General features: G+C 34.6%; 6 protein-coding genes and 3 long non-coding RNA genes across 14 annotated transcripts; 4 read left to right on the top strand and 5 right to left on the bottom strand.

Annotated features, from left to right (window-relative positions):
* Positions 1-14,633: 14,633 nt before the first annotated feature.
* LOC126920503 (uncharacterized) lies at positions 14,634-189,140 on the bottom strand. Of its 3 annotated transcripts, XM_050730975.1 has the most exons (38): positions 181,392-181,581; positions 181,005-181,077; positions 180,467-180,849; positions 180,260-180,385; positions 180,070-180,185; positions 118,894-119,036; positions 114,904-115,223; positions 89,886-90,020; positions 87,292-87,450; positions 85,258-85,431; positions 83,650-83,869; positions 82,670-82,971; positions 80,914-81,138; positions 80,255-80,428; positions 78,656-78,817; positions 78,320-78,562; positions 77,089-77,319; positions 58,253-58,358; positions 55,523-57,284; positions 43,270-44,407; positions 40,281-40,385; positions 38,754-38,879; positions 28,541-28,678; positions 25,278-25,375; positions 24,019-24,220; positions 23,847-23,937; positions 23,445-23,641; positions 22,486-22,580; positions 22,041-22,107; positions 21,521-21,571; positions 21,337-21,438; positions 21,090-21,161; positions 20,534-20,654; positions 20,309-20,463; positions 19,888-20,043; positions 19,615-19,749; positions 18,964-19,137; positions 14,634-18,586 (listed from the first exon to the last, which is right to left on the bottom strand). In XM_050730975.1, the coding sequence occupies exons 2-37, from the start codon at positions 181,018-181,020 to the stop codon at positions 18,967-18,969; spliced, it is 8,217 nt and encodes a 2,738-aa protein (XP_050586932.1). In that variant the 5' UTR covers positions 181,021-181,077; positions 181,392-181,581; the 3' UTR covers positions 14,634-18,586; positions 18,964-18,966. The 3 variants fall into 3 exon arrangements, with proteins under 3 accessions (XP_050586932.1, XP_050586931.1, XP_050586930.1); XM_050730974.1 differs by lacking the exons at positions 14,634-18,586; positions 18,964-19,137; positions 19,615-19,749; ... (3 more) ...; positions 21,090-21,161; positions 181,392-181,581 and adding exons at positions 185,361-185,540; positions 189,007-189,140 and having other exon boundaries at positions 21,356-21,571; XM_050730973.1 differs by lacking the exons at positions 14,634-18,586; positions 18,964-19,137; positions 19,615-19,749; ... (3 more) ...; positions 21,090-21,161; positions 181,392-181,581 and adding an exon at positions 181,192-181,335 and having other exon boundaries at positions 21,356-21,571.
* On the bottom strand, positions 161,253-178,573 carry LOC126920531 (uncharacterized). The gene is made up of 2 exons (XR_007711986.1): positions 175,429-178,573; positions 161,253-163,192 (listed from the first exon to the last, which is right to left on the bottom strand). It is a non-coding gene; the product is annotated as an uncharacterized LOC126920531 (long non-coding RNA).
* On the top strand, positions 182,564-198,236 carry LOC126920507 (uncharacterized). Of its 4 annotated transcripts, none has more exons than XM_050731020.1 (19): positions 182,564-183,300; positions 185,765-185,886; positions 186,472-186,557; positions 187,127-187,388; positions 187,712-187,841; positions 187,931-188,082; positions 188,291-188,566; positions 189,028-189,327; positions 189,695-189,790; positions 189,984-190,839; positions 191,459-192,027; positions 192,614-192,792; positions 193,148-193,296; positions 193,753-193,899; positions 193,974-194,063; positions 195,068-195,437; positions 195,985-196,154; positions 196,240-196,383; positions 197,006-198,236. In XM_050731020.1, the coding sequence occupies exons 2-19, from the start codon at positions 185,814-185,816 to the stop codon at positions 197,208-197,210; spliced, it is 4,254 nt and encodes a 1,417-aa protein (XP_050586977.1). In that variant the 5' UTR covers positions 182,564-183,300; positions 185,765-185,813; the 3' UTR covers positions 197,211-198,236. The 4 variants fall into 4 exon arrangements, with proteins under 4 accessions (XP_050586977.1, XP_050586976.1, XP_050586975.1 ...); XM_050731019.1 differs by having other exon boundaries at positions 189,016-189,327; positions 193,148-193,287; XM_050731018.1 differs by having other exon boundaries at positions 189,016-189,327.
* On the bottom strand, positions 191,728-194,662 carry LOC126920533 (uncharacterized). The gene is made up of 4 exons (XR_007711988.1): positions 194,029-194,662; positions 193,231-193,923; positions 192,694-192,836; positions 191,728-191,875 (listed from the first exon to the last, which is right to left on the bottom strand). It is a non-coding gene; the product is annotated as an uncharacterized LOC126920533 (long non-coding RNA).
* On the bottom strand, positions 198,152-200,326 carry LOC126920522 (uncharacterized). Its single transcript, XM_050731061.1, has 4 exons — positions 200,157-200,326; positions 199,631-200,018; positions 199,109-199,335; positions 198,152-198,759 (listed from the first exon to the last, which is right to left on the bottom strand). Exons 2-4 carry the CDS (start codon positions 199,897-199,899, stop codon positions 198,359-198,361), a joined length of 897 nt encoding a protein of 298 aa, XP_050587018.1. The 5' UTR covers positions 199,900-200,018; positions 200,157-200,326; the 3' UTR covers positions 198,152-198,358.
* A 53-nt stretch (positions 200,327-200,379) lies between these two features.
* LOC126920524 (TM2 domain-containing protein CG10795) lies at positions 200,380-201,753 on the top strand. The gene is made up of 3 exons (XM_050731064.1): positions 200,380-200,713; positions 200,941-201,022; positions 201,205-201,753. The coding sequence occupies exons 1-3, from the start codon at positions 200,512-200,514 to the stop codon at positions 201,479-201,481; spliced, it is 561 nt and encodes a 186-aa protein (XP_050587021.1). The 5' UTR covers positions 200,380-200,511; the 3' UTR covers positions 201,482-201,753.
* A 148-nt stretch (positions 201,754-201,901) lies between these two features.
* Positions 201,902-209,135, top strand: LOC126920094 (titin homolog). Its single transcript, XM_050730021.1, has 3 exons — positions 201,902-202,225; positions 202,658-208,376; positions 208,443-209,135. Exons 1-3 carry the CDS (start codon positions 202,148-202,150, stop codon positions 208,862-208,864), a joined length of 6,219 nt encoding a protein of 2,072 aa, XP_050585978.1. The 5' UTR covers positions 201,902-202,147; the 3' UTR covers positions 208,865-209,135.
* Positions 208,998-212,223, bottom strand: LOC126920513 (mitochondrial potassium channel ATP-binding subunit). Its single transcript, XM_050731035.1, has 10 exons — positions 211,898-212,223; positions 211,482-211,806; positions 211,232-211,399; positions 210,725-211,138; positions 210,351-210,662; positions 210,049-210,272; positions 209,778-209,952; positions 209,527-209,705; positions 209,299-209,446; positions 208,998-209,222 (listed from the first exon to the last, which is right to left on the bottom strand). The coding sequence occupies exons 1-10, from the start codon at positions 211,951-211,953 to the stop codon at positions 209,142-209,144; spliced, it is 2,082 nt and encodes a 693-aa protein (XP_050586992.1). The 5' UTR covers positions 211,954-212,223; the 3' UTR covers positions 208,998-209,141.
* Positions 212,224-214,333: 2,110 nt separating this feature from the next.
* Positions 214,334-221,336, top strand: LOC126919987 (uncharacterized). Its single transcript, XR_007711857.1, has 2 exons — positions 214,334-217,813; positions 220,889-221,336. It is a non-coding gene; the product is annotated as an uncharacterized LOC126919987 (long non-coding RNA).
* The last annotated feature ends 18,450 nt before the right edge of the window (positions 221,337-239,786 follow it).

The following is a 239,786-nucleotide window of genomic DNA, read 5'->3' as shown; positions in this document are numbered from 1 at the left end:
GTGGCATCGGCGTGACGAGGGTCAGGTACGCTTCTTGCGTCGATAAGACGCCACTGAGGGCTTCCGTTCTTGTGCAGTGGCCTGTCAGCGGTTGTCTGTTGAGGCATACATTGCTGACGTGCTTATCATTATGGCGATGGACTCACAATTTTTTTTCATTCTTCTCTTTTTTTACCCCACTAAGTCCTCGGACAAACACTCAGCGATAAAGATCATACTCGTACATTATGAAATTCCTATTTCTTTAAACGTTCTTTTCTCGGTACAGCATGTGATCCAGCGGCTGAAATATTGTCAAATTCTCACAGCCATGTACAAACAATAACGTATGCTACTTGCACGTGTAAATTGTTTAAATCTCTTAAGGAATTAATAAAAAAAAAATTCCTTTTGTCGGTAAAGGATGATTAGAATTATCTAACATCGAATATACAAGGCGAGCATCAGGTGATTCCTTATGAAAAATAGGAACAAGATATGGAATAAAATTTGTTTATTTAAGGCTTAGTTTATGAGAAAATCGAGTTTGAAAATTTAAAGTATGAAGTGTACTTGAACATGGCTAATTGCGGATTAGACAGCATTAAATAATCGACTGGGCTTCGTATTATTCACAAAAATATAATTTATGCAAATAATACCCGATATAATATAATATGAATATAATGCATTTTCACGTATACGTCGTAGCGGAGAAAGATTACTATCTTTATATTTCTTGGATTCGAATTATTACTACCTTAGAGTTACATTTTAATTTCACTTAAATTATTGTTAATAAAATTCCACGTTTAATTTCATCCGAGATTCCATATAATAATACATTACGGTCGAAATAGAATAATTCGCATAATTTTAAAGTTGAAATAGGTTTTACTGACAAAGAAAGTTACCTCAGCTCTTGGCGTTAAATAACGTCTCATGCGTTGTCATGAGCTTTCTATGCCAAAGTGTACAATCACGTATCAGAGACGTCCCCCGACACCCAAGGGTGAAGGTGGTGATCTTGTTCTATCACTTTCCTCTCTGTATTGAATTTTGCCACCCTCGAGATAAGACTATGGTTGTAACACATATATACGTAGTTCCACTCTTTGTTTACTTTGTTACATATTTCAATATTTTCACGATGTCAAACCAGTGCCTTATTTCGTCAAAATACATTTCGTCTCTTGTGTATTTCATATAATAGAAAAGTAGTTGTTAGACGATTAGGTTTATTCTAAATATTATTATATATTTCTTACTCTGTTTACTATAAATAATTTACTGTTAATAATCGTGTTTTTACACCACTTTCTATTGTAATATATCTCTTGAATTATCATTTTGTGAAAGTTAAGAGAAAAAAATATCAGCCTTGGATTTCCTACAAATTCATCATTTTTAGTCAATTACTCAGTTAATTGCCTCTTTTGAATCCTATAAACATTAAACATTCTCATTCAATTAATCGTAAATGTTGAATTCTGTAGCAAATAGCGAATTGATCGTCAACGTTGAAATCTATAAAAATTAATCATTTCTTCATACGAATTGATCTCAAATTATCCTAACACTGACACGAAGCTTCTTACTTTATTCAGCAGTTCTACATGGCTTGGCAACTAAGTGATTGCGGATCTTGTCATTAGGTGGTAATGACAAAATCCGCAATCACTTAGTTGCCAACTGAATAGTTGACCGAATATCCGGATGCTTCGTAACGTTAAATAATGAAGCTCGAACAAAGGAGGGATTAATTATTACGAAACGCCCTTAATCCAGTCTCTAATTATAATTACATACACGCAATAATAACGATGATAGTAACTTACCCCACACATTCTCTATACTTTTTCATTTTGTGCATATCCTTTACGTTGCTGCGCATTTCAATTTTTCATAAATTTGTGATAATCATTCGCAGTCTAGTAATTATTAGTAACAGTGTAATTAAGTTATAATACTCAACCGATTCATATTTATTCGTTTTCTACCTCACTTCTACCATTACATATTCATTAATTTCTACAATTAAAGGAACTGCGCATAAAATTGTATGGTACTTCGTTTCGCGAGAATTAAAAGTGACCGACCGCGGCTAAAACGCGTTTCTTAATTCATCTCGTTCGTTTCTAATTCCACGTGCGGAGAAATTACAAACGAACGTTGTACAATGCTCCCGGTTGAAACTACTCAAAGCGACGAAATTTTAAATATATCCGCGTTAACTAATTTTTCATTCCGCGACAAAAGAAGTTTCTCGTTAAAAGACGACCCAGTTAACAAGTTAACGTTGCCATAAAAAGACGCGCGGTAAAAATTCCCGACCTAATGAATTAAATGCATCATTTAAATCACCTTGCATTCTTTAATTGATACACACCCATGGAAAATAATTCTTCGCTGGCATTTCTTGTTCCCAGCGACGTGTTCCGTTCGACAGTCACGAAAGAAACGAATTTCCGATCGAACTGGTTCGCGTTTTTGCCATCTTTCGATCGCAACCTCTCTTCCTGTTTTACTGGATGCCGGGAGGCAGCAAACGGGCTGACATAATTAGCAGTTGGACAGGAAAGAGCGGTCGACTATTACGGCTCCTATTACGAAAATACCATCGTGCATTCAGTCTGACCATGCGTAACGGTTATGAATGATCACGGAGGAAATTAATAAATGGAAATTAACTTTAGTTGGATTAGTTAGTAGATAAGTATGATGTAATCTTTTTTCAATAATTTTGTTAGAAACTGAAGAAAGCATTAATCTTTCGAATCTGTTGGATTGAATACTTTGGACACGAACGTAGGGAATCTGTTTTAATTAAGCGCTCTTTGAAGTGTTTGCAACGTGAATACGATACGATTTTTCTATATTATTTCTTTAGGTCTGCAATTGGAAATTTACGTTCTTAAAATGGAATAGTTCGAGCATGGGCATTGTCAATGTGGTTGAATTAAATTGCTTGTAATCTCTGCAAATGTGAATATAGCGAATGATACGTTTAGTCCTGAAAGCTGTGAATTCATTGTAGTTAAGTTGTTTTCGATCACGTACGATATTTTATATGAAACGATAACGAACGATCACTGACGATATTGGCAAATGCAAATTGTTTTCGATCTTCCTCAAAGATAATTTAATCTTTTTTACAATCTTCGAATGAAAGCTTAACGAAGACAAGTTAATTTCTTAGAAAGGTAAACGTAGTCTAATTTTCTTTATGGGAGAAAAAGCCTCATTGTTAGAGTGCTGTCTTTGATATTTGTACGTGAATTACCGGTGATCTACGTTAGATAAAAAGCAACCAAAGTGTTAAACAAAAATTACTTAATTAATTTGCCAGCAATGGACTCTTCGAGTACACATAATTAACGTAATTTTTCTCTCTGGCGTATCTCTCCCATGTTCCCTTTTTTTTGTCTCTTCTTTTCCTTCGTTGCTCAATCCGCCTTTTTGCGCACGGATAACAATCGACCTACTTATTAAAAAGAGTCATTAAGGAACTTTATACGTTTTAATTATAGCTTTTTAATTATACCTTGATTATCCGCATTGTCCGATTCACGCGGCACCGATAATTCTGTTATAGATCTGTTATAGATTGATACGATTGATATCGATGTATGCAGATAAGGATGAAATTTTCTTCGTTAGGAAAATCTATTATTCCGGAGTTAATTACGATGAAATTGTTGTGGCCAACGATGTACTCGTTCGGTGGAAAAACGAAAGTTGCACGCTGGATAAACATGTGATACGGTGACGTGGTAATCATGTAGCTTCGCCTCTGAAATATCTTTTTGTTGGAGTATGAAGGTCGGAATTCTAACTTCTCATAAATAAATCTGCTGGCGTTTCACGTTATATGCTGGAATACGTCGTATAATATAGCGAACAGAGGAAATGTTAAGAACAATAATTAGACATTCTTTGAAATATTTTTTGTATTAAAGCTTCGTAGAGAAATAATTAAAAATAATATAGTAGGTTGTCCGTAAAGTTTCTTTCGTTCCATAAGGCGATAATAGATGAACAGCAATTTCTGCTTTGTATTGTTTTATTGAATTAGGTGTGATCCATTTCGTTCTATTTCTATTACTATGTTCGTGCATAATTCAATAAAGTGATATAAAATAAAAAACATTATGCGTGTATTATTTCCTTATAAAACGAAAAAAACTTTTCGGACAACCTAATATATACGATAAAACATTTGATTAAATTATTACGCAATTTGCGAGAGTAGTACAGATTTCGTCTGATTATAGTATCTCAACTTGTCACAATATTAGAATAACCTTCAATTCGTGCTACGAGAGTTCAGGTTAACTTATGTAAGTTATCAGACGTTAGGTTAAGTTACCTAATTTAGTAGGTAACCTACAAGAGTTGAATTAAATTAGCTAATTTAGTAAGTGGTCCGCAAGAGTTCAATTTCACCTTCCTCATTTTGAAGTACTTCATTTTCATTTGTACGCTTAATAGCAATATGTTAATCGCAATGTGAATAAATTTGGAATAAAAATTTGTAAACGTCAGTAACTACGTAAAAAAAAATGACGCAAAAGAAAAGCACGGTACATGTACTTTTTACACATAAAACATGCGATATATTATTTCATCCATGCAATGGACAAAAATGTACAACAGAACAAATTTTTATTAAGCTTCTCTTCGATGTTAGCAGAAACTTGTTTACGTATTTTAAAAATTATCTGTAAAATATTTCATTTCTGCTATAAGCTCGATAAGATATTCAATTGGAACAAAAGCTAATCGTATTCGGCTGTCCAAGTTAGGCGTTCGATATCCACGTCGAAATTAAATCTGTGCCAAGTATACTTTCCATCTGGAGGAGTAAAACTTAGCACACATAATCGCCGAATACTTTCTTGATCGAGCATTGTATGCGTCAATAAAAATCGTCCCACATACTTGCATTCAGTGAGATTCACTATCCGTTGCACGCTATTCCATTTCGTTCGGTGATATTCTGCGTGCTACCTCGAATATCAAACGATTCGATGAAAATTAATTATGCGCGTTCTAGATATTTAACCGTCTGCTTCGATAATTCGTAGAAAATCTGCTTTGATATTTGGCATTTTTAGTGTCTAATGGAATCAAATTTCACCCGCTTATGCAATTCGATTTATTCGGAAAGAAAAAGTATGTGTATGATAAAACGTACAGATTATACGTATATCACTGATCTTCTGTGAATAATTGAAAATTAGAGTGTTTTAAATTATTTCCATACAAAATAAACCAGAAAAGAGATATAGTTTCTTCTTTTAGATTATTTGGGAAAAAATTAGGAAAGGTATATGAGGATTTGTTTGTTGAAAGTAGAAAATAAAAATGTATTCTGTTAGTTACAATTTCATTGATTGGTCAGTTTGTTAAACCTGCTACAAAATATACGACACTTAGGAAACATATCGTGTGATGAATCGTGTTAATAACAAGTCAATAACAATTTTTTGAAACATTCTTTCTATCGATACACTTTAAAGATCCCAATTGTCTTATATTTTCTCTTAAATCCAGTTTCTGTAACACCCGGTAGGTAGAAACAGTTATTCAATGAATCAGAGCACCGCGTTACGGATTTTCTTCTCAATTGACTACACAGATTGAGTAAAAAGTTGTTTGTCCCTATTTGCTTACCGATTACTTGTTCTTAAAAATTAAGTGAAAGCCGCTCTATTTTTCTAAAAAAGAAAATTATATTTCACTAAAAATATAGTTCATCTAAAGAATTTTCCAACAAACAGAAGTTTCTCGAAGGAATATTGAAAATAGTGAAAAGTTCAACGATCTGCAATTCGTAAGCGAACAACGAACAGTTCAGTTCGCGTCACAGTCCACGAGCGAATTTTGCCAGTGCATCGCGTTAGTAGACAATAAATAAATAACTTACTTCGTTGCAAGAACATCTATTTTCCGCTCGCCTAATATTTTTACAAAGTCCTACTAAATTTTATACGTTTGAAGCCGTCAAGTATTGCGAGCAATTTTTATCACACAGTCGCTCGCCCGATTTTTTTCAAACTTTCCACTCAGACTCATCTTAAACGACAATAATTTGTCGTTTGTGCGTGTACGCGTCTGCGTAATCATTTTCAAGGTAGTGACAAGGTGACGTATTAGGTCGTCCGAAAAGTTTCTTTCGTTATATAAGAAAATAGTGGATGCACAATATTTTCTGTTTTATATTATTTTATCGAATTACGTACGATCCATTTTGTTCTATCAAGATAGAAGATCACAACGTTCGACAGATTACGTTCCATGTTTGTATAAAGATGCGTTGTTGTAAAAGAAAAACACTTTTCCGACAACCTAATACCTTGCTCTATCAAATTTCACATTTTATCTTAAAAAACTAACATTTTCATAGTACAAATGCGATATTAAATTCCGTAGAACATCAGAAACTTATTAAAATAGCAAAGCGACGATCAAAGAGCATCGCGTATCAGATAAGACCGAGACCAATTGATAAAATACAGAAGAAGCAAAGATTATTTCCAAATTTTCAATGCGTTCACGTATAAAACCTTGCTTAAAATTTGTTTAAATTTGAACATCTATTTTTCTACTTTCTAGTAAATTTTCGAATAAAACAATCTCTGCTTGTCGTACCTGTGACTCTTGCGAGGCGTGGCTTTCCTCAATAAAACCGACAGCGCGCTATTGTTAAAATCACATCGATCGACAAATCCAAGTTGATCGTCTTCTTTCCATCGCTTCGTGTCTATTCTACTAACCCGTTCCCTCATTTACACGCAGAATTCAGCTCGTTGCAACTTGCAATCCAAGACACCGTCAATAGACAGCGACTACCTAAAATCTACAAGGTGTACACCGTAAACTATACAGGTTGGAGCATGTTCTGAACGTTACGTATAAACGATAGAACGCTTCTATACACGGTGAACACGATCAACTTAGAAACGTCGATTGACAATAGATAGAATGCCAGCGATCTTATTCAGGCGAGTCACACACAACACTCGCACGTGACAAGCAGAGATTATTTTCAACGTTTTAACGTATTTATTGGTAAAAAGCTCACTCTTAAATTCCTCGTGTTTATACTTTTATTTCAACTGTATGAATTACATGGAAATTTGGCCGATTGGATTAAGCCAGACTTTCAAAAAACACCCGGTATACGGTGACAGCCAGAGCACAGAGTATACCGCGAATTGGTTTCGTGAATCGATCGTGTGCATCGAGGACTGTGGCCGCGAACTTACAAGATTCGTGGTAAGTTTTGCTGCGTGTAGAGCGAGAAGGACGAACGCAACGCTGAAGAAAGAGGAAGTGGAGGATGTCGTAGACGTGCGGCATATGGGAGATGGGAAAAAGGGGGGCACGAGTTATGACATAATTGCTTAAGAAAGTTTGGAATGCGAATGTACGGCCGCGTAGCGAAGAAGTAGTTCACCACGCGTTTCGCTAAAGTCGTCCACGCTTCTAAACAGTTGAATGACTACTCCGTTTATATGCTGCTGATGAATATCTCGTTTATTCTATCCCACACCTTGTTCTTCTGTCTATCGTTCTTTTCTTATTTTAAGAAACGAGACTGGCTTATAATCGAGCAGTTGTAACGGCCAACGATGTACTTTAAATGTCGGAAGTGAAGATTTCTAATAGAAACAAAAAACGCATTTCTGCTCGTTTTGACACTTTCATCATTTATCACTCGAACATGCACTTTCGACGTTTAACGCTTTTAGAGATTCGAAGCGAGAGCAGGTGTTTGATATCGTATGCGACTTCTTGGTTATTTGTATACTATATTTGAATCTCTTTTAACAGCAACTTAATTGCTACTTAGGCACAGGTTTTCCAAATTTTCTTGTTGAAAGGAATGGAAATGATAGTCGCGTACATTGTGTCGCGAGATCGTTCGCATTCCTGACAGAGGTAAGAGGAAAGTGGTAAAAATGATATACAGGGCACACGCATATTACTCTTTTTATATTTGTTAATACTTATATTTATAATTTGTTACATTTATGTTTGTCATTTCTTACAACAAATGTTTATGCAGAATTAGATCGTCGTCTTTGATAGTGAAAATATGTTGGAAATTGTATCCATTGGGAAGAAAAAATAGAACATGATCGATGGTATACTACTTGCTGTTAGTTCGATGAACTATTGTCGTAGTCTGTATAAAAACCAAAGGCCACGGCCTTATTTACATTGGGATATAATAAAAATTAGTTATTGTTCTCATAAATAATTAAGTTTGAAAATAGATTTGAGGAATGTACCGTAACTATCAGGAGTTCCCGGTTACGGTATAAAAATTCTATGTTGTTGATATAACAGGTTTTTGAAAGTAAATATCTATTATATAAGTATATTGGTAAAATTTTTGCGAAAATTAATTAGCGTATAATTTAAATTAAACTGGAATTTCAACTGTGGCCGGAAGCTTTCGCTGGCAATTGCAAACGACTGACTATCAGATGTTTTATAATTTTAATGGTTTTCTGATGCAAGAATATTATACAGGAGGAAACGCATTATCTATATTGTACAATATATTCTGTTTAGTTTCAGAGTATCACTGTTAGTTTCAGGTTAGAGACAAGAACAAGCCTTTGAGTTGAACTTTACATCGTGTTTCACTTCCTCGAGTGCAAAACGTTTCTCTTTATTTACAACAAACACATTCTACTACCATTATTACTATCGTCGAGTATTTGACGAAATACCATTGCCGATAAACTATAGATGTAAAATAGGATAATTTCTTTAACGAGGTAATTTTCGTAAAATTTCTCGAGTTTGAAGTTCGAGTAATAAATTACATACAACGTGTTTTTACACTCAACTTGGCAAAAATATTTGATAAAATCGTGATACTATCTTGAACAAGCTATCTTAAAGAAAATAAGCTATAGAGAAAAGTAGACTAACTTATTAGTCACATAATTTATCGTTATCATACGCTCGACTGAAATTTCCGTAAGGAATGCAACGTTTATTAAATGCAAAATTCAACTGGTCTAACCTGCGTATTGCAATACAAATATTTGACTGGACCCTGAAGTTTCGCCAAGAGTCCTTCAACCCTTAATTAGAATTCAGACTTTCTGCAGCCTGAAAGCAACCGGGTTGAAAAATATTCTACTAACGAAACAAAAAATATTTGCTCGGGGAATATGACAAAGACACGAAGAATTTTTGGAATCTCCGAAAGTTAGCTACGAACAACAAATCCTTTCCAGTTTAAAAGTTTTCGCATGGAAGCTTAATCAACTTGTAGGTGCAACGGATGAATTTCAAAATTTGTATCGTCGAGAACTAAGTTCGTTGCAAGAACCTTTCTACCTAATTCATCTTTGCATACGAAATTAGTTTCTTGATCATGTACGTCACACAGGGCAATTTATATGTGCATGTAAAGTATTCTTTAAGTTTGCAATTCTTTGAAAAATCTTGTACAAACTGTATATCGTTTATCATGATTGTTTATAATACCCTGTTTGCTCTGGAGCTTTGAGATCGTCCGCAAAACACCTCAAAGATTGTTCGTCGATCGATAATTGACTTCGTTGAATTGGGTTGGCAATTAAGTGATTGCGGATTTTGTCAATATCTCCTAATGACAAAATCATGGACACAATAATATGGACACCTCTTTATCTCGAATTTTTTTCACTAAATTCTATTCTTTTCGCAACAGCGGTCTCCAGGTCACAGATATACAAAAGAAAAAGGTGTACAGTTTTTCTTGAAGTATTGGGTTGGCAACTAAGTGATTGCGGATTTTGTCATTAGGCGGTATTGACAAAATCTGCAATCACTTAGTTGCCAACCTAATAATTACTTCAACAAGGTCAATTCAATAAAAGAAAAAGGTGTGGAGTTTTTCTTGAAGTATTGGGTTGGCAACTAAGTGTCAACTATTTTGTCATTAGGCGGTATTAACAAAATCCGCAATCACTTGGTTGCCAATCCAATACTTCAAGAAAAACTGTATACCTTTTTCTTTTGTATATCTGTGACCTGGAGACCACTGTTACGAATATAAATTTTGTTTTGAATTACAAGGTCTAGAAACAAAAGAGCTATAAGTAGATTTTTATTGCTGTTTCTTGTAGTCTTCAACTAGAGCTACCCACCAAGATTAACTTTTTGGTAATGTTCTTTGCCATAAATATATGAACTGATATAAATATATGATTCCTATTGTATTGTAACACTGTAAAAATGAGGATCTGGATCAGCATACACTATACCTGTACTTATATTTATACTTATTTCAATATATTTTTCTATTACAAATTCATTCACTCGTTCCTCTATCAGTCAACCTCAACAGACTTCGTTGCCAGAATCATCGGGTTCGTGATTGATTTACTGCGAGAAAAAACTATATTAATAAATATTATTCGTCAGAGAAATCATGGAGACACTGCTTGTGAAGGATGAAGGATGGCTTCAAGATTCTTTTTGTTCATATAATTTTTGACAAAGTTTCAGTAACTTTCTGAAAAGCTGTGTGTACACCCAAGGAACATGTAAATTTTATTAATAGATGGCGAATGTTTATTACGCAGGTTCATATTTGTATATAAACAAATAAAGGAATAGAACCAAAGCAGAAATTTCTCTTAACCTACTAAATATTATAATAACTAAGCTTCGCATATTTTATATACTTTTGCGTATTACGTGTCATTATACGGTTTTAAAATACTCATTAATGGTTAAAAAACCGCAGTATATTTATTAAAAAATGTTGGGTAGTAATATCCGGACGGTCATTTTCGCGTAATAAATTATACTGTCAGAGATATAGCTCCGTAATATTAGGTATAAAGAGGTATTGTTTGCATCCACGTAGCATCTCATTTTTTAAATTATGATTAACACGTCTGACTGGTTAATTGCTACGCAGGCCATCGGTGACCGAATTTTACTAAAAAAGAATCTTGAACAAAATGCTTCATAAATGAAATAAAATCTAAAACACAGTTGTTTTAAGGAGAGGTTCTCGTGTAACAATAACTATAAAAGCAAGTGATTTTTATGAATTTTTTAAAACTATCTGTTAATTATACAAGACTGGACCCTTTTAAGATGTAAATATAATCTTGAAGTACAAATGCAATTTTTTAATCTTCTCCTTCTTGCTGTTTATTAAATTTTTAAACTGTCACGTTTAACAACGTTTCAAACTGGCATGCACGATACTGAAAAACTTAATTTTCGACAAGGCTCATTTACTTTGTTACAAATTTCTGCAGGGATTGAACCTCAAGTTCTCATTTAATCATGTATTTATAACATTTTTCTAAAACAACGTACATTCAACTTATCTCTCGAAAGAAGTAAATTTCTAAACTATGCAATTTTGAGAAAATTTCTTTACTTTTGCATACTGATGACTGATGACAGATGCTGCGCGCCAACGATGGTTGCATTATCAAAGATAATCAGAAAGTTCGCATAATATATAATAGACGACAGGATGAACCGAAATAAAATAATTTGTACTTCAAGACTAATTTATCCAAATTCCAAAAAGCTCTTAGTCTCGTATAACCAATGATTAGGCTAAAAAGAATTCACGAAAACTACTTGCTGTTATCGTTGACACACGAGACTTCCCTCCTCAAGTATAAAATACAATGCATTTAAAGAAAACATTAAAACTTCTCAAGCCTATAGACCGATCTTTGAATCAATCTGTACACTTGTCGATCGTAACATCCAACAAGAAGTTTGCAACTCATAAGAAAGCAACTCATTCAAAGAATTATAATGCAACACACTTTAAAGCCAGTTAATTGAGGTCGAAGTCCAAAGGATTCGCTGCTCGTTTCTCCTGCGGATAATCGGTTTATCTAGTCGCACTTAATCTTTCCGCTCTTCAAGAGAATAATCCGAAAGAAACGTAGCTTTCACGTCGATCTCGCGTCGAACATCGCCGAATTTACGCGCCTATCGCACGAACATGTTTCTTCAACGATCGAGTCGTCGATTATTCCCTGCCATAATCACCTGGCGAGCCAGTGCAAAACGTCGGTTGCGTGATTCTGATCGATTGTCCCAATTTTCGCAACAAATCCCCTTTCTTCCGCGTGAGAAGTCGAAGGAAGAGGGAAACCGTTCGATCGATCATTTCTAAGGAAACACGAGATGATGATTTTGCAAAAACCGAAACTACGATCCATCAGATTTCGTTCTTTGCAACGTTCGGTGATTTCCAGGCTCAACAAGAATTTTGAACCGACCCTTTGGTTACTTTGTCCTCGAAGATTCTTCTTCCGTTTCAGGAATAGAGACGATAATAGAATAATACTAATTATATTACGTCACATATATCAATACTTACGTTTAATAAAATAAAGTTTGAGGAAATATAGTTTAACCCGTTGGCTTTGGAAATTTTATACGTCTTTCCTTGGGTGCAACAATACATGGAAATATGTTACTATAACATTTAACTTTTACAAAATACTACGCTACATCCGCGCACTTTATTTAACAACGTTACCCAAGCCGTTCACGCTGCTGGGAATCTTTTGGTCCAGGAAATTTTTATCTCGTTTTAATCAATTAAGAACATGCGATAAAAATGGTTAAGGCGACTAACGACCAACGTGCCATTCAACGCGTTAATAGGTTGAATTTCCTACGTAAATGGAACATATGTAAAACACGCGAATAATGTAAATACGTGAACATCCGCAGCCAGTTCGCAACACTTTCGAATCTCGACCGTCAATCGTGAATCAGCCTGTCATCGATCTTTCCAAACGAAACCTCTCGCCAGTGATACGTGCCACTGAGACTGAAAAAATGTCTTGATTTAGTGAAATCGACGTTCGTACACGCACGTAGACGGATCTGACATTTTTTACGGCGCGATAATCGTCGATCACCGGCCACGAATTAGCTCCTCGGCTTTCCTCCTTTCCCTGTTCCCAGTTGTCAGTCGCTTCGAGTCAAGTTCAACCTCGCGAGGATTCGACGTCGCGAAAAATGCCGCGTGAAACGGCCAACCGATCCGTGTCGTACCGTTTCGACACGGAAACGCGCACTTTCGACATCTCGAACCGATGTCTCGTTGGAATCGCGATCGCGTTGCCTGCGCACGGAAACGAAACGGCAGAGATGAAGAGGAGCGATCGCGGATTGGCGGAAGGGGAAATGGAGTTTCGTAAAGGTGGCTCAGTTTTAAAATAGAGGAAACGCGTGTTGCGATAGATGTTATCGCGTAGTTGAGATTATGCCAAGGGGAAGTGCGTATTTTCGTGATTATGCGAGTTTTTATTGTGAGATTCCGTGGACGTTGTGTAATGTTTGTCGATGAATATTCCTTTTTCTTTCCACGCAGGACATTGCGTTGGAGCGATGCAAAGATATTGGCAACTTTTAAATCGTTTATTCGATCGATGGCTTTGCAATCATCTTATGGATTCGTTAAGAATTATCTCTGCCATGTTCGTCGCGCACAAACTTGGAAATCGAAAAAAGCATCGAGATTGTGTAGACGTCTGTATAATGAGATCGAAAGTAAAATTATTTTATAATCGAAACAGTACGGATTGTATAAAATTCAAAAAAGCATTATAAATTTCCTATTCCATGGTCGGGAGATAAGAAAATAATTATATCGTTTCATTGTCGCAAAGGGAAAATAGAACATTTTACAATTACAGGATAAAAATGCAATTATGTAACGTTGTAATAAACGAAATATTTTGTTTTTATCTATTTTTTTTTTTTTTTTTTTTTTTTTTTTTTAGATAAGATATCTTCAAAATTAAAAGGACGTAATGGAAAGTATATAAAAGAAAGTGCTCGTTATACTTCGTACTGAAACTTCTAGATACCTGTAGTATACATCTCGATAATTCGATGTTTAATCAACGAATAGCTTGATATTTGTGAAGCTTGTCAGTGAGTACAAGATGCTTAGTAAGCATGGAAATCGTAATGCGTTTGTTTTTTTATGGTTAATTAATCGTGCACTTTGCGAAGCCCCGTGCCGGTAACCCACTTTTGAGGCCAATAAACGATTTCTTTGGTCCACTTAGAAAGCAAGCGCGCGCACTTGTGAAAGAAGAGCACCGATGAAATGGGCCTCCGATAGTAAAACGGACAGTGACGTTCGTACGAGTCCGGATTTAGTTTGACGCGATTTAATTAGGTTAAGTATAGCTACAGCTACTACAGTTACTAATTCGTAATTTTTCATAGAAATTTTGTAGATTTACAACGATGCATTTACTTTTGTCAAATATGTAAATAAACGCTCGTCCATTTTTTACATTTTATTCTTCTTCTTTTTTTTATTCTGGTTTCTTCGATTTTGCTACAACTTTTATCCACTTTATATCTAATTTAGTCATCGCTAGATTTAGTGTTAAAACGGTGTGATTTTACATGCAATCGGATTAAAATTTTAATTATTGCAATTCCGACGAATTACAAAAATAAAGATTGGGATATTTAGTTGAAAATAAGAAATTTAAACGATTTCTTTGGTAAATCTTTTTACACAGTATGTCGTATCATTGTCCGTTTACTTACCTTGTTCCGGTGTATCTGCGGAGATTAAGGAGATTTGAACGCGCGCACAAGCGCGACATCAACGAACAACGTTTATACTGCAACTTTTGCAATCAATGCATTTTAATAGATCTCGATCTGTTTGTTCGCGTTCTATAATAATCGGATTTCTTACGTCCTTTCTTTTTTTTTGTTTTATTTTTGTTTGTTTTGTTATGTTTCCTCCTCGTGACCATCGATAAGAGTGCCGCGCTACAATGATCGGTGTATGCGATAACAGGAATTAGAATAATCTCGTCGTAATAATATTAGTAATCATAATAACCGCGACAATAATTCATAATGACGGTAATAATGGCGAGAATAATCATAATAATTAATAATTCGAGTCGTTGACTGTAAAAGTGGCTCGATTGTATTGCTCCCCGAATTTCGAAGGCGTTTCAGGATACTAATTGGTATCCCGAATCTATTTAATCTGCAAATATATTATAATTAGCATTAAGCTTCTCTAATCTCTCTCATTCTCGTGCTCTTTTACTTTCTTCCTTTCTTTCTCTCACACACACTCTCTTTTTCTCTTTCGTTCGATCGTCGACAACAGATACGTTCACGCTTTTTTCATAACGGTTACGCCATCTCTTTTTGTTCTTGTCTTCTGTTATTCTTCTTTTCTTTTTTCTTTTTTTTTTTTTTTACAATCGATGCCTCGCCATCGTGGCATGACGTCGTTTTGCAACGTGCAAACAGAACGAACGATCACGAATGCTTGGTGCAACGGTTATCCTTGCGAATTACCTTTGATTTCGATCCGTGTCGATAAGAAAAGCGATTGCGATTATGAGCCTAGGCGCGTATACCGACACTGGTTGGTCAGAAGTTTAGAATCGTCGATTGTTACACGAAATTCGAGAGTCTTCGATTAAATCGCGAACTACGAATTGACAGAAACTCGATAGAAATGTAGAGTAGCTGATATCTTCTATCTCGTCAATTAAAAAATTTCCGACTTGAAATTCTTAGAATGTCAGACTTTAGAATCTTAGAACGTTGGGACCTTGTTATTTTTCAAATCTCACAAATTTTGTAATCTTCGCTCCTCTTTTAAACTTTCGAGTCGTGGAATTCTGAAACGAAATTTTCAATCTTCTCGACTTGTAGATTCGGAAGTTCTCAAATTTCAATATCTTCAAGCTTCGAGGATCTCGATTTTAACGCATATAATATCGCTTTTGGTAACTCTACAATATGCAGATTATTATGAGAATGTATCAGTCACGAAGAACGATTACCATAACATCGCCAAACAAAGCGAAGAAAATAATCTTGGGAAACCGGATGCGATGTTCAATAAATTACAATCCATTTACGTGAAACTTCTTAACCGACAGTGTCGGAATATACGCATTCACGTACATATGTATGCATATATAAATAGGTATTCGTCATTTACGAGCAACAATTCGCGCAGCGTACGATCCAACGTTCCCACGAGTTTTTACTATTTCATTGACTACCTTACTAGAACGTGGCCTCGATATCTCAATTCGATGTAGTGTATCGAAATCAAAAGCAACGAACGCAGCTAGCTTTTACAGTGCATACGCTGACAGTTATATATCTACAGGGTGGTCCGTTTCAAATGGATTCCGCGCACCTCACAAGATAAAGTACAGTACAATTGAACATCGAGATAATTTATTAAACTATTGGAAGAAAATTTGGACGAGTATTTAATTGCGCTTTTATTAGAAATCATAGTGAAGTTTTTAAAAGTTTCAGAATCTTAGAATAGTAAGAAAAACGTAGTATGTAAAAGATCTGAAATTTAAATAGGAGAACTGGACTGAATATTTACTTTCTTAGGTATTTTCGTACTTCGTTAAATTAAATCTCGTCGAATTTATCTTCATTATCGATCGAACTTATTAAAAATCTATTAAATTAAAGATCTAGTTTCTCTATTTTGCTGAATATTCCATCACTTGGACCCTCTTGCGCAACAATTTAACGATAGATCGCTTGCTATAGATCATACTCTACCCCTCTACAGTTTCATAATTTGACGTCATTTAGGATAATCAAATAATTTGTAATTTACAAAATTTCGCTAACAATGCTAATCCAATTGCCTAAGAGCATGTCCAATTATGTTCAATTACTCTTCTCGTTCGTTCATCGTTCAAAAACGAATCACCCTATCGATACATACACTTTGGCGCAACTAACACTAAAAGTTCGCGTGCTGTACGAGGCAAGTAAAATTCTACGCCACCCGAATCAAACCAGAAGCTGAAATATCGAATTCGATACGAAATCGAATCGTGTCAAGTTCGATATTCGAGGCCTGAAATGAAATTCGAGCGAAACCAGCAATCGCGAGCAAATGTCTCGTCATACTTCTTCCTGAACCATCTTTCTCCGTACTCCGACGCAATACTTCGCTGAAATTTTCCAGCTTTCCTTTGCTTGCGCCTTCGAAGATCTACGCTAACGACTAGGATAATAGGATAAATTGAACTATACGCGATCAACAAGCCAGTTTAGCTTCTCAACAAGTCCATCGTCGTCTCTTTTAAATTCCTTCGCCTTTTTCTTGGAAAAAATTGCCACATCGTAAAAATGCAACGAAGCTCGATCGCGTTCGTTTCATCGAACCTATCAATTTCTCTTTCTCTTTATCGAGAGTTAAATTAAGGTTCTTTGTTATACCGAACGGCGATCACTCGATGGGAGTTGGAACTTGTTTTTCTCTTTTATTCTATATTTTTTGATGAATTTTTAGATGTTACTTTTTCGCGTTTTTCTTTTCTTTTACGAGCCCCGAAAGTGTTCGAAACTCGCGTGGTTTTCAGACAGTCTGTGGTGCGCGATCGTGCGCTACCCTAAGTCTCTAAGTCGTCTAACTTAAACGTAAGTGATACGAAACGTACAAGCGAGATATCTCTGTTCGTATGAAGACACGGTTGAAATTGCTTGGGAAGAGGAAGAAACTTCCTGAAAACAAATCGATCGATTTTTCTCAGTTTTCGCTTTCTCCAATATAATATTCCTCCGTTTCTCTCCGGACCTTCTATCTGTTTCCAAAAGACAAATTCTTGCAGTATTGCTATAAATTCGAATAATATCGATAAAGGACCTTGAAGAAGAATATTCCTTCCATCTACAAAACTTTCGTTCAGTTCTATCAACTTACTTCATACAGCTTCGTTTACATTCGTCTTAATTTATATATTATATATTATTCTATTCTCTTCTTCTCGAATTTTCATCTCCATCGAGAATACGATCTTCCTCCTGGAACCCTCGTCTACGAGGCTGTACGATTATGTCGATTATATCGATCGAAATGAATTCTCCATAAATTATCTCCGTATTCTACCTCACCGGTAATAAAATCGATAAAAAGTAGAGCGTCCAGAGAAAGGAATCTTATGGAATTATCTTACCTTATTTTGGAAAATCGATCAAATTATTTCGAATATTATATATTTCTCGCGAGTTTCCACCCCTCTTGCCAAACGTTTCACCGTGATATACGTCCACGTGGCTATTACAATATATAGTATCGCTCTAACTGCATAAATACTCTTCTGTGTCGTTAATTCTAATAAGTGTATATAACGGGTGTCGCGAGATATTCGTGTTAACTACTCGCCGGATGTTCAGCCGTGGCAGACGGAATTCTTTTTCGAATCGTCGATAATAATCGCGCAAACGCATCGATATTTAGTAATCGAGACAGAGCGTGTTCTATAAAATCGCGTGTGAGACGCTCGAAGCGTCCGGGCCTGGATTATCATTTAACTAGACAAGATCCGAAATATTCGAATCGTGTACACAGTTACAACGTACATACGTAACTGCATTTATAGATCGCGTTTCCTTTGGTTTCACTTGTTCTTCTAGAATTAGCGTTACTTATACGGTAAACGGTATTTATAGTTACTTTGGTATAGTCAGTTATATCACACTAGAATCCATGGTGTCTGGTGGGGGGGATTGCCGCCCGAATTCTTGCTTTCTGAGTTCCGCCTGCAGAACCCTGGACACATTGTTAAATCATTTCTTTGGTTAACATTTTAAGGGTAGTTTTGTTACGTGATACGAATTTTTGCTTGTAAAATAGATAAAATTGGTAATACTGAGTGACCGATTTTAACGTATAAATGTGAATTACTGGTAAGCCACTTGCTGTACAAAAAAAAAAAAGAAATGTTCAGATGTAATGTTCGTGTAATTTGATGCAAATTATTTACTTTTCCCGTAAATAGACGCATAGAGATGATACGAAAGTGGCATGTGGTTTTCTTAAATGGAATTTAATATAATTTTAATGTACTAATTTTGACATTCTGTATAAACAGTTATTAATTCGTTCATATCGAAAAATCGTTAATTAGCAATTTATGAAAAATTTACCTGTCATTGCTTAGCGGATTTGAACCTAGCCAGTTTCAATTGCACCGGGTTGGAAACTTTCACGTGAACCGCGATGTCCTCTACTGGAGCTTCGCGGACGTCTTGGCCACCGACTGCCACCACTCGATCGCCTTTGCAAATCTTCCCGCTTTCCAAAGCGCTACCACCGGGTAACTAAGCGAACAATACAATCGCTTGAATTATAATTTTCAACTATAATTTTCCAAAAATAACTGTAGTAATTAAAAAGCAAAATGGGACATGTAATATTATATATATATATATATATATATATATCTTTTTTCACCGACTATAAATAGATAGTACAGCTTCATCAAGGAAAAACAAAGCTTCCATCGAACATGTTTAAATAAATAACAAGAGAAAAAGGTGGATGATCCACAGCATTCTACGATAAATTGGATTAGGATAATCGCGTTATTTTTATTTCTCTCGTTGAATTAATTGTGTACTATCGTGAAAGTAAAATTACAGCTGACCGACAAATTGTTAATTCCGAAGACGCATAAATGTAGCTTATAAGTTGCTCTATTTTTAATTTCCCTTTGTTAACTTCTCTCAGAAACTTCACTTTCAAACAGTGGATCTATAGTTCGCGATTGTGTAATGATTTCGTATAAGGAAGCATACCAAGTCTGATACATATGCTCCTTTTCCACTCTTGTATCCTGTCAAACAGAGACCAGCTCCTTTGCCCGACTTCTTCTGCAATTCAACGTCGATTTCCTCTTCACCTTTCTCGTGTCGATGCACCACCATTATGATCTACGTTCAAAAACGTATAAATATTTTATATTATTAGACACTTTAAAAATTAAACAAGATTAAGGTGAGAAGAAGTCAATGGAAATTCTCAAGTTTATAAGGACGTGTTCTGTACAATGGAAAAAGAAGAAGACGTACAGTTCCCGAAGCTTTTAATACGGCAGCATGAGCGTTATCATGTTCCATCTCCTTGAAACTTTGACTACACATTTCGAGTATCTGGTCTCCAGCCTGCAGCCGTCCATCCTTGTGGGCTGCTCCGTCTGGAAATACTTCGACGATGAACACTCCTTTCTGAAATAAAATCGAAGAAATAATATTCCGCACGGAACTCTGAACCTCTTTTCGTTCGTAAGTTCAAATAAATTGTTTGAGAATTAAATGCTTCCAAATGATTAAAAGATTAAAATTAGGATAAAGTAGGTTAATGCAAGTCTAATTTAAACTATAGCGGTTGGTAGTGGCTACGTATGATTCAATGGTACCAATTGAGAATCAAGATATTTGTTGAAATGTCAGAATTTTTATTTGAAAAAAGAAGAAAGAAAATGAAGTTTACCAATGGCGTGTCGGAACCACCAGCTATAATAAAGCCAATGCCTTTGTCCTTGTCTTTCTGGAATTCTATCGTCGTATCTCTGCCAGCCACAATCTTGCAATCTTTTGGATCTTGCGGTGCTTCTGGTTCTGGTGGTTTCTCCGGCTCCTTTGGCGCTATAAACATGATCTTCAATTAGCCTTGTATTAAATTTATATTAAACCGGTATTTCACACAAATAATTACGTTCAGGTTCAGGAATAATGCCCTTCGCCTTATCTTCTTCTTCTTTCGCGACTTTGCTTTGATTAGGATTGCATACTGTAAGCGTTACAACGCCCTCTGCTTTCTTTAAAAGACTCGTGGCCTGTGAAAAGTGCAAGAAGTGTAATTTGAATGTGAATTGCATTTTTATTCGACGATTTCAATCCAAGATTGTTTAATTAACATTCGTTCTTAAATTATCGAAGTATATTACAGAGTTCCTTCAAATTTTTGAATTTACCATTAACAAACTCGCGTTTATTATTTGCTATAGAATTCTTGAAAATTTAACAGTGACGAAATCGTAATTATTCGATTGAACGCGATCAACAACCGCGAGATAAACAAAATGATAAACTCTATGACAAACACTTAAGCGATTTTAAGCTCTAGCAAACATTGTACGATACTTTTAACTGCATCTTTCTCTAAACACGTCTGTATATATGTCGCAAGTGAAGAACACTCGTAATACAAAACGAATAATACAAAACGTGTTAATACATCTCCATTCGACGATGCATTAAATAATAATTACCTCGTCGTAAGTAGAGCCCAGCAAACAGTCCATGTTGACAGCGAGGATCATGTCACCCACTTGCAAACCAGCCTGCAACACGCGAAATGTATCACATGAGAATGACACGTGCGAACTCGACAAGTTGTATTCGCATACTAATATTTTCAATTGTAATTACAATAGCGAATATACAATTATTATTCATTCAGTATATGATACAATGCATGAAACGATCGTTTGAAAATTAACAAAGCAATGCAATTACCTGCTCTGCTGCACTGCCTTCTTGAATGTCTGAGATGAATATACCTTGTCCAACTTCCGCGTGTTTTCCCTCGATGATCATTATACCTAATCCGTACTGGCCCTAGATATGAGAAAATTTCAATGTATTGGTGAAAATGTTATCTTTGGTGCGGTGGTAATTTTTGAAATTTGATTGAACTTGCCTTCTTCACTGGTATGTTACGAACTCCTTTGTATTGGCTGAACATGTCGGACTGCAAGAGGAAAATAATACATCTATCGTTTGGATGGAACAATTTTTGTTAAATAAAACTGTGATTAACAAATTCTAACGGACAACACATATTCTTTTTAGCTTCTTAACGTAAATTTTCTGAGTTTGACTAAATAGACTCGAAACATTTATTATGTAGATAATAATCGAGTGAATTTCTTGAAAAATGTTGGAATCTAACATTCCTATTAGTTTGAGGAAAAGTTTTGTAATTTGATGTTCTTTAAATTTCCTGAGAAATTTTGTAATTTAATATTTCTACAATAATGTTTCTTCTTAAGGAAATTCCTGTAGTCTATATCTAATTCTGCAATATTTAAATAAATTCATGCGTGAATTTAAAATGAAATTTAAATTAAAAACACAAGACAACGAGGAAAATATTGTAAAAATACAAATTAAAATTTTCGTGAACGCGTTTAAAGCTAAATTTGTCAAATCGAACTTACATCTTCCAATGTTGGAGGGAATTGAACAATCGGTTTAACGGCGAGATCATCAAGCGAGTTGCTCCTCCTATGCATCAAATTACTCGGTTAATTTTGTTAGAACCGAATCATACTCCGAAAATAATAAATTCATTGACTCATGTATCGATTTATAAATTTATAATTTTTGGCTCACATCGTCTTTGCTATAGACAAACCTGTTTTTGCTTGAAAAAAAAAAGAGAAGAATATATATCGTTGCAAAGAATTAATATTGCAATTTCAATGGCAATTTACATTCTTCTTTCACACTACAAATTTTTCTGAATAATTTTCCTGATTAATCTCAACGGAAAATTTTCAAGTTTTTCCTTATACATAGAGCCAATAAAATGTTTTATTTACGAAATGACTGAAATCACACGTATGACAAAAACACGCAAATACGAAGAAAATCTGTATGTACCTGAAAATGACGATTTTGAAATACGTGCCAGCCATTCCTTTAATCATGGCAGACGCATTCAAGTGACATCGTCCTTGCAGAACTCGGCCATTTACCTACGTAGAAACATGATTTAAGAGTAACAAAATGGAAAATATTATTAAAAATGTTTATTCCATCAAATAAGAATAACCAGGTGGCATGAATCATAATGGAATTCGCGATATGATCCCGAGTAAGGTGATTCACCCGGAAAATGTAGGTTTGGAGGCTTCGTCTCTGAGATAATCGAGTTTGAACGTTTGCCAAGTACACATACGTTCGACTAAAAATTCATCAACTTGTCTTGCTGCGATTTATCACTGCCCAGCGCGATTCCGTTTGTATACGTTGACGATGACGGCCGAAAATTTCTCAAAGCAACACTTGTTGAACCATTAACAGCTGATGCCAGCTGATCTCGACCCAATTGCCAAATTTCATTCATAGCTTACTGGTGATGTATTTTTTCTTTCGGAAAATTTGCAAAATGTTTTTTTCGAATGATCGATATTTAGCTGTTGAAAAATTGCAAGCGGTATCATACGATAAAATTGATAGTATTTTCGTTCATGAATTAAACCACTTGTTAAGCTTCTAGGAGATTAGAAATGTATTACAAACGTTGACTATAATTGTATTGTTTTAATTTTGTTAGAATATTCTTTTGTACAATTATGAGCATATTTTATAATTAAGCTTCAACTTTTAAAAAGTTTTACTTTATAAATTGAAATAGTTCTTAAATTTTTAGAAAATTTGAAAAAATATTCGACAGATTAGAATTTTATTATTCTAATTTTACTAGAATATCTTCTATATAATCATGGAAATATTTTATTAATTTATTAATAAATCCTTCATGAATCTTAGTATTAAATATGTACTGGTAAGAATTTTATGACAGAGGATACGATGAAGAAAGAAGCAAAGCAACGTACCTCGAGTATTTCGTCGCCAACCAAAATCTCTCCAGTCTTGTGAGCTGCTCCCTTTGGATTAAGGCCACAAACGAACACTGCCATCCGATTTCGATCTCTGTGTCCCGCCAAGGAGATACCCAAGCCACGTCTGTCTTTCTCTATCTTTACTAGCATCACCTTGTGCCCCAGTGAATGATATTTTTTCTGAACTTTCACTGTAACGCAAATAATGATATTGCTGATTCCTGTGATACTGGCAAAGGGAAATGGAACGAAAAATAGAGAAAACGAGAAAGAAGATAAGGGAGACGAAAGCGGAGAAGAAAGAAAAGTTTAAGAAGAGGCAGATAGAAAATAAAGAAGAAAGAAACATCTGCTGCATAAATTAAAAAAAAAAGTTAATTTACATAAATTACGCACTATTCGTGTAACCGAACTCATCTTCAGTCTCTGGATCCGCTTCGATTTCTGCTTTGGTACGTTTTACGTTTCCGGCACTTTTTCTCGAAATCTACGGCAATTATTTAAATATTTGAATCTCCGAAGCTTTTTAAATATCTGGAAATTCACGAGATACTTGAAGTTCACCGACCTCCATGCCACCTTTCGTGTAAACGTTACCCTCCAGCTCACGTATGTCCTCTTCAGAGCTCTCGTCGGACGAATACTTCCGTTTCGGAGGCTCTTCCGGTTTCGATGCATTATCCTCTTTCTCTTCGCTCACCTCTCGCAATATTCCTGGATTGGAAGGCGGTGATGGCGCCTTCTTGCGAATGGATTTTTTCATGGAGGATCTGAAAGTTTAATTAAACAACTGTTTTGTTTAGTTTTTAATTGTTCCTGGCATTTTCGCAGGAAGAAGAACATTTTTAATCAGCACAAGTCTTACTATAGTTCTTTATACACATTTTACGTTAAAATGAGATCCTTAAACAATTTATTGGAAATTTTAGTTCAAAAGAATTACTTGCATAATTGGACGAGAGTATTGTCACGCCCCGCGAAAGTAAAATTGATAATTTCTTTGAAATCAAGGTAATTTAAAACGTTTATTTGAAACCGTGTTTATAGTATTTGAAGTGAAAGCCAGTTAAAGCCGCTAAAGGCTATATCTTGCGAAAATTTATCTAACTATATCTTTATATCTACCTAATTATGTTTTTATAACGATATTAAGACAATTTAAATTATAAACAAAGTCGCCAGTTGAACAAACGTTGGGGATCTTCCCAAACATTTTTAAAAGAAAGGTCCCGACGTTTTTTCATCTTCGACAGATACAAATAAGTGTAGCGACTCAGAGAAGTAAGTAAGAATAATAATTACCGTTCGTCTATCGAGTAATAATAATTATTATCGTTCGTCTATCGAATAATACTAATTAATTACCATTCGCCAACTGAATAATTACCATTCGAAGAGTTAGTTATCATTTTGTCTATCGAAGAATCCTCATTTTGTCAACCGAAAAATTACCATTTTGTCAACCGAAAAATTTTATATCCGTCAATCTGTCAAGTTAATTGTCAATATCGAAATCGAGTACATTACATATTGTTCATTTACTTTCGAACGACTTTAATCCTCTCCCGTGTCAGTATTCCCGCACGTAGCAGGTTAGCCGAAAGTGAAGCTTATTGTCAGTTGCATTAAACGTCAGTTAACGCTACCTTCTCATCGGCAACTAAATAGAACGTAACAGTATTTTACTGAAATAATACGTATGTGGTATATCGAATAAATGATTGAAATTTTCAAAGAATCTATCAGAAATTTTTAGTGAAATCTCCGGCTTCAAATTGTAAGAAATGGCTACGTTAGAAAGAAGTTTGTAAAAGACTCTTAAATTACCTTCGCGAGCTGGATCCCGCGCCATCTGAAACTCTTGTACTTTGTCGCCTAAAATCTGATCTTGAGCTACTTTGCTTCTCTCCGTCTTCGAATCCTGCCTGTAAAACGAAGAAGAAAGAAAGATGCAAAGAGACGCACAAAAATATTCCTTCTTCTCGCATCTCCTTCCACTATCATCAGAAATAGAACGAAAATGAAATTACAATTTTAAACAGCGTGTACAATGTCTTCATCTACGAAACGGAAGAGTAGACGATATTTCCTTCCATAGATCCAACGAAACTGAAATCGTGAAATTTTAGAAAAATGACAAAGCGTTAGAGGAAATGGCGAAACGGTAATTCATTTCAGACAACAGAGCAACTCTGCGAAATAAAGAGCAATTTGCACCAAAATAACTTCCGATCGCGCGTGCCTAAAACCGCGGAAAAACTTCGAAAACTATAATCGCCGGCAGGGCGGAGCTTTCGAATATTCACGAACAATTTTCAGGGTCTCGATCAACGTTCTTCAAACAAACCACAATGCACGCTTAATAAACCTCGGAGAAAACGCGTCTGCCGATCGTTTGGAACTCACCACGCTGCAAACAACCCGTGTACCAGGAACTATTATAGAACAAGCTTTGAATTCACTATCAATTACAGTTCGGTCAATTACAAACACCGATCAATCGAATCACGAACGAGAATACGTAACGGGCGGTTATATTAATTCCAAGAAACGATCAAACAACGTGCGAGAACGATGGAGAGAGAGAGATTGTCTAAAATTGGTAGCTCGGGTAGGCGCGCGCGCGCGCGCTCTCTATCGTAACATTTCGAACGGGACGCATCGCGAAATAGACTGACGACGGGATCCTCCCGTTTTCACGCGCTCCCTCGTCGCCCCAAGTTATAACACAATCGATTCCGTTGACCGAATTAATTTACATCGGACAGGATCGAACGTGGCCCCTTGTACCCGCGCTTTTTTATTCCCTGTGTCTTGATCACAATCAACCAGCCTTTTTCTCCGTGTTTTCATTAACCATTTCGCTTTTGATGGAAACTGCAATCTATAGTCGCAAACATGTTTCCATGTAAAATGGCACTACGATGTGTGTGTGTGTTTTTTTTTTAGAAATTTGTTTCTATTTAGGTACAGCGAGTCGGAGATGTATTCGAGTAGTTTTCATAATAAACTTTTTGACGAACTTCATTTGGTAGCTACAAGCAGCTCACAATCGCAAACATTGTATAGCTAAAAGTGTTTTGCATATGCGAAAGGTTACTATAGCGTTTTCTTGGTGAATTTGCTTCTACGCAGTGAGAGAAGTATTCGAATAGTTATTACAGTAAACCACAGTCTGTAGTATACTTAATTTGCAGTTACGTTATTTGCAATTTGGCGTTACAAAAGATTGATAAGATGAAAGGTACTTTTGGTTTTATTGGAATGCTTTTTATGCGATTGAAAATAATTAATTCTGAGTTGAAATACAACTTTGAATTACTGTAAGTCTCAATTTAAGATTTACAATCTTAGAATTATCGATTTTCATAAATCGACCACCTAACCGCTGTGGTGGCGTTCTGTTTACGAACGACTGCTACGCTGATGTTGTGCAGATTTACTTCTGCGTTGAAAGAACCATTGTAGTGATATTGTACAGACTCGTTTCTGTGTATAAATAGTCGGCTTCCAATAAACTATTTACAATAAATTTGTTCATACAAATAGCCATTATGCTAACTTTCTGTATGTGATCTTCAGTAGAGATACTGAAACTTGGCTTCTTCTACAAACCTCATTTACATCTAGAAACAAGCTTTCACAAGTTTAGGATACCTCGCTGTGTACAACTTTCCTCACCCTGCTATCATATACAAACTATTTTTATATTTGAAAATTTATGTAAATTTCTTCTAATTGTATAATTTCACAGTCGATATATGAGATTCTTGGAGAACAAACTGAACAACGTCGCTGTTCATAGATTTCTCAATTTCTTTGCCTCGCTACTTAATTATCCAATATTAAAAAAAAAAAAAAAAAATCGATTTATTTCCACAAAATTTATTCGCCGCAAGAAAATAGCATAAACGGTCGCAAATTGCGAGATAAATTTTGAAAAATGATATTTCTAGTCGGCATTGCTCTTTGCATTTTAATTTACAAGGCAGTAGGTTCATTTACAAATCATTTGCTACAGATGTGTAACAACGATGTTCCCTTGTCTGTCAAACTTTGGTTAAACTCAATGGTTTAAAGTAATTCGAATAAGAAACGAATAAGTTGCACAATACTATAAGGTAAATACCTTATGCAAGTAGGAATTTAAATTCTAAGCAGACACAATTGTACACTTGCAACGTGCTTTCCACTGAAATGGCAATATAGCGGTGGTTAGCTATGCGGTCGTGGAAGGGTTAATACGTGACGATTGTCACGATCGGAAGATCCATTAGCTAATTATTAGGGTCGATCTAATTAGATCGAATTGGTTTGAGAATGGGTCTCTTTGGTTGAATATCCTCTCGAATAGATTAATTGCCTACCCAACAACAAAGGACACTTGAAAATTCCAAACAGTTTCAGATATTGGATTCAACTGAATGAGCGGAATTACTACAAATCTCTTTCATTGCCTCGCTGATATTCTAAGGGGATCAATTTTCCTTCGAAAGCTAAATAATATCGGAGAATGCTAAATCATCTCAGCTACTAGAAATAAAAAAATTAAAACGATGTACGAGGACGAAATATATTAAACGTAAGGAAATATTTTTCAGTATAAAATTCCTACTGACTTGAAACGAACTCTTGAAACATTCTCTTCAACAACCACTGACGTTGCTATATAAACAGCAACTGAGTGCACTGCTGCAAATTTTCGTATAATTTATTTTTTTTAATTTTCTAGAAGACGAGCAATTTAAATTTATTTGCTTCTTAACAATAAACCTACGAAATATTACTTCTTTGTTTATAATTTCATTCAAGGCCAAAAAATACTAATCTTTCGATTGTTCGATGCTGGAAACATGGCCGCTTCGTATTTTCCTCTCGCTTCTTTCCGTTACTGTATATTCTATCTTGTTGCGTGACTGATTCCATTTGACGACAGAGAAAGCCGAATTTCTCGATCGAACAAACAACTTGAAACAAGCACAGTGAAACATCGAATCTAGTTCAGGTTGCGAGACGTCAGAAATAGTAAAGCGTGTGACCGTGTCAATTGGCGCGCGTGCACAAAACGAGACTGAATGAAAACGACCCACCTGTGTCACTTCCGGCGTGCTGGACCTGACTGGCGAGACTGGCGAAGCCTTTTGACGAAAGGATGCCGTAGGTGTTCCGGGCAATCGACTCCTCGTGTTCTGCTTCCTTTCCTCCGCTTCTTCGTCGTGCTCGTTGTTCTACAAATTTCACAGAAGAGAAAAACCAAAGCATGAAATATCAGGAAGAAGTAGCTAAAGAAACGTTATTTGTAACAGTGTAACGACGTTCAGACGTGGCAGGACTCGCTGATACGCGATGGCACGGATTGATAGTACAAATTGAAGAGGAAGGGAAAAAAGAGGCGGAGTTGCGAGAAGAGGAAGAGGAAGAAGAAAATCGAGGCTTTTGATTCATGGTTCTGTTAATTCGCCATTATTCATACACATTGTCTCAGTGTGTCTCGATAAGACCGATTCTTCCAAAGAAACCGCGATGGAACTCCATTTATCGAAAAGAATTTCTCTTCTTCTGAAGAAATAGAGAAGAAATAGATTCGATTGGTATCTGATTGAATGAGATTCTGCTGGTTATTACAATGCTGTGAGAGGCAAATGTGTTCGAACACTTGGCAAATTTTTATCGGCTTGTTACATCGGTTATGCTAGTGGCGGGAATTAACAGAGTTCTATCGCATGTATCGTTTGTTCCCAGTGGAGTCGGATACATAGGATTCCACTGTAGTCGCAAGGCTAAAGGCGGAAAGGAATGCATACCAAAAGGATGCGGTTTACGTCTGAAAGCCTCGATTTGAATAATCCTGTGACACCAAGCCGTATAAAAGCCTGAGATCTTTGAAGAGAAAGGACAACAATAGGATGAGGAAGAAAGGGACGAGTAGAGACAGAAGAAAAGGGGGCGGAATAAACGGAAGAAGAGAAATAAAGGGAAGGGAAGCGGAGCAATTGAAACAGAAAAGGGGGAGAGAAAAGAATAGCAGCAGCGGAAAAAGAAGGGAAGAAAAATAAAACAATATAAAGAACAAAAAGAAATAGGAATAGAGAAAGAATAATTGATATAAGAAGAAGAAACAAGGAAAGAAGGATAAGAAATGGAATGAAATGAAATGGAAGAGGAAAATAAAGAGATGAAAGAAAACAGAGCGGTGGAAACAGAAGAGAAACGAGTGAAGGGGGAACAGAAATGATGAAAGAAGAGAAATAAACAAAAGAATAATAAAATAGTAAAAGATACAAAGAAATAAGGAACGAGAAAATGTGAAAGAATAAATAACGTAAGAAATAAAAATAAAAATAAAAAAGAGGAACAGGAAGTGTAGAAGAAGAAAAAGAAGAAGAACAAGAAGCAGTAAAAGAGAGGAAGGATGGAAGTTGCCAGGTGCTATTTCGGTTGGCGCAGTACGATGCTTCCGGACTGAATTACTCGTGGCAACCGGTGAAATATTCGGCGTGACGGTTTCTTGAATTGTTGCCAGAGGAGAAACGCAGTGATTTAAAGATGTACAAGCGTGTTCAATCGCGATCATCGATAACAGCGAGCCCCATACGTTACACCGCTACCTCGGAATGTGATTAATGCGTGTTATTAGATTTTGGCCTCGCACGAGACTTGCAGCACATTCCACTGACTGGGCTCAAGGATCCGCGAAATAACAATTAACCGACTGATCTACATATGGGTTTGTGAGTTCGTTTGTTTCGTTGTAAATCAATACGGATATCACACTGTCGTTACGTTAACAATTCAATGGAAACATCGAGTAAGTGTCCGCAGCACATTTTCGTCAAAGTTGATTTAACAATGTGTAAGATCAATGCTTCTACAGTCGATAGTTGACGCGCAGGTTGCAGGTAGTTCGTTAGAAGGCGACGTAATGTCGCCTAATAAGTGTTCTACATTTATGGAACAGTGAAATTTCAAAATCGATTGTTTCCAAAATGTGCCAAATGTATTATAAATGTTCGAGGTTTCCATTCGCTTATGGATTTTAGTGTGTGTTACGTTCTTTGTTACGTTGAGTGGATTCAACCGTTTATACAATATGCAATACGCCTTGGATGATCTACTTATGCGAATAGAAACGTAAGTAATAGACTTTAATCCTTAATTGATATCATCGAACCGTAGATGATCACAGTAGTTTCAATTAGAGTTGCAGTCAAATATTATTCAATTTTTATTGTAACAAAAATACTGTTATAATGATATTCGTAAAAACCAGGGATAGAAATTAAGATAAAAATTGTTGCAACATTATATGTAAAATTTAATTCAAAGTCTTGTGTGCCACCCTATAATTCAATGATACCAATGGAGGTTTCATCTACGGTTAATCGTGGATTTTAGTGTGTTACGTTTAGTGTTGCATTGAAAGAGGTTCGATGATTTACAAAGCAATATTTTGTGGATAGTTCACCTATGGGTTTGTGGGAATTATTTAAAATTGTTTACCCCAAGTTAATTATTTTCAACAATTTTTTAATCTTTTCGTCTTCCTGTCTGAAACCGGAGAAATAACTGCATGCAAAAAAAAAAGTATATATTTTTTTCACTTCAGAGAAATATTATAATTGAATCGATTACGTTGCATTATTATCATGATAATATTATATAAAATTAATAATGTATTCTTTCGTTCGTTATTGACGGTAATATGGGTGGTTTGACGAATTAAGATCGTTATTGGACGCACTTTTACCGTGATTGGGAAATATGTTTGGTGATCATGTTCTATTTTTAAAGGAACTGATCGATAGCATTTACATTTCGAAGCTCTTGTTTGATGGGACAACCTGAGTTTACGAACGATCAGGTAGATAAAACAATCGACTTTCACCTACGCTAGATTTAAAGCAAATGTATCCTGAAAAAAATATCAGAATTAAATTTGTCATTGTTGAATAAAAAAAAATAAATGTAACAAGTAAAAAAGAAACATAAAATCTATGGAAGAAAATAATTTTTCCATATGTGTCTTGACTTTGAAGTCTCAAATGATTTTTGAGAAAATACTGCATTTTTAAAGAACAATAATTATCCAAAATTTAAATTAATCATCAAAAACCAACAATGAAACTGGAATTTAATTTTTATCGGAAATAACAAGTACTGTTAAACCGACTTAGAATACACCGAATGAAGCCAACACATTTATATTTATTGCAACGACTGCATCAATATTTCTAATAATTACAGTGCATGTTCTTCTAAACTGTTCTCACTCGAAATTACAAGTTTAAGTAACTTTAGCAACTCCACACTTTTACCAAATGAAATAATAATTTTTAAAGACTCTTATAATTCCCCCAAAATATCCAAATACTCGTAAACACACGATATGTATTTATATACAACTATGCAATAGGAAATGAATACTCACACAGACGCAGAAATTTCCAAAGGAAGAGAAAAAGAGAAAAGAAACGAAAGGAAGAAGCATATTATCAATCTTAAACGAACGAAGAAGGAATCAAAATATCAAAACTCACAGATTACAAATTCCAAGCTGGAAAACATACATACAAAAAAAAAAGAAAAAGAATCAAAACCAGGAAACGTGTCACCGATACCAAAAGTCACAAAAATATAAAGCAATCTCAAACGAGAAAAGAAGAAGTAGAAAAGCAGCAAAATCCGCGGATTACACCATCGAACCAAAAAATCACAAACATAGAAAAATCTCGAACGAAGAAAGAAAAGGATGAAAGAACAAGATCCAAGGATTATGTCACCGACCTCAAGCGTCGTAAATATAAAAATATTCAAAGGAAAGTGAACAAAAAAGAAGCCAAGACCGAAGACCGTATCACCAACCGTATCCCAACAGTCACAAATACAAGAAATCCCAAACGAAACAGGTACGACGGGCAAAAAGAAGGAAAACCAGGAACCATATCACCGTTGCCAAATTACGTTCGACGCGGTCCAACTCTGATCCGTGAAATCTATCCTCAAAGGGACTACTATTCCTCAACAACGAATAGCAGGCGTCACATGTGCGTGTATTCGTTGGAACGTACACCGAACGAGACGCGTTTGCGTCCGAAGAGGCGGTGCATCGCGACGCTGTTCCGTCGGAGGCAACGTCTACCAGCCGGTTTCGTGCATGAAACTGCCGGGTCGTCGATATATCGCTACCGAGAGAGAGATGGTTCGACGTGATCAGAGGGGGGTTACTGCCGCAGCTGGAAGGGGTGCCAATGGTCCATGGTGTGCCGATGATGGACGGTTCGTTGCAACCACGTAATCCACACTTTCTCACACGGATCGTCCCTGACTCATTGCCAATCACCCCTCCCACCGTGTACACTATCTGCCTTCTCTTTCTAACCTTTGTTTCGCGTGTTCCCCCTCTTTATTAGTCCCTGGGGTTGTTTCGCGTTAGTTTTGCCCTTCCTGAATTGTTTTATGCCGTGTCAGAATTCATGTTTTTTAAAGGATCCGCTTGGAATGCGAAATGCTCCGACGGGATCCACGCTTTCTGCCATTCGTTCTGTTTTTCTTTCCTTTTATTTTGTTGTTTCTGTTGTTTGTAGAGCATCGGCGAACTTTTTCAAGTTGAACGTTGGAATTACAGAAACGTCGGCTGAGTTTCTCGAGAGAGGGCTTCCGGATTTTTTTCTTTTCGAGGTGGAAACTTTGTTTCCTTTGGAGTTTTCGTGGCCCGGAAATGCGTGTGGCAAGGTGTTTCGAATTTCCAGGAGAAGTGTTAAGTACCGTTGCTGACGTTGTTAACAATATTCGATAATAAAATCGCAGATTTTGAAAGGAGAGAAATTCTCGTTATAAAGATGCTAAAGTAAAAAAAATCTTCGAATGTTCGATTCTCATTTTGAACCAGATTTTCCGCTGGTTTCCTCACAAAGGAAGATAAAACAACAGAGCTGCATGCACGAGTTCCCCGCATCTCTGTCAATTCGCACAAACAAAATTTCGAATAGAATTAATCAAAAGCAAATCTTTCAAACTTCAAATGCCCTAATCAAAGAAATGTAAACTAAAAATTGCTCGAACGTTCGATCGTTATCTCTAACCAGATTTTCTGCTCATTACCTCACACAGGGAAATAGAAGAACAGACAGATTCATGCAATTTGCACGCAATCTTTCGAGCGAGAACATTCTCCGTGCAAACTTGTCAAAACAAAAGCGTTTCCTTCGATCCCCTGTTCCTGGTACCAGCCTATCTTCGACACCGTTCGCTCTGATTTGCATGATTCTCGTTCTGTTCCCGCCTTTCGCACCATTTCACCCCCCTGTCACCCCCTCGTCAGATGGTTTATTGGAAAGTTCGACCTCGATGCACCGTACATCTACAAGGGATTCTCTATAATGGCTCTGCCTACACTACTCTATTCCTCTTTCGATTTTTTTTTCTTTTATCTCCGATGAACCCTCTATCCATCTCGTTCTTTCGCCGTATCTGGCTGTTCCGTGTTTCTCTATCTCTAGCCTGATCGGTTCAATGTCGTTTAGTCGCTTTAATTTCATACAAGCTCGAAGTGAATTTCTGTGAACCAAGTGGATCGAAGTTGAAACATATGACGACGATGTGTGTAGGTATGCAGATGTGGGGAATGTTCTTTGGAAGAGTGAAATGGAAAATTGTTTGCGAAGTATGGGAATTTGGGTTTGCGAGTTTTATTGTTTCGCCAGTTGCATTTCGTTGGGGATTTGATCGTTTGATTCATCGAAGTATTTTAGAACGTTCGCAATTTTGTAATTTAACATTCTGGGGCAATCTGTGATATTTTTCTAAATAAGCTATGAAATAAATTTTTTCAGATTTCCGAGTCTATTGTTTCGCCAGTTGCATTTCGTTGGGGATTTGATCGTTTGATTTATCGTAGTATTTTAGAACATTCGCAATTTTGTAATTTAACATTCTGGGGCAATCTGTGATATTTTTCTAAATAAGCTATGAAATAAATTTTTTCAGATTTCCGAGTCTATTGTTTCGCCAGTTGCATTTCGTTGGGGATTTGATCGTTTGATTTATCGAAGTATTTTAGAACGTTCGCAATTTTGTAATTTAACATTCTGGGGCAATCTGTGATTTTTTCTAAATAAACTATGAAATAAAAAAATGTTTCAAATATATTTTATTCCAAGTTGGATAGTGGAAATATGTAGCATTATTGAAATATATTTTATAGTATAGTATATATTATTGAAATATAATATATATATTTTTTATTGTAAGTTGGATAGTGGAAACATGTGACATTACTGAAATATATTTTATAGTTCGAGTGTTCTGTGAGAGAGCTTAGACTAGTTTGTAATTAAAATAATCTATGACTCGAGTATCCTGTAATTATAGTACTTCATCACTCAAATATTCAATGATATCAAAGTTACGCATTTAGATTACGCATTTAGATTATTCTGTATTTTTGTACAATTTAGATATTTTGTAATTTAGATACTGCACAGTTTAAACTTTCAATCGTTTAAATATTTTATATCTGGAATATTCTATAGTTTTGTAATTTAAATATTCTCTAATTTAAATACTGCTCAATTTAAATGTCCCATAATTTCAATATTTTATACCTCGAATACTCGATTAATTTTGTGATTTAAATATCCTGCGGTTTCAACATTCTGTAAACAATTTCAATCTTTAGAAATAAATTTCAAATAATTTAAAATATTTGGAAATAAATATTTCAGTAATTAAATAATTGCATATAGATATTTTAATAAGTAATTTTAGTTTAATCAAAAGATCTCGCGGCTTATATAATTCGTAATTCAAATATTCTACACTTTTAATGTTTCACGATTTTTCATATTTTTTTTTCATTATTTTGTATTTCGTACCTTCGTAATTCATCAAAATTGTTAATTACATCCACAAAGAAGGCTATAATCAAATTTGATTTTATTTCCAGCGAAATTTATTTTCCAAATAATATTTAGTTGTTAGACAATCCTATATAGCGATCGTTGGATCGATTTGAATTAGGCTTCCAAGGTTTCAAGGTTGCCAGAGGATAATAGATTACTGCAGAAGGTATGAAGGGACAAGAGACAGAGATTCAAGGACGATATGTTCTAGTTTATCTGACATTTCGAAATGTCTGCTTTCTGGAGTTGCCATTCGATGGAAATATCACTATCGAGGTTTACTATTTAGCATGATTCCAAAGTGACAGGGCGAGATAATAATTGAGTAAATGAAATATTTATTTCCGATAATTATTATAATTTTAACTCTTATCTCTCCAATATCGTAACAGAAAGTATTTCTTTTTTTCTCGTCTAACTATTTTAATCGACTTCGATTATTTAGGTATTAGTATTTGCTATGATTACATAGATTAGATTATTATACCTCTGTTATTCTATCGACATAGTATATATTTTTTATTTTTAACTTATTTCGATTGCTTCGATGTATAGTATTAACAAAATCTAAAGAAATTTTCGAAAAATTTTATTTCTAAAATATAAAAATTTTTCAATCTTTGTAATGTTCCCGGTTTCTTCAATTTAGCTATAACAAAAGAGTGGACAATGCGAATACTTCAGAGAGAAAAGAAACGTATAAACAAACAATCAAACGATCGGAGTTAATTGAGTTGTTTGAAGGATTGGTGATTTCTTTTTCTCTTTTGTATGTCATTTACAGTTTGATTAGCTCGATGAAAAATTCTATGGTGCCTGTGATCGCCCATCAAACCCGCAGGTCGAAATAAATCGCGTAGATGAAATGTCAGAGACAACAGCGATCTCATTTTCATAAGTCACAGAGTTTGAAAATATTCATTTGATCGCTGTGTTTTATTCTTTAATTATCCAAGTCATTGACGAATTATTTTTCTCTTTTTTTCTAATATATTCCAAGATTTTCTAAAAATATATTTGTCGTTAAAAATATCCCGAAATATGTGCTAGCTGTTTTAAATTTATATTTATAAAAACAATTTTTAAAATGTTATAAATTACCTTAATGATGTATTGCTATTAAAGAAGAGCATATAAAAAAAATCTAATTCTTTTTTTAATTTAACTTCTTTTTCCATTCGTTGATAATTGTCTGTTTGAAGTTTAATTTCGGCTGAAATTTATTTTATGTGCAATCAATACATGCAATTTGCAACGTGCAATCTGTAAATTGCCATTAGTCCGTTTTGTGGGAACTACAACAATTTTCATTTAATAACTTTGTATTGTCGCTACACTTTGTGTCGTTATATTTCTCATCATAAACCAAACGTGACAGTTTAAAAAACAATTTTTCCCATGTTCAAATAATAATATTTCAAATAAAAATATATTGCCATTTAAGAAATCATCGGGGAAAGATTATGGAAAATTGTCATCATACATATTTTTCCTACATATCGTACGATGTTTGTTCCAACTGTTTTCCTCTCTTTTCGAAACAACAGGAATTAACAGCGAATTGTTCATTTCACATACATACATATTTCGACCTGTGTGTCGAAGCAATCCGGCAGATTACAAGCGAAAACATGGCGCAAAATTGATTTCAAGCTACAATTTTGTTTGAAATATTGTTAAAACAAATTTCGCAATTTCATCGCGTGAAAAATTTTGAATTTCTAACTAGCATCGAGAGAGCGAGCGGAAATTTTATGAACAATCTGATTTCAAACACGAAATTTCATTGCAAATACGTATAGGTTTCTAGTATGCGTGTTTCAGAAATGTTGCTTCATCAGACTTCTGTCTACGATATCGACACATCGAACACACTGCAGATTTTATTTCTCGTATTCAAGTATTTAAATTCAATTCGAAATATTGAAATTCAAATATTGGAATCAACAATTTCAAATCTAAATATTTAAATCTGTATGTCTGAACGTGAAGCTTTGGACGCAAAAGCTTTAATATTAATAAATTCAGAGATGCGAATTCAAATACTCAAAGTCGACATTCAAATTGCCAACTATTCGAGTTGGAAATTAAATAATTAAAGTTATTCGTACCCGATGTTCAAACCTAAAAATACTCAAATTCGAAGATTCGTACTTAAATAGTCGAGATTCGAATACGCGAAAATTTATGCGTGACGAGGAATTATTGAAAAAATCTAATTTCGCGTATTTTCTCGCTGCAAGCGACATTCAATTCTGTCTGCGTCTGATACGTTTCTGCAAATGAGAAACGGAGAAAGTCATTAAGCGCGAAGAACAAAGTTCCGTTTTAAATCGAGTACGCGGCCACAATTCCTACATTTGCATACACGTGTCGGCTACCTGGAGGCGTTGACCAAATTTACAACGAGCGTGCAATAACATCGTGGATGCAATTTATTCTTCTACGAGTTTTCTCGCTCGCAAGCGCCATCGAACTTCAATGGCACTCGGAACGTGACAAGCAAACGAGCTACTTTCGCGTTTAAAACGCGTAACAAGCGTGCTATGGTGAAAACAATGAAATAAAAGATGCGTTAAAAAGCAGCGGTGCACAGAAAATCTGTCGATAAACGAGGCGATAACGAATAAAATGTTAGAATCGAAGGGTTGGTCGAATGCTAGAAAAATTCATCGACAATTACGGGTTCTGTCTGTTTTTGAAAAATCGGCTCATATAAAATGAAGAACATTCTTTTTGAATATAATCTAAAATATATTATAAAATATAATAGGCACTTCAAAGGTGATTTTATCGGTAAAACCTGTAAAAATAACGAGTAACAAGCAAGTAGAGAATATTAAAAAAATTTACAAAAATGAAGTGTACGTATCGATATTCCACGTGTACTGTATCGAGCATCGATTAATTCGTAATAAAAGAGAAAATAAAATATTGTTAGTGTGTGGTTATCTCTGCAATTTTTCAATTCTGAAGACTATGAAAAAGAAAGAAATAAAGAATTAATTTACATCGTTTGTTTATGCATATCAAGCGTAATTACAAAATACATCGTACAAGGTATTCCGCTTAAGTTTTTCAGTTGAAATATTTCTGTCGTATTTTTCATATTTCATGAAGAAACTCTACGAAAGAAGACAATTTCTCGATATACTATATCTACGACTACTACAGCCGAGACAGAACTGCCATAGCGATAAAGAATAATATAACCACATTAAAAAATTAAATTAAAAAGTTCAAATTGCCAATTATACAGGCCAAGATCGTCTACAATTCTATAGGAAAATCAAATTGTTAAATAATCAACGATAATGGATATGTAATGTGAGAAAATGCGGAGCAAATGAGGGTGGAAAGGAAAGGGTGTACATCGATATTCCTGGTCGTGGCGAGGTCTCACCAGGTGCACCAGAGACTGGACAAGAAGGCAGACAGGATTTCCGGCGGCTTGGATGACCTCCACCGCTCGTTCATGAGTGCTATGTCGTAGGTCCACGCCATCGACCTCGATTATTCGATCTCCGATCTGAAAATAAACGAGAAAAAGAAGAAGCGCGTATTAAATCCCTTTTTTTATGTCTATCTTCTGCAATTTTTCATATTTCGATCGATCAACAGTCATAATCTATACGTAACTGAATCTTTTTTTGCCAATAACAAAATTATTTATTACAAATGAATTGTTCGGTAATGAGTCAATGTAGACATCGATGAAACAATGAAAAGTAATATTTTAAGAATATAGACGAAGTATACGGAACATACAGGCTGTTATAACAATATTTAAAGATAATTTAGTTTGTTTGAAGAGGTTTAATTTATAAGCCGCGAGAGGAAGCTTCTTTTTTCTAAGGAATAATTCAGTGGAAAGTGCTTGCGAGAGAAAGCTCGAGCGAAACAAAGTAGTAAGATAAAGAACCAGACCTTTTGAATTTTAAATTGTTATTATTATCACTGTTTGTTTAATTTATGAGAAGTTACATTTACGAAGAGAGGAAGGAAACCTGTATGAGAAAGAATTTAACAGAAGTTCTTTTGATAAAGAAAACTCGAGAAAAAGAAAATGGTATAATAATAAAAAGAAAAGATAGATTTTTAATTGCAAATTTTTCTTAATATTTTTTTCCTGTTGTATTTTATCTAGAAATATATTTCCTGTAAAATGTTGTATATACGAAAAAGGTGTGTTGAATATTAAAATAGAGATAACTGGAGCGTGATATTAAGTTCCATATAAGATAACAAAGAATGAAGGTTTATGGTTCAACCAGTTTCGCGGCTCCATTATTGGGTTACCAGAGAAAGTTTTCTTCGTTCGTGACGCGAATTAGAAGAAACTTCATTCAATGTTTTCGATCTTAGTCTTGAACGAAGCTTTGTTTTTTCAGCCTCTACTCACATATTGTTTCCTAAAGTCACATAAATTTGTTTTTTAATAGCCATTCATCTGTATATTCTCAAAACAAATAATGAACGAATTCAATGTCAATGATTCTGAAGTCGCATAAACTGATTTTTAAATAGCGTCTCATTTGTATGTTCTTCGATTAAATGAAAGACCCATTATCAGAGATTCTGGATCTCGCGTATTTAAACAAAAGTTTCCACTATTTTTACTCAAATTAGAATTAATTTGCCACAGTAGAACGACTTGAATTATTATATTTTGGAAATGAATGCATGAATTTATTATTAGAATATTAAAAATTAAAGAATTTTTTCAAATCGAAATTTCTTAAGGATATAATTAAACAAAAAATGAATAATTATGCAGCATAAAAGTTGAAACAGATTCACGGTCAAGTCCATTGAATCTTCGAGTTTGTATTCTCGTGACCTGAACAGAATACCAAATTATTTCCTCCTTTCTTCTCTCATCGAACGTAAAACACACGCGTACAAATAGAATTCATGTCGCATACGTTACCTTCAACTCGCCGGTTCTTCCGGCCGGACTGTTCGGCAAGACATTCTTTATGAATATCCCGGATATGTTCTGTGACTTACTAGAGCTGCCATTGTGCAGATCAATCTGTAAGGGAAGTTATTTTAAAATTGGAAAAATTGGCTTGCTGATAGAAATTAATGTAACAACAGTTTTAAAGAACGATTGATTGATAACAGTAAATAAATAAATGAGTAAAAGAGTAATAGCAAATGTGATACAAAATCAGACAATAGTTAGTAGGATTATCTTGCAGGAAAATTGTTGTTCTTCTGGGAATAATTAGCGAAAAATGTAGTCGACTTTGTTATATTTTCTAATTCTCTTACTTCTTTCTCTGATCTCGCAAACGGAGAAGCAGAGCAATCTTGTGATTTTATTAGTGTCATTTCAGATTTTACTTTCCTAGAAGCTTTTATTGCGTAGTTCATAAAATTTCATAGTCTTTGTAAAATTTGATAGAAATTTTGCAAAACTGCAGATAAAATTTCTAGTAGTAAGAAATAAATTAATAAATATAATTGAATTTCTCAATGCGACGTGGCCCATCTGAATGAATAAGAAATCAAATAATTAATGAGATACAAATATTTAATCGATGTTTAAATTAAAAATTAAATTAAATTTTAAAAAAACGAAATCATTAGATTAAACGCAGTTTGAACCACACGTTTATTTAAAAAAAGAGAAATAATAAAACATAGAAAGTTAAAGATGATATTAGAACAAGAGTAGTATGTAATGCGAACGAAAGGTTACATTTGATGCAGTATCCGTTGAAGAAATTGTCTTGAACAGCTGGCCTTTGGCCTTTGGCCATGGTACAAGAAGTCTGTGCTTTGTCATATGCACATGGGAGCAACTATCTGCCTGAAATCGAGTTCTCTGACGTCCTAGCGCGAGGGAAAACAAATTCTCCAGGCCAACAGCCCACAGAATTCGTTCTGTAAAATTCTCTAGAAATTTGCCATCGTATGATATACATACGTTTCGTAGAATAAAATATTCTCCTCAAGATTAATACAATATAAACTTGGCAAAACATAAGCTCGCTTTTAAGCGAATCGAACGTTTCTTTAAACATTAACTTACCCGCAATTCTAAGTAAATAGATCTTTTCAAATGAAATTCATTCGTTTGAAATCCATTTGAAAGTAAATTATCTTTTATCGGATCACAACGTATGCACCTTAAAATTCACTCTTGGAAAGTGACGCTTAGAATAAATTGAAAGCAGCTATTCGATTACGTTGCCCAGACACGGCTTGATATCTCGAAGCCATACGGTACACTAATGGACGTACAGTAGTACGACTATACGCATAGTATAGAGCTTATGGCACTCGATTGAAATTATCAAGCAATGCCGCCGACATGGTACCATTAATTCGATCCACGACATCGTTAACTGAGCAATTAATACAGGCGGAAGAATTACGTTCATAATGGGCAAAGGTTCTATGTCAAGTAATATCGTAAGACAGAAATAATAGAATATGGAACGAAGATTGGAAAAAAGCTGCGTTCAATACGATGGAAACTAAGAAATCATTTTTCAATAAATTTTCCGTCGAATAGAAATAGAGAAAGAAGGCTGCGTTTAATATACACAATTACAAGGAAGAAGAGAATCAATTTTTAAGCAAAGTTACAGTTGATTTTTATAGTTTTTTTTTTTTTATAGATTATACAAATGATTTGTTAATTTTTTCGAATTAAGGAATTATCGAAGGATTATATTTATACGTAATACGAACGAAGAAATAAATTTTTAAATAAAGCTACAATAGTTTTTTCTATTTATATAAGTGTTAAATAGTAAAGATAGTGTGTGTAAGTAATTAAGGATGTCGAATATGAAGATAATAAGAAAACTATAAAACCTAAGTTAAAAATAAAATTTAAGTGGGGAATAAAAGTTCTGTCGTGAACTTGACAGCTCGGTTTATTTTAAAGTTACTTTGCAATCAAAGACGAAGATGTAAATGAGCTGTTAAAAGCTGGTCTAAACGTACTTTTATTCGTTATAAAACAAGTAATAAAAATAAGTACGAGAGAGGATTCTTCATTTCAGCAAAACAGTTCATGAAATTTCATACTTTAAAGGGAAGACATACTCCGATATTCTTGATTTATCGCGGGCTTAAGTGTCTTCAACTCGATATGGTTAAAATAAACACGCGAAATCTTTACTTAACACTTTCAGTTGAGTATTTGTAAACAAGACTAGCTGAGCCTTTTATCTACAAAACCTGCGAAATTATTACTGCGCGTTACTAAAATGCAGTTACCACATATATATCATATTCTAAAAACTCGCACTTTAAGTTGTTCTAAAAGAAAAATAAATTAAAAGGAACACCGTGCAGCAGAAACTACAAACGGCATCAAGGCCATGGAAAAATCATCTGTTACGACATAGAAACACGATCAACACTTTCATTTTACACTAAAATGATTCACACTAAGCTATTTTTAAATCGATTAAGAGAACAAAGGAAAAAGGAAACTCGTACATTAACCATCGAAAAATAATAAAACGATCTATTACTTGCACGATTAACACATTAATTACACCTTTAAAAATCCAAACTCTAAGCTAACCTAATTAGAGAACAGGTAAACGCACACATTAGATATAGTGAAATAGTAAGGAAGATTATCCACTGATTTCAACTGTAGAAGTTTAATCTTAGTTCAAAAATCAGCTTCTAAAAACTTTTCGAAACTCCTCCGCATTAACCCACTTACTTTTAAACTATCCAGCAACAAAACCAAAAAGAGGGAATCCACATATAAACCATCTTCCAGAGCCTCACAAAAACCATTCACCCAAGCCTACACACACATAACCACATTTCCAATTGCACAAGCTGCTCCCCGTCCCAGTCACTGACAACAAACACACACGAGCAAACCCTCTACTAAGAACTTTTATTTTTAACCAGCGGAACGTGTCCGCGTTACGCACCTTTCCTCCAACGATGCTCAATCCCAGACTAGTTTTTGGCTCCCTGTAGATCTCCACGAGCCTCTCGGGTCCCCAATGCTTCGACCAGCTCACATTCCCCTCGTGATCTCGATGCGTGACCGTCATATCCACTCGTTCCTCAACGAACACCAGAGTAGGAATCCGAAGTTTGCAGGGCGAGCCGCAACTGGATGATCCAGAACTCTCTGTCTTCTTCACGCCTTCCTTATTATCTGGCGATTCACTGACCACCTCTAGAATTTCGTCATCGCTACACTGGATCGCCTTCGATTCCTGATAGGTCTGAACCTCGACTTCCTTTCGTGGACTCCTCAGAGATTTGCCCTGGTCGTACAGCAGAGATAGGCTCTCTGTTGACTTATCAAGACTCGATGGAATGTCCTCAGGAATACACTGAATACTCTTAGACTCTTTTACGTAGCTCTTCTCGGATCTAGAGGGACTATCGAAGGAGTCTAATACTCTGTACAGGCTGCCTAATTCGTCCAAACAACACTGAACACTTTTGCTCTCCCCTTGGGTCTGGGTCTGAACTTCCCTTCTAGGACTCTGATAGTATTTTCTAGTCAAATGGAAAGGAATCTCCTTGGACACTTCCGAAGGACTGACGATACTCTGTTCCGGACTGCACTGGGTGCTCTTTGTCTCCTGTTCTGTCTGAGTCTCGGCGTCGCGTTTCTCTTTGAGCGAGTACTGGGTCTCCTTGAAGTTACGCTCCGATTCCTCGACGCTTCTGTCGAACTGCTGACTTGGCCAACTGTCTGGCGCTGATCTCAGAAGGCTCTCCAAAGACGCAGAGAGTAATAGATGCTCGGACTGGCTTTCCAGAGTTTGACTCTGGTATTCCAGGGAATGTTCCTTGCTGATTAGGCTGCTGTCGTCTTCCGGCCTGAAGGAGACCGTTTCCTCCAGCAGCGGACGTCTCTGCTGCCAGAGTGTTCTGTCATAATCTCTGGTTTCTGGTCTCCAGTCGAATTCTCGTCGGTCTGCTTGGTCCTCGTGCTGGAGATTCGCGAGGTCCTCCTGATTCTCACCTTCGAGAAGCTTTGTTGGAGGAAGCTCGACTTCCTGGTCCGCTGTTAGCCTCGAATCGTCCTCGGATTCTGACTCTACCGACCTTAACAGAGGAAATGTGAGTGAGAAAAAGAGGCGGCGTAACGAGGGAAAAGAGTGAAATGGTGGGGAGGACTAATGAAGCGGATGGTTTTAGCCGCTTAATGAGCGATCGGCTTCTTCTTGCCAGACGGGTGAAGAAACTGGAGGAATTTGCTGCAAACGATGAATGTGAAGATCTTCCGCGGTGACCCATTAATTATGGAGATGGTGCGATTGTTTGCATAAATTAATTGATCTAAAGTGTGTAAGTGAATGAGTTTGGGTGGTGGGTGGAATAATTAGACGGTGTTTATGCATTTATTATGCGAATAATCATGTTTACGTTCTTTCAGTCATTTTTGATCTAATCAGTAGATTGAAACCAAAAAAAAAAGAATTATATTCATTAACATCTTAATTAAACTATTCGTACTGTTACTTAAGAATAAAATAAACAAATGTAAAGTTTTCTTATTATTTAATGAAATTATTCAATTATTCATTCGTATAAGTTTTTAGATTAAATACATACAAAGCAAAGATCTAGCAATTTATTATACTTTGTTACCATTCCGCGCTGAAACAATGAAACAATGCGAGCTGTTCCTCGATATTGGTTATAAAACTGTATCACTCCCAAATGTTATAAAGCTTATATGCAAATGGGCGATAAAGCTCTCTAAAGAGAAATCCCATATAACGAAATTTATGGATTAATAAAAAAAAAAGGCGCAGTTTTATATCTAGGGAATACGCTCGTTCCAGGTTAAATTAAAAAGTTTCGTTAGCTAGCCAATTCTCCTTCCCGTTATGCATATCTAAATCCACTATAACAGTTGCTTTCCAAAAGTTCTAAGATTTTTCTAACAATAATAAGTAATTATTACTATACACTTTTTTAATTAAACTAATCCTCAACAAGTCTTCGCGCGAAATGTCTTTGCTCGAAGAGAAAAGTTGGAAATGTAATAACAAAAATACCCAAGAGCAAAGCATAAATCTTGAGAAGTTTCAATCCTCCACATTTTTCAAGTTAATCGCGACCTGTCTAGAAATATCTTTTATTCTTCTTGTTTTGTTAAATTGATCAAAATATGAAAACCAATGAAATATAAAATCCTATGTATTGTAGTTTTCGTTGAAAGTTACGAGTACGTACATTAAATTTCAAATGCTTGTTTTCTCTTCGAATCGAAATTCAGTATTATGGAAAAAATTTCAAAAGTGGCTTATTCAATTTTTCCTAACGTGTTTTATGATAACAATTTTCTGTATCAATTTCTCTCGTATTAATTTTTAATCTGGATCTAAATCGTAATCAGAATTTATAGAATGTCATTTGTTTATAGACACAGAGACACGTGTCTGTTCTTACAGCTGAAAATATCCCTTGTATTTGGTACTATTTTGTATATTTTTGCAGCGTGTTTTGATACTGACATGAAAAATAACTTTACGTAATACTTCGACATAAATTTTATTTTTAGAACAGAGACTCCAATATTAAATACGTGCTTTGTCAGTTGTCATTCATTCTGATAATTATAAAACACACATAAATGACATGATATTTTAAAAAATAAACATCCATGTTCCGAACATGTTATAAAATGCTACAACGTTCAACCTCAAAGATCCTGCTGCGAAATTATAAATCCTGGAGCGTGTAAAATCTCCATTCTATCATCCGTCACAAATGTCCAAATATTTATTACAAATATTCATTATTAAATATTTATTACATCGCACGTAAAATTTATTATCTATGTAACAGTGATCAGAAACCCAAAGACCTGTTACAAAAATTACATATCGATGTCATAAACTCGTTTCGAAAAGTTCGAAACATCTAAATCTTACATACTGTGAGAATGTGCAATGCACGAAACTAAAAACACAGGTTTCTTCTCTACACCTGATATTCAAAACTAAAACCATATTATATTTTACTTTACTATACTCTATACAAAGGGTTGTTCCAAAAATTACACACATCCACATCATAAACTCGTTAAAAAACTGTAAAAAAAGGAGCATCTCAATGTTGCGTGCTATCATAAAACGCATAAAACTGAAGTTGAACAAGCAGATTTTTTCATCGCGTGGAATATCGAGAATCGAAGGGGCTGAACGTTGAAATCTATAAAATATTTCAACCAGTCGCCTCATTAAATATATCGGGACATTGTAGCCTTTGGCGTGTCGTAAATTTACAACAAAAGAACCCGTGACCGGTCGTATAATTCCTCGTTACGACGTCTTCCTACGACTTCGAACAGCCGATTCACACGAATAAGACCGCTTAACATGGTCGCGGATGTGTATCGGTCACGTTTGCACCGCATATAATTCTTATATAATGGCGTCTGAATGCGGTGGACATGGTCTAACAATAACATTAGGCCGTCGTATGAGTTCTTTATCAGGTCGATTTCATCGATATATTGCCAGAAATCTTGCAACTTCCGGAAGAAGAAGCTCCTTTCTTGGTATAATCGATGATGAATGAGGCGAGGAAGAGAAAAGGCGATGGCGTTTCGTCTATATTGACTTGATAGTTTGCATGAAAAATGAACGCTGTTTAGGTCACGTCACTATTATCGCGCGTAACTTGCATATATTATGATTACATTGCGGACTTTTATGCATTTATGGAAAACTTGGAGATGCAAGAATGCAATGTACATAATACGCAAAAATACAACGTACGTAACGTGCAAAATTGCAGTGTACATAATATGCAGAAATGCAATGTATGCAACAACATTGTAAGAATACAATGCGCATAATACGCAAAAGTACAATGTACACGACATGTAAAAATGTAGTGTACATAATATGAGAAAATACGTGGAATATTTAAAATATAGTAGCCTTTCTAATATTTATCATATTGTAGTGTATAAAACAATTGTGTAATATTTAGTAGATAAAATAATATCCTTTTATCCAAGTTACATTATATTCTTTAATTATGTTTAATTACAGTTTCCCGAACAAACGTATTATTAATAAATTATATATCTGAATTATTAAGAAATTGCATAATTGGATGAATTATATTTGCTTGCTATTGCACACATGCTTCAGAAAATCATCTTACGTTTGAATGTATGAAGTTAGCTTGTTTAGGTCCTGAACATATCATATTTTACGCTTGAAGTTTATACCTAGTACAAGTACTTTATTTATAGCGAAGGGTCGTAAAGTTTACGTTGGATAAATTTTAGACGTAATAAAGCATTCTTTCATTCCGACTAACTACTAGTTATTAGTTTTTTAATGATTATTATTTACTGCAGAACTATTGTTTTACTGTAAGAATCATTGTAAGAATTCATAAGCAAATTTAGAAACACATTTCGTTTTGATAAATTATTTAATAAACTACTAAGTAAACTATTTAATATAAATTATTTAATAAACTATTTAATTACGGATTTTGTAAATAATCATGACGACTATTGTGCATTAACTTGAGTGGCAGACGAACGATTCATTTTCGAAGGAATTAAAAGCATCTTCGAAGTCCGAATCTCACAATGATCGATTTATCGATGATGCTTAGTCAGGGTAAGAAAAATATCATGATCAATTTTTCATACCGGGGAAAATTACATCACCCACGAGGTGTGATTATTTTTATATCGTTGAATGTGTTTTCTCGCATTTCGTTGCTATTGCGAAGATAAAAATACAAAGGGAAAAAACTACGTACGAACTATTGGAAGCATAAGATTGAATAATTCATACAAATAGGAGATAATCAAATTTGTATGTAGGAAACGTGAACAATAGCACAACGATAAATCGAATTATATTGAAATTTGCAAATACAAATAAACAGAATTTTTAAATAACATAATCGATATAGTTGGTCATAAATTATTATACGAATTATAAATGTTAAAAATTCCAAACATAAATATTATAATTATTACCTTAAATGATCTCTTTTACAAAATTAAGAGAATTGTTATAAAAAAAGGAACAAGATAAATTTTATGGGCATCGTATAATAAAAGATTTCTAGAAAAATTACCATTTTTATAATACTTGTATAAGTAAAAAACTAATTAATTTATTAAATTAATTTACTAATATCTTTTCTCAAAATAATATTAATGAATTTCTGAATGTTTCGTCAAATAAACTCTAATATTGACTCGTCAACTCTTCCAAGAAAATACGTTAAATAACAACCTTCGATCGTTCTTTCCTTTAGTCAAGTCACGTGCCTTCCACCCTCACTAATCAGAGTACAAAAATCACTGCTTTTTTCTTTTGCAACCCCTTCCAAAACAACGTAAAACTGTGCAAACATGATTTGAATATCGAACCGAAGCTTGTCAGGCGGAACGCGGAAGAGGCAACGCACAAGAGGAACTCTTACAAAAGTATTCTCGTGGCTTTCCTCTTATCCAATCATTATTCCAGCTAATAACGGAACCTCGATACATTCTCCTATAAATTCTATTGAAAGCATCGAGGTTCTAGGAACTTGGAATAATTCCAAATTCAATTGCGTCGAATGATTGGAAAAATACAAATGAAAATATTAAAACTCGTGCAAATGTTACGATATTTGGGACATTTTAGAAACTTTTGAAAGTTAATAGCGTTTTTGATTTTAAAAAGCTATCCAGAAGTATAGAAATTTTTATAAATGTTGTCGAAGATTTTGCGAACATTGTTGAAGTGTCTTTAATGATTTGACAATATATTGGGCTGTAGCAATTTTTTGCAACAGGAAATTTTCGATTTTTAATAAATCGTATTTCATTGTATCCTGAAGAAATACGTAAAAGCGAAGAAATTAAAATAACATATTGCAAAGAGAAGTTAATAAATTTAGAAATAAATAAAACGATTAAAATATTATATATATAAATAACAAATCGTTTGAATTTCACACGGTAAAATTTACTGAAAGAAATTTTCATGAAAAATTCTTGAATATTTATAATTTAGAAACCTTCACACTTTTTAAATACCATAAATTTTTTTCGAGTTCCCAGAAAATATTCAAGTCTTCGTGTTTCAAATGTTTTAGAAATCTTGGAAATATTTGGACTTAAATAATTTAGAATTGTAGTAAACGGAAGAAAAATTCTATATCCACGTACGCAATAAATCTGGTATTTTTCTTCATTTTTAAACGAAAAGATTTCCTAAATGGAAAGAAAATATTCCATTCGTAAACATTCACAGTCTCAAGATATTTGAATCTTTTGAAAACTTCCAAGTTGCTAATTTGAAGCCACCACCTTGCGAGTTTGCAAACATTTTCTCCACTAAACAATTCTAAGAATCAATTCCACTCTCACCAACCCCCTGCCACGCTCACAATCTCAATTTGTCACGTATCTGAAAATTTCTCCGCCCATTTCTTCAGGATAAAACAATTGAAATAAAGTAAGAAACACAGAACCGTTTCAAACATATCGAAAACTTGAAACACTTATTCGTTTTATTCTTCGTTGTATTAAATTTCCTACTGATTGCACTTTCATCGATTACACTTTCATACTAATTCCACTTCTGTTCGTGAAACTTAATTCCAAGACTTCACTGTTTAATCGTAATTTATAAAATGTTTGGAATAGATTTCAACAGTAGGTTTGTTCGTTGTGATTATTATTCATTCATTCATCAATTAATCATTCCACTGTGACGATATGTTAATAACAAGTGAGTAAAAAAGGAAAGAAAAAAAAACATTCTACATAAAAATGTAAAAATAAATTAATATTAACAATGTTCCTGATAATATACGAGTAAAGAGTATGAATTTGTCAACACAGTAAAATCAATAAATCACATACTATCCTTGTAAGCTACTCTCCTGCAAAAAATATCTCTTCAATTCTAATCATATCAGGATACTATAAATATGTATTTTCTAAAATCTCATCAAAATCCATGAAAAAGTCCCAATATTAATTAAGATTTGCAATAAATTACATTTCTTGAACACTACTATTACAAACAACACCAATGTTCAATCTAATTATACGCTGGAGAACTAAATCGCAAATTAAAATTAAATGGCCCGAAATTTATAAAAAATTAGAAACTACCTTTTCAAAACTCTGTTCGATAAAACCCAGCCCGAATAAAACTCCAAATTAATCTTCTCGCTCCTAAACAACTCGATGCAGAAATAAAAAGTAAAACGGTAACGCTAATATCTCGCCAACTACTTTCTGTTAAACTTAATTAAAATTCTTAATTGCCGAAAAATTAAATTTGAAAAGGAAGCCATAATCAGCGAGCAAACTTTTCGAAACTCTGTTCAACAAAATCCAATACAAATGAAACACCAAATCAATCTTCTCTCTCCTAAACAACTCGGCATAAAAATAAAAAAAAAAAAAAAAAAAACAATATACCATTCAACTCGATCCTAAGTTAAAGCAAAACTTGTAAAATTTCCGAATGCCCAAAAATTCACAAGAGAAAAAGAACATCACGATCGACCGATCGAACTTCCCAAACATCGGCACAAGTCAAACTCCAAATTGACCTTCTCTCTCCTAAACCGCCCAATGCAAAAATAAAAAGATGAAGAAAATACGGGAAGAGGAAATCAATTATTTAAAAAAAGAGTGCGCGAAACGAAACAAAAAGAACGAGCTACCTCTCACGTTCGTCCGCGATGCCAAGGTGTTCACTGTCGCATCCCGCTGCGTCACTGCAAACTGGCTTACTCTGATCTAATAAACAACGCACTCCTCTCCGCGTGTACTACGCTCGAGAAACGTGGCGTTACACGCGCGCGTCTGACGCTCTCCAAACAACGTCACACACTCATCTCACATACATTTATACACACACACACACGCACACGCATACATACCTATTCACGTACATAAATCTAACACTTACACGAATTAAGTTCACGCGGACACGTACGTACGTAAGAATATTTAGTAGTTTCTTTTTTTCTGAAAACTATGCTTTTTTTGTTTCGTACAAGTCGAGAGGCTACACGAGACTGCGGAGAGCAGAGTCGAGGCGGTCAGAATCGCGACTAATCGCGAGCAACCACCTCCAGGAGCGTTCTCCTGCGAGTGCATGCACACGCAGACTCGTTACTGTTATATGTCTGCCTTGTGTATACATATAGGCGTGTCGGTGTATAAGTGCGGACGCGCGAGTCCACGCGAGTTCCGAAGGTTTTGCGATCGCGTGGGAGGAAGTAGCGACGAGCTTCGCTGCCGCAGAGTTTCCCGTCTCTGTTTCCTAGATTCTGCCTCTTCCGCGTCTCTCTTTAACGCGTAGTTGCGTCTACAGCCAATAGGGTGGATAGGAAGAAGCTTTTGGGGATGTTTTTCCTAAGGGACGTTAACTCTTTTACGCGCTATCTCGTGTCTATGTAGTATCCTCATGGAGTAATTAAATAATAGATAATACTGTTTGCAGAGTCGGTAAATAGTAGATTTCTTGGGTTTTGGTAAAGCTATTTTGGGGTTATTTTTAGCATATTATATACAGAATGGACTGGAAGAAGTTCTTGAGGATGTTTTTCTTGGGGGATATTAACCGTTTTATGTACAATCTTGCGTCTGAATAATTTCATAGTTTAATTGATTGTAAAGATATTAAGTACTAGATGCCTTTAATTTTGCTGAAATTATTTTGGCCTTAAGTTTTGGTATGTGGTGTGATTTTTTTTTTTTTAATATCAGAAGGATATGTGTCTTTGTTATTAAGAATTGTTACAAGTAGAATACTTCACTGTTGTTGAAGCAAGATTCGACTCTGCAGGGGTTGATCTTCATGCAAATTCGTACTTTTGTAAACCTAATTAAGGAAATAAAATCTCAGAAGAAATGTATTTCCTCTATCGAATATTATAACAAGTACTACACTCTGGGTATTTTGGTTATTTTTGCGTAATATGTGCAATTTATGGATTCTGGCGATTTTAAATTTCCTACGAATGCATAAAGGTCCGCAGTCTATTGATCAGCAGACCGCGGATTTTTATGCAATTTCAACGCGCGGTTTGAAGGATTTATTTTAGACATCGAGAACGCAGATACGAGCTTAATTTCGTCCCGTCCTTTTTTCTATGCAGTCTGTTAAGAGGGTGGGTTTCTTTTAATTCGCTTTAGTTTAATTACGAAGAGATGTCGGCTATAGATTAACGTAAGAAACAGACCCTCGCGATTCTATTTCTATTTTTCTATTTTTCAAAATGTTCAAATGTTGAGTATATCGTCATTTTTTCTACCACTGACAAATAAGTATTTCGTTATAAATTTCTGACTTACTTTCAAAGAAAGACACATTTTAAAGGAAACCAACCGTCTGTCGGTTTTCTGAATTTTCATGCGGCATGCAATATACTAAAAGCAAATGATAATACTAAGGATATGTAGGACTCGTATAACATTTATAATAGATAGAAGTCTTTTCGAGGGCAAATAGAATTCGTACAACATTCACAAGTTCCAAGTCACGTAAATCGTTAGTGACCTGCGACAGGAACCGAAAATAAAATTTTCACGAGACAGAGAAGCATACTTAGACTTAGTTTCTCGACAAAGCGCTTATAAGAGAATACTATAGTTTCAAGAACAGCTACTTATCCACGAGTAAGTATTTTACTATGCATTCCGAATTTTCTTTTCAAATTTTCGTGTCCGTCAATTTTGTCATAAATTTATTTACGGTAATAGGCGTATTAATTCGAAGATAATTTGGAATACCTACCGTGTAAACGGATATATGTTATGTTATTTAATCGCAATTTTTTCAAGCCTCTTTCGTAATATGCATAGACAAGATTGAAAAATCTGTTAATATATATCTCTTTTTGGCAACAAACAAAATTCGTAGGATAAGAATATTAACTGGGCTATCAGTGAACCATGGTAGGAACACAACATAAAATTTTCACATGGCAAAGGAAGATACTTATTGACGCATCTCCCTTAACAAAATATGTATGAAAGGGGCAAGGTAATATACCAAAAATTTATTTGCACTACAGTTTTTCTATAAATGACCTTTTACGAGACAATATTTTACGATATATGTTTCTAACTTTCCCTTGAAGTTATGTCAAGCCTTAAATATATTATCTACTTTGATATATGCAAATAAAAATATTAAAAGTGTATTTATAATACAAATATAGAATATAAAGGATGCATTGAGAAACATAGCATTCATTTTGGATCATACAGACCCAAGAACAGCGTAATCCATGTAAACGAACATCTTTCTATTTTTTTTTTTTTTTTTTTTTTTTTTTTTTTTTTTTTTTTTTTTAATTATTCAACCCTTCTTTCACGAATATCCCGTATAAAAATACTTCGACCGAGAATAGCTATACGGTAAAACAGAGAAAAAGTTTCATCACTCTGTTTCTTGTCTTTGTCTTCTCGTTTGATGACGTCGCCACGAGCGTCTTGCTTCTTCCTTTCGCGTTATTATTCCTATTCACTCGTTCTTATCTTTTATCGTCTGGTTTTGTGCCGTTCCGTTCCTCGCTACGATTTTCCCCCTCTTCAGCGCCATCTTTTCACATTTATATTTGCGTTCGGTTGCTGCAATCGACTCTGGTCTGCTCCTTTAACCCACTTTCCTGCCTTTTCTCGCTGCTTTTTCCGCTACCTGCTTTTGCCACTTCTTTCTGACGTTTCGTTTTTGGTTTGTTGAATCTTTCATATGGCAAAAGGGTGGAAAGAGGCGTGTCGCGATTAAATTGGAAATCGCTGGTTTGAAGTATTAATAGTCGCGAGGTAGCTTGGTTTGTTCGACGACGTTAATTGTTTCAAAGGTTTCTGTAATTAAATGTTATGTCTGCACGGATTTTGAAAAATTGTATTTCATCCGTCTCAGGATTTCTTAATTGGATTTTCTGTCTCAGAATTCATGGACTATATTTCGTCCGTTTTGCCATTCTCTTTGATCATATTTCGTTAACTGTCTTAAATTAAATTTTGTTAGTTGTATTTCAACTGTTCTGACGTTTTTCAGTCGCATATATGCATTTCGCTCGTTTCAGGATATTTTAAATTCCTCAATGAATTTGTATTTAATGGAATAAATTATAATCAAGAAATTACAAAATATCACAGAACAATTTGAAAAATAAAAGAGACGAAAGACAACGAGCTAGCTATCGTAAGAATACCGAGATATCGAACGTAGTTAACGAAAATAATTAATTCGCAGGCCTGTTTTAACCGCTCACGATCGATTAGCGAAGGAAAACAGGAACAAACGAAAAAAAAAAAAAGGTAAAACAGAGAAAGGGGTGGCGGCTATAGAATTTTCGGGTCGCGAAACACTGTGTGGTATTCTACACGACCTAGATTTTCAACCAATTGTGCGCATTTCGCGGGATTCCTACGGTCACTCGCGTAATCCATTCGACTGGCTGCACGGAAAATAACATTGTATACATTAATCGACGTTCGAAGCCTTTTTCAGGATGCCATGAATCGTGGAGAGAACTTTCGGTTGGCGAGATCACCGCCGATAATTAGCTTCGTCCAATTATTTATTATCTCTTTCCATCAGAAACGGATAGACGACTTGGAAAAATAAACTGAAAAGGTGTATTCCCAAAGGAGTAGATATTCGTCAATTTAGAAGTCAGTATATGAATAGAAATCAGTCGTATATTATGCAATTGATTATTTCCAGCACTAACCGGTTAATTCTATTAATGGAAAGCTTCTACGAAAGCTTTTAAGAATTTGATAAAAGTAGTTTGACGACTGTGATTATAACTAACTAGATCTGGTATTGATTTTTAAATTTCAGGATTTAAGCTCATAAAACGGCACGTAAAAGTATTTGCACATTTATAATAACAAATTTTTGCTGCGCGTGTTATATGATACGTTGAAATTTATATCGGCACATATGCGATGAGACTGATATATTAGTAAAATTTGACATCCATCCGGAGAAATATATTTATTGTAAACATTATGTTTAGTAGAAAATTAACATTAACACGAATAAGACAGCTTATGTCCCATAAATGCCCCAACTATTTCTCAGTCTTGCATTCTCGAACATTCGCTGCTTAAACAAACACGTTGAAATATAAAACATTTCTCCATAATTAAAAAAAAAAAAGGAAGAAACTCTCAATTTCTTGTTCACTTACCTCCTAATTATCTTCTCCACGCCAAAATCCACCAAACTATCTCGATCGTCGTCCACGTTCCTCCTCCTCTCGATAGCCGCATTTTCCAACAAAATCGTCAGTTCGGGTTGATCCGGTTGTGCCAATGTACCAATCATAAATCCATCACGTTCTTTCAATTTCGTCACTTTGAAACCCGGCCTTTTTGAACCTTCGCTCCTTGTCCTGTTCAATCTTCTGTCCTTGTCTCCATCCACCATTTCCTCTTCGTCCCCAACTTCAGACACTTTCGACAGGTCCAACAAAATTTCCGTTTTGATGTTTCTCTCAGAAATTTTATTCTCCTCGCTGCTCTCGGCCAAAGCGTTCTCAGACGTGGATTTGGCCAGACTGATCAGCTGTAGATGCGACGTGTTCACAGTTTCCGGCGATGGAACCCTTCCCGTCCTCACTCTCACCGAGTCAGAGACCACAGCCACTTCCGGCGGCGAATGTATTTCAATTTTCATCGCTTCGTCCACCCTGTTCGCGGCTGCTTCCTCAGCAGTGATTATTCTAGCCTTTACCAACTGAACCTCCGGAAGAATTCCATCTATCTGTTCACTGGTATCCTCGAAGAATATCTCTTCGACGTTTTCCTGTATCCTAACCTCTTTCTTCGTGTCGTCCAACAGAGATTCCCTGGAAGATTCTCTGGAAAACGCTCTGGGTTTCTTTCTCATTGAACTTCGACGTTTAGTGGCTGGTACCTCTGCCTCAGGACTCGTCACGGATGGTTTAATCTCTTTGACACCTGCTGCTGGTTTCTCAGGTGTCGCCACTGTCACTTTAATCGACGCGGAGATCTGTTTCTCCGACTCGATAGAGGATGGAGTCTTTACTTGCTCTTCAGGTCTTCTTATACTCTTCGTTCTTATTAATAGCTCGTCTTTCGAGGTTTCAGGTTGAACTTCCTGGGCCTCTATAATACTGGATGGACGCGTGATTCGTTGTTCTCTGTAATCACCAGGTGCCTGGACGTCAGTCTCAGGTTCACTGACCGGGATCACCTCCGAGTAAGTGAGCACACTGTGCTTCGTTAAAAATTCTGTCACTCGTTCTATACATTCTTGCTCTCTGAGACTTTTCCTTTCTTCTCTTGATCTGATCACCGCTCCCTCCATGTCTTTTCGCCTTCTGGGCTCGTCTACTTCGGTTCTAGAAACATCCGAAACAGGTTCCTCCACTTCGTCTATTTTTCTTCTGGAAGATCTTCGATCTTGTTCTTTCCTCTTGAAAACTTTCTTCTTCGCTCCTCTTTCACCTACGTCTGTTTTGCTTAACGTGTCTCTGGACGTGGACAGTCGTTCTTGCGAGTCCATTCGTCTCAAGGTCCTTCTTCTTTCAGCGTCTGCACGTCTTTCTGTGGCGGTCGATGGCTGAGCTGCGCTCTCAGGCACTTTTTGACACGGTTCTTCCTGTTCTATCACTGGCTCTCGTTTTAACTTCACTTTCGGTGTTGCCTTCTCCACGCCGGTCGTTATTTCCTGATTGTACTTTATGGCTAGCTTCTTGCTGAGTGGCGTGGCGCTGCTGTCAATGATGATCACGTCTTTTTCGTCTAACGGACTCGTTGGTTTGAAATCGTGGACGTCGACTTCGATGGTTTTTAGAGGTTTTTTTAGTTGGCCAGGTTTCGGAGGATGTTTTGTTGGACTGCAGGTAGGTGTGATGGGCGATGCATCCTTCCAGTGATCTTCTTCCTCTTCGGATTCCGGTTTGTCCATTGACAGTTCTGTTACTCCTGCAGGGTGAAAATAATAATGATTACAGTGGTTTCTTTTGCGACGAAACGGTGTTTGGGGATTTTTTGAAGACTCTTCGTTACGTTTAGTTCCTGAGAAAGAGTTAAGTTTTAAAAGCTCATTTGGATAAAATGAAAATCTTTTATTCTTCTCAGTAAAATTTTCAATGATCTTTCAGGCAAAATGTAAATGAGAATTTTGTAAAAATTCATTGCTGTTTATGCTCAATCTTCATAGGAGTTGAAGTTGCGAAAATTATTTCTATATGTAATAATTTGTTCTAGCAAATTAAAATGTGGAATATTCCGTTGCAAGCGAATGAGAATTTTTTTTGAAGAGGCTCCTTGGTAGTTGTGCTTTCAGTTTTATGACAATTTAGATAATATATTTTCCTTTCTTTAACAAATTGCGAAATTAACAGCAATAAAGTTGGACAGTTTGCATAGAAATGTTAGTTTCCTTTCTTTGTGAAATAAAAATATTTCGATATGAACAAGTTTCGAATAATTATTCTGCCATTGGTAATTGTTCATATTATCATGTACGAGTGTCAATGAGCACGATGATCTTTTTAATTATCTTATGAGCTGTACTCGTAACTTACTGTCGACTATTATCGCAAACGTATTCTTCGGATCATCCAACTTGTTTCTCGAAACTCAGTGAATCAAAACTGACTGATTTGAACTAGTACTGCGCAACTACTATCACAGATCTTTACCATTGACACGTATAATGCATCTAACCAAACAAAAATTAGATAAGATATTTACACTTGACTCGCTTTCACGCGCCAAGAGATTCTGTACACAATATTGACACACACACAGTGATCAATATAATGGAAACCTTAAGGAAACCTTCATCTAACGGTTGATCGTTCTTCGTCATCGCGTACTTCCAAAAATATGAAAAATTCCTCAGAAAAAAAGAAAAAAAGAAAAAAGTCGATCGACATGAAGAATACCTGATCTGGAGGAGAGGAAGTCCTCGAGCTCGGCTGCGTGATTTGTCGTTTCGCTTTCGTTGGGGAAGCTTTTGCTGCGTCTTACGGGGCAAATCGGTGGCACCCTCTGCCGTAGGATCGGCCATCGGGACATACAAAAGAACCGAGAAAATAATCAGACAATTAATGCCATCGTCAGTGTCTATCGACAAATGGTCCTCTATTGTCGCGGATATAAAACAGTGGAAGAAAACGCGCGGGAGATCAGAGAAGCGGTTCCAGACAAAATGCTACTTCGAGAATGGAATACAGATACAGTTTAGCTAGCTCGAAACACGTGGTCATTTTGTGGGTGAAACGAGAGAGAAGTTTGGAGTTAGAGCTGCTGCCAATGATTAATTTCAAAGTCGATTTGATTAAGTTTGGAGAGTTGGTTAAACCGATGACACGTAAAGAAAGTGGAAAGATCAAAGTGATGATAGCTCATTAAATGAGATTGATCTTTCTTTGGTATTTCCTTATTTTTTATATTTGATATTTTTCTGATTTATCAGATTATCGAGTCTTTATGGGAATAATTATTTTACTAACTTGTAATCAGTTAATTTATCGTATAGAAGGTAAAACTAACTCAATTATGTTCTAGTTTTTTTGAATGTTCTGATTTTCGTCTACAATTATACGTTTATATATATGTTTCAATTTCTTTTTTTATTTTGTTAAATAATTATCATGTATGTACGGTTCTCGACATTACAAAATACAAACAAAACGTGTCAACGTTCGTCGCAGAAACATTCGAAAGTACAGAAAATTCAGTGAATTAGAAAAGTGTACGGAGCATTCAGTAGAAGCGGACCGTCTCTGGTCAGACACAGCACGATAATAGCATCTCCATCAATTGATTGTTTAATTTATTATCTTACGATGATGTTGTACACTATAGGAAATTAATATACGATCATTGGCAGCATCCGAAGACGAAAGCAGAGAACACGAAGTCAGTGGAGCAGTAGATCTGGAAGTTATTATACAGACAGTCTTGGATATTTACGCAGTGTGAAGAGAGTCAGAACAAAGCGCAATTTGAAAACATTTATGGAAAAATTTCTAACTACTATTTACATCGCTATCTTCACTACGCTATTTTTTCAACCCTCCCCCACATTTTTTCAAAATTTAGATAAGCATTCAAAATGATTTATTATTTCTTACTTTTTTAATCAAACAATTTCTTTATGGTTTCGAGGAAGCAATGCTCACAAATAATATTCCGGAATTACACCAGAAATATCTTTCTCGAAATTTACAAGGCAATAAATAATCTCTTGATAATATCTCGTTGGGAAAAAAGGATATTTCAAATTTAATAAAATAAGCTCACTGTTCCAATAGTTTGTTAAAAATGCCTAACTATTCGACGTACCACGTCGTTCTGTTATCATTGCGTAGTTTCAGAAATATTTAAAATTCCTTAAAAAAATATGCAAAGTATTGAAAAGAAAAGAATTAATGGAAAATAATTTTTCCAAAGCTCGAATATACATTTCTGAAATTTCGATATTTCATATGAGAAAAAAAGGAAAGAATATTCTTCGATCACGCTATAGTACGTGATACATAGGCAACGCTACATTATCGGTGCTGGCGTTCACAATATATGCTGCAAATGTTATTATGTAGTACCCATTACTTGATAACTAGCGTATATACTGACAGCGTGCTGAAATTAACAAATATGGTACACGCTTCTATCAGTGCTTGTTCCTTCAACGATGGTCAATTAATACAACATCTCGATTATTCAAGCACTGATTAACAGAATATCCGATTACTCGATACGCTAAAATATAAGATAACCAAATACAAATTTACGTTTCCTGGGGAACTTTGAATAATTCGTTGCTCCTGTTTTTTATTCAACAGCTGCAGAATAATTAAGTGGGAAACGCCTAAATAATCGGGAAGTTGAAATAATAAACTTAATGTATAGTACAATAGCAAAGTTGAAATAGTAAATTGAAGTGCCGTAAGTGGATATATTCAATGGAAACGAAAAGCGCGTTTCCCAATTAATTTACTCATTTTGTTTTCCAATTCAGTTAATCATTAGTTCGAATAATCGAGTTTTCCACGACCACGGTTTTTTCTTTTTTCTTTTATCGTTTGGGAAAAAATGTTCAGTCGTCCGGCCAACGTTACAGCTGGCGTAAGGAAGATATTTAAAAGAAATATTATAAAATATATTAATGAAATAGAAGAAAAAGTCGTGTTTCCACGCGACTACTTCAAAGCCAACATTGGTGTAAAATAAATTTCTTGAATCTTCGTGAAAGTAGAGCTGCGACGCTGGCAAAACAAATGCTTTTTTCCCAAAGGATACCGGTTAATACTACCACTTTGAGATTGATCGAATCTTCGATCAATATTTGTCCACGTAAGAAGAAAATTCTCTCTCGATCAAGTACGACTGTTGATCAAACAGAACAAACACTTTGGGGCACGATTACTTAAGAAAGGAGATAGAAAATGTTGAAAGCAGCACGACATTTTATGTACAAACTGTACAATATACTTCGAGTCGAAGTACCCTTCGTTTTCAACCCTTTGCAAAATTGAATAATAAAAATATGACAAGTGAAAGCACATTGTCTTTTATCTGGTTTCGAGATCAAATACATATTTCTGCTAGCTTCAGGAGTGTTTCAGAAACGTTAACTGCCATAAGTAGATAGGAAATATTTATGCGAATTCATATTTTTACGAGTGGAATTGAAATAATTGAATGTAGATAGAAAATTGATGCACGAAACACAACGAATGCTATGTTTGGAAACTTTCTGTATCTTTTACATTCCATGTGAATTCTACGCATTTTTACATCTTCCAATTTCCTACAAATAGGCTTAAAAACCCCCGTAAGATCGATTATTAACTTTTTACAAAGCTTATCTACTAATTTCAATCGGTGAATGTTTCTTAAATCGAAACGTATCGAATTAGGAATAGAAATTAGCAGGTAGATTTCTTTATTCGCTTCAGAAGTTATAAGTGATATATTAAAATTCAATGTAACATTGATCAGAATGAAACAAAGGGTTGAAAAAACGATTGAAAAGGTTTTCAGTGAGAAGAGAGCAGGTTCAAAGGTGTGTTGCCTACTTAAATGACACTGTATCTCTCGATAACAATTTGTTCGTGGCGTTCTGTCTTCGTGGAAGTCGCCATTTCGTTAGGAAAGACAAAATAAAGTTTCTCTTTATTAATCCCTTGTCTTATAACTCGTTTAAATACGAAAATCGTTAAGATACTATAGGAATGTACGATCTAACGATTATTTCAATTTGTAAGTTACAGAGAAATTAGAAATTGAAACGAAAATTTATTTTCCGCTATACTGTATCGCGAACATAATACGAATATTTTAAGACAAAGGATTATACATGAACTGGTAACTCGTTCGATTATGTTCCTCACCTTTTTATTTGTGTGCTTCCTATATCAGTTAATTTATGAGATTCGACGAATTATTTTCTATAATTGTTTACATGATTTGTGCTATATATTGTAGTATAGTGTAGTATCGTGGACAGATTGCCTGGGAGATATCGGGTGTGTGTTGTCAGCGTTGTCAAGGAGTGTTGTCAGCGTTGTCAAGAAGTGTTGTCAGCGTATTTAAAAGAGAACCATTGTAACGAGAGTAATTAGTGAGGAGTAGTGACCGTGTAAACATAGATTGACGGAGTATCAAACCATATTGTAACAATCGTAACGTTATCAAACCTACTAGCGCTATACCATTTCCTACATATATTTTGTGTAATTGTAAATTATAAAATAAAGTTCACACCAACGCACGCGGACGATCTTATAAATTTTCACGGGGAAATCAAAGGCTGCACCTGGTTTGGAGCGCCATAAAAATGTAAAACGGGCTTAAAAATCTAAATCGAAGGTAGAATTGAAGGAATCGATAAAAGTACTTCGTTTGGTAATTTTGCTTTATTTTTTTATTGAAGTTTCTTCGTTTTCGTTTCGGTTAGAGCATAAAAAAACTTAGCTACGCTTAAAACATGGCCTTCGATGTGAAAAATATTATGATCAATTATTTCATGAAATAATTGAATTTTAAACGCGATATTGTATATAAAAATAAATAGATGATAAAAATTCATGCTCTTTTTCGAAACACGTCATTCGATGTTTCAAAATAAAAAAAAAGGAAATAAATAATTGACAGTAGCGTATAAAAAATTGCCTATTAGTATCTTGAACAAGAAACAAAAATAAGACACATACATGCACTTGCAATTCAAATGGTTTCCAGAATCGACCGAATACATAAATTAAAAAAATTGGACAGTTCCGAAGAAATGAATTGTACAAAATGTCAAAGTTCTATCGTTTCTCCGAATGTCGAAATGTCGTTTATATTTCGCCACGTTTTTACTAACAAAACATAATACTGCGGCGTTTCCCAGATAAACCGAAGCGCCAGGAAAATACCGATATATTTTAACAAATACAAAATTACGGAAAAGTCTGAACGCCTATCCTTAAAAAAAAAAAAAAAAAAAAAAAAAACACAGAAACAACATTCGCTACAAAATCCCGGGTATTTCGAATTTAAACTTGCAAACGCGTCAATCCACGAAGAATCAAACACGAGAGAATTTTAAATATCACCAAATTTCTGCTCACTGAAATGTCGACGAGAAACATTTTATTGAAAAACTCGAACGATTCGACACCGAACGCGTCTCAACAATAAAAAAAAAAAAAAGAAAAAAAGAAAGGAAGAACAGAACAAAAATTACGAACGTGACGAAGATATAACAAAGACCATCGATCGCGAAGGAGGAAGGAACTTGAAGGGTTTGCACGAAGAACAACGTAAAAGCAAAGGAAAAAAACAGCCATGTATAATGTTACATCGTGATTGGTCATTGCTCTCCGATATGAATATCATTGTTATTATTAAAACGATCATTAGACGAGCACATTGTATATATATATATATATATATATGTAATAATAATTAGATACTATATATAAATACTATATATAGTATGTCATTAATTAATCTTTTTTTCTGTCTTTCTTTTTCATTTCGTTTGTTCTTTAATTTCAGTTTCGTTCGTTCTTTGGTCAGGTTAACTTGCGGCAATTTGATCGAACTTCGCAACTTCCTAAACGGTTCCGGTCTGGACGTTTAAGCATTGTCCTGAAAATGAAAAATGAAATAGCCGAATTAGTAGCGGGAACGCGTGCCAGTTGCGCGCGAAAACAGTTATTCAAAATATGAGAGAGAAAGAAAAAAAGAAAGAGAAGGTAGTTAAAGGATATGATGGATCTAGCTGCGTCGCGGATCGATACTGTACGCCATTCCACGCGAGCATTCCTTTTAATTTCGAACACAGCAATAAGCGACTCGACGTATAGAAATATTACAGGGTGATTTATAGACGTACAACGATTCTTTTCTAGATGGATTCATGAAAGAATTGGTAGTTTCTGTTGCTTTCTTCTTTTTCATCAAAAATAGGAATAATTTTGCCAACGATAAACGTCAGTTTTTAGAAAGAAACAGACATGAATTGTAGATTTTAACGAGTACGTTTTTTAGATTCTATGTAGTGAGCCACGAAATGAGGATAAAGAACAACGTTAGAAGATTGGTGCTTATGTAACAGAAGGCGCATTTAATCTGATAGATATTAAATTAAATACGATTTAAATTTGATTTACATAATTCAATTTAAATTTAAATTCGGCTACTTTGATATAATTGGAATTTAAATTGAATACCACACGTAATGATGTGTTTTCGTTTAATCTTGTGAAAATGAAATCCGAAGATTCAGGATTTATCGCGAAATAACGATAACATAATATTATTTAGTTTGCATGCAAACTTTTACGTCATCGTGTGTATCCAGCGAAGAATATTTTTTGACCAATAAAATACAAAATTACGACTAATTATTCACCTGGGACGGTTTTAAAAATCACCCTGTATGAACATCTTTCGCGCAATTTAGGTAGCGGAAACGGCGAATAGATCTATTTAAACGGAAGAAGAATAGCATTTGATGCAAATTTTGACGAAATTCAACCCTGAACTGGAAACATCCGACGCAATTCTCTGATGATATTAACATACTAATAAAAAGAAGAATGTAACGCTTTGGTATATACAAACATAGAACAAAATATCTACATGTGCATCTGAAGGGAAAATTTATAAATGACAAGTATTTTAAACACACATTCGTATTGTTTCAGACAGAACGAATTATTTTACTATTCATTATTAATAGACATTCAAAACATTCTGTATCGATTATTCGTTATGTTATTAAATTACGAATAAATTAGAATTAAAAAGTCGTTAATAAGATAAATGAATGATATAACAATTACCTTCCGAGGTAAAGTAACAGAGACTGAACTCTTCGACAAAATCTACTTTAATATGCGATAAATATCATGACTATGAAGATCTAAAAATGTACACGGAAATTCGAAACATTTTAACGACTCCAATGAACAATTTCCAAGTCTAATTTAATCTTTGGAAAATATAAAATATCTGACGTCGCCCCATTTCTCCAGTTAAGGGTTGAAAATCGCCACAAAGTGAGAATTCGTCCGTCTATTTAAATTCTAACTTCTAATTCATCTAAAATAATTGAAGTAAAAAAAAAAAAAAAGAGAAAAGAAACTAAAAACGAAAAGAAAATTTCTAAACAGCTACAGTGTTATATTCTTCCTCTATAGTAAACGATTCATGCTTGTGTAAGTATAACAGATGCTGCAGCAAAGAGCACAGTGGATGTACGTATCTCGACAAGGCAAACCTTTCTCATTTATTTCTTTTAGTTTACCACCGTAAAATCGACCTTAACAACATAAAAAGTAAGCTCAAAGAATCGTGCAACTGCAATTCGGATCGATTTTCATGGAAATTTTGCCTTGTGTAAGATCGAGGATCGGACTGGCGAAGGGAAAGTTTCGAAAGTTTCTTAACAAGCATCGAATCGATTGTTGAAATGCACTTATGCCATTTAAACGTCGTATTCTAGGTACCTTCGGCGACGAAGAAACGACTCCTGATGAATTTAATTGATCTAAGGAAGTTTTAAATTTAAGAGAAGCAATTCGATGGTCACAAGCGAGAAAAATGAACGAATTTCTGGAGATTGCGAAACTTCGAAACTTCCTTCGTTCTGTCTATGCCACATTTAACTTGAATTTTTATGTTCTCCTTTTGTTCGTTCTCTTCTTCTTATCCTCCTATTCCGTTTCTATCTTTTCCTTTAAATATATCGTTGATCGTGTCGATGCAGGGATGCAAATGATAAAGCTGGATAATTTCTTGTTTTTAAATATGTACGAACAGAGAGAAGGATCATGTGCTCGTTGTAATAGCAACGATTACGATGATAATACTGGTCTAATATTTTAACGATTCGTTGAAATGCGTTCGAAAGTTGATATTAATATCATGAAATTATCTTGAGAAAATATATTATGAGATCGAATAGGGAAACGCATACTTCTTTGACAAAAGAAAACACGAGGAAACTTTTTACTGTTTTAGTCAGTTTGCGGTAAATAATATTTGAAATTCGAGAAAATCATAGATAAATATAAACGAGAAACATTGTGAGTACGCACAGACTTTTCAAGTACAACTAAAATAATTATTACGAGCTATTAATATATTTCTGATTTTTTTTTATTTTAAAGCAATTCTTATTTGATGTACGCAAATTAAATATATATCTTGAGGGAATTTTTATAAATTTCTTTATTTATTCTTCACGCGATGGTAAATTATTTTTCCACAAATCTCGCTAAATCTCTACCAACATCTGATCTCACATTTTCACCTGCAATATTACCACTTTTAATCAATCTAGCTCTACTACTCTCGTCCAAAAACAGGCCGCAAAGGGCTGAGTTCATCAAAGACCAGTAACCATCATGAAATGATCCCACGTTCCCTCGTTTTGCTGGATATTCCCAACGCGAGCCAATCGAAACTACCGCACTGACACGACCACGTGATAATGCGGCCTACACACACTGAAATATTTTATAATGCAAAAGCATCCTGACCTACATGATGCAGCTAACAATGTGTGCACTATATGCATAGCATATTATCCTGGGTAGATTGCAGATATTTATGGAAATACATGTTTTGGCAGACAGAACTAAAGAAATGGAAGCTAAGTAGAGATTTGCTTCATTTTCCAAATGTCACACTTCTTTAATTTATTCTTAATTAATTCCCTTTATAATTATACAGGGTGGTTGGTAATTGGTGGTACAAGCGGAAAGGGGGTGATTCTACGCTAAAAAAGAAGTTGAAAATATAGAATAAATATTTTTCGTTTGAGGCTTTGTTTTCGAGAAAATCGACTTTGTAGTATCGACAATGATCTACAGTGAAATCCGTTATAACGAGACGTGATAAAGTGCACGCGTACCGAGCGAAAATTCACAGTCGATTTTCTCGAAAACAAAGCCTCAAACGAAAAATTTTTACTCTATATTTTCGACCTCTTTTTTCGCGTAGAATCACCCCTTTTCCGCTTGTACCACCAGTTACCAACCACCCTGTATATTCTACTTCGGATAGTTTCTTTTTGTATACTGTATGTATTTTGCGCGTTTTGGCAATGAATTTATTAATTAATAAGATGTATTTATGAATGCATAAAAATACGCAGTTCAAACATTAGAATATCATTCTCGTTCATCGATCGTGGTGCACCTTTTAAGGAGATAATTTCTCTTTATTCTTCGTTTGAAAACTTCTACGCAAGATTATGAGGATAACTATGAAGATACGTGCATCGTTTCACTGTGTGTAGGCCTTGATTAACCCTGCTACATATTTGGAATTATTTAAAACTCAGTCGTGTCTTCTTATCGTTAAAAATTCTGTTATTAGCGTACACGATTTTTGCTAAGTTTACGCAGTCTCGATTTTGCTTAAAAACTTTGTTTAACCTCTTACCTTATAACATGTTCTATGATGATTTACTTTCAATATATCCTAATCAATAATCGATAGATACAAGGATCATCGAAGTGTCGTATCTGTACGATATCTTAACTCTAATGATTTTATAAATGTCATAAATTGAAATTACATTTAAGATAAAATTTAAGATAAAATAATCCTTGTTTCTGGTTATCTTCTTAAGTCCAATCGCGAGTGTAGCTCAATGTTATAAGGCAAAGGGGCTACAGCCATTTGTCTCGTTTTACTCAGAACGTTCGTTGCAACAAGAAAACAGTCGTGACATAAAAATCCAAAGACAGTAGCGGGGTTAATTGTCAAATGAAAATGATAATGACGATGGTAACACAGATGATTAAGTACCAACGAATGACTATCGCGTGCCTTCGAGACTCAATTCATTGTACGATGCCCGCGTGTACACACGTATATATCGTACGTACACGTGCATACTTCGAAGCGATCCAAGTAACAGGAAGAACAAAAAAAGAAAAATAAAGAGAGAAAAAGGAGAAAATAGTGGAAACTAGAAAAAGAAAAAAAAAACAAAGAATAAGGGCAAGTATAAGGGAGCCTGCGAGGAGTAACTCGATACAATCGTATACAGCGTATCACGTGAGATTTATGGACAGATATCCAACATCGAAGGAAAAAAAGGCTTAGTATGTCGCGTACTATGATTCAAATTTACTATATTTGGCTCGATATATTAGGTTAGTCGAGAAGAGTGTAATACGTCCAGGAGAACTGTATCCCCTGTGTCTAATGGTAACACGTGTCGATCCCCGGACAACGAGGACAGTCTGCTGATAATAGTGAAGAAAGGTGCCAGTGAGTAGTTAGACAGTAGTGGAATGCTCTAATAGATTTCTATGAAAAAAAAAGCGAGAATAGGTGAGAACAGAAATTGTTGCATACCAGCGATGATCGATCGTACGCTCGAGGATCGAACTGAGAAGGGGTGAAGGCGATTTTTCATGGGGAGAATTTATAGTGTTACCTTCATTCAGGGCTTTGTACGCTTTCTGAATTTCCGTGTAATTTTGTCTTTTTTTAAATTTTTGGCTTCCTTTCTTTGTTACGTGGTAACTTATGATTGGTATTATTATTTAAGTTATTATTTGTTGTTAGTATTTGTTGTTTATTTTGCTAGTAATGATTCGTTTTCTATGAATTTTGCGTGATTCTGATGAAGGACATTATAGTTATTATTAATGTTGCATGAATTAAATATAGCACTTGAAACAAAGTATTATGGTATATTATTAATACTTGTATTTTGTTAATTTTTACCTTAAAAAAGCGATGTTATTTATTAATATTTTTCACGAATTATGTATGTTTCACATATTCTATTACCAACATTTCGTATGAGTTTAATATTATTATTGTTACGACAGTAATTTCATTTACCTCCAAAAGGGAACACTGTCTGCCATTAATGTTTCTGCTTATTCCCAAAACGATACTTGCACTCGTCGTTAATATTTCACGAAATCTCTGTATGCCTTCCATAAAGGGATGCCATTAATTTTCATTTGATCATTAATTCTACCTACCCTTAACCGGAAATGCCATTTACTGTTAATACTCTACCATCTCTAGAAACCAACAGGGATTGCCTGAGAAGGGAGGGTAACACCATAAAAGCTCTGCTCGTACGTGTGTGGAAAGAAAGAGAAAAACAACCACGATACTACTTGTAATATTAGCAAATTAACAAGTTGCAAATTGTAGATTGTGCTAAACATCTTGTTTAATCATTATTCTACAAGAGAATTTATTAACATTAACATCTTGTAACTTGTGATTTGATGAATATCGCTAATAATAGCTATATATAATTAACTATACCTTTTATACGAATTTTCTAGATTTATAATTATATATTTTTAAGAATTTAAATAGTCTATTTTATATAAAAAATATATGGATAAAAGTTTGTTTTATGTATCTTTCATTTAATTTTTTTTTTTTTTTTTTTTTTTTTTTTTTTTTTTTTTTTTTTTTTTTTTTTGAATGCAAAGTTTAAACTTTAGTGGTCGATAATTTAAAAGTTAAGAGATTGGGCTAGGTGACAGGAGGGTTCTCTACTTTTCCACGGTGGTTGGTATTCTCGTCAGCTAATGCCTTTGCCTTTTTGCAGTTTAATTCCATTATAGTGTGGTCTTTCGCCCCTTTTTTTGTGTCGAGAAGCCTTCTGAAGGCCTCTCGATGAGCTCGCACGAGTTTCTCTCTTCCTCTTTCTCTGTTTCTCTCTGGTGCTTTGACTTTTCGTTACGACCGTCTCCCCTGATCTGGTTAACGCGTTAGCTTGGTGCAGAGATAATGGACTCTCGTTTATTCCTCGGCAAAGGGTGAATGAATCTTTGGACGAATGAAATTATTTTGAATAGATTATTTCACGGTTACGAGTTTAAACGAACTCTGTAACGAACTTTTAAGATGTTATTTGGAATTTAATATAAATTTCTGCGTGCAATTAATTTTAATACGTAACCTCTGTGTATTTATTTGAGAATTTTTAATCTGCTTTCCCGATGCTTCTTCTTAACTTTTAACGTAACGATATAACCATTATTTAACTAAAAATTATTATTATTCAATTTACAGGAACACATTTAGCAGGATAGAACCTTCAAATTTTGTTTCCTTGCATTATTACTTACGCAAATTCCGATATTAATTCATTTTTTAATATCACAGAAATATATTTAAAAAAGAGAATATTATGCTGCAATGACAGTTACTCGTTAAAATCATTCATTGACTTTTGACAACTGCTTTTTTGAAATAAGGCTTGATTACGAAGCTATTCATAAAGTTCTTCTAACAAAAGAGCTGGTTCTAATAATAAATAAATAAAATTGCTTAAGAACATTGAAATTTCGACAGCGTTTAAACGATCATTATCTCCGCACCTGAAAATTCCATTTTTCAGCCGTATACCCTGACGAACCACGTTCTAAAATCCTTTCAATTAATACAGAGATAATTAACTATCTCTTCCTGTTCCTCATCCACTGTTTCTGCCTCTTCCCTCTTCTATCCTACTTCGTCGAATTATACAAACAGACAAACGGCAAATGTAACGTAACTATAATAACGCGAAATAAAAATCTCCGAGAGAAGGTTTAAAGAAAAAAGTAGGAGGAAAAGAAAATTGTCAAGAGGAACGAAACAGTTCTCTAAGAGGAAAAATGAAAAACCAAAGATCGCTATTATAGTAAGGTCCTGTTCGTGTATACACGTGGGTGGTGTGAATGGCGTGTCTCGTGTGCACGTGTGTACCAGATGAGCGTGAGCTCGAAGGACAGTGAAAAGTCAGTCGAATGCAAAAGAAATGAACAAATTATTCGTTCGTTCTGTTCAGCTACTCTACCAGGCAACTTTCATTCACTATTACAATCGTTTTGTTCAGTACTTACTCAGCAGTTCTCGATGGTTGGTCATTCTATAAACCCATCCGCGGTAATTGCCACAACTATACTGAATAACAAACGTCGTTTCTCATTCGTTCTCGCCCTTTCTTTCTCGCGCGACCCCATTTCTCTTCACATACACGTGTTATTATCTGATTCTTTTCTTTTACTCCCTTTGATATTATTTTATTCGCATAGAGTTGTTCGTTTGACGACACTAAGCAATTTGCACACTCGTCGCGGCGACTTCTTCTAGCGGTCGTATTTTTCTTTCGTTTTATTTTTCTTTTTATCTTCTTGGCAACGATTTACTACGCCCCGATAACTTGGTTATCCGAGCTCAGCCGTAGACTAAGAGTCTTGGTTTGCGCGATCGATAGCTGGGACCACAATGGCCCAAGCAGCCGCGACACGAGCAACACGCTCCTTTCCTTCCACGAGTTCATCGTTTATTGCTCGTCGTTTCAGTGAAATTCGTTCTGATTCCGATACACGAACTGCCTCGTGTAAGCGATTTACTGGCAATTTCGATCCTGTTCTTTCTTTATGCTGACAGATATATTTCGTTGTAACGTAAGAATAGTCCTGTTTCTATTCATTAGCCATTTATTGCTATGTTTCTCTTCGAAATTGTTAACCCTGAACTTGTATCGATAAATAATTACAATAACATTTTGCTTCTATTTCGTGATAAATATCGTTACTAGCGTCGATGATGCTTTAAGTCTTGAATGATAGAAATGTTGCCAATTAGTATCTTACGTTAGAAATCAATTACGTTGCGATATGCGTATTGATGCAGTATGAACAATTCAAACGATATTGAATAATCTGAAACAAGTAATTCAGGAATTATAATGCAGTTTCTTTAGCATCTCAAAATTTGTATCTATAATACCAATAATTAATTTTAAGAATACAATTTATCGTTTCTTCTATTTTCTAATAATACCCTCGAGTAATAAATTTATTGTCCGTATTGAGAGTAAATTGCGGCAAAGTGTTGTGTTAATAAATCAATGAGAGACGTATCAATTCAGGTCATCGCCAAACAAGTTAACGTGACAATGTACATAATTGAAAATCGTGATAATTGAGAGATATTAAGAAACGACACGAGAGTCAAACGAAGCGACGTGCCGCAACACATTTTAATTCTAATTTTAATACCAGCGAAACAGAACGTTCTTCATTTGACAATATTCCTTTGACGATATCCCTCCTCTTCCATTTCTATTTTTCAAGGCGATAATTTTCAAAATTTGCATTTCAAGTTCAAGTTCGTTATTAATGATACTTCGTTACCTACGTTATGCTCCGGGCTAATAGATAATTTCCCTATGAAATTTATCGCCACATTATGCTTCTTAACATACTATTACGTGTTTTATTTGTGAATTATTCGTAGAACGCGTTCAGCTGCAATTTCATGAACTTTTAATACGTAGAGCGTTTCGCCTGAAATACAGCGTAGATAATAATCGTTCGAATTTTAAGAAGAAATGTTTTAGAACATTTTAACTTCAATATCCTTTTCAGACTTGATCGAAAATGCGAATGCAATTATTGCGAAATTATGCATCGCGTGTAATTGACTCTGTTCGAGTGAACTTCGAAATTGTTTAAAAAACAGGATCGAAATGCGGACGTATCGCTTCCACCAACTATTCCATCGTATTATCTATTTTCACATTTTTCGGTTCTCTACATTTTTAAGCAAAATATTACGCGAAAATGCGAGGTTGAATTTAAAAATATCTAAACGTGCCGGAATCAGTCACGTATAAAACGAGTGAATCCTACCATTTATCTCGCTGTAGCGAAGCGAAAATCTCCGGGGCGATTTCCAATTTCCGCGAAAATGAAACTAAAAAATTGTCTATTTTAAATAACACTGAAACAATAATAGTTAATCCTGTCACAATTATACAGCATTTATATCACTTTAATTTCTTTCTATTAACCAAATCTTTAGATTCGTAATTTTCACACTGTGATTTTTTATATTTCCGAACGTTACATTAGCGTTGGAAATTCTTCTCAGAATTCAGAGTGAAACAAAATATAGAAATTCGGATTTAAACCGCGTTAGAGATAAAAATCACAATGAAAAGCTGTTTCAACGATAAAAGGATAAATCTAAAGGAAATGTATTAATTTAAGAACACCGCAAGCAGATTACTGCTGAATTCCAAACTCACTTTAGATATTTCCTCTTTTCCAAAACGAAGTCTCTGAAGGCTACTATACTCGCTTTCTAAATTAAGAATTCGAAAGGAAATCCATTAGCGCAAACTGATTCCGGCTGAACATAAGGTACAGATGTTTCTTCGTTGAAAAAAAGAAAAAAAAATAGAACGACCTACAAAACTGAATCAAATTCACTGGAATTGTTTATCACGTTTAATTGAACAGATAATTTGAACAGTTCGTTAAAAGAATCTGAAGAATCCCTTTGCTTTCAAATTTGATGGCTTAATGTGTCAGATAGTTTCAAGAAGAATTATGAAAAATTAGAGAAATCACGGAGAAAGTGAGAAATTATTGTAAATACGAATCCTGTATTTATAACAATTTAGCTGTTATCGCAACAAATTTAAAATAAAATTCTATATTAAATTATTATTATTTCAAAATTTTATCTTCTTTACTAAACATGAGATATATTTTTCCTGGTACATTCTATATTTTAATTAAAAGAAAGTGTAATGAAACAAAAACGTTTTTAACATAACAAAATGTGGTCGAACATAATGGAAAACAATTAATGAAATAAAAGTGTGAGAAATAAATAAATATTTAATAACAACAACAAAAAATAAACAGGGATAGGAAAAGGTTCGGATGGACAATGTTAAACAAAAATAAAAACAACCTGTACGGCACCCTATTTATTATCTATAACTGATACACGTGCTGTAAAATCTTTATTCAAAAATTCAAAGGAATATTCTCCTCGTACCATTCATTTTTCCATGTTTTTCGTTCGACAAAATTAATGGTCATATTAACCTACTTCGCTAAAACATTATATTTGGAAAAATATACCTATCAAAGACGATTAAATCCACGTAATTACATTACTCTGGTCAATTAACAGTCTTATATACTTTTCTAAAACATAGAAGAAAAATGATTAATTCGTGCCGTAAATAGTAAATAAAATTTCATAACTACGTTAAAGTGAATCAAAAAGAAAAAAAAAAAAAAAAGAAAAGGAAAGAAATCGATAAAACCTGTCGAGATTATAGAAAAGAAGCTAACGAGAAAAGCTTCGTAAAAAATCTAATTTTATCGATAGTATTATAATCTTGGAATAATTTCATTGCATTGTGAACAAAAAATAGTCTCTAATTCCTCAATTCGTCTCTTACAATTAGTCAAAAATTCGTTTCGTCAAACCGAGTTAAACGGATTCGATTGTCTCAGCAAAACCACGAATACAACTATATAATAGTTACTAACAAGTCGAAAAATACTTGTGCGGGTAATAGTTAATCGACGCCTTGATAACGAGTTGAATTAAGTACTGTTTGAAACGTCAGACGGGTATCTGGCCACGTTGAACGCCGTGTGAAACTTTGTTAGAGGAATTTTGATTTCAGTAACGGATATGGTTTGCTTGAAGTCATTCGCTCAAGATGACTGTTAACAACACCAACACGTAAACTGTGGATCTGATTTACTATTCCTTTGGAATTTTAATTAAATAACGTTAATAAAAATCCTAGATCCACAGGACACATTCACAATTTTGCGAAATTATTAATGCAGAATGTGTAATAACAAAATCTTATATTTATTTGCTGTTCACTTATTGTTCGTTTACTATCAATTTCTGACAATGTACTGATAACTGAGAGATTCGTGGGAATAAAAATCATGTTAATTCATAGGTTCTATAACCTAATGCATAAATTTGTATAAAATCATTTTACAAAATTTCGAGCGAATTAGTTAAACATACAATTCATTTAACTAACTAGTATATTACTCAAATATACAATTCTAAACAAATTTGTAAAAATTAAATCATCTTCGTGTATTCTCCTTTGTCAATGTCAGGATTCAATAAAAATACTTGACAAGATCGCTCGGAAGATCATCCGATGCATCATTGGAAGTAAGGGAGTCGACCTTGAAGTATCAATTAATTTCAATCAGACTATAGCAGAGCTGCCTGTACTGAATTCAATTTCTTTATAAAATTCCATTTCTGTTCGATTTTTATATTTTGTTATTAAATATATGTAAATAGATTCAACTTTCTAGCTCTGTTTGTGATAAATACTGTATCACACGACGTAAAACGTATTCGAGATTGCCACTGGACGGATAACTCCGGAAAACACGCGGGAATCGCTTCAAAACCACGATCATCCTGTAGGAACGACCCTGGGGAAATACCTTCAAGCATCGTCACTGATTTATAAGTTCCAAGAGGCCAACAGTAAAACAATAAAAAAGATATCCAGGAAAAAACCGAAAATGCTTAATCGATGCGAATTTCGCTGGAAAAGTCGGTCGTCTCGAAGACACGCGAGTCACGAGGCGAATCCATTCGATAGACGTGGAAACAGAGGCTGAATACATGTCTTGAAAATATAATTTGAGCAAGCACAGACAGATTCTTTTAAGTTCGTCATATAACGTGTACAGTTTGACCAATATAATTTTGCCACTCATTTGCATGAGTCGATAAAGAGAAAATGATATTAAAATCAGATCAAAGATGATTTTTTTAATATTTAGGATAGCTTAGTACAGTATCTAATTTCAAAAGAGGATAGATGATTTAATGGTAGAAGACTCAAGTACTTTTCACTCCTACTCTTTTTTTATGTTTCCTGTTATTACTTCTTTTAAGCAATTTTTTATTTCATAAAATAATTACTAAAATGAATTTGTCGCTATTTTAGGTACACAAGGAGATTCTTCTTTTAAGATCAAACAATCGCTAATAATTATATTCATATTTGTGAAAATAATTTTCAATTTGTTAATGAATTAACTTGATTCAGTTGATCTTTCTAATGTTAAGATAGTAGTCATGTAAACTTAGGGTTTGTTCGCAGATTGTATTGATTCTAACTTCAGTGGATCTGTGTACAATTGTAGACTGTTCCACTATTGCAACTCGAATTCCTTTATATCCTTGTTGATGGTCTACTGCAGAAATGGTACGATCTAACTATCAAAGTTACATTGGTCAAACTATACACCTAAACCAACATTATTGAAACCAAATCTCGCTGAGCGTCTCGGATCTCTTCTACTCCTGTCTACAACATACAAGAAACTACTTGATATATATACAAACGTTCATGTCATGTACATAACATCTAATCTTCATAGACGTTGGATATTGGTTTATCATAGATATATCTTTAGAATATTGAGCGGTTACTCTAACAATAAACGTATACTGCAATTCAGAAAAACGGTTGGATGAATGGATTGAAGCATGAAAGACTTCATTATTGGACGATATTGATAAAAATTAGTGACGTCTATTGATAGAGCCTCTCATAAGATTTTCTACCTCTCGAATTGGAGGATTAAATTCTCAATAAGTTGATGGTCGAACGTAATTTCAAATCATATACATACAAACATTATGTATTCTTATAATGAATATGAATAATATATCGATATGCAGAACCACTGTGTGTATGCAACATAGATTTTATGAGTCAAAAGAGGAACAGTTGAAATTCTAATAATTAAATCCTATTAACAGAATTAACAAAAAGAAAGCGGAGGAAATGCTAGCGAATCTCTATTACAAGAACCAGTCGATTTTCTGGTCTGTTCGTAATTTGTCGAGGAATAAACAGTTTATATAATAGGTGCTCACTAATTTTCCCCGCTACTTATTATTTTCCGTTTACGTAATAGAAGCTCACATTCAGATAAGTGAAGCCAACCAGCAATAGTTTACTTAATCAGGCATTAATTAAAATTTCGTTCTAGTAAATGGAGTTCTATTGTAACAGAATTTAAACTTGTATTACTTTCTAACCATCAACCTAAGGAAAAAGAAGAATCCAAATTAAAACCAACCGATCTAACATAACTTCTTTTCTGTTTCCAGCATTATCTTAAAACAGTGCGCCATATCCAGGAGTAGAAGATCCCCATTTTACTCAAGAGTATCAATCTAAATTCATTCTAAATCCATTCTAAATCCATCGTTCTTAGAAACTCTCAGATTTAACAAGATTGTGCTGATGCTTCAAACCCTCGATCAAATCCATATGATGAGGCGGTTCGATCACGTTCACTTTACGTTCCCTGAAGTATTCTCGCCTCTGTTTGTGGCTATCCATGATCGAGCACGTGGCCGTCTCGCTATCCCTATCGACGGTCGGTTCGATCCGATCCTCCTGATCGCTCACCTGGACAATACTGTCTGGGATGGGCAATGGTTTCGCCACACCGATGCGCACGGTGCCCTTAGGGGCGCCTTTCAGCGCCTGCACCGCCTGGTCCAGCGTTGCATTCTCCAGGGCGATATCATTGACGAAAAGAAGACGATCGCCTGGTATTAACTGACCATCTACTTGAGCTACGCCACCGGGCACCAGTGATCTTATTACTATCACAGTCTCATTGGGGTTCATTGGATCCTAGAACAAACAGATGGAAGATTGTTAGTGTGCTGGTTTTAAAGTGTGTGCTGGTAAAGGTAAATTTAAAAGTGCTGCTGTGAGAGATACCGACTTCATAATAACTCATACAATAATAATATACTAATGATAGAGATAATATATTAAATTAAAGATTGTTATATTGTTATTATTTTGGAGGGGTTATTTTTTAGGGAAGGTTGAAAATTTGAAACTTTTAAATGAAAGAGAAGAAGGACTTGCAAAGAGGAGGAATGTAAGCAATTTTGAAGATGTTTCATTGTTATTATAAAAAGGAAGTTTTTGAAAGATGAATACATATTGATCGAAGAGTAATGGTGACTGTATGCGAAAAAAGATAATTTGGGGATATTTTATTTTTTCGGATATTTCTAGTTTCCAATCCAATCTCTAAAATCTCTTAATAAATCATGCGCATTCGAAAACTAATTGAACATGAATTCGATTGACTTGGGTCGATTTACTGGCTTCTTCCATTACGCAACACCCCAATTATGTAACACGTTAAGACCCTCGTAACCTAGCTACCAAATCTTACTAAACGCAATAATCCCGGAAATTCCTTTACTATACATCTATACCAATTAGTCCCAAACCGATAACGCTAAATCTACTTAATACTGAAACATCAATATCATTATAATTTAAAGTATCGGTAACAACACAATATACATACCACATAATGACGATTTCGTTATTCTTAATATAGAAATCATTATTTTATTACATGGTAATTATTAACTATATTAAGTAATAAGTAATTATTAATTATATCACTAATTCCAAACTAAGATAATTTGAATGTCTGGGATTAGGTTTGAATGTTTGGAAAGGGACTTCAACTAAATAAATTTGCATTGTACTAATTCGTAATATAACGCAATTTCACAAAACGTCTGCAATTAATCAATTACAAATAACATTGGTAAAACATAAACAATTAATAAAACATAGGTAAACCAACGAAACGTTTTCATACCTGATAATCCAAAATGGAGAACCCAAGGCCCCGTTCTCCCTTTACCAGTTCGATGATCTGCGGTTCGGAGCTCCACATCGCCAGACCAGTCAACGGTTCCAAAGATCGCGACTTCATTTTATTCAAGCTTGCGTCGGTCACCGTAGCCGTGGTCGTCGTCGACGCTAACGAGCCGTCAGACTTGGCCTTCACCAAACGGTCCATTGTTGGCAATAAATTCTGCAGAGATCCGCCAAGGATGCTCTATAAAACACGTTTCACCTGGTTACGCTCGAAATACCGATATTACGCACTCGAACTGCATTATTATTTATTAGAAAATGTTCAATTTCTTACTCTGGTTTGGAACGCAGCTTGATGTTGAGCAGTGTCGATAGGGCAAAGAGGATCCTGCGAAGCGATGTTTCTTCCACAGACCATGCGAACGTGTATGGGTAATTCTTTTAACACGCTAACTACTTCCATATGATTAATGCCGAGCAATCGATATCCGTTCACCTGTTGGCCGTAAAATCGTTGAATATTAATGGATCAGCTTTATTTATGAATTCGTTATTAATTGATTCAATGGGCAGATTGGGGAAGGATTGGTATGAAAGGTGATTCACACTGGGTGTTATAATTCGAGAAGCGTCTTTTAATTGAAATTATATGTGACAGCTACTTTGAAATTAATTAATGTTGTTTCTACAGATTAATGATTTTTTTACAATAATGCAATAATAATGTAAATAATGTTGTTTTCAGATTAATATACGCACATATTGAATTATTTTATATTATAAATATTTGACGACAGCTAATCTTCGAATATTTGATAACTTATTTATATGAATATTTAATGTATCTTTGTCATTTTTGGAATTTTAGAAATGCTGATGGTTAGATTAACGATTTTTATATATTTATGGAAAATATCAATGGCGTAAATATGTCTAGAATACACGTAGTATTTCAAATGTCCCTTTTCTGATTTCGAATGTTCCTATTCGCAAAGTTTCAATTAAATTTTAATGTATGTCACAATTTTACATGCAAATTTAATAGCGAATGCGCTGGCTATTCGGTTCACGGTTTTTTTTCCACAGAAAGCAATGATTCTCGCCTAATTGTCAAAGTTAAACAGCATTAGCCACGGTTAGCGCTTAGATGGCTGATTATCTAGGACGCTGTGTTGTGCCCATACCAAGCTTCTCAGCTTAGAAGGCTGTGTCCATTCTGTGTTTACTGGTGCATTTCTCGAGCATCAGCAAATATACTAAATTGATATTATACGTACAAAACGTAACTGAACATAACTAATGGCACAAAATGTAATATCTATCAAAAATTATTTATTTTCATACAAATTCTGCTGACTACTAATATCGAATGCAGGAATTTCATTTCACAATAAAATACTATTAAAACTTATTTACAGTTTCAGATTATTAATTGTTAAACTAACACAGTTGCAGAAAATAATCAACAATCAATGTTCTAGAAATTTGTAAGAAAATAAACATATTTGTTATCTATGCAAGAAACCAAGATAAAAGCGATAAACAATTTTACAAAGTTAAAAAGAGTATTATATTTCTGTATTGTCCCAAAACCAAATAAAAAAAGGAATTTGGGTATTACAGGATTACTCGACAGTATATTGAACTTAAAAATCACTCTTCTCTAAAAATAAAAGGAATCACAATTTTCTTTTATAATATTTAAACTTATTTCTTAATATATTTTGTCGAGATAATTGGTTCTAACTTGGTTAAAGGGTGTAATAAGAATAATGAAATTATATTCATTATTAATAAATTGATAAAGTAAACCGACGACAAACTACAAGTTGCTAAACCACACACATTTCGCCAGAGGTATTAATCCTTTATGGTAATTGGATTTAAGAGGGAGGAAAGCTTCTTGAACTCTGTAACCAAACTATTGCTTTACCTCCAGCAATTCATCCCCTGAACGCAGCGTTCCGTTTTGTCCTACGGGTCCTTCCGGGAGAATCGATCTTATGTAATGATGCGGTCTAACTTCCTGTCCATTCTCCACATCCACCGTTCCCTCCAAGCTTATACCAAGGCCACTACCTTCCGCAAATTTCTTCAATTGCGCTACCTATCGGTAACAGACAGGAAAATTTTCTTCTTTAATCTTTCGTTGATGAAAAATTTATATACACACTCGTATATAGGTATTATAAGAAATAAAGAAGATTTTTAAACATTAAACGCGAATAATTATGTTTGGAACATTTGTAGGTTTTTAAAAATAATTTCTAAATTTCCAATTACCCACGTTGCTTTCTAAATTGTTAGAGTCTTTAAAACGTAATTTCCAAGTCTTCGGTTAATTAAATTGCTTTCTCAATCTATCGAATCTTCCTTTAAAAATGAATCTCTAATTCACCACTTGGCAAAACCCTTTTAGAAATGTTCTACTGTACTTTCTTGCAAGCAATAGCATATACATATTGATAATCCAAAATTTTAAGTAACACCAAATGCAAGAATTCTGATAATTAAATTCTCAACAATCCTAAAACATGAAGGATATATTACATTATTCAGAGTAAGGAGGTATTAGCGTAGCAAGGTACACACCACAATTTCCGTGTCTGGGCCTACGATCTTCTGCCATTTCGCCTTAATGGCGGCTCGAATTTGAGGTGTAAGCTCGCTGGATGGGTCGCTCAACAGAGCTTCCACATTTGCCGCGTCATCTAATTCATCCGAGGATCTCTCGCGTTCACCCTCTTGTAGAATTGCGCTGTCAACAGTCGTGTGCGATTCTCCTTCCGGTTCTATCTCAGTGGTAGTTTCTCCATCCTGTAAACAGAATATGTTTCATATATTAACATACAATTTTGTAAAGTTAGTTTCTATGAAAGAAATAAGTTCTATCTTGTTAAAGTTATATAAATATTAAACATTAAAACTTTCTATATTTTTATAGTTTTATCCTCGCAAACGAGATTAAACAATTTTTTTCTTTCTTCCTATTAATATTGTTGAACTGTCTGTTCCTACTTCTTATTTTACTGTCGCTGCAATTACTAATAGATACCTTCTATTTCACTTAGGTTAATTAAATTAGAAATTAATTTCTAAATTCCATGTGATTTTTGAATATTTACATTAATTAATTTCCAACTTTTCGAAATATAGTCGTCGCTTGACATAAACACAGATTGTGTTATTTTATAATTCAAGATACTACGTTATATGAATAATAATCAGATTACACGTGAGTCCTGATTTTACATCGTATTATATCGATCATAAATAATTGTATGAATAATTGGTTCAATTTGTTTGAATCGAACAACACCTGTATAAAGATATATTTAACAGATTCCAGACCGATGGCACAGCGTACATGCTATGCAGCATTTTACAATAACCGACGACAATACACATGCCTCACACAATTAAACAAATAAATAACGCTTATATGTTATATAATTTTCCCATTCTTGAAATAAATATCATTACCTTTTGCGTGTTTATTTTTTTGAGATTTTAATTAAAACGCTATTTCACACAAATTGTATAAAACACCAAAATCATTACAGGTATCCGATGACATACCGTGTACAACATAACGCATTTTCAAATAAAAATTGCCTAAAACATATTCTCTTTTATTACTGCATTGATTAGTTTCACTTATATTTTTAGTACACATACGCAAAACAGTTTTCAAAAAATTCGGAAGAGTTTTGTTCCAAGTCACTGATCTCGAACGTGTTAATTTAAATAAAAGGTAGAAGATATCGTCCATGACTAATGATCGAAACACTAGAATAATATAATCGGAGCAATGATAATCCAATTATTTAGTGGTCGTATAGAGGACGATTGTACGATTGAACGTATTGGCGTTTATAGTGATGAGACGAGTAGATATTTCGTGTAGTCAAATGTATTTATAAATATATAATACAAAATAGAGAGTCAATCGTAGATCGCTCGATACTAACTGATGACTGATTTGCTAATGGATGCGTACTGATCGCTGATATAAGAATGCTTGAGACTGATTGCTACTGACTGTCTTAACGAACGTGTTCGGTTATTTATACTGGTCGGGAAAGCTTAAGTCGGAAAGTTTGAATTCAACTTTGATTGACGGATGCGTGTAGCGGCGACATCGTATTGCCCGGAGTTTGTTTGTCGATACGTTTGGTATGCCAAGACGGTGTCAATGTCCCAAGGAAAAACAACATGAATCGCTCTCGATTCGCATCGTTCTCTGACTCATGTGTCGCTAAAGTTGTAATGATAATATTCCATATTTTTCAGAAGCCCGTTTATCAGATATGAATTTGAATAAAACACTCGAAGGAAGAGAATTTACCGCGCTAATCGGGAAGCTTGGCAAACTGGTGATTGATGGAGAGCTCGGTTGAGGTAGTCTCAGTTCACTGGCCGCGATTGCTTGCTGAAGCTGGTCGTACTTTGGTCCACGTAGATATCTCTCCAGGCATAGAACTACCGTTTGTCCAGTGCGCCGTAGCACCTCGACGGCCTCATGATTTGAATAACCCTGTAAAGAATGGCCGTCCACCTCTACTATTCTATCGTTTATTTGGATCTTGTTGCTCAAGTCTGCGGCACTGCCCTCGCTGATGCTCTTCACGAAGATGCCAGACAGCTCCTCTGTAATCGGAACGAGGTAAAAGTGGTTACTACGTGGCAAAAGAAATATTATATTCTAACTTAGGTACCGAATACCGTATTTGGAATTTTTCTATATTTCCGCAGTTTCGAGATTCGCAAGCTTCGCAACTGCGAATTTATAAATTTTTAAATATACAAACGTCGAAACCTGCGAATGTTCGAAGCTTCTAAGACTTCAAATTCACGAATCTTCGTACTGCGAAACCTCAGCGTTCTCAACCTTTGACCGGATGCTTAAACCTCGAAATTCTCCAACTTCTAAACTTGGAATTTTCCAAATGTTCAAAGAGTTACGCGATTCTTCAATTTTCCCGAAATTCCCGAGTTTGTAAACCTCTTCAAATTTCTAAGCTTCGAGAGACCTTGCGATACCCCAAAATTTCGAAACTTTCAAACTCGTGAACCTCTAAAACTTTCGACCCTTTAAACTTCGAAACTCCCAAATTTCCAAGTTTTCCAGCTCTCGAACGTTTAAAATTCAAAGACACGAAATAATATACAAGTACGAGCTATAAACGTAACTTGACGCGAATTTTTCTAAAATTCCAAGGATCACCAAAGTACATTTCTTTGGAAGCTTCCAATTCTCCACGCGTTACAAATAATTCACACGAAACAACCAAAGGCCATAACTCTTTGTGGCGCGCGAGGGATTACCTTTCTCGCAAACGTATCCAGCGATGGTGATCCCGAGGCCGTAAATGTCCTTCTTAAGCTCGACGGTGAACCGTTCCATTTCTGGCAGTGAGTTAACATCGATGGTGTCCATGGTGAGGACCGGAAGTTCCGGGATCTGCACCGGAACCGGTGGTATCACTGGCATCGCTCCAATTGGCAATGGGTTGCGTACTACGTCCACGATGAGACCTGGTCTTGCCTATCGAACAATCGTCCTTTTCCAGATAATAGCACCGACACAATAACGTCGAATGATATGCAAATGTTGCGTATTCTTGGAAGATTCAGCGAATAAGAAGACGATTATAACGCACAGAATACAATGCCAAGGGATATACTTAGCGTTGCAGTGATTTAGACGAAGCAAGAAATTTTGTAAGATATTTCACATTTATGTATGAGTCTGTGAAGAGGCAAGTTGATTAATCCTATTTCATATTAATTTCCAAATTTTACTACGCAAGTTCTGTTTTGAAGAACTCTCCATTCATGCATGAGTCTCATAGAAGGCCAAAGTGATCAACTTCGCTTTGTATTCGTTTCTGTTGAAGTAATTACCTCAAGAAAAACTTTACAACTTTTCTTTTGTATAGTCGTGATCTGAGACCGTTGTTACGAAGAGAATAGAATTTAATGAACAAAATTCAAAATAAGGAGAGGTCCATATTATTGTGCCCTTGAATATAAATTTTGTTTTGGGTTACAAGGTCTAGAAACAAAAGAGGTATAAGCAGATTTCTATTGCTGTTTCTTGTAGCCTTCAGCTAGAGCTACACACCATGATTAACGTTTTGGTAATGTCCCTTGCTATCATTATATGAACGTGCTCCCTATCTTTCTTCCTATTGTATTGCAACACTAAAAGAGTGAGGATCTGAATCAGCATACACTATACCTGTACTTCTACCTATGCTTATTTCAATATATTTTCCTATTACAAATTTATCAGTCAACCTCAACAATTTCTGAATTTCACTATTACACGATTAATATTCAAGAAACGAGTCAGTAGGGTATATGCTTTGAAGAGACCGAATTAAATAGCCTACAATTCAGTCAATTTTGTTATTTTCAGTTTAAAAAAAAGTCGTGACTATTCTCGAAACGTGGATAAGGTAGATATTGAAAAATTATGTTTTAAAGAATATTATGTCTAACGATATAATAAACGAGAATTATTACAAATTTTCACGATGTTTCCACGAAACTTTCCCGTTATGGAACCTTCCACCTGCACGTACCAAACGGTAACAACACTGTATCATTCCTCATCTTTTGAAGAGATTATAGTGACATCTAATAAAGAAACTATAATTATAACGACGTCTGGCAAAAAGTTATAATTACAAATGTATTTTTACGGCATTTTTTAGATGCTCGTTTACATTTTAATTTTACTACAGAGAAACAAGAAGGATCATCCGCTCGTTTCGTCTAAATACTCTTCCCAGTACATTCAAAACGTTGATAATTCAAGATGAAAGTTTTCATGCAGAAAACGGTACAGTTGGCAGAAGGAACGTGTTGACGAAATGAAAGGATGAAAGGGTAAGAACGATGAAATGTCATAAGGTTTTGCCGACTCACATGCATCTCGACGTCGGATTCCTGAGAGAATATGTAGCCGTTGTCGTACGCGTTGTCGGGCTGCACGTGGCGTATGTTGTATGTCTCCGGCACGCTGTGCACCAGGTGGCGGTCCAACTCGTCCGGGTCACCCAGAATCTTCGTTGGTACGATCGGAGCGTGGCTGCCGAGTGCCTGAAACGTGCCGTTCCTTGGAATTTCTGGCTCGAATTTCGGACCAACGATGATATACAATTTCTTCATTTTATTTCAGGTTTGCTTTTGCTATATTGCACGTGACATGATATTTAGAAACTACAGGGGAAGCACACGATAGGTCACATTTTACATCTTTGCTTTTCTTTTCTTTTTCATCTTTGTACAAGTAAAACAATGCCCTTTACAGGTTTTAGGATTTTGTATATTGTATAGGTCAGCCTCGTATTAGTAAAATTGTCTTTGTATTTAATTTTGAAGTTGAACATATGTGTCTTCATACCCTTCTTAATTTTCAAAATATTTCTCGTTATAGCGTTGCTACGTTGAGAACATTAAAATATTGCTTGTCTTAATGATTATATGGCTTCAACTTTATTTATTTATTAAAATTTCAACTTTATTTATCAGATATTTGCTTCGGGTCTTCGGGTCGAAGTCGTGTTCTAGAGGAATTGTTCCCCGGCGTTTCGCCAGCATTGCAACCAGCTGCATCAAGGGTCTGAATACGCGCTGATACCCTGAGACTCTCAGAGACCATGCTGATTAACTCCATAAATTGGGTTGCATAGAAAAATGACAATTACTATTTTGTTAACAGTTACAAGTACTAATTTTTTTAATTTACTTCAGAATTTGCAATTATTCATGCTTCATGATAAGTAAATTTATAATTTCTTTTTTGAGTTCTTCAATTTCTTCAATATTAATTATGTCTGAATAATGTGATATTGATGATCGTATAAAAAAGTGGAATTAATCGGTTTAGCTTCTCAGAGTCCCGTAATAGAATATAAAAATTAAAAAAAGTACGAATTGGTTACAGTATAAATGTCTTATTTAAATTTCCAATATTTATAGAAAAGATTATTAAAAAAATGATATTATTTTTATAAATACGAACGTGTTTCCTTTATATTTATACATTACATCAATTTTCAATTAGATATTAAACTAAAGCCTGAATAATCGAATTTTTTTGTCGTGAAGTAAATTTATTTTAGTAATATCGTAAGTACGTTCTATTGTAAAAAGCAAATACGAGATGTAGCTGCTGCGAAAGCGAGAAAAGTCGAACGACTTAAGTGCTTTTTATTTAATAATTCCTTCCAGTACTACAAGACGATCAATTATGGCAGTATTTACTGTGCAAACAGTCCGATCAGATGATTTAATGAAAACGCCCTGCTGCCATTTAATTAAGGAAAATCTCAATCAAGCCATTTCATTAGACTTTCCAAGCTAATGCTATAAAATCCAAGGACTGAGTGAAGTAATAGGAAAAAGAAGTAGGAAATAATGTAAATATTTCCACTTGTAATAAAATAACGAAGAAAAATAGACGCGCTATTGATTTTAATCGGAAACTTTTAATTCTTATCAGATTTTTAAATCTTCAAACTTCAAAATTGATCATTTTTAACCCATCGAATCTTAAAGTTCCATAAGATTCTATAACTTCTACATTTTCATGTTTCGCGATATTCAAACTTTCCAGTCTCCAAGTCTTTAAAATTTTAAATCGTGCAATTTCCAAATGTCCAACTTTACAATTCCATATTTCGAATTCCCAAACCTTGAAAAATCCAAATTTTCAAAATACTTTTCTATTTTCTATTTTTCTAATTATCAAATATTCAAGACCATCGACTTCTCCAATTCTCAACTATTTAAATTTTCGAAGCTTCGAATCTACGAATTCTCAAACGTTCCAATCCTTCAACCTTCGAACGAGCAAAGTTTTAAACGTTCGAATTTTTAAACTTTCGGAATAGGCTCATCGAAAAAAAAAAAAGAGAAAAGGAAACAAACAAAAAATGGAAAATTTGGATACAATACCTGGTAATCCGGTGACGTTGGTTCGACAGGTCTCGCGACAACGAGGCGCACGTGTGTGCCGGATTGTCGCAGAACTGCCGCAACCTGTTCACTTCCCATTCCCCGCAGATTGACATCGCCGATTTGCAATATATGGTCCCCGCTCTGCAGCCGATTATCCTACAAATCGTACCGCGAACAGACCGTTTTTAATTCGGCAATCGATCATTGTTAAATGTTCTTGCCTCGTTTATTTTCTATTGTTTCCTCTCATTTTTCAGATTTTTGATCGGCTATCTTTATGTTGCAGGACTTCTGCTTTTCGCATAGAAGTTCTGATTACGGCTGTGATTACAGTGGATACGTCGTTGCTTGTCGCTGATAATGGCACGACTCAAAAAGCATGAATTTTAACATTTTGCGGACTGCGGGCGCGAATTCGCGTATTACATACTTCGTATCTTATAAAAAGTTTCTTATTGCTAATTAAAACAGTAAAAAAAGCAATGGATGCTATAAACTACATGTTATCAAAGTGTTCTTGCGTTACGTGCTTAAGTAATACGATATATTGGTATAATATTTATTGCTCGGAAAGTTGCGATTTTTAAGGAATTTGTTAACATAATAAATTTTGCTTAGTATCTCTCCATCGAGGAAATTGTTTTCAAGCATGCCACGCTAAAAAACATTGCTAGAGGTATTTGTAAATATGCTCGTTGTTTTTTAATAGAAAATTAAATAGAATTGCACTCGTTAAATGCTGCTCGGAAAGCTCGTTCCGATTTTTAAAGAATTTATTAGAATAATAAATTTTGTTTAGTACCTCTCCATTGGGGAAATTGTTTTCAAACATGTCACGCTTAAATACGTTGCTGGAGGTATCTGTAAATATGCTCGCTGTTTTTTAATAGAAAATTAAATAGAATTGCACTCGTTAAATGCTGCTCGGAAAGCTCGTTCCGATTTTTAAAGAATTTATTAGAATAATAAATTTTGTTTAGTACCTCTCCATTGGGGAAATTGTTTTCAAACATGTCACGCTAAAATACGTTGCTGGAGGTATCTGTAAATATGCTCGTTGATTTTCAATAGGATATTACACTTCTAAATGCTGCTCGGAAAGTTCGTTCCGATTTTTAACACTTTTGTCGACATAAAAAATCATATTGAAAAGTTTTCCGCTGGAAAACCTGAAAGCTTCTAGTACGATGGAATATTCAAGTTGCGTGAAAGATGGAGAAACGTTGTGGAACAAAATGGCACTTATAAAATTCAATAAATGTAAATCGGAACGAACATTTTTCCAGAGACCGTTTGAATCTTTTCAATCGCTCCAAAAAATACGCGCTATATTCAGGCTATATATGTTTGTCAGAGCACAAGCTCATCAAAGTGTTAAAGAGAAAAACGTTTTAAAATTGACAGAGAAACCTTGGCGAATTATTCCAACGCTATTTCTCATTTTGTGTTTATTAGCGACGACGAGTCTCTCCGTGAACAGACAGAGATTTACGAGCCAGATTTTGCTAAACAACGGCACATCTTTCAGAAAGAAGAAAACGCTGGAGACATGACTTTTATCAAACAAATTTTCACTCCTTTCGTTTGATTTGATATCGCGAAAGTGGTAAAACCCTTCGGTTACAGCGTGACAAAACAATTGAAGGTGAGCCGGTGTTGCTGTGGCAAAGTGTAATTTGACAGCGGCGGTAAGTCAAAATTTTGCCTTCTCACGCAAAACTGATGGAAATATAAATTTTCTTTTCATCTTTTTTACACGATATAAATAAAAACATAATATAAGCTTTCTATTCGATAAAATCAAATTTGGGATTCTTTCAGTTGTGCCGCTATCAATGCCAACCACCGAGGTATTTGGACGAACTGACGAATGAAACGCCTATAGATCGAAGTGCATAATAATCGAACTCATAATAAAAATCTATATACATATTTGATTACCTGGATGTATGAAGTTCATCAGAACGTCAATTCGTTCGAATACGCATCCACGGTAACCACAGCCTGATTCGATTTGCAATTTTATTGATGGTAAAATGTGGTTGAGGCTGCTAGAGCAAGAATATAGGGCAATCGAATGTTATGGATTCTGTGAATCGCTATTTATGGATGCACTGTCAAATGGAAAAACTTCAAATCATTTAACGAATGAAAAATTGTACATTCTTTTCACCCAACCTGAAGTTACATAAGGAAAGTTAAAAGAAAAATCTTTAAATATTGAAACTTAAATCTGTTCTAAGTTTATCTTTGAAACAAATGATTAATTAAAATCTATCTCCTGCACTGTTTTTCCTTCATTTTTATTCGTTAACTGTCCTGCTAAAATTACTTGCAAGTAAAGAAGTTTAAAAGACTTTAAAAATTTAGAATGTCTTAGTGTTTTCAACAGGATTTAATTATCACAAAAGGATTGTTATAGAAAATGAGATAAAATAAAATCATTGGTGAAAAGTATTTTATAAAATCTATGTACGTATACAATTCCAGAATATCCATTGAGATTTGGTGTATAAAACTGAACGATTTTGAAGGACTGTGAAATTTTTAATAATTGTTTGAATAAGAGAAAATGTTTGCAATAAACTTACCCGATCGGCGACACCTCCAGGAAGGATCGTTTTAACGACAACACCGGTGCTTCGTCCACCGACGATTCCGAATCCAAGACCGCTGCCATCATTGATCAGATTTATAACTTCAACTTGTGCCCATTCCGTGTTCAGCTACAACAGAACAAACACATAAATTTCATTTGACGTTCCTGTTCGATTCTGATCCGCCATACATCATAGGCTTATCTGATCCTGTATTAACGAGGATAAAGATGAAAACGATATATTTATGTAAAATATGGAAAGATAAAAGCACGGAAATTACGTATTTAGTTTGAAGATTGCAAGGTGGAACTGAGAATTTTGAGTTGAAAATTGAAATAGTAGAATTTATATTGCCATTTACAGTTCAGGAATTAACGACAGAAGGTGAGATCCTTGAAATTTGGAACATGGCACGTGGAATGGGATGTAGGAAGCTACATATCAGAGATTGGAAATTTGCAATTTAAAATTAAAGACTGGAAATTGGAAATTTGCAATTTGCACTTTGCAATTCAAGGTGTGAAATTTCTAATTTATTGTCTGTCCGACGAGTCGAGGCAATAAACGTAAACAAAACGTGATTACTGCGGCTGCAACTATTGACTGCCGACTAGCGACATTCTGTCATTCCGTGACAGCCTGTCGTAGCCAATAACCGCAGCTGCAGCAATCACGTTTTGTTTACGTTTACTGTCTCGATCCGCTGGGCACGATACAGGACTAAGAAAATAGAAAAGTCGAAATTTAGAATTTAGAATTCGCAAGTAGGTCAAAGAGTTCGACAATGGAAAATTCGAAATTTCTACAAAAATTTAGAGACCAGGATCTAAGAAGTTGAAACTTCAAATTAAAAAGTCTGCAATTTGCAATCTACAATTTAGCGAACGTGGAATTTAAAATTTAGAACTTGGCGTATCAAATTTAAACGGCAAACTAAGAAACTAGAAATTGAAAGGTCGCAATTAAAAACCGCAAAATGCCCAGCTTCCATCTTCTACTCTGAATTTTAATTTCGTTTAATCTCATCCCTCTTTCATTATATTTGAAATAACAACCAATGATATCAGTATTGCGATTGCAATGCTCGCGTTCCCTCCTTCTCCCCTGTCACTGCTATGGGATAAAATGCAATAATGCTCTTTCATAAACGAACATTTAATACGTTATCGTATTAAAATCATTTGCGTCGTTCTACCGACGATCTCATCACGTTTATTCGTGGTTTTGAAACGAACCGAGCTAAAGGCACCGTTTCTAAAGGCCGTATAATTTTACAAAGACCATGCCCTGATCTGGGCGTAGTTGTTCATTCCCAAAATAAGATAAAGACCAGCTCTTTGCACAGAACGTATCCTCCATCCAGATTTTCCATTGCGAAACCGATTTTGAAACGATCCCAGGCAACGCTCGATACGTTTGAGTCTTGTGACGATAAAGACAAATTTTAATATCAGACACGTTGTAAGAATTATCAAAATAATATTATTAAAATAGATTCAAAGAACATTCAGGGAACTCGATTGTATACTTCACGATGAATTAATATTATTTTATTTGAACTTGTATTTGAAATTGGAATTTTTAGTTGTACTCTGTATTTTTTTTATGGAAATTATATATGAAATTGTATGAAGTTGTTCTAAGGAGTAGAACAGTTAAAAAATAATATTAAGAAGAAAGCGGGAAGCTTTGTTATACGTATATTATTCGGCCCATTTACAAACAATTGCACTTTTAATAAAATTAAGATAAAAAAGTTTCATTGTATGGATATTAAAGAATGAATGAATTTCTTCATCCTCCAAAATCTTGCATTTTGAGTTTCAATTTACACTGAAAATTGTATTGGAGTTATCCTAAATTTTGTTACAAATATTACACTCAGAAGAGGATAAAACTCTAATTGTTTTGGTTAAAAAATACTGTTTCATTTAAGAAACTATTGTACTACAGATGTTACAAGAAGTAAAATTAAACTAGTGAGATTTTATAAAGGAATGCTGTTTTTCCTTTTCGCTCTTTCAATTTTACTGCCTGAGGTGTGTCTCTCTCGACAGATAACAAGATACGTTAAAGTTGCAAAGAAAAATGCAAAAAGAAAGTTGATGCAGTGCCGAGGAAATTCGTCGCTGCAGGCAATCCTGAAACCATTCATTGATCCACGACACCTACACTCATTTATTACACGTACACGAAATGCTTTAGCAAAAAGGAGAACAGTCCATTGTTGCAATATCGTAAAATGTTATCACGAATTCTTCGAGAAAGATAAAAATTTTAATTTCCGTATAAAAAGCTAATAAAAAGCGGATTCTTTATTATACGAAGTTTTCTTTTCTCGTTACATTCTAAATTTATAGATTTGTTTAATATCCTCTGGTTAATAAGTTCGACGCTTTAAGGACGAAGATAAGAAGAAGAGATAAATTTTCGAAATTGCGAAAAATGTTTCCAACAAACAAAACATTTCTATGCGGATAGATTCTGTGTTTTATCTCAGATTTTTCTTCCTTTGTTTCTATGTTTATTTATTTCTTCACTGTAAGCTCTGCTTAGCCTCCTTAGGGATGCTGACACATATCTGGATTCCGGCTACGGCTGAGTATCGAAGTGATGTGTAAGTCAGCCCATTGCTTACTTGTCGGAACTTCAATTTATCGAAATCTTAAAGTTGAAATTCGGGATTAAAAGTTCCGAAGTTCAAAGTTCCACGATATTTCAAACTTCGAATTTGGAATTTCAAGCCCACTTCAATAGAAATTTGCGATGCGAAAGTTCGAGGAGCCGAACGTTGAAAATTGAAAAGATATTTTAACTTTGATATTTCAGCTTGGTATCTTAGCTTCTAATCTACGAGATCCTCGACTTTTAAATTCCTCATTGTAAGTTTCGGAATTTTTTTATTATTAAGAAAAATAAACGTCATCCATGTTTATAAATTACGAAAACATTTCTAAGCGAGAAAAACATAACTTAAAGTTATAACTTATAATTATGTAACTATCGTATATTCTTCAAATTTTGCCTCCCAAAAAAATAAACAAATAATTGTTCTTTCCTATTGTCAATAAATTCATCTCAAAATCGTTGGTATTTCGTTTCACGCGTATTCCGTGATTCCTGTTTCAGACAAACAAAATTTTAATTTCTCTAAAGAAATTGTGTGAATATCACAATTAACGTGATGAAGTTTTCTAATTATCGCTCGAGCTAGCAACGAGGTAAGGAAGAAGAAGATCACAAGAACCTGAAATATGGGTCAATAGTTCTCGTTAGAACGAAAAAATATACGGAAAGGAAGTACAAGAGAATGGAAGAACGAAGTCTTTGAAAATTCGCATTGTTTCTTTCTTGTTGTTTCGTTTAGGTAAGAAAGTTGGTGTTTTTCAGTAAAATATCAAATGCCAAAGGAGAAATAAGTAAAAATAATTAAATTAGTCGATACAACATTTGCTAAAATATTTGACATTTATTGAAGCGGATGGCAAATTCTTACGCCGTGTGGTATAGATCGTTCACAATTTGATCACTGTGTACATCGTTAAAAAAAATGTTTAACTTTTAGAAAAATTTTAATAGATTCGTTTGATCGTGCATAATATTTCTCCGTTTGGCGTTTAAATAAAAACAAGTTTGAAAAAATATTAAATAATGAAACTTTCTCTTAGGTTATTTACAAAGATGAACTTAAGGAACGGTCTCAATTTTTCAACTAGTCCATTAACATAATAAATTGTTAGATTACAAGACATTTTTCCTCGTTCCTGTATTTTCATTAAGCAAGAAAACCTACGACGGAGATATTAGTGGAAGTACAAGCACCTTATTTTCGTTTAGCTTTCAGGAAAGTATGTAGCAACCTCTATTAATCAATTCAAAGAAGGCAGAGTTATTTTATCCTATTTTACTAGCCGTATTTTGCCGAGGCAAAGCAATTACGACGAATCTTATATTTCGTTATTTGCTTCTATTTTATTATCTTATTACTCTTGGTTCCCTTATTCTAATGAACAAATAACATTTCATCAATTTAGGACGATTTAAATGGCAAAAGTAGAGCTCTTGTTATTCTTCGTTCCCTCGTTCCAATGGACAAATTATATTTCACCAATTTAGGAAGATATAAGTAGCAAAAATAGACGTCTTGTTATTGGTTTCTTTATTCTACTGAAAAAAAATATCGTATATTTCACTATAATGTAGGATGATTTGATTAATAAATAAATTAAGTAGCATGGTAAAAAATAGGCCTTGTATTATTGTTATCCTAATAAACGAATGATCTTTCCTATACAAATGACGTAATATTTTAATGAAGAAATGATATTGGATAAGTTTCTTACTACATATATCCTAATGAATAAATCATTTCAACAATTTAGCGAGATTTAAATAGCAAAGGTAAAGTTTTCAATATTAGTTTTCTTATCACAATGAAGAAATTATATTTCAACATAATTTCGAATAATTTAAATAGTATATAAGTAAAAAATTAAACATTCTATTATTGTTGCTTCTTTTATTCCAATGAAGAAATAATATTTCACCAATTTGGGATAAATTAAATAGGAAAGGTATAAAGTCTGTTTAGTCAAATATTGGCAAATCGAAGATGTTATCAAGACAACAATTACAGCTTGAAATCTTGTTACGAGTACGCCCTTAAAGTTTCGATGGATTGCTTCCCCTCGAAGAAGCATCTTCCCTTTTCTTTTTTTCTTTATCTTCTTTTGCTTTATAGATGTATCCTCTGGCGATCGACTTTATCAAAGTGAGTTAAACACCAAGTAATATAGCTGCAGGCCAAGTAGCGAACTGTACTGATAATAAAATTCCTCTTGGAACGATGTATTTTTCTTTATCGCGAAACTTTCAAATGGAGAAATCAATAGCGAAGTATCGATAAAGATCATTGGAATTTATAGGGAGATATTTGAGATATTCGCGAGAGTGAAGATCTTGTGAAAAAATTTGATGTTTTGAAATTGCGATGATATCTTAAATTATCAGCTTTAGAATGCAATATATTTTATTCGAAATCTCAAGTTTGAAATTTGAGCGTGCAAACATCAACAACTTGCAGATTTTTAATTTACGGTCCCGGGAGTTTCAAATTTCAACCTTTTAACATTCACTTCTCAACTTCCAAAATTCACGTTGCAAGTTTCAAGTTGCAATGTGCTACTTTTAACTGTCGCGAGTATCAAATTTCAACCTTTTAACATACGTCTATCGACTTTCAAGCTTCACGTTTCAAGTTTCAAATTTCAACATGGAACCTGCAACTCTGAAAAGACTTTCAAATTTCCACTTATCATTTCCAATTCTCAGATTTGAAGTTTCTCATTTTGATTCTGGAAGCTGAAATTTTTATGCTTTCAAGTATTAGGATTTAAATCTCAAGTTGCACCTTTCAAACTTTAAATGTGAAGCCTCAACCTTCAACTTTCAGGATTTTAACGTTAATATTCCCGAATCTCAAATTTCAAGTCTTGGGCTTTCTACATATTCGACAACAAATTCTTTCAGTCTTAAAAATCAATAAAATGATTATTTTCGACATTCTCGTCAATACGATCATCTTCGTTGTTTCTTTTTCTTTTTGTAAGAATACCATACAAGAAATTATGTCAATATATGAAAAACCAATAACGAACGATTAATTCACGCCGAATTCAGGCGTTAATTACTTCTGACACCGATAACGAAGTTGTTCGAAAGAAACCAATAACTTGTGGCGAGTCAAGCGAGGTTCACTTTAAATCGATAATTTAATTAATTTCATAAAGTTGTCACGCTGTTAATCGCACACAACAAATATCTTTCTATATATTTACAATATTTGCTAAATAGATTGTGTTCGAAAATTGCTGAAAATTATATATAATCGTTGAATCGGTACAGTAATTACTTTGTTAAATTGATCAACAATAATTTTCCACATTATGGACAAAATGTATAAATGGAAAATGTTAAACGAATTTAATTACGAATATCATTAATTAGCTGTGTCAATCTAATTGTTAACGACCAAAACAATTGATAACGGGCAATATAACTATTGCATTGTAACGAGTGATTATTGATCATTCTAAATAAACAATATTCGTAAAGAACTGCAAAACTGATCATAACTATGATTGATCTATATAACTATAATATCTCTTGTAATCGTACAAAAATACTCGAATAGAATTCGTTGAAATGAATATTTCAACAAAATATTTGTCTTAATATGAAATTTAATAAATAAAAATTGTCCATTAAACTTGACGAAGAATACGATAGAAAAATAAAAGTAAATGATCTTTGTCTTATCTAAAGAACCAACTATTCTCACGATTTCGTTGTATAATCTTGCATTATATAAAAGAATAGGTAATTTTTTAATGGTATCCACTCTAGTTTTCAAATTAAATAAAATTATTCACAATTATTCTAACGATTTCGTTATACCACTCTACAGAGAACGAGGAAGCCAACAATTTCTATGTGATATCGTAGATAAGTAAGGAATCGGACGTTAATCTCCAAGGGATGTTTTCACCCTGAAAGACAAAAAAAAAAAAAAAAAAAAAATAGCAACAAGAAAGAAATCTTCCAATAACTCGATCGGAAGTTCCTCATAAATCTACGAAAGTTCAAACATATCGTAAATTTCCACGTCAATTAACCTATAAACTCCACCCTCGTAATTTATCAACTCCTTACCGCCACGCAGACGGTAAAATCTGTCGGCGTTTAGCCAAAAACCATTCTATCATTGAAACGATACAAGCCAGTTCCATTAACGATACGTATTCAGCTGGCGTAATAGAGCAACGCGTGACTCACGGCTCGAAAACTATAGGAGAAAATAGAAATACGCGATGGTACCCTGACCGACAAGCAAACGACGAAACGATTTTCAAACGCGCATACACACGATTGAACGCACATACGCGAAATTGGCAATGTTCGTCGGCGAGAGAACGTTGGTTACGTTAATATTCAAAACGTTGCGTCGTTCGAATCGTTGGTGAAATTATAATAGTCGTGATATTTCGTCGATCGAGAAAACTACTTCGAAACGAACACGAATCGTCCTTTCCCCGGGGGTGGAATTGCTCTTTCACATCGACGATTCCGTTTCCTATGCGGCTACCACCGACAGAGTGCCAGTTCTCATTATCGAGGGAAAAAAGACGTTCTACGAGTAACTGGCGAAGGGTGGGGAACAGCAAGAGGCGACACTTTGACAAAGGAACCACTTCTAGATGCAGGCGAAACGGTACAACCAATTTAGACCGGATATCCGAGTACTTGGGCCACCCATTATTACACGAATTCCGGTTCAAGAACCGGATACGAGCCTAAGTACCCGAGTATACGGATTTGAATCTCGGTACTCGACTATTCGCATTTGATTTTTCCCTTGCGGTTACTCAAACACGTACGAACATTACGTATGAAGCTTTCCTTATAAGTTGAATTTATTAATATAGCTGAAGCTTGTTAAGTGAATTCCTGGAAGAAAAATGTTTATCCGAACACTCGGATCTCAAATGAGTGAGCATCCGAGTACTGAAATTCGAGGACCCACAGATCCGAGCAATAGCGAGAGCTCTGTGTCCATACGGTATTTGTTATTTACTCGTTTTGGAATTTATTATCTTTTGAAATTATAGTAAAGCATATTATACTGAAAGAGATAGGAAACTCTGTATTACGATGAATTTTGTAATTGTACTACATTGATATTTGTAACATTTGCTGTGAATATTGGGTCGTCCGAAAAGTTTCTTTCGTTTTATAAGGAAATAACTCATGCACAATATTTTCCTTTTTATATTATTTTATCGAATTACGTATGATCCATTTTGTTCTATCAAATTAAAGATCACAACGTTCGACAGATTAGGTTTCATGTTTGTATATAGATGCGTTGTTGTAAAACACGTATCGGTAAAAGAAAGACACTTTCCGGACAACCTAATAGATTTATATTACGTATGTTTGTAAAACAGAATGTACGGATTTTCACTCGCGATAATTTGCTCGTAAATCTGGTAATCGGTAATGGCGAGCCAATAATTGTGAAATTGCTTACACAGACTTGACAATATTTACAGCAAATGTATCTATGTGTGTAATTTACTTACACTGTATTTGTTCGTAATAAATATTTCTGTATTTTATTTACAACTTATACTTTTGTAATGCATTTGCGATATATTGTTTGAAAAGCTATCGTTATATCATATTCCTTATTTCCTAACTATTTCATTTTATAAAGTTGATATAAATGCATATTCGAAAAAGCATTATCTCTAATACATAGACAGTGATAACACAGGTATATTGTTAATCGTTAGAGGTTAAGATAAAGTAAAGAGATGAGTTTAGTCATTTCAAATATCCGGCTTGTCTGTACAACCAATTTAAAGGAACAAGGCATCGAGTAACATCAAAGGTATCGCCCGGAGTGTCGCTTCTTGTTGTATATTCCTACTCTTTGCTACCGATGCTTATTGCTTGTCTGTGGTAAGATTAAAGAATTCAGACGGAAAAAAACAAGAAATTCAAAATAAGTAAATTAATAGAATTTGTAAGACCTTGGAAAGGCCTGATTGAATATCTATGCATCGATGCATAGAAATCGACTAATGCGGTGACTGGCCCAAGGGAAGCGTCACGCGATGAACGTGCCTCGTCTGTTTTGTCTGTGAACCGATTCGAGAGTAACAGTATGTATGTACTGAGAATGAGTTAAACCTTCATTTAACAATTTCATATTTAATACCATAAATCGTATTTCCATCACGAATGATGCAATTTAATATACTGTAGGGCTTCCGTTATCCGAATTAATAGGCAGGCCAAGCTGTTAATGGAGTTTTCAAGTACTGGAACAATTATTTCTCTGATATTAAATTTCATTTTTTCAAATACAAATTGAGATTAAAGATTTCTTTAAATATTTACGGATCTCGTAATCTCCTTTACTGTTAAGTCACTTAATTCTTCCAACCTAAGTAACTGCGTGGGTCACATCAGAATTTGATGTTTCCATTTGCGTAAATCCGACGCTATTATCGTCTTTATCGCAATGAAGCTGTTTCGTTACGTCAAGATAATGGAGCTTTTTACTGCTGTGGCCAGCATCACAGGAATCTACTTGCTTCGGATAATTTTTAATATTATTCTTTTTGTGTTTTCGTGTCTGTAATTCTGTCTTTTACGACGCTTGCACTTACACCGTTTTCGACTTTTTTAATTACATCGTGTTTTGTTCCCATAGTTATAGAATACCATATTATATTTTAATTATATTTCTTATAATATTACAATATCGAATATTATAATTTCGCTACTCGATCAAATCAAGGAAAGAATACATTGTATATGGAAAAGTCTTGGATGGAAAAAGGCATCCGTTACTGGGAAATACTATGTTCGGATAATAAAATTAGGGTATTCGAATAAGGGAAGCTTTACTGTACTGCGATATATTCTGTCAATAATATTTACCGAATTATTTAATACCCATCGAAGTAGATAGCACATACTAAAGTTATGGATCATTCTCAATTTGACTACTTGGAAATAAACACAAATCATCCCCTCAAGGCGGAGAAATTGCTATTTCATATCGACGATTCCGTTTCTTATACAGCTGCCACCACCAGTCCCAGTTCTCATTATCGACGGAAAAAACGTTTTACGAGCCACTGGCTTATTGCTTTTCCCTTTATACCATAGGTAAAACCAAGGAATTCACGGGAAATCGATTTTTTGTTGCCTCTCCCGAGGATTCCATCTTTACGAAGAAGTTCGAACAATTACAATTTCGATGGACAATTTGCCGTGTTCCTTATTGGAAAAATTCGATTTTTATACTTTCTTAACAAGATTGTTGCTTAATAAGATTGTTAATTACCGTCGTGTTTCAATGAAATCGAATAAATAAAAAGAAGCAAAAGTATCGTATGTCGGATTTGAACACTATTTAGGTAGAGTACACACATTTGATTCATAAAAGTCACTACCCTCAAAATTAATTAGGAAGTAAATCGTCAAATTTTTTATTTTTATGATTTCTTAACAAGATTGTTGCTTAACAAGATTGTTAATTACCGTCGCATTTCAATGAAATCGAACAGATAAAAAGAAACAAAAGTATCCTATGTCGGATTTGAATACTGTTTGGATAGAATATATGCGATTAATTCATAAAAATCACTATCTTCAAAATTGATAAGAAAGTAAATCGTCAAATGTTCGATTTTTATAGATCCGAAGCAATGTAGAGTAATTACAGAGTTACGTAATCGGAAGTTATTAGTTGCAAGAGTAAACGAGAGTTGAATTATACAAACGTCACAGGGAAACTACGTGTATTTAATATTTCATTTCAGAGGAAATATTTAATACGCGGTAACTTAATAGTTAATTCTGGCGGCGCGACGTTGGTCACCGGTGGCTTCTGCACTACCATCAGGTACTATTTCACCGTGGTTGCGGTAAACGTGTTAATGAATTAAGAAAGGTATCAAATTTACGAGAAATTAGGAAAACTTTATATCATAACGTTCTTCAGCTTGCGCGTTTTCTATTGTCCGGAAAGTGTCTTTCTTTTACAGACACGTCTTTTACAACGATGCATCTTTGTACAAACACGAAACCTAATCTATCAAACGTTGTGATTTTTATCTTGATAGAACAAAATTGATCATACGAAATTCGATAAAATAATATAAAACAGAAAATATTGCATTTTCTTATAAAACCAAAAAAACGTTTTTGGACGACCTAATACATTTTTTCGTAGCACGTATACTCCGTATATTGTTGCGTATTTAAATTATCCCTAAATACATAATCATCCGCCATCTAATTACGCATTATTATACAATTTTGAAATACGTGAACTTATACTTCTAACTTTTTCGTGTTATCGTGATTTACATTTTTTGATAAATAATTTCTTGCATAAAAAACAATGTACTTTAACTGCTACAGAACAAAGCAGTGGTATTACTATTTTCTGTATATGTCGACCTAGTTTTGGGGGGGGGGGGGTACGGGGGGGTAACAGTGCGCGAAGTCAGAATTTTCTTTCTTTCATGTTCCTATCTTTATTCAAAAAACAATCATAGAGCGTCCTACTTTCTGCAATCGTTCGATTTCCCTGCACTCGTTCTTTCACGACCTAAGATCACAAAAAAACACCGCTAACATTGTTTAATTATTCCTGACTGAAATTTCAGCGGTTCAGTTTAAAAAATTCAAACACCGAGTGATGAGTAAAAAATTCGAATATTAAATTATGAATACAAAGTGTACAGAAGCTGATGAATAATTTATATATACGCGACCTCGAAGGAGGGTTATTTCCTAAATTCCTTTGTTTAATATATTCATCAATTTCTGACGACAATCTATAAATAATTTGATTGAATTTATTTTTTTATATTACAAGAAAATTTCATATTCTGGGTTAAAGAATAGGACACGTTTAATAAAGAAATACGATGAAATACGATTGACGAGAAGTTTGACTTTGTAAGAGAGACATTTTCCAAGAAGAGGAAGCGCTTCATTTGTTAATTGATTTACTTTATTGAACTATCGAGGAAAAAATGTTTTCGCCCGGCTTCCGCAATCAGAATATTTACAAAATCAATATTCTTCCACGCAGGAGTTATATTGAAAATTTTTACATAAAAATACATCGAATCCAAACGAATTCCGAATAGTTTCAACAACTTAATTCCGTCGCATAGTTTGAAATAAACTTTTCTCGTCATTGCGCTGTTACTTCGCGATTGAAAATTTTCAAGGGACTTTAACGGATTAAGTGGAACGAGGAAAAGTTTACAAATGGATCGAGGGAAATGTTACATGGGTATAGCATAAAAACATTTTTAGCGCTGACAGGCTAACAAAATTATGATATCTATATCCAACTATTTACAAAAGTTTATATTTTTACAACGAATAAAAATAAAGTAATTGCATTTCATCTTCTGCTTATGAAATATGTAAAGATACTTAGAACAAGCAATCAAACAAAATTGTAGCAGATTGTTCAGCAAGATTTATACGTTTGAAATTGAATTGAATTGAAACCATCGAGACTAATAATTTTTAAATCTTTTTAATTAAAGATTCTTTTCGCGTGATTGTTAGAGAATCGAACAAATTATATCAACGACTCGTAAATATTAATTTTTCCATCATAAATTCCCTTCACCTGTGTGGAATATGAAATGATAGAAAATTATACCAAATGATGTAAAAAGGTTCTTCTAATTGACAAAACAGAAAAATGGCTTCTTCTTTTAACTTTCAACCTTTTTAACGCAATCAAATTCAAAATTACGAAATTATACCAAATGATACGAAAAGATTTGTATCTTTAGAATCGACAAGACAGAAAAGTCCCTTCTTTTCTTTAACCTCCAACGCGGAGTTTGCTAAAGTTATCGAATGAAAAAATACAAGAGCATCGGAAATATTTCAAACAGATTTTATACTCGCGATTCGCTACAGGATAAAAGTGAAATGCACCTTCCAACTTTTTTCAGATACAGATTCCTTTGAGGTAATCGGATTAGATGAATCATCCTGTACACTTTTCCAAACGTAAACGAAACCGTACGACCATGTTATCGACAAAACGAGCGCCAAGGATTAAAGCAAGTTCGATCGCGCTCGTTTTTTTTCAATTACGAATTGGCGACGGGTAAGCAGCTTGGAAATTCGTCGCGATTTTGCCTGGCAGGGGTAATTGAATCCGAAGCTATCGGTTGGAAAAGCAACTTTCCGTCGAGTTTGCTCGATTTTCTATCGCCTAAAGGTACCTTATCAACCAAAGTACGGAGCTCCGTTTCATTTCCATCTTTCTCTTTCCCTTTTCCCAAGCAAACTTCCATCGGTCGATTCTTCTTTTCTCGCTGTGTCCTTCGTGTATCACGAATCATAATTGAAGGTGATTCTGAAACGAGAATTGCTGATACGGCTTCAACGAAAGGAACTTTATACTCTTCTGTGTCGTAAGTTCTGCTCAAGACGACTTAGCACGAAAGAAAGAAGGGTTTCGTCTATAGGATTTCAAACAACTGAACCGTCGAAAATGCGATCGAAAGTGTAAAGTAGAACTGAAGCATCTTACAAAACGCTTCGACACCTTGTTCTGTCTTGATCGTTTTAATATTTGAGAAAATAAACGAGCTGGCTGAATACTTTTCTTCGTTCAATTTAGTCTTTAAATGCATAGAGTTGTCGTTTGGTAATACTCGTACACTAACATTGTCACTCAAAAACACAATACAATATAATATAAAATATTAAATACTTATTTGCTTCAGATAGGACGTAATTTAATAAAATTATGGATGAAAGCATCCGTGTCAGAATTTTAGTTCTTTGTGATTGACATATGCTTGATAAAACATTAGTTTGTATGGGAAAATTCATTTTTTAAAACACAGTATTGTGATTCATTTTTGAAAATTGACATTGGTAATTTTACGAGACTGTCTTGTGGCGTGGAGAACTTGAAAAATCTTCAGGTTGTGTGATTTTTGAAACATTGCAATTTGGACAAATCTGAACACTTCTTCTCAAAGAAAAATCTCTTTCCTATTTCTTTTTCTAATTACGTGTAAGAAAAAAGCTACAGAAAAGATGATGGGTTTTTTAAATTATTTTTCTACGGGTTCCACGGGTAGCATATAAATTGTAATTTATAAAATTGTAAAAATTATTTGTAACTTACTGTACAATACAACAATAAATACAACCAGATATCTCTACTTTTCCTTAATAAATACAAAAATACGCAAATATCTTTAAATGTGTTATTTCTAAGATTTGGAAGAATCAGATGCACAAAAGAAACAACTTGAAATTAAACTATACGCTTCTTTCGCTAATTGTTGCTTCAATTAATCGAACTATTCGGTTCGTTGAGAACGAATTCTTCGTCGTATTTAATATTTAAAATTCCAGTGGAGGGCCAATTACACTGCAAACAAAGCTACGACGTAATAAGACGTGTAATGAGACGATCTATCGTAATTAGTGACCATCTTCCTCGTGTTTGTAGAGCAAAAACGCGAGCCATGCGCGTTACCAGAGCAGAAAATCACGTGTTACCCCGACAGCCTCCCTATTTGCACTCTATTAAAACGAATTCTAGTTTTCGGTTTAATTTCATGAGAAAAACGAACCATAGCCAGCTGGAAGAATAGTCTAAAGAACTGGCTTTATTGATCCCCGACCAATTACTTCCGGTTTAAGCACCACTCACGTCTCCGGCAAATTACTCTTATCCCAGTTATCGGAGAATTTGTACAATTTTCTTTGACATACATTTCACGTTCGTCAAACAGTATTATAAAATAAAATACGACGGTCCTATTGTGTATAATTGGATTAACATTACCAATAGAACTAAAAAAAAATTTATTTGCGGATTATTATTTGTCAATGATCCTTCGCTGAAATAAAGTAGTACTATAAAATAAAATATCAAGATCCTCTCGTTTATGATTGGATTGATATCAGTAAAATTTATAAATTAAAAAATTACAGATTACTCCGTGTCAATGATCCTTCGTTTAAATAAATAAATAACACTAAACATTTTTGTAAAGCAAGCAAAACTAGCAACGTGAAATTGAATTACTAATAATTAAACAAGAGGAGTTGCACAAGTTGTTCACGAAGTCTAACAATCTTAGGAATTGTAAGCCTGGTGATTGTTTCATTCGATATGAAATTGTAGAATCGTAAAGATTGTTTGCACGATAATAATTTATAAGTTCGACTTATTAATAATCTGTCAATTCACCAAAAAAATTGGGAAAATAAATAGATCGAAGAAAAATAAAATGTATATATTGTGGAACAATTCTTTTTGCAATTTGACATCGATATTCGTTTAATATTTGTTGTTATTAAACAATTTCGTTATTAATTTGATGAAATTAAAGATAGAAATATTTAACGTGCTAAAGCAATCTCTTCCCCTAAATATACAAACTATTCATAGCCTTTACAAATAATTGAACTTTATTAAAAATATGATTAGCCACGGATATGCCATGGATATTTAAAAAAGGAATTGGAATGATTCTTCTATTGGTACAAAACAATTAATTCACTTAGCAGAGGAAACCAGTACGACATTGATAAATTGTCTCATAATATCTCTCATAGGATAACTCTTACATCTCTAAACTTACGAATTCGAAATCCCGAAACTTGTAAATTCCTAGATATGCGACTATAGTTCAATAGATATACCTTGATCCCATAAAGAAGACTAATTTCGAACAATAGATAAGAATCCTGAAGGAACCAGAGCCTGTAACAATCGAAAGCTCATAATCGAAGGATGTCTCCAGAAAATCCAGCCAGAACTTCCCCAGAAGCCCTTTCATCTCGCCAAGAAAAATCACGCGGTTCTTTAGAGTTCAGCTTCATCAAACTTCATCAATCAACGTGAATACCGAAGAAAGTTCGACGAATTCCCTGGAGGGCGGTCATCACGAGACCATTTCCATCGAAATGGCTGGAACACCTCGACGATAACTTCATTTCCATTCCAATCGTCTTATCGGTCTCACCGTGAAACGACTCGAGCGAGAAGAAACGAGCGGAGAAGAAAAAAAAAAAGGAAAAGAAAAGAGCTAACTTACGGAAGAAAATCAGAAGCGCGAAAGATATATCCAAACGGGGGCAATTACACGGCCGATCGATCGAAAGGGTTTTTATCGCGACGCGAGGCATCTTTCGCGTGGCCTTCATCGTTCGAGGGAGAGACACAAAGGAGCACAAGGAAGAAGACGCCGACCTTCTCGAAGTCGAGAGCTGAGCTTTCGACGACGAAACTCGAGCCAGACACGGGCATTACACGCAGCCGGTGTTTGCCAAACCGGTGTTCGCGTGGATGATACCATTGACGACGAGGATATCGTTAACCCCTGTGGGGTTGAAAATGGGCTGGAATCTTTTACGAGGACCTGCTGTCAGTAAGTACAGTGAGAAAGCTCGATAACACGATATCATATTTTTAATACTTATTATATGCTTCAGGTGGCTAATCATATGGTAGATACACTAATTTTTGACTAAACATATACTCGCAGTACACATCTTCTAACTTCTATATACGTACTCAGTTTGGTTTTTAATTTGATCAATATAATCATGACAGTCGTGTTTCGTTACAGTGCTCGTGAAATTTCAATATGTTTAAAAACACGCACGATATGGACGCCAAAGTTTTCTATGATAAGCGTTCAAATATTTTTGCCAGTCGATGTAGTACACATCGAAACGAGCAAAAAAGGTCTGAATAAAAATGGGTCCAAATATCATTAGTCTGGAAGTTATAAGAGTCTTCAAACATGACGAGTACTTTTTCGCTGATTTTCTCATTTGAATGGGCTGTTTTGTGAAATATTGCACGTTTGGATCTGGTGGTTTCACTTGGAAAATTTTTTTATTCCATTGGATTCAAGTTTTCTGGTTCGTGGATCGTTACTTTTGATTGCTATCATTGAGTATCTGCCAGTATTAGTGAATGGCAGGGAAACTGAAGTAGGAACTATGTTCTGTACGGGATAACTGTAATAGAGGAGACGTATTCTTTTGTATTTTCGAGGAAGTCGATGAAACCGGAGAAATACGTTTCGTGTGGAGAGATAATAAATAATAGCGTTAATATAGATGATTTTTGTATTTTCGAGAGTATGACGAGATTATGAGTGAAAATTAGATTGCACATAACGATTTAATGAATGATAATAAAATAATAGTAACGAAGAGACTGTTTTTCATGGAATAAGAAAGATAGGAATAAAAATAAGATACTGCTAATACTGTAAGAATATTGCGATGATAATAATAAACTTACCTGTATAGATTTTAACTTCAAGGTATGCTAAACATTATATAATAAACGAACACGAATAAAACATAAAAATAGATGCAGAGAAACACAAGGAGAGCAAGGGAAGCAGGGAAAAATTACAAGCAGTTTATATCTGCTGTTTACTTACGCAACAGCAAGAACTTTCGCTGTTTTATTAAACCGAGTACACTTACAACGACAAATTTCCCTCATTAGCAAGTATGAAACGGTAACAACCAGCCAGTGAATAAATAAAACTTCTTTCGCGAAAGAAATGACACCACTAATCAAGGAAATTGGAAGAAAAATACCTCGATTCTATTCAGCCTCTGTTACCTTATACTATCGATGATACATCGATATCGATACTTTCTCGTTACTTAAAATTATCTATCAATTTTCTCAATGTACAATGCAATCAATTCCATTAGAAATAAATTTCAGACATAAACTTGATGAAAAAGTTAATTAATCGTATACTGGATAAAATTTAACTGATTGCATAATGTGATTATATTTTTGTTAATTCTTCATCACTATCCTGTATACTGGATAAAATTTAACTGATTGCATAATGTGATTATATTTTTGTTAATTCTTCATCACTATCCATCTAATATTATTTCTAAAATGCTACAGATCACAAGTTATTATACAAGTCAATACGAATGGTAGTAATAAGAAACTCTTTTGTATAACAAAGACAAGTTGATAATAAAACAAATGAAATTTTACAAATTACACGCTATATCTGATTACCCAATTTCGTGAAAATTTATAAAATTGTAAAAAAGAAATCTATGTAATCTACAATTAGTATAACTTATCGATTTAAATATCTTATTACTGAGAAAACTACTATGCATGATAACAAACTAATAAATCCTACTGTCACAATTCAAAGAAGCCTTTAGTCATAGCCACGTAGCATTATCTTTGTCTATAAATTAAATGTCAAATTATTGAATATTCTATTTATCATGCTAAAGCGATTTTAATCGTTTAAATTGATTCACGCCATAACTGGTAGAAGGTCGGGATGTCGTTTGCGAGATAAAAAAAAAAAAACAGCGCTGGTAGAAAGAGGAGAAAATAGAAAGCTCTTGCGAAACTGACTCCCCAGGAAGATAGATCTGTTCGAGGGAGATACGAAGGTAAAAAGCGTAGCAAAATAACGTGCAGCCGCTCTGGACGAATGTCTTCCATCATTTCGGAATATACATTATCGTACTTCTCGCGTCTACTCGCAGTAGTATGTCTCGCTTTTTCCAAATTACAATGATCCCTTTATTTTCTTCTACCTACGTTTACATTCAATTTATCGTTATTAGGAGAAATATTCATAGTTTCGCATTATTAGCGAAATTTACTTTAACGACCGACATTGTTCTTCATGCTAATATGATTTATGGCATACTTTATGTTAAGCGTGATCATCCTTCTCAATTTGGTTTCTTTTAGAGGAGAAAGATCGCGGAAATTTATGGAGGTTCTAACACGATCAATGGACATAACGATCGTTTCAGATCCTTTTCACAATGGAATTCTAAACAATAGACAGATACAAAGGAATGTATATTATAATTATTGATCTCCTTAATTTCCTGAATCAAAATAAGAAGAAACCGGAAATCGATTACAGTTATGGTTCCTCATGAACAATCAAGGCTTTTATCCGTAGTGAGCTAAATCGTGCTTCATGGTAACGTTTGTCGTTCGGTTACCAGGTACGCGAGAACAACATGATTATATCGATACATGATAAACATACTCGAAAGCAGTTTAATCGTAATGCTATTAAGAGATTATCAGATATCTGCCAATGCTAATCAAAGCACGTCTGTTTCAGTCGCTATACAGCCCACTAGTGTCCTGAGAATACAAAGATATCATCACTGAAGATAACCTGTGTATACAAAATTCCCTTTATCCTTTATACATTTTCAAAATTAGCAAATTAGTGGGGTTTATACGTATATTATATTTAATGACACGAACGAATATTAAATTACCGAATGTTTGATGAAAATACTGGAAAATATTTCACGAACGACTCGAATGGTTTCCGAGTAAAAATATCGCAGAAGAAAAATATTTCCCCACAGTTTCTTCTCTCGAATTTCTTCGAAACGAATATCTTCTCGCAGAATGGCGTACATTATACTTTTTTGCTACACTTTTCAGCGATTGCAGCTGCATATTCAAAATCGTATATTTTATTACAGATTGTGCGGATCTAACTCTGTTTTATACGTGTGCGTGTGACTTACTCAAGAACCATATTAACGAACTCCATAAATTGAAATGTAAACAAGAAACGACACTTTCACGGATATTATTTTTTAAGAATCTCCTTGCAACGTACGATTATTTGTGTCATATTCTCGCGATAAATAAATTTATAGAAAACACGTATCTTTGCCGAGTTGGAAGAGGAGTTGGAAGAAATTTACAGAAACTTGCTGGAGTTTTTCATTTTCTTCTAAGAAGTTCACATTCGTAGTTATACATAGTCGTATTTCAATTTGAAATTAATATGCTTCCAAAAGATTTCTATCTTCTTAGTATATTTATTTTCGTGCATCTAAATCATAATTTCTCTGAGAAAACTTGTATCAATCGAAGTCTTAAACAATGCAAAATATATCTCAATTAAGAGATGCTACTATAATATATTTTTTCCGCAAACAAAAATATCGATCCCATAAAATTATCAACATAAGGGGAAGAAATAATTTTGCTTTTTTTTTCTAAAAACAACCCGAATGACGTAATTAACTGCAACACCCCACTTACGTGCACCGGTGTGCCGCTTCCGGTAAACGAGAATCGATGTAACGAGCCGCCCGCAATCTCGATGTAATTTACATTAATTCATCGATATCGTAACAAATGAATCCTGTCGCGCGTAGAAAGAAATATCGATCCATCGTAATTTGGTTGTAATAACGCTTGTTGCCGTCCATACGGCAGGGATTTCCACGTCATTAAGCCTTCGCGTCACTTTTCCAGCGTTAAAATTACTTATATTCTCAAGTCCTTTAAGAACTTTTGTTCATTCTCTCTTGGTATAGGGATGAAATAGACGATGGACGAATACGTAAAATAAATACTTAATTAGGAAGTACTCTTCTATGCTCTTAGCTACAAAGTTCTCCTAATTTGCTGCATAACGAGCCACCATGAGCTTTGATCACAGAATTTTAATAGTAAATGGTATTTTTTTTCAAAGGATATAAATCTTATGTAGAACACGATGATAAATCCTGTGCAATAGATTAAATATCCTATTTTTACTTTCATTGTTTTTTTAGTTAATTGTACAGTTTTTAAATCGTAAACAGCGTGAGTTGAAAAGTAAAATTATTTCACTTTCTGAAAGATGTAAATTTCATATTAAATATAGGCGATAAACTCCATAAACTAAAATGATTAACTGAAATTAGTTTTTATTTCATTTTGTTAATTCCGGAGATTAAATACTACACGATGCAGGAAGGGAAAAATTTATTTAGTTTTTTAAAACATGTAAATCCTAAAAACCAAGATCAATTTACAATTTTTATTTGAGTGGAAAATCCCTGTTTCTAACGCATGCATCGCATTTATTATTCCAACCCTTTAACTGCAACCAACTTTCTTTATCCCTCGTAATCTCGCTCGGGATAATTCGATTCGATCGCTAGCAATGACTATCTCTTCGATATTGGCCACTTACTCGATGTCAGCTTTTAAACGAGGGTGTTTCTATGCGAAACCACTAAATAGTCATATCAAAGGAAAAGGAAATTCTGAATACAAATTTACACCAGCTAACGCGAAAATTTTATGTAAGTATTTTAAGAAATATAAAAATTTTTCAGACTGTCTCATCTCCGTTTCACATTAACTACGAGATTTCATTTCTCAATTTTCGATTTTTTCCCGCTTCATAAAAGTCGCCTTTGAGCAGGACACTTTATATAGACTGTCGTTTTAGTACGATCAATGTACCATTATCCCTAACATCGAGATTCTTCTTTTTGAATGATCTTTTTTATTGACTACGCAACATTAGCCCCGTGATTAATCATCTTCGCGGTATCGGTTAATTCGATCAATATATAATATGCAATATATATAATGCACATAATACAGAAGAAATACAACATATCCAAAGTGGAGTGGTCGTTATAATTTCAAACATATAAAACAAGTCTCCATTCAAGTCTCTACTCATTAATTTCGTCCATAAAAATATCAATTTGCATAAAAATCTACGCTCTATTACGAAAAATCAATATCAATTTTACCAAAATATACGTTCTTAATCGTCCAAGAAAGAAGAACATTAAAACCTACAATTTCAAATTTGATAGTCTTCTAGTTTAAAATCCTGTCTTTCCATTATACCAGATACGTAACAGACATCCAATAAAATTTCCACGGTTGTCTATTAATGAAACAGTTATACGGAAGAAGAGTTTAAACAACGCAAAGCGCAAGTATTTAAAACGGACCACTTTAATAGCAGACAACCGGTTACCCTTAGCGTGAACGTGAATTCAAGAAATTTAGAAGCGTGCGCAAGGTATAATATTCATAATAAGACCTTCTATGTGCAAGGTCTATATGCAAGGTCTATATGCAAGGTCTATGTGGAAGATATGTCGTTTTCTCCATTACAGCTCGTTTCACCTAACCGGTTGTGAGTTACTCGTGAGCTTTAATGATCGACTAAATCTTCCGGCGTGATAGTGCGAGGATTAACTGATACCATGACCGCGATAAACCCTTTCGTTGATACACGATTGGGGTTAGAGTGATAGTAATAGCAGAGGGATTGAAGTAGAAGCAGGAAGAGCGATAGTAGTAGTGAGTACAACGGTACTGGAAATATCGATAACAGGAATATGGTGATAATAGCAGCAGAAACGAGGACCAAAGTGCAGATCAAACGTATTGGTCGGTCAAGGCCATTTCTCCTCCATTGCATTTCCAATCTCATGAATTCTATGTATATCTTGAAATCTGTGGTAACTTTGTATGCACAGGGTGATCCATTGTAATCTTTCGGTGGAATTACGTGTGAAAATATTTGTTGTTTGGAGGAAAGTTTCAAGCAAGATTTTATGGTGCACGCAAAATTATTTTTGGATCGTATCTTTAAGAGTAGAAGGGAACAGCTATTTATATTTGGATAAAGCGTGTACGCTATCATCTGGTATAATAACATACTTATTTCTTAATATGTTAAAACGATTATCTTAAAATGATAATAAGATAATTCTTAGCTGTCTTCATGTAGAATGTCAAACTTTCTAGTGAAATTTAATTTGGTAAAAATTGTCTTTTTGTAAAGTGCACGAAGACTCTCGCAGGTGACTAATTCCCATTATCAATCAGTCGTGATTAAAAGAAGGTTGATCTCAACGTTTGTGTTTATTTACGAAGAAGAACAGAGGGTTAAGAAAGAAGCAATTTTCGAGAATTCCTTATTTCAGGTTTGCCATAAATTATACTACTCTCTGTACATCATTTCTACCATAAATTTTAGCTTATTCGCATAACGTCTATGGTGAAATTACAAACAAAGTTAAACTCTGTATACCACGAATAGTTAGTTAAAACTACTAACGGTTTGCCAACATGAAAACAAACTAGCCAGCAACCTGATTGCTCACCATTTACCAATTTTCCTATAAAGCGATTATAGATATCTCGGTTATTGCGTTAAAAAGTTTCGTCCGTAATATGTATTCGGAGTTCGTTCATAAAACTTTCGCTTATAACAACTGTATTACACGCATTCTAATAAAACGTTTCCTCCCATAAAAATTTCCATGCATTAACTTTTGAACGTAGCTTGGCTGCTAGAAAAAAAAAGAAAAAAAGAAAAGAAAAATCCAACATCTTCAGTATAGTGCCAATGCCTACAATAACGTATGTACATTAATTCGTAAAACAAATATAGTCCATCAAAAACATAAAATAACAACATTTTCAAACATTTTATACACCGCTATGTCGTAAAATGATATTATCTATCTAGGAAAGTTAAATTCCATTTAAGAGATTCCTATCTACGTAACTACTAACTGGCTTTAAAAGTCCTAATTCTTTACGCTACTAAATATATATATATATCATATTTTTCTTCTCGCTATTTCACTCGTGAGAAGATTCTCAACCCAACGACGAATCGTGTAATAAACCCTAAATAATAAAATAATTAAAAAATAGGCGAATATGTTAGAAAGTAAAGCAAGCAAAAGTAAAGAAGTTGATATAATTGAAGTTGCGATGGAAAAAGGCTGATGGAAAGAGTTGCAAGGTGAAGCGCGACAAGATAAAATATGAAATGCCAAATACAATAGTAGAATATATAAATATAATAATAGTACAAATACATAAGAATAGCGGACAAAGCGGAATATCTAAAAAAGGAAGGAATAGCAGGCAATCAGAGGCTAATCGTAAGATGCGAAAGTGTAAAGAAGGGAAATCGTTGCTGGTTGGAAGAGGAAAAAAGAAAATGTATTTTATGTAGTTAAGAGGTAAGCATCTTAAAACATTCATTAAATGACTGTTACATTTTAAAAGAAAAAGATATGATAGAAGGTGGGATAAGTGAAGCGGCGGTAATCTGGTGAAGAGTTTCAGAGAAAAAAGCGTAAGGATATAGCTACCGAACTAATTGTAAGTCAAGGGTACTAGATATGTGATAGTATTACGTTAAGTATAGCGTAATAGGTATGCGAGATACTATCAAAAAGAAACTGAACTGATTTTATAAATATTTATTAATTTACTTATTGAGTATTTTATAAGTATCATTAATGGTCCAATCTAAATTTGACTTTCGTACCATTGGAAATCATTTTCCCAATCTGCGAAAAGCGTCCGTTCTTCGGAGAGGAGCGCTTGCGAGACAAATTAGAGCACAGAGTTTCAATTTCGTTCGTGGAAATGGAAAGAACTCGTAGGGGGTGAAATCTAGTGTGTACGAGTAACTAGTTTTTAGATTTAACCCTTTGTGACTTCTATCTATTTCCAAAAACGAAATTGAAACTCAAGGGACGGCGTCTCGACAGTGTGAAAAAGATACAAGTTGAATCGCAACAGGCGTTTAATGCGGTTGAGGGAAGTGATTTTTCATGATCATTTGGAGCATGACACAGTCGATCCGATCAGCCATATCGATACAGCAAAAGATTATTTTGAGGAGTACGGAAGTAAAATTTAAAGTGATTTCTTAATAAAATTTTTATAAATTCAGTCCAATTTCCATTTGATTGCACCTATAACCTATTATAATTAACATTACGTAAATATATGTTTAATTTTTACCATTAAATATAAGAGAAAATATACGTGTTATGCTCTAAGAGCCGTACGGCAAACAACGAGAAATATATCAGCCCAGTCTTCTTCCAAGCTGTGAAGTTGAAAAATACGTAAACATATACACAGTGTTTCATAACATGCGGGGTCCACTTTTAAGGTTATGGTCACTTTCGTATTTTAATAATCCACACCTGTCTACCTTCACAGAGGCTACCCATCGGTCTTTATTACTCGATGTGCACCTGGAATTTTTGAAAGATTGCGAAATTCTCTGACGTGACGACTGCAAGCTTGCATATATATAGGAATGGAATATAACCACGGTAAAGGTGTAAAGCATTTTTCAGATGCCGATGCCGCGATGCGAATGAAAAAAGAAAAATGGAGAACAGTTTCTGATATACGTGTAAGAAGAACAGACTTGTGTTCAAATGTTCGTTTTTGTTATTATATTATTTCGAAATGTTCTCTGCTCGTTTCTTTCTCACAAAACCTGTCTCATTCCTACGTGCAATCCGAGGGTATCATTTCGACCACCTTCTATGAAGCTCAGCCATCGCGGATTATTGCAACACAAAAATGGCTATAATTTTGAACTACAACGTCAAATGGAACGTATGTTCATACGAATTTTTCTCATTGCTTTTGTGTTCTATGTCTACTCCTGAAATAGGTTTCACAAGTTATGAAACACCCTGTATATACTATAGGCTGCTATAAAGTGTAAACGAGACAAATGAATGTAAAATGAGAAAAGAACGAAAGGAAGAGACTTACCACCATGTCAGAGCCACTCTTGGAGGCGTCGCTGACGGCGGAGGGGCTCCTTTCGACAACGAGGCCTCCAGGTACCGGGGTTGAGGTCGGCGGTGTCGATGTCGGCGTTGCCGCCGAGGCGGTGCTCGCCGGCTGGCTGGACTTGGGGGTCGGCGCTGGTGTAACGACGGACGACGTGGACACCGATTGATCCTTGTCAGAGCTGACCTGGTTCGTTGTCCCGCTGACAACGCCGCCGATGATGGACACACCTGCTCCCGCGGCCGCTGTCGAACTCGAGGCTCCGGACAACTCATCCGTCGGCAAAGAGCTCCCAACGTCTTTTCATACAACCAACAGAGACGATTCATTGAAATCTGTTTTTCGGAAGCAGATTTAATTTTAAGAATTTCTTTTTTTTTTTTAATACAATAGAAAAATCAAATTTTGGAAGGTTTCGCAGTTGAGAAACGAGGCAAACGAGCGGCGATGGTGTAGGTAATTTTTGAAGAATAATTATTGTTATGGAATATCAGATATTATTTGTCTTTCACTTTTTCTTTTTTATTTTCGTTCATAGCATAAGTAAGTAGTATTGGTTTAATTTGGGACAAATAAAATAGTCTTGGATATAATCTACTGTCTGTTTTATATTTCTGTAGAGTAATTAAAATAGTTGTTAAAAGTAGCAGTATAAATCTTGGGAAATGAAGAATAGAATGTACGAAAGAAATTATTGTGTGTAGTGAAAATGCGATGCAATGCAATTTGAAAGAAATTGCTGAATTTAATTTTCTTTTTTTGTTAAGGTAAGATATTTCGTAGCAAAAAAATGTGGAGTTTCTGTCGACAAGACGATAAGAAGATGTATTCGTAGCATAAGACTTTGTAATATAAAGGTTGGGAGAATCCTTAGGCAACAGGTAATAGGTGTTACGTAGGATGATGTGAGAAAAAGTGAGAAAGTTTGAAGAGTTTTGTAATTTTTTCCCGCAAGCTAACTTTCCCAGCGAAAAATTACCCGAGAGATTGTTATAAGTGATAAGAAAAGAGATATAGCTTCGATCTGAAGCTTTTCCACGAAGAAAAGAGAATAAACGAACTAGGAAATTTTCTTTGCAACGATTTCACAACTTATCAACTTGAAAACTTTAAATAACTAATTAAGAGAAAAATCTTAACGTACGTCAAAAGAATAACAGAAATTGAAATTAGAATCACCATCGAAACTATCTCTTGCACAGTACAAATATTCGAAGAAACTTCTTCAATTTCTACTAGAAAATTAAATTTTTATTCGTTTTTTTTTTTTGGTTCCTAAATTAATCTATCTATATGCAAAGGGAACTTTAATTATCAATTTCATTGTGGAATATTTAATTAAAAAATAAATTAGAGGCAGAGAATACCAAAAAAGAATTTATTTTAATCTATTAGCCGGGAAACAAGAGTTAACTTATAAATTCTAATTCTAAGATTCTGATTATAAGAAACGTCCCACCTCTTTACGTGTCGTTTCAATTTTATTTATACAAATAAATTGTACCATACCTTTATCAAAGCTTATTAAATCTTTCATGGTAACTTAAAAAAGAATTCTACGATTCTAGAAATGTGTTGACAGATTAAAGGTAACATTTTTTTTTTAATAAAAAATATAATACAGATTAATTATATCTTAATATTAATAAATTATACTAAAACTGGGAAAGATGTTGATTTAGAGTTTCTATTAAAATAAGCAAAATACAGGGTGCTTGAACAAAAGAAGATCAGAAGAAAGATATCCAAAGAAATAAGATTAAAGAATCTTAGCCAGAAACGAGTTGGGCCAAATCGAAGCACGATCAGGAAACAAACGAACGTTCGTTTCTTCCTGATACTCCTTTTAAACTTCGGTTCAGCCTTTATTTTTATCGAGAATCAGTTAACAATAACGGGAATTGGCTTTTTCTCCAACTTTCATTTATTCCCCTAGTCTGATTGTAAGACGCGAAACTAGAATGCTGCAAGAAGTTTTAAAAGCTACAAGAACAAAGGACAAAGTTGTCGGGAAGTTGGCCATGTTTCTTCGTAAAATTCTGTATGCTCGAACGAATGAACATTTCAAGCAGCGCCGGATAAACTAAAATTGGAAAGCAAGGCAAACAAATGGCATAAAACAGCCTAATTAATTAAACGCACACTGACAACCTGCGCAACTAGAAATTACGAGATTCTCTTTGCTTTCAGACATTCTACGAAATTAATCGATCAGTTTCGTCGGTTTATTTCTCCTTTGACTTTGTGTATCTCTGCAGCAATTTATTCGATTACCACTAAATACATGTGCAAAATTTATTGACATTAATTTTCAATTCCGTTTTATGTCTTTCTTTGGTTATTTAAAATATTCATAATTAATACCTCTATGAAGATTATAAATAAATATTCTGCCACTTGGAAAACATAGCTTGGGTAGATGGAAAAAATAACTCGGTAGAAAGAAAAATACAAAAATATATAAAATTACCGATACTCCATTCCGGATATTTTATACGTCTTTGTATACTACATTCTCTTCTATAGAGCATATCGATATTCCATTTTAGATATTTTATACATTTTTATATACTATATACGTTTTGTGCATTTTTATCTTCAAATTTATCCTACATGCATAAAAATTCACGGTTTAGTGATCACTATTGATAAACCTTTGGTTTAGCTCAGATATACAAAATTTCGGACGATGGGATTTTTAACCTTGCTGTATTTTTTGTGTCACTTTCAACTCCCTCGTGTTTCACTGTTATCAGCAATTTTTTATGTTCGAAGAAAATAGGAGAGAATCGTTGCCAACAAATTTAATTTTTCACATAATTCACGTTCATGCTAAAGTTCTTCTTAAAACAGTGAAAATTCTTCTTCCTGCCAAAAGTGAAATTTCACGGTAAAATCGTTAGAAGAGAGTAAAACTGTTCAAAAGATAGAATACATTTAATTGTATCAAAAATGGAAACTTTAATTGCAAATCCTCTGATGGAATTTGGCCCACTTTTTGTTCTGTTCCATTTTGTTGTTTACCCGAATTTTGCAATCTGGCTGCCTGCGCATCACAGTTAATCTAGTTTAGTGCCTGGTGCATATGACATTTCTGCATCACGGAGTTATTCGAAACTTCTACAAACTCCGTAGTTCATACTGGTAGTTGATACTTTGGTCACCGAGTATCATATTCGAAATTAAGCGGCTAATTCAATTACCAGGCCGTTATTTGCGTCATTTTCCCAACAATTTTACAGTCAGTCAATAAAACAACGAAGCGAACAACAGATGCTTCCCAGTTCCACACCACGAAACATTTCTAACGATTGTTGTATGAATGTTTTCAGATGTGCGTATAATTGGTGGGTGAAATCTCTTAATTAGCAGGAAATTAATATTTGAGATAAGAGACGGTAGATGTTAAAACGCATTACCGTGAATATTTTCTTTAACGTTTAATTCGAAGCTTCTATGTAAATTCAAATTGTCTGATTTCCTGAAAAATTAAAATACGCACGACGTAAATATTGTTTTTCAACGTATTTACAATTCCAGATAGAAAATTATGATCTTCTACTTGGAAGAAAAAAAAAAAAGAAATTTGCATGACAACATTTTATTTCTGGATTTCAATGTTTACCGATGGTGGAAAAATTATTTGTCTGTGAAAATTACAAAATCATACGATCAAATTTTACGTAGGTTTAATCGCAATGCTTCGTACAAAAACTTTTTATGAAAATTATAAATCTACATGATAAAACCTTATTATATACCCCCCCCCCTCCAAAAAAAAACTTAAAAATTCTTTCTTTCAAGAATGGAAATTGGTTGGTAAAACTCGATAGCAATTTTTCCTCAGATGAAACTTGCACTGTTCCGGAGAAAAATGGGCCAGATATTCCGTAGATTTAACGATGAAAAAATTGGATTGAGGGATGAGACTGACGCACCGTACGGAATAAAAAATCGAACTCAAATTACCTTGGGTGCTTCTTGCTACGACCAACTCAACCAGACCACGTGCCTTCTGAAGAATCGAGATTGCCTGTTCATGAGAGATGTTCGAGTCTAGTGGTTGTCCATCTATCGCCAATATCTGATCTCCCTCTACCAATCGGCCATCACTGGAACAGAGCAGTTCAAGGTTTAATGAGAGAAATCGTCTGAATTGCTCGATCAATTTCAAGTTGTCATAAAAATGCTCCCATATTATACTTTTATATTAAAAGCACAAGCTTTGCCATTTCTTTTTAATTCTTTTAAGGTTTACCTTGTATCTTTCAAACATTTCTTGGTCAACTATCAAATCATTCTTAATAGAAATGAAAGAGTATGTACAAAAATAAGGGATTTTTTAAGGAAAGAGAGAAATTGCTATGTCTCGAAGAGTTCGAGCGTCAAAGTGACGAGAATTAACTGGCCTTCTTCAGCTGAAAAGTTTATGTCGTTATCTGAAGAAAATCAGATGTTATTACTGTTCGATGCTCGTAATTACTATGATTGTCTTAATACGTGGAAATAAATAAAACAAGTTACGTTAAACGATATGAAAAATATAATAGGAAGAATAATAATCTTTCTGTTTAAACGTAAACCTTTATAATTTTGTGACTTGGTAACTCATAATGTTATTAACTTTAAAAAGTAATATTATAAAAGACATATACAATTTATAATAACTTAATTATAAAATAATATATTTGTACGATTCGTACACGTTACAACCTTACTGTAATTTGATAAATAATAATGAAGGAAATAAATTCCACAGGACGATAAGGTAAAATCCAATAAAACGCATAATGGTTTATCGGAATATCGAAGATTTTATCAAACGAAGTTATTGCGATGCTTTCGAGGAATGCAAAGGAACCATATGTCGCATCAGAAGCGCTTAATATTACGCTCAGCGTCCGGTTTTCTACTAAACGGAATTTCATCGAACCGATTCGCTAATACATTCCCAGAGCCATTAGATTCTATTAACCGGACTAATTGAGATGGTCACGGTTAAACCTGCCGCATTTACATACCATTTCTCTGCAGCTGCGACGCAAATTGATTGTGATCATCGTTCGTTAAAACGCGTTCCGATTAAAAGCCAATTAGAACGTGAAGAATTGTACACTTTACGAGGAAATATTATTCAAAGCACGCAGAAACCTCATTAATAACATTATAACAGATAAAAAGTGAGAATTTATTATTATATTTCACAAGTGTAATTAAAATCACCTAATTTCGACATAATTCCACAAAATTCGATGCAATTACAATCTTATATGAAATTTAACGTAAACTACAATTTTCTACATTACATATATCATGTTCTAAGGGATAGAAATCTTAATACAATAGGACTAAATATTAACTACATATTTTATAAAATACGTACAAGCGTTTACACGTTCGATTTTTCAAATCGAAATGATAATTCTAAACTACGAAGAATAAATCAAATCTCCCATTCAATTCAAGTCGAACTTCGATCGAATAACTTCGTTATTCCGTTTCATTCTGCACAATGTTACCTCTGCATTCGTTCCTATTCTTTCTAGGTCTAAAATTAATTAGTGTTACAAAACGAAAGATAGCATCATTCCTGCGTATATCACCTCACGTTTTCCGCTTCAAACAGATGGATAAAACGAAGGACGACGTTGTAAAGAAAAGGAAAGGGGGAAAAACGTTTAGATAACAGAATGTTTGAACAGTGAAGGATTCCGATAACAGTGATTCCACTGTGCCTCGTCTGTCACACGGTCGGTCGCAATCTGTCACGAAATCTGAAGTTCAAAAGCGAAAATCAACGTGACAAGACAGACCGTCAGGTGATCCCCGACAGTATACGAGCCGTAAGTTTTTTGGAACCTGTCCAGCTAGTATGGTGCCCTGTTCACGCAGGTGTGCCTCCGTTAACGATTTTCTCTACTTCGGAAATATTTTCAACGGATTCTCGTTACAACTAATTCCCCGCTCCGATTGCCACGATTTTATCCTTTTTTTTTTTGCGATGGATAAATAACGATAGACGCTTAACTTTCTTATTAAATAATAGCAAATAGAACGCTGAAACAATATCAAGAAATTAAACATGATGGACATAAACAAAAGTATACAAATATTTAATCTTATCGCGTACGATTAATGAGACTTTTATTATAATATTCAATATACGAATCTTGTATTATCTATGGTTCCGAACGAACTAGATGGCGAGTCTTAAATCTTGTAATAAACTCGTAATGAATTTTTTAACCTACATTTTGGAACACCATTATAGTTACACAAATAGTAAGATGATAGACGTTGATCGACGTTTCATGTTTTCAGATGCTCATCGATACTATTTACTCTACGATACACGAAAGCTCACAATCGTCGTAACGATGGTTTGACGTGTAACGAATTTATAAAAATTGCACACGCCTCAACAGTCGAAAAAAAGTTACGAAAAAAAATAAATAAATAAAAATTCAAAGATATATATATATTCACGTTCAAGAACGATACGTTACGAAGCTTCTCCAGATTTTCCTATTCTTTGAATCCTTTTTTCCAATCCAGGTTTCTTCTGAACGTACTGTTCGTTCTCATAAGCTCACGTTGATACCGTAGGATGGAAACGAGCTCATTAAACAAGAATAATGATCCCATTTCAGGAAAATCCAACGAAACGTCATTATCCGCGTTCATCGATCCATCGATAAACGGGTCGAGAGTATTCTCTCGCAAGGGGTAGAAGCTTCGCCCTGGTAAAGGGTATTTAGTAGGCCGGATAGCGGTTGCGTTACCTAATTTCCGGCAAAGCGAATTTCACTGGCTCTGCTAACGACACGGTGTGTCACGATCACGCTAACCCATGGCCTGAATTTTCATGGATCAAAGGAGCGCCGATCCGTGACACGATTCGCGCTGTGTTTCGGATTTCATGCCTGCCACACTCGCTTTGGGATGTTTCCCGTGTACACCTGTTATATCGTTGAATCTCTCTTGTCAATTTCAGATTGCCAAGGAAAATTATGTTTAACCTTGCCATTGTGTTCTCCAGCCGTACCCTGTTGCTTTAACAAAGTGCCTGTTCCTGAAGGTTTGTTTCACCCAAGGGAACCTCTTTTGCCTTTGATAAAAATTGTCAAAGAATTTATCTTGATATCGCGAGTCTACTGAAAATGAAATAAATCCGGTTTGGAAAATATTAAAGGGGAATCTGTGTTTCAATATTGTGTAAATTCTTGATAAAATTTCTATAGGATTTGTAAGATATTATTGAGAAAATTCTTGTAGCTTTGAGAAGCATTGTTGGAGGCATCTTTCTGAATTTTAAAATAAGCACGTTCTACAATATTATGTCAAATAGTCCTCAAACATCTTGTCTTTAAAATCTCTTCTAAAATCGAGTCGCGTGTAAAATACGCTAGAAAATATTTCCAAATATCAAAATTATCGTACAACAGTAATTAAACACTCTTGTCTAATCAATATTTCCCCATTACTAGATAAGTGAGTTTACTGAATAGATACAGCCGAAAAAATATGTATCCTTTATTTTTATTTCTTAGCAAATATTATTTTCGTCCCAAGAATCTCCTCTAAAATCGAATCAAACCACAAAATATCTCACCAGAGACCCAACTCTCAGTAGCATTTCCAACTACTAAGATTATCACATCGTAGTAATCAGTGTCGACGAAAATAAAAAAGATCGGTACCATGATATTTCAATTTCGTATCGCAAGTGCCGAGAGAGGCCTGACATTTGTTACTGTAAGAACCTTTCCTGTGACCTAAGAATAGTGCTCGCAATGCGGCGTATAGGAAGGAGAAGAGGAAAAAGTGATACGCTACCCTAAGCTTCTTCGGCCGCGACTCGTAAATTATAAATGGCAAGAATATTGCGAGGCAGGTTTCCTCGGCCACGGAGGGTGCTTTCAACAGTGTAGCATACAGAAACGACGAGTGAGCCCGCTGACAGAACACAACGTGGTTCCACCGATGGTAGCAGAAGGATCACGTTAGAATTTTAAGATCGCCGCCAAACATAACCTGTCAGGACTACAACATGTGTCAGCAAGTTTACGAAACGACCGAAACATCTGTTATATCTGAATATTTTCGACATGCATGTTGATTCTTGCTGTGTTGCACGGTGCAGGAATCGAAAATGTTGAACAGCGTTGGTATACTGCAAGCAAATGTTCATCCTCAATTTCTTTTTTTTTTTTTTTAGATATATACAAAGAATTCGTATTTTTATTGAGACAAACGCTCAAACGTTTGAATAATGCAAAGGAATAAAAACGTTAAAAATAAATAAAGAAATAACGAAAGGAATATACCAGAATTTTTTCGAACTTTCTGAAGAACTCTCGAAACTTTTAAATTATTTCTTAGAATTCTGTTAGATTTATAAATTTTCTCAGCGATGCTTGAAATATAAAAAATTCCGAGAAATAAACACTAAATTTCTCCAATGAATAAATTAACTATTTAGATCGGCTGAAAATTACAATAAATCAAACAGGATTATACCATATACCAATGTTCGATATGCCGATTTCGTTTTCTCTGTTAGCAATTTCCATAATTGCAATTGCACGTGAATTTTATGACAGCGTAAATATAACTCGTGCAAGTTTCAAAGAATAAATCAATAATTGTACATTTTGCTGTGGAATATCACTGTGGAAACCCAATTACGTTACACTGACATCGATGAGAATTCAACGAGCTCCAACGACGTGATTGATTTAAACCAATCCCAATGTTTTTCGAGAGGTAACAATGCGTTCGATGATTAAACCTCGCCTTTCTTGTGCTCCAGCAAAATTGATGATCAAGACGGAAGCCATCCCTGGCGAACAGTTTAAACGAAAGTTTCATCGACTTTTTCTATCGATCTCGTTATCTAAATCGATACAATGGGGTTCATGTTCTTATCAATATTTTTGTCTAATTATTAATATAAAAAGTTAGATATTCTTCGTATAAAAAATGTGGGAGAAGATAAAGAATACTATAACTAAATAAATATTCCGTAATTCCTATAAAATATTAATTAAAATAAAATAACTATATATTCTACGTGTGAAATAAATATAGAACAACTGTACAGAAAAATTGTTTTACTTATTAAGTATTATACAAAATATTATACTTTAAGTATTTTATATACTTTGCCATATGCGTTCTGTGTATTCTTGCAGCTTCAAATCTGCAGTAATAATATGACTTTCGTTTAAAAAACAAGGAATTCTGCCTGAAAAGAAGCCGAATAGCCTTGAAATCAACAATACTACTACCAGCAAGTAAAAATTTCACCGATCACGAGACCGTTTACCTTGAAACAGTTGCCCGCTGAGAAATTTCGTCCCGTCACGAACGACAATGGAAACATTTGGAATGGTCAAGTTAAATGGGCCACCCTATATAACCAGAACTTGTACCCCAAACTAGCCAACACTTCTATGGCAATTCAATTATGCATTCGTCGTGCTTCAAGCGAGATATCATCGCGAACAGACGGCACGAGACATGTGTAATCATTCATACGTTAACTAGTCAACGCTCTGACCTAATCCAAATATAACCATTAATTATTGACTATGAATTTGACACGCTGATACGTTACGCGTTTTGATTATGCTTATCGTAAAAAATCCTGAGAATTGTACTAAGCAATCTATGACCAAATGTTCCAGAGAAAGAATAAAAGGTACCAGCTATGTAAATATGAAACCGGAATTTTTGTATAGAAAATACACGTTTATTGTATGAAAATGATTAAAAATATTTATCAGCTAGGGCCATCCTAGGGCAAATTCCGGTTTCATTACAGACCAGACACACCACAACTACTCCACAACTCCGGTACAACTCCGGTACAGCTCCGGCACAACTCCGGCACAACTCCGGCACAACTCCGACACAACTCCGGCACAATTCCGGCACAACTCCGACACAACTCCGGTACAATTATGATATAAGTAACGAAATTTCGAAGTTGAAAACATAATTCTACGACACTTATGTATGCAGTTAATAAATAATATTTAATAAAATACTGTTATATAATGCTGTTGTGAATTCCCACGTAGCTTAGAATTCCTCTTCAGGAACAACTCATTTTTTTTTTTCTAGAATTCTTCTCTTCATACCACTACAATGCTTTTTTCTTCTCTTTCTATTCTCTCGTACTTTTTCTTTTTATTCTAATGGTATAGCATTCTTATGGTATCTACTGTTTGGTATTCTATCGATACTGCAAGTTGACTTTTTCATTTCTTTGTTACTTTTTTTGCTGCTAGAATTCCCCCCTTCCTAATCCATTACACATTTTTCTATCGCCCCTTTTGTTTTCCCTTTTTATTTTTCTCGTCATTCTCTCTATTGACAGAATTCCTTGTACAGTGCCATTTCGCTGCTGTTTTTCATTACTAGAATTCCTTGTACAGTGCCATTCTGCTGCTTTTTTCATTATTAGAATTCCTTCTTTAGTACCCAAATATCGTTGCTTTTTATTACTCTAACTTCTTGTTCCTTAGAAGACCTTAGGTTTCTCTCGATGCTAGAATTCCCTCTGGAATCTGCTCTCAAGATAGAAATACTTCCCGAATGTACACATTTTTCTACGTCTCAATTCTATCACGGGAAAACGCTGGAGGCTACTCAAGTGATAAATTATTTCCTCCACTGATTCATGATGGACAATGTCAACGCTGCTTATATCAACCTTGAACTTACAAAAATGTCTCAGGTTATCGTCAAGGATAATTTTGAAGAAACTGAATATTTTAATAACTGTGGTCGCAAAGGATAAAAGTCATTGACGAGTAAAAGATAGGGTAGTATGGAAGAGCAACATTTTATGTTTATTGGAAATTTCTCTTTTTCAATGCAGAATCCTTTATTTTTACCCTTTTAAATCTTTTAATAACCGTTCAATAATTAATAATAATTTCGATACATAATTTTTGCAAAAAGATATTAAGGTGTCTTAAAGTTATTAAAATGAATTAATATAGTTTAAAAATTACTATATTGAGATTAATCATTGTACAGTAATATATCTTTTTGTATTAGGTTGTCAGAAAAGTTTCTTTCGTTTCATAAGGTGATAATAGATGAACAACAATTTCTGTTTTATATTATTTTATTGAATTAGGTGTGATCCATTTCGTTCTATTTCTATTATTATGTTCGTAAATAATTCAATGTAAAACGAAAAACATTGTGCGTCTATTATTTCCTAATAAAACGAAAGAAACATTTCGGACAACCTAATATCATTAATGTAATAAGACGTAGAAAAATTAGGGGAAGAATGTCTACAAATCTCTATAATATCTAATCACGTATGCGAATTTTGATTTCCATTCCAAATCTTCCTTCATTAATGTAATCCATTTTAATTGAAAATTCCTTCAAATGAAACCCGACGTAAAAGGTTTGTGCAAACGTTTGCGATATCGATTTGCCAGAGCACACCTGATATTACAGAACTTTTCCAATTTAAAGCGTTTCCGTTCAAAAATTATCTGAAAACCTACTCAGTCTACAATAAAAAAAAAAAAAGAAAAAAAAACAGAAAATTACGTACTCCAGCAAAATTATGTACTGCGTCGTCAGAAAGAAAATAACATTGTCACGAGAAAATGGCATAAAAACAAAACAAATTATTCCACAGAAATTCCAGGATGTATTCACGACGCTCGTAATAAATCAAACTATGCAAACTCCATAAATTTTCTTGACAACAATATTTTTCGAATCGTAAAGTTCCATTCTTAATACCTTGAGTTTCGAGAGAATGAAATGCCATTTCTCTTAGCAGTATAAGTAGCAAAACACGAATTATACTTTCCAGAGACAACGTGGCTCAATACTCTGACAGGATGATCCATCAACGTCCATAATTCAATATGGCAACATAATGTGCCGCTTATAGTGATATCAAACCATGAATCGTCTGCCCTTAATCCTTCCAGAAGCGACACTGTTCCTTCGACGAATATCGTTTTTCCGATAAATCACCCTCGTGAACCTTGTTTCACATCCGGCCACCCTTTCTGATCCAAGTCTCTGAACAAGTTTGCAGAATAATATAATACGTACATAATACGCACATAAATACGTATTTTGCTGTTGATGAAATATAGAATATTAAAAACCTTTGTCTTCCAATGAAGCGTTTATCTTAATAAACATTTTCATTTCTACGGCATAAAATTTTTCTTATCGCATAAAAGTATCAATAAATGATACGAAATGCGGTATAACTGCTTGAATCTAATTAATCGATGTAGAAATGTTACAATAAATACAATAATGTGAAATATCTTTTGTAGCTACGATAGCCTTAACAATTCCAGAGCTACGAAACTTTAAATTATAGAATTCGAGAACTTCAAAATTCCAAATCTTAGATTTTAAAGGCATCGAATCTCGGATTTAAGAATCTCAAGATTTCGAAATATGACGCTTCAACATTCGAGAGATTTGGAATTTTTAATCTTACAACCAGGGAGCTCTGAAATCCTTTACCTTAAAGTTCAAGTCCTTTGAACACCCGAATCTCGAATAAAATGTACAACATTCACTGCCATATTATCAAATTTCTGTAATCGTAAGAAGGTGCTATTAGATGATATAAAATTTAATATACTCTGATATGTTATTCATCGTTGAACAAAGAACACTTGGAAGGAATTCCGATGCGATTGATTATTTCTAATAGATCAACTACAATCGTTCATCGAACCATCTGTAAATAAAATCACATAGCCTGAGTGTGGCGTTTCAAATATTCCGAACGATGAACAATACTCGCGCACATCTTCAAATAGATACCTGTGCGCAAAAATCTATTGCGTCTAATATACAATCGCATCTTAACAATAAACCTTTATAAGCTATTTTCTGTGCATGACAAACTGAACTTGCAGACTGCTTCTTTTAAAACAAAGCGTCAGAAGAGAGGAAATCGTCGATAGAAGTCGTGTGTACAATTCAGCCAAACATAAACACTTCACTGGCATGGATGCACGAGCGAGGATTGGCTATACATAGGTGAAAATTCGTTGATGCCAGTTCTCGTTTCTTGTCCCACGACTACAGATTAGAGTGTCTAAGTTGCTAAGCTCTACCACCGTGCTACACCGATTAAGGATCAACCACCTCTGTGAAATCTGTGAAGTAGTAGTGAAATCTGGTAATTGGCATCCAGTTTTCCATAGATTGATCTTTACGTCGTTTAACATTTACGCTATTTCGACATTATCTAATTAATCTGAGAAACGATGCCGAGCTGAGAACTACTCTAACAGAGTCTGAATCTACACTCCAAAATTGCAAAATTCTTTTAGGAGTCTTTTGTTGATCTAAATTGGACTGGAAACTCGTGGAGGAACGACATAGGCTGTCGCAATAACGTCGTAAGATGCGTGCATCTTAGTTTTAATTAATTATAAAATAGATAAATACACTTACTTTTAATTTTGTAAAGTTCTATATAGTCGTTCTATGGGACGGGGGATGGATGTTGCATAGTATTTTTCTTTTAAATTTCTGATGATCCATTTAACCATTGTACGAGTGATAAATGGTGATATATGTTGCGCGGTGTACACTTGCTTTTAATTTTGTAAAGATCCATGTAACCGTTCTGGGAGATTGATGGCGCGTGGTGTATGCTCACTTTCAAGTTTTAGATTTAAGTATTAGTTTTAACCCTCAGTTTAGACAGCCAACATCGCGTGTATCTTATCTTTAATTATCTTAATAAATTGTTACTATTATTACAATATACTTAGTAAATTGTCAGTAACGTGCTGGGTGCCGAGAGATAACGAACGTCGTGGGATGCGTGTGTTTAGTTTTAATTAATCTTCAGATAAATACAGCGACATCCAAAATTGTTGCAACACCCTTTGAAACCGAATAACTTTCCTAAAATTAGGTCAAATTGTCTTGGGTCTTCTTTTTCTTTTTGAGAAGTTAGACAGATTACTTTACTAAATTACGTATAAAAAAATGTTTGAAAAAATTGCAACTGGTCGAAATCGAGAAGAAAAAAGTAAAAGTCATATTTTCCGATTTTCTTTTTTATTTGGCCTTGAAACGAAGATTTAAAGAACACATTTTGAACATTTATATCTGTTACACAGATGCTGAATATTTTATTGACACTGGTTGATGGGGAAACAAGCTACGGACATCGAAATATGTAGATTTTAGGTCGAAAGTCGTGAAAACGTAACTAGTAAGGCTACGATTTAATGTACCTTAGGTTAGTATCTATCTAGTGTCTATCTTTAGCTTACCTTTATACCTTTAAGTTGGTCTTAGTTGTAAGATCTATATTAAGTTCATTTTAGGCCCCATTGTTGGACGTCGAGGGACAACGAGGAACTTATCTTTTGTTTCAAGTCTTAGTTTTAAACCTTAGTCTTAAGTCTTAATTTTAGGTCTTAACCTTAAGTCGCGTCATTAGTCTTAAGCTTGAGTTTCGATATATTAAGTTGTCCCAAAAGTTTCTTTCGTTTTATAAGGAAATAATAGATGCACGACATTTTTCACATTATTTTATTGAATTATGTATGATCATAATAATAGAGATAAAACAAAATGAATTATACATAATTCAATAAAATAATATTAGACAAAAAATGTTGTGCATCTATTACTTCCTTATAAAACGAAAGAAACTTTTGGGACAACCGAGTATTTATGAAGATCGATGTATTTGACCGACGTATTCATCCACAAAAGCAAGTTTTTGGCGACGTTTTTGCTCTTTTCGTTGGCCTTTTGCTCTTCCCATTGCACGTATTTTGTCTGTTCGAGCTATCATTAAATTGTGTTGCAAGTTTCTAAAGCAAAAGTACGTGAAAGTATAGTTATATACTTCGCTTCCGATTACAGAATAGTGTTCTCTGTTCAATTTGTAACTTCATACAAGACTAGTTCGAATTCAAATCGCTATATTGAATCGATAACATCGCATGTGATAGAGAAATGGTAAGGGAGTCAAATGACCCTCGAACGAAAATGCATAGAATGTCACATCTATTCTGTTCTTAATCAATGGTTAGATCTATGTTTTACGTACAATAAATTATCTTCTACTTCCGTCTGTATGCAATAAACTAGATATATATTTAAGGAAAATTACTTCAAAGATATACAAGTTTCTATTGTTCGACAAACTGAATAAAATATCTCAGTCGTAACTTAAAGAACCATTTCAAACGAAACCTTCCACGTTTCTTACTTCTGTTTCATTCCTTTTGTATTATTCCATTTCGCTTTAACGACGGATTTTAAATTACGCGCCAATTTAATGCACTGTTTATCTACGAAAACGAAGAATAGTAAAAGATGTTATTTCAAAGATAATAGACACATAGAGACTAAGTAAAAAGATCTAAAATACCATTTAAATGAAACTTTCAAAGTAGACTAGCCTTTTTACGGTTTCCACTTTATTCACTTTGCATTTCTTTTATTTTCTTTTCAAACTGCGCGCCAATTTAATTCACTATTTACGTTAAGAGAACAGACGATGTTAAAAAAGAAAGTTATCCAAAGGAAATGTGAGATTCTACGGTTCGACAGACTGAATAAAGATTGCCAGTTACCATTTTAACCTCTCAAATTAAATTACACTTTTATGTCTCTCTACTTCTTTATTTCCATTTCAAAATACGCGCCAATTTAATTCTCTGCTGCACGTTCGCTAAACGAATTAAGAACATTTATTTTCAACGTATTCGAGCTATCATTATTAAACGAACTGAATAGAAATCTCAATTCTTGTTTATTATTCAGTTTGTTGATAAATGTGTCAAAGCATTATTCTTCTTATTCTAACTTCCTTTCATACATTCTTCTTAACTAAAACGCTTCACTCCTTAAATATTCCGTACTACCATGACTCGTTATGGCTTATATTACGTAAGTTATACACTTTAGCACAAAAATTGTGTGATGAATGAAACTCATCGTTTCGATACAAGCGACGAAGCACCTGATCATTTATATTCGTCACTTTTGCTACAACAATGAAGAATATATACTATATATTCAACATCTGCACCAAAAACTTTTGCTAAAGACCCGTAGAAAAATCAATCATGGAAAACTAGTAATATAGATGTGCAAATATCAACGCAAAGTAATATCGAATAAATAATACTTTGTTTCTAAACTAATGAACAGCGCAGCGATAGTTATCAAGGTGGAGCAATTTGTACTGGATTAGACGTAAAGTTGCACACGGTCGATATCGTTTAGAGGCGTGCTCAATTGGTTTACGTTGTCGGTTTGGAAATGATTAGTATGAAACTGATCACGGAAATAATTAATCCTGCCGCAGTACGATCTACCGCATTCCTGGAGCGCGGTTACGCACACGCGTAACCGAATTGATTCTGTTGCTATAGCCACTCATTAATCGAGATCGATGAACTGTACCCCTTAACGATCGTAATTTGACTCTATAGCTACGGAGAATATCCACTTTTACACAAATTTTGCTCGGCCAATTTTTATCCACTGAATCGTAGAATATTTTAAAAATGTATCTTCTTCTGAGAAAATTAAACGTGTAATTTTAATATTCCAAATAAAACTGGTGGATCGTTTCAAGAGCACACGGAAGAATCTCGTGATTCCATTTCTATTTGGTTCTTTTCACGTTTGATTTTCATTATGACATAGTTGGAAAAGTAGAGTAGAAATAGAAAAGTGAAGTCAAAGGTCAGCTATTTAAAAGTTTCTGGCTTCTGTGGCGATAAAAAAAAATTGTTGCTTTCCGTCAGCAACCAAAAAATATACTACGTGAGTACATTTTTAAATATTCAACGGCGCTTTAAACGAATTTAGAATAATTGTATATTCTATTTTTAGAGCGTCCTGCGGCATTTTATGCATTTATATGAAATTTAAAAATGCAAAGGTGAACAGAATTAATTATATTTTTTTAATAGGTCGACCTAGTCTCACGAAAACGTAAATTTGTATAAAAAATTCTACTTACACCTAACAATCGGTAAAATATATGTATCGGATAATTTCAGTCTAGACCATCAGACGTTACTATAATATCATCCTAGTTGAAAATATCCTGGGAACAAAATCGTTCTAACGTCTCGCGAACGTGTTCTGTTCATACTGTTTCCGGCTGAATGAAAATCCTCTATAACGCGGGTGCAGTTTCCTCCGTGAAAAGTCGTCGAGATTTTATCGTACAGCGACCGTGCCACCCAGGCGCAGAACGCTCGGCTCGCTTTACAGAAACATTGTGCACGTTGATGTAAGGAAAAAGGAGTTGCGACGTGCGAGCAAAGACGGATAGAAGGGAAGAAAAGAGGGGAATATTTAACAGGGTGAGCGTGGACGGGTGAAAGGCAGCGTACGTGAATGAATAAAGGGCAAGAGAAAGGAGATTTATTGCACGACGCCAAGTGCGGTACACCTTGTGTATGCTAAGGGCGGAATAATGAGCCACCAGTGAAATTATTCGGATGAATGGACAGCCGAAAATTTGCCTGCAACATCGGAAACAGCGGATTGCAGAGTTTATATTGTGACATTGAGTGAGCGAATGAATGTGGGATATCCTGTTGCAAAAGGTCGGATGGAATTTTTAAATCTTTCGCGGTTTGAATCGCCGACTGGTTACCTCGTCTCTTGAATATAGCATAAATTCTTATATCGTTGGAAATACGAGGGTATAAAATTTTGTTGAACGTTTCTTTTATACTTTACAAGATAAAATTATGTGAAATTCTGGTAATAGCGAAGGCTAAGACGTGAAGAAAAATACCGAAGTCTTTGAATTTCTTTTTTTACAATGGCTATTTGAAAAATTCGAAACAATTTTCAAATTTGCTCACGCTTATAGATCGCATTGACTTTGTAATTCAAAAGCTGCCTATGTTCGAGTACAACGCGACTTCAAACAATGTTGCAGACCGATATCGTTCCCAATTCGACTTGCCATCGTGGTACCGTCCAAGATAGAACTTATAAACAGCCTTACGTAAATAGAACCCATTAATCTTCATTCCTGTATATTCCAAGAAGTGTCCAACGTGCACTTTGTAATCGCCATTAAGCTTTCGATGGAAGCGTGTAAGAATAATATTCATTGAAAACCACGAAAGGAGTAGCTAAATATAGCGAATATTGTCGAGTCTGGATATTATTTATATTCTTCAAATTTTATTCAGTTGTTTTCGAAACTTAAATTTGCTTGGAACATGTAACAAATAATTAAAAAATCTTAATTTCTGAGGAAGTGAAGAATTTTAAATGCTATAACTATAATAGAAATTGATAAAATACTAAGAGATAATATTATTCACGCCAAAACTGGTAAAAATATTTACCTAAATTATATAAATTTTGTAAAATATTTTTTAAATTTAAAACAAGCAAAGGAATTTAGCTAAATTGTATAAATTTTGTAAAATATCTTTTAAATGTTTATCGTATTCGCTTCCTTTTTTTAAAATTTGCTTAGAATTTGCTTAGAATTTATTTTGAAATTCTAATGCTTAGAAAAGCAACAAATTTGAATATTACAACCGTAACGAAATTTGATAAGAAAGCATAATGTTTCTTTTACGAGAAGTTTCTCAGTGACGAGAGTCGATTTTAATCTTTTTAAAGAATATAACGCAGTTTCTTTGTTAGTGTTTAATTACCGGATCGAAGGACAAACTCAGGCTCGTTTAATGTAGGATGTAGACATCTTTCCTTTCTTTATCTCATTAATAATTCGCGATGGCAAGAAGCTGTTATTGTACGACGATAGAAAAACCTCATCATAGGGTTTCTAAAGATTATAAAAGGCCACGAAGATGTTCAAGTAAACTGCAAATTTTAATCGTCATAATGTTTAATTGAGTGTATTTGTTCAATAATTAAATTTCTTACAATTCTCTTATCATTCATAAAGAAAGAGTAGAAAAGTTAATTTAATCCTGTAATCGTACAATTTCTTTATAATTCGAGGGATGTTATAAACGATAAATGATAAATTTATAAATGAAACTAAAATTCTCCTGAAACAAACCCATCGAATTAAAATATTTAATTGCCAGGTACCTACGAAACTATCCCCAGAAACTATCGTAAAATCTATTCAACACTCGTGTATAATTAACTAATTAACCTTTCAAATATCTCCCGTATAACTCGATCTAAAAATAGAATTCATACTTTCTCCAATAGAAGTCGTCAAATTAATGTTCGCTATCTGACAAACCAAAAACACGACACAACGAAATGAGCTCTTAGAACCTCCGCTATTTCATCATGCAGAAATAGAATTCCTACTTTCTTCGAAAGATCTCGTCAAATTAACTTCTATTATCCGACAAATAAAAAACCCAACGCAACAAATTTAATTAAATTAATTTTCTATTTTGTAACCCAAAAATAATAAAATTCATACATTCTCTGAAGCAACGAATCGAATAAATTCTCATTATCTGACAAAAGGCTATATTTAATAATTATAAAACTACCAGCGAACGGGAGCTCGCGCCTGGCACATCCTTTCGCTGTTCCAGCTGATACTGTTGCTTCCGGTCGCTATGACGGCATTCCCCCGAGATTGTTTGCCGATACAAACCGCGGTCATCCATCATTCGTACCGAGGGCACGTTCCTCGCAATGTTTGTGCCCGATTCTGTGCGTCGTCGATACACAGTCTGCCACAACTGTACCCCAAGCCGTGTCGAGTTCGAATCAATAACGAATATCTCTCTCTCTCTCTCTCTCTCTCTCTCTCTCTCTCTCTCTCTCTCTTTTCACTTCCTGCCTACTATACAGCCCCTCTATGCTAGTTTCTTCTTTTTCCTGCCCGTTATATATGCACACTCGTACAAGCCCGTTCTTACCTTGTTTTCCCCGTGACCGCGAGTTCAGCTGGTTCAAATGAGAAAAGAAAAAACGGAGAAGGAAACACGGTTGTTCATAGCATAGGAATTCGATCGTGGACGAATAAGAGTCATCGAGAGTGACTCAACGCAGGTGAAGAAAACAGACTCGGTAATTGAGCAAGTAGAATGATAAATGATGTAAGTGTCGGAAATGAAGTGTCTCAGTAGGAATAAAAAATAAATTTATGCTTCGTTCTATGCTCGCGTTATTTATCATTTGAATGCTATGTGCTTTCGGTGTTTGTCGCATTCGTAATGAGAATATATAGGGTGTAATAGAACACATGGGACCCATTTCGACAGCTTACTGTACACCTAGAAAAGTATAAAAGATAGTTTATAGAAACATATACTCTGTCTTCGTTTGTGAGAATTTTGTTGAACAGAGTAACATCTGTTGAAAATGTAGAAATACTAAGGTTCAGAATAGAACAGGCTTTTTAACAAGTTCGGGAAATACCTGGAACCATTGAGAATGTAACCGGATTCATGACAAGACGTTTGCAGGTTTGCTTTGAAATATGACGCGGTCATTTTGAAAATCTTCTGTAAAGATAATTAGATAACATAAAATCAAAATGAAAACTTCGTTACGTCTCATAAACGAAGACAGATGGGGCGTACGTTTATAGGAACCTCTTTTATGGTGTTTAGGTGTACAATCAACTCTCGAAGTGGATCACACATGTTCTATTGCACCCTGTATATATATAAATGATAAATTTTTTTGCTCGTTGATTTTTTCTCTAACTGATTATTTACTATAACATTAGGCATTAAAGATTGAAATCAGACCGAATTCTATAATTTCAGAAAAATACTGATTTACTTCCATTTGTTTATGATTTACGTCCTATTACATTTTCATAATTTTACGTAAATTCGTTCGATGATTTATCTGGATTGTCTCCAATCTATGTTAAAGCGTTAAATTGCGTGTCGTAAATGACAGTCCTACTCTTTTCGATCTCGCTGTTGACTAGGTCAGTAGGTCTGACGAGTAATCAATGCAATTAAATTTAGTATCGAAAAGATTAGACTTGCACGCAGCAAGACCATGAGTTTTTAAATGACAGATTCATACTGATCGTCATAAGAAAGCAAAGAACTCATAATTTCAACAATTTACTAATTGCAAATGCTTCGTCCATTCCTCCTTTAATCTCTCGTCGTTAATATTGATTATAAATAAAATAAACCGTTCTGTTTCGTTAAAATCAATATTAATTGAAAAGTAAATTATTAAATCAGGTACAAATTCGTTTAGCAGTCTTTGTATTTTCAAACCATTCTGTTTTTACTCTTCGATCGTCATAACTTCGAAACTACGTCAACGCTTTAACGTGCGCTAGGTCACTACATCCACGCAAACCAAATTTAATTTCGTCTAATAATCAATGTTCAAATATGCAAATAAATTAGTAATTAGTAATATGTAATTATTTTTATTTCTATATATACAATAACACAGAAGTATTCCTATAATATTATTATTAATATTAGTATTAGTACAACAATAGTTACAAAGGTAGTTGTTAATATTGTATTACATATTATAAATTAATAACTGTTTATAATTAACGCCTATCTAATAACTATCTATATAAATATCTATTAATAACTAACAACAATATATAATTATTCTTACATTATAACAATCCATAACTATTTCCACGATATTATAATCAAAATAACGTTCGCGAAAATTGGTTTATACAAATGTCTATAAATCACGATGAATAATTTTTACATTATAACATAAAATTGCTATGTATTGTCTTGGTTTCTCAAAATTCTATTTATTTTGTAACTAGTTTCACTGGTACCGGCAGAAACTGTTCAGACACTGGCGTTTCTTAATTCTCGCTTCGTCGCCGATCTACAGAGTGTCGAAAAACGAAGGCTTCAAGAGTAAGAGAACGTAGAGTAGTCCATATACACTAGGTATTTTAAAAACGAGGGAAAAAATGCACATTCAACGCAGGTAGAAAAATGAATGCTATCGTAGTCAGAAGAGGTTTTAAACTTCTCTCCTTCAAGAAGAGGTTTCGCGATTTCCTTTGTTCTATTCACAATGATGGCTATGGATATACACTAGACACTTATTAAGCATTAACCGAGCAATCTTTTTTTCCCACAGAAAGAACAATTTTTGTTCACCACATGGCGTGGTGAATGAAGAAATGAAGCGAAGTTCACGGATATCTATGGAAGATGAAGCATACGTGAAAAATGATAGAGGAAATGTCTGTGATAAAGTAAAAAAGGACGATTCTTATAATTTTATAGGCAATAGGAAGACCGAGAAATATGAAATAATAACGTAGAAAACAGATTGTACTCTACTGTCATATCTTAAAATACAAGTAAATGTTTATCTATAAAAATACCAAACTAAAGTATTAATCTTTGGCTAATTGTAAGAGAAATGATCTCAGAGAAGTTCGATTCAGATAGGTGATATTGCAAAGATAAAAGAATGTGTTTCGATACTAAGGTGTCGTAAAGAATGTGTTTGGGTTGGAACTAAAAAAAGAAAAAAATCAAACAAAATAGATCATGAAATCCAATTCGGTGTAGGATTGCAAAGGGTTAATGTTAATACACGACGGTCGACGTCGTTGGACACAATATCTAAGCGTTCAAAATAGAACCAGGCTTAAAGTATTTCTCTTCTCGGCCCTATTTCTACCTTCGTAAAATTGCCTGTATCAAACAGTGGCTCAGGGTACTGTAAATTTATCAGCACCGTGAAGAAGCAACAGTGGCTGCACCATCGACTTTTCTCGCTCATGGCTTTAATGCCCTGAAGCCAGCCTTACACCCCGTGAGAATTTTCGTTCGTTCCCCATCTCGAGACCCCGTGCTACGATTTTTCATCCTGAACGTGCAACGATTACGACAGAATACTACGTCTAAGGTATTTAAGCCCTTTAAATCTTTTTCAATGGGATTGCGCTAAACCAAGGGTGTGTCTAACAATAAAAATAACAACATTCTTCAAAGAATACATTTCTTTTATATTTTAAAAACAGCCACTAAGAGATAGCTTGCTATTCAAATATTAAAAGACCACCAGATTGAATTATTTTAAATTGTGACACTTTTGAAATAGTAATGAAGTATAAGAGCTTCACGAATTCTTATAGAAATATCAAAATACGAGGATTATTAAAAATCTATAAAGCGGGAAAAATCGAACGAAGACCGATTTTTGCTAAAAAAAAAAAAAAAAAAAAAATTAAAAAGAGAAAGGAATTTGGATGAATCTGATACTCAATTACAGATTTCTGAATTATATTTAAAAACACAAATCGACGAAACGCATCCATTCGTCCAGCTGAATATGAGAATCATGCACAAGATCCTATAACATTGCACAGCTTTACATTATCTAGCGTTCCATTTCGTTATTTTCCTCTGTTACCGTACACATGTTTGCTATTTTATGGACGATCGAATAAACTAGTAGTAATACTTTATGCCTGTATCTGTTTCCAGAAGGTCCCGACGGAAGTCATCGTGAGGGTGGTCGAATAAACTAGATATATCACGTCTACTTCTCTCTTTAAAGCTTAAAACACAGACCATTGCCAGTATGAGCAAGTAAACCAATATTTTCTGCTCATGTGTTTTGTAAATAGAGCCGAGCTCGAATTAACTTGTTACTTTGATGTTTAGAAACGTAACGAAGTTAATACACCTATTATTCTTTAAATATTCCGAGAAATTTCTATTTCCATTTTCATTCTGAAAATCAGGTTTAAAATTCACGATGCTTCGGCGAACAAATTAATATTTTATGCCTATTTCCTTATAAATAGAACGATATCTGCACCGGTTAGTCTCTTTGAAGTTCGGAAACGTAGAGAAGTTCTTGCAATTATTATTCTTTGAACATTCCATGAAATTTATTTCTCGTTTTCATTCAGAAAATCTGGTCTAAAGTTCGTTAGAATTTTATTGTAACTTCGTAGCCACGATTAAGTAAACCGATAATATCTTACATCTACCTCGTTTGTAAATACAATGAAATCTGTAGATTACCTAATCTCCTTGACGTTTAAAAATTATCATTATTCTTTGAAGATCCAAAAGAATTTAGTTTCCCGAAGAATATCATTTTCTAATCGAAGAGAAACACGTAGGAATAAATTGTAACGCGACTTGGAAACGTTGCGATGATTATTAATGGACGATGAACGACAGGAAACGTTGCATCTGCCTATCGATCCGTAAATCGTTTCTGTAAGATTGATCTGCCATCAAATTATCCTTTCCATATAGTTGGTTGCAGCGTCGCGTCGTAAATCGAGTCACTCATCGAGATATTTCAACTGGTTTCTCGCGATCTTCGATCGCACCAGCCTGACAAACGTCGAGTCGCGCCTTCCACGATCCACTCTCATAATTCTACGGCCTGTTTCGCGTCAACGAATTCACGACGAGTTTCGTGAACCGTGTGATACATTAGGGATCGCTTTCAAAAGAATACAGGCGAGAATCGTCTACTATTCACCCGATCACTTAGACTTAGATCGTAGATCGTCAGTTTCTTCCTTCAGTTTCTTTCTTCAAATGCAAATTTTCACACAATACATATAACATATAAAAATATACGAAATGTTCAGAATGCAGTATTTATTATAATATCTGACGAATGAAACAGATTTCCATTTAAAGTTCATTTCTTTAGTTTTAGTAAAATTATAGAATTGCATAAAATCAATGAGGATTTAGTGAAAAATGCGTGTGACAAATAAGATTTATTTTTAACCGACAGTTTCGCGACGAATAGAACAATTTACAATTTTTCTAGCAGCTAATGTTATTCAGACCACGTCAAATATTGAAATATCATAATACATAATATTTATGTAGACACCTTTAGTCTGCAGAGATGAAAAGTTAAAATTCCAACTAAACTTTGCTATAAAATTAATCTGGTTTTACCTTTTTAAAAAAAAAACCTGAAAAACTCACTATACCAAAAACACAACTCTGACTGTATCTATGTATAAACAATACATACAAAAAGAAACAAAAAGATTCCAAGGAAAATAAAGAAAGTAAATAACAGAAAATTAATTGTCCAAAAATATTGGCGGACTTGTACCGTTACAAAATTCGTAGATTCCGTTATAAGAGATTAAAGGGATTAAAAATATTCCTGTTGGAATGCAAGCTTCAAACTTGAAACGGTGAAAAACGTTCGAGGTGAAACTGGCTAAGGGATTATTAATCGAAAGACCGCGCTTAACGAGAAGAGAAAAAGGCAGCTTAACGAGAGATAAACTCGTTAAAGGTGGCGCATTAGTACGCTGATTTCCCGCGAGTACGCTAATTGTGCAGGACAGTCCGAGAGGAAACGAGCAGAAGAGCGTAGGCTGTGTTGAAGATAGTGCAAGAGTATCGCTAACTCTGCACAAGTTTGATTAAATAATGTAATTCCACAAGTGGAGTCCCAAGGGTGAGATACGAAAAGTTGCCAGATTAAACGTTTCAACGTGGCGTTGATATATTATTCAACTTCAATTGGCCTTGTTAAAAATACATCTGTAGAAAGCAATTACAGATGAAAAGCTGCCTGCTGAGATGCTCCAGTGAGCCGAATTTTTGTCACAGGACTATACGCGATGGTTAATTTGAAGTCTTTCTCGAACACACTCGGGCTTCGTCTGAATTTACTTTGCACTTTGAACTTACTTTGCTTCTATTTCTACTCGTAATTATAGTGGAACCTTGTATTTGTAAGACGGGCTATTTTACTTAATTAGTCTGCGTCTTAATCGGTCTGTGTATGGTGCTTTGGTTACAGTCGTATTCGATCAAAAATTAGCCGATTCAATTACGTTTTGTTATTTAGCAAAATTGTTGGATTTTGAAGAACTTTCATTTTCATCAGATTGATCGTATTTTCCACATTTTCAGCATTCCATCTACATTCCACCTTAGTCCCCGCATTAGGCGATATTACTAATAAAACACGAACGACGTTAGGAGAAGTTAACCACACGTGCGGAATAGGCGCATTGCAAACAAAATTGCCACGTAATCGGCGACTTGACGTGCAGTTCGCCGTCTCTCGCCAAGTTTCAACCGGATTTTAAACACGTAAATTCCTTTTAAACGGACGCACACAACTTTCAAATTACGCTTCTCCGGCAACTTTCCCGTGATTTAGCGGCATGCACAGCAACGACACCGCAATTCTGGGTCAAGAATCCGCCGTATAAATTTGTATCGGCCTGGTTGCATGCTTCACCGAGGATGTAACCCTCAGCTGCAAATTCAATCTTATCGTGCACGAAATCCCACTGCATATTTTTCCCCCTCTCCCACTCTCTCTTTTTCTTTCTCACCCTATCTCTCTCTCTCTCTTTGCCAACGTCCGTTTCGTTAAAACGCTGCCGCTTCGTTCAGCGCGCAGTTTCAAGCACTTTCACGACGAAAGCACAACGTTTCGCAGACAGCGGGTCTTCGTCCTTCCTACACTCGTCTTTTGCAATTCATTGGAGAACTTCTCGATTCGCTTCAAGTCTCCAAGCGAGCCGATGTTTTAATAAAAATATTGCAAAAATGATGGAGGAAAGTTGACGTTTTGTATCTATTTGCTGAGAATATGATGGATGAATTATTTGAACTTTGAGTTCAATTGGATGGAACACTGTGCTCTGAAAGTTATCCAATATTCTTCTTCTTCTTCTTCTTCTTCTCATTCTGCTCCCATTCTTTAACGTCACATCGACAATGTTATTAGCAGTCAGTCGTTAGATGGTTCTGCTTGTGTTTAAATCTCGTCTCGTATGTCCGTTGATTCGAAAAATTTCAGGAGATTTCCTCTACTTTCTACGAAACTAAATATTTCCTCGAATTCCTTGGGCATTTTGGATCTGTTGCGTGGTTCATCCCACTTTGTGCATTTTAGAACTACGTTCTGTACCATGAGTGGTAGATCTCAGGGTTCGTACCACGGAACAGCTTCTCTTTATAACAGGAAGGAGGATTTCACACGAGTAAGATATTACTATATAAAACCGATAACACGTCTAGATCTCATATCTCGCTCTTAAGCGTTGATTTGCTACTAAACTATCGAATAAAGACAAGAACGCAGTGTAACAGCTCCTCTACGTTCAATACGTTACATTTTCTGCTGTACAGAGTAGGTCGTAGTACAATTGCGAACATATTTCTTCGAATAAATGCACCATTATTTGTTATTATAATTTATCGCTTTCGAGGAATGTGAAAAAATATTTCCGCCAATTATTTTTGACGTACAATAGAAGTGCTAACTTTTGTCTACAATATAGCGTTCGAATTTCGGAATTTCATCCATTCGTTACAAAATTCGGATCATTTTAAGTTAACGTTTGCCAGTTAACGATAACAATTTTTCGCTTTCCTCACTTCATACTTCAACCGCGCGTTTTACAATTTTCCCATCATATCGCCAGTAATAAATTCTGTTTTTATAATCTCTCGAAATCTATAGAACGACGTCCTATGAATATCTCTGGTGCCACAGCAACGCAAAAATTCGTCGTTTTCTACCATTCTCTTTTGTTCGTTAATCTCGTGTGTCCAATTAGCAGTCTGAACAGTTTGACACGATCTCTTCCATTGTAAGATAGTTTGTACCGTCGACACATTTTTGACGCATTATATGTTTTCGTTATATGCGTTCATACAGGGTGTCCCTTCGCATCGAAGAACCGCTTCGATGGTTGAATGTACACGTGGAAGCAATTAAAAAATTTCACGTAAACTTAAGCCCTGTTCTACTTTGCTTCAGATGTTTCACCATTGACTGTCTCATCCTCTTCGTTTCTCCAGGTTCGGAAGCCTCGTTCAATTTTTTCGCGAAATATTTCGACACCGAGGATGGACAAATCGTTTGAACGTAAAATTTGCTACGTTTCGAAAACAAGTTCAAATAAGACGCACGTTTGTATGAACATTCTTCATTGGTTTATTTGCAGTTGCGATGCGATACTCTGTATATTATTTGGTCAAACTTCGAACGAGATAATGTAATTTATCTAACATTGTTTGCTTGAACATACTTATTCGTGGAATACGAAATTTTTACACAATAAATCGGTATGATATAGTGTCATTCGAACGTGACGTGGAACTTAGAAATTATTCCGACGCAACTTGTAATCGTTCACGTATAATAAATCGAGGACAAAGAGAGAAAATTTATTTTCAGCACCGTTTTGATTCATACCTCTCGCGACAGAATCTAATTATCCGAAACGTACGAGGGAAATTGTAACGCTGTCAGTAATCCTACGAGTTCAAGTTAACTGTTCGAAACTAGCTCAGGGCTTAATTAACTGCAGAAAGTTTACGATAGCATCAAAACTGTGAAATATACCGCTTGATTCTCAGTCAAAGGTAAACCTTTGAAAATTAATTACTCCTTATTTTAAAAAGACAAAGTAACATAATATCAAACTAATACGAAATATATATTGTGTAATTATATATGTAAGTATACGATATACTTGTATTTGTCATATTTTTTAAGAATCAATTATTGTTCGTAAAAAAGATCAAGGTACCCAAATTTCAAACTAATATATAATAATAGAAATTGTTGTTATTATTCACTAATATTGTTGTTAGTAATTATTTAATAGGCAAGATGGAATCCTATAAGTATACAAAAAGCATAAATATAATTATATAAATATATAAAATATATATTTAAAAAGTTGTTTGTGTACGAGAATAGAGAAAAAAAAGGGCTTTTGTTGAAAATATCTTTCGTTGTAAAAGCTAAATTCATCTTTCATTTTAAGTGACGCTATTTATCTTCCTCTTTCTATTCTCAACTTACGTGAAAAATACAATTGAGAAATCTAATATCATAGAGTTTAAAGGTATGTGAAGAAAAATATAATAACGATTGTTGAATGAAATAAAAAGTACAATTATTCTTTTCAAACGTATTTGAAATATACCTTTCGCCTGGAAAACAGGCTAAAAATATTTCAAGCTGAATCGTATGTTTCCCACGGGCATACGAATTAATTGCTTCAGGAGGAAAAATGCGAGTTACGTGAAATTTTTCCGGATATTCGTGATCCTGGAGAAATTTAATTGTACAGGACGATGAGAAACGCGCGCTGAAGCAAGCAATCAAAACGGTCCGTGAAATTTCGTGGAAAAAAGCTTTTTTGGAGCATCCTCAGCGGGAAAAAACGTTAGAGAGAAGTTTTAAACAGGATAAAAAGCAAAAGAGTATAAAACGATTAACATGCTTCAAGTATATTACAGATATTAAATTCTGTTTACGTTTAGTCGAACGATAACGCTATAATAAACTTTAAATGCTATAAAACACTATAATAAAGTTTAATCCTTCATTTATATATATTATGATACATGGATTAGATTAGGTTATTTAATTTTGAAATATCTTACTTTATTTCATATCCTGCACTTTGAATAATAAAATGATTTTTTCTACCGTTGGTGGCATTTATGGCGCAAGATGTGAAATACGAATGAAATTTAAATAATCTGGAATTAAGTAACCTGGCCTCGCGTATAACCTAATCCGATATATTATATTACTCGATTATACAACTTTGATAATCCTTATGTATTATATTAACACTTAATAACCTAACGTGCCATCGTCATTTGTTTTATACAATATAGAAATAGACGTGTTAATGATCATATTTATTTAAATAATAGTAAATATATTTGAAGGAAATAAGATTGCCTATACCAACGTTAAATTTATATTAAAAAGCCATTAAAATTTGATATTGATCGATGATTCACTGTAATACACAGTCAATCATTCTAATTAAGTTCATTTGTATAATTATCGTTCTACTTGGCGAGCATTAAGCTTTAAATTAATGCGCAATAAATGATATTTAACGGCACGTATAGGCATTAAATTCTGAAATATTTCACATGTTTGTAAAATCGGTCATATCATCTGCAAAAATCCAATATATTATCGCGTCATTCGATAAATTCTCGTAACATACCTTCGACTATAAAAACAATTTAATCTATTCTTTCTCAATAAGAAATTACAACAAACGATGAAATAACGGGTGTTTAATTCCAAAACTAGAAAATTAATTACTATTATTAGTAGGTAAATTATTACTTAATAAAATCCAACATCATTATCCCATTTCTGTGTAACATTACAACCACTGTTATTCCCATTAAAAAAAAAACCTGAGTGCACCAAAAAGTGCACATAAATGTCCACATCTCCGATATCCCTCCCATTTCGCCAGCTTTCTAGTCAACATGTTACTTTTGCACAGCAAAAAAAAAAAAAAGAAATAAAGGGAAGAAATAAAGCAGAGAAAAAAAGGGAATGCAGAGAGAAGAAAAAGGGTTCGTTCGTACCTTCCGCTCGAAACACGCATTTCTCTTAATAAAACACGATGCAAGAACGTTCTTTGCTTAAATTTTACGGTTAACGTCTCGTCGACCACGTTCCTTCAGCCAGCCCATAACCGTATCTACAATGAGCACGAGAGACCGGATGGAAGTTCGCCAACGTCACAAAGTGAAACTTGGAAAAGTAAGGCTCGAACGACCGACAAAAGCTTTTCATACTTTTTTCGGAAAAAAAAAAAAGAAAATACATGTACACGGCCGAGTTCACATTCGTCGCGGATAAAGCAGATACTTTTTTAACGAACCCGCCAGATATACTAAATTCTTCGCAGTTTACTGGTAAAGGATAAAGTTAAGTCGGTTAAATGACGGTATTTCTCGTCCATACGATGGAATTTCCACGCCGTTAGGCTTTTACGCCACCTTGCCGGACTGGATCTTCTCGCGTCCTTAAACTTTACAATAATTCCTGATAATCATCTTTCATCTTTAATGTGATGGCTCGCGAAACTATTTGAACTCGTGGAAAGTTTCCCCGAACAAACTACACGGAAGCGTGTTGCACGTTAAACATTTTGAAACTTCGGTAGCATTGTAAGGATACAGGATGGCCAGGATCATATTAGTACATTTTGAAAACGTACATATTAAAACAAATATGAAAATATACATATTGAAACAACTACGAAAATGTACATACTGGAACAACTACGCAAACGTACATACTGGAACAAATATGAAAATGTATATACAAGTTGTTATATACATGCACTTTACAGATCGCAATATTATTTAATGAATCTATTGACAAGTTTCAATATTTAATGACGCCATGTTTTACGCTAATTATATGCTTAATGTTAATGAAATATTAAATTACGTGTTTATATTACAAATTGAGAATATTTCAGTATACCAACTAATTTCAAAAAAGTACAAACTACAGAGAGAAGGTCAATCACCAGTGTTCTAATGGGCACGATGTCAAGAAGGAATGTTTTCAAATTTGTTTTCATGCTTTTGGATTGATCAGTATAGTAAGAGCCGTATAATTATTTAAGCAGTTACAGGAATTTACGCAATGGAATTCTCTTCTAGAAAACATAAGAATAAAATACAATGGTCGGTATTAATATACATTTAAAACACAATAACTCTTTTCGGATTGGCTTAGACGATTTGAGTCTTTTAAGAAATTAAAAGGACTAGTTTATTAGATGACGCGTAAAAGATCTTTGAGAAATTCCAACTGATCGGATCTTAAAAATAATTACCTCTGCAAAATAAAATTCCCAAAAATTTGAAAATGGGCATGAACCATCGTAACATAAAATTCTGAAAATATCCAAAGGATAGAAATTGAATTCAATATTCCCTTGCTAATACAAGCGAACTTATCTCGTTCGAATGACCATTTAAGATTCAGACCAAGTATTTCTGCTCCTAATTGATATTCGGTTGAAATTGTGTAATGGAATGGAAATAATGCGACATGTGCCATTTAAAGCAACCGATATCGTCGAGCGTTTCCTTTTCTGTTCACCCAGGTTTTTGCAAAGACGACTTTTTCGTGTCCTTTATGGCACAAAAAAAGTAATCACACGTAGCGAAATCGTACACAGTATATGGCCATGGAAGCGAGCAAACGAAGAAAAGTTGCCGGTGTAATTAGCGTAGAGGGTCGTTGCGATATATCGATCTCACGTTCGCCACAGCACAGGGAAACACATTTCCGTACTAAACAGCTTTCATTTTCCGTGTAACCTTACGTTTAACCGTGTGGTATCTAGCCGGTATAAAAACGCAACTATAATATAACTGATCTACGTTAATATTACATTATTATGTTACGATGTTACTATGATATATTGTGGTATTATGTCTCGTTAACATTTACTAACAAGTGACACGAAAAGTAGATAAAAATATGGAAGTGATAAGTTACACCGTACAAAGTACAAAGGTCACGTGATAAAAATGAAAATATGTTTTATAGTACTCGAACGAACGAAAATATGTTATATTACGACACCATGTATATTGTATTACATCGACTAACAACAAATTATACGAAATTATAAATGAAAAGAAATGAAACTACGCGAAATTATAAACATTTAAGTAATATTACATACTTTCGAGATGATATATTATATATCAAGTCTTTGTAAAATTTGTTACAAGCTAGAGAATTTTGCAATACTTCGTAGAACTTCATACAAAAAAATTAACAAATTAAAAAATTTCATAAAATAAAGGGGAAATAAACTGTAGAAATTTCCAAACCAATATGACATTCTCCAATTACATATATACGTAGATACTTTGTTTGCACATGTACATATGTACAATCGAAACACACCAAACAAAGAATAAATTTGAAACAGACCAATATTCCATAGCATTTCACGAAAAAAAAAATCTAGCAAATTAATACATCAAAAATTCGATAGAGCGTGCAAGAAATAAACGACAAAGACTCGGAACGACAGAAATTTCCAAAACTACATGACATCGTCCAACTACATATGTACGTACTTTCTTTACATATGTATGTACAATCGAAACACTCGAAACAAAGAACAGATTTGAAAGCGTCCGCCTATATTGAGCTGGTCCAACTATACCTCACATTTTCCCACACGTTTCAACCCTAGTAAAGGAATAATGAAAAGAGTGGATCGCAATATCGCAGCAATTCGGCAATAACGCCTTATCACACCCTCGCAATATCGGTGAGAGCTTCGTTCGAATCCGTAATCACGACCATAGCGAAACGAGCCATGGAAAAAGAGTGTATTTCATTTTGAGCCACTTTGACCGGATACTCTTCGCATCTGTATAAAGAGAGGAGCGTGATCGAACATGATAAAATGTTTCGATCGATGGAAAGGAGACGAATCGGTTGCGCAACGTCCATCGTATGGTCGACAATCGTGTTCGATTACGCAACCACGTTATCAATGGAACGATATTCATGAGTGGAGTTTTTTATTCGTCTTCGTAACACCCTCGAGGATAATCGATGATTACGCGACGAAAGATCTAGCGATGGTTTTATTTCGAAAATTTCTCGAACGTGTGTGTAAAAGGTGTTTTTATAATGTGAAAGAGTGGTTTTATAATGAAAGGGAGAAAGTGAAAGGAAGGAAGTGAAAGGGGTGGCTGAACAAAAAGGAAAGAAGTTTAGTGATGTACTTCACAGAGACGATCCTACATATAATTAACCCTACTGCGTTCTTCCTTCGGTCGTTTTCTATTGAATTATATTGGCTTAACAGCGAAAGATACCTCTTGCTTTGATAAGAGATAAGAGAGTTCTTATCCATGCAGTTCCATGTGCGATCTTCTGAAAATGTTGCGAATCCTTTTTGTTTCTTATAATGAGAACAAGTTTGAAATGTAAAAATCCGAGGATCGCAGCAGGGTTAATATAATATTTTCAGAAGAAAGAATATTTGAGAAGAGATTATGTATATATACATTGAATGTATTATGGAAAACTTTTCTGTCGATATCGTATCCTTTATATTAACCTTGTTGTAATTTCTTGGAAAGGGAAAAGTACAAAATTGCATTGTAACGTGAGATCAGAGATGCATGGATATCACAAAACATTCCTCACGAACGTCACTTACTTTCGACCAGAATGTTACAAGTAAAAGTCAATTAAACTCTTGTAGCATAATTTACATATTAAAATTGCAATCTGAAATATTCATAATAATCTGAAGTATTCGTAATAACATTATATCACATAAAACACATATCAGAGTACGAGAAAAGTATACAAAAAATGATATATGTAAACGTAAAAATAAATATGTATTAAAAAAATAATGCCGATATAGTTCAAATTTTCACAGAGACCAGTGTATATACGTCGATTCGAAAGATATAGAATTTCGTGCGGACAATTCGTTTACGGGAACGTTAATCCAATTGAAAGGCAACCGGTTAATTTACCTGAAAGAGACAGCAGCGTTCCCAACAGAACAAAGCCGAACCTGGAAAAATTGCTAAGCACTTGATGGTCAATTTTAGATTACGCCACTTGTAGAGAATGCTGTCCTTCGTGTCCAATAAAAAAAAAGAGAGAAAAAAACGAATAGAGGATGAATTGAGTTACTCAGATTAGTTTATTTCACGTACTCTCTAAAAGCAAACTGATACACCTACCCTAGGACTGATTTCCTAGAATTTTTATAGTTTTAGTATATTGTTTAGAACTGTTAGCGATAAATATTTCACTACTTCACTGTTTTCATATTTATTTTCATAACTATTCCCTTTTTTCTCTCTTGTGTATTTATCGTCGTATCGACTCCTTAGGTTCAGAGCTATATTTCTTGATACAGTTTGGTGTTGGAATTTTTAACCTTTAAGAATTTTCTGTTACGTGATTCTGTTAAGGCTAAGAGAGAGTTCAATTCACATCTCGCTCTTTGGTATTCTTTATATTCGAGCAAGAGATGGTTGTTTGTCAAAGCTTGATTACACAGCCTGCAGAGGAGTTGTGCTTTTTTTTTGTAGGTATTCATGGGTTACTTTGTAGTGACATGCTCTGAACTACTACTAAATTATTTTTATACCTACACACGATATACGATTATTATTTCTACTACTACTATTATTTAATTCTATTGCATCCTTCATGTATCTGCATATTTCCAGTGTAATAATATTTGCTTATCGTTAATAAGATTTCTTGAGTTTGAAGAAGATATGAAAGAATCGTTCTGAACAATTTTCTTGAAACAGAAGACGTATCATTTGCTGAAATGGAAACGACGTTTAATCATAAAATGTCGAGGAACGAAATAGAATCAGGAATATAATTTAAAGTTTTTAAAATATGGATGTCCACTTAAGATATTGTTAATATTAATTAAAGTTCGTAAAGCCTGAAACTTTCTGAAACTTAAAGTTCGAAAAATAAAGAGGTCAAGCTGCATAGATTAGAAATATAAATCCGTTTAATAAAATTAACTTTCTTTATTAAGATGTTGAAGAACTGTAAGATTATTTCTTAAAATAAATACTAAAGTAGAATTACTCAATAACAATATTGTCAATATACGTAATACTATTTCTTCATTTCATGATATAGAAATCTCCCACGCCCAAATACACATCAAGACAATCTAACTAATTTCTAATTGAAATCAAATTCACCAATTTTCTAGTCAAAAAACCAAACTGATATCAACCACGAATCATGTATCCAAGAATGATTTTCATACAAGTTTCAGCATTATATTAAGCAGATTAATAAATCACGAGATAAAGGTAGATCGCTAAGATCACGATAAAGCTACAATTATCATTGAAGAATCAAAAGCCCCAAAGTTTTCGAATTTTATGTTTTCCATAGAAAGTCAATGCAAATCTTCTTGGACAACAGAATAATGTTCTGAATAGATATTCGAACGTTATAATATTCTTCAAGCACGAATCACACGTTCAAGAATCGTCTACAAATGAATCCCAGCATGTAAATAAATTAGTGAAGCTTCAATCGTTATGAAGAAGTAAGAAGGTCCAAACCTTTCGAATTCAAGTTATTCCACAAATGGTCAATGTAAATCTGCCTGCGAACCGTATGATACTGAATAGAATTTCGAACGATTTGACATTCTTCAAGCAATTTCCGCATTTCAACACGTGAAATTTCATAGAGGAAGTCGTACGAATATTAAATCTTCTAAACTGAAGCATACCTTTCCTTTCAAACAGAAGGTCAAACAAATCCATCTCGGTTGCTTTCTACCTCCGGTAAATACGTGCAACTTGCATAATTTCATACGATATTCAGCAACTCAGTTTTCAACGTAGCCGGAGTTATGAAGTGCCGTGGGTGCCCTTTAGAGCGGGTTAATGAAACGTGAAGAGAAAGCGAAAAGAGACGTTGCATATGGTACAGTTCCAACGAATAGCGGAAAAATTGTCCCACGACGGTATCTTGATTCGAATACCAAGTAGAATCAATCGAGGATTCTACTGTTACGCTATTTTCAATATCTGTGCATTTTAATTTAAATAGAAACGCGGGGCGCACAATTAGAATGACAAATGCTGGATTTTAAATTGAAATTTTCCATAAACTCAAAGACAGAATTTATATTTCTTTCTTGTTCAAGCTAAACTTTTTCTCTGTATATCACAATTCTGCTCGAGATATAGTATACTTCCTTAGGAAGGAAAATTCTAGATTTAAATCAACATTTTTCTTGAATTTATTTATTTCTGAAAACTGTAATCCTATGCGAGATGAGTATGTCAAGTCCACTGTGAGCATATTCTCAACGATGATACTTGTCTCATTCGAAACGAAAATTAAAAATCTCTTCTCTCTTGCCCCCCTCGCTTATCGCAACAAACTGTCCTCGCGGTTTATCGATTCCCGATCGCTCAGTTTCTCCAAACTATTGCGCGGCATATTCGCTCGCACCGATCAACGTGCACTTGTTAACTCCTTGCATTCATAAGTTGCTCCAAGGACGTCTTTACCTTCCTAACTGCTCCATGATTATTCGATGACTGAGTTGCGACAGTTATCGCGCCGATTCGCTTGCGGAATTCCATCGAAGATCCGCAGTCCTGACCGATTGCTTCCTCGGTACTAAGACAGGAACCTGCAATTTGATGTCCTCCGTAATCCCGTTCAGTGGTTCTTCCGCCGACACTGGACCCCACTTGTTCACAAGTCGCTTGACTTGTTGTCGCTTCCAGGGAGCCCACTTGTTTAATTGCACCGTGTCAGATTACAGGCTGATGTGCTGAATCCATAGCTGGACCACCGTGGCGTCATCGATCGATGGCTTCGATCGCAGCTCGTCTAAGTTTCGATCGGTAGCTTCGATCACAGCTCGTGTAGGTTTCGAATATCGCGTGCTGTATCCTCAGTTTTAAGTTTGTAAAGATCCATATAATTGTTCTGTGGGATACATATGGTACACAGTGTATGCTTACTTTCAAGTTTTAAGTTTAGGTATTAGTTTTTATTCTCAGTTTAGACAGCCAACGAGGGACACGCGTCTTAACTTTAACACCTTAGTAAATTACTTTAAGTTAGATGTATCTACGCCAAGTCCATTGCGCGCACTTTTTCTACGAAGATATATTGTTCAACTTATAGCGCAAAGTAAAAAATCTCCCTTATCTAATCCCTTTAAATAATAAATTATTAAATAGAACAATCGATTTGACAAAGTGTTTATAGCTTCTTTTAAACTTCTCCGCAAGTTCAAGTCGTTAATGTGAAGGGTTGTCGGTAGGGAGTGACCTAATGTACTTTAGTTTACGAGTAGGTTTTAGTGCTAAGGTCTAAATTAAGTTAATTTTAAGCCTCATTATTGGATGGTAAAGGACGGTGAAAGACAGCGAGAGACGACGAGAGACTCATTGCTTGTTTTAAGTCTTGCTGTCTCGTTCAAAACTTAGTTTTAAGCCTTAATTTTAAGTTTAAGTTTTAAGCTCCAATTTTAAGTTTAAGCTTTAAGCCTCAATTTTAAATTCCAGTTTTAAGTTGCGTCGTTAGTCTTAAACATTACCTGCAAGTTTTAATTGTAACTCGCTTCGTTCATTTTAAACCTTAATTTTAGTATATTTGTAAAGTTCGATTACTTGATTGATATATGTATTTATCCAGAGAAATAAAATTTTGATGACCTTTTGTTTTTTTGTTTTTTCCACTGAGCATAATTTATCAGTTTGGGTTATCGATAAATTGTGTTACGAGTTCCTAATCGTCAGTTCGAGTACCTATACTTGATAACATATAATTAACGATTGATTTAAGAATACAAATATGAAAATGATAAAAATAATTAAAAAATTCACATTTCTACGTTTTGGATGGAATTGCAGTTTTATTTTAATCCTATTTGAAACTAATTAAACGAACCATTTAACTCTCACCGTATAGTAATCTACTATTTTGATATAATGTGTAATGTACGTATTATATTTTATTATTTTGATAGCGTGCAATGCTTTCTCAAGTATCGTACTCGTAGAAGGATAGAATTCTATACTTAGTTGCGATTATACGATATCCTGTTCTATATTTTATTTATAATCTCTCAGAAGACTTTAGTATTAATTCAAACCAATACTATACTGAATCGATAACGTTGCATGCAACACGAAAATGGTATCAGGTGGCCTCCAAAACGTGGCACTCGAAAAAGCATTGAATGTCACGTCCGTTTCTGTACCTCGTCTGGGATTAAAGTTTGAAAAAGCGAAGATAGCGATCAAATTGTAAAAAAAATGACCAGAATTGTTTCAGCTACGAAATATTGTAAAATTTTTACCAAGTATCATAGAAAGCTACCGAGCATTACCAAGTAAATATTATAAAAACGATACATACGATATTTCATATACTTTCTCATATTTTATGAACTTCGCGCAATTTTCTGCATCAAGATCGTCAAAAGGCAGAAAAATCCGCAATCTAGCGATTTTACTTTGAGCTCATAACAAAATTACCAAAGCTTAACGTTTCACCTTCGTCTTAATCCTGCGCATATGTTCGATTCAAAGATAGAAAGTAGCCCCACGTAACAAAACCACATTGATCTCTCTGCGGGGTATAATGGAAGGTGTCGATTTCCTCGACCGGAAGTGACAAGAATCGATCGCCGTTGAAGCAACTCAGGGTAGACTATCGAGCGTCAGTCGCGTTTAAAGGGACCACTGTTGTGTAACGATACAAGCCGTCAAGCATCGAGTAACACGATATGACCGAGTTTGTGCCTCGTTAAAATTGCATTAGCCAGACAGTGGAAAGGGTCGAAGGACGACTGAAAATACGCTGAAGAAACGTTTCAACAACCCGTCGAATCGCGACAATGTTTCCATGTTAACACTCGATCTGTACGTTTTGAAAGAAATCTTTATGAATCAGCCAAGAGATACAAGGAGGCGAGCAATGAAACTGTCGTAACATTTTTCATTAAGAGAAAAATCTATCGGTCACACGTAAGTGGCAACATTTTCTGCTACTTCGTCCCCAATAAAGACCGATGTATCGTGAACGTACAATATGGTGCACATCGTTTATACTTTGTGACCCTAACAGATGGACAATTCTAAGATCTAGACCAAAGATATCCTACACCCACGTTCTACGTAAGAGTGTTGAGAAAAATTTTATTTACCTATTAAATGATAAGCGACAGATTAAAATAATATTTTAGTTGCAAATAAGAATTATACTTTCTACTTTAAGAAAGGTCTTTTAAACTTTTAAACGATGGCCGAAGTAATTCATTTATTATTTTTCACTTATTTTCTATTTCGATTTACATAATTGGAAAACAAATGATGATATATAAATTGAAATAGCTTTTGGTTTCGTCTTATCTAAAAAATCGTGAAATTAATATGATTATTCTTCGATGGACAGATCGCCATTCACACTTACTTCTACAACTACTTGCTCCTCGAATAAGTTGCCTAAAAGTCTATATAATTTAATTCATCATAGCTGATGAACGTTATTAAAAATTGGAGATCGTAATTTTGCAGTAATCTCTCTGATTGAAATATCATATTTGTGTAGTAATAAATTTATTCAACGACTGGTAAGTAATAAATCAAAAATAAATGTACATTTGTAAATACGAAATAATTTCATTATTTTAAATAGTAAATTTAGATTTGTCCAAATAACAAATAATTTATGTCTGTTTTATGTTTGACCTCTCAAATAACAAATGATGAAAATCTATTCAACAATGCCCGATATTAATACGTGCGCAATGAACATGGTAATTATATAATAAAAGCATTATTAAACGAAAGTATCTAAAGCAGTGACAAATTATTCAATTAGCGAAAATTTATAAAAAATATTTAAATCATTGGATATAATTTAATATATGGACATTTTCTGATAATTATTTGAATTACTTCGAAATTCTTTATGTTATGGAAATTTATTCAAGATTATTTAAATAATTTATTAACGAAAATTATTTGATTATGTACGACGATTAAAACGCTGGATACCGCATGGAACGAAAGGTAAAATTTCCAGTAAGCAGAGTAAGTAACTTGAACCAAATGTAAGCCAAACTAAATTTTCGCCAGACCAAGTAAGGTATCCTTTGATTCGTTTCTCCAACCAAATATGAATGAATATGAAAGGAGATCAAAGCTCCAAGAATTGAAATTTATGCTTCCAGAACCATATATATTTTACTGCGAACATGTAACTCTCTTTTGAAATCTGAATTCCTTTTTAAATCTATTGAAGAACCTTAAATGAATGAATTAAAATAAAAAATCCTGAATCGTTGGTAATACAATTCGCAAAACATTTGAGCCTTCGCGGTTTAAATGAAAAATAAGATTCGATCAAACAAAAAAAAAAAAAAAAATCGAACGTATCGTTGTTACTTAATTGTTAACCCTAAAAAAGTCACTCCTTCGCTATCAAACAACTATGGCACAATCTCCTACCTAGCCTACGTAAGGAATTGCAAGGGAAGACAACAACTCAGCAGAAATTGACTTTACCTTTCACAGTTTGATTATACAATACCCTAACTCTGACAGAAACACGCGTGTACACGTCGGTTACAACCCCATAGCCAGCCGTTACACTTCGTCGTTGAATTAATTAAAGGGGAAGGGAAGAATATTGAGTTACACGAGCAATGAAATTATTAAACTTTCTGTTGTTTCCTATCTGCACGCTTGCATCTGTATATATTTTGCATGAAAGAACGCTCAAATAGCATTGTTCGATACAGAATACATATTCGACTGCATCGGGAATGTGCTATATGAAGATGAGATACGCTCGTTGCAGTTGTCAGAGGCTAAAGCTGTAGCTTTGCGAGCTAGCTAAAGGGTAATCTAATTGCAAGCTTCACTAAAGATTGTAATATGTAATAACGCGTGGATGAAATTGCAAGCCTTTCTCTGTTTTTGATGTTAGTTGGCGTTGCGTGACCCTTTGCAACACCATTTCCACAGGGTCACTGATCTTTCCTACGAAAGAATTTCAAAGAATTTTTGTAGAAAAGCATTGTACACGAAGTAATATAAAAAACGGAGATACTATATGCGCATGATTAATTTAAACTGCGGGTTTCTATCCATTTAGAGGAAACTTGAAAGCGCAGAATTCGATGAAAAACCTGTTCTGTCGTAAGAAAGACTTCGAAGCAATGTTGACTGCATTGCAATTATAGTAAAATAACGCGAAGATAGCTTTTTCCGGTACAAATCTTTTTTAATTTTCTGTCAAAAAACATAGATCTTTCTGGCGGTTCCATATCTAAAGATAGAATATGGACATTTTGAAAACTGCGTTGTAGTTATATCGACATGAAGCTTTCTATAGAAATGTACTTAATTAAAACGTCAAACAAGGATTTGATAGTGTGTACATGTAAAGATGGGACTTAAAAAATGAAATATTACATAAACGATCTGCAATAATTTCAAACCAACACCAAGGGATATTTTCACAACGTGAAATTCCCAAGAAGAAAATTCGAAATACCGAAAGAAGCTGCGACAAGCCTGTATTGAATAATACGTATAAAGAATAATAAATAAACGTATGAAGAAGATTCTATGGAAACAATAATAACAAACGAAGACGCTATTTTTAACTGAGAAGTCGACAAGGAGCAAAAAAATTTATCTCAATAGAAAATGGGACATTTTATTAAAAGATAAGCAAGTTCTAAGAAAATCTCAGCGCTGCAAGCTTCACAAAAACAAAGATTCCTTGCCAAAAGAAAATAAATTCCTGTGCCATTTTTAAAGATATGGAAACAGATTGCAAACTGTATTGTAGCTATACTGAAAAGTAAACTCGCAACGCGAATTTCTCAAAACCAAAAATTCGCAGTCAAAGAAAATAAATGCATTTGGCTATTCCGTCTTTAAAAATAGAATATAGAATACGAAAATGTCGGAAACTACTCTAGTTACGTTGAAAAATAAGAAAATTCCTCCGATTATTCTACATAATATAAAACGTAAAAGTATCATCTGCAAATAAGGATAATACGAAATTAAATAAAAATGACAAAATGGAAGAAAAGTACCAAAAGAAATATACCAAGTCGTAACTTATCATTATATTAAAATAACACTCGAGTAAATTCCAGCATGAACTTTTGAAAAATACAAGTTCGCGGTCTAAACTCCAACTCAATTGAATATTCAACTCGAACGATAACTCATACAAACGAAGGCACGGTTGAACCAACATCTCGGATTATCTGTCAAGCGCGTCATTTTCGTAACTTAAGGAGCTACCCAATCGAGAATATAGACACGCAATCTAACAAAGTCAAGGAAGACGGATTACACCGGTGTATCTGGTTGGCAACTTATCGTCGAGCAGGTGAACAGGAACAAATAGTTCGCATACTATCGCAACAACTTCGCGGCTCGGTCAAATATTTTGCTACGTGGAACAGACAGGAAAGAGATGGCTTCGGTAAAGTGCATTACGCGACGTCGTTCAACCCCTCGATGAACCGGGCCAAGGAACAGGGCCTTTGACTCATTAAGAAAATAACCTGACATAGATAGCTCTCAGCCTAGACAAGCACAGAGATCCTATAATTGCATATAAACAGAGAAATTTCATCGGCTCAGAGATTCGTCGAATGCCACACATTTTATACATTTACGATGTACATTTATGCGTTAAATTAAAGATAACATTTGAAGAAATTATTGTAAAGCAACAAAGGATGGTTGATTGAGTTTGGTTTGCGGAAAATGGAATATGTACGAGAAATATAATTTTGAACATCGATGTGTATCGTAAAGATAGATCTTACAGGGCGGAAAGGATGGAAAGAAATCTTATAACGCTATAAATGAAAAATAATATTTAGAAAAGTTATTGAAAAAAGAGATAACGGTACGTTTGATTCAGTTCGATTGGGGACAAACGAAAGATTTATATTTCAGTATCATAATTTTATATATAGATGTGAAACGAAGTTAACACCGGTGTCTTCATTTCTCATTTGAACCGCTTGAACTTAATTTCTTTCATAATTTTCAGTAGAAAGAATGCAAATTCATTGTACGGTTGAAGGGTTAAAGAAGAACCGAAAGAGTGAGCGGTAATTACGAAATTAAAATGGAAATTTAAATGGTGAAACGGACTTTTGTAGACTTTGGCACAGTAATTGCTATGATTATTTTTATTGGGATAAAAAACACGTGACAGTCTAGCTTTCGAGTTAAAATACAATTATACAAAAGAAGGAAATAGTCAAAGTGCATAATAGTATTTCAAGCATGAATAAATTATTCTCCATAGTAATCATCTTCTCCACTAGCTAATCAACTATACATCCAACATTTGCAAGACTTTGCAATTACGTTGAACTCAACATTTTTTATTCCAAGATTAATTCGCAACGTTAACAAGGGGAGAGATTACGGTGGGAAATTAGAAACAACGTTGCAGACTATTCGAAATATCATGTGACGAAGAAATTAGATTCAACAACCAAACGTAAAGAAGTGAAAGATTATGAAAACTTTATCAAGCAGTCGTGCGTAACGTTACAATTTATTAAAAAAGAAACTAACGCGACGAAGGATTGAAAGAGTCAGAAACCGTTTTTAAGCGTTTCCGATGATCCCCTTCAAATTACCTTTCGTCCAATCGAATACTAATTACGCAAGAGTACGTAATTGCATTAGCTCGAATCTTTTTATATCGGAATTAACGTCAAAGATCGAATATGAAGCGAATAAAATTTATAGCGAATAATTGCATGCAACGTCGTAATTTATTTTAAAATTTCGCGCGTCGAAGAAGTTACTTTCAAAATTCAATTAAACGAAAATTATAGAAATTTTCACGAAGGATCGTACGTAATGTCGATATCACGAGTCGTTAAAAAATTTACGTATCAAAGAAATCAATCTCAATATTTAAACAAACCTAAAACATTTCAAACTTATGGAAATTTTCTCGAGCAATCACACGTAACGTCCAAACTTATTGAAAAAGTTCGTACAGTAAAGGATCGAATGAATCGTTCTCAAGCGCTTCCGATCGTCCTTTGATTCATCCCTTGGTTCGATGGGTCGTTGATTGGCTGAGAAATGGACGCAACACGTTCGTTCTCATGACGTTTACGCGTAATTGCACGGCGATCTGCCGCTTCTAATGCGACACGTTCGACCGCCAGGATGGCCGTATATATTCGTGGTCCCCTTTCATGGCATTTGAAACATCGGCTGATAACGTGACGAGATTTTCAATCGACTATCCAGAGACATTTTTACGGCTGCTAGTTCGTTCCGGTAATACCGCCAGACGAAAGACGAATTGGCTTTCGAAGGGGAATCCCGTTCGAAGATAGATCATCTGAGAGACTGGATGGCGAATCGCCAAGTATATAATCCGAGAGGAATTTTTATGGGAATAGATTACGAGAGAATCGAGTACCGTCACAATTTTTTTGATAAGTTTGTGGAATGGCTGGAATAATATGTCTAAGAATACGATAGAAATGAATATCCCAGCTTGAATTTATATTAGATTTCTATGTATGAATCTTTCAATGCTGAATCCTTGGATCTGAGTTTTCGAATGTGAATACTTCATTGATAATATCGAAACTAGAAATTTTGCATTCAAACATCTAGATTTGTACCTTTCTATCGGTGTACACGCAAACATCCAAATTGAAAATGTGATAAAACTGTGTGTCTCAACTTGAATTTCTATTAGAAATACATACGTGAATCTTTGTATTGTAGAAAGCGAATAGAAACGTGCCGAGTGTGTTACAATCTTTCGGCAATTTCCTTGAAAATTTACAACTAATTATATCATAATCATGGAATAAATAAACTTGTGCAAGTGGAAGTTTGTTTTGGGGGGGAATTTCGATACTAAACGCACATCCAGGTAATGAAAGTAAATATACAAAATATGAATTTGATTAATTTGGATTCTGAGAGGTCCATATAATGCCATACTACCACGTTGGATACACGAACACATGAATACATGCCATGCAATATTACTAAATTTTTTATTAAAAAAAGCAAGAGGATTTTCTTAATATCAAATTTATATCCAAAGAAAACTACAATTCGCTCTAAAGCTTTTTTGGCAACCGTTGTACATTTTCATCAAATTACAGACATCATACGCCAACCGAGTTCAATCCTCTCTCTCTCTCTCTTCCTCTCCCTCTTTCTGTAACTACATAACGCAGACACAAAGGAAGGCTCAAGAAGAAAACTGCATTGAATGCTCGGTTGGCACGCGTTCGATGGACCAATTCTCTCATTGTCAATGGTCTGCAAAAATTCAGCTCTCTTCCGAGTAAGCTACGAGCGAAAATAATACGCGCATCGGCTAAAAAAAGGAAGACGATGCGATGACCAGGATGGAGAGAGGATCCTTTAGTCCGATCTGGAGCACTGCAAGCTTCACGTCTGTCACGTTTCCACGGATCATCCGGATCGTGAAAATCCGCCGCTCCAAGTTCCAGCACTCGTCCGCACGTTCGAGTTCCACCTCTTCTCACCCTCCCCCGCGCAAGTACATTCGAAAACCGGTGATAACGATTATAGTCGCTTAGAAAATCGTTCTTGTTCCTCTATTGAAGTATTTCGATTGAGTAGTCCAGTTACCGTGTACTTGCGTATCTATTTAATTTTTCGTTGACAAAGATTAATTTAATATCATAATGAGGCTCGATATGTGTAATTGATTTAGATAGAGAAATGCGTTTTTTAAAAGTTGTTTGATGTATTGAGTGTTCGAATAATTGTACCTTTGATTATTCATTATTTTATAGAGCAAGATCAATCTTGAAGTAATTTAATCAATTCAGGTGGAGGAACACGTTTTTCTTTGTAGTAGGACGAACAAGTGGAATTTTGGAAAAATTATCGTGAACATTGATTTTATTCAAATTACGATTTGGGCTTGGGGAATCGTTCTTGTCTTTGAACGAAAGATATCGAATATTGGAATAAATATACGTCTTTATTTACTTGTTCCTTTACACAAGACAATTAAAACTTAGATTTAATCTAACTAAGTTAGGTGAAGAAATATATTTTTTCAAGCTGCGCCAATTAGATTTATAGATATGGATATATTAGAATTGTGATTTTGAGATTGGTAGGACGAAATATAGTGTCTACAGTGTTTCTGAAACGCTATAGGGGTGCCTGATAAAGCGAATATATTACGCATGTTCCGTTAAAATTTATGGTCTAATTTATTGAAGTTACCCCTTTAATTACTCGAAGTTCTCCTAGGGGTTCTGATTAATTGCTACTTATAAAAAAAAATATTTCTTTCCTAAGCTCCCTCTTTGATTTTATCTTTGAAATGCATCCTGTTTAACAATTATATAGACGAATACTTTAGGTAGAACTATTTTTACATACAATTAATCATTTTAAGATCATTTGTCAAAGGTGTCTTGAATTCGTAAACATGTTGCATCTAATCAATTCGGTTGATCTATTTTCGCGTGCAAGTAACACAAATTAATTACACCGATATCCTGATTATGAGATATACACGATGACTAAGCATCAGATACGTACGATAGGAAGAATTCAGTAATTTGACACATTTCACGCTGAAATATCGCTATCGCTACAGAACATCGTTATAAAACATCGCTAAACACATTTTCCTCGTTTGCATGCTCTTGTTATCGCTTTTTCTGTAATTTTTTGTCCTTATGATTAACATCTACGATAATATATAACAATAATAATATATAACATTAATTGCAAGACGAAAGACTTCCTATGAAGTTCGTTTGAATTTGTTCAAGTACACCAAATACACTGTGTTACATAGAGAAAATTTCCAATAAACAACACTATAAGATATCTTGTTAACTGTGCTGTCTATTACATAGCTTACTACTGAATTATCTAACTATACAATGAATTATTAACGTTAATACATTGTTGCTCAGGTATTCGGTTATGTCTACACTTCCTCGCGTTTTTTAATATACATATAAAGAGTATAGATGTTCGTGGAAAGCACGCGTAACAGTATTCGTGTACAACAATTTTCCAAACAACGAGACATTAAGATCCACCGAAGTGAGGAAGAGTTCACGTTCATTGCATGCAGTAGATATTCTTCAAACAACGGAAGGTATCTGGCCAACTATTGTGTAACAACGTATATTATATAGCTTATTACTCGATTACACAGCTACAGAATTAACTATTGAAACTAACACGCTATTATACTCAAACTTCTATGTTCTATCGGTACAATATTCCATTTAAAGCTTCTCCACCAATAAAGTACGGTATATCAGAACCACATTATACAACAATTCTTCGAACGACACTTAATATACAAATATAATATCTACTTCAGGATTAAGTAATTCCGCGTATACATGAAAAAGCAAAGAGAAAATTGTTTCGTCCTCTATATTCCAACCGATATTTCATTGAAAAGCGATCGGATCGCTCGTGGGAGAGGAAAAAAGGTAACGAGACGTTAAAGTGTTCCAAACTGACAATCCACGAAAGACTCGACGGGGAATCACAAGTATTACTCGAGACGTGGCTTTCCGAAGCTTCCTAAAAGGAAGCTCCTCAGAGATAGCAATTGTCGCAGCCAGTTAAAAAGAAGATACTCGGATCGAACGAATGAAACGTGGCTCGTATTGATCAGCCTTTAACCCGACGGAGATACGCAACCAGTTAAGGGTTAATCAATTTCGTGTTACGACGTAGTAACGTGGCGTGTCGACCGTGTCAGAAACACGGCGTTATCCGTTGCAATAATTCTCTTGGTACACGTGGCCCGGCCTACTAAGTGGATAGAAACGAAACAGCTGTATGATTTGCCTCTCTGGTGTGACTCGGGTTTTGCCTTTTTCTATTTCGTTCGACCTTTCGCGACCGTATCGCTGGTTCTGAAAGTGTAAAAGAACTATCGTCAATTTCGATGACCGTGTGTAATTTTTAGTCGAGCTTTATGATAGATGCGATGATGTTCTGGTGATGTACAAGAAGCGAGATCTGACTGTTCGTCTCTTTTTCGCAAAGCGAATTTTCATGAATTCGAATATTTACGCACGTGAACATTGAAAGGACGGCGGTTTTTAAAAAAAGGGAAAAACCTTCCGTCGATTTTGTAGTCGAGCTTCGTGATACATGCGATGATGTTAGAAACGTTTGATTGCTTATCTCTTTCTCGATTACTAGAATGCTATCGAAGTTTTACAGTTTGTAGCTTCCATGTATAACTTTAAACTTGGATGTGTGAACATTCACACGTTAGAAGAGTTCTTTGAAAAGAACATGAGTTACGCGTGAACGCCTTCAATGTTACAACTGTATAACTTTCTAATTGAAAGCTAACTTTTCACGCTATATAATATCTTTCCACAGAACTGTATCTTTCCACAATCGTCGCAGTTTCCTATTCTATAAGTGAACTTGCATAAACGATTTAAACGTCACGGCAAATTAATTCTCGCTTTTCCAACTGTAAGTACTACGAGTGCTAGAAGTACTAAAATTTCACTGCTAGAAATTCGTGTAGAAATACATAATTTACCAAGTCATCCACGATTCTCGAGCGCGAGCATCTGAATCAAGTTTGAAAGCAAAGCGAAATTTGTCGTTGGCGTATTCGAACGAATGAAGTAGAAGCGTGCTGACTTCATGGAGAGAGCGAGCCATCACGGATACCGATCTCTATTGTACGTGCTTAACCCACGCTCCTGTACTTGCTCGTCGACATTAGCCTCCTCACGAAACAGACTTGCTTCACCCTTAACCATCGAATTGTAGGGCAAAACAACCGCTCTGTGTAGCTATTCGACCATCGAGTTCTTTCGTTAACTTAGTTCACCGTCTACGAATCCAATTAATCTTAATTTTGAAATTTTGTGTTTACAATTTCGTACGCTTACAAATTAAAGATATTGTAACACGTAAGAAGCGCAGGTTTTGTATTTTAACTTGAAAATAATAATCGTGACGAGTAAGAAAGTACAGGATGTGCTTTGTGAAAATAAAATCAAACTCGAATTCCTTGTTCAGAATATAATGAGAAAATTGTAATTGATTCCGGATTTTAATTTGTCTTGACAACGAGAAACAACATAAATACGTGATTTATTTATTTTTCAATCGCATGTTCGAAACAATTATTCGCATACGAATGAAAGAACGGTAATTAATTGGAAGTGATTAATTCAGCTTGAAAATTATAAATATTAAATAAATATGTAGTTTAATTATTTCGTAATTTCTGTGTTCAAAATTCTAATTTGCATAATAAACGAATGAAACAAATTGTAACTAGTTGCAGGCAACTAATAATTCAATAATTAATAATTTTGGTCTAAAATTGGCAAGTAAAAATCAAAACCCAATCGTTTGGCGTTGATACATTTAAAAAGAGAACTCGTCGCGGAGAGGAAAATTTATCTACGCAATTATCATTTTTATTAAATGATATATAGGTACAACGTTTATCTCGATGAATTCTTGTCATGTATTTGGTAGCTTTATGATCGTTTCGCCAAAAAACTTTCCGTCTTTTTCAGCGGCAAGTCCTTTGAACCAGTTCTTACAAGCTTCTAGCGCATTCAGCATCCCCCCATTAAAAAACTTTTGTAAAAACCAGAATAAATGATGGTCGGACGATGTCCTGATGTCCTTCGCAGTGGTCTGAAAATTCGCTCTTTGTAGTCAATATTCAATTTTTCAAGCTCAGCTTTTTTCAAAAAATGTTTGTTTCTATAAAGCGACAAACCTTCGAAATTTTATAATCTACAATATTATTCATTTTAGATAATCACGCGATCGAGGGCGATATGCTCAAGACAAAATTCTGACTTTTAAAATAAAACTATTTGCTCTATGTAGGATTTACAGAATATCAAATAACACATTTGAATTATAATTTAATAATTCGTGTCAATAGGAGTATTTTCATTATTTAATCGTTTTGTACGTATCTTTATCGGTAATCAAAACTAGTAAGGATTCTGATAAGTATTTTTACCAAAATCCATATATAAATAGCGCAAAGTTTATAACAGTTTGAGTTCGATAAGATTTTTAAAAGAAATGTTTAAAAGTAACAGGACTTTTTCCCATGGAAAACGTTAGACCTTTCTAAGAAGAATGCATAAATTTGTGCTGCCACCTCCCAGCAGTTTTTACTTTTCACAGTGAGTTTAAAAAATAGTCGCCTGAAATATTGCAGCGTTCCGGGTGCGTTCGTTTGCAGCCACTTGATAGCCACTCATATTGGGAAACTGAGAATTTCGATACGCCAACTAGCCGCAGAAAATTGAACTACTGAGAGTAGGTCGAGTACCCGTATGATTATCAATGTTTAAATGGACACGCTGTGAAAAACGAATGTTTTCAGGTTTGTTTTAATGCTTTTAAATTGATCAATAATAATAAGAGTCATATTGTTATTTAAATAGTTATACAAATTTTCTCCTAAAAAAAAAAAAAAATAAAAGTAAGATACAGTAACTAGCATTGACGTAGTATCTTCGGCTACTCTTCGAAACAGAATAATCTGTTAGAAATTACAACACTTGCATTTTTTTGAAAAATAAGAAGCACTAGTTTACTAGACGATGTGTGCAAAATTTTTATAAAAAATTGCAATTGGTTGAAATCACGAAGAAAAAAGTAAAGGTCATTTTTTACGACTGTTCTATTAAATTTGTAATGAATATTTAAACAACATATTTTGAAGGTTTACGACAGTTGTATATATATGTTGAAAATTTCATCGAAATGGATTGATGCAGAGACAAGCGACAGGCATCGAAAGATGATGATTTATTGCAGTCACAGACCGAATATCGTGAAAAATCCGATTTTCAACATTTTTAACCGTTTACAGCTCATAACAACGTTAACTGACCTCCATACAATTTTGTGGTAAAATAACAGTACCTTTTTGAAATACAGTAAAATTTATACTCTTTTAAAAATTTCTTGCTGTAAAGTTCGTTACTGTTATTAGTTAAATATTCATATTACGTTATATGAAATAAATAATTTAACTTTGGCCACGAAATACCGCTCTCCAAACCACTTTGCGTTTGACAAATGAAACCGATGGGATTGTACATTCCAAATATTCCAACATTTTTACCCGCTGTTCACCGATACAGAGCAAACCTAGCAAACCTATAATAGCAAACCTAACGTTGTTTTGTTGAAAAACGACATCTCTTTTTCCATCGACTAGCCCAAGTTTTTCCGTTTATCTTGTTTGAGAAGTTAATCATCCATAGTTAATCTAATATTCCGATAAACTTTTTTAAATTTCAGTTGATCGGTTTAAGCTTGTTAACAGTACGTTTAAAATTTAAGCACGAAAGACTGCAATCAGTAATTCTCCTTCGATTTTACCAAACAAGAAATCACATCAATTATCAAAAATTATCTGTTTCCCTAAAAAATTGTCTAATTTCTAATTTTCTAAAATTTCCCTAACTATTATGAATTTCCAACGGATTTTTCCATCGAGGCAATCAATATTATACTATTCTGGTAGAAATAGATGATCAACTCTCCGTCAGCTCTGACTCACAGAAAATTCGAGAAATAAATCAAATTGTCCAGCTAGGTCAAAGCATATTACTCACCATCGCTTTTACTTCTTAGGTCAAGTTCGCAGAGACTCGGTTTACTTATAATGGCTAAGTCAATCTATCTTCATCAAACATACCAAAACTTTCCCCAAAAATATACTTTGGTCCATTTGCAGTAACATTACATAAATATTATTAAACCTAATGTCACGAAAATAAAAATATTTTTCCAAAAAGGACTGGACCGTAGAAGGTAAATAAGCATATATGTTTCAGCAACCCTACGAACGCAAATGTTATATCGATACAAATGGGCACCAATTTTTCCACATCCAATAACGTAAGGTTCGTTTTATGTATTTCTTTATTTGATGTCGAACAACGTTCTATTACAGATGGTGGAAAAAGTTGGTAAATATATGGTATTTTGTTATTGAATAAAAATATTACAGAATAATTAGTCAGTTAGACTAAGTTCCATAGAAAATTCTTTGACATTCTAAATTCCTATAAGAATTCTCCAAAATTCTAATGATTTATAAAAATTCTAAAATTTTCAATATATTTTTCTTATGTCTCTAAAAATAGTAAAGATAATTACTCAGCTGTATCAGCGATCCTTTCAAGAAGACAATAGCAAGCAATTTTATTTTACGATTTTTATAGTATTATTTACATAGTCTAATATTCTATCAGAAAGATAACCATTTAGATAACAAAGATAACAATTTAAAAAGTGTAATGCATTCAATTGAATTACAAATAAAGGGAATTGGTATTGTTGGAAAATTAAACCATTTTTTCTAAACTGTGCTTTTTCGAGCAACACTTTAAAAAATGTAATGCATTCAATTTAATAACAAATAAAGGGAATTGGTATTGTTGCAAAATTACAACGTTATTACAATTCGAACGCATCTAGATTATGACGATGAAAATTACGAGTCTACCCTACATATATATATACACATCAACGTCACCATCAAGATTAGCCATCACTATCTGAATTAACTGTACCTAGTTATCTGTCTATGACAGTAGAGAATGCAATCCATCCCAATTATATAAATTAATCCCTTACAAGTCCCCTTCTCACGTAAGTAATTAAGAGGATAAGCAAATGTGCGTTCGAATTTAGTCGTCCGGACGCAAACTCCTATTATTTGAAGGAAAAATTATAGCTACTTGGGCAAGTCAACGAACATCTATTACATGATAACTGAGTAACTGAGTAATCGAGTTATTATTCGAATTGATGTGTTTTATGAGAATAGACGTTGTCCCACTCCAGTTCAGAACATGGTTTCTCAATTCGTATCTCACGGAAATTCGTAATCGTGTCAACAACATTTTTGCTGCCTCTACGAAATTAATTTCCGATATGTCTAATCGATAATATAAAATACGTCTGGAAGAAATTCCTACGAATAAAATTAAAAGGATCATTGGTATTCCATTTTCAAAGTTAGCCGCGCGCAATTAAACTGTCTACTCGTGAGAAAACCGAGTAGCTTCGTTCGTGATCAATATCAAGGTGAAAAGAGTTGCTCGATTAAAGTAAACTGAGAATTGCCGCTTTAACGGCAGCTTAGAAGTAGTTTCGTTTACGGCCTCGAAATCAAGTAACCTGAGAATAAACAGCTCTTCAAATAACAAGACAGTTCCATCACAATTTCCTTCGAAATTAAGTAACCTGAGAATAAAGAGCTTTTCAAATAACAAGACAGTTCCATCACATAGCGTTACGAAGGGATTAACTTCTTAAGGGATATGTACTGCCAACTTAGCGCTTATTAAAAGAAAATTACTCAACAGCAATTGAACCCCTGCGTTTTTGTTAAGAGAATCATCGAGTGTAGCAGATAGGCAATTTTTTACGTTAGCCTAATTTTCGTAGCTGTCATTACATATTTTCATCCCTTATCATTTTCAATTTATAACGCTACAGAAGCTATTCTCCCATGTATTTTCCCAATTATATTGCTCTTGTAACGAGGATACGATATTATCCTCAATCGAAAAATATAAAATAATTGTTTTACTCTGACCGTAATACACTCGCTGAAATTGTTGAAGTTAACCATATAACTTTATATCCATTGTACGTTGCGAACGAAAGAAAGAAAAAAAATGATATTAACTGAAATAATAACTGTGCATTTGTTGAAGCTGCATGGAATAGCATCGATTAAATTGATACAGGAGAAATCGTTTTGATAATGAGTACGTTCGCCCATCCAAATCAGTGAACTCGAAAATTATCGTTTTAATTCGGTTTAGTCAACGTTTGTGTCGATATTGGAACGCAGTCGACCATATCGATAATTTAAATATGTTGCATGAATATATGTGGCATATATTGGCGGTTGAAACTTATATTACTTCAAAAAAAAAAAAAAAAAAAAAAAAAAAAAAAAAAAAAAAAAAAAAAAAAAAAAAAAAAAAAAAGAGGAAGAAAAGAAACTTAAATTTTTAATATCGCAGAGCTTTGATGAATATTCGATTGATACGGAAGGTACGATTTTTGATATTCTAAATATTTGCCATTTCACGCGCATTTCGATGCATTTGCAATTCCAAACCGTATTATGGAACAACTTCTCTCTGTGGAGTTTGATAGCCGAATTAAAACGATAAATCCTTGACTCTCAACGAGTCACTGAAATAAAAGAGCGATGTATCCGCTCACACGTATAAAACTCTACTAACTTTATCGTTCAAATATTTCCCGAATGATTTTTCTTGATACTGATTACTTCTCCCCTTGACATTTAATTCGCTAAGAATTATATTTTAGCTTTACATGGAAAAGAAATGTTTAATCTTTTTTAAACAGACTAAATAACGCTAAAATGGATAAAATATTTCGAATTCTTGTGTCGTTTGAACGCTCGTTTTGTAATATCACGGTTACGATGAAATTTTTAGCCTTTCCTTGAACAAATTAAAAAATCATAAAATACAATTTAAATATTTTGAAGCCTTGCGTAATTTAAACAATACAAGTTACGTTTTACAATACACGTAACAAAGATTGTGACAAGACGAGGACGAAACGATTAATTTAACAAACGTAACAAAACGAACAAGGGAAACGTAAATGAGACGAAGCGGTAAGTAGAAACATGCCGTTGCTGGTCAGACACCTGGCTGGTACCATTGAAGGCATTCACCTTTCAGTAGTTTCTCATTAAACTTGAAAATCTCCCTTGCAATTTCTTTCATATCACCAAATAATACAAAGATTAGTTACCTGCTGAAACCACTTTACTTAACATTTTGAAGTAATTACATAAATAACTTGTAATAAATTGTACGTCCCTATAATACTTTCAGAGGCAGATTTTTCACTTTTTTGCAGATAACTGCAATCTCCTTTAAAACATCTATAGTATGGCAGATGGAATTGTAAAAATCACTAATTAAAATTAGTACTTGTTCTTGTTTTATTTCAGTTCACGTATTTCTGTACCCGATACCAAAGAGCCAACACCCGATAAATAAACAAACAAATAAATAGATACATTATTAGATAATTACATAAACAAATGAACAAATAGATCTAATTAAATCGATTACAGGAAGAGAATAATAATGATCCTTTACAGGACGAACAGATTTATTAAAGGGAAATCATAAAACACTAGAATACAAGAAAGGAGCGACAATAAAAACGTCGTACACAAAAAGCCGCAAATGCTACAACGAAATCTAACGGAAAATAATTGCACCGATATCGTTTAACGCTTCAGTTTATCGCTTCAATCGTCAACGATTAAAAAACAGGAAGGACAAAAAAGAAGTAAAACGAAGAAATAGAAAAAAAGAGGAAGAAAAGCGAGGTAGAAAGTGGATTTGTCTATTTAATGTCTGGACATCGATCGAGCAACATTGTTCGGATTGAATCAGCGACCGGCCATGCTGTCGAGGCATGAATAATCCAGAAAGCGGAATAATTTCGCGTTGAATTCGAATCTGAGATCGATGACGCCTACACCGACGGACGATCTAACCCAGTTTCACCTTCGAGGCGTGTACACACCGCCAGTTTTCCCGCAGAACGGAGCCAGGTCGATAAAAACACACGATTTTACACCTTTCTCCACTTATCCGTATGTTTCGCTGTCTCGAATACGAATATCCGATGTATGTACTTCGGGTCTTTTCCTATCAAGATAGTCGTGAATTTTACGTTATTTATATCGACATCGAAATTTTACACAATCAGTTCTCAATTTTTAGGGACGTTAAATTATTTCGTGAAAGAAAATGATGATTTACGAAAAGTAAATTTGATATTGGATAGTAAGTAAAAATCAATAAATAAATTCTATTTCGTTTATTTACGTGAGATATCTAAGTTCGATATTGAGTATTTTTGAAGTATTGATATTGAAAACTGGGCCTTTAAACTGAACAAAAATTTCGAAGAAAAATTTCCTGTGATCATCGTAGTGTAAAATATACTGATACATTTTATCATTTTTATTTTTATTGCCAAGCGTGGCCAGAATTTTTTATTAAATTAAAGCATGCTACATCGATTTGATAAAACAAATATCGAAAGCTGGCACGAAAAATTCATAAACAAATAACATTTTTCTCGTTTACGATTTATTAAATTGTCGTGTTTTTTCTCTCTTTCTTTTTTTTCAATTGTCGTTATTTGCGAACAGGACGGCGTGACTCTTCGAAAAAATCGTTTAAATCAAAATTTCGACTCCCTCTCTCTCTTTTATCTCTGTTTCCGGTCAATTTATCGAACCGGTGCAACATGTTTAAAAAAAAAACATAAATCACAGCCGTTATCATGGGAACTAAATACATAAATCGAAATGAAGCCTGAAAATGACCACACCCCTAGGGAGACCATAATTAACAAGTCAATTCGGTCTTTTTTATTATCTCTGCTTGACATGCTTCGCTGATTAAGAGCTGCAATTTCGAACAAAACTTGAAAATTGTTTCATTTCTATCGACAAGGAATTTCAAATTTTAATCGAATAAAACTTCATATAAATTCTACGATAATTATTTATTATTTTACAATGGCAAATTTCAAACGATATGAAATTCATAGTTAACGCGAGATCATCATTTTTTCACGTTACAATCAACTCTGAACTTATCTGACAAACTTTGATTTTCTTTTCCCTTGCACGAATGTCTACTTTATATCTCAACTCACAAGAGAAAGATCAAGCTCTTAAGATTAAATTTTAAATTTTGTACCATTGTATCAGGAAAAGAAAGAAGTTGCACGCTATTTTCTCCTGATAGTTACGATTAGCTACAATTCAACTAATCCGATTAAATCAACGTAAGTATATTTATCCTAAAATTTATACACCAAGGAATTATTATTATGTAGATACCGATTACTAACGAATTAAAAATAAAAATTATTAATTTTATTACCCACTTGTATTCATAACTTGACTATATTCTTGATCCCAATCTTAATAATAAGCAACACTTTTCTCCACATAAACAATCTATGATCTGAGTTATATTTCCCAGAAAACCCTGCTTTTTTGGTACAGCTTCGTATAGTTTCTCGTTTTTTCTTACTATTTACTTAAAATCTAAAAATTATGTGACTCTCTCTCTCTCTCTCTCTCGCTCTCTCTTTGCTGTTGTTTACTATTTACCTAAAAATATAAAAATTGTCCAATTCTAAAAATATAAGAACACAACTAAAGGAGGAACAACAATCTTTCACATTATCTGCTATCTGAATAATATTTCAGATAAATCTCTACTCTTTGTAATTACTTCTTTCTATCATCTCTCGCTGCTTTTTATAAAAATCTACAAATTTTGAAGCTTTAAAAACATCTAAAATATGAATATCTAGCTGAACTAAATCACGGAATGAAAATCTCGCTTTCGACTCTCCGCTAAACCGCAACGTTATAAAATGCAAAACAGATCTAACAGCTAATTTTTATAGGGCGCTTTAGCCGTACGCGAAACATGTTTCACCTCTTTAAAAACGAATATCTTAACGGCATTCCGGCCCTTCCATGTACGAATACATGCACGAGAATTCTATTTGCGTAAATTCTGATCGATCTGACACTTTCTGTCTTTCAAACGCGTAACGCAGAACAGTTTCTCGGCCGAATAACCTTTTACATCCTGCAACTCTTATTCGCACCGACTATTTGCATGCGCGAAACAATGAGGTATTTCGGAAAATCTGACAAATATTGCAGTTTCGAAGAATGGAATTTTTGAATTCTGTTAAAAATTCTATAGAAGGATAAAGAGTCAAATTGCGCATCGTCGCAGCTTGGAAATAATATAACAAATATAATACCCTACATATAGCGTGATAATGTTGTACAACATACTAAAGCATAATATAGAGATTGAACATGATGTATCTACTAAAATATTAAATTTTATAAATAATATTCCATATGTTGAAGTTATGTATAATACACTAAAGGTTAGAGAATTATTTGATGGAATAATTTTTAGATACGAACCCTTACGATTTTAATTAAGAAAACGCAAGTTGCTATAAGAAATTAATACAATAATAGCAGTATTATAATAAATAGCAAATATGCTAATTGTAATTATTAAGTATTAAATAATTTCGTAATAGTCAATCTTGGATAAAAGTCCCTATATGAAACTTCAACTTATTAAAATGTTCTACAAAATTGAAAAAAGAGTTACGAGATATGAATTCACTTTTATCGGAATATTTCTTGTCTATCGTTTTTCCTTAATCCATTTCTTTTTCTTTTTTTTTTTTTTTCGTCTCCTATAAAAGCAACGGATATGAACATCGACGTTTGCGCTATACGTGGAAGCCAAGCTATTTTTTAGATTTGTAATAAAAAGACGAACACGCTGCATGTTTACAGATTCCCTACTTAAAGTAAGAAATTTCCATTCGTTTCACCGAAGCTGATAATTAATCTATCGTTCATTCATGAATGCAACGTATTGGTACCTGCTACAAACAATAACATAATCAAAATTTGAATACCTAATCAAAGCTAACATTAACAATCGAACCACAAAGCATAATTGTAAACCACGTCCAGGTGAAATTTTATATTTCAAAAATGAAGAGAGAGGTGAACCATTAAATGGATCATTCGATCAACGTTGCGTTTACTTGGAATTTTAATTGCAATTTTATTCTCACGATTTGCATTATCAAATCACGAACATTGCACGTGTATTGATATTCTGTAAACAGTCTATTGTACTAACAGCTATACCTTGATAACATTAATCAATTTTCCCATTTATTTTTAAACTGTGTTACTTTTATACAAACTTTTATTCGTATTTTACTGCTAGGTCCATGATTTAAACATTATAAAAATGATTCAAGATACCTAGAAAAAATAATTAGGCCCAGTTATTTTATGTTACGTGAATCTGTGTTGATAAGAGGACAAAGAACAAAAATTGCGAGGTACATTTCTAGCGTATGTTCGACTTGGTAGTTCTATTTACTATACGCACTTGGTATTGGACTTAGATGTACAATACAAATTAAAAATCGCGAATACTTTTAAAATAGTAAAAAGACTGGCCAGCGATAAACATAAACAAACCCTCCCATTGTATTCTATTTCATATAACTCTCTCCTTTTCCATTTCAAATTTAACAGAAAATAGGCTTCTTAATTTCGTCAATTATCGTACGTGTGTTACTATTTGTCAATTTTTATATTTTAATGTGTTATAATACATATACACTGCCATTCTAAGTCGTCTAACGTTTACAATTATTACATTCAGACTAGAAATAAATGAACACTGTAATTACGAAATGAAGTTGGCACTTACTAACCCTGGAATACTATAGTGCATTCATACTTCATTCTCCATTCATATCTGTTTCAGTTCGTGTAATATCTGTTCGTCAGAGAACTGTACAATCGTCATGTATGACACGATTATTCTAAATTTGCATGGACGCGAGAAAAAGGAAACAACACGCTACACGGAAGAGACGTGTTATTTTTGCATAAATACTACGCTAATAAATAGTACAGTCGAAAGAAGTATTAGAGCATCGTATAACATTTACTAAAATTCCATCAACATGCATAAAACGCGGGAGAGGATACTTTTTAAACTATATCGTATGCTTCATACAGTATTCTAACTGAAAAATTACGAGAACAGTCAGAACTTAGAGGAAATACGATACAACTCCGCTAGACAATGTGTGAAAAACATTAAAGTTTTAACTCAGGAAATATCTGCGCTAACAGAAATCTGCCTTTGACAACGAGAAGAACAAGGAAAAATCAGCCACCTGATATCAGAATCGAACGTTAGAACGTTAGTGGTTAAAAGCGAGTAATATGTAATTTTCCCTGGAAAATTGTATAGATTTACAAGATTTGTTTACTCGTTTCTAAAAATTTGGATAATTCTTAAGGAACAACAGATGCTTGTTTGTCCCTTACACGTTAAGTATCCGTTCGTATACTTGTCGTTTCGATTACTTCGGTGCAAGCTTCGCGCTATAATCATCCGTGATTCTACGTAGCGATAGAGCCAAAAGTAAGGAAAAACACAACACGTACCACCTGAAGATTTCGTGGAGCGAATCCGCGGTTCCCGAGTTTCACAGCAACATAGTACGTTCGCGGTTCTCTGTTCACTCGCCCCTCCACAGATCAGCAAACATCAAAGAGTCATATCGCCAGAGAAAAGCACGGGGGTAGCCTCTATGTGGCGCGAAACGAAAACAAACGATAGAACGGAATAAGGACGAGCCGATGGGACCGCATAGTATCTCGAGGTTGTTCCACCAGCGCGAAGGAATCGTTGAACCGAAAGAACATCGAACTCGCGACGCGCTCGAGAACCAACAGTGGAAAAGAAAAGAAAAGAAAAAAAAAAGGGTCAAGAGACTTTCTTCGTCTTCGACCTCTGAATACCTTAGCCGCGAAAAAATTCTGGCTATCGATACCTATCGCGGTGAATATACGGAAACTTCGTAAGAATACGTAGAAAGCGATGGAATAAAGGAAGAAGAGAATTGGAGAGAGGACGAGTGATTATACTCAACACACACGCACACACTATAATAGGAACGTGTTGGATGGTATCGCGCGCGCGTCCAATACCGACGACCTTTCTCGCTCGAGGATCAGTCGAAGACTGCTCGGCCGAAAGTGGGAGGCCTCTTTTTCGAAAGCATCGTTTTCTCCACGGTGGCGAGGCTTCCGGACAGAGGTAACCGAGCATGCGTGCCACGAGCCACCCGATCAACGCACCGTACACACAGGGTGTGCCAAGAAGCACGCCTGATAGAGCGCACCGATGAATGTGGAACGTGTACGACACTGTACAGGGTGTTTCATAAGTGAATCATTCAACTTTGATAACGCTCAAGTTGGTGGATCCTGCCGTTCTCCGAGATTTATTTTCACGTTTCCACCTCTTTAGATATCTTCCTTGTTGAAATACTTTATTCGTTAAAAAAGTGGAACACAAGCACGACAATGAGAATGATATTGTGAAAAGTTGTCTGTATCGTAATAATAATAATAATAATAATAATAATAATAATAATAATAATATCTGTAATTTCTAATAATATCTAGAAATTAAATACTTTATAACGTTTTATCTTATATTATCTATCTATATTTTAATAATATCTGTTAAAACCCTGTTAACCCCGCTGTCCTCTTCGAATCTATATGACCTGAAATGGATGCTACGTTTCAATAAATATTATTATATAGTATTAATTGGCTATTAACTATAATAATAATGATAATAATATCTATTACGATATAATAATACTATCCGATTAATATTACGTAATAACATCTATTGAAACATAATATCCATTTCAGGTCATACAGATCCGAAGAGAACAACAGGATTAACACGTTAACTGGCACGTGAGTTTTATATATTTCGTCCTAGGTGCCGCGATAGATTGAAACATGCTACACTCTAATATTTAACTTTTACAAAATATTATATGATATTTGCGAGGAATCATATATATATCAATAAGACTTTTCGTATTTTGTTCAAACTGTGTGAAGATATTTCGTTATAAAAATGTAACAAACTCAAAAACGATAGAAAGAATATTGCAAGGTGGAAGTTCTCTATCGTTCCAAAACATCTGAGAGAACTAAAGTCCTAGTATTTTTCAATGCCGTCTTTTGCTTCTTTATTCGAATTAAAGTATTCAAACATGGGAATTAGAAACATGGGAATTTCAAATATTTTACATGTATATAAATGAAAAAATGCAAAATCAAATACTTTAATCTGTGAAGAGCAGATTTCGATAATTGATCATGGATAAGTACTTTATCTGGTCACTTATAGAAGGTAGTATATTTGTAAGAAATTCTAGGTATCTCTTCTCTCTGCTGAATTTTATGACTGAAATATGGAAATTCGATATATTCGTTTCTTTTACACGTGTGAAAGCAAAGGGACGAAGTCGATTTTAAAAACTTATACATCTATTTCCTGGGGCTAACGACGACCATTTAACACCGAAACTAGACTAGAGTGATCATAATGACCAATTCATAAGTTTTCATAGAAATTCTAGAATAAATTTATTACAATGTATTTTTCACGATTTAAATGATTTTGTGTAGAGCATATGAATAAAAGCTTGCTCTCCCTCTTTAGCTGCCATCCTAATTTCTTTAATATCAGTCTTATACTTCGGCGCTACTATATTCTATCCAAATATGAACAAGATAGTCATTGTGAAAAAAAAAGAGTAAAACGAGTTTCTTTGCATAATTATTTGCTTAAATAATTGTGAGCATTTTTTGTCTTGATTCGATGTAAAGACAATAAAACATAACGCTATGCTAAAACCGAGAACAATATATTTACTACTCTTGAATAAGATATAATGAACATAGTAAAGTAAAAATTTATATCTCTTTGCTACAAATCGACTATCTAACAGATACTGAACTTCTCTATAGTTGGATAGAATTGCATCAAATATGTATAAAGCGCAATTATACAAAATGCTATGATAAAACTACACATTCGAACAATAGAGTTCTGATAATGTAAGAGAAACAGATTCAACCAGTGTTTAAAAAGATACTGATCCAAAATGTATTTATTAAACGCATAACGATATAACTTAAGTGATAACTATATCCAATACTAGTATCTAAAAACTGTGCTTTGCCTTTCCAACAATGAATGACAATAATAAACGAATAATTGAAGAGAATGATCAACGCCCTTCTATGGAATTAATAGATTATTTAAACTAATTAAAAAGTTATACACCAATAGAAAAGTAAATTAAATACTCAATACGTCTATGTATCCATTGATTGTAAATATCACAGCGTCAATCAATACTATGATCTATTTATCAAATTGGACGGAACAACTTGCAGTAAGAAGCTTTTCAAATAACAAAGATGTCCCATTTCAATTTTCTTTTTTTTTTGTATATTATATTCCAAAAATAAATAAAAAAAAATGCCTCGCACTTCTCTTTATATTATATTTTGTTAAATTGTTGCACTGTTTGCAATAGATTTCATGTATCGAATAACACCTCTGATTCAATTCATAAATGATAAATCCTAATAAACAAACTTTTTTTCCTAACAATAATTGACAAATTAATGCTCCAACCTGATGGATATTTATTAGTGAGTGAAAGAAAACGGTATGATAAATTTTTATAAAGTTTTAATTAAATGGAACACAAACTCCATTATCATAATTAATTAGATTAAAAGATAGTAATATTTCTATAGAAATAGATATATTGCGAAAAAAATGTTATCTATAAATCAAAACGAAGAATTACACTGAATTGTCTAATTGGAGTAGAAGCGACTGGAATAAATTTTTGGAAATTTTCAAATTTTCATTATATTTATATTACTACATAAAATATCATATTATAATATGTTTATTGATTTAAGAGAATCTTTAAACTTTTACCGACTGCTATGGATTATCGATGCTCCGTATAAAACAAAACATGATGAATATTCGACATTTTTAAAAAATATTCGACATTTTTCACGAATATTCGTGCACGATTATGCTCCAAACGTTATCTCCACACGTCCGTCCTTCGACGTCGATATTCATATTTTCTATATCTGTCGAGCTTACGTGGCACAAAACAAACGAATATTCATGTACCTTGATTCGCATTAATTTATCGATTACAGCCAGAACAATATTCGCTATTCGGCACGAATATCGAATAATGTAACGACATTTGCGTGTTTTAACGAGAGTATTGAATATTCGAATGCTGTTTCACATCACGGAACTGTCTCTCCCTATTTCCTAGCATAAAAAGATTAACTGTGTCTATTGAATGATATATACCATAATCTAAAATTTTAGAATAATTCTATAATAGTATAAAATTAGAATTTGAATATTTGAGCAACTTAACTTTGAAGAAATTTATTATTATTCAAAATTTCAGAGTGCAATTAAAATATAAGGACTTTTAGCATAAAATATGCGAAATTATTTCGCAATCTTTAGATTAAAAACTTTAAAGATTAATACAGTCAAGAAAAGAAATTGAATATTGTGAGTTTCGAAAATTAAAATAATAATCCTAAACTGTTGACTAGTGATATGATACCTACTGAAATTGATTAATTGATTGAATGGGTGTTGGAATGAAAAATTTGTGTTTTACTTTAGTTAATTAACGAACCTAAGTAAAATTTGAAAATTTAAAAGAGTTTAAAGAGAAACATGCTTGCATCTCATAATCTTTCAATTGATTTCCATGACATTCGAATGTTTTTTAAGAAGAACACCAAATTATTTTGCCAACTAGATGCTTTAAATGATACGCTGGAGTACTTATCAATTTTTATAGCAGAACATTTTTAGGATCGAAGAATTCCATTACGAAACAATCCGCGCAAGATTCCATTGTTGCTTATATAATCTACATGCTATGATATCATCAATTTAGAAGCTACGTGATATATTAATTATATAAGCACGGAAAAATTTTCAGAATTTTATACAATGCATAAACGTGATTCAAACTTATCTGAAAGTGTGTATTATATTCTACACGTCGTGAAAGTAAAAATACTTCTGAAACTTTCTATTCAACTATTTATTATAATCTTCAAATATTTTGATTAAATAATCGACCTTGTGATTTCTAATATTATTTGATAACTAAGTTTACAAATCAATGATTGACTTACCAGCCAGCTATGCCATTGGGTTGTATCTCCTGCAAGAAAATACCCAGCTCTCCTTTATCCTTACTGCGAAGACCAACCACACTGAATCCCAGACTGGTTCCCTCTGGTTTATACAACTTGAAGAAAAAATTATTGCCCTTAATACCTTTGAATGTTTAATAAACGTTGTAATAATATATATTGTACAAACCTGCACAGTAAATACTTGACGACCTCTTGCTGCAGCTTCAATAACTTTCTTAAACTCCTTAGCGTATGTTGTTGTTGTTATTGGAGGCATTCCCATAACCTCTGATGCAAGACTTGGGCTTGTGACCTATAATAAAGTGAAAATTTAATACTAAGTACAAAGGGAATTTTAAAATACATTTTAAGAATATTTTGAAAAAAATTTTACCTGTGCACTAGTATCTTCGCTGCTGCTATGCACCAATGGAGCAACTGGAACCCTTTGATCTTCTAGTTCACTGCTATCCTGATATAGATCTTGATATACATTTGATCCAAGCGGTTGCACTGGCGTACTAGGAACAGAAAGTTCCAGTTGTCCACTAATGTTAATATCAAAATCGCCAGGGATAATAGATGGATGCTGCCCCAGTTGAGTATTTAATTCGATTAGTGAGTCTTGAATTGTCACTATACTGCGGAATACCGGATCTTCCAAAAGAGAAATTAAGGATTTTATATCTTGAGTCGTATGCATTTGTAGTTTGGGGTCATTGCAATCCTCCACTCTTTCTTGAACATGCTCCAATAAATGAAGAGCTGTAGATATGTCTAAAAAAGTTGGAGCAAAAAATACAAATTAATATTATAAAAACTGATGTAACCTAATAGATATTGTTCTTAAAAGTAATATACAAATTTATAACACTTTTCTATCAAAAAATAAAGATGCTTCACTAATTTTAATGCATTAAATTTATATTGACCTGCACTTAGAGGCATTTTGTTTTTGGTAGATTTGCTTCAGCTAAATGTGTATAAAAAGTCTTGTGAATCCCCCTGGAAAAAGCATATGTTATAAATACATGTATATATTGCTATAATTATACTTCATATTTTATATATCTTATGTTTTTAATTTAGCGAAATGAAATTGTTAAAATGTATCTTAACCTCTATAACAGGCAGGAATTAAAGAGCAATAAGTAAATTTTATAATTCTTTTCATACAATTTTATCATTAAAATATCATTAAGAAGTTCTATAACATTATATTAACTGTCGTTAACTTTAGCTGTGCCATGAATTTATCGTAAATCAATACGTGGTCACATAACTGCTTCAAATATTAATAAAACTACAACCTCTCTTACCTAAATTTCTTCGAAAAATTGAAGTAGAAGGCAAACAGATCGCGAGTTGATGATTCTCAAGAAATTTCACGGTCACGCACGAGAATTACAATTGATTTCTTGAAATATCACAGGAAACGTTTAATTGCATTTTGCTATCAGCTGACTATGCCAAACTATCGAATGCTTGACAGTTCTTGGATGGAGAAAGAGAATATAGATTGACTCCACCAATGAAATCCAATCAAACATTACTATCGCGAAATGCGGGAAATTTAAATATTCACTGGTGAATGTTTTAGTGGGATGTTTTACTCATGTGATATATAACTAATAAAATAATTGTTTCTTTAAATTTGTACTATACGACGATATAATATTAATAATAGAAGTATAAAAATATTAAATTTCTATCAAATAAACAAAATTTAAGAGTCGAATTGTAAAATGCATCAATAAGATAGGAATATTATTGAACAAAGTATTTGAGGGGAGTAAAACATTAAAAACTGAATGAAAAAGCAAAAAATTAATATGCACAACTTTGAGAAAAATTTTAATAATAAAAAACAATATCCTTCCTCTTATTCCGTGCATCAGAAATGACAGAATCATTTGTATGTTTGAGTATTAAAGAACTTTAATTGCGTTTTAGAAAAACCACGATAGATTATATTCACACATAACGATATCGTTATAGATTATCTATTCTGAATTCTCTACATAAAATTACGCTTTAACTGCGACTTAATTAAAATCTATAACAAAGATTTACTTCAACCCATCTTAGCCGTCAAGGTTTAATTTAATTAGTCTTAATTCTATGGCAAATAATTAATCTATACAAAACATTGTAAATACTACAAACAGCAATATCTCAAAAGAATCTTTTTACATTCACTAGCGACCAACAAAATCAATTAAAATTACCACGATCACCCCAAACCGATCTTGAAAAGGAAAACAAATTACTTTCTTTGTGCTCCAGAAATTTAAATAAAAATGAAATCTGCCTAAAAATAGACAAGCAATAAAGAACAAACGAGTCGACAGATCACGAAGACCACCTGTGCCAGCTCGTTGTTCATTCTAGTTGACCTCAGGTGGAAATCTCTAATCCATGATTCCGCTACGAGCGACCGGCCGATCGTCCATCGGCACAATCAACCCGGCGCGGCATTGCGTCGCTCTACTGCATCGATTCTCAAACGACGAACACCACCAGTCCCTAGGGGGTCGTCCACAAAATTTAAACACCTCTATAAACACGTGAATGTCAAACTTGATGCCTAAAAGAGAATCATAAACTTTCTCCTCCGATAAAAGACAAAATATTTGTCCATCCCCTAAAATCTATCTTGTAATTCGTAGAGAAAGTTCTTAACCGAAGAAGAACGTAGAACCAGAGGTGTTATTTCGTACGATGAGGACGCGTTGAAGCTTGAGAACCCACGGTCGTGGTGTTTACACGCACGTCGAACGTTTTCCCGGATGGCCCCACGGAAACCGGACACAATGGAGTTGCTTCCGGTGAGCACAAGGCCAGAAATCGGACGTGGGGATCCCACCGCGCCTGTGTATCACCGGTATGTGTTATCTCTCCTCCGCGTTCTGCCCCCTATGGCTCGTCTATCCGAGAATCATTCATCGAAACAATTCTTCCAGCACCGTCACTTCCCCTCCCGACCCCCCGATCGGTCAGGTGTTATCCATTATTTCCACGGTTTGCACCGATTTTGACCGTCAGTTTGATTACAGGTGCCATTCGCGTTGGATGGACGGTTCTAGTGCATCTTACCGCGTTTTGGCGTTTTGAAGTTGCTCGTAGATTAGAGACGGTGTGGACTCTCGGGAGAAGAGGAGGAAATCTCGCGCGACTCGCTTTGCTCTCGAAGTGGACAGACACGTGAACAATTTGTTGTTATTTCAGGTAAGTATAGTTGGTACGATTTAATCGAGAGTCGCAAATTACTTCGGCTTGAAGAAAAGGGAAATAGTTAGGTTTATCGAATTTTTCGAGATCCGAAGCTTGTACGTAGTTTCATAGCATTTTTCAACTGAAGAGAGTTTTAGTTGGAAAGTTGGAGCTAAAATTTTAGTTAAAAAAGGAGATTCAATAATGTTTACTACGTGAACGTCGTATTCGTACTTAGCTTTTTGCAACTTTTTTGTTCTGGTTAAAAAGTTGGAGTTAACGTTTTAGTTAGAAGGAGAGATTCGGCGACGTTTATTGGATTTTTAAATGTAAAAATAGTATTCCTATGGAACTTCCGTCCCCAATTTTTAGAAAAGAGGAACGAAACAATTTTGTCTAGAAAGTTCAACTTTGTCATATAAAAAAATTAATTTTTCTCGTATCAAAAAGAAGAGAGTATTGTACATATATTGCAACTTTGACATAATCCCGATTAATTAACGTATACGAAAGATTGTTATTGAGGTTCGTATACAAAAGATTTCCACAAAATTTATGCTTACATCAAACAGTTAAATTAAAACAATTACCACACAATGACTGGCTGAATAATACATATAACAAGACTAACAAAGATAAATTATAATATCCTGCATCCTACGTACACTAATATCACATAATTGAAGAATATGAAAATTGTTTGAAGCGCGCAACAATGCTATCCACGTATCATCTATTATCCAAGAGATTGCGATAAAATCTTGATTTAGCAGTTCATAGCAACGTTCCTTTAAAAATGTGTAATTCTAGGATGCAACAGTCTTTTATTTTTAAAAAGGTATGCATTCACGTAGAATATGGAACAGAATTAGTGTCTTCTTTATATGATATTTTAACGTTTTACTAATTTATCAAACTTTTAATACATTCCATTTAAAACTTGTATTATATGTAGTGAGAAAGTCATGTACGTTTGTTAAAACAGGAACACGACTGGACGAAATTCAATGATGATGATAATCACGATACACTAATTCAACGTAGTATTATAATATTATTAAACAATATAATTGATGATTCGAATGACCCGTATCTATAATTTTCTCTCGTCGATCGTAACGTTAATTACTAGACAAGCATCCATCCTCTTTGGACAGAGAACTATAATTATGAAGGCGATAAACCATGACATAATTAATAAGCACCGTTTCTCCACAATACGTGAACAAAGTTTGCATCTAATGGACAAACACGTGTATCACAATTGACAATTTGCAAATTAAATCCTTTATAAAAGATAGGAATAACATAACTTTGATTAAACAATATCAATCGATTATAACAATATTGCACGTTATTGAGGATATATCAAGTAATATATTATCCTTTGCTCCATTATTTTACATAGGATAAGTATTGGCTGTTTCATGAATAATTCTTAAGGCATCATCCCTTAAAATTAGATTCAATTCTTTGAAGTCTTACTTTTCTGCTTGCTGTATAAACAAACAAAATTTCTTAAAAGATATGAACTATCCGAATTAATTTTCAATAATATAAATAAATATTAATAATGTATTGTGTGTAAATACATATACATGTATATACTCAAAAATACAATAATAATTCATATTTCTACTAATATAATTAACCATAAATAAGAACTTGAAAGCTAAACAAATTGCAGAGGCTACTAAAAACATCCAAATACCATTTCCCATCCAAGAAACCCTACAATATTCAAACTCCCCAGCGACCGAACATTATTTTCTAATACGGCATCTCCCTTACGGTTTGCATGTAAATTTAATCCCTGTGACACGTGCCACTCTAAGTTTCTTATCATATACAAAAGCATTCTTTCATTTTTTAACATCGGTACGATATGACAAAAGCGAATCGCTGAATTTCTCATAAAACATATTAATGTAAAAGATCCTGATCTCATGGGAAAGTAACTTCGTAACATGGGGCGTGATAAAGAAGACGCGTTTCAGCCTAGTGGACGGTTTCGATATATTCGAAGTACGTAGAGACAGTGGAAGGTTTTTATGGAATTCCTGAGCTGCACTCACCCTGAACACATCTACATGCTCGCACCTTCGTCAACCTTTTCTCTGACGATTCGCGTGCACGTACATGCGGCGAAGGACCAGCACACGCCCGTAAACCCAACGAACCGTGCTTCCAACTTTCAAGCATTACATTATTAGTTGCCCAGTATCTTTTCCATTACTCTCATCCGTGAATTATTTCTGAAAAAAAAAAAAATGGAAATATATTAGTTAATAGCACTTGTAAAAAATTTAAGAAAGCAAAGATGTACAAAATGTTGTATTTTGAACTCGTATTCACGAGGATATAAATTTGCATGAAAATCGACGGTTTAGTTACACGAAATTTTGAAGGTCTGTTTACAGGCTTTAGAATCGAAAATCTAACTTATATTCCAGAATATTTTTGACTGGCATGATTTCAGAATTTCGTCACTGTGATGACTACTTGATACCAAACCCTGGTACCTAAAAATGAAGAAAACCAACATATCCCATCTACTGCAATCCATCTCTGTTCTAGCTACCCTGAGAGTGATCGTTAACGGTAAGTTGCAACCCTCTAGCTCAATTATTCAATTAATTTTTAAAACAATCGTCTTACAAAAATTGAAAGAAAAGAATTCAAGAGATACCGCAATAATTACTCTTTCAAGTTCATTTATAAATTCTTCTATTAAACTAATAGAAGAGTTTCAGATAGAAAAGACACGTGAAAGGGAAAAATATCATAAGACGAAAAATTTAATGCGCGCAACTGGTGTGCCCTAAAAAACATATCGTTTGCACATTTCTGGCTCATACTCTAAAATTAATGATGGAACGCGGCATAAAAGAATGATGTCACTTGCTCGGTTGCGAAATTGCGTTTCGTCCCATTGTACCGCCATACGTACCACTTATGCCACGAAAAAAAAAGATATACCTGAACGATAAAATCATATCGTTCTGACGGTCGTCGCTCGCTCGCTCGCAAAGGAAGTAACCTGATTTTTACCAGGCGAACAGGAAATAATAATATCTATTTACGAGAAAATAGTGGCGAATAAAAGGAAAGAGTATAAAAAATGCCAGCCATTGAATGCATTCGTGAGCGAATGATAACGAAAGAACCGGTGTGCTGTGTTTTCAGGGCAAACAACGTGTAATGGCGGCTTGGGTCGAGTCGTTTACGAGAGACTTCCGGACCAACAGCTTCAGGGCTTCGACGACGATGTGGTATAAAACGTTTCGCGAAATATTTACCTATCTCTCTGGCTTGCATGGTCGGTTTTCAAATATTCAGTCGACTTCCAGGAAACTGTTCTAAAATCTTAAAACCTGATTCTCTGATAATAGAATGTTAAATCTGATGAGAATAGGAAGATTTGAGATTAGGGAGCTGATTTACTGTAACAGTGGAAAGTATAATCCGTACTTGAAATGGTTTTATCAAGAAATCAATTGAAGTAGATCTTTTATTATAATTTTTTAATAATTGATATATTATTCAATCATTAAATATAGGCGAAATTTCTTGCTACTAAATATGAAACTCATTCGAAAAAGCTCCAAATGAAACAATTAGAAAAGATATTTTCCTGAGAAGGAAATTTAAGATTTCATATTCGCCCCAGGAAGAAAATAAGTCTGTGCTTACATTTCTAAACCAATGTTTTCCTTAAAAAAAGATTGCCTTAAAGCTGTATTTTTATAAAAGCAGTAATACGAATATTAAAGAAATTTGTATATTAATAACATTAATATTTTAATAATATTCTAATTTTAATCTCGCTAATTTATCATAGGTACGAGACTCTGCACCACCTTTTAGAGTCTTGGAAAAATGTCAGGAATTATGCCTACGAGATAGAACGGCGACGAACAATTTAGTTCGCGCTTGCACGAGCTTCGATTTCCAACCTGGCAGCAGAATAGCTTCTTTCAGCGGGGCTGCAGAATATGAAGAAAGCACTTGCTATTTAACGAGGGAACAGGCGCAGCCAGAAGGAATTGGAAATCTAATGCTGGTGCCAAACAGCGTCCATTTCACGGAAGTTTGTCTTGGCTGTGAGTGTATTACAGTATTTTCCCAATAACGCTCAAACGTTCCAGAAAAATTCTTTAAATTTCTATGCTTTCTTTTCTCCTGTCATACGTATCCTATAATTCATAAAGTATTAACCATTTTGCGTTAATTTCTCAAATAATTTCTGAAAATAATCCCTAGAAAAGGAATTAGTATAAAGATATTCTAATTATTTTAAGAATAATATTCTGTATTTCAAGGACAAGCTCACTGTCTGTTTTTAGTTTCTGTAATTTAAAAAATTACTTTTGCGTACTCTTTATCTGGTGATTAAGAGATTTAATGGTTATATTCTTCTGTGAAGCCGATAGGATCGAAAGAGAATGTCCAAATCGGCGTTACGTGTTCGAGAGACATCCCAGGAAGAAACTAAAATTACCACTGACAGATATCAAAGAAGTTAGCGCGGCGAATAGAACAGACTGCGAGGATAGGTATTATAGAATTTAAAAAAAATGCAGATTAGAGTAGATTTCTAATGGCGAATAACTCATGGATAACAATTTTCCATGATATTTTGAAGATGTTTGAACGAGTTCAGTTTCATTTGTCGATCCGCTACATATGACACTGCTTTAAGAAGCTGTGCCCTGAGTCGTTTCACCAGAAGAACGCATCCTGAATTATTGGAAGACGATCCAAATTCCGATTACCTGGAAAACACTTGTCTCAATGGTACCTATTACCAATTTTCTCTTAAAATTTAACGAATAGTAACGAATTATATTTTTAATATCGATTTCTCAAATTAATAATCCCATAGAAAAATATTTAAATTACCCAAATATTGAATTACCTGTGTTAGAACTGAATTTTGGAATTGTTAAGTTTTTATAGTTTATTATTTACTGACTGAACGAATTGAAATTTGTTGATTCAACAGCGGAACGTCGTTGCGATGGATTAGCTGTGTTCGTCAAAGAAGAAAACAAGCGTCTTCGAGGGCCATTCGAGGTCGACATCTACACGAATCTTACCCTAGACGAGTGTCAAGCCCTTTGTTTGAGAGCTGAGAAATATTTCTGTCGAAGTGTCGAATTCGACGAGCAAACACGGCAATGCATTATTTCAGAAGAAGATTCTGTCTCTCAGAAGGACGATATCGGTATAAGTAGCAGCCCCAGCCATCATTTTTACGATTTGGTTTGTTTAGACAATCGTAAGTATATTATACCTACAATCAGTAACTTCATCCACTATGTATCGTTAATTTTTCACAAAACTATCAATTTCTTAATTATCTTCACAGCAGAAGATAACTACACTATCGTTAGAAATTTAAGAAATCGTCCACTTTACGTGATTCCAGATTAATTATTATTTAGAATACTCTTTCTTAAACTAGTATTAATTGTTTTCTGATTGTAATATTATCTAAATATCCAAATTGTTGAAACTATTGATTAATATTTGATTATAATTGATTACGTCATTAAAAAGTACACGTTGTTAAAAAATTAGATATTAATCATTACTCGTGTTTAAAGCGAAGAACTTTCTTAAAAGATGAAGGTATCTGACTTCTTTGAAATCGTAAGGGCCGGATAAAAGTGAAACGATCAATTGGTACTTTACAATACTTTATCAATACCCACTTACGAAGCGTAGATCCGTCCATAGCACGCGGTTCCGAATACCCGGACAGCAGCTCCACGTCGCACCTTTTTTCCGATGGACGACGACCAGATACAGCGTTCCAGCGTTATCGAAACTCTCGTTTGAGCGGTGAATTTCACTCTGAGATAACAGGTCGTAGCCTGAGCGAATGCCTTGATGAGTGTCTTCGGCAGACCAGTTTCCAATGCAGGAGCGCCGTGTATTCTGAACATTATCATACCTGTCGATTGAGTCGCTTCAATCAACGTGACGGACACAGGATCATCTACGATGCAGACTATGATTATTATGAGAATCTTATGCGTGAGTGACGAATATCTTAAAGGTGTATAGATATATTGCTTATAATCGAATCGATAAAATCGGAAACAACACTGTTTTAAGAAATTCTTAAAGCAATTGATGTTGAGTTGGCTCTCAGTATCGAACTTCTTCCTCGTTTTCGTGCTTTCAAACGTTCGTGAACTTTCCAAGATTTGAAGTAGAAAACTAAGCCGGTTGTGATCCTTTTATAATGCTACAAATCATAATGTGAATTATTATTTCCATCTCTTTTGAACAATTCTAGAAATTCTTAAATTTGTTGTATACGTACAGTGAATAAAAGTCTAAGAAATTTATTAGATTTGTTTATATACCTGTGTTAAAATGTCAACTATTATATAAACAGACCAATATTTGGATGGGGACCGGGATAATCCAGGCTACAGACCAGACCCTCTAGGACAAGATACCAATTACGGCCGGCCTTCTCTGGGAAGACCTGGTAAACTAACAACAACTTTGATAATCTATTACCGTAAACTCAATCTTCTTTTTTTCATATTTCTTACATATTACAAATATCAAAGTCTAAAATTACCTCACCTTGGTATCTCTCAAATTTATTTAATTCAATAAATAAAGCATAGAACAAATATGTTTCTTCAAACATATTTAAATTTCAAATTTCCACACAGGTTATCCAGAGGACTACGACAAAGGATACAGTAGCAGCGTGAAACCAGATCGCTATCCAGATCGTTACCCAGACCGCCACACAGATCGCTATCCAGATCGATATCCAGATCGCTATCCAGACCGTTACCCTGACCGATACCCAGATCGATATCCTGAAAAATATCCTGATAAATATCCAGATCGTTACCCCGATAAATATCCAGACCGTTACCCCGATAAATATCCGGACCGTTACCCCGATAAATTCCCAGACCGTTACCCCGATAAATTCCCAGACCGTTACCCCGATAAATATCCAGAACGTTACCCTGACAAATACCCCGACAAATATCCAGATCGTTATCCTGATCGTTATCCAGCTGATAAATATCCCGAAAGGTATCCTTTGAATGGACAATATCCAATTGGGGCAGCAGGCGATACGTTTCCTGATCCTATAGATCGATATCCAATCAGTGATCGATTTCCAACGAGCGATCGTTACCCTGTTAGTGATCGTTATCCAATAGTAGATCGATATCCATCTTCGGATAGATATCCAATATCTGATCGATTTCCAAGCAGAGGTGGTGATCGCCGTCCTACTCATCCTGATCGATATCCTATTCCAGACACTGGAATAGACAGATATCCAACAAGTGGTAGTAGATACCCTACTGGAATTGGTAATCGATACCCAATATCTCCAGGTCGTTATCCTAGCGATAACGATCGGTATCCCAATAGTATAGACCGTTATCCTATACCCGAGGATCCTCTGGATCGGTATCCATCCGGTTTGGCAGGTGGCAGACCTCACGTCGACCGGTACCCTATCAGTGAAAGGTATCCTGAGAAGGATCTTTATCCTAATCGGTAAGTTGAAGAGGAAGGTATTGATGAGCTTTTAAAAACATAATCGATATTTTTATCATTCTTCCTTCAAAGATTCGACAATCGATATAAAATTTCATTAAAAAATATTTAAGCAGCGACAGTCTTTCTCGGTGTGACATTTCGAGTAGAATGAACATTTGTATTTCCTTCTCCAAATGGTACTATGTAGTTGCTACGAAAAGTATATACGCAACACTGACATACTAATTAATTAGATCCAAATAATTAAACGTGTAACTCAACGAAAAAGACATAACATTGAAAAACAAGGATACGTACAAATACTTTCTGTAGCAACCGTAAGTTGATAACCAAATGGAAATTGCTCGACTCATTAACTTAACTAATACATCACTGATTTAATTAAAGATATTGCATATCAAATTTCATTTCAAGACATTACAAACATTACAAATGATTTATTATTCGTATATTATATACTCCTCCTTACCATTTATAATATTCAACCACTCTCAGAAACCGACATTCAAATAATCATATTCGATTTACCAAATGTCCATCTGGACAAACTGTAAAGCACAAATTAAGAAAAAAAGAAAAAAATATATAAATAATCATATTTTTCCTCCTTTCTCAGATTCCCACCATCGTCGCATGGAGGATACTCTCCAACATATCCCGCGGACGACATCTACGGTCCTCAGTCTCATCCAGACAGGAACCACTATGGCGTAGGAGGACCCAATCGTCCCTTAGGCTATGGTGGTTATAACAACGACGGCGCAATAATCGGTGGTGGTTATATAGGCGAAGGTGGAGTGTACAATTCGCGACCTTTCGGTACCAGCGGTGGCCCAATTATCGGTCGACCGCCTCTGGTATCCAGATGCGACGAACAAGACAACTTCCGACAAGTAGGACCTCATACTAGGGTCCGTAAGCCATTCGTCAGACGATATACAACAGCTTCCTCGTTGGCTCAATGTGAAAGAGAATGCGCCGACGCTAGAGACTTCGTGTGCAGATCATTCAATTATCGTCCTTACGCCGCACCCTATGGAGCAGAACGGGACAACTGCGAGTTGAGCGATCGTGACTCCAGGGACATGGACATGGGCAATCCCGTGTACTATGACACTGGCTCCGATTACGACTTTTATGAAAGGAATAACGGCAGACAGGGAGCTGATGCAGAGTGTCTCGACGGTAAGCGTCGTAGAAGACCTTGGACGTCATCTACATGGGTCACATGGAGAAACCTTTACGCTGCCGGTCCATATTACAACCGTTACTGATGCAAATTTCAATTATTGTATTAGACATTGTCATCTGGACTGAGTTTAGTAAAATAAACCGTCTGATTTTCCGAAATCTTTTTTTTTACTTTTTGTTTGGTCACATCCGATGATGTCGATTATTCCTCTGGTTTCTAACGATGTGGAAGGGTGTTGGATTTTGTTTGTTATTTGAATGGCTGAAAATCATGGTGGTGTAGGTCGGTTCGTTGTTATTTTACATAAAACGATATTTTACGTTTATCATCGTAAGAAATTCATTATATATCTCCAAGTTAAGAGAATGTATCTATGACGGAGAGTTCAGTTATAATTTAGTCGAAGGGATGATACTTGTAAGAACCGAAACATTTGACTAAATTTAAATTCTAAAAATCTTGACTCACATCGTTGTGATTTTCAGTCCACCATTTACTCTTCTGTTTGGTTTGGGTATTTACGATTTGTTAAATGAAAGTTAATAGAGAGCAAGTAAATTGTGTTTCTGGTCATTCTAGTGAGTCAAGTGTGTAGCGAAGACGGAATGGAATTTACTTTAAGGACCCCGGAAGGATTCATTGGTCGGATTTACACTTACGGCTATTACGATCGCTGCTTCTTCCGCGGAAACGGGGGAACCGTAAATGTTCTTCGAATCAGTGGTCCCCAGGGTTACCCCGAATGTGGCACTCAAAGAGTAAGAAAATTACTTTGTCGCTGCTCGAGAACACCACAGGATTTCTGAAAGCACGTTAAATACTAATTCAGAAGAAACTAAACGATTTTCCAAAAATTTTGTTTTTAACTGAGATCTTGAACTGATCTATTTCAAGATCCTTTGTTAAAGAGCTAAACTTAAAATTTTAAGATAAGATCTAAGGCTAAAATTTAAAACAGATCTAGTAAATTTATCATTAAAATTTACCGTACGATAGTCTTCTGCATAAAAGCTCCTTAAGTAAAATAATTTAGCAATAACAATGGTACTTTTAATGAATGTTTCATAAAAAATTGGTTCACAATTAGTGATTACATTCGACAAACGATTACAGTACGGCGACACGATGACAAACATCGTCGTGGTACAGTTCTCGGACTACGTGCAAACAGGAAGGGACAAACGCTTCAATCTCACCTGTCTATTTCGAGGCCCTGGCGAAGCTGTCGTCACATCCGGCTACATCGGTGCCGGGTATGCCAGGTCATATCGATTGAGAGACCGTGCCTTGCACCCGGTGCACTTAATTAAACAGTCCGATCCGTCATCGAGTATAGAATGCAGAATATGTTGCATTCGCTTAAACATGGATCCTGGTGCAAGCACTCTCGATAAATTTATTTTAATATTGTTCGAGTTCCATCGTTAAAAATCTCCTGATTCTGTGATTCTAAATCTTGAAGAATCGTAGAAAGTTGCAAAGAGACACTTGTTGATCTGTTTCACTTGAAATGAATAAAACTGATAATTTAAAGGAAGATTATTAATGTCAGTGAGCTGACAGTTAATTTTGAATAAGAAAGAAAAACAATTTTTTTTGTCTTCATGTGAAACGAGATATTAAAGTGCCTACTTTTTTTTATGTTTCTTATATTTCAAAAAATCAATATATACTTTTATTTCGATTATGCTAATAAAATTCGCACTTATGTTGTGTAGATCAGGGTCTCCGATTCCGATCGAGTACCTTCCAGCAGAAAATACCCTAAGTTCTCGAGTACGTTTACTGATCCTGTATCAAGGCAGACCTACGACGACCATAGCTGTTGGCGATCCACTCACTTTTAGGCTGGAAGCTCAAGATGGGTATGTGACACGAACATTATTCATCTAAAAAGAACTGTGATTTATGTTGTAATATTTTGTTAATGTTTTTATAGGTATAATTATGTAACTGATATCTTTGCTACCAACGTCATAGCAAGAGATCCTTACTCTGGAAGAAGCGTTCAGCTCATAGACAGATACGGGTAAACGTTGCATTCATTGTTACAATTTTTATTTATTAATGAGTAAGGTGTGATCTGAAAATTCGACATAGCTTTATTCTTTTCATACTTTTTGAAATAATCAAATAATTTTTAATAAGTGTTTCAATAAAATGGTAGTAATTAAGATAAAATTGAATCTTCGTTACTAAAATAACGAAGAAAGATATTCTACCTTTGTATCCAGCGTAAGAAAAGAACTTGATAACAACAGGAGGCTTAGTAACAACAGGAGTAATCAACGTAATGGATCTTTGTTGTTCATTACTACAAGGTGCTTTCGGTTTTAATGGACAAATGACAAAAGTACTATACATATAAAACACTCAAGATAAAATCATTATGATTTGTGAAATTAGAGATACACAATATTTTTGTTTCTTTATAGATTGCACAGATTTATGCATTACAATCTATATTTGTCCTTTATCGATTTTTAATATTCGTTTCAATATTTCTCTAGCTTATCATCTAATTTATTAAATTAAATTCTTCAGCTTTCTTAATCTGTATGGAACATGTACATCAAATATCTGATTCATTTAAATCTACCTGGTTCACATAATTCACTTATACCATCTAATCTACCTAATTTACATAATCCATTAGTCCTAATCTTTAAGCCAAAATTACCTGATCGTCCGATCTATTGACCTGATCTATTTAACCCACATACACTCAAATTTTTCTAAACTCAAATTTTTTTTTTTGAAATGAAATTTTTCAAAAGTATAATTTTATGGACTATAAATGCTAGTACAAAAATAAGAATCTTTTTACGATCGCCAAGTGAGAATCGTAGTAGCAAATGGGTTGAGTAGCTGATTACTGGTATACGCATGTCAGAGTTAATCCACCTGAGGAACTTAATTAATTTACTTATCTATACTCGTCAGTACTTCGATAAATATCCCAAACAATATAGAAACAAAAAATTTCTAGAAAATAAATTTTTGTACAATACCAATGTAATCTGTTGAAAACAGCTGTCCAGTGGATAATTACGTATTCCCTGGCTTGGATCGTTTGAGGGATGGTGACAGCCTCGAAGCACGTTTCAACGCTTTCAAAATCCCCGAGTCTAATTTTCTGGTGTTTGAAGCAACCGTACGAACATGTCGAGAGGGTTGTCAGCCAGCTTACTGTTCTGGTGGTACCGGAAGGAGCGAGCCATCCTTTGGAAGGCGCAGGCGAGACGTGGCGGAGAACGACACGATCATAGAAGAAAATGAAATAAGCACGATAACTGAAAGTAATGTAAACGATACATCCTCCATGTTGAATTCGACAGTTGTTGAAGACAGCAACGACGCAGAAGAAGAGGAGGAAGAGGAACACGTGAGAGAAATGATCGAGGTAGACCTGAAAAGCATGAAATTTATTAGTAAAGGATCTATAATTTTTATATTACTGTGCTATCAGTATTCTTTAACATTTTTGTTTAAACTGATCTTGTTTAAATTTCTATTAATAACTAAGTGAACTAAATTTTATTTTTTTAAGCTTCCATATGTATAACTGGATACTTCGAGTTCGATCACAATCACGTATAAACTAAATTATAAACACTCTTTAAATTTTGAAACAATTCATTGAGACAATCAAGAAGCAAGCGAACAAAATCATTCCTGAATTTATTAATGAATTAATTGAATCGACTCAAATCGTGACTTGACTGTCATATGAATTAAACATTTCATTATTCATGAATTAAACATTAATCATTTTATAAACTTCGATACGTACGACTTGATACCACATTAAATTTTGATAAAGATTATTGAAAGCTTCAAAAATACGTATGCTTTCTCTTTTCTTTTTACATTGGAAAGCAGATTATCGCAATTAGTAAACAAAAATGTCTTCAAGGTAAGCTAAAATATTACGTCTGACCGAGTTACAGGTTTTGGACTCGAGGATGGATATCGACGAGGAGACTATGGTCGAGAGACAAACTACCATTATGGAGAACGTCTGCATAACACCTAACGAGTACTATGGACTTGTGACAGCAGTTGCGGTGCTCGTAGTACTCCTGGCATCCGTGGTTTTGTTATCCATGTTAATTTACAGGTATATTATCGACATTGTATTAATTCGGATACATGTTTAATTAGCATGTTTACAAAAGAAAATCGATTCGCGTACATTGTTTCAGAAAATACGCTTACGCAGTGATTACGAAGAACCGCAGAGTCGACAAAGCGTGTAATCGAAGCAGTCATTCGGACGACGCTTATAGCAGTCGTGCAAATAACTTCTCTTTCTTGAGAGCAGGTCTTCAGAAACCCTTTCAGTCTACGTACGTAATTTATCTGACGTTTATTTGCTGATTAGTTTCAATCTCGTACAGTTCTTGAAAATATTTTGTTTCAACTAGAATAAAATTTAAAACTATATTAACTAGAAAATTAAAAATTCGTCTAGATTTCCCAGCTCGTGCAATATTTTCTGTTTCATTATCTTATTGCTAGATATAAATAGATTATACTAAATCCTTGCGATAATCTTGGAAGCGTTAATAAATTCAAGAATAATACAGATAAGAAAACATTATATACGAACGCGGAATAAAAAAAAAATATACAGAAACGAATAAACATAACAGTTGACCTATAAAATATTGATTAATGGTATGCAGTATAATTCAAGCATAAACAATTTTCAAAAATAGAATCTTTAAAGACCATCGTCTGTCAGACAGAATTGAAGCAGACAGCAGTTCAATATATCATTCTAAAAATTCGTCTCTAAAATTACATCCATACGTTCTACTGCAGCTTGTATAACTAAGAATCATTCAAAAATACATACAGACGTCATGTTTGACGAATGGCTTAATGCTTTTAACGCTTTTAACGTGACTCTTGATTTATTCTCGGATTTATTACCTGAAGTTGGTGTACCATTTATTGAATGTACAGGTCGATCTCCAGATCGATGAGTAACGTGATCGGTCAACGCGTGAGCTCGTCATCGACCGCTCTGGAGGGTGCTGTGGGACTATCATCCAGCAGAAGAACCGGCTTCGACCCGAGCGAGCCGATCTACACCGATCCATCACTGTTCGAAGTTGCTCGTTGCTCGTCGCCGAAACCTACCCTCGATGATAACTTTCATCTCATGTGAAGATCAGATTTCGTTAAATCTTCCTTCTCGAAACACGTATACTTATCGTTAGTCCAACACTCGAGACTCGAAAACAGAAGGATAAAAATACATGGACAGGTTTTTAATATACGATGATCAGAGAAATATATCTTTGATATAACATTTTAGAATTATTTGTATTAAAATTGCATGATTCATTAATAGAGTTTGATCTCAATGATATTACAATTGAACAATACATGCTATATAACGTTCCAATAATTTGGTTTCTAAACGATTCGTAGGCGTCTTTGGTTTTATCTTAGAAACACCTTCTAGATTTCTTTTTACTTTAATTCTTCTTTTCTGTTCTTTTCCGTAACTTCAAACACAGCTAGTCAAATTCACTGACCACTGCCAGCTGCGACTGCCATGTCGATAAACTGACATATATACTTTCACTGGTTTAGTAGAAGTGTGAACAGTTTATCAAGAATATTATTTAAACTATTCTTTCATAGATACACGTACCATGAATACGTATCGACTCGTTAATTTCCTGAAAAAACGCGGTATCCATTTGTAACTATGTAGTAGTATCTTCTTTAAAAGCTAGGTAAAAGAATTTATCTTGGAATAAAAATATATTAAGTTAGCAGTCATAAAAAATGTCTAAAATGCAATTTCTACAACCTGTTACAAAGTAAAGCGCCAACTTTTTTTTATCGAAGGGTTAAAATTTAAGATCACCTTTTATTTAATTGTAAAAATTTGTAGAACTGTAACCATCTTAACAAAGGACGATGTTCTCGTAATTTTACTGCTATTTCCAATCTATGCATTCAGTTTTAAGTTAGAACGATATAAAATGGGAATATTTATATTAATTATACGAAACAAATTATAAAATAATCGATAGCAAGGATTGACAAGACTCCTTGTTCGTGTTTGAAAACTATTATTAGCGAATCATAAGTAACTAAAATTATCAGCATTTATTTATTACGATTTCAATTGTAGTTAGAAAGAAATTGCTATTAATAAACAGATATTACAGATGTCAGATATCGTTCGTTTATATTTAATCTAATGGTATCTGCCCCTTTCCTTTTGATCACCGTGAAAAAAGAAGTGAACAAAGCCATCGCACGAAGCGTACGTAAGTATATTCATTTTATTCTCTCGAGTCAATCTTCCTTTATCCTATCGAGCTTATACGTAAAAAGAAGCATCCTTAGCCTCGCCTCTTCTTTACGATAGTGAGCCTCTTCTAATTTAATTCTGGCCTCCTCTTTCAACATGGCAGCGATATCAACTTTCATCTGTGCCTCCGATAAAGCCAATACGTGCAGCTCTTCCTCTTTGTGAAGGGATCTCTTCGTCCTTCGAGGCTGCTCGTGAACAATCGAAGGAGAGATGAACGTTTGAGTTGCGTTCGATTTGAAAATTATTCGATTTTTCTCCGGTAGTTCGTCTTTGTCTAATTTCTCCACCATGAGCGAGTCCAAATCCTTTTTGGATTTGTCGAAACAGTCGGTTACTGAACCGTGCGATAACGAATTCGAATCGATTTTACTCTTGACAGAATCTGAGGTAATAAAGGGAATGTTGAATGACATGTTTTTGGGATATGAAATTGTTAAGTTTTGCAGATCTTCGTTTGAAAGACGGCAAAGCAGAAAATTTCGAGTCTCTTTACTTTGGAAAAAATAAAACAGTAAAGTAAAATATTTTAATAAATAGATAAATCAATAGATCACATAAATGTAGAAATTGTAAAGTAAAGAACAAATGAAGCCTTTGAGTATTTGTCCTTTCCATTATTCATAAATGAAGGATGAATTGTAGAATGCAAAAATCAAGGCAGTGATTTTTACAGAAAAGAAATCAATAACAAAAGATAAAAGTAGATAAAATGAAAAGGAAGAAGGAATAACCTGAATCTTTATAATTATTTTCCTCTTTCGAGAATTGTTTTGAAGGCTTTATAGTACAGACAGTTTGCAACGTAAACGGTTCAGACTCTTTTGGCTCAAACACGACATTTGGCGGCAAACCTACGGTTCCGGTAGGAATAGGAACTTCTGCCATGGGATTCCTATTTTCCCAACTTTTCGACCGTGTGTGATCCTTCGATAGGTGACAAAAGCTTCTCGAAATACCACTGAAAAAGTCGATATAAAGGTGTGTCATTCCATAAATTTATACAAATTTCGTTAGTTATATCTCCAATAATATTTGATAAGAAATCGAGATAAATAAAAGTTTATAAACTAGTAGGAAACTAACTTATATATTGAAAAAGTTATATTACGTAAAAACTCCGAACGGAAAAATAAATAATCTGAGAAAGATGAGTATATTCGTATATTCCCTGATTCGTATATTCCCGCGTTTTTACATATTTATAGGCCGACATGAATGAAAGGTAGACGATATCGCGAAAATATTGTATTTACCGTAATTTCTTCTCTTCACGATTCCGTTTGCACGCTTTCATATTTTCCCAGCAGCGTCTCAACTGTACAGCCGAACGTATCGCTTGAGGACCTACCATCGAGTTGTATTCGTTGGCCAGTTGAGACCATGCTGATTTTCGTTTATACATTGATATCGGATCGGACCTCTTATCCTCGATATCTTCGTACTTATTTATCAAGGTTATCAAAATTTCTCGTTCCTCGAAGCTATAAGTTTTCCGAGTACTTTTCAACGACGAAGAAGCCATTTTAGCACAGAAAAGACGCTCAACTATCACGGCGGTCTTCCACTGTTTATTTCTTACCACCAACGCGACTAAACTTGCGCGACTTATATAAATTCCTTACACGATCTCACGCAACATAACTAAAGAGCAAAATTCCAAAATAATATATTATTACAATGAATTTTGCATTCGATTGCAAAATCTATTCTATTTATATCTATTCTAACCCTTCTTATGGCTATCCATTTAATCTTAATAAAACGTCTAATAGTACTTACAAAAAGAAGAGTTTCATATTCTCCAAGAAGTATCACGCTATTTACTATAAATAATTGTATACTTCAACTGAAGTACTTAATTAATGCAACTCAAGTGTTAAAATTCTAGTCTATCATATCTGTAAAACGTTTCACTTAACGCGATGCGTTTGATGTTAACGGAAAATCTGGCGCCAGAAGAAATATCATAAAATATAGTTCATGAACATTCCAAGCAGTTGGCGCCAGAGGGAAGTCGTTTTAATGACAGTGCGTTCAAAATACAAACATGTACAGGATATCGCGAACTTGCGGGAGACAGTAGATACAGTGACAGAGTGTGGTATTTATAGCAATTGTTATAAAATGAAACGGCATGTTCCACCTGATGCAATACCTTAGCGGACTCTTTTTGCTTTTTCTCTCGATACCGCTGAGCAATGGTGTTGATTACACGTATGAAATCGACTGCAGTAACCTACGAATGGGACAATATATCTGTCCTCATCCCGATTATGATTTCATAGATCCGAAAACGCAACAACCCAAAGGTTGCACGAAGGAAAATAAAGCCAAAGGTAGATAAATTTTATTGCGTTTTTCTTCTTATTGCTCTGAAAAAGAAGGAAAGTTCGACATAACCTATATGTTAGATGTACTCTAAGTTTGAAAACGTGCATTCTGTAGTCGTTAATCGTTTAAAATTTTTCTTTGTTTTCTTCGTTCATAGATAGATAAATTTATTACCGTTTCTAACTTTGCGTACATGGAAGTTTAAATTACATATTCATTGTTTTGTTCTCAGTGTTATGTCTGGCTGCGGATGGCCTCATTTGTACAGAAACAAAAAATAATACATTCAAGAAAGATATTCCTTGTAAATGGACGTAAGTATATATAATATCGTTTGTTTACTATATTAATGTTTCAAATGGAATTTACTAATATTTGTAATATTGAAAATGTGTTTATAAACATGATACTGGTTATATTTAAGGTTATATTTAATATTTAACTTAAAAAATATACATACAATAAATAAAATTGTTTTTTAAATTTATATTTACAGAAACGGATATTCATTCGAGACATCATTGTTACTCTCTATATTTCTTGGAATGTTCGGGGCAGATAGATTTTATCTTGGATATCCAGCATTGGGCTTTCTTAAGTTAAGTACTTTGGGATTCCTCTTTCTTGGCCAATTTGCTGATATAATACTTATTGCAACACAAATTGTGGGACCTGCGGATGGTTCGCATTATGTGATACCATATTATGGTGCAGGAATTCATATTGTGACAAGTAATAACTTTACGTACAGAGTGCCACAATACGAATGTTGAATGATTTTTTCTCATACAGAAGATAACGATTGATCAGTCTAAAAGTTCTACAGCCCATGCTTTAATCACAAACAACGATATACAATCCTAGAATCGAGTCCTATATCAGCATACAGAGAAAAAATTACTGTGTATGCTATTTTAATGAACAAACAGAAGATAATTGTTTTGTAGATATGTATTTCAACGAAACATTGTATATACAGATTTGTTACTGACTTATTACCTATTGCCAGTATGTTCGTGTAATAAATATTTGTTTTTATCTGTAAGTGTTCCTTTCTTCCTCTATTAAATACTTCTAAGTTTACGATCATTGCATTCTTTTATATTCGCCGTTATTGTTATCATCTTGAATATCAGAAGGATTAATGCTTACCTAATTTACAAAACGTGCCTACCGACGTAATTTAATCACAGTTAATTAAGCAAACTTATGTGAAGAACAACGTGTAAACTTGATCACGCACTTGTATATTGTGTAAAATGACGTTCCCGATAATTGCAATTATCGCAGCTTAATTATCATCCAGCACGTTTTTGATATAAAAGTGCTGAAACACGTTACCTTGATGGACAGACAACTTTCGGCATCGAGTGTAAAAAGTATTCTCACTGATCAAATAAGTAAAAAAACCTTCACTTCGATTAATGTGACTATCGAATATGAAGAGTTTTATTCTAGTTTTACTATTCCAATTTGTGACTCTAATCGTAGTTAGTCAACCAGTGAGCAGATTAGATGTAAGTCTTCCATTATTTTATTATTATAATTTAGTGTATTCTGACATTAGAATTTACAAGCTGTTTCTTTTTTTATTTTTTCGGAGCAATATAAAATAAATTTTATATACTTTTGCAATAATAAATTTAACGTAACAATTCTTTTAATTAAATGTAGTTATTTTTATTAAACAAATTAAATATTTGACAAATATAGACTGTTTCGTTTAAATTAGATATTTAAACAGCTTTCTCTCAGAATTTTTTCAATTTTTTATTCAAAAAACGTCAATGACGTCACGATTTAAGGAAAACAGATTTCATAATTATAAAATTCATCTCTTTTTAATCAAACTATGTAAAGATTACTTCCGTCATTGTAAAATCGCAGATCGTCAGTTTAATTATATTTTAGATATACAATCTCATAAATGAACCTCTAATTATCTACAGGACGTTGATGCCACAGATATCACAAATTATGAGGCACACAGATATCCCAGGACTTTTAAATCTAAGCATTCATCATGCAGGATCAACCAATATTTCGACGTAGACAGGGGCGATTGTATGGGTGTAATCGGTGGCGGAAAAGCGCTTTATGTAAATAACAAAAAATCTTGCGGGTCGAATGTATTAAAACCACACTGCACAAATCCAAGATACTACTACATTTGCAGACAGAACAAAACCATTTTGGCCCAGTGTCCCCAAAACAGACATTTCGAAAGCCATCTACAAAAATGTATCTTGGTACCTCGTGAGAAGCATATTTCTGTTACCAACGGACAAAATTCCGATATTTTTGATTCTGTTCAACGTCCCGATTGCCTAAAAACCGGCACATTTCCGGTTCCAGGTAACTGTGGTTTGTTTTATACTTGCTCGATGCATGGTAAGAAAATGAACCAAAATTTCTACACGTGTCCAAAAAATATGGCTTATGACACAAAAACTGAAATGTGTAAACCATCCAGTACTTGTCGTGAACCAGAATCATTATCCTCGTGTAGAAATCATCCACGGGATGGAAAGAAAGAAAATATGGCACCAAAGGAAACTGTATTTCCGATAAGGGGAAGATCGGAAACTTGTGAAACGCTATTTACGAATGAAGAAGACACTACGACTAATTCAACGTCTAAGAATGATGATGAAATTATGTCGATAACGACTTCTTACACCGAACCATTCGTACCTGAACTCACGCGATCAGGTGATAGTAATGATATTGTAGCGACGACGGAACGTGCTTTGGAAAAGTCACGTTTTACAAACACTGGAGATTTCGCGATACCTATAACTGCCACGTATTCAACAATTGCAGTAGAGAACACGTATCCGACTGAATTTAATTTGCCCATCGAAGTAAATGGGAATAAAGAATTAGGATCTACGACTGTGGCAGGACCATTTGAAAATGGTCATACGAGAATTATAACGGATGATCCTGAGGAGCAATCACCTGATGACCAAGATAGAACTGCACCAACAATTTTAGATGATCCATCAATGTTAGAAAACATAGAGCGAGAAAATATTCCTGGTTCCGAGAATCCTAATTTGGGGAAACAATATATTACTACAGACGAATTTAACGAAGATCCAACGTTTGGAACCAGAAACATCGACACTGAACCAATAACTTTAGCCGATCCTACAAGCCTCAGAAGTAACGAACCGATTACAAACCTAGATTCAAACAAACCGCCCTTAGAAATTCCTATTGATGATCCTACATTACAAAACCATAGTACAACAAAAGCATTTAACGAGGAATCAATCAATGGAGCTGAAAACACTCTACCAATAATTAGAGAGGATGTTACAGCTCCTAATCGACCAGAGGAACAACCGATTGCAGAAATAATTCCAACTGAATCGCCTGTACAAATATCTACTGAAGAACCTAACTTAGAAAACCAACATATTATACAAGAAGAATCCAGCGAAAAAACCATTCCTGAAAGTGAAAGCATGAACATTGCGCGAACAATTTCAGAAGACCCTACAATCCTTAATAATGTAGAAGCGAAAGAAGAACCGGCTACACCAATAAATCCAATTGAACCATCCGTGCAAATTCCTATTTCTGAAGATCCTAATTTGACAGATCAATATAAAGCACCAGAAAATTTGAGCGAAAAATCAACTACTGAAACTGAAAACATTAGCACTGAAGAAATAATTATAGGAGATCCAACAACTCTTAATAATATAGAACCGGAAGAAGAACCGGTAACACAAGCAGTTTTAAACGAATCACCGGTTGTAATTCCTACTACTGAAAACGCTGAATTACCTATTACTGAAATTGAAAATATTAACACTGAACCAACAACCTTTATCAATACAGAACCGGAAGAAGAACCAGCAAAAGAAGTAGTTTTAAACGAATTACCGGTTATAAATCCCACTACTGAAAATCCTGAATTACCGATTCCTGAAATTGAAAATATTAACACTGAACCAACAACCCTTATGAATACAGAACCGGAAGAGGAACCGGCAACAAAAGTAATTTCAGACGAATCACCAGTTGGAATTCCTTCTAATGAAAATTCTGCATTACCTATTACTGAAATTGGAAATATTAATACTGAGCCAACAACTTTAACTGATTCAACAACCCTTATCAATACAGAACCGGAAGGGGAACCAGCAAAAGAAGTAATTCCAGACGAATCACCGGTTGCAATTCCTACCACTGAAAATTCTGAATTGCCGATTCCTGAAATTGAAAATACTAACACTGAATCAGCAATTCTACCTGATCCAACCACCCTTACAAATAGAGAACCGGAAAGGGAACCAGCAAAAGAAATAGTTTTAAACGAATTACCGGTTGGAATTCCTACTACTGAAAATCATGAATTAACGATTCCAGAAATTGAAAATATTAACACTGAACCAACAATTTTAACTGATCCAACAACCCTTATAAATACAGAACCGGAAGGGGAACCAGCAGGAGAAGTAATTTCAGACGAATCACCGGTTGTAACTCCTACTACTGAAAATTCTGAATTTCCGATGCCTGAAATTGAAAATACTAACAGTGAATCAGCAATTCTACCTGATCCAACCACCCTTACAAATAGAGAACCGGAAAGGGAACCAGCAAAAGAAATAGTTTTAAACGAATTACCGGTTGGAATTCCTACTACTGAAAGTCGTGAATTACCGATTCCTGAAACTGAAAATATTAACACTGAACCAACAATTTTAACTGATCCAACAACCCTTATAAATACAGAACCGGAAGGGGAACCAGCAGGAGAAGTAATTTCAGACGAATCACCGGTTGTAACTCCTACTACTGAAAATTCTGAATTTCCGATGCCTGAAATTGAAAATACTAACAGTGAATCAGCAATTCTACCTGATCCAACCACCCTTACAAATAGAGAACCGGAAAGGGAACCAGCAAAAGAAATAGTTTTAAACGAATTACCGGTTGGAATTCCTACTACTGAAAGTCGTGAATTACCGATTCCTGAAACTGAAAATATTAACACTGAACCAACAATTTTAACTGATCCAACAACCCTTATAAATACAGAACCGGAAGGGGAACCAGCAGGAGAAGTAATTTCAGACGAATCACCGGTTGTAATTCCTACTACTGAAAATTCTGAATTGCCGATGCCTGAAATTGAAAATATTAACACGGAAACAACAATTTTAACTGATCCAACAACCCTTATAAATACAGAACCGGAAGGAGAATCAGCAAAAGAAGTAGTTTCAAACGAATCTCCAGCTATAATTCCTACTACTGAAAATCCTGAATTACCGGTTCCTGAAATTGAAAATATTAACACTGAACCAACAATTTTAACTGATCCAACAACCCTTATAAATACAGAACCGGAAGGGGAACCAGCAAAAGAAGTAATTTCAAACGAATCACCAGCTGTAATCCCTACTACTGAAAATCCTGAATTATCGATTCCTGAAATTGAAAATATTAACACGGAACCAACAATTTTAACTGATCCAACAACCCTTATAAATACAGAACCGGAAGGGGAACCGGCAAAAGAAGTAGTTTCAAACGAATCACCAGCTGTAATTCCCACTACTGAAAATCCTGAATTACCGATTCCTGAAATTGAAAATATTAATACTGAACCAACAATTCTACCTGATCCAACCACCCTTATAAATACAGAACCGGAAAGGGAACCAGCAGGAGAAGTAATTTCAGACGAATCACCGGTTGTAATTCCTTCTAATGAAAATTCTGCATTACCTATTACTGAAATTGGAAATATTAATACTGAGCCAACAACTTTAACTGATTCAACAACCCTTATCAATACAGAACCGGAAGGGGAACCAGCAAAAGAGGTAATTCCAGACGAATCACCAGCTGTAATTCCCACTACTGAAAATCCTGAATTACCGATTCCTGAAATTGAAAGTATTAATACTGAACCATCAATTCTACTTGATCCAACCACCCATACAAATACAGAACCGGAAGGGGAACCAGCAGGAGAAGTAATTTCAGACGAATCACCGGTTGTAATTCCTTCTAATGAAAATTCTGCATTACCTATTACTGAAATTGGAAATATTAATACTGAGCCAACAACTTTAACTGATTCAACAACCCTTATCAATACAGAACCGGAAGGGGAACCAGCAAAAGAAGTAATTCCAGACGAATCACCGGTTGCAATTCCTACCACTGAAAATTCTGAATTACCGATTCCTGAAATTGAAAATATTAACACTGAACCAACAATTCTACCGGATCCAACCACCCTTACAAATAGAGAACCGGAAAGGGAACCAGCAAAAGAAATAGTTTTAAACGAATTACCGGTTGGAATTCCTACCACTGAAAATTCTGAATTGCCTATTCCTGAAATTGAAAATACTAACACTGAATCAGCAATTCTACCTGATCCAACCACCCTTACAAATAGAGAACCGGAAAGGGAACCAGCAAAAGAAATAGTTTTAAACGAATTACCGGTTGGAATTCCTACTACTGAAAATCATGAATTACCGATTCCTGAAATTGAAAATATTAACACTGAACCAACAATTTTAACTGATCCAACAACCCTTATAAATACAGAACCGGAAGGGGAACCAGCAGGAGAAGTAATTTCAGACGAATTACCGGTTGTAACTCCTACTACTGAAAATTCTGAATTGCCGATGCCTGAAATTGAAAATATTAACACGGAACCAACAATTTTAACCGATCCAACAACCCTTATAAATACAGAACCGGAAGGGGAACCAGCAAAAGAAGTAGTTTCAAACGAATCACCAGCTGTAATTCCCACTACTGAAAATCCTGAATTACCGATTCCTGGAATTGAAAATATTAATACTGAACCAACAATTCTACCTGATCCAACTACCCTTATAAATACAGAACCGGAAGGGGAACCAGCAGGAGAAGTAATTTCAGACGAATCACCGGTTGTAATTCCTACTACTGAAAATTCTGAATTGCCGGTGCCTGAAATTGAAAATACTAACACGGAACCAACAATGTTAACTGATCCAACAACCCTTATAAATACAGAACCGGACGGGGAACCAGCAGGAGAAGTAATTTCAGACGAATCACCGGTTGTAATTCCTACTACTGAAAATTCTGAGATTCCAATTCCTGAAATTGAAAATACTAACGCTGAATCAGCAATTCTACCTGATCCAACCACTCCTATAAATACAGAACCAGAAGGAGAACCAGCAAAAGAAGTAATTTCAGACGAATCACCGGTTGTAATTCCTACTACTGAAAATCCTGAATTACCGATTCCTGAAATTGAAAATATTAACACTGAACCAACAATTCTACCGGATCCAACTACCCATATAAATACAGAACCGGATGAAGTAACGGAAGTAATTTTAAACAAATCACTCGTTGGTACTTCTGCTACTAAAAATCCTAGTTTAGAAAAAGAATATAATAATATATTAACCAATTCAATAGCCCCTGATACTACAAAACCACAAGAACAAGCAATTACTTACATAATTCCAACTGAATCATTCTCGGAAAATCCTGAGGAACCTATTCTGGAAGTTGAACGTACTGTAACAGAAGAATTTACTAAAGAGCCAACTATTGGAACTGATGCTATTGGTACCACTTCAGCTATTTTACCTGAGGCAAATGAACCATTGTTAGAAACAAGTAAGTCAGAAGAATTCATTTTACATGGTCCATCTGCTACACCTGTCCTAAATGATATAATTACAGCTACAAAGGAAGATCCAGAACTTAATAATAAAGGAAGTGATGAACAAATACCCATTGAATATGGAAACGGTGAATCATCAAATTACGATTTAAATAGAATGATAACCACTGATCCAACAAGCTTGATCAGCACAAATGGAGAATCTGTATTACAAAATGATAGTGCAATACCTAAAATTAATACTGAAGAAACAGTTTCAAATGTAATAACCGAAAAGCCTGATTCTAGAGCAATGAAGAAACATTCGAAATCATTTCATAAATATTCTCAGACTATAGATAAGGAGGACGCGTGTAATAATGTTGCACAAAAAGAATCAGCAACTACTCCGAAAGATATACATATGCCGTCAGCGATATACTATATCATTGATAAGATTAAGCAATGCTTGACAAAAATTTTAAATATGTTACATCACTAAGGATGATATAAAATATATTAGTGAATTTTTATTTAAAAAATTGCATTGATGTATTAAATTAAAAATATAAATATAAAATGTAAAATATAAATAATATGGCAGGTATAAAGATGAAGATAAAAAAATATAAATATTTGAAAATATAAATTATATATATTTAAGCGTGTATATATATATTAGAATCAGAGGTAGTTCATACAACGTCCTCAAATATTATTCCTATTATTCCAAAATAAATATTTCGAAAATTGTATTATGATTTAGAGTTTCATTAATATTATGCATTAGCTTTCTCTTGTTCGTTTACTAAAGTGTAATATAAGCCTTTCTTTTTAATTAATTCTGTATGTGTACCCATCTGAAAATAAGATGTGAAAATAAATATATTAATTTAATTCAATGTCATGTCTGGAATTTTGTATTGGAATGCGTACTTCCGTGATTACTCCTCGCTGCAATACAACAATAATGTCAGCATTTTTAATCGTGCTTAATCTGTGAGCGATTACTACGACTGTTCTTCCTTGAGTAACATTGTCTAGCGCTTTCTGTACAATTCGTTCACTTTCATAATCTAACGCACTAAAGGTTATTGTATAAAATTAGAACAATCAGTTCAAATATATAGAGTTATTACAATAACTGTTGTCTATGATTCTTACCTTGTAGCTTCGTCTAGGATTAAAATGGAAGGTCTTTTTAATAAAGCCCTTGCGATTGCAATACGTTGCTTTTGTCCACCGGAAAGTTGCGCTCCCCTTTCTCCTACTTGCGTATCGTACTTACTCGGAAAATTCATAATAAATTCATGAGCATTTGCTTCTTTAGCAACTTCAATGACCTAAGAATATTTAATAATAATTTTTCTGTAGAAGTATAACTTTAATAAACCTCTAATTTTAATAGTATTTACATCTTCATCTGTAGCATCCGGCTTTCCGTATCGAATATTTTCCATAATACTAGTGGCAAATAAAATAGGTTCTTGATTTATATACCCTAAAACATTACCTCGGAGGTAACTAGCATTGAGCGATCTTAAGTCTTTACCATCAATTGTGATTGAGCCATTATTAACGTCATAAAATCTGAAATATTTTATATTATTTTATATTATTTGGTAGACTAATTGATGATCAAATTTTATATGAAAAAAATTTTTGAATTTAAGATAATCAAAGTACCTTTCTAACAAGGCAGCTATCGTTGATTTTCCATTGCCGCTAGAACCAACGATAGCTACTGTTTTCCCAGCAGGAATGTCTAAGTTAAAATTCTTTAAAATAATGTGATCTTGACGAGTAGGATAGCTAAATTCCACGTCTTTAAACGTGATATTTCCTGCCAGGGATTGGTCTGTAATAACTTCTCCATTAATCATCTGATGTGATGGTGGCATTTCTAGATACTATAATAAGAGATTGGATTAAAATAAAATAAAGAATACTTTTCATTGTATTGATATAAAACAAAATTGTATATATACCTCAAAAACTCTAGCACCAGCACTAACACCTCTAACATATGATCCAAATAACAATGATAATTGAGATAAAGATTTTTGTATAGTTTGTACGGCCATTAAAAAAGCCATTAAATCTCCTGGAGATAATTGCCCAGTAGACATTAAATGTCCACCAAAATATAAAGTACAAAGTAAGATACCATTGAGAAATAGATTTGTCCCCCCTTGGAACAAAGCAATTCCCAAACCTAATTTTTCATATAATGCAGCTCCTAGTGTAGTTTCTTTGCAGAACATTTCTATCTCTTTTTCTTCGGCTGAAAATGCTTTCACCTATAAAAATAATATGCTATAAATTATTTAAAACAATTTATCATTATCACACATGATATTACCGTTCTAATATTTTGTATGGCTTCCTCACAAACATCTGCAGATTTAGCAAGTTGATTCTGTGCCTCTATAGATAATTTTCTTAAACCTCTTCCAAGCAATGTACCAATAAGAATTATAGTAGGCAAAGATAACACTGTAGCTGCAGTCAATTGTGGTGAAATCCCTATTACAGAAACTATACACCCAATAATTTGCGTGGTGCTTCTTAAGCCTTGTGATATACATGTTTTAAAGGTACTTTTAAAGTCTTGAATATCACTGGTTAATCGACTTACTATTTCACCACTACGATTCTTATCAAAGAATGTGATGTCTTGCATTATAATTGATTTAAATACATCTTTCTTTAAATTCATAGCTATTCTTTCTCCCACGTGTGAAAGCATATAAATATATACAAAGGTAAAAAGTGCCTAAAAGTAAGAGATTTCCTATAATTTTTCAATTTAAATTATTTTATAAATAGTATAAAAAATATATTTTTTTCCAGATAAATATTTACATACTTGTGCAACATACATACGTGCTAATGCAAATGCAGGTTCTGTCAATTGTAACAGCACAGTTTTCAAGCTATCTTCTCCTTTGGTTTGACAGATTTTTGTTAATATATTTATAACATTTCCTACATGTTGTGGTATCCAAATATTTAATACAGCAACAACCATTGCACTCTAAAAGTTAAAGTTAACAATTACATAAGTATACAGAAATATAAAATCCATATATGCATATGTATTGTACATAAATACTTACTGACAAAGCTATCAATAATTGCCAAAAATATGGATACAAATATTCTAAAAACTTTCTCCATTTCAAAGTCAATTCTTTATTATCTTTTGTAATATTTTCCGAAATTTTAAGCGTTTTGCCTTCAACAACAGAAGTATGACACTTTATCATGCATGTTAATACAATACTACCTAAACCACCTGAACCAAATTTTAAAACTGTTGAGAAATTTTTTAATTCACTATTGTCATTTTTTACAGGCTCTTTGATACCACTATTAAATTTTCGTTTTGCTAGATTAAAAGGTTTGTCCTTTTGTTTCGATAGAAATAATAACAAGGAACTCCTGTAACAAAAATATTTATAATGATTGAATACAAATTTAAGATTATTACAATTTATCGTATGAAAAATTTATTACAAAACATGAATGATACCTTGAACATCTTGAATAATTAATATGTTTATATAACACAGTCCTCAGTATAGACATTTTCGTAAAATATTATTTTATTCGTTATTTAATTCTATAAAATATACTAATATTCGAGTTATTTTTTATGATACACTTGTCATGTCTCAATTTGTATGAAGCAATAAAATACTCTTCATTTATTTTTTATTTTTAGGAACATGATGACTAGTCTAATACCAGCTATTACCTAATGAATTAATAAACAACATTCAATAAGGTTAGAGGAATTCATAATACCAAAGATAATTAATACTGTGCCAAGGGGAGCGCCATATTGAAAGCGCTTGCAGCAATTTTGTTTCCCAAATTTGTCACTAGATAGCGCTTACTGTACTGTTAATTTTGATAGCCTCTCTACAACTTGTTCGTGATGGAACACATGGTAAAAATCGAGTGAAAATAGTGGATAAAATCTGATAGAATATAGAATGATGCTGAAGTAACAGTAATGTATTAAAACAAAAATTAGGATTGTATGCTGTGTTTCAAATTCGTTTGCAGTAGAATTCTTTTAACGAAAATTCTTTTAATGAAGAAAGAATTTAAAGTAAGTTGTTATCTAAATCTTATATTCAATATAATGACAAACATATACCATGATACTGATGTGTTATCCATATTAGTGACAAATTACGAAAAATAAATGAAATATGGAAGGTGAACATAATAAAATGTGTTTAATGTAGACTATAAGAGAAATTTAATTTTGTAAAAAGATTTTAAATATGGCTACCGTGATTTACGCGCCAAGTCTTTCAGTTAGTTTGTCACAACCTATAAATTAATTTATAGGTTCAATCTATATACAACTTAAAAACATGAAGGAAATATATCTTTTGAAATATTCAAAATACTTTAGCGAAATACTGTTTTATATTTTATTTGTATTTTGCCGAATACTTCTTTTTGTTTTGAAATCGTAATTCAAAATGACGCTTATATTTGATTTTTCCACAGATGAATTGCAACTAGATAAATAAAAAAGGATATATCTCTATTAAGGTTTAATAACAATATTGCAATTAAATTGGAGGTAAATTAATTTATAGCAGTAATTCTTCAACGATAACATTTATATTTACGCATTCTAAGCAAATCAAATAGATATTGGTGGATATTAATTTATCCATCCACTGAAACAATAATTCTTCGATATAATACTGTACTCTACCGAGAGCTAACGATTTAAATATTTATTGAGGCAACAGCAGAATATTACATTGTAATTTCCAATAACAATTTCATGGTAATACTATTTATATAGTATATTTACAGTATACTGAATAACATGCACATACATATATAAATCCAAAAAATGAACTCGTTATTTCCAATAAAAAAGGTGGTCATAACTAGCAAAAAATATTAATGCATTGAAAAATTAAATTTTTAATTTAAAAAAAAAAACAAATAGAACTATCAATATTTAATAACTTTAATAGGAATAGTAGAAGAACTGGCCATTTTAGACCAGAATTTATTGTTACAAGCATAATATATACCATTTGTTTCTTTCTTCTTTTTTCAAAAATTCAATTTACCGAAACAAGTCAACAGTAACTGCAACCACATCTGGTCCAAACAAGAAATAAATGTCCTGATTATGAAAAAGAAATAGCAAGGAGGCCTTGAAGCACTGTTACTTGACGAGTTTAATGGCAATATTAAGGTAGAAGCTAATTGATAGACCTAATTCAACCCATAGGATATTCGTCATTCATTAAAAAAGGGAAGTTGCTGATCACAAAAGAAGGAAAATTGCATGGAGATTTTAAAGTATCGATATTTAACAAGTTTAAGAGGAATGGTAGAACAGCAACCGGTCTGTACAGTACACGAAGGTCTCGTGTCATTGCCAGACTCGCTGAACACTCGAGCAAGTACTTAATACTACCCTCTGCGGTGTATTCAAGGCGGGAGCGAGCATTTCAGAGCGAATGTAATAGCCGCACAGGCAATTAAACGTGGCAAATACATAAATACACGTTATTAACTTTGCGTACAAAGAGGCTGCCGGGACGATTAGGCCTTTCGAGGCTCAACTGTTCACCCTAAATCTCGTCCTTCTTCTCTGGTTCGCCTGCTCCTCATCCAACGCTTGCAACGAGTCGCAATTTCAGAGCTTTTTCATGGGGCCGATGCATTACCATACTGATCAAAGCTGCTGCTTCCTGCATAACGCACAGGGAACAACGGCTCCCCGTTGTTATCCGTTAGAAAAACCGTGTCTTCGGCGAGATAAGTCGAAGAGTGGCTCGTTACGTTCATGGATGTGCGGCCCAAGTACGCTTTTGATTTTCGTAGGCGTAGAGTTCTTCTACTCTCGGTTCTTCAACGTTTTAAACGGTCGTATAATTTTCTGCTGGTGCTTCTGCCGTTTTTTAGTATCGTCTAAGGGCGAAATAGTTTATTTTCTTTTTGATAAAAGAACGAGCAGAAATATATACTTTAATCTCCATTATTGCAATTTTATTTAGCTGTGAATACATAAGATTATGGAGAATTTCTAGAGAATAGTACGGAATTAATATGGATGAAATAAGATTTTTGGAAAGTGCACGTATGTATAAATATATTACAGTATATATTAAAGTAAGCATATTAAAGTATGCTAAATTACATAATCATGAGTCCCAGCATCCCATTAAATGTAATATCAGAAGAAATACAAAGGTTTCACCAAACGTAGGAAATGACAGGAATATTTTACTATTTATTAAATATCTGAATCTCTTGATAAACAATGAACTAAAGTAGAGTTACTCCGCTTGACCTTAATTTCTATGTATAAGATCGATTATAATTAAATTTAATTATAATTTTATACAATATCCATTATATTGTAGGAACAGTGAAGAATTGATCTTGTATGATGAGAGTCTTGTTTGCTAAGGGAAAAATTAAATCAATTCATGGATATGTAATTTGCAAGCTGCGATTCATAAAAAAGAGAGCACAATCGAGCGAAACGCGTCGAACAAACAAATATTCCGAGGCTCCGCTCATAAAAGCCTCGATTCCACCGGGGTTGCTATTCCATCTTTAACGAATCGAAACTTGTGAGAGGCGAGCTGAGCGTGGGCGGTCGGTGGCGCGTTAAAACACTTTCTTCGACAAAAGCCATCGAGGCTCGAGGTCAGCCTCTTAACCCAGATTCCGAGTCGGAAGGCGAGAAGACAGAAGCTCTCGGTTACACACGATCAACGCGCTCAATTCAAGAGAGTCCCTTAACCTCTTCGTCTTCGGAAACATCCGCCTGCAACTCTTCGTTCCAATGCGACCACCCCAAAAAGAGAAGACGAGGTAGAAACAAAAGAAAGAAACATAAAGCAAGAAGGAAAGGAAGGCAAAAAACGTAAAAAGAAAGGGAAAAATTTCAGTATAAGCGTAATAACTACGGCGCGCGATACAGCGACGGTAAAAGAATGGTCCAAATGAAGCCTCCTAAATTTCAACACCCTCTTCGCCAGAGCGACCAGAGCTCCACAACGCCATTCTCCGGCTCTCTTCCTCCGCCTTCGACTTCCCTTTGTCCGCTCTCTCGTTTTTTCCCCCGCTCCCTTTAGCCCTCGCCCCGTTTTCTCGATACTCTCCCGGTATATCCAGCCTGTTCCTTTTCTTCCTCGGTCCTTTCGGCGGTCTCTGTCGGCGAGCCGATGCCCTCGCAATCAGCCGGCAAAGTGGAGTCGCGCGCGCGACGACGGCGTCGGCGGTGGCGGCGGTGGTAGCAAGCGGTAGCGGCGGCTGTGTGGCGGTGGCGTATCCGTGAAACACGCGGTGCAAGTGCCGGGGTGGCGATGACGCAAAGTCAGCGTGGGCCAATGGACTGGCTGCTGTACGGGAGGTGTTCGGTGGGCCACGATTGGGCGTGGCTCGAGCAGAGGGTGCGTCAGGGGTGCCACCGCCGACGTGGCTGCGTGGGGGAATGCCAAAGTGTGCCCCGGGGTGTAATATCATACCGCTAGGTGGATAAATAGACGCACGAAACTAGTAGGGACGAGTGGGGAACGAGTAACGAACGGAACAGCAGCGAGGATGAGACGAGGAAGGAGAGGAGGGACGACTGGTGAAACTGGGGTGGATCGCGGGGTTGGAGGAGAGTGAGAGAGTGAGAGAGAGAGCGAGAGAGAGAGAGAGACAGAAACAGAGACCTGGCTAAAAGAGTAACCAGAGGATGACGGACACGCGAGAGAGGCAGCGCGTGGAGGAAGAGAGGAGGGTGGTAGAAAGGGCGAGAAAGGGAGAGGAGGAAATGAGGAAAGGGTCGTGCACCGAGCGAGGGTTACTCAAGGGGGTTAGACGGAAAGACGGAGAGGCGAGACAAAGCGTGTTGGAACAGGACGAGGGATCGGTTGCCAGAGGTAGAGTAGGGGAAATTGGGTGGCTACGCGATCCGAGCGAGACTAGACTAGAACAAATAGTGGTTGTAGCCATCCTCAGCTTCTGAGGTATTTTCCACTCGTGCGAGTTGCACGCATTCGAACGCCGGCCCAGGCTTGCTCACGGCGAACCGTGGAACCGTTTGTATGCACAGGCCGTGTCGTGGCTTTCGTCGGAGGATCGACGGTGGTGGCGGCAGCCGGTGATGCTTAGTGGTGGTGGCGTTGCCGCTGGAAAATGCCCAACTCGCCCCCGTGTTTCACGGCGATACACCATCCGCACACGACCGGCATGTCGAAAAATTGTTGCGGATAAACTGTTTGGTATTGTAAAGCACTCGTTACTGAAAGGAACTAGCGAGTCTTGTTAAATCACCAGAGAAATATAATAAGATTGTTTACGTTTAAGCGGCGAGGATGGAGAAATGGTATTATTGGTTTTTACGGAGTATCGTTTTCGGCCTTTTAGCTCGTACTTTTATGATTATCGAAGTTCGGTAGTACAAATGGTAGTAGAAATGCAAAAATATGGATGCAGATAAATTATTTTTGCGTTATTTGATCAAACATCTTAATTCCTCAAACGCTCTCACTTCTTTCATGGTATCCGGTCGCTTTTATTATCCAATTAATTCGATTTAAACCTGCCGTTCTCCTCGGATTTGTATGGCCCAAAATGGACCTTATATTTCAATAGATATTCTTAAAATATAGAGAGTATTTAAAATATTTTGTTTTAGTATCTGACGTAATTTTACTGTTTTCCTTATATTCCATGCTTTTTACGAATAAAATATTCCAGAAGAAGAAGATATCCGAAGAGATATAATATAAACGTGAAGGAGAATAGGAAGAAAATGATTGAATGTGCACGAATGTTATATTCCCAAAGAACGAAAACTAAAAAGGAAGACTATAAACTCGATATCAAGAAGGAAACAAAAACGATGTGAAATGGTCATCGATCGTGAAACCTACAACCAATCTGGAGTCATCGTCGTCGAAGGCTTGCTTACCATCCTGTCCGTATCGTCTCGCATGCGATTTTGTAGAATGCTGAGCACAGTGTGTAGCGAAACAGGATGTTGTCAGCTGAAATTAAATTTTCCCCGTAGAGCCGGCGGGTCGCTCGGCAACCCGATATTGTGGGCGTTAAGCTACGTACACAAGCGACGACAGACGCAGACAATGTCGCCGTAGAATGGTTCGTCGGTGTTCACTTTGCCCGGTTTCACAAATCGCCTTATTCTGCGACAGGAAAGATGATAATTTGGTTGTTGCGCGTTCTTCGCGCGTTGCTGTTAAATATCCCGCCATTTTGCTCCAGGACGCGTTAGAAATATTGTTTTCCAGATACCCGATTCTGTATTGTCCTTAGCCATGTGAAATTGCGATGGACCTGTTTACAGGGTGTCTGGATTTTATTCGATGAAACGAGGATGTGATGATGATGGAAATCGAAGTATGGTGGTTGTAGAAGCTGGAATATTTTTCGATCGGTAAGTCGAGGCAACGAACATATATTTACTTATATTTTCCCGTGTATATATTTATGATTATGTATCTTCTTTTTATACATCAAGCTTTGTGATTATTTCTGATACATATATAACTGGTTATTATTATTTAACGTAACTAATCGATGGACTAGTTCTTAAGTAATTTAAATGAAAGATACGTACAATTTTTAAAGCAATAATATGATCAAAGGAAGTGTCCATTGTTTCAATAAGGAAACCTAAATTACTCTTTATGGTACAAGTGAAATAAAGTGTAAAAGACGTACCGCTCCAATACTGTATTTATAACATATATTTTTAAGGATGCTTTGATAGTTCCAGGTAAAATTCTATAATGTTGAACTATTTAATGACGATAGTGGTGTATAAAGAATATTAAGAAATACGACTTCAAGTATATTGATATTAGAAACTAGAACAGTTATTAAGGGGAGAAAAAGTGGATAGCAAAAATTTCCACCGAAAGTATCCTTATATTTTTAACAGCGAAATAATCACAGAGGAAAAGGGAATCGAAAATCGAAGATTCACCATAAATACGACGGATTTAAATTTGAACGTTCGAATATTATCTTCTCTCTCGTTCCATCCAAACTTCCCTTAAAATAATACGATATTATGGCAGATACATTGACGAACTTCCCTCAAGTTGGCGAAACAATCGCGTAATTGTAAAAACAAGTGCAGCAACTGTACAATAAGGGTACTTTGCTTCACCGGGAGGATGATCCCCGTTCAAGGTGAATCGTTTCCCCCCACGCGAGCAATATAATACGATGTAATTAAGTTTAATATCGGAGAAGCTTAAATACGCAATTAACGTAATGTAACGAGAAAGTTTGGTGGGCGTGTGTACACGCGACCAGCCGGGGCTGTATCGTAATTTCAAGCGAGTCAACGTTGTCTTCTTCATCTCCCAGTGTTTTTCGCGTCCTTTGCTTGGTGCTCCTTTGTCCCTTCTTTCAACAGTTCTTCCATCCCTCACCCCCTATCCCCCGTCCCAAGCCCTGGTCCGTGATACAATCAACTTCAAGGGTGTAGAAGAAACGAGGTAGCCATTTATCCGCTACCCCAAGAGCAACCAAGCAAGGGAAAGTCCAAGAAAACTGAGTGTTCCGCCATTGTCGTGACTTTTTATAGGAACAAGTTCCCAGGAACAGAACGGGATTTCGGTCTCTCCGGAATCGGATCAATATTTCTTTCCGAAGATTGTTTGCTCTAATTTGATTTTATTTAATCTGGCATGAATTTTAATTTACGATTGTTTTTCATAAGCGGAGATAAAAGGGATGTAGTGTCGTCGATTTTGAGGAAATTTACTTTCTTCGAAGATTAAGCTTTATGAAAATTATTCCTTTCTTTTTTAATACATCGGCGAATTTTGGTTTTCTTATGAAACGCTCGAATTCTGTTTGATGAATTCTTTAAAATCAGTACGAAATTTCTAGTAATACGTGATAGATATATTCTTCTTTGGTTCTATGGTTATAATAATATCTTATGACGAAAGAATTGTTACCTATCAAACCTTTTTAATCTATTGTTCGTCTTCATTTATCGTCCGGAATCTTCACGGTCGTTGAGTGGCCATTCCAGGGGTTTTACATATTTGTTAATAGTTTATTTAACTGTTCACCTTTTGTCGTATTGCTTTTGTCATAAATATATCGATCTGTGAAATTCTAAGTAATAGATTTTAACTAATTTACTCAACTATAATTCACAACTATATGTATTAACTTTACAAAAATTACAATTGATCTATCAAATAAACCAGAAATATAAAGTGAAATTATATTAACATTTTTCTCTGTTAAATCTGCATACGTTCGTTACAAAGGATCAGAAAAATTAATATTTCAAAAATCTACTTACAAAACTCTCACCAAATTATTTTTAACCCTTAATTCTTAATATCGTATTTACACAATGATGTATATTACGAATTATTATCTAACTACAAATTGTTAGCAAAAAGCGTATTTAATTCCAGCAAAATTAGCTTAAAGTTTTCGAATACTATGTCTTCTTTACAGAAACATCAGGAAACATATTTTTCAACCGTAAATTGGTAAAACAAATTTTTCTTAAGATCTGAAAAGATCCGATCCTCGATGGATTGAAGTTACAAAGTTCCAAATTCTCCCCAATAAACGCGTATTATTACAATCGTGCCACCACCCACGGCACGCGAATATTATCGTTCTCCCACCTTGTGAACGCGACGACGGAACCGGATAATATTTTCTCGAAACGATTATTGCTTTCACGCTCGGTCATCCCCAAATATTTAGCAAACAGAGTAGGCGCGCCACGTACACAGCACATATTATATTTTTCTCTCCATTCGTCGCATTATTTCAAGTTTGGTAGGCGCGTCATCATCGTTTGCGATGGCTTAACGGCTGACTTATGGCTTCTGATCGGGAAGGTCACCCGTCGAACGTACGATTTTCGCGGTTCTATCCAGCGTACGACAGCCTTAACGACCCTCCTTCGATTCGACAAACACGCAGGGTCACGGCTATAAATTATGAGCGATATTAGTACGCGAAACCATTGGGTGGCACAGACGATTTATATCGCACGATTCCCTGTATCGACCCGGATTTAGTTAATACCACAACGATTTAGCGACTCTCCACGCAATTAGAATTCTGATTCTTGCCGCCAGGAAGATAATATTTGGCATATAGGTTTATCGTGGGGTGGCCAGCCGAATGAATGTAAATAAAATTTTGGCAAATTTTATCCTTCCGTTTACTGTGATATGTAATTTTGGAACTCTGGTTTAATGTGCGCATTGCGAAATATTCGGCTAGAATGACACTTTTTAGGGTTTTTTGAATACGCTCAAGCTGAAAATGTGGGCCGTTTTTCACGGAAACAAAGCGTAACAAATTTCGGCTTGTCTGTTGATGCGTGACGTCCTCGTGGATTTTGACGATACCTTTTTTTTAAATTTCGTACTTTTAATCCAATGTATGGCTTACTCTATTCTATGCATTCGAATCGTGAGTATCGAATTAGGTTTGGGTTATTTTTCATTTTTAGGATGCTGCGAGGCGATCGACCAGAAGGCTGTGATCATACAGAGAGCATTTGGCATTGGCAGAGATTGACATTTGGAGCATTGGCATTGGCTTCTTGTTCTTGCGTTTACCGCCCTGTATAGCCACGATCTTATGCGGATATCTACAGATAAGATCTGTGTCGGCTAACTATTCATAAGGCCGAGTTTTCGAAACGGTCCATTACCATGAAAAATGATCTTCAGCTTTAGCGACCTGAAATACCCAGGAAAAGTCACATTCGGATCAAAAATTGTACAGTCCGAATAGGATACTTTATCTGATTTTGGCATTTTATTGATTTGGATTTCTGCGTATTTTTTAGTGTTTGTTTAATTAACGGTTTATATTATTCCTTTGGGAAAAGAGGATATTTATTGACATACGCTTGTGTATAGTGTGATTTTGATGAAAATCTTGGCCATCTGTTATCTCCGAATATTATTATCTTCAGTGAAAAGTAAAATATTTACTATGAATAATACGAATAATAAATTGAAACTCGGTAACAATTTTCAATACTTTACGAGAAGAATGAACTAACGAATCATAGATAAATACCAATTAGTCAAACAAGGAGATTCAGAATTAAGTAATAGGGGTAGGTATACGTAAAAACGAGGGGAGACAAGCTCGTGCCCTGGAATATATTATGAAAAGTAATAAAGTGACTCTATATCCGGCTGGGTGACAGGTCCCTTTATGAACGAATGATAATCTGTTGCGGTAAATGCATCTGTTCTGTCGCAAGCAGGTGTTGCATTTTCGATTCGAATAAAGAAGACAGATTAAGGGTGCGAACGTTTTTGTTGGGTCACGTGCTCCAGTCAAAATAAATCTGTTCTTGTAATCGGATTTATGGGTTAGGTCTGAAAACCGATCAACTTCTCTCATACGGCTATTAACTTAAAAATATAGTATCACTACTTTGGCCCTTCTGGTTAGGTTCATCATTTCGGTCTACGATACTCAAGACGAGAAAAACATTAGCTTTTTTAGTGAATTAGTTAGTACGTGAAAATGTCTCAAACTTTTTATACAAATAATCAGGAGGTTTGAAGCGATTGCTTAGAAATTTAATATTGAACAGGAACATTATTTTGGAATTTCGATGGATATTCAAACGTTCGCATGATTCAGACATTTAGATATTTAAATATTCAAATATCTGAACATTCGAACATTTAAAAAATTATATATTTGAAAATTTAGTATGTGCTTGAATACTTAATATTAATTAATAGTATTAATAATATTTTTTCTATTGTTTTTTTTTCTTTATTATCACCTTCTCTATTTATCACCTTCTCTATTTATCACCTTCTATATTCTAATCTCGACTTTACGTAATTTAGATATTTCAATGCTACAAATCTATAAATCTTCTACCCTCTATGATACTGTTAGCTATAATAGGAACGGTTAAATCTACAAAAGTCCAAAGATTATTCGAGAAAAATAAATTGTCCAAGCACGTATCAATTACATTATATAACAAAATAAAATAAATAAATTTCAGAGATCCATCACAACTCTAATAATATTAAAGAGAAATTCATTATTGTTCATATGTTCAGCATTGAACGAAAATACCAAATTACACGATACTCGAGCTAATCCTACAATTTGGCTCGATTCGCCGAAATTATTCCATAAATGCGGCGGGGTCCAAATTGTTTCGAGCGACGCAGAAGATGCTTAAATCTTCTTTTGTTTACTAAATTTCTCGTACACCGGCTCGAAGCTAAAAGCAGCGCCGGTATTACCGGGCATTTTTCACGCTAATTAACCGATTTCTATTTCGTATGCTTGCGCGTATAATTGGGAAAGGGAATTAAAAAAAGAAAAAAAGAAAAAAGAAAAAGGGAGACACACATTTCCTCTTTTATTCCTGGCCAAAGTACATTGTGCTCCCGAAGCGTGCATGGTAAAAATATGTGGCGTGTACCTGTACGAAATTTCCTATTTTTTAGTCGAGATCGTTATCGTCCTTTATTTCTTCTGTTCCTTTGTAAATTTTCGTGGAAAACAACGCCACGCGAATGGCTTGATTATGCGAACTAATTCGAAGGCAGATTGTGCAAGAAATAGATTTCATTTTAATTATGTTTAAAGGTAAAGAATTATTAATTAATTAAAGTTGCGCGTTTGACAATTTTGTACATACATAATTTGTAGATAATATATTAATATCGAATCGTTTAATCGAGGAATGTTTTTAATATTTGGGCCCCTCAAAAATCGAATTGATCAACTGCATTTTTACATAGTAGGATCTATAAATACATAATTAGTATTCATTTAAAGAGAACAACGGATTTACTTCGAGGAATTTATTTATCACAGGCAGATAGTATAAATTATTGTAGATTGCAAACTAAATTTTAAAAAATAATACGTGTAATTATTATTTGTCTCTGTAGTTTAATTTATAGAGTTGATCAATATGGCTCCATTTTTTACTACAAGTTTAATTTATATTATTATTTTTGATATGATAAATTTCTTTCGGTATGTTGTTTACGTTTTCTAGAATTTTCTTAAATATAATTTATGTACCATATATAGCGATTTTTACGAATTATTATTAATAATCTTGTACTTGTTGCAACATGAATGACTAATTAAAAAAAGGGAAAAAATGATAGAGAAGTGATAATCGTGGTAGTTAAAAGATAAGATGGAAATGTATGTGGCGCAGTACGTAAAAAGTGAAAGAAAATGACTTTGAAGTCTTTAAAGCTCTTCCACCATTAAAACAATTATTGCTGCGATATTATAGTATTTCTAGATATCGTACGGTTTTCCTAAATCAAATTTTTTTTCCTGAATCATTTCTTCGCCACTCTAAAACTGATGGAGATACATTACATCTTATAATCTTGTAATTTTATTGCATTTTTCAGTATGTATAAATCAACGGATTAAGAATAAAAATACTAAATTATATACTGCTTCAAAAATGAAAATCAATAAGTAAAAGTATCCTAAAAAGGATCATCCAAAGATACTAATATAGATACTATCAATAACACTAACTCTGAAAATTGGTCGAACATCACAAACGCAGCAGATTACTACTATTCCTAAACAATTCTCCGTCACCATAATTTACTCCACTATATCCACAAATCGCCACGATATATACGATCAAGAATGTCCCTTTAATACCATCTAATATCGCAACAATATCCAGAACAAATCCTCCATTTACCAATTCCATCACACTATTTCACATACCATTACCCTGCGTCATTTCAAAGCTTCTACGGCCACACAGCCGGCCAGCCATTCCACCGTCAAAAGCTAGTCTATCGAATATCAATAATTATAACATGTTGCAGCAACGCGTAATTCAATTAATTCAAACGGACGCCAGTCGATAAGAACGAACAAAGGGGTAGGATATAATACGATACAGCGAAGCAAAGACACGTTATCAGTAATTTGCTCAACGGAAAGAAGATAGAGAGACACTGGTCCCTTTAATCGTAGGTTATTCAGGTGAACGGAACTTTATAAAAATGTTATGAGGAGTTTAATTAGACGTCGTTTAATTACTCCGTCTACCATCGACAAAGACGTCGGGGAGGGGGCGGTAGGTTTGGGACGCAAAAGGGGATGGAGAAAGAGAAAGACAGAATGATAGACGCGGGAGGAGGGGATAGGTGGGAGGAGGAGGGGGGACTAATTGCGAAGTTTTCCACTTCGATTTTCCGAGAGGCTGCATGCTGCCGCGCCATTTCTCGCTGTTGTTCGAATTAAACGCGATGCAGTTTTAAACTGAAAAGAGTGCCCCAAGCACATCAAGTATTTTCTAGCGAATTAAATGCGACAAGCGAGGAGCGAAAAGAAGCCAAACGGATCGATAAATGCATCGTTGCATGCTTCTGTACTCGTTCGTCTTTTTCTCCATTTTCTCTTCGCCGGTTTCCTTTTAATAGAGGAAAAGAGAGACACTGAGCGAGAGTATCGCGCAACTTGTTTCTATGTTCACCGAAACGCGTTCTCGCCGTTTCCGATTACTTGGCTGCGAAAATATAGAGTAGCCTTATGCCGTGTGACTCTTCGAACGAGGCCTGTGTACCTTCCTTCCGGTTCTTCCCAACGTTAGCCCCTTTTTCTTTCTCGAGGAATTTCGAGGGTTGTTCGAGAATCAACGCGTTTCCAGTCATTTTTCGAGAGAGCGATAGGTGGACGCGGAGAAAGGGTTGTTGTTGGACGATACGTGCCGGTGTCGTTGGAGGGAAATTTGACGGGAATTCCTCGGTTTTGGTGATATTGGCGCTGTTGGTGTAGATTTTGGGATTTCAGAGGCGAATTTGTAGTCTGAGGGAAATTTGATGGGAATTCCGGGTTAATGGAATTTTCTTTTAGCGGAAATTTGGGTTTTTGGAATATTTGCTTATTTGCTGTTATATGGGCATGGGTAGATCCTGAAATTCCATGCATGGATTTGTCGCTTAAAGGCGATTTGATGCGAATTTTTGACTAATGGATTTTGTTTTTTTTTTTTTTTTTTGGTGCAAATTTAAACATTTGAAACTTTTGGGTGCGATTAACACGGTATCATAGTATCTTCAGTGCCCATCTTCAAATGTGTAGTTCTCATTCTTATTCTACTGACTCTAGATCTTCGTAGATATTCATTTTACTAGTGGATTTGTCGATTCCTTAACGTTAACGAGATTAAAAAAAGTTGATACAAAATGTAATGTTTAATATCTCGTATGACGTATCTTACAAGCGTATAAAACAATTTCGCGTATTTCAAACGTGTAATTTCTCAAGATTTAATAAACGATAGTAGCATAAACGAATTATAAACTATCGTAGTCAGCGTGAAAAGATCTTTCGAATAACCAATATATGATTCTTCCCATTTCAATAAATAGTTCCACAGTAACTCGAACCCATACCTAACCGATGTAATAAATATTTTCTGAAATATCTTAATATTTTTCTTGTTTATTTCTAGAGAAAGAGATATTCTACAGAGGTAGATCTACAAAGATTTATGTGGAACGTGAAACATCTGTATCCGACGGTTGGAAACCTATGCAACACCGAGTACAGTCATTACACCATTTATTGTTAATTCGTGTTAAGTTTATCGAGAACAAGTTTCACCTATAATAATTATTAGCAAACTGAGGACGTTTCTGCATTTATCATAAATTTAAAGATGCAGAAATATATGTGATACACATAATACGGGAAAATATACCTAAAATAAACTATCCACTTATAATAATATTCACTAGGTAAGATAAAATCTCTACTCAACTTCCATTTCTTTAATTATGTTCATAACAGCATATAATTGTACCATTATATTATACCACTGTGTAGATGAAACTCTTTATAAAATTTCCGTCTCTTCGCTTACCTGCGTAAAAGTATAAAATAGCCCAAAACATCGTCAGTTTACTTATTAATCATCGATAGACTTTTTATACGTTTATGAGAAATTTATCTTGTCGGTGCTCGTCGGAACTTTGGTAGACGAGAAGAGATTACTATCTCTACATAGTTCCATTTCTTTGGCTCTCGCCGTAAAAAAACGAATATATACGAGAATCCGCAGTCTAATCAGCAAATACAAAGCAACTCGCTAAAACAAAGCAATGCACTAAAAACGAACGCAACGCATTTCATGCGAACATAACAACCTTGTCGCACGAGAATCATCTGCTCCAACAATACCTAACCGAATCTTCGTCAATCTGAATCGATGCTCGCCAAATCTCCACCGACGAAACGAATCGGTGATCGGTAAATCTTCATGACATTGAATCGGTGGCCAGGAAATATTCGTGAAACGAGTTGTGACGGTGGACGATCGCGGTGAATTTTCACGAAAGCAACACACGCGGCCAGATATTGGGCGTAGCAACGCGGCAGAAGTAGGAACGCGTCGGCAAAGGCCGAAGGACGCCCCTAATGCGGGGGTTGCCGAGTACGACGAGGGGTGCTCGGTCGAGTGTACGTCGACGCAGCCCTAATTGTTTTACTCCCAACCATCCTCTCTCTCTCTCTTCTCTTCTCTCTCAATCTATTTCATCCGTATCCCCGCAGCTACTCTCATTTCATTGTGACGCCACCCGCAGCGCCTATCATGCGCCGCTAATGCTCTAACAGGTTAACGTCTCGCATGATTATTCTATTGCTTCTCACCCTCGAACGCGCTAATTCGTCCGGATCTGACCGAGTAATATTTTGCAAGGGCTGCTCTGCTTCGATTCTGTTGGTTACCGGTGTCTCTTTTTCCTCCTTTTTTTTTTTTATGAGGTTGAAAGAGGAAGATTAGGGGCTTTGTGACGGTTTTATGTTGTGGAAGAATTGGTGTGGAAGATCAGTCTTTTGGGACAGTCATGTCGTTAAACTTTCGTACACGTATACAATATTGTACTTTAAATGCGTATTTTTCGACGATTATGAGTTAAACGATAAGCGACATTCTGAGAGGTAGTTGAAAATTTTAACAAGTAATAAAATGATACGTATATTTTGTGGGGATGAAATTGGTCTTAAGCATCAGTACATTATTATGTCTCTTTTATGGCTATATTTGAGAGAATATGTTTCTGTAATCAATAACGGATAGGAGAAAGAACCATAGAAAGAACAGAATCCTAAAACAAATTATATTTTGGTACCAAAACTATATTAAATCAAACAATATCGTCCGTATAGTTGGAGAACAACGCGTACAGAAAATCGTCAATTTCTAATTATTTGTAACGATTAATTATAAAAGTGACTTATTAAATTTCAAGGTAGAAAATACTGGCACATTAACGACCTACTACCTCGAGCCAATTTTCACAAAAATGTACTTTCCCTCGTTATGTGACTCTTCTAATGATTCAGCAATGCGCGTATTTTAGTCACTTCAAACACGAAGTACCGATATTTGTCGACCGTCAACTAGCACCAGCAGATGAAATATAATAACTTCCACGCGGAGAAAGACACCGGCCATCGGTGTCGATGAAGGATTATTAATCATACTAAATATTTGACGCGTGATTGAGTCGCAAATTTGTCAACGTTGGCACACTGCAAACGGTTGTCCGCGTTTGCGGCGGCGGCGGCTCGCGAAAAGCGTAATTCGCCGCGGTCGCGTGTTAAGCTTATATGCAGACTTTATCAATCGTGCAATAATAATTGTAATGTTTTACACACCCGTCCGTATTACGCTGCGGTCGGGACGTTCAATGGGCCGTGGGCGCGTTTCGAAAATCGAGAACGCCGCCGTGTCACTCCGATAACCACCCCTTTATCGTCCATTTTCAACTGGAAAATTATCCCCGTGGAAATTTCGAAGTGGAAGAATTTTCGTGGAAAAACGGCACAGCCACGCCTGTCGGATCCCAATCATCATCGATTAACTGCGATAGAAAATTTCGTAATACATTTTCATGGTGGAGGTGTTGCGCGGAGGGTAGTTTGTAAAATATTCCAACGAAACGAGATATACGATGGCGTACGACGATTCGATTAAATTAGAGGCTGTACAACTTTTGTAATTTGCATCGGCGAGTACGTGTGTCTGCACACGTTGGTCCATGCAAAAATTTCTTCCGCCCTTTTGCGTGTCTCGTTACACGGTTTGTTGTTCGGTTGCGTGCAACACTTGGGGATGATAGGTTTTTATCGTGCTAAGTGGTTGGTAGGAAACGGTTTGTAGAGATTTGCAATTTATTATTAGTAAATGAAATTTAATATAAGGAAGAAATTGTTGGAGTAAAAGTAGTTGGGATAAAAATAGGAAGTGAAAATAGGGGATGAATGTTTATGTTGTATAAGATGTTTAATTATATAGAAGAGCATTTAATTTGGTTAGAAGTGTACGCTGCGTTTGATATGATAGGAAATCATTTGAGTTCGTTGGAATATCCAGTGTATTATTAATAAATTCAGTTGCAAGATGAAAATACGGGATTGAAGTTTGTTTAAATAAAAGAACATTTAACTTATTTATACGACATGATTTTTTGATGCAACAAATAAAATCCATTAATTAAAGATCGATTTAACTAAAGAAAGAAATTTAGAACATATTTTGTGTTCACTGGCAGTTAGTTTGGAACGAAGAAATAAATTGCGATATTAAAAAGTCTGAAACTGTTACTTTCTTGATTAAACTAGTAAAACTATTTTCATACTGATAAAATATGGGAAAGTAGAATCGAACAATGATAGATCATTATATGTTTGTCCGTTTTTACAAGATTAATAGTTGCACAAAAAAATTTTTGCCATTTTTATGGCGTCGTATACATATACAGCCCTATTATTTCGCTTCGAAACAAGAATGAAATTGCAATATCTCCTGAAAAAAGCGTTTTTATTGGCGGAACTATAATTCTGAAACCCATCGAGCCTGACCACGGTATTTTAAATATTCGTCCATTTTAGTAACATTCCCATAATGGAAAAATGAACAGGCCGAGTCACACTGAAAAGCACTTTAAAAAAATCAATTATACGTACAAATATAATATTGATTTTATGATTGAAGCAATACTGTGCTTCGAATTGATACAGTCGGATCGTGTTTTCAAGATTAAAAAAAAAAAAAATCAGAGACTTTTATTAATTATTGAATATTCATTGCGTAAATGGTAAAACGTTGGATTTCCCTGTTGGGTCTGTAATATATTAAATTTTATTATGTGCTGATTATACGTATCAGCGTAATATCGGTTTTGCAATTAGAATGACAGAGTTAGGGAATTACATAAGTGGACCACATTTTCAGTTTCGTAGAAAGATTTATACTGTTAATTAGTATGTTAAGCTTGCTTCTAATTGAAAGATACGAAAACTTACGAATTATTTATTATTAAAATTACTTTGAAACGAATTATTCTTCTCCATATGAAGTGTTTCTATAATTATTTCTATAATTAAAGTATTAAAATAAATATTTAACTAACATGAAAATTAGTACAAGATTTATAGACACGATTATTCCAAATTTTTATCCAACAATATATTACTTTTGATAATTCGTTAGATATAAATCATTAAAATTAATAAATCACTAGAATGTATGTAAAATACAAAGATACATAAAATATCGAAGCTGAAATACTCACTATAATATTTGGAATAATATAATAACGCATAATAATATGTTAAATAAATTTCTAAAAATATTTCTAAAAATCACAAAACGAGGAGGAATTTTATAGACAAACAAACACCATTTGTATTCACAAATCTCTAATTTTACCTATCCCCATTATCCACATTCATCCTTCTATCCATGTTATCGGACATGATGTTAAAACCAAACCACGGCGAGAAGGAGGGCACGTAAATCGCGTCGATTTACTTGCCGCCACAAGCAGGCAGAACGAGGTAAACGTCGTCGTCGACTTCTTCAGCTTCCGCTGGCGTTAATGTACCTATTAAAATTCCACGAACCCGCGGACTATAAGACAGTCTTCGTGGACAGAGAAATGAAAAGAAAAAGAAGGACGAGGAGAGTGAGCTGTCTGGACGAGAAAGATGGAATTAAAAGAGGTAGCCGCGGGCTGTTCAAGTTGCTCAAATTATTACGGAAGGCCGAAGTTTGAATCGTCCTGGGGACAGAGGACTGGCTTCTCCCCGCGGGCCATGCCCACGAACCGTCAAATTTAAATCTCGCTAAGCTCGGCCATTAGTACGAAGTGCAAACAGCAAACAGTGCATTAAACGGTGCACGCGTACAACCGCCCGGCCCATTCATGGGGTCCCGTGTCCTTAAACGTAAAGCCAAGTGTCTATTCCCACGGGGATTGTCGCGAGTTACGCTCCAACCTTTTATTTAGACTCGTTTGTGCCTCTGTTTACGTGTTCTTCCACTTTGCCGCGCTTCGGCGCGCTGCCCTCCTCGCTTCTCAAACATACGCGCATTTCGTAGAATATTTTCGCAAATTTTTTCCTTCGCCTTTTCCATCAATTGTCAAGAATTTGCGTGCTATTTGAAGAGAGAAACCACGTGGAATACAAATCGTGGGAAGGTTGAAGAGAAAAGTTGGAACTCGATTTGGGATTTCGGTTTTTGATCGTTTCGGGGAATGTTTCAAGATAGCAGGAAATTGTTTCCAACAATTTATTTTTTTCATATTTCGAGCTTGATAGCGGAGTATGCACAGTTCCGCTCAAACATCTTAGGACGTCTGTTTTTAATAAAACTTTCTTGAACGCGGGTACAAGTTAGTCTAATGTTTGGATAAGTATTTCAAAATGATAGAGTGTTATATTATTTTCTAATAGTTTTCTTTTTGTTTAACTACGACGAACTTTGCAATCTGCCCTATAAGAATGTTTGGTAAATCTTTTCAGCGGATAATCGTAGATACAACACGTAGATAGAGGGCATTTTCTCATAGTGAAAGCTAAAACTGAAATTTGAATTCGTATTCAATTTTCTTCTTACATTTCCTGATGTGAGGAGGATACATTGATATTCACAAGATAATACAAGATTATAATATGCAAGATATAATAATACAAGATTGGGGGCCATTTTCTGGTACATCTCTCTCACGTCAGGAGATGTAAAGAGAAAATTGGACACGAATTAACATTTCAGTTTTATTACACCAATCATCAGATTATGCCAAAACGACAAAAAATGATCTTCGATCTTCTTCTATATTTTACATCACCTCCAAAGTTCTGCATTCTATAACGTCTAATTTCTCTAATTCGATATCATTTTTCAATCGTAAATTTTCAAGAAGAACGAGGAACATTAACATCCTACAAGAAAAATGAAAACTACAGAAATATACAGAATATGCCAAGTGAAGTTCTCGTTGCTTCTATCTAGAGGGCGAAACAAACCCCTATTTACATCCTATTCCTCGAATTGTCTTCATAAGAATACGAATTTGCATAAAAATTCACAATACGGTAATATGTATTCTCGGAAGAAATAAAATGTCACAGAAACAAAATTATTCCAATCCCAACTAGACTTTCCGTAACCACGAAGGGACTAGCAGAATCATGAAAATAACATTTTTCGAAAAATCCCATTAAGTAACATTGATTCTAATATCAAATATAAATTCTTATTCCACCCTGACGAAACGCAAATGGTACTCGAGATTCTTCCATACGCGAAGTTCGTTTGCGAAAGATTATCGGTCGACGATTTCCAAGCGGATGGAAAAAAGTGGCATCGAAAGCCATTGCCTAATGCATCGCGTTTTCCCTATATCCTCGGTACGAACATATGTAGGGGTGCGTACATATTCTTATACACTTATTTCTTTCCTTCGAAACCACTCTGGATGGTGGAGCAAAAGCGGACAGAAGTTTTAAGGCACATGCCTGAACCTTCCCAAGAAACCCATACATTATAAATGTCGTACTTTCTTATCCATCCTACCGTTTCCCACCTTTCTTCGAGAAAAAAAAAATATTCTCGTATTGGTTCGCGTGCAGTTCACCGATTTATTTATATTTTCGCGAATAAACATTGCACACAAGGGGACTATTTTGTAATCGAGATCTGTTTCGAGTCCATAGAACGTATAGAAAATTGCAACTCTGAAATTAAACGTGTTACAAATATCATACGCGTAGAGATGTTGTAAATAATTTTAAAGCTTGATTTTTCTAAAATTCATGAAATATAATTTAATATTGGGAAAGGGAAATGAATCAAAAAGAGATTCTGATTTTACAGCAACGTTCGGGTAAAACTATTTTATTAAAATATTTTTCTTAATTATGTACGAATTTCTCTGATCTATCGCAGAGTCAGAAATTTTCTCATTCGATGTCGATCTTCATTCATTTTTAAAATCTTCAGTGATCTATGTATTTTGTGAAAATATATTCGATTGATTGAAGAAATAAAAATGACAGAACTCTCGTGTAATTTTTAATTTTAATGACATAACACGTGAAATTATCTACATGAAATTTTTATCTATATTATCATTCATAATTGTTTAAATCATCTTAATCAGCAGTTCTGTGTCCCGAAAGAGGAGAAGGCGTGTTAATTGAAAAATAATTTAGATAAAAGTGTGTTGATTCTTTCATGAACTTTTGAACACAGATGATCAAAAGACGACGACGATCTATTAGATATTTTAACAATATTTTTACAGGAGACATTCGTTCAGATAACAGACGCTTATTGTAAATGTTGGTTCTTGGATCAGAATATTTTCTTTTTTTTTTTTTTTTGATAAAACGAGACACTTTTTTCGTTACTCTTTTATTACGAAATACTTTTGTAATATAGTATGAGAGTAGATAATATTTTTATATATAAAATTCACACTTTTAGTAGCTTTTACGATGCGTTTACCAAGTTTAAACTCATAAAAAAGTTACTCAATGGTTCATCATGTCAAACAACAAAGTTCTAACAATTTTATTATAAAACTTCTAAATATTCAGCTCGCGTGTATTATAGCAAAATCTTTCTTGTTTAACTTTTTAATAACAGTTAAACATCGCACAAAATTTAACGTATGACATCTGCTCGATAATTTCAAACTTGAGGGGAATGACACGCAACAATTCCAGAGAAAAATTAGTGAACATTTTCGGCTAAAAGCATTTCTTTCTTCGCTATAAACAAATTCACCAACTCCTAATCAACACGTTGCTCTACAAAAATTTCTGCAAAGAAATACACCGAACCGTATTTCTAATCTGAAAAATGCTAATAGTCTAGCATTTGAAATTTGTGAAAGGTGTGCATAGAACAAAGAAGAAAAGGGACGACGAAACAAGCGCGGAAAATGAATCGATGATAAGGTTGGCAGAGATACGCGGTGTCAAGAGACACGAGGGTTTTAATTTAAAAGCTCGCAGCGCGGTATTCCATCGTCAGGAACGAGGAGACAAAAGCAGCAAGAAGAAATCAATGCCGAAGGCTAGCTAACACGCGTTCTCTTCCTCACGGACGAGCAGCCTCCGGGACAGCTCTCGAGACCCCGACCATGCGAAAACTTTGTCCAAGAATCTAATATCATCCTTGGTTCGCACACATTCTCAAAATTCCCATCGCACGCTACGACACGACGATCGTTTCCTCTTCTACACATCTATTCTGGATCGCGTGTGTTAATAACGCACCGATAAGCTTTCTCAGTTGTTCCTTTCACTGTCCGTAATCCTTTATCACCACCAAGAAACGAGTTCATTAAGTGGTAATTTTTTTTTTACTTTAATTTTCTTTCCCATTTTTTATCGGGGTAATAAGCCCTTCGAGATTTGGATCGTACGAAGCAAATTTTACTGAGAGAACGAAGGTAGGAGAACGGAGTTGAGGTGTGGAAAAAATTGATGTTTTCTCCTTTGACGGTTATTCGTGTGTTATACAGAAGTTTGGTTGAGATGTTGAAAGTTGTACGTGGTCAGTTGCATAATCCGGCGACCATGTTATCGAAACAATATTTAAGATGCTAAACTTTTAGAAGATTTGTACTTCGTTGTGGCTGTAAAGGATGTAAAATTTAACGATTCCGCTATTTCGATCAATTACAGAATCTGAATTTTTGGATTTGAAAGTCCAGTTTTCTGCTTTAACAAGCTTAACAATTTTCAATTTTGTGCACGAAATGTTTCAACGAGTACAGTATAATACTAGTTGTGAATCTTAGATTAAATCTGAATGGCGTGCTTCCTCTGCAAGATTACGTGATAGTTCTTTCGTTTCGAATATCACAACGTAGCAAATAAGATTTGATGCGATCTAAAAGATAGTTTAGAGAATGAAACATTTGATAACTTCACAATACGAAGCCGTGAAAAATACTTTTCAGCGATTCCGCCATCAGAGAAAATATTTCATAATATTTCATAATATTTTCAAGCGACAAAGTTAGATGAATGTTTCCTGTATTCGCCAGTTAAAATAACGAATTCCTTTTGAAATCCATAAAAGCAAAATTCTGATGCATATCTGCCGTGTAAATGTGTCATGGTCCGCATAAATTCCGCGGGGAAAACCTTCGGAAGAATACCGATAGTCTTCTGCATGTATATTAAAGAGGAATAAAAGCAGCATAGCTGTTTGCTTTTTTAAAATTAAACTCAAAAGTTCTTTTCACTAATCATCGAATTAAACAATTATTCAATCTACTTATTAATATCTCGTATTTCTTCTCACAACGTATCTATTTCTCTATTTATTCGATCTATTTATTCATCTGTCGAAAAGTCGAAGACAATAACACATTCCAATCCATACTAATCGATTCACTCGAAATCCAGAAAACCTCCGAAACCACTTCCGATTCAACTTACACAACCCAGCTCATTACCGCAACCACGAGATCCGCCATAAATTCGAAAACACCACCACCCATCCACCACTTTATCCCTTTAAATTCCAACTTTACTAAAAACCCTCCACCATTCTTCGCTATACCTCTAAGCAAAAAAAAATTATCCTGGATTCGGTAACATTTAGTAAGTGAAACGAATCTCCATATAAATTCTACTTTTCAAGCTACGTCCAGAAAAATCTGAAATCGCATAAAAGTCCTCCATCTACTTGTCACGTATATTCTCTACATTCTTGTACCTTTAACTCTTTTCACTTGCTGAACATACATTCCAAGACAAGACGCTCGGTGCTGAATAAATTTTGCGATCAATTGATTGTACGCTATGCGGAAGTCGGACACGCGTTTCACGGCAGGTATTATCGTGGCTTTAGCAGTGAAACGATTAAATTTCCCATAAATACACAGAAATGGAAACTCATCGACGAAACCTTCAGTTGTTTTCTGTTTCTAAATAAATAGACGTTTAACGCGTTTCAACCCCCTGAGGACAGAATATCTGTTTAAAAAAGAAACGTCTCTATTGACGAAGCTGTAATTCGAATACGCATCGATTCTGCCTTTAACACAAAGCCTGTCTACGGTTCTCTGACGCAGCCTCTAACGAAGGAAATCGCGGTGGGTTCTCTGGTAACACGTTGTCCCGGTATTTTCCCCGTTTGTCGCGGAAGATGTTCTAGAGCGCGAACCGGAGGAGAAGCTCGGTTGGCAAGAGGCAGAAAATAGGGTGGCAGAGGAGGGCGGAGGCGGAGGGTGGCAGGTGATGAGGATCCGCGGAGGGACGAAGAAGGGTTAGAGGGAAAGTGGGTTGCTATCTTAGCCACCACAAAGCAGTGATAACATTTTCCCTCCCGGACAGAAGCCTAGCCACCCTTCTCGTTGCTCCCAGGTCGATATCGGGATAACGCCGACGCCGGTTACCCCGGGCAACCGGAAAGCCACGCCCGCACCCTCAAATATGGCTGCCCATATTCGCGACTCGTGCACCTTGATGTTGCCAAAGGACGAACGAGGGGTTGGAACGAGGGAGTTGAAACGGCAGGGCGAAGGGAAGAGAGAGGGTGGCCGAGGTGGCGAGAGATAAAACGACCAGCGACGGACTGGGGGCGGCTGGAATTATCATAATATTGGTCATTGCTTGTTCCGCTGGATGAGGCGAAGTAGCTCCGCTTCAGCCGGGAATCTTTCACACGCGGGAGGACGTGTCGCGTGTGGATACCTTCTCTCCCTTTCTCTCTCTCTCTTTCTCTCACTCTCTCTCGCTCTCGCTCTGTTCCTCTTTGGTTGGTGGTTGGTGGTTGGTGGAACCCTTCGCGTAGCCGTTCTTTTCTTGCTCCAGTCACGGCAAGATTCAGTCTTTTGGAGCACTTCAGAGTGATTTTTTCTTTTTTGTCTTCGCTCTTTTGCTTTGGCAGATTTTGAAGGTTTCTTTGCAACACGGTAGAGTGGTGTGGTTTCGCAGAGTTGGAGGACGGTGGATGTTAAGTAGATTGGGATTCGCTTGGTTTTGGAATACGACGAAGATTTTGGTTGGTTCACGTGCCACAGAAAGCTTTTTGGACTTTTTTATTCAAGTGCTTTCTCTTCCTTCTTTTCCTCCTTTTTAGACGGATTTTGATGGTTTCTTTGGGAGATGATGACGAAGTCGAAGTTCCGCGGTTTCGGGGTTGTGAATGTTGAGTAGATAGAGGGTGTGGTGTGATTAGTTTCAGATGTAATATTCAGCACGTTACATGGAGATTGATACTTTTGCGAGATAAAGCGTCTGCTCTTTTTCAGTTTTTGCTTCTAGAAATTTTAGGGATTTCCTCAGGAGACAATGATGAATTTGAAATTCGAATGTTTAATGCATTGCATTTAATTAATTTCTTTCCTTGACCTTTGTTTCATAGTTATTTTATAGGTTTATCTTATCTCGTAGATTTTTATTAATCAAAACATCATATGTGATTGGCTTAATTCGATGGAATACGTGAAATGTTGTATAGAATGTACATGTTGCAACAACTGGAACTCTTTCAAACTTCCTTTTACTCGATTCGATGATTTTCTATTGTTACGGTTAGCTTCAAAGACCAGGGACGAAGTGCAACTCATAAAATGCAGGGAATGTCATATCAAATGCGGAGGCATTTTATGTTCTTTTCTTTTGCAAAATGTTGGAAATATACGTGGATGTGAACCCACATTTACTGTAGATTTTCCTTTGTACGATACATATTATATTTCTAACTAGTTATTTTGGACTCTCTTTTCGAGAATTAAAATCTAAAACGCAATTCAAACAAAATGGCAGGTTTCCAATTTCCGTAATGCAAAGATTAAAATATTTCTTTAGTCGTATTTTTAAATTATTGTACATACGAAGCTTGTTTCCGAAATAATTAAAAATTATTCTTAAGGGTGTATGAAATTTTATATTTAATTTATTCCAAAACTTAAATGTTATAACACAATAAATAAATGTTTCTTTCTATCATAACTTATGGTTTCGATAATAAGTAGTTATTGAGAAAGTGCTTTAAATCATCAAATGGAGATTTTCACCCTCAATATACTTGTTTCATTAGCGATACTTTCATTAACAATACACAGGGTGTCTTGTAAATGGTGATACAAACCAGTAAGAAGTGATTCTTCGCGAAAAAATAAGTCGAAAATATACAATAAAATTTTTCCATTTAAGGACTCATTTTCGAGAAAATGAAATTTGAATATGTTCAGTTAAGGATTGATCTGGCGCGCATGCACCACACATTTTTAAATTTATTTTTCTCAAAGACGAAGAATCTTATGAAAAAAATTTATTCTATATTTTCGACTTATTTTTTCATGTAGAATCGCTTCCCTCTCGATTTTGTCATCAGATACTTTGTATAATAAAATTAACATAAAAATATTAATATATGATATTTTCATCATTTGACGAAGAAATTACACATGGTTAGTGTTCCATTTGAAAAAAGGAAGCATTTCATACGTACCACTAACCTGATATAATAAAACATTTGCATCTGATAGGATTGATGCAAATCGATGCACCGATGATTCTCACGTTACATAGTATTATACTTTTGCTTTGAAATACATATCGACGAGTTCATTAGTAACGAGTTCCCGGCTAAAAGTCACAACGATCAGAGATAGAACGAGGGAGGAAGGCAGGTATGAAGGTAATATCTTGTTTACCCGGTTGGATGCAGGCGTGTCTGCGCAGAGTGGAACGCGAAGGAAAGCGAAGGGAGTAGAAAATGAGTGGATTTTCATTGCAGTTTAATCCAGGCCCCCACATCCCCCGTCACGCTATTCTAAACGACGATACTCTCGAAGGCAACTCTTGTCGCTTGGGGTGACGATATTACATTCCTCGATCGTGACGAAAACAGCCAGACCGAGCCAGCTTTTCGAGCCTGTTCCACCACCCCACCGCTTCTATACACGCGTTTTTAATTCCTTTCTCACTCTGCTCTAACCTCCAGCCTCTTTCCGCACGATAATTTTCTCTTCGTTTTAACTTTCGATCATTTTCTGATTTCCTTTCCCCTTTCCATTCTTCGGCAATTTTATCGTAGGATCTCATTTTCAGCATTTTCCATGTATTTAGTACTGTTCTTTCTCTTTTCAACCTCTAGTCTTTTTCTGCGCGATATTTTTTCCTTGTTTCGTTGTTTCATCTACTGAATCATTTTCTCATTCCTTTATCTCATTTTCTTCGACAATTTTGTCGCAGGCATCCGTTTTTGTGAGTTTTAAGCTTAATACGGACTTTCCTCGCGTACTCTCTTGTTCTGCGATTTCTGTTCTGCAAATTTTCTCCCTTATTTTATGCAATCGTTTATAATTTGGCAGTCGATGGCAAACGTCGAAAAATTCTAATTTGAAATGACACAATTTATTTTTATTGCCCAATATTAACTATAGACTCCGATGCATAACAATTCCCTTAACATCGTATCATATCGCATTTTTTCTTACGATTATCCTGCTCTCCAATTCCTTTCTTTTTTCATAAAAATTATCTTCGCTACTAAACTTCGCTACTAAATAATCTAACAACGGTATTCAAACAACAATTATTCCTTCTGCGATAAATATCGTAATAAATTTCGCAAATAATTAAACTCAATGGTAAACAGAGGAGGCACGATAGTTATGAAATAGTAGATAAAATGGTTGACAATGGCCGTACGTAAGAAAAGATTTTCCTGGTGTATTCATAAAAACATCCAGAAGAAATAAAGTCATACGTGGGGAGCACAAACTAGCGCCTTTTACCCGATGGAAAGTTATTTCTTTTTTTTCCTACGACTCTTCCTTCGTTCATGAGCATTCATTCCTCGTGATACGACGTGAACATTTATAGAACTCGCCGTACGCGTTGCCTCGCCGACACTAACGTCGATCGAGCAGACAATTATTGTTGCACTATCTCCACCTTGTTGCACATAGATAAACACCGAACCGTGAACGATAACGCATCATAAATCGCACGGTGACGTTTTAAATTCAGGGTCGAGGTAGAACGATATTATATTTTGGAAAATTTCCATGCTACACGGTATA

The sequence above is a fragment of the Bombus affinis genome, chromosome 9 (genome assembly GCF_024516045.1).
Source record: "Bombus affinis isolate iyBomAffi1 chromosome 9, iyBomAffi1.2, whole genome shotgun sequence".
Classification (NCBI taxonomy): domain Eukaryota; kingdom Metazoa; phylum Arthropoda; class Insecta; order Hymenoptera; family Apidae; genus Bombus; species Bombus affinis.
The sequence above is the reverse complement of the archived record's forward strand: the minus strand, read 5'-3'. Positions and strand labels throughout refer to the sequence as shown.

What these genes read in the sequence shown, in the direction of transcription:
- LOC126920503 (XM_050730975.1), bottom strand. An exon ending in TCTCCATTTTGGATTATCAG is followed by an intron (nt 77,320 to 78,319) that starts GTATGAAAACGT and finishes TGTTTGTTCTAG; the next exon opens with GATCCAATGAACCCCAATGA. An exon ending in GAAGAACCGGCGAGTTGAAG is followed by an intron (nt 38,880 to 40,280) that starts GTAACGTATGCG and finishes GTTTATTTTCAG; the next exon opens with ATCGGAGATCGAATAATCGA.
- LOC126920507 (XM_050731018.1), top strand. Translation starts at nt 185,814, where the DNA reads ATGAAGAAAACCAACATATCCCATCTACTGCAATCCATCTCTGTTCTA. An exon ending in AAGGATCTTTATCCTAATCG is followed by an intron (nt 190,840 to 191,458) that starts GTAAGTTGAAGA and finishes CTCCTTTCTCAG; the next exon opens with ATTCCCACCATCGTCGCATG. An exon ending in CAGAAACCCTTTCAGTCTAC is followed by an intron (nt 196,384 to 197,005) that starts GTACGTAATTTA and finishes TTGAATGTACAG; the next exon opens with GTCGATCTCCAGATCGATGA.
- LOC126920522 (XM_050731061.1), bottom strand. Translation starts at nt 199,899, where the DNA reads ATGGCTTCTTCGTCGTTGAAAAGTACTCGGAAAACTTATAGCTTCGAG. An exon ending in CGTGAAGAGAAGAAATTACG is followed by an intron (nt 199,336 to 199,630) that starts GTAAATACAATA and finishes CGACTTTTTCAG; the next exon opens with TGGTATTTCGAGAAGCTTTT. An exon ending in AAATAATTATAAAGATTCAG is followed by an intron (nt 198,760 to 199,108) that starts GTTATTCCTTCT and finishes TTATTACCTCAG; the next exon opens with ATTCTGTCAAGAGTAAAATC.
- LOC126920524 (XM_050731064.1), top strand. Translation starts at nt 200,512, where the DNA reads ATGTTCCACCTGATGCAATACCTTAGCGGACTCTTTTTGCTTTTTCTC. An exon ending in GAAGGAAAATAAAGCCAAAG is followed by an intron (nt 200,714 to 200,940) that starts GTAGATAAATTT and finishes TTTTGTTCTCAG; the next exon opens with TGTTATGTCTGGCTGCGGAT. An exon ending in GATATTCCTTGTAAATGGAC is followed by an intron (nt 201,023 to 201,204) that starts GTAAGTATATAT and finishes TTATATTTACAG; the next exon opens with AAACGGATATTCATTCGAGA.
- LOC126920094 (XM_050730021.1), top strand. Translation starts at nt 202,148, where the DNA reads ATGAAGAGTTTTATTCTAGTTTTACTATTCCAATTTGTGACTCTAATC. An exon ending in AACCAGTGAGCAGATTAGAT is followed by an intron (nt 202,226 to 202,657) that starts GTAAGTCTTCCA and finishes AATTATCTACAG; the next exon opens with GACGTTGATGCCACAGATAT. An exon ending in TGAACCATTGTTAGAAACAA is followed by an intron (nt 208,377 to 208,442) that starts GTAAGTCAGAAG and finishes ATATAATTACAG; the next exon opens with CTACAAAGGAAGATCCAGAA.
- LOC126920513 (XM_050731035.1), bottom strand. Translation starts at nt 211,953, where the DNA reads ATGTCTATACTGAGGACTGTGTTATATAAACATATTAATTATTCAAGA. An exon ending in CACGTATGTATGTTGCACAA is followed by an intron (nt 211,139 to 211,231) that starts GTATGTAAATAT and finishes TCTTACTTTTAG; the next exon opens with GCACTTTTTACCTTTGTATA. An exon ending in CCATACAAAATATTAGAACG is followed by an intron (nt 210,663 to 210,724) that starts GTAATATCATGT and finishes TTATTTTTATAG; the next exon opens with GTGAAAGCATTTTCAGCCGA.